The following is a 210,997-nucleotide window of genomic DNA, read 5'->3' on the forward strand; positions in this document are numbered from 1 at the left end:
GTGCCGTTCAGTAACGAACTATACGGCACCGCGGACAAACCGCTACACGCTGCTATCTTTCAGTCTGAGGAGGAGGAGGAGGAGGAGGGAGCGACGCAGATGGCCATGGAGGAAAAGCGGTCCACATCAGCCCCGAGGAGATGGTCCACTTCCCGGTTCACTCGCCGCGGACAGCTGGTCCGCGTTAAAATGTGATTGATGCAGGCGGAGGGCCGACCTGTCTTCTGTGTCGACTGTCCGATGTGGAGAGAGGCTGTCTGACGGCGCGGAGGAGCAGCGCCGCACCGTGCGTCCTGCGCGCCCACACGGACCAACAGCACTGCCTGCTGTACTTAAAGAGACACAGCAGAGCACCCAGAGGCTCAGAGCACCCAGAGGCGCAGGGCGAACCACAAGAGGTGTGACGCTGACAGGGCGATTCGAGTTGGATTTGGTGTGAGGATCAGATATATCGGTTAGTTTTGTACCGGCAAGCATTTTGCCTGATTTCATTGGCACTATGCTGTTCAGCTTTCATGTATTTTTTTTAAAGTACAAATAATCACAACATGTTTCTAAAACCTTCAATTACTGTTGATTTAAGAAGAAGGGTTGAACCCATATGAAGTATATCAGCGCAGTGTGTATGTCTCTCTGCAACCTGCTGATCGCAATATATTGCACTTGTATGAATAGCAGTCGGCTCAGGGTGAGTTTACAGTGCAGATTGACCTTGGTTATGTTGAAGAGACATGCTGTCAGTGAACCAGCAGCATGTAAAGCACCTCTGGTTCAAACAGAACAATCTACTTTAGTCTTTCGCATTTCTATGATTGTGTTTCATATACCTCTTTTGAGGGACCTTGCCAGTCCCTGTGGTGAAACATGCTGCCCCCCAACAAAGTGCCCTTCTAGGAGAGAAAATGTGACGCAATGTCACATATGCTGCTTTACATGCTAGAAAACGTTCTGCATGCTGATGCCATCCCTATGCGCCGTTACTGCTAAACGATGCTCACTGTGTGTTATTAACACCCATAGATTCCCCCACAGATCTGTGAAAGAATTTCACTTAAGTGACTATACATTGAGAAAAAAACTAACCGCCACCCGTCTCTCTGAGCCAACAATGCGTATCCCACACTACTGTCACATTTTATTAACTCTGAAAGCGTTCTCTTTTTGCTTGCTCTGCATTTTGAGTGACAGTTAATCCTGACCTCTGGTTCACCCCTCTCAAACCCACCTCCAGATGTTCAGTCGCTGTGGGTTTCCCTGCTGCACGCAGTTCAGGGTGATCATCCATTTGGTTTAAATGCAAATCTCCTTGTGTGTAAACTGTGTGCTTCAATCAGTTTTATCGTTCTGCGCCTCACATCTCGGCTGTTAAATCAATGGCCTAGAGCAACTGCATTACACATATCTTTTAAAGGGCGTGTACACAAATAGACATTCACATCAGAATCAGAAACATTTATTTGCTCCGTGTGTTAGACACACGACGAATTTGACTTGGCGGCTGGTGTGTACACATTAGACAGACTGTAACATGACTCTGCTCTGTGTCTCCTCAGTGCCTTCTCTGTCTCCTCTGTCTCCTTGATTGTTTCATTCCCCTCACCTGCCCTCAGCCACTCTCGTCTCGTTACTGTCTCATGTCGTACACCTGTGTTTCCCCCCTATATATTGTGCCAGTCTTTCCCTTGTCTCTTGCTGGATGTTTTTTTTTTTCCCGTCGTCCTGTCTTTCATGTGTTATCGTGTATACTTCCTGTTCTGACCCTACCTGCCTGCCCTGACGCCACATTCTCTCCCTTTTCCCTTTTGGACCTTTTGCCTTTTTTCTTGTGGAACTTTTGCCTCATTAAAGAACGCCTTTTGTAATCCAAACTGAGTCCTGTCAATTCCTCTGCGCATGAGCTCCTGCACCACGCTACCTGTGACACAGACAAACAAACAAACAAACCAACTACAGTCAACATATTGCAATAATTTAAACATTACATTTTCAATGGTATAAAATAAAAGTGCACAAACAGATGACAGTGCTGTAGCCAAGGTACTGTAAGTGTGTGTTAAAGTGACATGTGAAATTAAATGTTCAATATTAAGTATAAAGAGGTGTGCAGGGGAGTGACCGGTAGGACATTGTCCTGGGGGGGATAGAGTCAGTCAGTGGCAGACATGCAGCAGAATAGATAGTATACACAGTACAGGCAGCTTGAAGCCTCCAATGCACCTGACTGGGTTTTTGTTGGGGTGGGGGGGGGGGGGGGGTTAATGAGAGAGTAATGTGGGTCTGTCTCACCTGTGAAGTATAGCCTACTTAGTCCCTTCTAGCTCCGTCACCTGCAGTCTGAATAACCACTCGGTTATTACAAGCTTAACGCTTGTCTGGCCGTCAGAGATAGTGTGCTGACACAACAGAGGATGACTCTGCATCTTTCAGCAGCATCAATTCATGGGTTGGGTGCTGTCAGTCCCCCGTAGCGCTGTCACATACAATTATTCTCCTCTACGTGGTGACTCAGCAATGGACTCCAACTTAGAGGGACGCTCTTGAAATCACTGGTGTGCAGCAGTGATATTACTCACTGAATCAGGCAGAGAGGACGTGACATCGGCCAAGACACAGAATCCTGAAACTCAAACTAAACTACACACTAGTGTTGTCGATAGATGCAAATCATCACTCCTATTTTATGTTATGTGTTTATGTTGTTGTTTTCTCAAGGATATAAACACACATGCATGCATTGTTATAGGTCAGGGGTGGGGAGTACATCATATGGTCCAAGAGATAACAATTGCAGGCCAGCTTCCCCTCATCCATCTGCATCACAAGACAGCAGTTGCTCCATTGGGTGTTTTGTGCATTGGCCTATGCATGACCACCACTGGAGTATCTGGCCGTCAGATGCAGAGGACAGAAGTAAACAGCCGATAATGGAGCTCATTGTGTTAAATCTCTGCTCTCTCATATGGAGACGTAGGTGGCGGTATGAAAAAGGGAACAAATGTTCATTCATTTTTAGAATGTGACCGTTTAAATGGTGCTTCTGGTGGGCCTGTTTCATGTCACATCTGACAAAATGGTGTCGTGAGAACAGATGGCAAACAATCCCTAAATATATCTCGTAAAAAAACACTGTTAGATTTTTCCATCTTTCAGTTTTGCACATACAGTGCAGCACCCCGCGTATCTAAAGCACAAAGCACAAGCACAAAGTCGGTCAAATATAATTGAATGCATAATCCCACACATCATCTGTTTGTATTCAAAGGGAGGATTCACCCTAGAGACGGATCCAGCGTTTGTGCTCTGAACAGAGCCCAATGAGAAATATACTGGAGCTACAGTTTGGGAACCACTACATCAAAAGACTTCTTCAAATCTTAAAAGTTGCTAAAAGAATGAACGATAAGCTGTCGTCTACGGGGGATAGCTGCCAGATGTCAACATGTGCCTCATTGTCACTGATGATTATTCGGTTTTAGGTTTCAAACCGGAAAGTCTCACATTACAAAAAACTAAACGCCTCCAGCACATCGGGAACAATGAACCTTCAGCTCTGTTACACTAACTCATCATCCGGAGAGCAATGTGGACATCAGTTCTGCATGATGAGGTATTAACATTTCACAAGCATGCACATGAGTGAGGATGAGGGTTAGGGTTAGGGGAGCTGATTCCCACATCTAAACGGTGTCCTCTGACCACTACACTTGAGATAAACATAATATATTTTACTGTCATGATCTACTTTTCCTCAATTGATCAATTACCCTTTCGACTATAGTATATCTTAAAAATAAGTTGTCAAATCTAAATTGTAGTGGCCATTTGTCCAAATAAATCAAATAAAACTATAAATCAAATTGCCACATCGTTGGTTTTTGAGTTGACACAGCCAAAATAAAGTAATGTCCATATCCGTATGTCATTATTCTTATAATGTTTTTATTAAACAAACAAAAAAAACTAACAAAATGCTGACACTGCCTTCTGCGTGCTGGTAAAAAAACAAATGCCACGCTGGTGCATGCTGATCCTGAAGCTACCCACACCTACATATAACCACAGGTGCCCAGTGTTACCCAATCAGTAAACCAATCCTAAAACTAAATATATTTAAACAACAATCACAATGAACTAAACTAAACTAAAACTATCATGAGAAAAAACTCTTCTAACATATCAAAATAGAACCTAAATAAGCAATGAATAATCAGTATTACTTTACAATAAAACTAAATACAAATGTCAAAATAAATAGCTCCAACATAAATATTTACAATACAATGATGTAAAACAGAGGAAATAGTTATTTCTCAGATTTAAGAAGTTGACATTTCTATTTGAACCAGATCAGAGTGTAACTATGTTAGCAGCTCTGTAAAACTGTACTTATGGGCAAAGTGATACTTTTAGCTAAATGCTAACATTAGCTTGCTAACATGTGCACAATGCTAATGCGATATGCAGTTGTTTAGCAGGTGCAGGGCAACTCCACTGGTTACAAAAGGAAGTCTGATTGTTAATTCTTCTCACGCAGTCTAAAATAACTATTCAGCGATCACTCTGTATAAACATGGTTGGAGCCATTTTGCCTCAAACAACAAACACAATCGATTTAGTTTTCCTCTTTTCATTTTCCACTGTGATGTAACTGCTACTTTCTCACGTAAAACACCTGATAATCCCGTGTCATGCTTATCGATCTGCGTGGTGGTTTTCTGATCTGCCTGGGGTCTGTGCGCCCAAGGGACCGATCGGGGATTCTCAATGGCGTCAATAGTGAAACCTCTTACATTACATTTTAACCTGACCTGTTCCCCTCTTGGTTGCTCTGCTGCAGACTGTTCTGCTTTTTAACTGTTTTGCTTTTTAACTGTTCTGCTTTTTAATTGTGTCCATTTTTAAATATGTTGTACGGCGACCTTGAGTGCCTTGAAAGGCGCCTTATAAAATTAATGTATTATTATTATTATTATTAAAAGAAAGACAGCACTCTATACTTGTTTTCCTGGTCAGTGGTAATACTTTATAGCTGATAAGCAAACGTACAGTTCCTTCCTGAAATAGTTTTCATTGATTTGACAGGAATAACACAATCGATACGCGTAGTTGCTGTGCACTCATTTGACCTTTACACAAATAAACGCCCTCAGAGGAGTGCTGTGAACCTAGCCTGGGGCTCAGGCTCCACTAACACAAACAAAAGTCCTTGTGTTTGTTGCATAAATATCAGATCAGATCAGATCCCAAATGGTGACTGTTGAGAGTAGGTTCTGTTCCGAGGGATGTGAAATATCCTTCCTGTCAAACATGTTTGTTTTTAACGCTCACCTTCATATAACATATGCAGCGCTGACAGAAACTGATTGGGGCTCTCTGGGACAACACGTGGCTGCAGCATGACATATTGTTTTTTTAATAATAAATGGTGATAAAATGCCCCATGACACAAAAAACATTGTCGACAAAGGGCAAGAGGAAACAGGTCCTCCTCTGAGCTGATGGACCAGATGCAGCCGTATTTAGGCAGACCTCTATTAAACCTGCTGATGGCTGCTGGAATTAATAATTCAGTAATCTCTCTGGATCTACTACAACAAAATAGATCCTGCATTATTTAAAGGGAACGCTGAATTAATTAGAAGTCTGCATTAATGATGAGATTATCCTAAACATTCAACTGAAATTCCTGGCAGTAGCACTTCAGCAATCAAGGACAAATCCCTTTTTACTGTAGATTTTACACACCAGAGAAATGCTCTGCTTGTAAGACCGAGGCTGTGAAATCAGCCGAGCGCTGTAATTGCTATTCAGGGAGCGCCTCAATGTCGTTGCTGCAGCCGGGCGTAGTATTTCCGGAGACCTACATCTTTCAGTCAACATTAAAACATAATGATTCTTTGCTGAGTTTCATTTGATCCTTTTGACTCTGCCGCCCGCATGTTATGAGACACGTCTGACATCGTTTGAGATATTTTGATCTGTGGTCTCGCTTCCTGTGTGACACACACTGCTTCAGCTCCAACACAATCACATTTCTGGTACGGATCTTCATGTTTTATGAAAGGCTCTAATTTTGTTCTCTTTTAAAAGCAGGCTATGCAGATGTTAATACCATCCACGCTACTTTCCCCAACCAGTATGATAGAATGCTTTCTTCTCTTCAAAAGACCAAAAGTATTCTCAACTCAGAGAAAGCTGCAGACATGTGAAATATGCCTTCAAGTGGCTTTGTTGCCGTCCCTCATATCTGTCAAACTGTCTCAAGGCTCCTCCTCTCCTCTTTTGTCTGCACTGACTCTGGTCTTTTATTATTAATGACTGCAGTCTGTATGACGAGTGACGACACGGAAAAACAAGAGTTGTGAAGAACGTGTGTGTGTGTGTGTGAGTGTGGTTTTGTGTTTGTGTGTGGGCGCATTTTTGACGGAGAGAGGGATAGCAGGGCATATATATTATATATTATATTCTGTTTATCTCTTTTAGAAACATTACAGCTGTAAAACTGGAGAATCATCGACAGTTTTAAAAACAGTCTCAAATGTTATAAACATGTTTGGATTCTCATGCTTTCGTTCAGCTTCTTTTATCTTCACAGTCACACCTGGAAGTTGCCCAGGACAACGTGGGGCTTAATTGAGGGCTGTTAGGCCACCACCACTGGCCTATTTGTATTCAGGTAATTCATTTAAAACAGTTTAATGTGGATTAAATCCAGTGTTAAACTATTTTCCTATAAAAATAAACTGCTTCAAAAAACAGTTCATATGCTGCTGACTGACTTTCTGTGCAAATCTGAGATGACTCAAAGATATATTTTGCAATTTACAGACATTTTAAACTATTCTCTTAAGTTAATTAATAGTGTCGAAATCACCTAAGGGAGCACTAATAATCAAACACTGCAGCAACATTATCCTTGTTTGAAATGATGAGGCTAGAACATTTTAATGACTTCATGCGTTATGAAATCTACTGTAATTGCGACGATGCTTATCAATTCAAAACCAATTTATTGACTTTAACACATATGCCGATCCCTGACCAACAGTGCATTAACCTACTTTACAGAGAAGGATTATTGTAGTGTGCTCAGTGAGGTGTTTGTTTGTTTATTCAAAAGCTGTGTAGCCAAAACTTACTCTGGTAATTGGGGTTTGTGTCTCTTTAGGAAATTGCAGTGTGCCAAACTGTTGAGTCAGGCCCAGAACAACCACCCTTAATGATAATTATACATCACTACAAGTCATTCACACACCAACGTACAGACATGCTCAAACACATGGCACGAGGAGCAACCGTCAGTGTGTTTTTTCTGGGTGTGTTACAGTTTCTACGGGTGTTGTTTTCGACTGAATGGACGTGGATATCTAGGTTTCGAAGCGGTTGTCGAATGGCAGCTCAGTTGTGTCACCATCATCCATTCTGAGCATGCCCAGGAGAGTTGACCCACTTCAGGTTGTAATTCGTCTCATTTACACCGTCGCCATAAACAAGATACATGCAGATGACCTCAAAAGGGAAGGGAAGTTGACTTCTGTGTTTTTTCCGTCCATGTTGTCACCGTACCGCAGTCCAGATCAATAAATGTCGACAGGAATCGACACTGCTGTTTGTTTGACACAGTTCATGTGAAGCACATCCCTGGCGGGTGCTTTAAAGTCCAACTGAAATTAAATTGCTTTTTTTTTGCCTGCTTCAGCTAACATATATGCTCTGTGAGCCACAACATGAATATTAGATTTTTTAGGTTTCATGATGGATTCAGTTGATAGAATATTAAGACCGTATTTTGTTACAGACAACCACATCTTGCTCAAAGCAGTGACCTTCGACCAAGGGCAGAGCGACGGTCGAATGAGCCAGACAGCAGTTACACAACACAAGAGACATTGAACAGAAACCCACAGGAGCTTTCTTGCTAAGCTTTCCTTCATGTCTATCTTGGAAACATGGACGTCTTGTTCCATTTAAAAACCCTTTCACAGGGAAACAAAAGGGAAGAAACCTCCAGGAGCGGAGCTGAATGTTGTTGGACGTAGCTTGTTGAATGAGCAATCCCAAAAAAATTACATTTTATTTCACTTTGCAGGCTAATTAGCTGCAGCACTTTACACAGGATATAAATGTACCTGCAGATGTCACCGTGGTCTTTTTAGATGCTGGTGACGTTATTCTTCAATACCACTAACAACACAGTTCGCCTATGATCTGGAGGCTACACGTTTGAACAAACAAGTGTACACATGGGGACGACCATGCCCTCCGTTAGAGTTTCAGAAGTGAAACTTGAGTAAGAAGTTCATAACCGCACAGCTGTCGCATTGTCGGTTCAAGTTGTGCTCTGTGAGCTGCAGCATGGGAGTTGGCCATTTTCACACTTCAAAGACATTTCTCAGGAAGCAGGCAGATATCTTCATGGGTTATGAGAGAAGCAGTTCTGAAGACAAAAGACTAAGAAAAAACATGTGTCCATTCGATTTTAAATATTGATGTTGATGCATTTTCAGTGTCATCCATCATGCAGACTAATCATAATACTTTGTTTAAGCATATTGACCCCTTTGCTTGTCTGGTGTCATCCAGGTTGAAGAATAATGATATTATCTATAAGAAATGTGGTATAAAAATCAGTTAGACACATGGCTTCTGTAATTATATTTCTTTCTTGATGTGTCCTCCAGGGGTCAAGGCTTTTTATGTAACCTAACTTCAGTGTACAATAGAAGGCTTTATTTGTAACGGCCCATTCAGATCAGCCATCTGCATGAGGCCTGAGCAAACCCTGTGGTGTGGGATGATAAGCAATTGATTCCAAAAGTGGAGATTATCAGGAACAGACGACAGTCACGTTCACAATGAGTGGAGGTGGAGCACATTGAGTGTATTCCTGTGAGATTAGAGGTCCTTGTGCATCACAAATTAGGAGGATAATTAATCTCTTGAATTAAACCAAACATAATCTAAATTAGAAGTATAATATCCACTTTTACTGATATTAGTTGACCAGCTGAAGCATTTATATATGACTGGGAGAAAAGAAATAACTGTAATGTCATTATTTCAAAGATACAAAGTGTCTGTTAGTGTGGTAACCTCCACATGTAGAAGAACAACAAAAGGAAGTTAACTGTTATATGAAAACAAGAGGGCATATTTGGGGAAACTGTAGAGGAGAAAGAACCAGATGGATTGAATTGGGATTGTGTTTAACAAGAACCCATTTAAATTGCATAAAGGCTCACACTTCTTCAAGTTGAAAGGGGTGCAAATGCTGAAGCTTCATCAACCTCAGAGCCAAATTAAATTCCCAGCCAGCTTCATGAAAGCAGACCACACATATCGACATGTCTGTGCAAACTCATTTGGACAACCTGGTGGAAGCAGTCTAGCACAGAAAAGCTCTTTGTGACGATACACAGAAAACAGGAGATAAAATGCAACATCTATTCCAGCCTGTCCCAAATCCCAATGAAATTCTTCACGGGAAGTTTCTTTCCCTCATTCATGCCACCCTGCAAGAAGTAGAGCAACACACCCTCCAGCTGTTGGCTCTGGGCTGTGGAGCACACGTAGTCAGTGAGGTGAGCACATGACTCGGTCACCCTCAGCCTCGACCTCACGGGACCTTTTGACGACACACTCCATCTGTTATGTCGGGTATATAATAAGCCAACTAACCAACACTACAAGGATGTGGTAAAACACAAACAATCGTTCCAAATATTCCCATCAAATATTTCATATCGAAAACACGACCGTACAATTCAGTGAAATCTTGCTAATTAGTTTAAAAGCAAAAATAACACTGTTCCTATAAAAGACCTTTGACAGCAGTTCATTTTTGTGGGAAAGACTTTATTAATGCCGTGACTTGTGGCACAAAGAAACTAGATGAGTGCATTCTTCAGAGGAGTGTGACACTACAATACTACAACACTACAATACTACAACACTACAACACTACAATACTACAATCCTACAATACTACAACACTACAATACTACAACACTACAATACTACAACACTACAATACTACAACACTACAACACTACAATACTACAATACGACAATACTACGCAGGAACATGGAGCCAATCCAGAAACAGACCTCACTGTGTTTAGTGTGTCTGATGGATTTCAATGGAAGAAAAATATAGTTGATGCTCAACTTGATGATTACAGATTCACACTTCTATACAGTATTGTTTAAATTGACTTACACACACACACACACATTATATATATATATATGTATGTGTCTGTGTATGTGTATTGTGGAAGTGTTACATACTGCAGCCCTCTGTATTTAGCTTTCAGATTTCCACCTTGACCCATGACATTATAAAGAGAATCACATGAGCTAAATTCTAATTCTCCTCACGAGCATATTTATGATCTCAATAAGCTTGAAGCATAACGAAGCTGCTGTTGAATCCTCAGAGCAAGAGCGAAGGCCTGCAGTCGTATCCTCATGATGGAGTCATGTGAGAGGACACACACACATCTCACACACATATCAGACACACACACTGCCTGGCACAGGTACACATATTCACACCCCACAACAGGAGTTAGACAGTGACCCATCTCCCTCTTCGTTGCTCATTTGGGCTCACAGACCCTCCTCCTGTGCCATGGAGAATCATTCATTCACTGCCCACTCTATGGCTATTGATCAACCAGCACTCCCAGCACGAATTTAGTGCCCATGATCAAGTTTTTCATGAGGGTGCAGGACAGGGGTATTGATTAACGTAGTTCTGCAGCACCACTCCACGACAAGGGGTTTAATTAACTCCCACAGCTCTTAGCGCCCTGCAATCAGAGGCGTCTCTCACACTCACATGGGCTCTGCAGCATTTACCCCACTGAGACAGTAGATGGGATTTGGTTCCCAGTACACTTATCAATTCTTAAAGGTGTATGTACTAATGGTGTTGGTAAGCAGTTTACAGTCACTTAAAGCATCAACCCAATTGTATAGTGCATACAAATGTCTCACTATTCTATCATAGCATACAGGACTGTCTCAGAAAATTAGAATATTGTGAGTTTCTTATTTTTTGTAATGCAACAAAAAAAAAAAAAAAAAATGTCATGCATTCTCATTACAAATCAACTGAAATATTATTATTTTTTTTTTTTTTTTAATATTGCTGATTATGGTTTACTAAAAAAAGAAAAAAAAAAAAAATCCTATCTCAAAAATATTTCTATTTCCTCAGACCAAAAAAAAAAAAGACAGCTGAGTTGTTGTGTCAGGCTCAGAAACCCCTGCAGGTTTGCAGGTGTTTCTAGACAATTTAAGTATTTTGTTTTTTTGTTTAATACCCTACTTTTTCATGATATTCTAATATTTAGAGATTATTTATTTGAGTTTCTTAAGCTAAGCCATAATCAGCAATATTAAAAAGAATAGAATAAAAATAAATTTCAGTTGATTTGTAATGAATGATGAATTTTTTTTTTTTTTTTGTTTTGCATTTGCAAAAAAGAAAGAATTCAGAACAATATTCTAATTTCACAATGTATATTGACATTCAATACAGTGTTGTATATGACAGCAGTAAATCATGCAGTCGTCAGTATTTTTTTTCTTCATTATGCTGAAGGAAGACTGATGGGGAACATTGTTCTAAACACAGATATTAGAATTCCAAAAATAAAGACCGACCGACAGAGTTGGACTAAAGTAATAGAGCAGATCTGGAAAGTGTTTTTTGCTTTCAAAATACAGTGTTGGTTTAATTTCCCCATGCTGAAATATCGATCAAATCATTATGGGCTGCTTATGTTGTTGTGTGTAGGAGTTCTTGTATTAAAAACCCAGCAGTGGAAGATCTGAGGGTTCAGGAAGGCAATGAGTCTGCAATGTAGGCGGTTACCAAACCATTGAGCACTTTAAAAATCAGTAAAGGACCTTAAAATATATTCTTAAAAAAAAAAAATCTGATATCTGATCTATGTGGCACAATAGTACAACAAATAAAGCAGCGTTGGTGTTGGTGGTTCATCTGCTGCTGCACTGCTGCCATCCAGTGACTCTCTGCCGTAGTGGTGCAGATGACACTAATATTTGCAGCTATTCACTGACACCAGAGCAAGAATAAAAGATTTTTTATTTGACAACATGTTTGGACACCAGAAAATAGGTAGAATCAACAATAAGAAAAACATGAGAAAAATGAAACATGATTGCTGGCAGAAAAAAGTAAAATTCTGTAAAGAATGATTTTGTTTAATGAACATAAAACAGGATAAAGCACTTTTGAGTCTTACATTAATGTATTGCAATTAAAGTATTGCATATATATTCAAGTGGGATGAGGGCATTCACTGTTAGTTTGTGAATGTGAGAGAACTTTCACTGCCGTCACTAAAAACCCTGTAACAAATAACTTATTAGCAACAAAAGTCACACATTAAATGTGCTCGTGTCCTCATGGTTGAACGCACTTATTGGAAGTCGCTTTGGATAAAAGCCTCAGCTAAATGACATGTAATGTATATTATGAGGGGTTGTTTCATGGATCAACATTCTGGTTAACTTTGCCGATTTAGAATATCATCTGAAATTTATCGGTGACATCATCAAGTCTTAAAGTGTTTGGTACAGATGAAAACAGACGATGTCAGCGCTTCATGGCACATGGTTGCACAATACCTTCATTTTTCAAATAATTGAGAACATTTCTAAACAAGAAGTTTTGAAAGTGTAATTATGTTATTATCCCATTAAAATCTGTATTTAGTTCATATTAAAAGTCCAATTACTAAAGCGTAAACAGCCTATTATGTTGTAAAAGTGCTTCTAAATCCTCATTGCATATTTAAACAACTGATACAATTCATGACATAAAGCCACATAATCCATTTTACAATAACAACAACAAGCATCATCTTGGGAAAAAAATTGTTGGTTTTCAAATGTGAAATAGATTTAGATGATTTCATGAAAGGCACTTGAGGCAGGTAACATGTAGTTCTGTGGCGCTTCTCTTGGGACCATTCTGACCTTTTAAGCTTCAGACCACATATTTATTAATCGACAGGTTAATTTCTTGCACAACTATGAAAACAAATTGGAAGTGAAGTGACAGCATTTCCACCTTTTAATTTACAGAGCAAAACACATCCATTGTTGCGCAAAGTAATACATTGTTCCTTGCACAATTGTACATCATGTTCAGGTTTTTTTGAACATTGCATTTGATAGGAGCATGTTATCAGAACTTTGGGTACAAGGCACTCTTGAATGAAGGTTTGTTTGATAAGCTACCAATGAGATACAAAAGTCCAGTAACCCAAAATAGGCACAACATATTACAATCTTGCATCAAAGTGCGACTTTCCCATTTACAGTACACACATCTCTTCTGGTCTTCTCCAGTAAAAGGAAGTTTGTCTACATAATATATTGACCCAAAACTTACACTTCAACTTGCAGTCTAACACTGACTGGACCCTTTTCTCCCAGTGCTGGACTGCATTGGGATCGGCTACAATCTCAGTATATCTATGATGTTGAGGAGGTCAATCATTTAATGAACAAAAAAACAACAATGCCTAACACTAGTCAACAATCTCAAAGTTAAAGTTTGAGTTAAAATGAATCATCTTTCCACTAAAGTCAATCATTTGGCTAAAAAAAGTCTAAAAGTGCTAAGCAACAGATGAAACAGGTTCTGGGTCAATACAATATGGAACACTGAATGGAGGGTTTAACAGATTGCTAGATAGATGTTGCCCTCTTCAGGATTAGCTTCCCCATATTAGCTCAATTCATCTTTATAGAAGCAGACCAAAAGGCACCATTTATAATCTCCTTCCTTGCTCCAAGGGAGTTCAAAATAATGTCAAAGGATGAACCTTCAGCGATCGGACACGATCCCAGGACCAATTCACCCTCATATGTACTGTATGAAATAAACCTGCCTGGATCACACTCACAAGCGAGTCTCTCAAGCTTTGCAGCAAATTCCATGAAAAACATCAATGCATTCAAAAGTAATCCACAATTAAAATGTCTGTAATCCTGAGATTATTATACGATTATATTTGTCCGTTTCTGTTTCTGCCTTTGGTTTTTATTTGGAAACCTCTGCGTATGTGTGCTCACGTGAAGGCTGTTCAGGCACTGAGAAGTTAAAATGCTAAAATGTATCTGAACATTCAAGTGTCATTGTCTGCATGTCCCGTCTGCTGAGGCTGACACACAAGCCGAGGCCCAGGTCAGAGGCTGAAGGCCCACATGTGCAGACCAGCTGAACCGGCTCCTCCAAACTGAGACAGTCACTCAGAGGTCAAAACTATTGATGCGTTCAGGCGCTCTACGACAATCATAAAGTCGAGCATTTCTAAGTTCGTACTGGTAGCTGCCCTCGAATGGGGGATGGTGTGTAAACCATTGTTACGGAATTGTGTCATGTTGTCCTTGAGATATAACGTGCATCACTTAAACCCTGAACATCAAACCCAAATAATAAACCTTAGGTATTTAGTGTCGTTCTTATCTCACCACTTTACCCTCTTCCTCACATACCAGGGTCGGGACCTTGGTGCCTAGACAAATGGAGGAGGAGATAATGTGCTTCTATACTCGTTGACAAACTCAAAAAGATAAAGGTAGTGTGGCATCACAAGGGGCCAGGTAGTGGAGGGACGTTACCTTCCCACTCCAGTACAGCGGCCACCTGACAAAATGGCCGCTCGGGTGGAAACTACAGCTCCCAGACTGCCTCACCACGCACCCAGCTGCAGGTGCTTAGGACAACTAATTGAGGCAGGGCTGGGAAGCTTAAGAGGAGACAGAGGGGAGAGCGGAAGGAGGGAAGGAGCTGGACAAGCCAGGAGGAGAAGGGCCTCCAGTATGAACCCAAGCGCACGAGAACAACCCAGAGGAGGACTTTGTTAAATGGACTTTGCTGGAAAATAAGTTTCGTTTAAAGAACCTTTTTCTCCCCCCACCCTGGGACGCTTTTTGTTGAACTATGGACTTTTTCTTATTTTTGTTGGAATAAATAAACCTTCCCGTTCATTTTAAACATTTCACTTTTGCCAGTTTTTACTTCTCCCTTGCACTGCCCCACCCTAGACGGCACTAGGGACAGCCCGTGACATGACAGATGGTGGGGAATGCGGGCACTGGGGCCTAAGTGCGGATGATTGGGAGTGAAGATCTTGATGACTTGGCCCAGTTTTTTTCAGAACTTCAAATACCAGGCCACCCATCCCAAATGGAGTCACTCATGCAGATGCTGGTAGAGAGCCAGAGGGTCCAGCAAGAAATCAATGCAGCCCTGTTGCAACAACAAGTAAGGGCTAATGAACTCAAAGAGCAGGAGCTCCAACAGGTACGAAGGGTGAAACCCAAAGTAGCAGAATTCATCCCTAAACTTGGAGTTTCTGATGATGTGGAAGCTTACCTTCATGCCTTTGAAATTACTGCTGTTCGAGAGGAGTGGCCGAGGAGGCAGTGGGTTGGACTCCTGGCTCCTTTCCTCTCAGGTGAGGCACTTAAAGCCTTTCAGGATGTGGAGGCCCATATTGCCCAAGACTATGACCAATTAAAAGTAGAGATTCTGAGTCGGCAGGGCCTTACTAAATTTAGTATGGCCCAACATTTCCATAACTGGTCTTTCCAAAGGGGAAATACGCCCCGGTCCCAAATGCATGAATTGATAAGAGTGACAAAAGGGTGGCTGGAACCAGACCGATGCAGCCCGGCCGACATCATAGAGACCCTGGTTATGGACCGGTATTTACGGGCTCTGCCATATGAAGCAAAAAGTGTAATTGGTCACCAGAATGTAAGAACAGCTACTGAGTTAATAGAAGCTGTTGAGCAGTACCAGGCCGCTGTAGAAATGCTCCGCCCACCCTGTAAAGAGCCTGGGGTTTTTCGTGCCCGCCCAGCCAAGGGCGCGTCGCCAAAGATGTTCTACGCCGGTCAACACCCACTCCAGCCCACCCGATAGAGAGGATAGGCAACCTAGGCAGCCACGAGCCTTTCCGATCAGAGCTCCGCCAGTGTTATCGCTGTGGCGACTTAGGCCACATCTCATGGCAGTGTCAAAAGCTAGATGAGCCCATGCCTACAGCTGGTTCCGCCAGTGGCCCCCATGTTCACTTTGCTGCCCTCCTGGGCGAAAGTGGAGACCGGCGACCCACTTGCCCCATAACGGTGAATCAATGGGATGTAGAAGCCTTGCTCGACCCTGATACAGGAGGCCGTCCTGGAAGCGTCTTCCCCTGCTCAAGGCGACCCCGTCCCGGTGGTGTGTGTCCACGGAGACACCCACGAGTACCCCACCACCGTGATGAAACTAACTACAACTAAGGGCACGTTTCAAGTCGAGGTGGGAGTAATCAGGAATCTTCCTGTCCCGGTCCTGATTGGGCGTGACTGCCCGGCCTCCCCGCTGCTGTGGCGGGAAGCCCTGAAGATACTCGGTCGGGAGCCCCGGAAACGTAAGGCAAACCATGGTGAAACAAATAAAACCTGGGTTAATGTTGCCACTCCCTGTTCTTTCCCACCAGTTTCAGTACAAGCCTTGGCCGAGGCATCTAGTGGCTCAGAATCGGACGGCTTCGAACCACAACCGGGGCCAAGTGAAGAGGATGCTGAGGGGCTCCCTGAAAGGTTGCCCCTTAAAGGTCAGTATGGAACAGCGCAGTGGCAGGACCCCACACTGGGAAATGCCCTAGCAAATGTCCAGGTGCTAGAGGGAACATTAGTGGGAACCCGGGAGGCTCCTTCCTACCCTCATTTTTCGGTGAAAAATGGCCACTTGTATCAGGTTACCAAAAGTAAGGAGCAAATTGTGGAACAACTACTTGTGCCCAAACCTCACCGCCCCACCGTTCTGCAGTTAGCCCACACCCACTTGTTAGGAGCCCACTTGGGGGTAGAAAAGACCAAAGAGAGGGTGTTACAGAGGTTCTTTTGGCCAGGAGTCCACAAAGAGGTAGAGTACTACTGCCGCAGCTGCCCAGATTGTCAGATAACCGCACCAAAACCCACTTATTCCATTGCCGATCATAGAAACCCCCTTTGAAAGGGTCGGCATGGATATCGTAGGGCCACTTCCCAAGAGTGCCCGTGGACACCAGTACATCTTGGTCATAGTAGATTACACCACCCGGTATCCAGAAGCCGTCCCCCTGAGAAAGGCAAATGCTAAGCAAATAGCAAAAGAACTCTCTTCAGCAGCCGTGTAGGGATACCCAAGGAAATTCTTACGGACCAAGGAACCCCCTTTATGTCCAGAGTCACCAGGGAACTGTGTGCACTCTTGCATGTGAAGCAGGTGAGAACCTCAGTCTACCACCCCCAGATAGATGGGCTTGAGCGTTTTAACAAAACCCTCAAAGCCATGCTGAGGAAGGCAATCGACAAAGACGGAAGAAACTGGGACCAGCTGCTAACCTACCTTCTGTTCGCGGTAAGGGAAGTTCCTCAGGCTTCCACCGGTTTCTCACCCTTTGACCTGTTGTATTCTCACAAACCCAGGGGCCTGCTAGACATAGCCAAAGAAACTTGGGAGGAGCAGCCCTGTCCCCATCGTACGATGATTGAGCACGTGGGGATGATGAGAGACAGGATGGCAGCTGTTTTTCCCATTGTAAAGGAGCACATGGAGAGGGCCCAGAGGGAGCAGAGGGCAACGTACAACCGAGCAGCTCAACCAAGAGAATTCAGCCCAGGAGACAGGGTCCTAGTCCTGGTGCCCACTGTGGAATGTAAGTTCTTGGCTACTTGGCAGGGGCCGTATGAAGTAATTGAAAAGGTTGGGGAAGTCAATTATAAAGTGTGGCAACCCGGGAAGAGGAAAGTGGAGCAAATATATCATGTTAACCTCTTAAAGAAATGGCATGTTAGGGAGGCGCTGTTCAATTGTCTTCCACCCAGAGTGCCAGAAGAACCTGCCCGGGACCAAGTGCAGTTTGGCCCGGACCTGTCCCCTCACCAGCTGCAGCAGGCAAAGGAGGGTAACCAGGATGTATTTTCATCCCTCCCAGGCTGCACCCACCGGATGTGCGCCGCAGAATGGTCGCACTGATGAGAGCTCCGCCAAAACTATCTAGCGTTTTGTTTGTTTTGTTACTGTTAGTTGTTTGTTACGTTAATGTTGCAGTGTCGTTAATTCAATATGACCAGCAGACACTTATGGAGATCAGATTTGCACTCGGAGAGGACTACTACAATAACTTTAATTCAACTTTCCGGAGTGCGAGTTCGGACATCAGCGGGCTCTTTGTTGTTCCGCCGTCGGATATACCCACAAGACGGAGGAAGAAAAAACGAGGCCGACGTGCTGGAGTTCTGGTTCGGAATCGGAAAAGGTATTTCAAACCTGCTCTACCATCCATACTACTTGCCAACGTTCAGTCCATCGACAACAAGATGGATGATCTGAATGCACGTATTAAATTCCAACGGGACATCAGGAACTGCTGTGTATTGGCATTCGTCGAGACGTGGCTCGTGCCGGAGATTTCCGACGCGGCAGTTACTCCGTTGGGATTCAGCATACACCGTCAGGACAGGACAGCTGATTCAGGCAAGCGCAGGGGCGGAGGGGTCTGTGTTATGGTTAATTTTTCTTGGGCTACGGACATAGCAGTACTAGCATCTCACTGCTCTCCAGTCCTCGAGCTGTTGACTGTAAAAATCAGACCCTTCTATCTACCGCGGGAGTTTACTGCAGTCGTTCTGAGTGTAGTCTACATTCCCCCCCAAGTAGATAAGGCTACTGCTCTGGATGAACTGTATGGAATTATCAACGGTCTGGAGAATGTGCACCCAGAGGCAGCCTTTATTGTGGTTGGGGATTTCAACAGAGCCAACATGAAGAAAGTCCTGCCTAAATACTATCAGCACATTGACTTCTTCACACGTGGAGATTCAAGATTCAAGATTCAAGATGTTTTATTTGTCACATACACACACAGGGTGTGCAGTGAAATGAAAGTGGCAATGCTCAGCAGGAATGTGCAAGGGCAACAAGTACACACTATTTACAATAAAAAACAACACAATATTTACAGTAAGTGTGTGTGTGTGTGTGTGTGTGCCTAAGAGGGGCAGTTGTGGGGGTCCTGGTGAGGTCGGAGTTCACAGTCCTGATGGCCTGAGGAAAGAAACTCCGTCTCAGTCTCTCTGTTCTTGCAGCGTGACTACGGAGGCGCCTGCCTGACCGCAGCAGCTGAAACAGTCTGTTGTTGGGGTGGTGAGGATCCTTCATGATCCTGCCGGCTCTGGTTCTGCACCTCCTGGTGTACAAGTCCTGCAGGGTGGGAGGAATTCCAATAGTGCGTTCAGCCGAACGCACTACTCTCTGCAGAGCCTTCCTGTCCTGAGCGGAGCAGTTGCCAAACCAGGCTGTGATGCTTCCTGTCAGGACGCTCTCTACAGCTCCAGAGTAGAAGGACTGAAGGATCCTCTGGGAAACTTTAAATTTCCTCAGCTGCCTGAGGTGGTAGAGGCGCTGCCTTGCCTTTCTCACCAGAGTGTCTGTGTTTGTTGACCATGTCAGATCCTCGGTGATGTGGACTCCCAGGTATTTATACCCGCTCACCCTCTCCACAGTAGTCCCGTTAATCCCCAGTGGTGACCCTTGACCATTGTTATACGACATTCCGGGACAGTTACAAAGCCCTCCCACGCCCTGCTTTTGGTAAAGCTGATCACACCTCCATTCTTCTGCTCCCCGCATATAGACAAAAGCTAAAACAGGTCAGACCGGCTGAGAGGACAGTCCACCAATGGAGTGACGAGGGTGTGGCGACTCTCCAGGACTGTTTTGACAACACTGACTGGCTGATGTTTCGGGAAGCAGCAGACGGGGACATTAATGAGTACACAGACACTATTTCCAGTTACATCCAATATTGCATTGAGGACATCGTCCCGAAGAAGACTGTCCGGTCTTTCCCTAATCAGAAGCCCTGGGTTGACGCCATGTCCGGACCCACCTTAGAGCCCGGTCTGCTGCCTTTAACTCCGGGATCCTGATCAGTACAGGAAGTCCAGATACGACCTTTGAGGGCCATCAAAGCTGCAAAGAGGACATACAGGAGCAAGGTGGAGTCTAGCTACCATGGCTCTGACCCCAGGCGCATGTGGAGTGGATTAAGAGCCATTACAGACTACAAGGGGAGGGGCTGCAGTGAGACCCAGTCCTCTGTCCTTCTTCCAGACGAGCTGAATGCTTTTTTCGCTCGTTTGAAAGGGACAGTGACCCCCTGCAGCGGAGCTACCTGAGGCCCAACCAGTGGTGTGCCTACTATAACTGTAGCAGAGGTGAGGCGCTGCTTCAATAAGATCAACCTCGCAAGGCACCTGGCCCGGATGGCATATCAGGTAGGGCCCTCAGGGGTTGCGCTGACCAGCTAGCGGGGTCTTCAGCGACATCTTCAACCTCTCCCTCAGCCTGTCTGTACTCCCACATGCTTCAAACGGACCACCATCGTCCCTGTGCCCAAGATCACCAAGGTCACCTGCTTGAATGACTACCGCCCGGTAGCACTGACCTCTGTGATCATGAAGTGCTTTGAGCGGCTGGTCAAATCATTCATCTGCTCCTTGCTGCCTTCCACCCTGGACCCGATGCAGTTTGCATACCGGTCCAACCGGTCTACAGACGATGCCATAGCCCTGACCACGCACACCGCCCTCACCCACCTGGACAAAGGGAATACATATGTGAGAATGCTGTTCATTGACTACAGTTCAGCATTCAATACCATCATCCTCCAGACTCGTCTCAAGCTCGTGGACCTGGGACTAAGCACCTCCCTATGCAAATGGGTCTTCGACTTCCTGACGGGGAGGCCACAGGTGGTGAGAATCGGTGACCGCACCTCATCTACAGTCATCACCAACACAGGCACCCCCCAGGGCTGTGTGCTCAGCCCCCTCCTGTTCTCCTTGTTCACACATGACTGTGTAGCTACGCACAGCTCCAACCTAATTGTCAAGTTTGCTGATGACACAACCATTGTGGGCCTCATCACTGGCAATGATGAGTCAGCCTACAGAGAGGAGGTTGCTACCCTGACTACATGGTGTCAGGATAATAGCCTCTCTCAACATCAGCAAGACAAAGGAGATGATTGTGGACTTTAGGAGACGGCAGGTGGAGGAGCACGCACCCCTGCATATCAACGGTTCTGCAGTGGAAATGGTCAGCTGCTTCAGGTTCCTCGGGTCAACATCAGCAACGACCTCACCTGGTCTGCTCACACAGACAAGGTGGTCAAAGCGGCCCGGAAGCGCCTCTTCTTCCTGAGGAGACTGAAGAAGTTTGGCATGGATTCAGTCATCCTCACCAATTTCTACAGATGCACAATAGAAAGCATCCTGACTGGGTGCATCACAGTGTGGTATGGGAGCTGCACAGCCAAGGACCGCAAGGCCCTACGTCGTGTGGTCAGGACTGCGGAGTTCATCATCGGTAGGGAGCTCCCAGCCCTGCAGGACACATACCGCACACGATGCCTCAGGAAGACTGGCAGGATCCTAAAGGACTGCCATCATCCAGCCTTCAGCCTGTTCACCCCGCTGCCTTCTGGAAGGCGGTACCGTAGCATCCGGTCTCGCACACAGAGACTGGAGAACAGTTTCTTCCCGAGAGCCATCAGGCTGCTCAATGGACACTGACACACGATCGACACTTTTGCACTCGACACTTTTGCACTCGACACTTTACACTCGTCACTTTACATACACTGTCACTTTCAGCCTGTACTTACACTACACTTTCTATTGCACTACCTGCTTTCACTACCTGCTACTCCCATTTGTCTGTAGTTTAGTTATGTGTATTATATGTTAGTATTATGTTCAGAGTTCTTGTACAGTGTGTATGTCATTTTATATTATGTTCGGCTATGATAGTTGTTGTGTGGGGCCTTGTCCTAAGAATTTCAGTGCCCAGTCTGACCCTGTGTCATTCTGTGTATCTGACAATAAAAGACTTGACTTGACTTGACTTGAAATACACACCCCACCAGGAAAAACGGTCAACCAAAAGCCATATCGGGTGCCCGAGGCCCGTAAAAAGGTTATTGACGAGGAGGTAAGGAAGATGTTGAAGTTGAATGTCATTGAGGAATCCAAGAGTGCCTGGTCAAGCCCCATTGTTCTGGCTAACAAGCTGGACAACTCTGTGCGGTTTTGTAATGATTTCAGAAAAGTGAACGAAATGTCTGAATTTGATGCCTATCCCATGCCTCGTGTTGACGAGTTGATTGAAAGCCTGGGCTATGCACGATTCCTAACAACACTGGATCTCACAAAGGGTTATTGGCAGGTCCCCTTATCAGCGGAATCAAAAGAGAAGACAGCCTTTGCCACCCCGGGAGGCCTTTGGCAGTACCGGATGATGCCCTTTGGACTGTTTGGAGCGCCTGCCACGTTCCAGCGCTTGATGAATCAGGTACTCAAGCCCCATCAAGAGTATGCTTCGGCCTATTTGGATGACGTTGTCATTCAGAGCCCAGACTGGGCAAGTCACCTACCGAGGGTGCAGAAGGTTCTGGAGTCCCTCCGACAGGCAGGCTTGACGGCGAACCCCAAGAAATGTAAGCTGGCCTTCGGGGAGACAAACTACTTGGGATACACTATCGGGCAAGGCCTTGTCAAACCCCAGGAGGCAAAACTCGGTGGTGCCATACAAGACTGGCCAAAACCACTGACCAAGAAGCAGGTGAGATCCTTTTTAGGCCTTGCTAACTATTACCGGCGGTTCATCCCTGACTTTTCTACGATAGCGGCCCCTCTCACCGAACTGACGCCCAAGAAACACTCCCGGATGGTGACATGGTCCCCGGATGCAGAAGAAGCGTTTGACAACCTGAAGAGGGCCTTGTGTTCAAAACCGGTCCTTACGGCCCCTGACTTCAGCAAGGAGTTTGTGGTTCAGGCAGATGCCTCGGAGGTGGGTCTGGGGGCTGTACTAGCCCAGATCAAGGAAGGTGAGGAACACCCCATTCTTTATTTGAGTCGGAAGTTGCTTCCCAGAGAGAAGAACTATGCCACCGTGGAAAAAGAGTGCCTTGCCTTAAAATGGGCTCTGGAAACCCTCAAGTACTACCTGCTGGGAAGAAGATTCACTCTGGTGACAGATCATTCACCGTTACAATGGATGGCAAAAAACAAAGAGACAAACAACAGGGTAACTAGGTGGTTTTTAAGCCTCCAGCCTTTTAACTTCTCTGTTGTTCACAGGCCAGGACGGCGCCATGGAAACGCGGATGCCCTGTCCCGCCGTGATGCCTTCTGGTCTTCTTTCACCCTGCCGAGGACGTCAGGCCCAGGGAGAGGGATATGTGGCATCACAAGGGGCCAGGTAGTGGAGGGACGTTACCTTCCCACTCCAGTACAGCGGCCACCTGACAAAATGGCCGCTCTGGTGGAAACTACAGCTCCCAGACTGCCTCACCACGCACCCAGCTGCAGGTGCTTAGGACAACTAATTGAGGCAGGGCTGGGAAGCTTAAGAGGAGACAGAGGGGAGAGCGGAAGGAGGGAAGGAGCTCCAGTATGAACCCAAGCGCACGAGAACAACCCAGAGGAGGACTTTGTTAAATGGACTTTGCTGGAAGATAAGTTTTGTTTAAAGAACCTTTTTCTCCCCCCACCCCAGGACGCTTTTTGTTGAACTATGGACTTTTTCTTATTTTTGTTGGAATAAATAAACCTTCCCGTTCATTTTAAACATTTCACTTTTGCCAGTTTTTACTTCTCCCTTGCACTGCCCCACCCTAGACGGCACTAGGGACAGCCCGTGACGTGACAGTAGCAACTGTGTTAAAAGTTAACAAATATAAAAGATACGCACATATATTCTGTTATGTCTTGGGCTTAACACATCAGGCTGCCATCGAGCACCAACAGTGGAGAGGTTATGTTTACCGTCTGCTATTTTCTTTATTGGGCTGTTCCAGGTGCTGACCATTATAAACCTAGCAAATACTCACTTTACAAATAAGAGGATTGCCCGAACGCTACAACAGTGCAATTGTACGGGTTTAAAGGCCAGAAAGATAGTTATGGTTGTGGAAACAAACATCCAGGCCAACGGCTGCATTTAAAAGACGTTCAGCTCCTTTGTGACATTAATAAAGAAAAAATCCTACAAGAATCGGTCTACAGATACATTATACGCCTTTTATAACTCATACACTCTTATTCACACATCACTGCATATACCAGGCTTTTTAAATGTCTTTACTGATTAATCAACTAAAGACGGGAAAATAATAATAAAAAATTTAATCTTTGTTTACATATGAACTTTTTATTTAAAGGACAAGATTTTAGATTTTCATTTATACAAGGTATACAATAGTTTTGAATGCTACTGAAGTCAATTTTTATTTCATCATTAAATATGTCCTTTGATTTAAAGCCCTTTAACAGGATTTGGTATGCCATATAATTCTTTTGTCATGTCACTGAAGTAAACAAGTTTTCCGATGCCGGGTTTTCCAAGTTTTGTTTTTCCGGCAAAGAATCATCAGCATCCAGGTCGATTGTGGAAATCATAGCCGTTTTAAGTCGCTGAGGGTTAGAGAAGGCAACAATTTAGAAACTAACATATCCGGAAAGAAATATTCAATCACATCTGGACAGCTCAGGCAAAAAGACACTATAATAGACTGGATGGATTGCCGTTAGATGTTGGACAGACATTCATGAATCCTAGAGGATGAGACCAAGTGACGTTACTGTTTTATTCCATTTGCCACCATGGGGTTGATATTTTTTTCACTACCTGGAATTTTTTTAATTTAGTTCAATATTTTAGTATGTGACCAAATATCAGCACTAAAAATGACATTCACATCAGCCTCAGCTGTATTTACATTGTGAGCCGCTAGCATGGTTTCAAACATTCAGACTTGTTTAATGGTAGAGAATCTGAAGAGCTATCCACATGCTTAATGTGTCTTGTACTCACCTGTAGAAGTGAGCCTTTGTGCCTAGAGATCTCGTGAATAGCTCCGAGGGGGATCCACACTATGGAGACCAGTGAGACGCCCCAGCCCATCACTTCAGCCCATGCTGGGTATGTATACTTCCCATAGTGAGCAGGAGTGTACTGGACAAGACTGGATATCAGTATACACTATGAAGGAAAACGATATTCTTAAAACTTAATTAAATAACCATTGTGATTAACATTATTTGACATGTAATCCTCTTTAAAGCTCACCAGCACCAATAGTGGGCAGATCAGCCGCCAACACACACGAAAGTAGATGTTTGGAGTTTTTCCTTGCATCCTCTCGACCATTAGGCAGAGTCTTGGGACTCCTGATGGGAAAAGACAAGAGCCGACTCAACACTTGAGGTTGTGGATATGAAATGTGTTTTGAATTCAGTTTTAATAATTAACCAGCCACAGCAAAGTCTAAAACCATAAACATGACTTCTTGGTTTGAACTTATGAACATTATGTGGATCTTACCAAAGACCCAGCACACAGCGACAACTTCAAAGAAAGCCAGGAACACAAGTGACACCACAGCGGTGTGGTGGTCCATCAACTGGAACACAAATATGCCTCCCTGTGCAGGAGGGGGGAGAGAGAGAGGAAGACCAACATTACTAAACTGTCACTAGTGGTACGACTGTTTCCACATGTAGTCGTCCAAATATACTCAGATGTACTGACAAGTAACGAGTTTTGTTGTAAATACTGTACCTTGGTGACATGAGGAATCCCCAGGATAAAGCCAACGATGCACATAACCAGGGTCAGCAGCTCCTCCCTCTTTAGGAAACGCAGAATTTGGGGGCCAAACTCATCTTTTATGAATGTTATAGCCACTTCAACTGTGGCAAACTGCGGCACACAGAGAACACATGCATTGGAAAGTAATAACTCCTGTTTAACAAATGTGATTTCCACTTGATTTGTTATGCCTTTGAGCCATTCTGACATCTTGGTTTTGGGTGCAGTTATGAGGCTGTGCAAAGAGCTGGGTAACTATGACGACAGAGTTGAATGTGGAAGGAGTTAAAACAAATATTGGTTGTTCATGACAAACGTAAGCAGCCAACAGGAAAAGAAGGAAATGGGAAGTGTATTTAGCCGTATCAGGATAGGCATCGTTTTAAATATAAATGTTCAGCTTATTTTGACGATCAATACAACATTTTAATTTCTCAATTACTTATCACCAAATACCTGCAAAACTGTAATATAATTGAATTATGCTTAGCAAATGTGTGCATGCTAACATGGTAAACGATGGTGCACATTACACCTGCTACACATCACCCCTTAAGCATTGTTGTTGTGAGCATGTCACATGTTGTGTTAGTATATTAGCTCAAAGCCCAGATATGCATATGTGCAGACTCACAGAGGCCTTCGCAGCTTGACTGTAGACGCTTGTTATTTGATCTGGTTGGATGGCGTGTTCATCTTTTAGCAGCCAGACTATATATATATATTATACTTAACTATCCATGGACCAATATGTAGCCTGACCATTTTAAATACAACTTTAACTTATCAGCTACATAAATCATCAGCTTGTGGGATCTGAAAAAAGGAATAGAATAGTTTACTGTACCAATGGACATACAGTGGGGGGGAATAAAACTAACCAGTCATTCTAATGACGATTTTTACATTTAAGTTAGTTAGAGTCTCAGTCAGTCAGTGTTAGCAGCAATTTATTTATCAAACCTCCAAAATGGTCAGAAATGGTCGGTCTGAATGTACACAGTTGTGAAAAGAGAGTAGAAATCTTCTGTACTGGCTTTGACTACATTAGTTAACTGATAACAACATCCGCTTTTTCCTTTCCTGAGACAAAGTAAAGCCAAGTCACTGTTAATATGAGTGTTCGAGGTGTTTACCTGACTGTCCAGGCCTAGACACAGCAGCATAAAGAAGAACAGAGGTGCCCACAGCTGATAGAAAGGCATGGTGGAGAGGACTTCAGGGTACACAACAAACACCAAACCAGGACCTGAAACAGATACAGTTACGGTGTCATTAGGCCTGAAAGATGCAAATGTACACATATTCACAAATTCAGCTGATATCTGTCAAGAAGTACACTTTCCTTTTTTTTTATTACACAAAGTAGATATGTTTATTTGGGAGCTTTAGATGTGCTGGAAGGTGGTCTTTGTTATCTTTGGACTGAGCCAGGCGAGCTGTTACCCCCAGTGTTCATGCTAAGCTAAGCGGCGGCTGGCTACTGTAATTCCAAAGGAGCTGTAGTTTAGTTTTGAAATTCAATAAAATCTTATTTTGTATTTAATTGCAGCTGTAGTTTAGCTTAAGCCCAGTGATGTTACGAGAAACAAACTCCCAGGAGAGGTCGTGACATTACTTTGAACCAGCCAAACTGCAGTGCAGAGCAAGTAGAGTAACCACAGATATATAGAGCGTATTCACTCACGTGACCACAACAAACTCTGGCGGCCATGTTGGGGTCCCACCACGGCATTGTTTTGCTTGTTTGTATGTCGCTCTTCTCTTAGAAATGACTATTATATCCTGAAGGAGACACGATTTCAGTTCAAAGCGGTGTGCCTTGTGATTATGGTACTGTGCCTCATTGTTGGATGTGGGACTAATGATTCAGAATATGGGTTTATCAGCTCAACAAGACAGGCTATTACTTCAACTTGTCATGCATCTACTTCGGCTTCACTCGGCGTATGAGCGTTAGGACTATTCTGTTGATACATCAAGTTGTGGGCACGTTTCCATTGACACACTCTCGTCAATAATCTCTTTTTGCTTTTTTTCGCCGAGCGAAAATCAATGTTTCACTTGCGCAAAAGGAACTGTGGATGGAAACTTGGGAGGAAGCCATGAACATGGCAACTCCGTTGGGCGATGTCTGCCTTTCCGCTGTGATTCATTTCAAGGTAAAATAAAACACTGGCTACATGGGAACAGCATCAGCACGGCCAGCCAAACAGTCACTGCTGGTCCTGAATGAGCTGGAAGCGGCTTCATCAGACACTCGTCCTGGAGGCGGAACTGTGACTACGGATCATATATGAACCCAGACACGGGGCGCTTGATGTTCCGACATTTGTGGTATTTCCACAACAAGTATAACGCAGAAATAGTTGTTAATGTCCCATGGTCGATAGCGGAAATGAAAACTGTTTTACAGGAATGTGACCGGGCTATGTGCTGGTAACTAGGGGTAACTAGCGAATACCACAAAGTGTTGAGCGAGTAAAATCAGGTAAAAAAGCGTTGCGAATATTAAATTCCAACCGCTGAAATCTTTCTTTGGTAATGCAGAAGGACATGAGGTTGCTGGGCTCTCGCATAATCAAACAGCGGACACGATAGCAGGTCAACTTCTTCTGACATTTAATAAGTGGGACCCCAAGATGGCGCGATTGAGATTCTGACGTCACGTGAATACGCTCTATACAGTGTCCCCTCACAGGATCCTTATCTGAACCCGGGCGGAACACCAGTTGCGTCTCCTTTTAATAATGCATTGCTTTAGGCTACTTTCCTGCTCTGATGTTATACAAGCTTTTGTTTTTTTAAGCAAAGATCCCTCCGTTTTCTTTTCATTCCGGTAACCTAAACCTTTTCTCAACTCACTGCTGATCCAGACATATGGCATCCGAAACATTATAACAAAATTAAGTTGTGTTCATGAATGGCAATAAGTCATAACAGCTTCTTAAGGTCTACTTTAGCAATTTAATATTACTGCTAAATAAACAAGAGACAGATTAAAGTTGAGACAGAAAAGGTTGTCCGAGTTGAGTTGTCCTTACTTTTAATCTCTATTATGGATCAAGCTCCAAAAACACTGGACTCAACAATACCCATAATACAATAGCATTTTATAAACCCTTCACATCCAATTTGTTCGGCAGGCTTTACCCGAATGACATTATCAGGATATATATATATAGTTTTACTTATAAAGCTTCTTCTGAGTACTACTCCTCAACATGAATAAACTCAACTTCTTCACATCTGTAAAATAAGTGTCGCTTTGTTAATTGTATACTGCCACAAAATACCCCTGAGGGACAGAACATTTAAAAACAGAGTGTGGGAACTGTTTGTATGTCCATCTCTATTTGCGTAAGATGACATAATTTTATACATCACATAAAGTCCAAAATAAAACAAAGCTATGAGATGGTGGCGCAATGATCTTTCTGGACTTGATGCTTACCATCTGTCGCTATGTTTTCCACTGGAAGGTTATGTATATGAGCCATGTAGCCAATAGCTGAGAAGATCACAAAGCCAGCCAGGATACTCGTGAATGAGTTGGTAACTGATACAATTAAAGCGTCCCTGGGAAGGAAGGAGGAAAAAATAAATTGAACTGTGGAAAGAGAAAACCAAACATGCTGACCCTCTTTGCTACTCTGCTGCAACACAGACAACTGTAATCAAGTTTTTAATCAAGTGTATAGTGGATGGTCTTGGAGTAACTTGTGGTCACGGTATAAATAAATATTTATTGTATTTTAAGTCAAGGCAGTCGGTTGTATTTTTGGAGGTGTGTGGTAGTGCCTCCATATACACTGAGGGAAGCACAGTTGATATTCAGTTAAAGACACAGTACAACTTTTCCAGAAAGAGTTTTCAATATTTACCGGAGAATGTTGTTGTTGAACTTGTTGTAACTAGCCATCGAAATCATGGAGCCAAACGCTATTCCAATGGAGTTAAACACCTGGGCAGCGGCATTAACCCAGACCTGTGATGGGATGAAGAAGAGCAAACATGATCAACCATTGAGCGGTTTCATTTAGTTCTTTATTTTTTTAACTATTAGCTGCTTTTACTAAACATGTTTACAGTGTTTTAGCTTTACCTTCTCTAAATGTATTTGATTGGACATTTAGTAATGAATATTTAATGTTAACAAGACGTGTTCTTGTACTTCTGAGGGGTCAAGTAAGACCCAGCTGTCGCCGGTCCAGACCATTGTAGGTTATCTGAAGCCCCATCTCTGAATCTCGTTACTCTCTGTCCTGAAATTATATTCTCGCAGCTGCTCCTCAAATCTTTAAAGCCAAATTCTTCGCTTTCTAAAATGTCCAGAGTACAATGTAAGCTGTTTATTGCGTTCATTGCTGTAATGATGTCTTCCTTGCTTCCCTTCTCGCAGTTCTGGCTTTTGCAGAGTTTGGAGCTCAAGCAAACACAAGATAACAACCTATTCTCTGAAAGGAGAGGCTTCAATCCAAGATAATTAATGATTTTTGCATTAAATTGCCTGCTCTCTGACACATACAGGCAAGTTAAATATAAATGTAATACCCTATAAAATAATGAACTTGATTTAAACAACTAAAAGTTGGTTTCAACCATCTGATGCCAATATGTAACCAGCTTTCTTTCCCTTCCCCCCATTCATAAAAAGAGTCTCACCTTCACTTCAAACAATTTTCCCCAGACAGGTGTCACAAAGTAGAGGATACCATTTTTTGCTCCAGGAAGCTGCACATTGTTGATGAGCAGGGCAAACAGGATGAAGTATGGGAATATCGCAGTGAAATACACGACCTGTGTGACCCGGAAAGAGAGAAGCAGGAACTGATCAATGTGTGGGTTTGTTGTGTACATGGCGTTGTAACAGTTGAGCTACTTTTCAGTGAAACTAGTGAGGAAGATTTGTGTTTTGCATGAAAGGGAATACCTATGGGTCATGTTATCAAGTCAGGTCAAAGCTCTTCTACATTTCATTTGATTGTGAATTGTCTAAACAAACATGTTTGTTTTGCATGTGAAGTTTGTCTTGTGTGTTTTTAAAACACATATATGTATTCTCTTCATGACTATGAAACAAAAGTATTCCACTTGAAAAAGAAATAATACATAACATAGAATATGGTGCATTAAAAAAGGATATTGTACAAACACTATTCAGAGTAAAACACTTGTTTTAAATGTCATTCCTAGAAAGAAAAGAAATACAGCAATATCCCCCTGGCTTAACCCTTGTGTTGCCTTCGGGTCATTTTGACCCGATTCAATGTTTAACCCTCCTGTCGCCTTCGGGTCAATTTGACCCGATTCAATGTTTAATGTCGGTGTTCTTTCGGGAGTCAACAAACAAACATAAAGTACCTCACACTTAAACTTGGAAAACAATATTAATTCTAATAATTTTCTGTAGATTTTAATAGCTGGGGTCATATTGACCTCAAGGGTAAAATATGTTAGTAAATATAAAGGTAACAGGAGGGTTAAACATTGAATCGGGTCATATTGACCCGAAGGCGACAGGAGGGTGAAACATTGAATCGGGTCAAATTGACCCGAAGGCAACACAAGGGTTAAAAACATCTGAAATTGCTTAGTTGCTCACATTAAGTGGGACAAAATGTCCAAAGACGGAATGTTTTCAAAGAAAAAATGTGCTAATCTTCTGACCTTGCCAGTGGATTTGACTCCTTTAAATATGCATAAATACACGATGACCCAGGATAAGATTAGATAGCCAAAGAGTTCCCAGCGAATGCCACCAGCTTCTTCAATGCCACTGGTTTTCTGCAGTAGACTGTGACTAGAAAGAAGAAAAATGAGTGTCAAAATACAAATAAGTGATCCCCATTATTCCATCTTCAACAGGACTGTGTGGGTGATGTTAGGTCAGCCCACACACTTCAGAGCAATGAGAAGGGCCCAAACTAAAACAAATACATAAAGCTGCCGGAGAAAGCAGTTAAAATAGTTCTCAGCGCCTTGAAGCGTAACACTATTTCAATGAGGGCCGTTTCCTCCAGTAAATATAAGAACATAAATAGTGTGAATATGAAGATGAAAATGCAGTGCACTATTCTCACTCAAAGAACTGTTGGCTGGCCGACTGCAGGTGGGTGCTGTTGCCGGGCAAACCACTGGAACAGTTTCCGACAGCATTCCAGGTGTTGTTGCAGGATGTCCAGGGGAGGGTCGCTCCGAACGAGTTGAAGAAATAGTAAAGTGTCCAGCTCATGAGCACATTGTAGTACGTGGAGAACACAAAGGAGATAACAACTGTGGCCAAACCAACACCTGCAGAGTGACACGCAGGGAGGGACGACACGGCGTGAGACACGGCTCTGCAGAAATCATGCCACCTGTCATAAAATCTGTCAGTTTCAATTAATTAGAATTAGGATCACAGTTCTGGGTATAGACTACATCAACGCTCATACAGATAAGACAGAGAGAAGAGCCAACACTGCAGCTTCATCTCTGGTCACTGGAGGCCCAGATAAATTCAAGCAAACTCGGTCAAAGATTAAAGGCATTCCTGGAGCCATGGATTAGAAATTCCACTTTGTCATTTTGGCCTGTGAATAAAACAGGCTCTTCACCAAATGGATAAAGGTGAGATCAAAGCCCTCCAACAGATGTCAATTATTCAGGCATTTAACACCTGTGGTTCTTAGCCGTGGTCAGATTTCAGTTTGGGGTGTGCGTCTGTGTGTGCCATGGGTATGTTTCTGTTTGTTTCCCTTGACTCAGCCTCAGGCAATCAGCTAACATTTTTCCATTTGACTAAATACATTTTGATTATCAATAATTTTGGCAAATATGCTCATTTGCTGACTTGATGTGAAGTTGTCGCTAAATATGTAGCTAGCATTGGGTAGTTTGGTTTAGCACAGAGCCTTGAGGCAGTTCTGCCTCCCAGCACAATAAAAGCTCCTTAATCTACATGTAATATTAGATCCGTTACATCTTAAAACAAAAGGAGAAATGTACAAATAAAATGTGTGCCAGACTATATTTATTCCATTTCTAAACTAAATACCGGGAGTTCAACCGTTTGTCAGACAACAGGTCTGGCCAATAAATACTCCAGCACATAAACCCCTGGAATATGTGAAGATGGAATAGCAATTGGTCGTTTATACTAATGTTTACACAAATAATAACGGGCGGATAGCCCCAGCTACATATTTACCACACTGTGGTAGAAAGGCATTCATTTCCCATCAAACTCCCAACAAGAAAGCGAATGAGCAAATTTCCAAAGATATCAAACTATTTTTTTGCTATTACTATCCCCTTTCTAGATATTTTGCCTCATGTCATCCTCGTCGTCTTTATCATTTGAGAATGATAGAGACATGTTATCCCGCTGATGACAACACTGTCCCTAATTTTCTGCAGAACATAAAAACGTTGCTTCCTGAAAACCTTATTCCTCCTGCCTGTAGACTGGAATGCCACGCTATACTACACAGCTCCGTGTAATCCTAGTGACCGACCCAAAGGAAACCCCGTCTGAGCTGCAGGATCAGCTAGAACCACTTTGTATGGTCACCGTTAAACTCTACTACCGTTGTTATTGCCCGTTTGCCTCTTCGCTCTAGACCTCTATCTGCCCGCTCCACTGGTACATCAGACACACTTTAAACGCTGAAGTCAAACTGCCAAAACACATCAGTCTGCTTGAGTCGAAAACAAGCAGCGCTGACAAAGATAGAGGGAATCAGTCTGAGCCATCTATCCTCTTCTGCCTCTTCTTCATCAGTTTATGAACCTGCAGTGCCTCCCGTGTCCACTAGACGCTCTTACAGGGACAAATGAGTCTATCAACAAAATAGTGGCAGTACATTTAAACAATTAAAATCATAAATCTGTATGCTATGATTGTGCATACTGCAGTGAATTAGACACTAAAATATGTGTAGATTTATGATTGATTTTTGTTGGCATCGAAATCAAATGTACATCACAGCAAACTGTACTGAGTGTCACAGGGAAGAATAGAAAGAACATAGAGAAAAAGAACTACCTGCTTTTGGCCCTTGCTAGCACAGAGCAATTACCAGGGAGAAATGAGTGATAAATCAAGGGAAGGACCCATACGTTTTGACCGGGTAGATAATCTCTGTCTTTTAGGAGATAAGAAAACGACGGAGAAAAATGTTAAGTTAGAACAAGACAGAGAACATTTTCAATGTACACCCATAAGTACTGATTGTCGATGGCGGGGCTCTTGTGGGATCTGCCAGTGACTGCTGGTGCTTTCTGTGTCAACACATTTAACTTAATTCATCATGTTTGAGTTACAATTTTGCAATTCCAGAGGATTTATGATTAAAATGTTGAGATAAAGATTCAAGAGACAAAAAAAACTGATTACAGCAGTGATTGCAATGTTCACTCGACAAGATCCCTTCCATCAACATGTGAAAACAATACATTCATTAGATAGAAAAGGACATTCATTTAAAAAAAGAAGACAGAAAATATTAATAGTCTTTAACTCTTAAACTTAATTAAGCGTAGAGATTAGAAAATTGTGTAAATGTTCATAAAAGTCCTAAATAATACCTGATTTCGTAGTTTTTTTTAAAATCACTTGCTTCTTGACACATTGATGAAGAAACAACAAACAAATACAATGAGGACCAAAAACAAGCCCAGCATAACTAAAGAGAAATACAATTGGACTGTAAATCAGAAGTACTAGTGTAGGGCCCATTCCAAACATGCCCGATCAGTACGGTTCTCTTTGTTTACAAACTATATGGATTTCTGGGTCTGGTGGTTAATAATTAACTTTTTGGGGATTTTATTTGTTGTATGAAAGTGGATTGTAGTAAAATGTTCATGGTAAAAACTATATTTCGAAATCACTATATAAAAGTTTAATGACTGAAGTTACCACTCTCTAAATGTAGTTTAAAAGTATGCATTTCTGAAGGATTGTTCACGTTACATGCTGCTGGTCATGTGCCAGACTTTGTAAACATACGTGAATAGCAAAAAGAGACCAAAAAAACCAACATTATCTGTTTGATCGTCATCCTCGCCACAGAGGAGCCTTTGGTCTGGAGAGTCACTCACCTTTCAACAAGGGACATATTTTGATGAGAGCATGCACTGGCCCTAAGCGAGTGTACTGCCCAATAGCAAACTCCATGAAGAGCAGAGGAATGCCACACAGGAGAACCATGATGAGATACGGCACCACAAAGGCACCTGGACCAGAAACAGGAAACAGCAGTGAGTGACTGATACAGGTCTAACCTGATGTTATCTATATAACTGCTACATGGCCAACGGGATGTAGTAGCTGCTGAGTCATGCAGATAGAGCATATTTTCTAGTCCTTAAAAACAAATATACTGTCTATTATTAAAAATAACTCTTAATTACCAACTGACTCATTGTTTAACATTTTTTTAGATTGGCAACCACATCTGACATATATGAAAAGAAAAGGCTAAACGTGGGGGGGGGGGGGGGGGCGTATCACGGCAGAGCGATGCGCGTTTTTTTTAAAAATTAACATTCGGGGCTAATTAAAAAACATCCTGGGCTTTAGCCCCGGGTTTTTTAGCCGAGGGACGCCACTGCTGTATTCAACCCCAGGGGGAATTTCTTGAAAAAGCAGCAAAACGTTTTTTTACAAATATACAATACAATAAGATAGCAGGGCATATTACTTTAAATAATTTAAATAATAAAGGAAATGAAAATGTAAAAAATAAAATAAAAATGAAAGTTTATGTTATTATACCTTCCCCAATATGTGCTGGAATAAACTCTAGCCACAGTTTTTTTTTTAAAGAGCAAAGCAAGTTGTTTATTAAATGGTTTTAAGACAACAATAATTGTCAAAGTTATGAAAGATTTCCTTCCCTTTTAAATTTAAGCTGAAATTAGTTGGGGATCCACTAGTTTATGTTGTTATGACCAGGGGTGCACATAACTGGTACGCAGGTACACATGCGCGAAGATAATCAACAATATGTAATGCCACTTGTGTTACTTCGCGCCTTTGCGTACTTGACCGATCTGATATTGATCGTCTCTAACCAGCAGCACGTCATTTCTGTCTCTACGTGTCGCGTTAACTCTTCTCCGCTCTCCGTCTCGCACGCCGCAGAGCTCCGATGCCGGCGTGTGCGCGCACATCGGGACGAAAAAAAACTAGGGCTGTCAATCGATTTAAAAAAATTAACTAATTAATCGCACATTATGAAATTGCGATTAATTAATCGCAATAAAAAGTTTAAAGTTAAAAGTTCATTCTTTTTAAAGACCAAACTTCACACAGAGCTGTGTTTCAAAGAGGCTCCTACCTATAAAGTGCCAGCGAGGTATTTAATATTGTGGATGATAAATTGTTTCTTCAGTGAAACATCAGATTAGTAAAAAAAAAGAAGTATATTGAGACCCCATTGGTCCTGTCATCTTTACCACTGAACAGCAGAACCAGTGGCCTTGGTAAACTGACTGACATTCAAATATGTCCTGTTCACCCTCTGGAGGCTGGGGGCATTTTCTCCATTTTACAAAAAAAATTAAATTCACCTTTTAAAGGCGTTTGCATATGACACATACCCACGTGTTCTACATCAAACATTCCAGAACAATCTCAGCTCTATTCAATGAGGCTCAGTTGTCCTCGCGTCGTGTTCTCTGCTCTCTGACAGGCTGCTATAGAGCTGCTATAGAGCCTCACCCGTGAGGTGGGAGGTCCTTTGTGATTTACTGAGTGTTCATTGGTTGTTTTTTCCCCAAAACGTTGACAGACAAACGGATTGACCAATCACGTTGAAGGTTTCGTGTAACGAGTTCTTTCCGCGCCGCGTCACCCGACACGTCGCCCCTCCGTTCCTCTGTGTATCAGAGGGGGAGACGGGAGGAAGGAGGAGCAGGAGGAAACCCGACTGATTCATCCACGAGTTTAAACTGATTTATGCTCCTTATTTTCGCGGAAAAATAATTGTTTTAAAAACGGAAACAGTGTTAAACCGTACTGCCGCGGTTTGACACTCGGTTTGAGTGTAAAAACTTCAACGAACACCGAAAGTAAACAAAGTTGCGTTAATTGCGTTAAAATATTTTAGTGCGTTAACGCGGCCAAATTAATCGCATAGATTAACGCGTTAACGCTGACAGCCCTAAAAAAAACACTTGTAGTTGATAACTATTCCATCCTGCATGTGACTGCTCTTTATGCTCCAGACTTTAAGGGCTGTGTCAGGAACATTGTTAAAAGGGTAGTCAAAAATAGTATGACATGAACATCAACTTAATGGTTCTTTGACTTATTATTGGTACATGATTGTGCTGTGATGGTTTCCAGAGAGCTCTGGTAGTCCATGAAAGGTGACAAAGTTGAATTATGTGTGTGTGTGAGGGGATGGCAAGCTTGTAAATATTTTTTTATTGGTAAACAACACTTTTCTCTCCTATTGAAAATGAGGGAGAACACAGAACATCATGACTTCCTGTATTGAATAGTAGATGTATTTATTAGGTTCACAAGTTTAATCTATTACAATCTAATACACACAACTCAGCCATACACCTTTTGTAATGTGGGAGTCAGAAATGTGTAATATTAAATATGTTTATTATGTGTTCATAATTAAAAGTGCCGTTGTACACTATATTGTATAGCATATATAAATATCCTCTGCAACATGTGTTTATCATGTGCTTGTTATTTTACAGATCAGGATTAATAGAGCAAACATGCTCGACCTCGCTGACGGTCTTACCTCCTCCGCTGCTGTAGCACAGGTAGGGGAACCTCCACACGTTGCCCAGGCCCACCGCGTAGCCCACCGACGCCAGAATGAAGTCCAGCCGCCCGCTCCATGTGGGTCTCTGCGCCACCGCGTCCACTGGTCCCTCGTCGGCCCCCTTCAGGTCCACGGGTCTCAGAGCATAGTCGCTCTCGCCTTGGGGCATCTTTGGCTCGACCTCCATCGTGCTGCACAGCGGCAGTCTAACAGTCACAATGAGCGGTGCAGCGCTTCACTGAACCCGCCGAAAGGAAACCATCACCGCTCAGCTTAGGCCACACCAATAGCATCGAGTCGACGCGGAAACTGTCCCTGGGTAAAAGAAGAACACACAAAAAAGAAGAGTATTCTTTATTTTCTATGCTCTACTTAGAGCATAGACTAAGAGCGACACTGACCTCTCTGGATGTCTGTTCACACATAATTATCAGCATTATTTGTAATAAAAGCGTAAAGTATGCGCCAAGGATATTTAACCACACAGCGAGCGGCCACACGCAGAGCCCTCCGCTTTCCCTCCTGACTCCACCAACTCCGTCTTTTGTAACCAGAGTAGAGGGCTCATCAGTCAGAGCAGCGCAAGCCACTGTCACGTGAGCGCGCTCTGGGCACACCTTCTTTCAAAGTAAAAGCCCATCGGACTTGGAGCGCGCATTGAGGCTTTATTCCGTTGGCGATGACGCGCTCGTGGTACCTTGTGGCGACCCCTCCCTCCCACTCGGGGACCGGGTCTAGTTTGCTTTGTGTTATGTCTTTCAGGCTCTTCATCAGTTGATGAGCCACACCTGCGCCCGGAGGCGGCTGTAACGAGCTGCAGACCGACGAGGGTTTGCTGGCTGCGCTCCACAACAGCTTATGTGTGTTTGTTTGCCAGCTGTGTTCTTCTTTAACCCTTGTGTTGCCTTAGGGTCATTTTGACCCGAATCAATATTACACCCTCCCCCCGCCTTTGGGTCATTTTGACCCGATTCAATGTTTCACCCTCCTGTTACCTTTATATTTACTAACATATTTTACCCTTTGGGTTCAATTTGACGCCAGCAATTAAAACCTCCAGAAAATTATTAGAATTAATATTGTTTTCCAAGTTTAAGTGTGAGGCACTTTATGTTTGTTTGTTGACTACCGAAAGAACACCGACATTAAACATTGAATGGGGTCAAATTAATCCTAAAGCGGGGGGAGGGTGTAATATTGATTCGGGTCAAAATGACCCTAAGGCAACACAAGCAGGCACGTGCACAGATAGAGCCCTAGTGGTGCTCAAGCACCAGCCCTTTTGCCCTGGATGAGAAAAGTGCCCTTTTTGCTGGAGCCCACTTTTTTTATTCATCAGTATTTTAGAATAAAAGTTACTCTTTCTGTCATCAAGTCCCCCCAAATGTGTTTTAATATCCGCCGGGCCGGGGTGAAAAATGGGTCTTTGGGAAGGCCAACTGGAAGAGATTTAAGGAAAAAAGTGATGGGCATCTGAGTAAGATTAATGGTGATCTGCCTATAGAAAGCCTAAATGACATGAGAGTAGAAGGCATTAGGGCAGCTGCTCCAGAGGCCATCCCAAAAAGTAAAGGAAAAGCAAGTAGAAAAGCAGTACCATGGTGGACCAATACTTGTAAAGAGGCGGTTAGAAATAGAAACAGGGCATTCAAGTTAATGAAAAGAACCCATAACTATCAGTTTATGATACAGTTCAAAAAAGCTCAAGCATTAGTGAGAAAGACAATAAGGCAGGCAAAGAGGACATACTGGAGGAAGTTTTGTGAGACAGTTGGAAATACAACACCAGTAGGAGAAATATGGGGAATGATTAGAAAGATGGGAGGGGACAGAAGAGAGTGGAGTTATCCTGTACTAAAAGCTGGAGAAGAGGTAGCGGTGACTAATAAAGAGAAAGCTGTTATGTTGGCAAGTACATTTGTAAAGATACACAGCAATAACAATCTGTCTGAGGAAGGGAAGTGAACTAGAGAGGAGACAAGATGTACACATAGGGAGGCCTTGAGGAAGAAGGAGGATACTGAAGATGAATTAAGTGTACCATTTACAATAGGGGAGCTAACAAGAGCAGTTGCTAAAGCTGGAATGACTGCCCCAGGAAATAATGACATATGTTACATTATGGTAAAACAATTAAGTGGAGATGGGCTGAATAAATTGTTAACATTGTATAATAAAGTGTGGGAGGAAGGTAGCATACCAGCAAGGTGGAAGGAGGCTGTGATTGTCCCTATAAAGAAGCCAGGGAAAGATGCCAGTAACCCATCAAATTATAGGCCAATTGCCCTAACGTCGAATATATGCAAGCTTATGGAACGGATGGTAAATGAGAGATTAATGTACTATGTAGAGAAACATCGGATACTAGTAGGGTGCCAGAGTGGATTTAGGAAAGGTAGGGGAACCTTGGATTCAATCCTATGTTTAGAAGATGAGGTAAGAAAGGCACAGGTTAACAAAGAAACTGTGGCAGCAGTGTTTTTTAATGTAGAAAAGGCATATGATATGCTATGGAGGGAAGGGCTATTGATTAAAATGCATTCCATAGGAATTAGGGGGAAACTGTTTAATTGGGTTAGGGAATTTCTAGATAAAAGAACTATCCAGGTAAAAGTAGGGACTGAAAGGTCAAGAACATTTGAGGTAGAAAATGGGACACCACAAGGGAGTGTGGTAAGTCCTATTTTATTTTCCATTGCAATAAATGACATCTTTGGAAAGGTCTCACCAGATGTGGGAAGGTCACTATTTGCAGATGATGGGGCTCTATGGAAAAAAGGTAGAAACTTGGAACATATTGTTAAAAAATTGCAAGAAGGGATAAAACAAGTTGAAAGGTGGGGGAAGAAATGGGGATTCAGATTTTCAGCAGAAAAAACGAAAGTAATGCTCTTTACAAGACGGAGAACCAGGGGAAACTGTCAGCTGAAGCTGTATGGGAGCAATTTAGAAATAGTAGAGACGTTTCGTTTCTTAGGAGTACACTTTGACAGCAGATTAACATGGAAGGACCACATTAAAAACGTTAGCGATAAGTGTAAAAAAGTAATTAATGTATTGAGATGTCTGGTGGGTTTTCACCTTAAAGATAAAGCCCCGCTAGTTGAATTACCAGACCAACTCCAATGACCACAGATGACAGACTCGGGCTCATAGTTTTACTTGCTGCCAAGGAGAAATGCCTGAGCTGTGCCTCCTGCACTCACCCAAAACACTCTGGCTCAGTTCTCCCCCGACAGTCCTTTTATTGAAGCAAGTCATTTACACAACACAGATGGGGTCTCTTCCGTATGAGCTTTACGACCCGACATTCCTGTGTGAGGTGTCGGTGGGTATGTGGTGAGAATTGAAACAAACCTTTGTTCCTGTGTCTGCTCATTAACCCGATGTGACCCTGGAACCTTTTGCTCTCAGGGTGACCGGTATAGAATAAACAACACAGCAATAATATGATTGTAATTATTAATCTTCTTCTAATAATTAAAAACCTGTGGAGTAAACAATAATTCATAGGGCTTACATTCTTTCATACAAATTGAAAACACATGCTCTAAAACCTAACAGGTTGGACTGGGGAGCAGAGGTTGCATCTCTATTGCACATGTACAAAGCTCTAATTAAAGCCAGATTAGATTATGGTAGTGTAGCATATGGGTCAGCTTTAGAAACCTCACTTAAGCAGCTAGATGTTATCCAGGCCAGGGCCCTGAGAATCTGTATAAGTAAGAACATCACCTGTGTGCGCCATCCAAGTAGAGACCGGAGTAATGCCACTGGGTCTTCGCAGAAAGCAACTGCTGGTTAATTATTGGGTAAATTTGAGAGGTCATGAGGGTAGTCATCCAACTAAAAAAGTACTGCAGGCATGTTGGGAAAGGCACAAAGTGCCAAAGACGAGTTTTGGCTGGATAGGAGAAGCAGCAGCAAGAAGCCTAGGAGTCTCTGAGATAGAGCTTATCCCTACTGTCATTTGGCCAATAACTCCTGTGTGGTTGCTGAAGGAACCAGAGGTAGACATGGAGTTGCTGCAGATTAAGGTAAAACAAAAGAATCCTGATCTAGTGAGTGAATTCTATGAGTACACAGTTGGAAAATACGTAGAGCATGTGCAGGTTTTCACTGATGGATCTAAAGATCCAGCTGCAGGCAGTACAGGGTCTGCTGTTTCAGTCCCTAGCAAAAATTATGAAATATACAAACGCACTTCGGATTTTCTGGCTGTGTATTCAGTTGAATTGTACGCAATTGTCTTGGCATTAGAGTGGATTGAGAAACAAAGACCAGGCAAAGTCCTTGTGTGCAGTGACTCCATGTCGGCACTCGCCAGTCTGAAGTCGGGTCTGTCCAATACTCGGCAAGATCTACTGTTTAAAATATTGACAATGTACTCGAGAGCAGTGGAGCAAGGGATTGAAGTTGTATTTTTATGGGTGCCGGCCCATGTAGGTATCCGAGGGAATGAGAAAGTGGACAAACTAGCCAAACAAGCACTAAAGGAAAACAGAGTACAAGTAGATGTTAAGTTATCTAAAGCAGAGGGAAAGGGCATCATCAAGGAAAATATCAACAGGGTATGGCAACGACAATGGGACCAGGAGACGAGGGGGAGGCACTTGTACTCAATTCAGAGTAAAGTGAGCGGGGTAAAAGTCAGGGGAGGAAATAGGAGGGAAGAAGTCACAATGGCATGATTGAGGATAGGGCACAGCTATTTATGCAGCACATTATTTGTGATGGGGAAACACCCAACTGGACTCTGTGAGCACTGCCAGGCACCAGAAACTGTACATCATGTTGTCACCACATGCAATAAATACAGGTCAGAAAGGAAGGACATGTTGGAAGAAAGGGAGAGACTAGGGATGAAGGGAAGAGAGCTAGGAAGTATATTGGAGTGGGGGTCTAGTGGTCTGGGAAGAGGGTGCTTCATGCACTTTTTGCGAGCAACAGGACTGATGGGGAAAGTATAGTAGCTGGGAACCGGAAGATGGCAGTAGTGCAACTAAAAGGATGCAAGCTGCCGTAAAACACCACAGAAGATGAAGAAGAAGTCTGCAGTGTGCATTTTCTACCTGTGAGGCGAGACTACTGACTACTTGGATCCTGCTAAATATCTTCTTTAAACTAGTGTTATCTGCTAAGTTACTGTTGTATTTGTTGTTTAAAGCTGCTAGATTGTTAGTCTGTCCTGTTTTAAGGATTTGTTTTGGTAGATAGTTGAGTCCTGTGTTCCGACACCTGAATCTTCACTGATTGGACGAGCGCTCATCACCTGCTTTCAATTGAGTGTCATTTGAATACCAACGGCCAAGGGGTGGTGTCAACGCGGCTGGAGTTAATTGGCACCAACTTGGGCTCATAACCGGATCGGGTCTTTAGCGTCAGCGTGACGAAGACTCGGAGGACAAAGACATAGGAGTCTTCCGTTGGAGTCTTCGGGGGTGGATGAGTATTTCCCCATTTTTTGAATATGTGTGAATTTTCCATACCTGTGCGTATCTCTACTCGTAGTTACTATAGGACTCGTTCATTCATGTACCGGAACCCCTCCTCTGTTATCCTTCCTACCCGTTCTACTCACACCCAGCACCTTGTCATAGGAGGCCTCTGGAACTGTCAGTCAGCCAACCGCAAGGCCGATTTCATCTCTGGCTTTGCTATGGAGCAGTCGCTTTACTTCCTGGCTCTCACTGAGACCTGGATCACAGCCAGTGTTGGGCAAGTTACTGAAAATTAGTAATTAGTTACAGTTACTAGTTACTTCTTTTAAAAGTAATTTAATTACTTTACTAGTTACTGTATATCAAAAGTAATTAGTTACTAGGGAAAGTAACTTTTAAGTTACTTTTATGTCTGCTTTTTTAATGTAATGAACAGTACTGAACAGTCAAACACAATAAACATATGTTGTAGACCTATTTATTGCAATCAACAGGGCAACAGGCCTTCAAATCAAGCAGTAGTACAAAAGTCCCTTTTAATACTTAACACAAAATAACTGTCTCAGTCATTTAACAGTGTTTTTTTTACCACATTAGGCCCAATGAAATAAAAGTGATTGGCCTACAGTATTAACACTAATTAAAAGAGAAAACTTTTTCTTTTTCTTTGCTCCGGCGTCGGAGCTCTGCGAACGTATTGAGCACCCCTGCACCACACTTTGGGAATCCCTGTTGTAGAGGATCTGTGTCTGATCCTTGTCCTCTCACTACTGGGGTTCCTCAAGGCTCCGTCCTGGGTCCCCTCCTCTTCTCTCTGTACACAAATTCTCTCGGCTCTGTCATTCGTTCGCATGGCTTCTCCTACCATAGCTATGCTGATGACACCCAACTGATCTTCTCGTTTCCACCGTCCGAATCAAAGGTGGCGGCGCGAATCTCTGCCTGTCTGACCGACATCTCTCAGTGGATGTCTGCTCACCACCTGAAGATCAACCCTGACAAGACCGAGCTACTATTCCTTCCAGGGAAAGGCTCCCCCACCCATGACCTGACGACCACCTTCAACAGCTCTGTGTTGGCCCCTACCCCGACTGCCAGGAACCTCGGGGTGACACTCGACAGTCAACTCTCCCTGATGGCCAACATCACTGCGACAATGCGTTCCTGTAGGTACATGCTGCACAACATCAGGAGAATACGGACTCTTCTTACTCAGAAGGCGGCGCAGGTTCTGGTCCAGGCTCTGGTCATTTCACGCCTTGACTACTGTAACTCCCTCCTGGCTGGTCTACCTGCTAAGGCCATCCGACCTCTGCAGATCATCCAGAATGCAGCAGCTCGACTGGTCTTCAGCCTCCCGAAATTCACCCACACCACTCCGCTCCTCCGCTCTCTTCACTGGTTACCGGTGGCTGCTCGCATCCGCTTCAAAACACTTGTTCTGGCGTACCGTGCTCTGAACGGATCGGGCCCCGTCTACATCCGGGATATGGTCACACCGGCACATTCGCTCCGCTCGGCAACAGCCAATCGACTTGTGACTCCTGCACCTCGAGCTAATCACTCGAAATCCAGACTGTTTGCTGTCCTGGCTCCTCAGTGGTGGAACGAGCTCCCCACTGACATCAGGACAGCAGAAAGTCTCTACATCTTCCGCCGGAGACTGAAAACACAATTTTTCCGACTATCTGGATTAAAACACAGATTTGCACTTCAGTGGCACTTAAATAACTCTTACTTATGGTACTTTTGTAGTTTGACTATGTTGAGGAAATGTTACTTCCTGTATTCTTGTTGTTCTTAGTTTGTACTCTAAGTTGAAATGCACTTATTGTAAGTCGCTTTGGATAAAAGCGTCTGCTAAATGACATGTAATGTAATGTACCTCTTATCCACGGTGCCCCATCATCAGCAAATAAAGATCTCTCTATATGTTTTGACCAACATTTTTATAAACATCATCAATCATCCTCTCTTCTATAGAGCGCCCCAACAAAAAAAATGTAACCGATCTAAACATGTGACTCGATATTCCTAATCTTTTCATTTTGATTATTATTCACTTGTGCCTTCATCACCTCTGCTTCGAGACATGCTATTGGATCCATTGTTCCCCTTCCTTTTCTAAATCCACTTTGATATTTTGACCTAAGATTCCTAGAATCCAAATAATATGTTAGTCTTTCTGTTATTTTACACATGTGGGAAGTCAATGCTCTTGGTCTATAGTTTGATGGATTAGTGGGATTTTTTTCCTGATCCTGATAATTGTCCTTCCCGCCAAATTTTATTTTACAAGTGCAAAATAACCTCTTCTGCTAAATCCAGACAGATGGTTCAACATTTTTAGCAAAATGTTTTGCCTTTGCTTAATCATTAAGCCCACTCCACCATTTTGCAATAGATACCCCCACTCCTGTTTTCATCCACTCATTTCCTTTAAGTGCTTCTCCCTATTGTGTTACAAAGTATCTTTGATAGTTAAATGTTTATATAATCTGTTTTCTATCTACATATTTAAACCTTGATTCACTAATTTCTCTAAATGTATCCCACTGAGCTTTTCCTCTGAACCCACACTACTTCCACTTATACTCCTCTACAGACAATGGGGTAATGATTACTTCCAACAGTCAAATATTTCCCACACAAATATCTACCAATAACCATGCTGTTGTCGGGTCAAAACATGTCTCTTTACCTGCATAGAAATTAATTATTGTGCCTCTCCCATCCTTAGAATTCCCACACCAAATAATCCTTCTGTGTCACAGTTCAGCTCCACACCCTCCTCACTCTATTTTTCAGTCACACCCTCCTCATCAGTCTAACTCCCTTCACCTGTTTACTCACCTGTCTCTGATCACTTATCAAGTCCATATTTAGGCTCCTGCCTTCCTGACACACCTTGCCAGATTGTTCTATTCAGTTTTTCAGTTGAAATGTCAGTCGGCAGCAGCAGCAGCCCGGGAGCTGGCTATGGCGGCGTTGACGGCTCAGGTGCAACTGATCGCAGCAGCCCTGACCCAGCAGGTGGACTCAGCCCTTGACCCTTCTGAGGGGACCTGTCTGGCTCATGGTGGGCCTCGGGGTGAGGTTTGCGCCTACTCAGCCACTGACTCATTCGAGGGGGACACGCTTGGCTTATGGTCAAGAAAATATAGATATTTTTTTTAAAGTAGTTCAGACCTACAATGAAATTATGTTAACCAGTTGGCGAATCAAAAAAAACTGATGAGAAATCTGATAAGCTCCAGGTCCAATCAAATAACTGATGAACAATGAGGGGGCGTGTCTGATGTTAAAACACTTAATGTTAGACATGTATTTGGTTCTTGGCTCAACAGCATTCAGTAGCTTTATTTCTACTGAATCAAGTGTAGTTTCCGGGAACATAATCACAGTTGGTTATGTTCAGAGTCAGTTACCACTAACAGAGCAGAGTGTAAGTTACCTCTCTTTCTGAAACTGAAAACTCATTTCCCTCATTTTAGCTGAGGGTTAACTAAGAGAGTGAACTCAGCGTTTTCACGAAACAGGGCCCAGGTTTACCTTTTCACAGTAATCCAGAACACCAATTAAATTAAATTCAGTTCATTTGTATAGCCCATTTTCACAAATTAGATATTTGTCTCAGAGTGCTTTACAATCTGTACATATAGACCTCCCTGTCCCATTACCTCACAACGGATCAGGAAAAAATCCCAAACAACCCTTCATGGGGGAAAAAAGGGAAGAAACCTTCAGGAGAGCAACAGAGGAGGATCCCTCTCCAGGATGGACAGGTGTAATAGATGTAATGTGTACAGAAGAAATCATGATACACAAATTAAAACACAGTAACAACACAATCAATAAACACCAAGAAACGACACTTTGGAGTTGGCGTATATGACTCTGTTTAATGTTTTTTTGGAGAAGACATACTTTACCCCCAAAATGTGCAAGTATCACAAAACAATAACTGCAGTTGAACTTAATAGGATGAAATGCAAACATGATTTTTCCCTGTTTCAAAATGTAGCCTCGTTCAGGAATGAGTGAAAAAATAATCTGTATATTGTGATCAAATCCCGACAAAGAAACTAACACACAACATTTGTTGGGTCCAGTTACAGCAGGTGAGCACTGGCTTTAAGAAGAAGTTGAATATAACTTAAGACATGAAAATCAATCTTAGGCAAGGCCTAAACACACCCTGTGTTGTATGCAGCTTGTGCAGATGTATTTCCTCATTGCAATAAGGAACTACACATGTAGATGAACCTTCTGCACATTGTCACACGAGTTGGGAGCAGTCATAACTTGTCAAGAAACTACCCAAGTTCAAGTGTATCATCCCCCATTTGTCCTGGTTTTATTTTGCATGTCATTTTTATTCATGTGTGTTATAATATGTCAGTTTGACTTCTTTTGCAACTTAATATGTATTTATTTTTACAGTTTACATTACATTTGTGAGAGAGTGCTTTGCTCTAGGTCTAGTAAGGGTATCTAAAAAAGGTTATCACTTTTTTGTGTGTGTTTGGGGGGGGCTCCAGTTTAATGATGTATAGTAGTATTATATTTATTTATATACTTTTCATATAAGAGCGGTAGGATATAGTTGTATTCAAATAAGAGATTCATAGAAGTGATCTGAATTCAATTAAATAATAGTAATAATACAGTAATCAACATTGTTCACTGTGATCTATTTGTTATACTAAACAGAGAGACCTGAGAGACCTGAGAGGAATGGCAGGAAAGGAGACGCAATGCAAAACTAGAAACCCTGAATTTGACTATGGCTTCCACTTCCATTATTGGCAATAGAGTCAAAAGGCCTGAACACAAAAGCTGTGGTATGTGGTCAGCACAACATCCATCACAATAGAAACCAGCTCAGGCATTGAGGCAAAAGGATCACATTATTAGTTGACATTCTCATGCTGTCAAAAGAGGAAACCACATGCAACTAAAAAGAGGTGTCGACACTTGTTCAAGTGTTCAAGGTATAGACAGCTCCGGTTATGGCTTGATTTCTTTATTTAGCTACACATAACCATATATTAACCTGCACAAAATAACATAATCAAAATGGTATCATTTATTATTGAAGAAAAAAAATGTCTGGGTATATACGATCACGACTTCGGTATTTCTAAAAATCTGCTCTGCTCAATGTGCTCCACCTTATCTGGGAGGGGAAGTCATACATTCACGGTAGTTTGAGTTACATGTGTTAAAGTAAAAAGTAAAATGCATACAGAATACAGATATTAAAGGAAATTAACGGAGGTGAAGAGAACACAATATTGATTACCTCTGCCACACTACTCAAAACAAATAATATATGCCAAGACAGCACATATTTGAATGTGCTGGTAGGACCTTCAGAGGCGAGCAGTAGATGGCGCCACTGCTGCTCTTTTCCAGTTCGGGTCTGAACCTCAGTTTAATTCGTCCTGCTTCCAGGTGCTGCAGTTGAGCCCTTTCGCTTTCCGTACAGGAATGTGAAGACTGCATTACGTCAGTTATCCTGCCAGCGGCAAGGAAGCAGGCTGGTTCGGTAGGAGTGGACGTATACTACTTCTACTGCGGAGAATTAAAGGGAATTGTGTGTGTTTCTTTTCCCGAGGAGTTGAGAGTCGAGAGTCCTGGTTGGTCCAGCTCTCCTGCTTCAGCATGAGCAGCGCGTGAAAGGATTTTAATTTCGACGACACTCGGTTTGCTAGATGGAGGAACCAGAAGGTGAGCGATACCTCCTTTGATACCGATGACACATCGCCTCCGTTTATCTGAATATTGCGGTCTTTTTTCACGTTTAACGCTCATTCGTGTGCAGCGTTTCAGTGCAACGTCGAACATACCTGTTGTTTACTCCCTCTTCTCCCAATACACAGCTGGATCTTTTGTTTTTAAACAATGTAACTAGTTACATGTTCATGTGAATAATGTGTCTTTTCTCAAAGGAACAGATACGAGTTACTGTGCGGGATGTGGAGGAGAAATCCAAGACTCGTTTCACACCAAAGTCCTCCAGGACACCTGGCACAACGCCTGCTTTCAGTAAGTTTTCCAGTCCATGATCTTAAACACGCCTGCACGTCTACTCCCTGTAACAAGCTCACTCTTGTTAGGCGCAGTCTGATGAGCGTTTTGTTTTCATAGAAAGAAGAAGGGACAGTTTACATGGATATGGACAACTTTTTAAAGTTGTTTTCCCCCCTTTGTGGGTAAACATGCTGGCTTCTCTCTCTGTATGGGTGTACTTACAAATGGCCTTGTGGATAACACCAGAAGCTTCTGTCGTGCAGCCTCAACATGGGCCTCACAGATCTGTTTTTAACAATTCACCATTGTGTTGTGACCCTCTGCACACAATACGTGTAGGATGTGCATTGCTGCTACTGTCACGGCTGAGTAACCTCTGCATGGGGACAGTCCAGGTTGTTGACTACAGACCGGTCAGTGAAAAGGTCCAACTAACCTGGAGGACTTTGTCCTCTTTGATCTCTGACTCCTGCTCTGAGGCTTAATGATTTTTGAGCTCATGTGAGTTCTCTGATTTGCACAGGTCACTGGCACAGTGAGTTATCTCTGAAACGTCTTCAGTCACACACCATTAAAAACTAAAAGAGATTAGATATTGTGATGTGTGGGGTGAAAGCCAGACTGCAGTCTTGTCAGCCATCTAAATGTGCTGTAGTTTTAAAAACCCAACAGCAATTACACTGTAATCACTGCTCACAAGTGTGCTTAAAGACCGTAAAGAATTTTACAGCCAAAATGTCCTTTTTTAATGTGGTGCCCCTCTTGTCTATTGTCCACATGCTGCCACTCTACCCTCCATGTGCCTCCACCTTGTGTTACATTCTTCCACGCTGACGTCAGCCTTGTTCCAGTAAACCTGGCAGTGTTATTGAGGCCTATAGGTAACTGCATGCTCCACTCGGCTGTGCGCCGCATTCCTAGACGGCGATTCAGAGATGTGATTCCTCTGTCTCAGACTCTGACTGCAGAGTCCTTTGGGGTTTTTTCCAAAGAAAGCTGGATACTTCTATAGAGCTGCAGATATTATCATCATACTTGGCCACAACAATAGTATTGTGTTTCATATGTTTAGGATTGGGTGGTATTAAGTCCTTTTGATCTATTGTCATTTATCTTCTGCACTAGAACATGACATTATAAAAACATGACACATTTGTGTGAACAAAAACAGAATCCACATATATTTTAAGAAACTTTTTTTATGGTATTGCCTCTTTTGGTGCCACCATATGACCTGCGTTTCCTTCAATTTGATGCAGTACAGAACAAAAACATTTATTTATTTATAAGTTCGACATACATTTACAATGACGCTAGTCTGATAGTCAAAAGCAAAAAACTAAAACCGTTGGTGGATTTAGCTGTTCAAATGCACAGATATGGAACTTTTCTTTCTTTGTCTTAAACATCATCAGGATATGCTGATTGAAAGCAGAGGTTACTTTGACACGGGATGCACCTATAACACCAATGACACGCTGTCCTTGTGATATGAACGGAGAAGCAATTGTCAGTGTCCACTAAGAGGTTGTTGTTGTGGAGAACTTTTGGAGCACAACAGTCACCCACCCACAGATAAGTCTCATTATAAGTGAAACACGTCCTCGTCAGGTCTTCAATGCCGCCATTTGAAGTCCCTCTATCTCCACTTCATACTCCAACAAAGGAATACACTCCAGCAGAAATGTGGATTTAAGGAAATGAGTAGTGTTGACTTTGTAGTGTTTGTGCAGGCAGGACCATTGTGTTCATTGAAAAAACACCTGAGCTTCTAGAGGGAAGTCAGGTGTTTTTATAACCACCCATATATCACTTTATCTTGATTTATCATGGGGACACAATGGGCAATAATGATAGTTTATCAGCTGCTTTTGTCAAGGAATGCTTTTTATTTGGAGCAAGGGGGGCAGGGTGGACGTTTTAGTTTTTACTGCCACACCGGCACAGATACTGAATGTCATACACCCCACTCATAAGACTGACCCTACCACTGTTGTGTTTGCTGTAGCTTGATGGATGTTTGAGGCAGATACCAATGGCAGTATTTGAGAGTTGGAAATGGACGAACAATATTTCTGCCATCATACATTTCATAACATTCAATGTTTCTTGATCTGGAATCTTTAGATTTGCATGTTAAACAATTGTGACCAATGTACTGTCTAAACCTGCCAGTGCTGTCCAGCAGACGGACTGTCATGGCAACTCGGCTTCTAAATCACTGCAAACGCATGTTTTTAGAATTTTTATTTTTACTTTTCAACTGGTGTCGATACATATAATAATGAATCTGAGAGAAGGTAATGTCTAAAACCACACTCCCGGTCAGGTTGTGCTGTTTTGTAGAATTCCACAAAGCTTAATATATTATTTCAATGATCTTGGGTCTTATTTGAAGGTTTGACATCTTTCCAACTCAGATAAACACAAATCGTATGAGTGGCCTTTATAGCAGCTGTGGCCACAGCAGCACAGCTACCATTACTCATGCAACGTTAACCTCGGCAAACCTTCAGCTCTGCTTCCCCGCATCATGTCATCGTGTGACCAATCAGGCTGACGTCATTATTACACTGAACCTGTGTTCACTCTTAATTTGAGTTGACCTCAGAAGAACAGCCTGTTTATGTCCTCTATTTGGTATGAGGGCATTAACATGGATGCCACTTGATGTAATAAAGGCAACTCGTGCTCCCCCTCTCCACACTATGATCTCCACAATAGACACAGCCATGTTATCTTCCCTCTGTAAGATGGCTCCTTTTTAACTGATGCCAGAAGACCGGTGAGCTATCTGGAGTCTGTGCAAAAGCCAATAAGCCTGGTTCGACTTTACCTGCAACGAGATGCACGAGCTTCAGTTGAGAACTGCAACCAGCACTGCACCGAAATGATTGAAATGCATTAAAAAACACATTCCCACTCAGTTATATTCCTGACTTCATCTTCCATACTCGCATGAGACATGATGTACTTGATGCCATCATATACCAAGTATGTGAGCATTCAGAGAGCGTTTTCTGGAAAGACCAAACCACCAGCAGGGCTCTCGCTATCATTTTGGATAAAATCATAGCCCTGAATTAGATCAAAGTTGTTAATCAGGAACTCCGTGCAGTGTCGGCTGAAAGTTCGTTATTGTAGGCACTCCCGAATGCAACCTGTGTATTGCATCACACCTACTGTTTTGGTTTTGTTCCAGAGAAATTAATCCTGTGACAGTATTGTGATTCATTTGACTTCTTAACTTAAAGTCTCATAAGTATCTTCTCTTCAATTATCTACAAGCCAGGGTGAAAATCAAAAGGTCCTAATGCAGCTATAGCACAACAAAACAGGCCTGCAAACATTCCAGCAACCTAATCTCTGACCGAGCAGCTCATCCTTCATTGTGTTCTGGCAGTCGAACCGCCTGCCACCATTTTGCATCGCCTGTGTTCAAGCAGCGCTCGGAGCTTCGAGGTGCTCTCCAGTCTGCGGGCAACGTCGGCATTCTTCACGCAGAACATTTTTTCCCCGAATAGCAGCCAAAAATGTCCGCTTAATTGGCTCAGTTTCTTTTCTGGTAACAGCCTGGATCAATCAGTATTGTTGTGCTATGAAGTGGGATTTAGTGACAGTCTTAATATTTACCCTTTTTAACTGTTATCTTTGTGTGTGTGTGGAAGTGTACCTTTTTTAATTAGAGTTGACAGTAGATAGTGACTCGAGATGAGTGCAAACAGATTGATATTCATCATGTGATCGCTGTCCCTGATTGACCTCAGGATCTTCCTTATATTTATTCTTCACTCTTAACCCCCAAAGCTATCAGGATGCTTTTGTTTTTATTGACATTGACCTAGATAAGAAAATGCACACTGAGAAGTTTAAGTAACTCCAAGAAAAAACTTTGCAATAAACAACATGCTGATCTGAAGGCTTTGCCCCTGTAGACATTGTTTCAGCCTTTACTGGGCATCGGGTTGTTGTCAAAGTGGGAGTGCAATTGTCCCTCAAACAACTGGATCCTGTTAAAGTTCTGGAAATCAGCAAAGCATTTGGCTGCCTTGTCGGTCGTGTGCAGAGGCTAACAAACAAACCAACCCTACGTCCATAAATGCTCGCACGATTCTCCTTTTTTGAAAGTCTTGTTTTTTTCTCGCATGATAATACTGCAGTATTAACGGCACACATGCAAGACCCAGCACATCTCAAGAACAAGATATTCACTGTATGCTTCACCTTGTTAAACTCAGAAAGGTAGGAACATGCCCCCAGCTAATATTCTTGTGCAACCTCAGTTAAATGTAATTTGTGGTTGCCACACGAGCTCTTATTTACTATTGTACATCATTCAATGGTATGTAATATGAGCAATGGGTTTTGAGAATGATTTTAAAAAAAGATGACATTGTTTAGTGAGGGTCTAAATGCTTCATCTTCAAGCCGTATCCCCTTGAAGATGATTGCTTCACAGTTGGGAAAAGCCTTCGTCTCTTCATTCTTCTGTTCATCTCCTCTGTTCTGTGCACACGTGACCAGGGCTCGTTCTGCTTGACCTCCCAGGTGTTCTGTGTGCTGTGACCACCTGACTAACTGGTACTATGAGAAGGAAGCCCAGCTGTACTGTCGCAAGCACTACTGGGAGAAGTTTGGAGAGCTCTGCCATGGCTGCTCCCTCCTCATGACTGGACCTACCATGGTGAGTCCGCTGCACGTTTCTTTTGCCAAAGTCTGACTCATTCCAAAACATCAGACCAAATGACAATTAACGTCATTTTCAACTTCAGTTGAGATTAAAGGGAACTGATCTTACACGTCAACGTGCTACGCAGCCTGGGAAAACCGTTCTACAATTTATTGTGTTACTTTTTTTGGCTACGTATTCATAACTAAAAGTTTAAGATTCAAACTGCTGAGGGTGTGGCGTATGAAAGACATGGGTTATGACCAGCACATGAGGACAAAAAGACGCTATGAAGGGAAGTGGAGGAGCAGGGTAGTAGACACTACCCATAAGAGGGTCTAAACAATCAGTGTTTCTTAAATATATGTTAGAGTATTAGCGTTAGTTTGTCATCAGTCTTCCAACTTTATTAAAGTGTGAAGCTAAATTGATGAAATACTCTTTTAATGCTAATGTGACATGCTAATACTTCCCCTATTGGTGTTTACAAATCTAAAAATACCACAAGTGTCGATGCACTTTCCTTTTGTTTGTTTTTTCTTCTTCTGGTATGTGATGAGCATGACAAGCTTCCAGGCTGTTGGCGTTTGCTGGTTTGTGATTGCATGAGGCTTCGGTCTAATAAAGTCTGGCTCAAAGGTATTGGTCAGTTGCTCCATGTGATTGCCGGGCTTCACGGTCTGCCTTGCCGTGATTGTGTAACAACAATTGCCAACCATTTTCTCCTCTACTTAATAATGCCAACGGAGCGTGTCGATGCTCTCTGTGTATCAGTTTATTACTAACATAAAAAAGCACAGTTCACTTCCCAGAGTACGCAGAGGATCTAGTGGGAAGACGCTAGAACATGAGCGGCTTGTGGAGCGCCTCGTGTTCAGTCCTCTGTGGGGGAGGTGGCTCTGTACATGTTCCCCACAGTGCACCCCTCATGTCGTTATGTGTACTCATGAGTCTTCATACGGCAAGTGTCTCTTGTTGAAACAACACTTTGTAACTTTTAAGAAGGCTATTTTTTTGTTACATTTTTGCCTTTGTTTGACGGTGTAGCGGCGGACTGGAAATGGGGGGGGGGGGGAGAGGGAGAGAGGGAGAACGGACATTCTTCCCTCCAAATGTATAGCTTGATTGATAAGTATATATATTTCTGAAGTTTTTTAACCCTCCTGTTACCTTAGGGTCATTTTGACCCGATTAAATATTTAACCCTCTTGTCGCCTTAGGGTCATTTTGACCCGATTCAATGTTTCACCCTCCTGTTACCTTTATATTTACTAACATATTTTACCCTTTGGGTTCAATTTGACGCCAGCAATTAAAACCTCCAGAAAATTATTAGAATTAATATTGTTTTCCAAGTTTAAGTGTGAGGCACTTTATGTTTGTTTGTTGACTACCGAAAGAACACCGACATTAAACATTGAATGGGGTCAAATTAATCCTAAAGCGACACAAGGGTGTAATATTGATTCGGGTCAAATTGACCCTAAGGCAACACAAGGGTTAAAGAAACTGGGAATGGGGAAATTGGGATTCCTTTAGATGTCGAGGCCAATGCACCTTGGTGCCACGGTGTACTGACCATGCTCCGAGCCAAGGTGGATTCAAACGGTATGAATCCAATCTGGCACCAGAGACACTGGTGGGTGTTTTGAGTTAATATCACCAAGTTGATGCATGACTTCGGACTACAGATGAAAAATAGCCTCTTGGCTAACTCTGGCACATTTACTGAAATGTTTTTATGAATGTGTACCGTCTCTTATTAAATGAACCCAGTCAAAAGACATTCAGGTGATAGCAGCTCCTGCCGGTCACAAACAAGTTTACTTGTCTAACATGGAGCCAGACTGAAGTTTTTCTTTTTTCCACCGAGCAACACACACAATGGACTCCTCCATTTAGTATTGGCCTCCTGCTTCATCAGCCGGTGAAGCCAAGTGTTTTTGGCAGAGTGGATTTGGAAGAGAATCTTTGTGGGCCGTGAGCAGAGGAGGGTCCTGCAGAGCGGCTGCTGCTGGATAGGCATCCAAGTCCAGAACACCATTGTTTTTTCTCCTGGTTTTGATTATTGGTTGGTTTATTGATTGTTTGAAGAGAGTAGTTATATTGTACAAAATTGTTTTTGATAAGCATTAAATCAATTTATCTGCAGTCCAGTTTCTTCCTCTCCAACATGGCCCGTAATTGTTCTTCACTTTGATCTAGTCTGGCTCCGTTTGTCCTGCCAATGAAGCCCGAGCAGGTTGTGACTGGTCGGTGGCTCTGCTGCTGCCTTACAGGCAGGGTGGGACAGACAGACTCCTGATATGTCGCAGTTATTTGGCTGACAGCTCTATGTAGCAACAGCCTTTCCCATCACTGACTCACTGACTCCGAGCTGTGGCTAATGTGGTAAATAATATTGGTTTTAACTTTAAATGGGCTTATATATACTACATGCTAATGTTAAACAGGTTTTGAGTGTGTTGTGTATTCACACCAGAATAGTGACAAATAAAGAACACTCAAAACTTTTCAATATTCACCAGCCACCACAGTGTATTGTTTTCGACGAGTCGGCGCGTCAAAACTTCAATGGACGATCAAAATGAAGATCGCCGTGGTCCGAGTAAAGCTCCGGAAGTATGTGTGATCCCATTGCAAGTAGGGCTGCAACTAATGATTATTTTGATAATCGATTAATCGGTTGATTATTTTATCGATTAATCGATTAATCGGATAAAAAAACAAAAAAACTCAACCCTTTATTCAAAACAGGGTCCGTACGGTCATGGAAAACCTGGAAAAGTCATGGAATTTTTAAATGGCTATTAGCAGGCCTAGAAAAGTAATTGAAAAAAATAAAATCCCAAAATATTTGGAAAAGTAATGAAAATTTGTTTTATTCACATTTTAATTTACACGGTATACATACGGTATGCTTTGGAAATGTCATTGTTAGTTTAAATACTACATCTTCTCACTTTGTCACGTATAGACAGAGTTTTCACAACATGTTTAATCATGGAAATTTGGTTTAAAGTCATGGAAAGGTCCTGGAGACCCACTGGTCACCATGGTGATGAACCGTCACAAACAGACTGACAGCTCTCCTCTCCTGAGCAGTGGTCCCCATGTGGCCCCCTGAACAATATCAGAGACGCGTTACGATTTATTATTATTTTCACCTGGCCCGCTGCCGTTGAGATTGCAGTGAGACGCGGAAAAAAATGTGAAGTGGTGCTCTTCGCAATAAAACATCTTTGATGGGACGTATCGCGTCTCGGCCAATCAGCGTTCAGATGTCCACAGCGTTTGGGAAGTTAGGTTAGCTTGAATGTTAGTCCGCTACATCTGCTGCTGTCACGCTGCACGATGTAGCGATACTAACAAAGTACCTGTACGTTAAACACGATGTGATTTAGCATATTTTTAGTATCGATACTTCATTAAAAGAGTGCCCGATCAGAGCTCACGCGCTGCTCCGCTCCGTTAAATGATGTCTGCACGCGCAACGCAGCGCACAGAGCGAGTGGCGTCGTGGCTTATCCCCGTTGCCTTTCTCCGTGGAAAAATATTTTCCGCTCTCCGCCACGGAATAAATAACCACGTTTTCTACGTTATACTCTTGTGGAAATGCCACACACGTCGTGACATGTAGCGCCCTGGTGTCTGGGTTCATGACGTCACCCGGAGGCGCACTTAGCTCCGTGAATGTCTCCGACTACGTGAATGACTTCCGCATCCAGCGCCACGTGAGCAGCAGCAGCCAATTAGATTCATCAACAGAGGAGCAGCTCAGCGCTGATTGGCTCTCACAACGCAGCGTTCCGTCTCTCCTCTTCCTCCACTCCGCTCTTGTTTCTCCTGCGCGGCTCTGCGCTCAAATCAACTTTGTTTATACTCCGTGATTTATTGAGCGCCGTAATAATCGCGCGACACAACGAATCGATAATGAAATTCGTTGCCAACTATTTTAATAATCGATTTTTATCGATTTTATCGATTCGTTGTTGCAGCCCTAATTGCAAGAGGTGCCCATAGCAGGAAACATGGAACATAAGTTATGAAATGGTTCAGAAACTGCTTCATGAACTATTCTAAATGTTTGATTAAGATCCAATAGTGCACGGATGTTATCTTTTCATGAAGAAATGGTTAAATATGTGAATTTCTTGTACACTAACCGCACATACTGTATTACAGGAAGGTTTTTTTTTGTTAGTATTTCATAATGAAGAAAGTTTTGCTGGTATTCTGTCAAAGTAAATATTTTTTATCTGCCTCTCTCTCTACAGACTTTCCCCTGAGCCACATGTGTGTCGCTAAACTGAGTCTTAACACTTTGATCTCATAACTAAACCTGAAATCGACAGTCTGTGCTGAGGTATGATTAAAGTACCGGTTTGCTGAATGGCGGACACGCATCATCTCATCTTGCACGAGAGCGAGTGACGTAAAACGTGTGACTTACATTTCCGAAAAGGGAAATCGGGCGTCCTTAATGAGAGGAATCCCACGGTTGTGATGATTCAGGGGGTTGAAAGTTCAATTCAATTCAGTTTATTTGTATAGCCCAATTTCACAAATTACAAATTTGTCTCGGAGTGCTTTACAATCTGTACACATAGACATCCCTGCCCCAAAACCTCACATCGGACCAGGAAAAACTCCCAAATAACCCTTCAGGGGAAAAGGAAGAAACCTGCAGGAGAGCAACAGAGGAGGATCCCTCTCCTAGGATGGACAGATGCAATAGATGTAATGTGTACAGAAGGACAGATTTAGAGTTAAAATACATTCAATGAATATGACAGAGTGTATGAATAGTTCATAGTAGGCATATTCCACGATGGAGACCTACGATCCATCAGACAAATGGCGGTGGGGAGGAGGGGGCGGAGTCTCAACAGTGGGGAGTCTCAACAGGACAGTGGCGTAGTCAGAGCAGGAATTCCACGACCCAGGCAGTCCATCAGGCAGATGGGATCTATGCCGTCTCATAGGGTCCGATGACCCCATGAGACGTGAAGTCAAAAGGACTTCGGGAGAAAGCAGAGTTAGTAACGTGATTGAGAGATGAAAATTCATCCTTAAGGAGAGAAAAAGAGGAGATAGGTACTCAGTGCATCCTAAAACGTCCCCGGCAGCTATAAGCCTATAGCAGCATATCAAGGCTGGACCAGGGCAAACCTGATTCAGCCCTAACTATAAGCTCTGTCAAAGAGGGAGGTCTTATGTCTACTCTTAAGCGAGGTGACTGTGTCTGGCTCCCGGACTGATATCGGAAGCTGGTTCCATAAAGAGGAGCTTGATAACTAAAGGCTCTGGCTCCCATTCTACTTTTAAGACTCTAGGAACTACAAGTAGTCCCGCATTTAGTGAGCGTAGCTCTCTAGTGGGGCAATATGGTACGACAAGCTCCTTAAGATATGATGGAGCATCACCAATCAAGGCTTTGTAGGTTAAGAAGAATTTTAAAAGTGATTCTTGATTTTACTGGGAGCCAGTGCAGAGCAGCTAGTGCAGGAGTGATGTGATCTCTTTTCTTAGTTTTAGTGAGAACACGAGCTGCAGCATTCTGGATCAACTGGAGGGACCTAAGAGATTTATTAGAGCAGCCTGCTAATAAGGAGTTGCAGTAATCCAGTCTCAAGTAACGAACGCGGAACCAATTTTTCTGCATCTTTTGAGACAAGATGTGCCTGATTTTTGAAATATTACGTAGATGAAAGAATGCAGTCCTTGAGATTTGCTACGTGGGAGTTAAAGGACAAGTCGATCAAAGATAACGCCAAGATTCTTTACAGTGGTGTTGGATGCCAGGGCAATGCCGTCTACAGAATCCACATCACCAGATAATTGATCTCTGAGGTGCTCAGGGCCGATTAAAATTACTTGGTTTTGTCTGAGTTTAACATCAAGAAGTTGCAGGTCATCCATGTTTTATGTCTTTAAGACATGCTTGAATTTTACAGAGTTGGTTGCTCTCCTCTGGTTTTATCGATAAATATAGTTGAGTGTCATCTGCATAACAATGAAAGTTTATGGAGTGTTTCCTGATAATATTGCCCAAAGGAAGCATGTATAAGGTAAATAAAATTGGTCCAAGCACAGAACCTTGTGGAACTCCGTGATTAACGTTGGTGGTTATCGAGGTCATCGTTACAAATACAAACTGAGATCGATCTGATAAATAGGATTTAAACCAAATTAGTGCCGTGCCTGAAATGCCAATCGACTGCTCCAGTCTCTGTAACAGGATGTCATGGTCAATGGTGTCGAATGCAGCACTAAGGTCTAACAAGACCAGGACAGAGGAGTCCTTTATCTGCTGCCATTAAGAGGTCATTTGTAATTTTCACCAGTGCCGTCTCGGTGCTGTGGTGTTTTCTAAATCCTGATTGAAATTTCTCAAATAAACTATTATGATGTAGAAAGTCGCACAACTGATTTGCGACCACTTTCTCAAGGATCTTGGAGAGGAAGGAGGTTAGAGATCGGTCTGTAGTTAGCCAATACCTCTGGATCCAGAGTGGGCTTCTTCAGGAGAGGTTTAATAACAGCCACCTTGAAGGAGTGTAGTGTGGCCTGTTAGCAGAGACACATTGATAATATCTAATAGAGAGCCGCCAATTAAAGGCAAAACGTCTTTAAGCAGCCTCGTCGGGATGGGGTCCAAGAGACAGGTAGACGTGTTCGAAGTAGAAACCGTTGAAAATAATTGGTCACGGTTGATAGGAGAAAATCCCTCCAAATATACACCAGGGCATACAGCGGTTTCCAAGGCCATTCCACTTGAGGACAGATTGGCACTGGTTATGGGCAAGAGATTATTAATCTTGTCCCTAATAGTTAAAATCTTTTCATTAAAGAAGTTCATAAAGTCATTACCACTAAGGTTTATAGCAGGGGTGCTCACACTTTTTCAGCATGCGAGCTACTTATTATGTGACCAAGTCAAGGGGGGTGCTAGTAAGTGCTCACCGAAGAGTTGTTGGGGTGCTAGTAAGTGTGCTCACCTACCGCGCGGAGAAGATGACTTTTCTTTGCTCCCCGATGCGCGCAAACAAACAGAAATGACGTGCTGCTGCTGTGTGGCGCTATCGATCGACGAGCATTGAGCACCCCTGGTTTATAGGAATGCTCGGCTCCACAGAGCTGTGACTCTCTGTCAGCCTGGCTACAGTGCTGAAGAGAAACCTGGGGTTGTTTTTTTTTTCTATTATTGATGAGTAATAGGCTGCTCTGGCATTACGGAGGACCTTCTTATATGTTTTAAGACTATCTCGCCAAACTAAGCGAGATTCTTAGATTAGTTGAGCCATATGCGTTCAAGCTTGACGTTGCTTCAGTTTGCGGGTCTGAGGGTTATACCAGGAGCAAACCTCCTCTTCCTCACTGTCTTCTTCTTCAGAGGGCTATCGAGTCAGTGTCATTCTCAGAGAGCCTATGGCACTGTCAACAAGATGATCAATCTGGGACGGACTAAAGTTAGACCAGGAGTCCTCTGTTATATTGAGGCGTGGTATCGAATCAAATACAGAAGGAATCGCTTCTTTAAATTTAGCTACAGCACTATCAGTTAGACATCTAGTGTAGAAACTTTTGACTAACGGAGTACACCGGTAGTATAAATTCAAAAGTTATGAGGTTGTGGTCTGACAGAAGAGGATTCTGTGGGAAGGCGTTCAAATGCTCAATGTCAACGCCATAAGTAAGAACAAGATCAAGCGTGTGGCCAAAGCTGTGAGTGGGTTTCTGTACTCTCTGACAGAAGCCAATCGAGTCCAACAAGGAGATGAATGCAGCACTAAGGCAATCATTATCAACATCCACATGGATATTAAAATCTCCAACAATAATAACTTTATCGGTTTTAAGAACCAAACTTGATATAAATTCTGAGAATTCAGATATAAACTCTGAATATGGACCTGGTGGCGGTACAGAATCACAAATCGAATTGGCTGTAGTGTTTTCCAGGTTGGATGTGAAAGACTAAGAACAAGGCTTTCAAATGAGGTGTAGTGTAATTTTGGTTGAGGATTAATTAATAGGCTCGATTCAAAGATGGCTGCTACTCCACCTCCTCGACCGGTGCCTCGAGGAATGTGAGTATTAATATGACTTGGAGAGTCGATTCATTCAGGCAGACATATTCTTCATGGCTCAGCCAGGTTTCAGTTAGGCAACATAAATCAATGTGATTATCTGATATTAAATCATTCAGTAACACAGCTTTAGATGACAGAGATCGAATATTTAGGAGACCACATTTAATAGACCTATTTTGTTGCACTGCTGAAATAATTGTGTTAACTTGTATAAGGTTATTGTGTACGACTCCTCTTCTGCTTACTTTTGATTTATTTAATTGAAGTGGCCGTGGGACAGACACAGTCTCTACTCTAAAGTCAAGGGTGGGTAACTGCTCGAATGGAAGAGCAGAGAAGGGTGTTAAACTACAACTCTGCTCCCGGTTCCTGATCTGAACCCTGGGTTGTCATAGATTAAGTCCGGTGATCAACTTGGTCATATTCGCAGAAATGAGGCAGCGCTCCCACGCCTCCCGTGGGATGAATGCCGCCTCCTCATCAGATCAGGTTTTCCCCAGAAAGTCTTCCAGTTGTCTACGAGCCCACATTATTCGCTGGGCACCACCTCGACAGCCAGCGGTTGAAAGGCGACATTCGGCTATACAATTCGTCTGTCTGCAAATTTGGGAGAGGGCCAGAGAAAATTACGGTGTCCGACAACGTCTTGGCATAAGCACACACCGATTCCACATTAATTTTAGTGACTTCCGACCGGCGGGCTCGGGCGTCCACCACCACCAGCGTGTACAATCTGACTGTATCTCCGCTTATCCTTAGCCAGCAGCTTCAAACAAGACTCCCGCCGCGCCGCTCTGGCCCCGGAACACCGACTCTGGTCCGTGGCTTCGCTATTTTGACGTTCCTGACTAGAGTGCTCCCGATAACCAGGGTGTGTTCCTCAGCGGGTGTGTCGCTGAGCAGGAAAACTGGTTCGAACGTGAAGTGGTTGGTGCTGGCGGGCTTCTGTGTAGACTTACTACTCCTGCGAACAGTTACCCAGCCATCCGGCTGCACGGTTACCGCCGGAGAACAGCTAACAGCTGACTGTAGCTCCGCGCCGACTACGGGAGAGGGCGGGCTAACTAGCATAGCTGTCTGAGCTTCGATAGCGCGGAGCCGTGCATCTAAGTGAGACGAGTGGCTCAGACCCGCAGAGAGGTGACATCATATCAGATGCCAGACAGTGTGAGAGTGAAGCAGGTGTTACGCCTGCGTCACCGCTCGCAGTGGGAGGAGCAACTCTCGGCACATCTCCCTGAGCAATGCAGAACAAGACTGCAGCTCGTCGTCCGCACATTGCTTCTTTTCACGCAGGCGTCTTGAAGATCAGCCCAATTTGTTTGTGGTTGCAGGTGGCCGGAGAGCACAAGTACCACCCCGAGTGCTTTGTGTGTCTGAGCTGCAGGGTGGTGATTGAGGACAGGGATACCTACGCCTTGGTCGAGAGATCCAAACTCTACTGGTAAGACACCTGCACATTCCTCTCCAAAGCTTTTTTGCAATATAGAACAAAGCAGCTGGCATTTATTGTTGTGGGTTAACATCCTTTGAACGACACTGTAATTATATCGTAAAGAAGTTACTGAACGTAGACACAATATCCTTTTCATAGTTTGTGCTTGTCATAGTAGGCATATTCTTGAGGCATGAATGATATTTAATTTTCATGCACATTGACCGCCTCACTGTCTTCACTCTTATATGAAGGGCGTTGTAGTTAACATGTGAGTTTATTATTCACCTTAATGTTCAGCCAGTGTTAATAAGTAGAGAGAGCAACTTAACAACAAGCACATATCCACACATGCGGCGCTCCATCTCTTTGTTTTCTGTCGTGTGCAGTGGAAAGTGCTACAAGCAGGTGGTTCTTACACCCATGTTGGAAAAGTGCTCCCACGACTCCGTGATCGACTCCCTGCCGCACACCGTGACCCTCATCTCGATGCCCTCTGCAGCCAACGGCAAGAGGGGCTTCTCCGTCACGGTGCTGAGGGACGACAGCGGCTCAGCGAGTGTTCAAGTCAAAGAGTAAGTGGGACCCGGTGTGTGCGTGTGTGCGTGTGTGTGTGTGTGTGTGTTCTCTCTTTCACCATGTTTGCACCCCCTGTATTGCTGATGCTCACATAGATGTTGGTACTGTGTTGTTCCAGAGTCAGAGGGATGCTCATTAGTCCAGAGGTCCGAAATGCCATCCACGTTGGGGACAGGATCCTGGAGATCAATGGCCTTCCTGTGGGGACAATGATGCAGGAGGAGGTGGGTTTATTCCTCACTCGCATCTCTGATACTCATGAAGTTGGATGTGGTCTGAAATGAGTCAAAGGAAGCTAATTAAGTGTCGCCATTAGGGCAAGTCCATTCCTTGAGTGCAATTTCCAACAAAGGGAAATTAAATTCTTTGACATTCCTTACATTCCTCCATCATTAATACATTCTTCAGCTGACAGAGGACGTGTGTGGTATGACTGCACTTAGTTTCTCATTAGGTTGCATTACATTTGCTGTCATGAAGTTATGCATTTTAATTTGTTTTTGTCTGATGTGATTCAAGGTCAAGTCCTATAAACTGATCCAACTCCTCTGCTCAGTTGGACTTAGCTAAATGTATTGTAATCTAATACAACAGTCCTGCAGTAAATTATGCCTTAGTCATAATGTTCAGTGTTTACAGGAGTAAACCAGAATACAATTGCTTTATATCGAGCATTAAAGTTGATGTGAGGAACTTCTAACTGGTTATGAAATATGGTTTAATACCTCCTTTATAAATAATCGACATCAATGACAAGTTTATTTCTATCGAGTCATTCTTGATGCTCGTCATCGGTGCCACTCTGTCGGAATCCGCATGAAATCATACAGGTTCACCAGAAAACCCTCAACTCTAACTCTTTTTTTTTTCTTTTTCAGGTGGATGATCTTATCCACCACACCAGTCACACGCTGCAGCTCCTTATGGAGTATGACCCAGTGAGGCAGCGTTTAGACCGCCTCAGACTGGGATCGCCAAGAGCCCGTCTGGGAGTCCCAGCCACGGCCCGCCTGCATCTGTCCTCGCCCCCCAACGCGGTCCTGGAGAGAACTGATGTGGTTGATGACGGCACATTGAAGAGGAGGTCTTTGAGGTATGTTGGAGCAGCCAAAACCCACACAGCTTACACAGGTCTGTAATAAACATGAGAGGAGTACATTATTTTTGTCATTTTTAACTCACCATATTCTCTCTCTTCCAGGCGCAGTAACAGCACATGTCAGTCACCAGGGCCAAATTCTCCTAAAGAGATGCCTTTCATTACCCGAGACATCGGCCGCTCTGAATCCTTGAGATCCTCCAGTAGCTGCTCTCATCGCATCTTCCGGCCGCATGACCTCATCCACGGAGAGATCTTAGGAAAAGGCTTCTTCGGGCAGGCTATAAAAGTCAGCCTCCAACTTCTTATCTTTGTATTTATCTTACTTTGTGACTTTTTTAGGGTCCTCGTGCGATGGGCTTCAAGTCATGCAAAGGTTGCTTTCTCCCACCAACAGGTGACCCTTAAAGCCACAGGAGAAGTGATGGTGATGAAGGAGCTGATCCGTTGTGATGAAGAGACCCAGAAGACTTTCCTGAAGGAGGTTGGTAACGTGCAGCAGGAGCTCTGCGCTTCCTCAGTCATTTATCCTACAGCCAACTAAAAGCATGTCAGATGTGCCCTCAAATACTGCCTTTACCTCCTTTTTGTGAGGGTTTTGCCTCTGTCTTATGTCTTCATGTTTTTTATTCATGATTACATATCTGAAGACTGGTTGGATTATAAACTTGCTATCGTAATGTTTAACTTGTTTTTTAACTGCTTCTGCCTAATCTTCAGGTCAAAGTGATGCGATGCCTCGAGCACCCCCACGTGCTGAAGTTCATCGGCGTGCTCTACAAGGACAAGCGGCTCAATTTGATAACCGAGTATATTGAGGGAGGAACCCTGAAAGATTTCATCAGAGACACGGTGAGTTGACCTCTTCCTCTCTCCCAGTAGAGCACACGTCACCCCTCAGTGGCCACAGACAGAGCCCTGTGCAACTCTGACTGTGTGGGAGGGGGCTGGCCTGAAGGGAACTCTGCACTAATGGGGGGCTCTCCGCTCTCTAATGGCCAAGGCGTGCAATGAGAAAAGTTGGATAAAGTGTTTCCAGGTGAAATTTAAAGAGCTTTGCTCCCCTCCTCCCACAGCTGACTTAGGCAGTTATGCTAAGTGCACGGCCAGATGAGGAGAAGCAGTGATTTACTTGTACACAGCATGTGGAGGAGGGCCAATGTGTAGGGTTAATCTTGTTCACTGTTCCCGTTACATATTGTTTTCCTGTCTCTACTGTGCTGCACAATCATTGTGTTGTACCTCTGTTATGCATTATGGCCTCTGGGGCATCTTCTATTCATTGCTCATTCTTGTTTTTTCTTTGTCTTTACTCGGGACTAACAGGATCCATTTCCATGGGAGCAAAGGGTGAGCTTTGCAAAGAGCATCGCTTCTGGCATGGTGAGTCGGCCTCTTGGGAAGACATTACTATTAGTGGAATCTCTGGCCGCCATGGATTAGAGATGTGTGAGCGGGGCTGAACTACGACGTGAATTCTACCCTCTTCGCCTCCTTTTGTTTCAGGCCTACCTTCACTCAATGAGCATCATACACAGAGACCTCAACTCTCACAACTGCCTGGTTAAAATGGTAGGTGACATGGCATCTTACCAGCCGTTACACATCACAACATCCGAACAAGAAGATTAAAGGGTGGGAACGGAGTAAATGTTGGCGTGCATCCAGTTGTGAGTGAACGAAGTTCCCAGCCCTGTGATTTTCTGAGAAAACTGAACAAGAGCATTTATAATCTAAATAGAAACGAGGTATCAGCTTTTCTACTCGTGAGTGAAGTTGCTTTGACTTTGGCGAGAAGTGATGAGAAGACAAATGTGCTTCTTTCGTGCTGAATGTTCATGTACAGAGTTAATAATGTATAGTTGCATAAATAAATAGTTTAAATGTCACCATTAAGCCCCATCCGTCAACAGGACAACACCGTGGTGGTTGCTGACTTTGGACTGTCCCGACTCATCCTAGAGGACAAAGTTCAGCCTCTACCTGAAAAACCAACCAATAAGGAGAGGGTGTTCAGGAGCATCGACCGAAAGAAGCGCTACACTGTCGTGGGAAACCCTTACTGGATGGCTCCAGAGATGCTAAATGGTGAGCCGCTCACAGAAATGTATCACCGACTTGATTTGCAGAAGATCGTTTGGTCCGTGCATTTACTCCATCCTTTGCCGTTGTTTCAGGTAAACGCTATGACGAGAAGGTGGACATTTTCTCCTTTGGGATCGTACTCTGTGAGGTGAGAACTTTGCTGCTTTGATTTCCTGATGACAGCCTCGCTTTTGGTTGCAATGCTACTTAATTCTAAAACCCTGGCTCTCATCACAGCTGTATTATTAGACCATGTCAACACACCCATGCCAAAACATTGCCAAGCAACCTTCAAGTCTCCACAGATCTAATTGCATTGTTCAGATATTCTAGGACGTCATGTGAAGTTCATGGGCTGAATGAAACGTGTCGTGCCTGTACTGATGGTTTGTCTACTTGTTTGCGTATTAGCTTACCTTCTCCTCCTGTGTTGTGATCCAGATCATTGGAAAAGTCTATGCAGATCCAGAGTGCCTGCCCAGGACTCTGGACTTCGGCCTGAATGTTGGCAAGTTCGTGGAGCAGTTTCTCCCTGAAGACTGTCCTCCAGCTTTCTTTCCCCTGACTGTGGCCTGCTGTGACCTCACCCCAGACAACCGGTGAGCACCTGCTCTGATTGCGTCGGATGAAGGCTTTCACTTTCCTTCTTATAAGCCGTGGTACAGCACTGCTTCTTGATAGCTTCAGCAGGACAAAATCAAATGATATGACCCAATTTCAAGATTTTTTTAATATATTGGGAATAATAGTATTCATCACTCACTCAAATGGCTGCATGAGAAGTGTGTCCTCTTCTCCTGGACAGATATTATCGAGCCAGTTAGAAACGACCACAAGACCACTGGAATCCCTATGTAAACAAACTCTTAAAACGTTGGACAAAAAACATGTGTTGGGTTAATTGATCTCAAGGGTGTGTAGAAGCAGTGGGAGAAAACAACGGCTAAAAACAGATGCCATGTTGACCTGCCTGCACTGGGCTACGCCTCTGCTGCCAGATTGCTTCCTCATGTTTTCTCTCAGCCTTGTAAGTCCAGCGTTAGGCTCAAACCCCTCTGTGCTCTTTCCTCCTCCTCCTCCTCCTCCCCCCAGCCCAGCTTTCCAGAAGCTGGAGGACTGGATTGAAGCGCTGTCCCTCAACCAGGAGCTGGGGATCCCCTTGCCAGCCGAGCTGGATGAACTTGACCAGAGTGCGAATCGCCTCTACATGGCGAAGGACAGCTCTCCATCCCAGAGCACAACTCAGTCCCCAACCCCGACAGCAGCCCCTCCAGACTCATCCAGCACGACAGACGGCGGTACCTAGAACCGGGGGGTCATCTTTGACCCCTCTGAACTGCTGCACTAATACTGTGGACGAGAAAAAGAGGGAAATTGCGTTCAAGCCGAACCATTTTAGAACTGGATGACCTGTGGTAGTTGGACCAATCTCCTTGTGTGGCACCGTGACTCTAAAGAGTGCCGGTAAACTGCAACAGGGGTGGAAAGACGCATTTCAAAAGGACCAGTGTTTACTAATTAATTCAACACACACACACACAGGGTTTTACTAATGTTTACGGTGCTTAAAGACAATATGTAACCTTCTTTGGTCCTTTCCCCGACAAAAGACAAACTCCTTAATTAGATTCGATGAGTCTGACGTGACGGTGGTTTAGTTGTGGAGTGGACTGCTCCGTCCTTCTCAACCAGACGACTTCCCTTCAGCAGCAGAGCGAGGCGCTTCAGTCTGGCTGACTGGCGGGTCCAAGTAAACTAATATTTTAGGATTTAGTTTTCTGTCTAAACGCCGCTGATACAATTTTTGACGAGATGGTTATAAGTATGCTTCTGTACTTTCTAGACGAATGATGAATTAACTTTTTGCCATGCTGACATTTCGTTCAAAGTTTCTATCAAACACCTGATGGATATTAAATAAAAGTAAAACTGGGCAGAAGGTAGGGGCTGTTATTAATAATTGTCAGACAGTCACTCTCACACAATTTGACCATAAGAAGTTGCTTTATACAAAATAACCAGATTTTGGTTTTCTTAAGCGATGTATATAAATATGTACATATCATGCCTCTAATTAAATGCCATTTTCTAGATTTGTAGATTTTGAGACATTTTGTCATCTTTGGAGGCTTATCCCTTTTTCTCTATCATCATAAGGTACGGACGATGAGTTCTAACCACTATTATTTATATCACTGTAGTGTTTCATAAATAAACCTTCAAGTACTTTTGTTCATGTCATTCTTCAATGTTGCGGGTCAGTAAAGGTGTTGATAAGTGTCGTCAGAATCCGGATCCGATTGAGGATCAGAGTTAAATCATTTGTAGTAACGGATGAAGGAAGTGGGTTTTCTTTTCCACAAACAATTACAAACTGAAATCATTTTTTAATTTATCTTTCATGGAATTTACTGATTTACCTCTGACTTCACTTAGACAAAAGTTTTTTGTTGTCCTTGATGGAAATGCAAAATAAAAAGATCAGAACATGAACTGGTTAATCTTCTTAAGAACAGGATGTATTGCTTTTTTCAGTTTCATAACATACTGGACATTTATTACATCTTTGACTGCTGGTCAGACAAACGGACCTAAGACTTCACTTTGGTAACATGCATTTTCCTGTTTTCACATTTTGTAGAGTAAAAGCGATATAACTTTGAATTATTATTGAATGATATTAGGCTTAATGAAGAGTTTAAATACTTTTTTTAAAATCATGACTTGCAATTTTAAAACGATTATCAATGATTGTTTATCTGCTGCTTTTAGCACCTGGAATTAGAGCTGCGGGTCATCAATTAATCAGAAAGAAATCAAAAGTGGGTCACTATCAAAGTGTATGTGTCGGTCACTAAATAACATAACATCCAAACTTTAACGGTTTTGTTTTTTTGCTGTTTTGATGAGTTACAAGCATCTTCAAATCTTTGTCTTGTACTTCTTGCTTTCTTTCTCAACTGACTCCAATGACTGAAGTATGTCTAAGAATGGCCACCAGAGGGAGCTGGTGCCAAACAAGTTCCCTCTGTAAACAAACCTTGAATAACATTTATCCAGCATTGTTATTTAACCTCTATCATTTAAAATTGATTAATTACATCAGTGGTGAAGTTTGTTTTATTTCGGTCTCAGCCGTGAACATAAGCACTTTTGAACATGTTGCTTATACGAAGAAAAAAAGAAATAATCAGCATACAGACACAAATATTGGAGCAGCAGTTACCCGAGATTATCCGTGACACGGATCCAGCAATAATCACAAAACAAGATCATGTGGAATAATGGAGTGATAAACAACATATTTACACTCGGAAGTAACTGCATCGCGTGTAACTAAGTCTTCTGCGTACGATTATTTCTATTTCCAGGCATGTTTTTTTCTAAAACGTCTTTAATCAGTAGTTCTACTTTTCAAGATGCAGAAATATGGCCCTGAAGACAAACATACAGCAGGTAACCATGTGCATGCACAGATGTGTTTGAATGAACAGCAAACCTCGGACTGTTTCTATTCCACGCCCTCTCTCGCTCTCTCTCTCCTGAAGCGTCAAGTGCATAACTCAAATGTCGGTATCTAACCACCGGACTACCGCATCAACACTCGCTGTACCGCTCTGCAAAGACCGTTTCTTCTTCCGGTTCTGTGTCGTCCTGACGACCATCGGCTGTCTCTCACGCTCCCTGAGAGCTCGCCGTATATTTCCTGTCGTTCCCTAAGCTGAGGAAGAAGTCCTCTCCCGTCTGCCGATGCTCTGTAACCACGTTGGTCCGTCAGTCGAGTACAAAGAGAAAAGATAAATTCATCTAGTTTCAAGAAGAACAAATACATTCAGAAGTATCATGCTAAGGCAGAGTTGGAGGACTTCCTTTCTTCTTTAGTGGGACGGTTTTACCTCATTTCCCCCCCATCCCGTCTCAGAAGAGCATATTTTTGGACACATCTGTGTCCCCAGCGTGTCTCCAAGACAAAGCAGTCTTTTTTTTGACACAAGTTTCTTATCTGCGTCTCCCAGCCAACAGGTCAATGTGAATGAAAGCTCCTGTGGAGAGCACTGCCCCCCCCCCATGGGAACATAGGGGGAAACAAAAGGCTATGAACTATGAACACCATCTCGGAACACCATCTCTTTTGAAATAATTAGTTTCATTACACACAATATAAACACTAGGAAGTCCATTTAACGAGATATCCGTACTGTTATTTAAGGGGACAGCACATGGCCTTTTCTTGGCTATCAAAAGTATCAAAAGTGAATATTAAAGACTTCATGTCATATCTTCATTAACAACAGATCCACCACAATGATTTTGAGTTGTCCGGACTGTCTTCCACAGCTTATTTTTGTGTGCCTCCGATGTATAGAAAACACTGGGAAGGGGACGCAAAAAGACACAGCATTCAGTCTCTGGAGCGAACACTGCTCCCCTTCTCCTTTTAAAACAGAGGGTGCTCAGGGAGGCAGGAGGGAGAAACAAAGAAGTGTTTTGGTTCACAAAAATGAATTACAGTCCTGCGTCTGAGGACGACGCGCCTGCTCATGCTCCGGGGGTACCGGCTTGCAGGCCCATGAGAGGGTCCACGCCCTCCCCGCCGTCCTGGCCGGGGGTCGTCTCGTCCTCCGCTGTGATCACGATGGTGTTCTCATCCACCAGCTCACAGGTGGGGTTGGAGAAGGCCGACAGCGGCAGGGTGATCCTCTGCATCTCGCGCTCGTACACTCGCTGCTCATGCTGCTTCTTTAAGTCCCAACCCCTAAAACACAAACGGCAGACATCGTTCATGGCTCCTCACATGCAGGTAGTCATGTGATCTACTGGGAAAGAAATGAGATTGACTGTAGTGGCTTAAATCTTTCTGCTATCATTCCAGAGCGAGGACTTGTGGTAGACATGGGGCTGATACTATGTACTGCACCACATGTATGTGTGTGTGGGGGGGGGGGGCACCCAGGCTAAATATAAGGAGCTTCAGATAACATGCTGCATGCAGATTGCAGAGCCTGTTATAACCAGTACCACGTCCGCAGCAAAGGCAAGGGACAGATGGTGAAAGGGAACAGAGCCGACGGGCTGGAGGCAACACTGGGATGCTTTCCACCGGAGCCAAAACAACAACATACTAAACACCTCCGACCTGCACGCTCCACCGCAGCCTATTTTGCAACCATGTACGTCAACACCAACGATTCTTAATTCAGACTTAAACCAGAATCTGATGGGCTTATTAATAATCACTTCCTGAAATAGAAAACAAAAACCTGGGGCACCGCTATTGAGATCTGACAGCCACGCACAGACCTGTGAGGGCCTTTCATACTCAGCCAAAAGAGAATCACAACATCATCATGTTTCGCATTACATAACTGCAGTGAATGTTCAGGCTTCTCCAATCCAACCCTGTCTTTATTTCAATATAAAATAAAATGTTGCTTAAAATAGACTGAAGGCATTCCACTCAAGCAGAACACCAAAGAACAGTAAAGGGGAATGTGAACAACAGCTGATCCTCTAAACTCAAGAGGCCGATAAGCAGGCAGCTATCAAGTGTTTTAACTAATTATACCGGCACATCTTACATGTGCCGGTGGAAACAGGAAGCCACAAGATGCTCTGAAGCATCACACTTTGGCTTTTTCTCACAGGTACAGGAGACGTGCACGATGTAATAATGACATTGGGATTTTGATACTGACCTCTTATAGAAGTAGCCAAATGTGATGCCTACTCCGAGGATGATTATGATCGCCATCATGAGAATGCCGACGACGTAGCCTTGGAATACAAAAGGACAACATAAAAGGTTAAAATGACATTTAGTTTATGGAGCAATGTCACACGAAGATTAATTCAGAACAGAATGTTTGTGTTTTCGAGTTGATAACAACATACCGAGCGTGCCAAGGTCCTTTTTCTTTGTGGGTCCTGTGCGCACTCGCTGGCTGATTCCCATCACTGGCTGCACAGCAGCCACTTTCCCCTGCGCGGCCCCTGACCTGGCTGGTTGAGAGCTCTCAGTGGAGGGACTGCTTCCTGCTGGCTGGAGGGAGTCTGCCTCCGTTGGTACAATAGAGGCTTCTTCTGAAGACACAAATCACCAATGCCAGTGTAAAACAACAGTCAAACGAGTTTTAACTGGGGGTGCTCTGAGTGTGTGTAATCAGTTAATGTAATGAAAAAGTTTTTTTTTTTTTTAAATCTGTGCAGACATAAACAGGCTCTGCATGCTCGACTCCTTCTGAGGCGACAGGAAGGTTCAGCTCGCTGCTGTCAACATCTGCTCTTTAACTCCTTTTTCATTTCCTCCACACAAGTTGTTGTTTAGAAACGTTGGCGTTAAAGGGCATGACGTCATAAATTGAAGTAGCCAATTACCTGCTGTCTCCAAGCAAATACTTTTTCTCTCTGCCAATGAGCTAGAGTTTGGGGTGGGGTCAACGGCTTTTTTTCAAACTGAACTTTATGACATGACTGCGGGGCTTTGTTATTGTGTGACTTTGTTTAGCTTTGAAGACAAGAAGGAAACAAAGGGAGAAGTAGGCAAACCTTCTCTCGGTGGCTTGATCCTGCACAACTGATCGACTGCAGACTAATACACGTAAATGAGAAAACACTTGTTGCCAGTAATCTATCTTGCATATGGTTTTTTTATAGTAAAAGAGGAACTTTTTATAAAACTCTCATCGATCTATCTTTTTGTGTGTTGACTAATTAGAATATTTGCACAACTACAACAAATCCACCACATTATTTCTCCCTAGCATAACCCACTTCTTAAAATCATGAGAGCTTTTTTTCCCGGGCGCATCACTGCAGCCCACTGCTCCTTAATAACTAAGGATGGGTTAAATGCAGAGAACTAATTTCCCCTTGGGGATTAATAAAGTATATATCTTATATCTTATCTTTATAGGAAAGAGAAGGACATTGCTAGCAGCATCAAGAGAGAACAGTCTGAACAATCTTAGTCTTGCTGTTTTAATGATGTGTTGTTAATAATCTGGAACATGCATTTTTATGTCTGCCAGGTCCAGCTTTGAAAACTAGGTTTTTGTCTGTTTCTTCAAATGTCTCATTTTCTTTGTGCAAATACCAGCTAGAGTATGCAAATGAGAGTGATTACTGTTGTGTCGAGTGTTTACTTACCTTTGCATGTGTCAATTGCACAGAATTCTCTCTGGATTGCCCCATCTGGGCCAGCAATGTAGCACCAAGGCCTCTCAGAGGAGTCTGGGTTTCGGCAGTAATTGTGATCTCCCACAACTACAGGGGGAACAGTAAAAACAGGCCCGTTACCGATACCGCCTGGAAATACAAGCCCGCCTCTGTCTGTCATGCAGAGTGGGTAAACCACTGGATTAATGAATCATTAACACTGCCTCATGACACTAAAATGACATGAACAGTCCACCATGAGCACAAAGAAAGGAAATGGCAGCTGCGGTATAATAGAGGCCATTTAACACAATAAACATACACATCAGTGGATGTAAATATCACTCCTGTGTTTCCTTCTCATCATATGTGTGAGACTTGCAATCATGAGGAACCCTGTATTATTAAACTGCATCAACATCTCAACAAAGAGCTGTTTGTGATCCTGTAAGGAAACTGAATCCAACAGCAGGAAACAGGAGATGACTGACTTAAAGGGTCATTTCTGCATTAAAAGACACATCTAATAAAGTTGTTTACCGGTCTGTGAAACAGGGTGGAGTTCCACCTCGTAGGCTCTGCTGGTGTTGGTCCAGGTGAGACAGGTCAGACCCGAGGAGGAGCTGTGTTGTTCCCCTCTGTACTCCACACCGTTGGATCTTATGCAATCTGAAAAAGAAAAAACACCTGAGCACAACGCATTGATTGCGCAATCATTCAGAATTACACATTACATGTTGTATGTTATTCGAAGCGAATCAGGCTTCAATGTTCACTTTTTTTAGTGCACCACCAATTAAATGCAACACAAATAGTCCTTAATGTTGAATTCTACCTTTGTCATTTCCATCTGACGCGCTGCTCGCCACCATGGCCACGCTCAGGAACACGGCGTGCAGGCAGAACAACATGTTGAAGAGTTTGCGGGCTGAATAAAACGACATAAACAAGGTGAGCTACTTTGCTTTTCCTCTAAAAAAAACTAAACGATACAAAGATATTAAATACACAAGCGAATTGTATAAAATGGACGACGAGCCTGTGCTAGATGTGCATCAGGCGCACTGCTCCTCGCTAGAGTCCCAGCCCTTGTTTTTGTCCGAGGAACCAGCTTTCTTCGTAAACAGCCTTCTGCAGGAGGAGGAGGAGGAGTAGCCGCCCTTTGCAGCACAAACCTCAAGGTCCTAAAGCCTCACCTCGTTCTCTCTCTCTCTCTCTCTCTCTCTCGCACACAAACACACGCACGCGCGCACATACGCGCGCACAAACAGACGCATCAGCTGCAAAATAGTCTGGAAATGTTTCACGACGTGCAGCTTTGTGAGAATAAACAGGTCGTCAAAACAGTCACAGAGAAAAGTGAAAAAGTTAACAAAGTTCTTTCACATGTTTGTTCAACATGCTTTTTCATTACTTCTATAATCCAAATTCACACTTTTTCCTTCTTCCTGTCCAACAATCATTTCGACATGCTTATTACATGTTCTGTGCTTGTCTATAAAGAGCTGCTCTGCTTTTCATTTCTATTTGATAATAAACTAGGGTCATTACTTTCCCTTTATTATCCGCATCCAACTGCAAAGTGCTTGTTGCACCTGTCCAAACCCAATCGTCCTGGTTCCCAGGCTTCCTCTCCACCACAGGAGGCCTTTCCCCCCACTGGCCTAAGACGAAGAAGAAGACCCTGCAGAGGCCGATAAAGGAGAGCTGCACAGAGTGTGTGCCTGTATCTGCCGCCCTGTGCCATTGTTGGCTGACTGGTAACGAGGGCAGCCAACGCCTGAGTCAGTCACTGGTCACTCAGACACTTTTCCGTGTCCAGTTTACAGGCGATTACCAGAGCAAACACAAAGCATCTGTCCGGCACTATCTATCCCACTCTGCTCATTCAGGGTTACAGGAGACAGGAGTCTCTCCCATCATGCACTGGGTGAAACCGCAAGAACACGTGACTAGACCATTAAAGAGGGAACACATTTGATACTGAGCCAACATGTGGAAGCAATCAAAGAAATATGTTGTAGTTATGATGCAAATAAATACATGTTATGGTAAATCAAAATCATGCAATAATAGATTATGTATATATATAATATAAAATCAGCTTTCTATATATATATATATATATTATATATATATAATAATAATAATAATAAAAATATATATATATGCTGCAAATTTGGTGACACTAGGTCAAATTTTTTTTTTGTGTAACTGATTGATGTACAAGCCACATCCCAAAGACATTCATTGGTCCATATCTTATGAATGCATTGAGATATCAACAAGCTTTTAGATCATCTTTGATTATTTAGCTCCAATAATAATCCAAAGCAAATTTGGTATAAATTGGCCTAAGCTTGTAGGAGTTCTCAAAAATATGTGTTTCACCAGGATCAGAGATAGTAGGAAAGACAAACGTTTTATGACAACCTCAAAAGTTATCTTTATTATATTCATCATTGCCGGTTCTATATCTAAATGCACAGTTAAACTGACAAAACCCTTCTTTTAAAAAACATTTAATTCATTAGGATTGTTACTTTCGTCTTGCATATGACATGTGTAACAGTTTAGCTCCCCACCTTCCTTTTTGTATTAGTTGTTTTCATCCGGTCACTAACTATCCTGTCATTCCAGATCCTGCTTCCCATCTCGTCAATCCAACTCCCCTCACCTGCCTCTGATCACTCCCTCGTTAGTCCCTCATTCCCTTCACCTGGTCCTCACGCCCTTCTCACCTGCAGCCCATCCCCTCATTAGTCCCTCACTATTTAGCTCCCTCACTTCCACTTGTCCTCTGCCAGATTGTTTTGTGTTCTCAGACCAAGCCCTTGAGAGGTCCACTGTTTGTGTGTTTATTCAGTCTGTTCCATTCTTGACAAAGACTTTAAGTAAAAGATCTTTAAGAGCATTATTTGTCTCCTGAGTCGTGCATTTGGGTCCACCCTAAATCCCGCCGTGACAACGTGTGAGGCAACAGCGGAAAAACACTCCTGTACGCTCCAAATGGTGCACACCTGTCTGTGTGCATGGACACGTGCAAGCGCACATGAACACACACACACAGACACATACACACAAACAGGAATGACCTACTTGACCTTATTCGGTGTTGACATAGTCAGTAATTTAATTAGCAGGATATAAGCTTACTCACAGCCTATTCACTCTCAATAACAATAGCTGTAATTATCCAGCTCTGTCTTCAGTAAACTGCCAACCTTGTTTTTAAACTTACATCACCAACAGTTTGCACACAGTGATCAGGCAGATTCAACTTGCATTCAAAATATGGCTTTGTTTTCAGACACGTTGACAAGCTGTTAAGCCACATGACTTAATTGCCTTTGTCTTGAAGTAGAAGTAAAGTTAAAGCAAAGTTCAATCCCACTGTGCTACAAATCTGCTTTGCTTAAATGACTGATGAATTGTATGGGGTTGTTTTTGTAAACTATCATCACAGGGTCACATTGGTATTTTTCAACCTGGACCAAATTTCTCCATGTTTACTGACTAACCAAGAATAACAATTTCTAAAAGTGGTTCAGTCTTGAGTGAGAGGCTGCAGACAGGCTGCACTGGAGCCCAATCGGCAACCCGACACCGTCGATGTGAGTCTGAAAGTGTTTGTTCTGCACCACCAGGTTCTGATTGTTATTGTGTCTCACACACAGGCTATATCATCTGACAGACGCATTACGGAAAAGGGGATGAAGAGCTCCTGCAAAGTAAAGAGTGAACGAGGAGGCAGACGAGGGTGAACCAGAGGAAGAGCGCTGTACACAGTGGGACCGACCGGTTGCTGCCAGATATTCTGACCACAATACTTCTCCTTGAGCGAGACACAGACACAATAATAACAGACAAAGAAAAACGTCCTATTTCTCAGAAGAGTCTCTCCATAATGTTGTCAGACACTTCTCACAACCGGAGCCAGTCAGTGCCAAAAACACTTTGAGTGGATGTGGTGGGAGAAGCCTTGATAAGATAATTCAAGGTTTGTCCTCACATGATGACATCAGAGTTTTGCCCAACAACTTTTATCATCCAGCATTATCTTGTATTCTGCATCACAAGCTTGACAAGAAGTGACAAACTAGCTGTTCATTTGGGCCTTAGTAACAGGTAAATATACATTGCATACGCTTTATGTATGCATCATTAAGGCAAGCTTGAAGTCATAGCCGTCCAAATGCTCATCAGGACAATACTTTATGCATACCCAACAGGAACCGCCACTGAAGTACAAATACCGTATGTACACGGTAAAGTAAGTGAAGCAGTAACAAACTAACTCTGCTGGTTTACAGTCAGTTTGTCGTGTCAGATATTATTCTGAGAATTCAATCACCTCCGTGTTACTGGTTGTTTAATACAGAGAGCCGCCCAGCCTGAACAAAAGCAGTGAGCTGGTGATGTAAGACTGCTCCAGTGTGTGGTCTGTTGCGGAGCAACCGACAGCTCCATATCAGATCCAGTTAATCATCTTCAGGCCTCACGTGGTGGGAAAATGGGACACTTATCCAGGCAGAATGTCTCTAATGGAGCATCAAAACATACATTATATTCCCCTGCTGGTCACTAAGTAGCCAATTTCTCCAGAGGCCTTCGCATCACATCCCTGCATCAGTTTGAGCTTCTGTTGCCGCTGAGACTTGGCAAACAACTGACCACAGTTATTCTGGTGGCTGTACCCTCATAAGAAAAGCTTAATACCATAAAAAACTACAAGTAAATGCAACGTTATGAACTTTTATTTAAAGCATTGTAGAAAAAAACACAAGTATAGATCTTCTCAGGAACATGGCACCTAATGGCCACTGGGTCTCTTCCTGGACTGCAGCCACTGAGCTCTCACTTTAGTCAGCCTGCTCAGCGCTGGTGTTCTGCAGCATCAGCAGTTCAACTACTCATTCAAGAGTGAGGCTGCACATTAGGATGTCATTCAGCAGGTGTTTTCATCCCGGGCCTCATCGTCTTTGTTCCGTCGCAGCTCTCCAGCCACAGCAGCTGTTACAGCCGAGTGAAAGTGGACACCGCTCTGACAGAGTAGATTACAGACGTCCTGTAAACTCGCCTGCAGCGCCGAAGGATCACAAAGGCGCCGCACGTCGTCAGACGTATTCGACAGCCGGAGGAGAAAGGCAGCCCTGGTAACCAGGCCGCACAGGTTGCCGTGGAAACGGGGGTCCACGAGGAGCGCCAGCCAGGCCGGGGTCAATGTCTCAGCTGATGAGGATAAATATTTGCTTTGGTAATTTTGAATGTGATTTCCATCAACCCTCTTCTTATAGTCACCTGGCTGGAGCTCTTTGCAGACTGCGAGGCCGCCTCGAACCTGTGCAGCGCTCTCCTCGGCCCATGCGCTCAGCCGCTGCGCCACAGCCGAGGATTCAGAGGATTTTTCCGCCATGTGCAGCAGGTAAGGCAGCACATGTGCAGCCATCACGGAGGGCTCTGCAAACACGTTGGCCTCATCCTGCTCGTACAGACTGGAGCGCCTGAAGGAAGAAAGCGCAACAGTAACATGTAATGTAATGTAATGTAATGTAACGGTTCAGCCACACGGCGGCTGTTTGTTCAACTGCATTAAGTCAGCGAGGTAACAAACCCCGTCTCTGAAGCCTCTCTCAGCACAGATCTGAGGTCAGCCTGCGGCAGGTGACACAGCAGCACCTCTAGTGTGCCAGGAGTATCCCAGCATTCCTCCAGCAGCAGGTCCAGTAGGAGCGGTAAAGCCTGGTTAACCTGCATCAGGTAGACGCTCCTTTGGCTTCCTCCTGTTCTCACGTGGTGCAGCGTGGAGGTGAAACGGGCCGCTTTCATCCTCACCTGCTGGCTTTGGTCCTGCAGCAAGTAGAGGCCGGTGTTGATCGACCTAAACCAAGAAGGTTCAACAGTTCTTATTTGTACTCATCAGAGAGAATCATTTGATCGACGACACTATTTGACTTCATTCACACCTGCTCACGATGGCCGGCAGAGCGCTGTGGCTCTGTAGAGGAACTCCAGCCACACATAGAGCGTCAGCGCACGCCATCCTGAGCACTTCAGGTGCGTCTGGGCATCGGTGGCGCTCCAAGATGCTACACCAGCGGTGGAACACGGATATCTTTACACTGGTTGACACAACGATAAGAAGGAAGTCAGAGCTGCAGGTACAAATCTTCCAGTACATTATGTGACTCTATACTGCAGTACAAAAGACAGTGAAACGTGTAAAAACCTGGAGCCTGAAGCCTGGGAAAGCAGCAGACTAGCAGCATACAGAGCCTGGGATAGAAACTCTGGCCCCCCTCGCTGGTCCTCCAAGTCCTCAAGCAACAAATCCAGACACTCCAATAGAACTGGCTCCTCCAATGGGGCCGACGGGGGAACATGTCGAGGCAACGTACACTCGCCTACGGCCATCACTGTGACCAGAGCTGTGAGGAAGGTCCTGCGGTACTCCACACTGCCGCTCAGCAAAGCCTCCCTCAGGTTGGACTGGAGATGAAGAGCATTAGTAGAGTCCTGGGAAGCTACTTGTCGCATGATCAACGTGCCGTTACAGGCCAGGTACAGCCAGACTGGCTTGCACGTATGATATCACACTAATGTAAATTCAATTCCAATATTTGAACTATTTCCTCAACAAAACACTGACAACTTTCCATTCAACATTAGTAGAGTTCTTATCACAGGTATCTTAAAGAGAGTCAGATAAACACTGGATGGACACTGAAAGGCACACCTGGGTGGTCTAGATAATGTAATATGATGCCGAGTTGATCTAAATTCACTACATGAACAGCAAATAATAAAAGCTTATAGACACACCCTTTCCTAAATTTAAAGGGAAAAACAATATGTCCAGCCAGATTAAGATGGCATTGCATTTAAGCTTTCCCAATGTCCTCCCTTTGTACTGTAAGGAGGTTGTTAAACTGAAAGCTGTTAGACTGTTTTTTTAAACGGTTGTTTTCTTCAAGCAAAAATCTAGGGAGCAGCTCATGTCTCACCTGCAGCACCCTCTGGATCACCTCTTTCAAGCCGCTCTGCTGTGGCCCCCGCCGCTCATCCACCACCCACGTGACCAGCGAGAGCCTCAGATCAGGGCTCGACGCCGAGAAGTTGTCCCACATTTGACCTGCACACTTTAGATCTGCACATAGAAATTGGATGGCTTGTTGATGGAAGGATGGCAACCCGACCTGCAGAGGTGACAGAGAGAAAGCCTGAGAAGACATATCTGCTGGGGCATCCTGGTGCCCTTTGGTTAAAAGCCCCTGAAGGCGTAGTGGGATCCGACATCAATGCAGCACTTTGTGCCAAAGTTGGAACCGTTTTGTATGAAACAAAAAGGTCACAATGAGTTCTTTATTATCCGACAAGGGTGAATTAGTTTGGCCCTGTACATGAAGACTCATTAAAGTCATCTGTAAAAACAATAGCATAAAACACAAGACCACAACACACTCATAAAACACATTCTATCACATCTTTGAGGCCATTGGTCCCACCTCTCCACCACTGATGAGACAGCCGAAATGTTTCAAGTGTTGACGACATAATATAATACATGAAAAGGCAAAGACGTCGCGTTCAGCGCTTCGTCACACTGTTTGTAGCAGAGAGTAAATAAATACACGGCCCTCCCATCGCAAATAATAATAGATATAATATAATGCTGGCCTCAAGAAATAATTCGACTCAGCTAATCTGCTTCATCATCATCATCATGTCGATGTGGTTTGATCACATTGGTTTGACAACATAAAGTTCTAACATTTAATTGAAATGTTGGTAAATGTGTGTCACTGACCTGACGCTCCGGTTGAGGGGTGAGGAGGTCATGGCGGAGTGTGGACCTGAGCTGTGACAGGAAGGCCTCACAGCAGAGTCTCCTGAGTGAGGCTGCCACCCCGAGGTAGGCCGCTCTCACTAGGGGGCAGCGTTGAGCTTCAGTCACCAGCCACATCGAGGCCTCCACTCTGCTCAGCACCTCGCACAGGTCAGCTGAAGGGTCACTGGGTGGAGGAACACAGCAGGATTTCAAAGATGGCGTCGGTGAATGAACACAGCTGGCCTTTGAAAAGCCTGAAAGTGTGGGATGAAAGACTAAACTGCTCTTTCAGTCTCACCTGACTGCGCAGAGGGCTCTCTCCAGAGTCGCTCGGATCTGCAGCAGCTGTCCGTGGAGCCGGTTGTGGCCGCAGCGCTCCTGTGGACGGGGCAGCTGAGCCGTCAGCTTGATGAGGATGGCCATGTAGTCTGAGGGCGGTGTCATGGCAACCAAAGCCTTCGAGGCCATCACTCTCACACTGTAAATAGGACTGGCTGACAGCTGGAGCAAAGGAGGCAGGAAGTCCGACAACGTTCTGGGAGAGAAGACATTCACTCAGTCCAATGATATTCATAAATGAACACCAGCGTATAGGATACTGACCTATCAAAGGAATGTTTCAACAGTTTGGGAAACTCACGTAGTTGCGTTAAATGACCAAATCTGCTTACTAATTAAAACATTAATCAGTATTGTGTTGCTGTTTGTTTGTTGTTTAATCTATACAAAAGTAGTGTCGCCAAAAAAGTGTAAAAATTGACAATCCACCATTTTACTGGGGCCATGTGCTGGAGCATTTCTTGGCTGGGAGTGATTACCAATTTTGTTTTGACGAGCAAGAGAGATTGGTGCGTTGATATAATTGGATGGATTTTGTTCCTTTTGGACCGAACCAGGCTACTCGTTTCCCGTCTTCATGCGAGGCTAAGCTACAGATGTATTGAACATATATAAGAGGGAAGTGTATCTTCTCATAGCACCCATGGCAAGAAAGCAAATAACAGATTTCCCAAAATGGCAAACTAGCTGTCCCCAGTCAAAAATAATCAGTTCATTTGAATTCCACTCAAACACGAGAACAGCTTTCTTGTTTACTTCTCCACGCGAGCAACTTATTGAATACACTGGTGTAACATTTGGCTGGAATAAAAACATACATCGTCTCAGCGGGGATGAAAACCACTGCTGTAAAGAATTGAAGTCGTAAACCTGACTCAACAGTTCTCACTCGGTTGAGTCTTGGACGCCCGGCTGCAGTTGGGCTAACAGAGTGAGGACAGGAAAGAGCGAGGGTTGGAGGTGAAGCTTGGCCTCATTGGATGGACCCTGGAGGTCTCGAGCTGCCCCTCTCAGCTCGCCCAGGAGGAAGGGCTGAAGCGCAGAGTAGTGGAAGAAGAAGGCGCGGGGGGACATGCCGTGCTGGGTGGAGCCCCCGTCCTCACTGCTGGGCCGCTGGCCGAGCATCCGCGAGCACAGAGAGCCTGGAAACAGATCAGATGGACTGTTCTACGAGCTGAACAAAACAGAGGATTCATTCATTATTCTGATGATTGATTCATTTGTTTTTGAAGCCCCAAAAAAGAAAAAGAATCACCGGTTCCAGAACCTAAAATTCTAGTTTTGGCAAGCTAGTAAACTGAATAAATAAAAACGGATCATTTGGATTTGGAAATTACAACGAGCAGCTTGTATTAGGGGCGGCTGTAGCTCAGTGGGGTAAGAGGGCCGTCCTGCAACCGCAAGGTTGTGGGTTCGATCCCCGCTCTCCCCATTAGTTGCAAGTCGAAGTGTCCTTGAGCAAGGCACTGAACCCCCAGTTGCTTCCCGGGCGCTTCACCGTAGCCCACTGCTCCTTAATAACTAAGGATGGGTTAAATGCAGAGAACTAATTTCCCCTTGGGGATTAATAAAAGTGTATATTATTATGTTTTGCCATTTTATAGGATGAACGATTAACCAATTTATGCAGAATATAATGGACGGATGAACCGATAAGCCCTAGCCCGAATGCGATCCTATAGATGATGAACATGAACAGAAAGTAATTGTGTCTGACTGTAAAGTTGCAGAGCAGCGTTCCTCATGGCCCAGAAGGGAGAGCTGAGCAGGGTGAGTGACAGGATGGCTACAGCCGGAGCGAACTGAAGGACAGCTACTCCCAGACCAGAACCACGGACCAGGGCCTGCAGAGTGTGAACCGCACACACCTGTGAGGGAAAGCACAAATGCGTGACCACATCAGTCTCTGTGCTTTTAAAGACCAGAAGCCTCGTTATCGTGGCTGCGTCCACAAACCTGTGGCAGGTCCAGCGTTTGGTCCCAGTTCTCGGGCAGAGGGGTTTTGGCTGTCTCCAGTAAGGTTTGCATACTGTGGGCTAACAGTGGCCTGGCTTTACTCGCCTCCTCTGCTGACACAACACACAGGATGAGCATGGGCAGCCCTGCAGCCCGCCGGGTCACCGAGGTAGAGCGAGGAGACCGCACAACCTGCAAGCCCTGAAGAGACGGGAAAATGATCTTACAGCCAGTAATCCACCATCTCCATTTATTAAGGAGAAATACATTCAGGAGTGCACAGCCACTCACTTGTTTCAGCATGCGGGCTGGTATATCACCAAGCTCTGGATCATGGCTGCTCAACAGAGAGGCACAGAACTTGGTGAAGCCCGGACAGCATCCCTCTACCGCCCCCTGGGGACGAGAAGTGGGTCGCTCAGAAAGGAACAAGAGAGTGGAGGTGATTCGGACTCGACGCCTCGAAATGGATTTTTATAAAACGTACCCAGTGACGGCATTTGAGAAGAATATTCTTGAACACTTTTGATGCTCTCGTTAGATCCTCTTTTGTTAGGAGGCACTTGTTGGGTTTGGATTCGGTGAGAATCTTCTCCACCAGAGAACCTAGAAGGTTTCCTACTTCCTAAGAAGAAAACACGAAAAAGTCATTTTGAGAAAATTGTACACATGCAGCAAATATGCCACGCTGAAACAGTACGTGTTGGCGTATCCAGTTCTGCACATCAGATGGTGCATCTGTTTGACCTTGAGGGAGACCCAGCAGCAGGTGAGAACAAGACTGTGCTCCTCAGATTGCAGGACACACTCCTCCCCATCCTCTTGGCCTCCTCCACACTCTTGGGCGATAAGAGAGCTGATGGCGTTTCCCATATCATAAAGCGAAGGGGGGGCATCTAAGAGAGGACAGAGCGATTTACTGTGCGGCAAATCTGAAATGGAGTGTATACTTTATGCCCAAAACGACTCTTCATTCCGCAGATTGCGCCGTTACCCTCGTCAGTGGCACATGCATCCTGGTCTCCGTACAGCACACCCAGCAGCAGCAGAGACAAGTTCTCCAGCAGGACCAGCACCTCAATGGTCAGACTGTAGTCAAGTGTGTCATAGACACTATTGGGGGTCTCAAGCAAACACCTCTGGAGGGCACTGAGAACACCTGGAACGTAATGCAATTTCATTTAAAGAACTGAGCAACGTTTCAGGGGCTGAACCTCATTTGTGGCAGAGTTGCCGATCTAAGCACTCACCATGTATTGGCTTGGTTCTGGCAGCAAGCATCATGTCAGCCTTGGCTGTCAGATAATGCTCCTCCAACTCCTTCACCAGGAATGTCACCATGCAGGAGGAGTTGGGGCTCCTCCCACTGCTAACAGCAATGTTACCGTTCAACCTGCAGCCCTCAGGCTGGCCTTGGGATCTAGTAGAACAACTGATTAGCCCTCGCATCTAAAGAGGCCATAGTTGTGGATGAAGGTATGTATAGGCAAGGCTTACTTCTGAAGGAGGACCTTCGTCATCAGTGCCCCCATCTGAGCCTCCTGCACTCGAGGACTGCACAGAAGCTGTCTGGTCCGCACAAGAAGCACTGCAGCGATGTCATCCGGGAAACTGTTTGGGAAAAACCTCAACAATAACCCAGCGGAGAGCTCCCGAATCTGTAGAAGAAAAGGAAGAAAAAATGTATCCATGTTCTAAAAATATTCTTCAACTTCATTCTTCTTTATTTAAAAAAAACTATACCTCATTTGTAGAATCTTCTAGACAGCTGACGAGGATCAGCTGTTTTGTCCTGCAGACAAAATCCCACTGTCCTCTTTGTCTGGCGCAGTCAAGAAGAGACCCCATATTCACTAAAGAAATCATTTCCCAGAGCACATTTAAATTTCAAGCCCAAATAATATAAAACAATATATAGATAACATTTGACAGGAATTATGCACATTAGCACCGTATAGTAGAATAAATAAAAATGTGCTTTCTTGACCCTTTTCCCATCAGTGGTGTTCCAGCTTACCAGGAGGTTGTCCCTTCCTTTTCTCTGGGCTCCAGGTGTCCGTGCAGGTCTCCAGCACTGCGCACAGCAACAGCAACGCAGTCTTCTTACTCTGAAAGCTGTGTCCTGGTGCCAGATAGCTGTATGGAAGTTGACCCAACCAGTCAACGAAACCTACATGGCAGACGAAAAGGTTTGGATGAACAGAAAATAGACAAGAGAATGAAAAGGTTTCCTGAAACAAAGACAAACAATGCAACAAAGGCAGATCCAATTAGGCTGGATGCAAAGTGGCCTCAATGACCTGTAATTTGACTTAGCATTAGTAAGGAATATAGAGATGGATAACTTTAGCTGAAACATTCACTATCAACAATGGAAGTTTAAAAGAAACCACAAGTACAGCATGATAAATCTATACCCGTCTGTACAGTAAAGCAGTTTATTTCTGTGAATAGAAAACAGCAGCTGTCAGGTGTCTCACCTATTCCCTGCTCCAGTTCGTGCTGTGCCCTCTTTGAGTGAGTGGCATCTCCTTTCTTTTGGCCTTTCTGTCCTCTGACATGTGCCAAGCAACCGTCTCTAATACGAACCAGAAACCGCTTCACTCCAGCCTGAACATGTTGGCGAAAAGGTGAAGACTCACAGTTTAGGTTCTGAGGAATAAACACTCTCATTATGGACATCTCCTCTGTGGTTGGCGTGTCTTTGGTCTTTGGGCTGCAGCAGAGGAGGTGTAGAGCAGCGAGGCGGACTTTGTCATCTGCAGATCCGAGAGCGAGCTGGAGGGTTTCATGGGTGGAGCTGCCCTGCACAGCCCAGGGAGAGCCTCCAGTCGTGGCTCGATAGGAGCTCACGATGCAGGCCCAGGCGTGGAGGTGGCCAGGGGAGAATGGGTCCAGAGAGTCCAGCAGAGGATCCACCGCAGAGGGGAAGACTTGAAAGGTGTAGGGCAATAAGTGTGTAGAGCTGCTGTTCTGTAGAAGAGCCACATCTGACATCAGCGCCTCATGAAGGACGGACCGCCAGCGCCTCGCCCACTGATTGGCCAGATCCAGCTCGGTGTGCGAGGCGGCGCACAGCTCTCGCCGCTGCTGCTGGATCAGACATTTGTAAAGCTCTGATCCCCACGGTGACAGGTGATTGGTCGACCAGCACTTCAGGAGATGGTTGTGTATTTCAGCATATTGATCCAGCACCTGTTGGATGAAAGAAATGTTAAGACGCCATAAGCACGACATTATGACATTACTAACACGGTAATAACCCGTAATCCTCACCGTGTCAGTTCCCATATAAGGCAGCAGGGCACAAAGGCGATGGTATTTGGCTTTGGATTCCCACGGTAGTTTGATTATTCGCTGAAGTAGAGTGAAATAAAGAGTCCTCTCTGTGTCACAGCACTGCTCACAGTCCATCGTGTAGACGTCCAGCAGGAGACAAAAAGCACTGCGCACAAACTCTGACACGCCTTCCACCTGTCCACGCACAGACAGACAGACGTCAATGAAGGAGCCCGGCAGTAATATTACTTCTGTTGCATTGTTTAGAAACTTCTTAGTGCACTATACTATATACTGTACTATCTAGTAGTCTTTTGGGTTTAAAAAGTTAAGTATTGCCCATTTACTGTTTGAATGTTGTTAATTTGACTCACGGGGCTTTCGGAGTTGGTCCAGATAATGTGAACGAGCTGCTGCTGCAGGCTGCTGTCGTCGGGCAGAAGCCGCGTGCCCGTCATCTTCAAGATGTCAGCCAGACATTCTTTAACTCTCTTCAGCCACTGTGTTAGTGCTGCAACAACAACGTGTCGTATTTGAACAAGTGATCCTGCTATTTAAGCACATGAATAAATAACCTAGACGTTACTCACCTTCAAACGCAGAGGAGTGACAATCCAGCTTCTCCTCACACAGCGCATACACCAGAGGAAACAAACCTTTCAGCAGGAAACACGCCTGAAAAGAGGGAAATGATGGGTTTGCTCATGAAAGCAAGCGCACCAAAAGCTGAGCTTTTATTAGATGTACCTGTGTGGCATCCGCATGTGAACTGAGCAGGATGCTACGTCGACAGCAGGTCAGGAGGCCCCTGCTCACAGCCAGCCTGTCCAACCCGTCCTTCCCCGTCGGGCAGCACTGTACCTGCAGAGCACCAACAGTCAGCAGCCAGGGCTCTGGGAAAGAACAGAAATGAAAGCTATTCTGTCTGCCAATCAAACTCAGTTGCAGTGGATATAGCTTTTAGAAATGGGATAAAAAAGACCAGGTCTGTTTTCATTTTACCCAAATATCTGGGTCCAATTCCAAAAATGCTCTTTGCTCTCGCTATTCGTCGAGCAGCGTTGGTGCTTACCTACCTAAGTCAGAGACCTGCAGCAGACTCCAGGCCGCAGCCTCTGCAGCTCTGCTCTCTGCTCCAGTGTTGATCAGCATGGCCACAGCGGTGCCTGCCAAAAGACAAGTGTCCCGGTTGCTGCACTGCAAGACAAGGCACCCTGACAGTTAGGACAAAGCAAAGGAAAACAATTAAAAGTTATGTTATTCTTTGAATAAGTGACGCTGTGAATCGATAAGAAACCTGTCCAAGTATAATGTCCATAAGAGCCTGGAGGATGTTCTGGACTGTCGGGTCGCTGTGCTCCTCTGACCACACGAGAGGAGCAACTTCACTGGGCAACAGCTGGAATATTTGCAAACACATCTGCAGAGATGACAGTTCTCAGGTCAGTAACAAAGATCACACAACACGTCTACGAGGAATGCGATGGACTGATTCATGAAGCACACTGCTATTACCTTGACCGCAATGTAACCCAGCGGTCCATCTCTCAGGATTTCTTGTTGCAAAACAACCAGGAAGAACTCGGACATCTTCTTCAGCAAAGACAGCAAACACTCTCGCCACACTTCACGCCCAACAGTGCTGTCTTCCAGGAACATACAGGCTAAAAAGAGGTTGTTTTTTTAAAGAAGGATACAAATACATGGATGAAAACTTAACTATAACATGTCAACTTTAGCCGGCACCAACCTCTCTGCAGATCCTCAAAAGACAATACCTGAAAGAAGATGAGGTACAAGTTGTCTACAGTGTCTTTAAGCAAATATATGACAAACACACATCAGGGGAGAGCTCTGTACCTGGTCAGTCTGAACTATGGAGTGTAAACAGTGATGAGTTTCTCTAAAAACTAATTGGTGGGCCACCTTTGCCAAATGCTGCAACATCTGTGAAGCAAAGATGAAGTTACAATGAGACTCATTGTACCGAACGCTGCACTGTGGGCGGACATACTTGTCGGGCTGACCTGGTCCACTTTACGACAGGCTGTGGAGATGTTGGCCATCTGCAGCTGCATGGCGATGAGGAGTCTGACGAGGAGCAGGAGATGACTCTCTTCTAAAACATGAAGCTGAGCCTCTGAAATGAGCCTCAGCAGCTGGACAGCCTCCTCTAAACAGCGCTCCTTACATCTTTTCCCAATACTCCTGTTTACGCAAACGTAATAATTCAGTCATCACACATTATGAAAAACGTGATAACGCATGCTGAGGTTATAGGTAGCTACCAACCTGGAGGATTCAGAGAGTTTATCAAGAAAGAGGCTGAGTGTTCGGCTGACATTTCCAGGTGCTTGGTCCTCGGTGATCACACAGTTTTGCAGACTTGTCAGCAGGTCTTTAAACGACATACTTGTTTTATTTTCTCTACTGTACAGACCTTAGACAGCACGCTGGCAGTCTAGTCACGTGACAAAACTCTTGTTCTACTATTGTAAGATCAATAGTCAGCGAAGAATCACTGTAACATGCTGCCACCTAGAGGCAGACTGGTAGATTAAAAGATATATATATATATATATATATATATATATATATATATATATAATTCAATTTTTTCAGTAGTTGTATAAGATCCTAAAAACATTTTAAGATAATCACTTTCTTTCGGTGTTGATTTACAGGCACTGACTCTGGTGTTACGACTCCCCCCACCTATTATATACGAATTGTAATTATTGATATTACACTGTCATGTAAAGTTGTCAAAATGTAATCGAAAAACATGACTCCAACATGACTCCAGGACCAGTAACGTGTCTTCTTGTGTCCACAGTGAGGGTATTCTAACCTGTGCATGGCTGTAGTGATATGCACCTACCACTCCAGACCGGATGAGGTCGCTGCGGTGCACTTGCATATGCGTTTGTTTCTCCTTTTTCCCCAGAAGAAGAACTTCTCTGAGCGGTGATTGGTTTACAACCTGTGTTGCCAAGACATCGCTCAGAGTTTACAGTACAGCGATGTCGGCTTTATAATCTGACTTTAGCCAAATGGATAACGTGGCTCATATATTCCTTTCCCGTGTATTCATTTCTTTTGTTTTATTCCTCATTTCCTTGGCTCGCACTCAAAACATTCTTGGTAAGACCTCACTATATAAAGCTAGTTATATAGCTTTGTCTAGACGCTTCATTCAGATGTAACGCTACAGGAAAACAACCAACGTTAACGTAACCCTAACCAAACCTAGCCAACAATAAATAACTATAAGAAGACAATCCATAACGTTAGTTTAATTAAATGATTGTTTGAAGCTAGCACGTAAAGCAGTTAATTTAAATGTTACCGTGCATTTTGACAGTTTTCCAGCCGTCGCGTGTCACTGCGACTGGACCAACTATCACTGCCCTGCTGCTCGGAGACACGTCGGACATAGCTCTGAATCTGAGGACAGTGTCTCCATCCAACACAACAGGTGACGTTACACACTTCCTCGTGCTCTCCATTCTCTCGGGACCCGTGTTCTAGGAGATGGCCATGTGTGATATCTTTGTATCAAATCAGTGATATTTGTAAATCAGGATCAGAATTGGTTTATTGCCTAGTACATTTGCAAATAAAAGGAATTCGGTGAGTGAAAATAAACGCAGTATGTGAAAACCAGTCTGTTCTTAAAGTATCAAGGATTAAAGTGAAGAGTTGAGCAGCGATGTGTAAATGTATGTTGTTGTCCTGGGGATGTAAGAGTCCAGGTCAGTGGGGGTCTCAGGCTTTGTTGATGCACTGATGAACTGCGGAGGGGAAGAAACGTGTGGCGTGAGCTCTTGGTCCTGATGGACTGCAGCCTCACGTCAAAGGGAAGGGACTCGGAACAGATTGTGTCCAGGGTCAGAGCGGTCAGCTACAATCTCACCTGCCCACTTCAGGGTCCTTGAAGCAAAGAAGTCATGTAGGGAAGGTATATTACAGCTAATCACCCTCTCAGCAGAGCGGATGATGCACTGCAGTCTGGCCTGGTCCTCAGCAGTGGCTGCAGCGTACCAGACGGTGATGGGGGGGCAGAGGATGGACTCCATGGTGGCAGTGTAGAACAGCACAGGCATTGTCTTTGGCAGGTTGAACTTCTTCAGCTGCCTCAGGAAGAACATCCCGTGCTTATCCCTCTGCGTTATGGTCGAACCCAGGTAGCAGAAGGAATCCAAAGTGTTGACGGGGAGTCACACAGGGTGATGGGGGCAGGGGGAGCTGCGTTCTTCAGGAAATCCACAACCATCTTCACTGTCTTTAGTGTTGAGCTCTAAGTTGTTTAGTCAGGTCACCAGATGGTCACTTACCGACCAGCAGGCGGACTCATCCCCACCAGAGATGAGTCCCATGAGGGCGGTGTCATCTGCAAACGTCACAGGACTGGTGACTGGAGATGCAGCTGTTTGTTTACAAGGAAAAGGAGAGAAGGGCCAAGAACGCCACCTTTCAGGATATTAAATTAAATATTAAGTTGCCAGAGGATGAACCATTCTCCACTTTAGTGGCTCACAAAAAACAGAAGGAAGGCAACGGTGTGACACCACTGTGATTGTGTACTGTCTTTGGTGGTTGGTTAAGGTTTGTTTTCTTTTGCAGGACACATTAGTTCTCCATTATGTGAAAGTGATGTAACACAGTGGGTGCTCACAACGGAGCAGTTAGGAAAGGTAAGCAAAGGCTTACAGTAAACATTTCCATTATATTTACAGATATTTAAATAATGTTTGAGTAAGGTGTGGTTAGAAATGATTTAATCAACAATGAATTTAATAGAGCTGATATTGTGAATATCATGTTTCATGTTTGTTTTATTTGGTGCCCCAGAATGCAGTTCGGGTTCAGCTGAAACTGGAAAGAAATCTGCGCTTGTGTGGCGAGAATGAGACCGACACCGACTGCTGCTCAAAGGCCCTGTGCGTCCTGGAGACCCTTCAGGTGTCTGCCTGCGTGAGCGGCACACCTCAGGCATCACTGCTGATCCAGGCCAAGATTTACGCCCTGTTGCTTCCTGAAAATGCTGGAACTGGTGATTCAACTGAAACTGATCACATTAATAATGGACCTTCACACTAAGAATGAAAGCAGTTCCACTTTTCTAATAGATATAAATCTCTTTTCCAATCAGATAATAAAACGGTCATTCCAAACCAAGTGTACCAGCCCATGGGCTCTTGTCCCTGTGACCTCACATTCAGAGCGTGTGATGTACGATGCTGCTGTGATAAGGTATTTACATCTCGAACATACTTGTTTTTCACAGGAGAACGGTCCATTTTAGACTCATGTATTTCCTTCTGTATTAATCAGCATGACCCATTTATCCTCCACTCTAACAGGACTGTTCCATTGAGGATTTGAAGCTGTTTGTTTCCCACTGTCTCCCCGGGCCCTTTGGTGGACGGGTCTCTCCTACTCCAGACTATCACTGCTCTGTGCAGTCCTCTGAAAACTCCCCAGATTGGTTTCCCTTTTTATGTGTCAACTCTCCACGTGAAAACAACCCTTACCTTGGGCTCTTTTACCAGGGAAAGAAAATGTGAGAAAGTATTGAATATTGTTTGATTTTTGTATGGTTGATTTATTTATATATTTCTGTGACATGTTTTCATCATCGATCTTTTCCCCGTTAACTTGTATAGCACATCTAAACCTGGCCCATCCTTCCAAAGCCCTGTTTTGTCAGCTCCACTGCCAGTGAGTGCTTATATTCAAGGAAGTCCCATTTTATCATTAAGTGACCAGTACTTCACGATTCCACAGGTCAGTTTTTTAATAATGATTTTTTAAATTATATTTTGCATTGTATATGCTGGCAAAGCTGTAAGCACTGATGCCTTTTATACTTCTGTCCCACAGAAGGTGCTTGGGCATTGTGTGAACAGTGCTCCTGTAGCATTTTTGAAAAATGTCCAAGTTGAGTGTGTCACTGAGCTCCGCTCCTGTCCAACTGGATTCCCCTTATGGACGACAACATCAGATCTGAGTTCTAAAGTGAAGAATGGGCAAGGGGGTTGGTATTACCTGCTAAACACTGGAGCAGTGCTTTGATACATTTCGCAGCTCTTTGAAGACATGTGCCACCAATTCTTTTCTTTTGTTCATGTATTCCAGGTGACCTTGAAGTGGATGTAATTGATGAAGTGGCCATTGACATGAGTCTGTTTATGTCGAGCACAGATGCCACTTCAGGTACGGAGATAACAGCATTTAATTACTAAAACACCCTAAACTGATGGTTAACCTCAATATTGGAATTTGTTTATATTTCTCTGAAGATGAGGGGCTGGTATGTGAGAATGTGACCTTAGCATTGGATTACAAATTCTACTGGAAGGGAAATGGCATTACAAATATCACACTGACTCGCATCGTTGGGGCCATCACTTTGAATACAAGTGGTAAGTTCCCATCACGCTGGTCCAGGATTTGGCTTATCACCAGTCATATTTGATAGATACATTTGATGTTGTTGAGGCTAATTTCTGTGGTTTTGTCTCTCAAACAGTCACGTTAACTACAAGGTATTCTGCCGTGTTTCTAAATGGAGAGTTAATGGGTGAACCCAACTCCGGGAACCCAGGTGAGAGCAAGAGAAATTACTTAGTCCTGAGAATGGTTGTGGAAGTTAACTGTTTTGTAGAAAATGGTTCACAGTGCCTGTTACAGTGGGTAACACACACACACACACACACACACACACTTTGAATGACAGGTTATCAGGTGGGAAGGCCTGTTATTGCTGGAACTCTGGACCTTTTGGACAATAATACAGGCTCAGTCCAGAGGATGCCAATCAATGTTTGGAAACCAGGTAAAACCCATTAATTCATGTTGTTGACTATTGGCTCACTGCATTCCGTGTAATAATGAATTATGTATATTTTAATCAAAACATGTTGACTAAAATACAACATAATGTTCTCATGTGTCTAACAGTGAGTGATGGACTTTGTTCCACTGCTGAGATGAAACCTGTTTTGTTTGGGGAGAATTCAACATCGGGGTGTCTGCTCCCTGTCAGTCGACAGAATCTGACCCAGTGTGACCTTCTGAGGTCGGTAGCTCAGCATGAGTTCATATTTTATCCATTGTTGGGTATTTGTGTTGAAGTCCATTCCTATGTATTGTCCCGATAGAGAGGCTGTTACTGCTCTCCAGGCTGCTTTGGTTAAAGCCACATATGTGGCAAAGAGTGGAAATCCAAATCCTCTAACAATGACTGACTGGCTGAACATAAGCTGTAAGTAGAAGCCCAGAAACAAGTTATGCAACAGTTCATATCTATTTGTGTGATGAGACATTTGTTAATAATTATGTTTTTTGTTGTTATAATGACTTTCTAATACTTCTTCTTTATATTCTAACTATATATTACACAAATCTTTAAATTCCAGTTGTGACACTGAACTCAAGCACAACGATGGAAGACACCACCAGTTCCTGCCGTGGGGTTCCATCCCACCAGCATATCCATGTTAGGAGTCGTATCACTGGCATGGTGCAAGGCATACCTCAAAAGGATATCAGTGTTTTGCAAGTCAGGTGTGTATAGACTCATATAAATGCATAGTGTACATTATCACTGCAATCGTTAATCACTTTAGGTCAACGTGTGTCCTCATTGCCATAAATATTAGAAATAAATGTGAATCATGGATCCTTTTTCTGCCATTTATAGCTTCACCCTGTCCTCCTGGACACTGGATTGTGGAGGAGGGGATATCTCTCCATGTATGAACCCATTGGAGACTAAGTTGTTCCCCATCACCTCCTCAGTCACCTTTACTGACATTCCCATCAACACAGGACCACCAAAAACCAGGCAAGATGGACCTTTGTGAAGAGACTTGTTAACTTGAGCCCCCAACAAATGTATCTATCTGAGTGAACGTATCTATGAGCTGCCTGCTTGAGTGTGATGTTGTTGTTTTTCACTCCAGGTTTCAGGTGAACTTCACAGAGTATGACTGTAACAGGAATGATGTGTGTTGGCCTGAGCTTGCCTTTCCCATGACAACATATTACACAGGTATGCATTTATCTAGTCTTAGGTAAACAGTCCTCTGTTTATTTGTGTCTTGTAGTTGATCAGTCACTAAACTATAACTACAGCTCTAAAGCATTCTGCGAGAATCGCTGCTCACGTATGAAAATAGATCCTGACAGTATGTTCCTAACTTACTTCACCTTTGATCTTCCCCAGGTGAGCCTTATTCTCAGTCATTGGCTAAGGGCCTCATCTTAGTTTTCTTCTTTATCACTGCCTCGATTCTTGGGACTCCATGGAGACAGATCCGACAGGCATGGACCTAGTGCTGCTCTCTAAAACCTTTGGGAAATGTAAATACCCCTTTTTTACATTAGACACTTTACATATTGTTATAGTTTGTACATCTTTATGATATATTTGTAGAATGTAAATTGTTACATTGTTGCATCATTTTGTAATAAAAATATATTTTTTAATGTGAGATTCAACCCCTCATCATACTTTCGATTACAACATTATCAACATTCTTATTGATAGATTTGAATTACCTACTATGTAATCCAACTGAATTGTGCTATTAGTTCGAAGAATTGTTCCAAAAGATTAAGATGTATCTCATTTGTCTTAATTCCTTATTCTCCCTAATTTCAAATAGTCCAGACGTGTTTTACAGACCTTTTGGTTAATTTGTTTCAACAGTACACTGGACCATGACAACTTTTTATGTAATGTGATTCATCCTCTACAGACTGGTAGGCATATTTAATTATGACGGTCTACTTCTGAAAATCAATATATCAATCCAAGAACAGTATATAAAGATAATAAAATGTGCACCGCATCCGTTTACGCCTTCAGACTCCATTGAGGGCTGATAGGACAAATATCGGAATGTGTAGTGCGCAGACTCCAGAGGGCGGCGGTGATTGGTCAAAGGGACACACACTGCTGTGGAAGTTGATTGTGTTCAACAGTTAGACAAGTGACGTGGAGTACTATGACGAGCGAACATCTGCGACATACTTCACAAACTATCAGACGAGTCGTGCCTACATGGTTGAATATGTTATATGTATCTTAATACCGGTTGAGTAAATATTTCATATTCAACATAGACGAAACAAGTTTTTGGTCCAGGAGTTAAAGACATAGAGCTCACCGGCGCCGGCTAAGTTAGCCTGTTAGCTAGCAGGAGCAGCCTCCGCGGTGTCGGTTACGCATCTCCAGTCGGCGTTATGCAAGTCAAGGATCAGAATGGTTAACGCACGAACGAGGACTTGACTAATCGCCCTTGACGTGTAACAATTGACAGAAACCGCATGAGTCAGCCTGCTACCATTAGCCCGCGAGCTCCCCGTTAGCTCGGAGGTGAAACACCCGAGCTGTCAACATGAGCTCTCTGCTCCGCGGGGAGGAGATGTGCCTGGCCCAACTGTTCCTACAGTCCGGATCAGCCTACGACTGCATCAGTGAACTCGGAGAACTGGGGCTCGTGGAGTTCAGAGATGTAAGTCCCGTAAAATACCTTAATAAAGAAAATGTATTTTGTAATCTCCTTAAACAAAGTAAGGTCTCACTTTGAAACTGCTCACTGTGTAAACATTGAGAACTCGTTTCCTCGCTGTGTCACTCAATTATTCTTCATATAAAAGCAGATGTTGCCATTTATTCTTGTAACGTACAGAAGGAAGTCATAGCTATCTTATTTACAGCCGGAATGATTATTTCAGAAAAAATTATCTGATTCAAGCATCTTCTTAAATATTCTGGTTTATCTACTCCTGTGACAGTAACGGCATATCTTTGAGTTGTGGACAAAACGAGGCATGTGAACAAGATGCCATTGACCAAACCACTTGTCAATGAACCAAGAACATTTGATAGTAAACCAGTAATTGATTAATGAAGAAAATAATCAACAAAGACAATAATCCTTAGTTGCAGTCCGAATCGTATTGATCTTAGCTGTAAAATAAAATGCTGCCGTAAATAGGCCGGTGACTTACTGTATGATTATGATTAGACCTGCAGGTATGTGTGCGTTTCCCACAATTTCAATGATGAGGAAATGAGGAGGATTGGTAATCATGCATTGTTTGACTTGAATTGTTTCTTGAACCTGTTTCAGCTCAATCCCAGTGTTAACTCATTCCAGCGGAAACATGTCAATGAGATTAAAAAATGTGAAGTGATGGAGAGGATCCTTGGTAAGGATATTTTAATCTTTGATATACAGTTTGCCAGTAAGGTGTCTATTCATTGAGTTGTAGTCCAGGCAGGAAATCAAATAGTTTTTCCACAGACGGGAATAAGATAAAGTTGTGATAGGACTGAAGAAGGAAAGCCGCAGTATAAAGTACAGCCACGTGATGAGAAATGTCAGCTGGTTTTAGAATAATGACATGCCAGCCATAATTAACTAAACTAACTAAATTATTATATTAGGAGAAGAGAATAACCCAGTGTCAGACTTAGTTTTTGAGCCAGTCTTTCTTAGCCATGTATTTGTATTTATTTTGAACAGGATACCTTCTGAGGGAAGTCAAGAGAGCCGACATTTCACTGCCAGATGGAGACGTGAACCCATTGGCTCCTTTACCAAAGCATGTCATGGTTATAATGGTTAGTTACTTGCTCATATAGCATCATTTATATTTATTTGTTGTATTTTACATGTTTATTGGAGTTTTCCTGTAGAGCTTTTAAATGAGTGTTGAGTTAATGCCACTGCAACTAAAATAATGTCGTGGAGAACTGTCTCTGTGTGGAACACTGAATCTTACTTTGTTCTGCGCTTTATAAAATAGGTAGATTTCATCCACAATGTATTTCCAAACCGTATACTTTATTATAATTACTATGATTGCTCTAATGCCCATTCTCACTGTGTCTGTTCTCAGGAGCAGTTGCAGAGGCTAGAAGTAGAGCTAGGAGAGGTCACCAGGAACAAAGAGAAGCTGCAGAGGAATCTGCTGGAGCTGACCGAGTACACACACATGCTGCGCATCAGCCGCAACTTTGTACAGAAAACATCGGAGGTGAGTATGTCCTTCTGAAATGTAGCTGGATTCTTCACCCACATTTCCATCTTGTTTATCACAATATGGGAATTATTACTTGTTTTTAAATGTTCTTCTTTACCCTCCTGGTATCTTGTCTTTACTTTTAGCAAGAGCCCCTTCAAGTGCAGTATGAGGAATTGCCCTTTCTTGAAAAAGACACAACGATGGACTACAGCAGCATGCAGAGGCTTGGAGCCAGACTTGGGTGAGGGTCGATATTATACTGGTAATATCAGCGTTCCGTTTAAATCTGTGTTAGATTTATTTTACAGTTGAGAGTAAGCACTAGGTCTGTCACAAGGAAGCTGATGCTGCACATTTAAAGACAGTTTAACCTGGGGCAAGTAGCAGACAGCTTGTATTTGTTCACTTTAACACGCGGTGACATCAGTCATGTAAGATTACTCAATGTCATAGCAAAGCTGCAGCCCCTGTGACATGAGCACGTCAGTAAAGATGTTGACACTTCCAAATGCCCACCATCTTCGTCATTCCTATCTCTGAAATGTACTTACCCAGATAACCATTGGAGCCGTCTCATTATTGTGATATTGTACGTTCCATGTTAAATTTAAGGTGCATGTGTCAGAGTTGGCACATATGTGAGGCTGTTTGTGAATGCCCTTCTCATTCTTTTGCAGTTTCATTTCTGGGCTTATTAAGAGGACAAAAATTGAGGCCTTTGAGCGAATGCTTTGGAGAGTATGTAAAGGCTTCACCATCCTCAGCTTTGCTGAACTCGAGGAGTATTTGGAAGATCCTGATACGGTAGGTTTTTTTAAAGCTAACTTAGCCCACAATTTGTGGCTGGGCTGGATATTGTCTTTTAACATCCTTTGGGGTCTTTGCAGCTCTTCACTCATATCACTGATGCTCGGTAGACGGGTAACAATGATGTTGTAGAGGTTTTTATTCACCTGATGTAGAGCCCTCCTGTCCTGGGTCGTGCATGTCTCACACCTGTTTATAATGTTTCCAGTCTGGTTGCTCCTCTAATGAAGGTACGGGATGTTTGCCATCTTAAGTTTCCTTAAGAAATACAGCCACAACAGCTGCAACAGTGACACTAGTATCTTCTTCAGAATATATTAAAATATAATCAAGGAAGGCAGAAGAAAACATTGCATGAAGTACATATTATGTGGCTCACTTTTTATGTTGGGTTCTTCATCTCTAGATGCAAGGTTTTCAATTTACAACAATAACAAACCTAATTTAATTAATAATACACATTTTGTATCATCCAAGAACTGCTATTAAGGACCGATTGCACCTTAACTTCTGTACCTGCCCTAGGCATGTACCAATCCAACTTTTTCAGTCTGATACCAACACTTGAGCCGTGGGAATCGGCTGATACGCTCTGACACTGAAAAGGCGTTTTTCAGCCTGACAATTTGGGAGAAAATGTAAAAGAACATTTATATTTCAAGTACATTTGACTCCCTTGTGCTGACCATGCCTTTCTTTTGCTGCGATTGTTTTCAGAGATGCGAAAGCCTCTATGGGGTCATTTAAAAACTGCCTGCCTATAGCTTTGTATATTACAGAGAACCCCTAGTGTGAAAACGGCACAGGCGGCATGCATTTGACAGCGGTAACAATATCAGTACTATAAAATAGTATTGCAAAAATGTACACAGTTTAAGTTGCAATTGGTTTGTCCATCACTGGAAAACCTACTTTATGTCCAAATTGCCAATTCCTTTTTAATTATTGATTGGGCATCTGGATCTTATCATCAATATACAACACTCTCTGCAGGGTGAGCCGACCAAAAGTGTGGTGTTCCTGATCTCTTACTGGGGAGACCAAATTGGTCAGAAAGTCAAGAAGATCTGTGACTGGTAATTATTCCACAATACCTTGACTCGTGGTTGGGCTTGTCCCTGTTTTTCAATCATTTGTTTGTTTGTTTATAGCTGTTGGGAATAACGTACTTTCTCCCCCCATAGCTACCACTGTCACTTGTACCCCTATCCCAGTAGCAATGAGGAGAGGAACGATGTTGTGGAGGGACTAAGAACTCGCATTCAGGACCTGCACACAGTATGTCTATTGTCTAGTATCCAATTATGTAGACATTTAATTATTGGCAGGAAAAGGCTTGCTATCATCTCAGTTAACAGATAAACTAGTTAATTTTCCTGGAAATGGGGTTTTGGAGAAAGGAAAACAACATTTTCCACAACAAAATTCCAGAAACTTTAGTTTTCAGTGAATTACAGTACAACTATTTTGGAATCATTTGAACCGGTCTAGTAAGGTTAAAACAAATTATTCTAAAATAAAATGGCTGATATAATTTCCAAAAGATTAACCCAAATGTCTGGGCTGTTATAGGGTCAATTAAGAGAATAATCGAGTGGCTTTCATCCACTGTGACTGGAACATAGAATTTCTCTCACCCCCTGTAGCACATGATCAACATGAGACTTCAGCTGAAAGTTTAGCGCTCTCTTTTCTTTTTTCAACCCCTCCCTGATCCTGATTTCCTCTGTTCTTTGTCACACACAACGCATTCACAAATGCTGTACATTCTAAAATGTACATGTTTATTTATTATTATTATTATGAATGTCCCGGTTTCTAAACTTGTGGTTTTCTTTTGAAAGTTTGAGTATTTCTTTTATATGATGCAACGCAGTCCGAGTCCTGTCCATCTCTAACCTTGTGTAGGTACTTCATCGGACAGAGGATTACCTGAAGCAGGTCTTGATGAAGGCCTCAGAATCTGTCTACACCTGGGTCGTCCAGGTCAAGAAGATGAAGGCCATCTACTATATATTGAATCTGTGTAGTTTTGATGTTACCAACAAGTGTCTGATCGCGGAGGTGTGGTGTCCTGTCGATGACATCCCCAACCTGCGGAGAGCCCTAGAAGAAGGATCGGTGAGGAAACCCTTTCACTGAGCCCCTCTATTTGTTTTTACTTTGGCTTCACTACAGACTTCTTCTGTGTATAAAACCAGGGTAGTTGCTTTTATGATAACAATATTTCACCTCATGAATCAAGTGCTCAATGAGGCATTGCTTTTATTTTCCCCTCTTGAGTTTAACTAAAGGGCAGCGTCCTGAAGGGCCACTGCTCATTCTGTATTGGGGATATACAAAAAAGAATTCTAACGATTACTTCATGCCAAAACTGTTGGACCACAAAGAGTCATTGTAACCTTTTGTTTTGTTATTTTATTAATCTCCATGTGTGTCTACTTCTTGAAGTGCTAATAAAATGGTTTCAATACATTATGATGTAGTTATGGCAACATGCTGACATTTTGATTTGATATTTCAGAGAAAAAGCGGCGCGACCGTTCCCTCCTTTGTCAACCGGATCCCCACCAATGACACTCCACCCACCCTGATAAGAACGAACAAATTCACCTCTGGCTTCCAGAACATTGTGGATGCTTATGGAGTTTGCAATTACAGGGAGGTTAACCCTGGTGAGTGGGATCCTTTGGTTTCTGTGAATTAATTTAGTTGAAAGATAAAACGGCTACAACAGGAATGTGTTTCAGCTTTTGAAGAAAAACTGAAAACTTAAGATCCCTTTTTATGGTGATTTTATAATACTCCCTCATGTCAATTAACCGCTCTTTTGTTGGTTTTGGGTTGAGTTAATGCTAAATTCTGATATCTTGTTTTCTTTACCATTCAATATTTTATTTTGTTACACTTTATAAAATATGTTCACAAGTTCACGAATCTCAATATTTCTTTCCCCTATTTGCAGCTCCTTTCACAGTCATCACTTTCCCCTTTCTGTTTGCTGTGATGTTTGGGGATCTGGGTCATGGCGTGATAATGGCTCTGTTTGCTCTCTGGATGGTGCTGTATGAAAACAACCGCAAACTTAAAAACACCAGGAATGAAGTGAGCGACTCCTCCAAAGCAAGTTTTTACCTAATTCTCATTTGTGTCATAAAATGTGTTAAGTGAGTGATTTGATGTATATTTGCAGATCTGGAACACGTTCTTTGAGGGGCGTTACATCATCCTGATGATGGGCCTGTTCTCCATCTACACTGGCCTCATATACAATGACTGTTTTTCAAAGTCCCTCAACATCTTTGGCTCCGGATGGAATGTGACGGCCATGTTCAGAGCCGGGGCGTGGACGTGAGTACTTCATGAAGAAGGGTTCTTCTGAACAGCCTAATATGTTTGAAGATATAAAGATACGTTGGTGATTGTGCATTGGTTTCAAGATGACCTACATTTAAAACTGTTTTTGTGTGTCCTGTAAGGAATGCTGATATCAGTGGGAACCGTTTTCTCACTCTGGATCCAAATGTTACGGGAGTTTTCAAAGGACCGTATCCTCTGGGGATTGACCCGGTGAGTAGAGAATGTTGGCGACTATTCATATTAAAAGACATGGTTTGTTATATAATAATTATCATTGTGGTGGTTTCAAAGAGCACTCATCATATTCAGGCTCCCAGTAAAAATGTCACCAGGACTTTCACAGGTAGAGTTGGGTAGATTTCTGTTTTTGCTGGTGTTCAATTTTAAACTGGTTTCATGTTATGTAAACCTTCTGATCTGGCATTTGGCTTATGACAATAATGCAAGAATAATCTAACGATCTAATTTTTGTTTCTATAAAGACTAATGGAGCCATTCGTGTCTGACAGGCCGTGCACAATTTACTACAAAGTAGAGGCCAGAAAGTTGGAGATTAAATTTGGACGTAGGAGTGGTGCATGTTTGTTTACTAGAAGCTTGTATGTGTTGATTTAAGTGATGAAACGAGACATACCAGAGTAAGTCCCAAAGAAAACTAAGGCCGTGTCCACACTACTAAATTTCTGTTTGAAAACGCACATCTTTTGCTACGTCTGCACTGAGTGTCCACCCTACGCCAGAGCTTAGAGTACCAAAAACATAGGAACTTGGAAAAGCTATTTGAGGAGGATAAGTTTGAAAACTCCAAGGTTACATCTACCGTGGACGAGAGTAAGCGCAGAAGTTTAGAAACGATGACGTAGGCACCTGCGCTCGCTACTTGATTGCAGTCACAATATGTCCTATCGATGGTCATGGAGAACGACCTCAATCTGGAGGAATACATCAACAAAAATATAATTTATCAGAAAATGCGTTGATTATGTGGTGATCACAAAGACAATATCATCGTTCCCAAACTAGAAAGCCTGGATGAAATGAGAGGTGAGAGCCCTCTCCAGAGCCCACACAAGCTGCCTTAAGATCAACACCAAAGACTGGCTACAAAAGCAGGAGTGCAACCATCAGCAGCGAGGTCACGTTACCGGATGAGCTGACCACCTTTCATGCTTGTTTGTTCTCCTCAATAAAGAGTCAGCTGTCAGGTCTGCCGCTGCCAGTATCCACAGCGGATCTGAAAAATCCCTGTTGAGAGTGAATGTTAGTGAAGTTGCTGAGTCTGATAACATCCCAGGTCATGTAGTAACCAGCGACCTGATCCTCACTGACACATTCAGCACGTCACTCTCACAGGAGAGTGTTCTCACGTGTGAGTGACGTGCCATCCTCATACGTGCTTTGAGGAACAGCCCACAGATGCACTGCCCTCCACTCGGCTCTCACTCATCTTAAAAGCAACAACACCGACATCTGAATGTTGTTTGTTGATTTCAGCTCAAGATTCAATACAATCTAATCTCGCCCATGAAACTGTTTTGTAACCTTAACATCTGGGCTCGAGTGTCTGCAGCTGGTTATTAGACCTTATCACAAACCAACACACAGGCAGTTCAACCCTGGTGTTGAACAGCATGAGCCCCCCAGGGCTGTGTGCTCCGCCGCCTCCTGTCCACGTCAAACACACGACCGCAACCCGACATGAAGAGAACTTTGCTGTGATGTTTGCAGATGACACGACTCATTAGCTAGATTACAAACGACAATGAGACGTCCTATAGTTAAGAATTCAACAAACATACAAAGTGGGACTCAGAAGAAAACTCCTGCTCAACTGTGTCAAAACCAAAGAGCTGATTGTACTAATTGTATAATTTCTCATCTTTCCTTTGCACAGATTTGGAATTTGGCATCCAACCGCCTCACATTTCTGAACTCCTATAAGATGAAGATGTCCGTGATATTGGGCGTCATACACATGAGCTTCGGGGTCATCCTCAGCACGTATAATCACTTGTAAGTACTCATTTGTAGATGAGCTTGTAATTGCCTGAGGCTTTGATCGTACAGTTTTGAATCGTCTGCTTTATTTGTATATCCCAAAAAAAACAGGCACTTTAGGAAGAAGCACAACCTGTACTTGGTATTTCTCCCCGAGCTTCTGTTCCTGCTGTGCCTGTTTGGCTACCTGGTGTTCATGATCGTCTACAAGTGGCTGGTCTTCACTGCTAAGGACTCCAGACACGCGCCAAGCATCCTCATCCACTTCATAAACATGTTCTTGATGCAGGGGGATGCAGTGCAGCCCCTATATCCAGGACAGGTGAGAAGCTCATGCAAAGGACTCAGTAGGTAGAGTGGGTCATCCTTTTGTCAAAGGTTGGTGGTTTGACCTCAATTGACGATTGAAATCAACTTGTGTCCTTATTGGTACTACACAGATTACGTTTAACACATAAATGCACTTCAGATGTCACTGAGATGGACCCTAACAATGCATGCAATGGTGTCTTGATTCTTCCAGACGGGCCTGCAGGTATTTCTGGTGGTCATTGCGCTGCTCTCCGTGCCTGTCTTACTCCTGGGGAAACCCCTCTACCTGTATTGGCTAAGCAATGGAAGCCACCGCCTAGGAATGTACAGGGTGAGGATTTGAACCGTTTGTCTGTGAATGTTTGCATACGGAGTGAAAGATGTTTCCAAGTATTGGTTGCCTGATATCGGACCGAATTGTCGACTTGTTGCACTGTTTTGGTGGAGTGGGGTTCAGAGTTCTGGACATGTTTTACTCCGTCTGTAACACAAATGTGGGTTGTTTGTCTCTGTTCTCAGGGATATGAGCGTGTACGGCGTAACAGTGAAGAGGAGCTCTGCCTGATGAGGGCTAACGACATTGAGGACGGCAGCAGTCACAGTGACCTCTCCTCTAGTGGGGAGGGCCAGGCGGAGCAGGTCAGCGCAGCAAAACAACTATCCATTAATATTAAACTTCCAGCAACCATTGTTATACTTCACTGGTTTCCGACTGAGATTGTGAGTTTTATTGTGTTGTGGTAGTTTGACTTTGCAGATGAGTTCCTGCATCAGGCCATTCACACGATAGAGTATTGCCTGGGTTGCGTCTCCAACACGGCCTCTTACCTCAGGCTGTGGGCTCTGAGCCTGGCACATGCCCGTGAGTATGAACAAGTATTTTGTCCCTCCTACAAACCTACACAAGCCCACAGTGAACACATAGTGTCCCAAATTAGTGATAATTGAAGTAGTTATCGATAGTTTTTTTCCCCCAGCAGAGGGGGAGATGTTGTACGCATGGGGACACAGTTCACACTGCAATCTGCCCGTGTTTCTTTTGTGAATATGAATTCCTATTCCAAGTTCCCGAAATAATATGTGCACATGTTCTTTTCTGTGCTCTCTCAGAGCTGTCGGAGGTGCTGTGGGCCATGGTGATGCGATTAGGACTACGAATGGACACCAGACTCGGGGTTTTATTCCTGGTGCCTGTGTTTGGCCTGTTTGCCGTTCTTACTGTTGCCATCCTCCTGGTGATGGAGGGTCTGTCTGCATTCCTTCATGCTCTCCGGCTGCACTGGTAAGATAACAACCTCAAAAGTACCTTTTGTCGTTGATGAGGCCAAAGTGCTCCGAATTCTCTCTGCTTTATATTCATAGCAGCTGCTTGTTTCTTCCTCAGGGTGGAGTTTCAGAATAAATTCTACAGTGGGACTGGAGTGAAGTTATGCCCCTTTTCCTTCTCTCTCTTGCCCTCCAGCTTTGATCAAGATGGCTTACTGTGAAGGCACTATCTGATCAGTGTTGGGTGTTAAACCGAGCCAAAAAGCCTGTGCTCATAAAGACACGTCCTAGAGAAGTCATAAGGAGATTATGATTTCTCTTGTCATCTTTTTATATATTGTTATGTTAAGAGATTCCACAGTTGGCTTCACAAACTTGACTGGACTAAAACACACTTCCTTCTCAACAGTTTAAGCAATGCAGACAAGAGTGTACTGTTGCCAAATGTGGTCTTATAGCAGATGTATGTAACGCAGGGTATTTTGTACCTGGATCAATTTGTACTTGTGCAGGTTGAAATGTGAGGTTCCAAGTTAAAATGTCCCCCAGCTCCCGAAAACCTTACATGTTCTACTGAGGCATTATCGATGATCGTTGTTGATGTCGATTGTATTGAAAACCACATCCGCCAAACTCAAAATAATGAAGTCAAAGAAACATGATTTTAATATGAGATACGTTAATGGGCGTCCCTAAGATTTGACGACTTGGCCATTATTTACACAAGGATAAATATATTGCTGGGTTTAGTCTTCTCACAGGATTTGCGTATTAAACATCCACCTTTTCCTTTTTAAGAAAAAACTAATCGTATTTCCTGGCAGATGTGGTTTTCATATGGGTGGTGGGTCACCTTTCAGTTATATAGCTCTTTCTCAACTTTGTGCCTTACAGAAGTTCAACCAAATGACAATGTAGCGTGTGGTTTTTCAGTTTCCCTCTGTAACCAAAACAGTGCAGAGGTTCTAGTATTGAATAGTGCTCGGGCAGGTTTGTGATGAGATGTATATACTTTTACAGAATTATTTTTTAATTTATTATATTTTTAAATGTATAAAAATTAAAAATTAAAGTTAACGGGGATATGATTTTTACTTGTATGCATTCACACTGTTGCCGCCATCTGTCCCTTACTGGCCAATTTAACATTCCACTCTTTGGTTGTCTCACCTCTGCTGGAAAGAGCCCTTATTTTGAAATATTATTTATTTAATACAGTGGACAGGCTGTACTAAATCTTATTAGGAGAACATTGAATGATGTACTCATATCAGGAATTAGTAGTATTTGCTAATTTAATTACGATATTAGTATTGTATGGAATTGGTATTGGGACTTTTGCCAAGGGAAGGATACTTAATTGTCGTCATTGCAAAATTTAGAATATTCACTGTCAACACAATTTACTTGTGTTAAATCAATTGTGGCTAATGTTTGATGAGCAATTATTTGCCTGTGTAATAACTTGCCTGTGTAATAACATTAAAATGTTGAAGGGGTATTATCATTTCTACTCATGCAGCCCTAATTGGTCATTCATTTTAATATGAAGAATCATCTTTTTCATTGACACACTCCGTTTAAATTTTTTTGCGAATCATCCTCATGTCAGTAATAAATTATATTTCTTTGAGTAGTTTCTTTTCTCCATTAAAGCCCAAAACAGCATTCCTTATGGTACCTGTTTTCGAGAAGATCCATGGCACAGAACCGCGTCGTGTGTTCCCTGGAGGCTGTTTGATGTTCTCAGCCTCTGCCCGCAGTGTGAAGAGGCCGCACCCGATATGTAGATGAGAGCAAATAAAGTTACTTTGAAATACCTCATTGCTAAAATTAAAAACGATAAATTAAAGGTTGAGGTTACGTGGTTCAGATGTCGACGTAAAACTCACTGGCGTGACGTCATTCAGATCGTAGTCGCGTTTTGCTTACGTTAGTAATTGAAAATAGACACAAAGCTGTAGGAACACATGCAATTATTTATTTCTTTAGTTTTGACTTCGGTAAAGTCGAAGCGTGTTCATGTGGTTTGGTCCTCCTTGGCTGAATGCATGCGCGCTCCCGTGGCCACATGGTGTCTGTGCTTGCCTTCCAGTCTGCACACTGGGAACCAAGTTACCCTGCGAGCATTGAGCGCGGAACGTTTGCTGGTTACCATGGTAACGTCAAACAGCTAAACTAAACTGCAGCAAAGTAACTTCGTATTAGTTGTGAAAGCTGCTGGAAACCGCGTTGTGATGTTGACACCGTTTGAAATTACAGGATAATTAGAAAGTAATTTAATAATTTGAATTCTCATGATGTTAACTAATTGAAAAACATGGTCCACGACGACGTCCGGGTGGAGTGGATCCAACAGTGCGTGTCTGCCGGCTTCAACCTGCCGGAAGAGTCCCACTGTGTGGAGGAACTGTTGGGTCGGGGAGACGGAGAGGAGGAAGATAAAATCACCCGCTATTTGAACGTGGTCTCTGAGGAAGACTCGCCATTATGTCTTCTGTTTTTCAAAACTATCAGAGAGGAGGAAATTGAAGTAGAAATTCCGGTTGGTAAGTAGTTCGTGTTGCCATTAAGTAACCTAGATAAAGTTGGCAACGATGTGACGTAAAGGTAAACCTTGTTTTGTGCCAGGTACGCTTCTTATATATATATATATATATATATATTAGGGCTGTCAATCGATTTTTAAAAAATTAACTAATTCATCGCACATTTTGAAATTCATTAATCGCGATTAAAAGTTGTTTCTTCTTCTTTTTAAAGACACAACTTCCCACAGAGCTGTGTTTTCAAAGAGGCTCCTACCTATAAAGTGCCAGCGAGGTATTTAATATTGTGGATGATAAATTGTTTCTTCAGTGAAACATCCAGATTAGTAAAAAAATATATATATATTTGAGACCCCATTGGTCCTGTCATCTTTATCATTGAACAGCAGCAGAACCAGTGGCCTTGGTAACTGACTGACATTCAAAAATGTCACGTTCACCCTCTGGAGGCTGGGCTCATGTTCTCCATTTTACAAAAAATGTAAATTCACCTTTTAAAGGCGTTTTCATATGACACATACCCACGTGTTATACATCAAACATTCCAGAACAATCTCAGCTCTATTCAATGAGGCTCAGTTGTCCTCGCGCGGTGTTCTCTGACTGACAGGCTGCTAATAAGCCTCACCTGTGGTGGGAAGTCCTTTATGATTTACTGAGTGTTCATTGGTTTTTTTTTTCGCAAAATGTTGACAAACAAAACGGATTGACAAATCACGTTGAAGGTTTCGTGTGACGAGTTCTTTCCGCGCCGCGTCACCCGACACGTCGCCCCTCCGTTCCTCTGTGTATCAGAGGGGAGACGGGAGGAAGGAGGAGCAGGAGGAAACCCGACTGATTAATCCATGAGTTAAACTGATTTCTGCTCCTTATTTTCGAGGAGAAATAATTGTTTTAAAAACGGAAACAGTGTCAAACAGCTTGAAACTCAGAGGAGTGTAAAAACTTCTACGAACAGCGGAAGTAAATAAAGTTGCGTTAATTGCGTTAAAATATTTTAGTGCGTTAACGCGGCCAAATTAATCGCATAGATTAACGCGTTAACGCTGACAGCCCTAATATATATATATGTATATATATATGTGTATATAATATATATAGTATAATATATATGTTATATATATTATACTATATATATATAATCTTTTTTTTTTACTGACTGCTCAAGTAAAAACAAAATTTAAAAACTCCATAGACCCTTTAACTATATTGAGGATACCTGAGAGGCACATACAGAGGCTAGCTCATGTGTGGACAATAGGACAGCGTTGATATAACACTACATCTATAATCACAGAAAGAGAGAGAGATGGAGACTCTCTGGATCCTGACAAGGAGCCCGGGACACAAAGTGAAGCAGAGATGACCTCAGCCTCTGAGGAGGCAAATGAACAAAGTCCCAGCCACGTGAGATCACATTTTAATTCCAAACCCCTTTTGTAGATTGCTTTCACATTGTGGATGTGTTTTAAATCATTTATTTGTGTATTGTTGAAGGAGAGGGGAACATGTCAGTCATTTGTGGTTGTGTGGTTTCAGAGTTTGGAGCTTCAAGTGGTCTATCGCATTGAGCTTCATGTGGCAGTCAACAAATACCCAGAGAGATTTTTGAATTCCACTGTGTTCTACTTTCTCAGGAACACAAAGGGTGAGAAGACGGATCAGTATTATGACAAAGTATGCCAAAGCCTCTATTGTACATAAAAGGATATGAACCAAGATATTGTCACTTTTGTTTCAAATAGAGACCGTTGTTGAACCAATGGACATGAATGAAGCCAGCAAGCTGATGCCCAGGCTGTTTGACATCGGTATGCATAATGGACCGCCCCCTTTTGTGCTGCAGAACCAACTTGTCAATGTAAGTCAAATGAAAAATGACAAACAAACCAGCAGCAACCACTAACAGTCAGACACAAACTTAATATAACGACCAGAGGAAAATTGTCGCCAGCAGCCATGTATATTCCAAACATTAGATTTTCTGAATAAAGGAATATGTGATGAGTATCTTCACTGTGTCTCTTGTCAGGTGTATATTCCCTTGATTACTGCACACCAGATGAAGGTAACTGGTGCAGGTTATGAAAGCAGGGCAGTCTGTCCTCCGAGGGAAACCAGTGCAGAGGGAGAAGAGGAGAGTCCAGGGAAGTCAAGTGGGCAACTCACGATTCGTGACGAGTTGCTCAACAGATTGTACAAGTATTTGGGCATGATCAAGAAAACTATCCAGCATCTTCAGATACAAGGTTTGATTTATTTGATAGACCAATGATTTTTATTCAGGAATTTATTATTATTTGACATTGAAAAAACAAGTAAAGATTTAATTGAACAATTATAATAATTATGAATCTGTTGGAATTCCCCTCATGAACATCAGTTCACTTTAATATACTGCTCATGCTTCTTTTTAAATGCTCATTTAATAATAACTTAAACTATTTGTTGCAGATGAGACTATGCTGAACATCCCGGAGCTAGACCTGGAGCCGGAGGTGGATGACCTGCTATCTAATCCGGAGATGGTAGAGAAGTTGGAGCAGTGTGTGATGAACTGGCGGACTCAGATTACCATTGTTATTGAGTTGCAGCTGAACAAAAAGCCACAGGTTTGTGACTCTTCCTATATTGAGTGTTAACCCACGCAGGCTTGCTGGTGTCAGCTCAAGGATTTAGGGTCGAGACCAGCATTTAAGGTTACTCGGTTCATGTCATTGCCATTGTACAACACAACGAAAGGCAGTTTGTCATCTAGTTTTGTTACACATGAAAACACACACACACATTATATGTAGACAATGGAGGATGAATTCAGTAGTTTCATGTCGCCTGAGTAAAAAAAGATGCAATGAAGCATGGTGGTTCGGCATACTGTCTCCTGCCAGATGGCGGCAGGAACAATAACTAGTTTGAGTGGTGGGTATTGTCTTTTTAAATCCTTTTGGCTCTTCACAGTTCACAGCCACCTTTTGTCACGAATACCACTGATGCTCGACAGATGGTACCAGTGATGTTTTGGGGCGGTTTTAATCACTTGATGTAGAGCACTCCTGTACTTTGTAATGTTTCCAGTTAGGATGTTTTCTATTGTTCCTCTTTAAAAGTTAACAAGAACTTTGCATGGGTATTTGCCCTCGTAAAGTCTCCTTATGAAGTGGCCATTTATGAGCTTTTTTTCACCAGGATCATGTTGTTTGTTTCCAAGGAACTTAAAACTGTTCACTTGCTCCACATCAGATCTTTTCCTCCTTCTCAACCAGCTCTACTGTATATTGACGTTTAGCAGTTTATTCTCTGCACCCCTCTGCTGGATCATTGTTTGCCTCTCTAAGGTGGCTGATGAATTGTCTGACATTTTACCAAGAAGCTAAAAATCTTTTTGTTCTTTGTTGAAGAAATCAGTCAGAATATCTAATGTCTGTTTTCATTTCCCTCCAGGGCCCTGACCCTTTGGCAGAGATAGCTTTTTGGCAGGAGCGTGCATCCATCCTGAGTGGTCTGAGTGAGCAACTCAAACAGCCCAGAGTCTGCAAAATCTTGGAGGTGATGACCAAAGCGGATACTGACACTGCTCAGACCATGCAAGGAACAGTTGCTGAACTCACTAAATACCGTGTGGAGTCAGACGATAATGTACGCTTCCTCAGCACACTGGAAAGACACTTCATGGTGAGCTGCATTTTTTACAATTCATAATAGCTAAATATTCATTACAAGACACATGTTCTCCTCTGTTAAGATTGAACAGTGAAACGTGCCAAGAATCTGAATTGTGATTCCATTGTCTGGTGTAGAATCTGGGAACTGGAGCAAATTTTAATGTGCTCCTGGAGACCATCCCTCCTTTGATGAACAGCCTGCAAATTGTGTGGATAGTCTCTTGCCACTACAACACAAATGAGTGTATGGTCCCTCTGATGGAGCGTATCGCCTGGCAGCTGTGTCAACGTGTGACTCAAGTAATTGATGTCCACACGCTATTCAGGTATGTGTATGCGGCTGTAGCTCAGTGGGGTCAGGGGGTCGTCCTGCAACCCCAAGGTTGTTGGTTCGATCCCCGCTCTCCCCATTAGTTGCAAGTTGAAGTGTCCATGAGCAAGGCACTGGACCCCCAGTTGCTTCCCGGGCGCATCACTGCAGCCCACTGCTCTTTAATAACTAGGGATGGGTTAAATGCAGAGAATACATGTACCTGTACCTGTGCAATGACAATAGATTGAATCCAATATAATTACATTGTACATTGGAGGCCTAGGTCTTCATGATAGTTTAAGTTTAAATATGTTTTATAATGTCAATATTGGTCAGTAGTCAGTCAGATTCCTTTATTTTAATTGGTTGTTTTGGGGTTATAGTATAGTTTAACAATGTGCTGTGCCTTGGACAGAGATAAGAGAGAAGTGGCCAAATCCAAGGTGCATGATGCCAAGCAGGTCCTGGACAAGTGGAAGTCTTCCTACTTCCAGGTGCGTGCTGACATTGAAGAATCAGGCAGGAATCAACGCTGGGAATTTGACCGTAAGAGACTGTTTGAGAGGGCAGACTACATGGCTTCCGTCTGCCAGGACTATCACAGTGTTTTGCAGGTCTGTATACATCAAATGTATATTTGTATATATACAGTATATATATTTACACTGTGAATACTGGTCTCTCACTCTACTAAACACGAGAATCTTAAAAGCAACTCATGTTTTTGAAAAAGTTCTTCCTGATTTGTGTTGTACAGATCTTGGAGGAGTTCTATAATAACTTTGGTCCGGAGCTAAAAAGTGTAACCGGTGACCCAAAACGCATCGATGAAGTTTTGTGCAGAGTGGATAATCTGGTGTTGCCTATTGAAGACATCAGTTTTAATCCTTTCAACATCTGTAAGATGAGTAGCTGGAGAATAATCATGCAAGACTTCAACACTACGGTTCAGGTGAGTTTAGGGCATTTGAAATATAGAAGTTGTAAAAATATAAGGTATTGTCTATCAGAACAATTTCATTACAGGGAACATGTGCCACCTATATGTGAATGTCCATTCAGGGCTGATGGTTACATGTAGTCCACCAAAGAAATGGTTTTGTCAATGCACTTTTCATTTTGCACACATACAATTGCATCTTTTTCTTTGCGCTGTTAACCTCAGTTATCCAGCTGATTCACTCCTCACATGTGTCTGTTCAGGCTATCGAGGGAGAGGCCATCGACTTCATCGACCAGTCTTTTAAGAGCCTGCGCTCTTCAGCTGCGGCCTTTGACATGCTCCTGAAATTCAAAAACATCCGCTCCAGAGAGGCCATCAACAACCATCTGATGAGAAAGTTTAATGACATCCTGGCTCAATATTGCAAAGAGGTACTGTACTGAGAAATCAAGGAAAGGTGCCGGGTGTCATTTGACTTTGCAGTTCAATTTAAATTAGAATAAAATGATGTGACGATGTTAGCTCAAGAGATCCTACATCATATCTCTTGAGGAACAGGGGGTGTCTATGTGGAGTTTCAATGTACTACCAATGCACTCAGCCTCATGATTCATATATAATATAAAAATATGTGCAACTAAACAATATTGAATGTGTAGCTGCTGTGCAGGTTTATCAGTAGACGTGTGGATAGAGTGATGCTCTCCTACAAGCACTTTACCAGAATTTCCAAATGGTTTTTTTGTAGGTGGGCATCATAAGTGAAATATTTGAGGCAAAGAAAGACAATCCACCGTTAAATAGGAATGAGCCTCCTGTGGCAGGAGCCATCAGATGGGCTCAATCTCTTTTCCAACGCATCAAACACACCATCCTTCAGTTTCTGGAGGTGCCGGAGATGCTGAAGAGTGAACAATACAAAGCGGTGAGTTATTTCTCTCTTGTACAGCTGTCTGGGTTTTTGTAAATATGAAACTGTTGAGACACCAAAATGTTAATGAAAGCTTTTTTGTGACTTGCGCTGCATTCTACTCAGGCCAAGGACAAGTACGTGAACACGTCAATACAGATTAGGGACTATGAGACGAAGAAGTACCAGGACTGGCTGGGTGAGACAGAACGCAACTTGCCATTGCTAATGAAAAAAGCCCTGTTGGTCATGGTTACCAGTAAATACCAAATCCAGGCAGAACTGGTATGTGTCTCTCTATTTATGTAATTATAACTGTTACTCCATATCGTGCAAAATGCAGGGTTAGGATTATTCATTTGTTTTGTTTTGTTCTCATTTTAAGGATGTCCCTTCAACTGAAAAGAGGCTACATATTAGTGAGCGATACATGGTGAACTTTGCTCCAGAGATCAAGGAAATCATTTCAGAGACAAAGCACCTTGTGACACTTGGCTACTGTGTGCCTTACCTGGCTCAAAATGTCTCTTTACAAGAGCACAACTTCATTAGGTAATTATAATTACCAGACACTGAGTACCAAACCACAGAATCACAGATTGATGACCTTTTTCAACCTTGGTTTTAGGTATGTGAATAATCTGAACAACGTTGTCAACTGCTACCACTCTGTAATGGACCGGCTCAGTGAGGCACACTTCCTTATGCTGGCTGAACACATCGAAGTGATCCAAAAAAACATATATTTTGGATGCAAAAGACTCAACTGGAATTCTTTAGGTACAGAGGCTGCGATACCTTTTTCGTCTGATTTCTGCACACTTGTGTTCTGATGGAATACGTATTGTCTGTCAAATTTAAATCAAATAATATGTGTTTGGTTTTAGGCATCCCCGACTTCATCAATCGAGGACTTCAGGCTGTCTCTAAGTTTGAGTTAGTTGTCAATCAGATTCAGAAGAATGAGAAGGACATTGAGTCCAAGTTGCAATCCATAGTGATGGCCAACTTACTGAAATATCAACTCCCAGACAAATCAAATGACTTACCAAGTATGCTATTATTTCTTGGATATCTTCATTTGAATATAAGACTGATATTATCTCCATTGACTTAATTGCATGGTTTTTCAAGGTGTCAAAGAGTTCTGTGAGCGTATTGAGCGAGAGGGGACCAAGAGTGTGAATTTGCTGAGTCGGAAGTATGCAGACATTGGACCCCTCATCACGAAGACAGAACATTTGATCATGGGAACCAGCACTGGCAAAGCCCAATGTATGGCAGATTATTACAAATACTGGGAACGCAAGGTGCTAGACTCCCTTATAAAGATGGTGCTTAGGTAATTCCATGATCTATCTACTTTATGAGCAGTAGGCCTAATACAAACTACGACTTTAAAATTGCAGTGCAGTACCTGTTTCAACCACTGTAACATCCCTATGGTTGACTTTCACATTTAGGAACACCCAGCACTTCAACGTGGTGCTGAAGGCAGACATCGCTCTTTTCCAGATTGATGTCATCCTGTCTGCCCCTAAGATTGTGTTGCAGCTCCAAAACAGTGAGATCTACTGGCTCATCATGCAGTGCATCAAAGACTGTGTAGAGAGCACCAAAGTAGGATCGTCATGATCTTCCCATGTACCACTGTATTTTAAAAACAATATCATGTGTACTGTAACACTGAAGATGTGACCTGGTTCTGTCCATACTGTTGTGTTTCAGCTATTTGTGCGTTGGATGCATGGGACCTGCATTGAGTGCCCTCCCCAACGTGTGGGTGGTGAAGATGAGGTGGTGATCTTTAGTTTCTTCACTGACGTGTGGCAGTATCCTCAGATAAACGAGAGCGCCATGGCAGTGTCACAGAACATATACCGGCTGTTCCACTCGGTGGACCAGTACCTTCTCCACTGGAAACACTATCGCTCCCTTTGGGAAAAGAACAAAACCGTCGTCAATGAAAGATTTGCTGCGAGAAAACCATCCTGTGTCATGTTTGATGATAAGCTGCAGTCCATTTCCCGTATCAAGCAAGAGGTGATGCTGGAGCCTCTGTTTAGGAACGAGAACATCATCCGTCTGAACTTGGAGCCTCTGGCTCACTCGCTGCAGGAGGCGGCCGAGTCCCGGATCACTTCACTCGCCGGTCTGCTCAACAAGCCTGCCAAAGAGGATGTCTTCAACTTGAGAGATGAATTCAAGGTATTCAATCATGCTCCACTGTGTCCTATGTGTTATAGTACATGTTCTATGTGTGACCTATATGTACATTTGTTTTTGTGCACCAGCAACTCTCTGAAAAGCTGAAACAAAAGCCGGACACTTTTGATGACCTGAAGTCTGTCCTCGGCTCCATATCAGACATCAGGAGCATGTCATTAGATGTAGAGTTGAGATTCATTGATATTCAGGAAAGATACAGAACAGTGGCCATGTACAAAGTGGAGGTACTGTTTGATTATTGTTACATTATTGGCCATTGAAAGCACAAGTTGATACTGTTTCCCTTGTTGAATGTCTTGTGTTCTGTTTCCCTTGTGTAGGTCGGAGAGGATGAACTGGAGCTGGTGGCCAACATTGAACAGATGTGGAATGAACTGTTTGCAGAATCCAAACAAGTGGATCGAAGTCTGTCAGGTGTCAAGAAAACATTTACTCAGGTGAGACAAAAACTCACAAGCTGCTTCAACATCAAATTAAAAGTATGTTTTTTTTGGAAATGTACATTTACATTATATTTCTATCCTGACCCGTTACACTCAAAGACTACAACGGAGGATATTGAGGAGTATACGCTGGAATTGTCTATCTTTGCTGAGAACTTCAACATGCATGGTCCTGGAGCTGTGGGAGATAATCTAGAGAAAGGTAATTGTGCACCTAAACCCTACTTCCAGCTGTTATGTCCAGGGCAATACTATGGTGTTGCATTTTGAAATGTAGTGGAGGAACCAGTCTCTCTCTTGTCTTTCTTTGCAGGACTGACTATAATGGAAACATATGAGGCAGACCTTGCCAAGATGGTGGCAGGACGGCAGGAGCTCGCTAACGCTGAGAAGCTACTGGACCTACCGGTCACTGTGTACCCAGAGGTTGTCAGCATAGAGAAGGACATGGATGGCTTGAGACAGATTTATGCTGTTTTTAAAGCTCAGCAGGTCTGATGTGGTTGCATATTGGGACACTTTACACATCATTCTGGTCAACATGGTTTTCAAGTATTTCAAGTGTGTGTGTCCTTCCATCTTTTAGGACGCAAAGACAGAGTGGTCTCAGACATTGTGGGCGGATTTAAACATCCAGCTGCTACAGGAGGGGGTCGAGGGTTTCATCAAACGCTTGAGGAAGCTGCCAAAAGATGTGCGGGCGTTGCCTGTGGCCTTCTTCCTAGAAGGACGCATGAAGGAGTTCAGAGAGTCTCTGCCTCTTCTGCTGGACCTGAAAAATGAGGCCCTCAGAGAAAGGTCAGTCTCCAGATTAACAACAGAACCTATTTGGAATAAATCTGACACCCAAAACATGAGAGTAGGGGATGAAATATCTAATTAGTATGTTGTCCAGCATATAAATATGATGAACAAGAAAATGAACATGTGATTTTATATTTCCTGGCCCCAGACACTGGAAGGAACTGATGGAAAGGACCGGCACTAGCTTTGAGATGAACCCCGAGAGCTTCACTCTGGAGAACATGTTTGCAATGGACTTGCACAAATATGCAAATGTCATCGGTGACATCGTCACCGCTGCTGTAAAAGAGCTCAATATTGAAAAGGCAAGCAGCAATTATTTTAATTGTGTGTCAGAGATCAGATGCATCAGTTTATCAGTGACATTACAAATACATATATATATATATATATATATATTTATATATTGTTTATATATGTTGTTGTTTGTGTTTCCAGGGAGTGAAGGAGGTGGTTGATGCCTGGGAAAACATAAAGTTCAGTGTGCTGCCATATTTTAAAGGAACCCAGGAACGTGGTTTTGTTCTGGGTGCAGTGGACGAGATCTTGCAGAACGTGGACAACGACGCCATGAACTTACAGAGCATGGCGGGCAGTCGTTTTGTTGGACCTTTCCTTGGCACCATACAACAATGGGAAAAAGACCTGTCCCTAATCAGTGAGACTATAGAGGTCAGTGAGGGCATCTCTCATCACACCTGAGCCGATCCATGACATCTCTGCTGAACAAATATTCCTTGCACAGGTAATGTTGCTCGTACAACGAAAATGGATGTACCTGGAGAGCATATTCATCGATGGAGACATTTCCTCGCAGTTACCAGAGGAAGCCAAGAAATTTGATAACATTGACAAAAAGTTTAAAGAAGTGAGTTTGGCAAACGTATTAGCCTGATTAAAGCAACACACTCTGTTACTGGACATCCCACACTGATATCTTGTTCTTCATTATTTTTGAAGATAATGAGTGACACAGCGAAGGGTCCAAACATTAAGCGCTGTTGCCTGATTCCCAACCGGCTGACAGAGCTGCAGGCCCTGAGTGACGGTCTGGAGAGGTGCCAGAAGAGTCTAAATGACTACCTGGACTCCAAGCGGAATGCCTTTCCCCGCTTCTTCTTCATCTCTGATGATGAACTGCTCAGCATTCTGGGGAGTAATGACCCTTCCTGTGTCCAGGAGCACATAATCAAGGTATCACACCACCACAGATAAAACACAAGGCATTTTCTTCAAAGTAAACATGAGGAGGATCACTGCTTGCCATGTGTGTGAAACATTTTCCTCGATATTTTTCTTTTCTTTGTTCCATAAGATGTATGACAACATAGCATCTCTGAGGTTTGATGTGGAAAGCAATGGGGGGACAGTAGCTGGAGCCATGGTGTCTGCTGAGGGTGAAGTGATGGAGCTGAAGAAGCCCGTCCCGGTGGAGGGCAGGGTGGAGGAGTGGATGATCGGAATACTACTGGAGATGAGAAGGACTAATAGACTCATCACCAAGGAAGCGATCTTCCACTACTGTAAAGACAGGAACAGGTGTGTGTGAATAGTACATGTGTGAGAGCAATTGTTCCAGTGTCTGTGTGCACAAATGAGCCGCAGTAAATGTGTCTTTCCCTTTCCTCATAGGGTGGATTGGATGCTGCTGTACCAGGGCATGGTGGTGCTAGCAACCAATCAAGTGTGGTGGACCTGGGAGGTAGAGGATGTCTTTAAAAATGTGGAGAAAGGAGAGAAGCACGCTCTGAAGAACTATGCCAGTGAAATGCACAAGCAGATTGATGAGCTGGTAAAACGCATCACACAACCAATGAAGATCAATGACAGACGGAAGATAAACACTGTGCTGATCATCGATGTCCATGCCAGAGACATCGTAGACAGCTTTGTGCTTAACAGGTAAACGTAACCTCAGTTTTAACATTTTTGTCAAACACATGATCTTTGAACTTAAATATAATTATAAAAATATGTAATTCCCTTTTCAGTATCATGGACGCACAAGAGTTTGAGTGGGAAAGCCAACTCAGATTCTACTGGGTCCGGGAAGACGACAACCTATTTGTGCGTCAGTGCAGCGCTGCGTTCTCTTACGGCTACGAGTACATGGGGTTGAACGGTCGATTGGTCATAACCCCACTGACAGACCGTATCTACCTCACTATCACACAGGTTTGAGAAGCTTTGCACATTGTGTTATCAACCACACCCAAGCAGAAAGAAACATGTTGTTCTGTCAGATTGTGTTGGCAGCATGATACCTGTATGTTGGTGTGATGGGTTGCAGGCTCTCTCCATGTACCTGGGCGGAGCTCCAGCTGGACCAGCTGGTACAGGCAAGACGGAGTCCACCAAGGACCTGGCCAAGGCTTTAGGCCTGCTCTGTGTGGTTACTAACTGCGGCGAGGGCATGGACTACATGGTAACAAGCCGACACTTAAAGAGCCAAAAGCTACGGGAGAATATCTTAGCATCGTCAACCTGTTCTGTAACCTTTAAGTACCCAAGGCCTATTTAAATAGGCTTTCATTGAGAACAGTCACAGCTGAACGAGCTGTCATAAAGACTTGTACGTCTTTAATCATCAGGCATGTCTGTTAATGCACTTCTATGTACATGCTGGTAAAATACAGTGTAAAGTATACACAACTGTATATAAATTGTTTCTTGCTGTCAATGTGCTCACTTCCATCAGTCTAAATAATGATGGCCAGAGGAAACACTCATCATTTGTGTGGCGTGTTCGTGCAGACCGCCCTCACTGCTGCACTCTGCTGGACAGAGTAGCTAGTGTCTATTCTTCATTTGTCACAAGCGTTTCCCCTTGAATTCCTTTCCTCTCTGTCTGCAGGCTGTGGGGAAGATCCTCTCTGGCCTCGCCCAGTGTGGAGCGTGGGGCTGCTTTGATGAGTTCAATCGAATTGATGCCTCCGTGTTGTCAGTGATCTCCTCCCAAATCCAGACCATCCGCAACGCTCTCATTCTGAAGCTTAAAAGGTTTCATGTAAGTCTGGTGTAGTTATGCAGAACCAGGAATGAACACATGGAAAACAATTCCAGTTTGTATATTAATTCACTGATATATCACAAATAAGCCTATTTCTCTCATGATAATTAAGGTTTATCGCTTGCTTCTTTCACCTAAACACAGAACAGTTCATGACCATTATGCTCCTTTTCACTCTGAACATCAGTTTGAGGGGCAAGACATCAGCCTGGACAGCCGCATGGGGATTTTCATCACCATGAACCCAGGGTACGCAGGGCGCACAGAGCTGCCGGAATCAGTCAAAGCCCTCTTCAGGCCTGTGGTGGTCATTGTGCCGGACCTACAGCAGATTTGTGAGATCATGCTCTTCTCCGAGGGCTTCCTCATGGCCAAAGTGAGGACACACACACAGCACACATTGCATTGCTACTCTTTAACATATGCTCTCATCAATGGATATTATTAATGTATAATGAATACCATGCATATGACATATTAATATAATGTAAGATAAGATGTATTAGTTATTTCAGGTCATTTAGAAATTCAAGGATAATTTATGATGAATTACTTGAAAATTAGATTTCTAGAAAGCATAGAAAGACAATTTTTTGTATAAAAATTGAACAATCCCAAACTGCACTACTTGCAGCTACACATGTCAATTTCTTATTCAGGATTTCATATTGACTTTTGTACTCAATTCAGGTGCTGGCAAAGAAGATGACCGTCCTGTACAAGCTGGCACGTGAGCAGCTGTCAAAGCAGTCTCATTATGACTTTGGCCTGCGAGCTCTGAAGTCTGTCCTGGTGATGGCAGGAGAGCTGAAGAGAGGCTCACCGGACCTCAGTGAGGTAGAGACACAACAACATTGTTCCTGTTTCATTTTCATATCGTAAATATGTTATGTCATGTTTGCTTACATTCAATATGGAACTAGGAAGTTATTTATTTGTGATCCCTTAAGTACAGAAAGAAGCGTGATTGCTGTTGAGAGCTGGTTATAGATGAGGTCTTTTTAGTGTCTGCCTATATTTTGTATCAAGTAATATTGCAGATCCCACAGAGAATATTAAAAATCAAAACTTCTGGTATTATAATAATTATTACTTACAGGTTTTATTTGAAATATGGACTGCAGTCTGGCTTAAAAACTGACTCTAGGATTACTTTAACCCAAATAAATAAATACAACACTTTCAACATACCTGTTATTTCTGTGTTTCCTCTCCACAGGATGTGGTGTTGATGCGTGCACTGAGGGACATGAACCTACCAAAATTTGTATTTGAGGACGTGCCCTTGTTCCTCGGGCTGATCTCAGATCTGTTCCCTGGGCTAGACTGCCCTCGTGTTCGCTATCCCAACTTAAACGATGCTGTGGAAGAGATCCTGCAAGAGAATAATTATGTCATGCTGTCTAACCAGGTATCTCATCTGGGTCGTACGTGTTTGTTTTTCGATACAGGCTTTGCTACACAACTTAAGAATTGTTTAATTACTGTAGCAAAGATGTAGTTACACCATGAGTGTTTAGTTGTTGACGTATCACATGCTTTTTGCTGTCTGGTTTTTCAGGTGGATAAAGTGGTTCAGATGTATGAGACGATGATGACGAGACACACTATTATGGTTGTGGGCCCGACAGGAGGAGGGAAATCAGTTGTGATCAACACATTATGTCAAGCTCAGACCAGGTCAGTTTACATCACTTCAATGTACACCACCTTCCTGACCTTTTGTGTGCACAATAATCTTCTTTATTTTATCTCATCATCAGATTGGGCTTTCAAACCAAGATGTATCCCCTGAACCCTAAAGCCATGAGTGTCATTGAACTTTACGGTATTCTTGACCCTGACACTCGAGACTGGACTGATGGGATCTTATCCAACATCTTCCGTGACATCAACAAGCCTACTGACAAAAAAGAGCGGAGGTAAAAGAAAATACAGAAACATCTGAAAGAGATATTTAATCATTCAGTTGAAGATCATGACGTTGATGAAGATGTGCAATAGGCCATTACTGTCTTTCATTCATTCATACAACATGAACTTTGGCTCACAGGTACATCCTGTTCGATGGGGATGTGGATGCTCTCTGGGTGGAGAATATGAACTCAGTGATGGATGACAACAAGATCCTCACTCTAGCCAATGGAGAACGGATCCGTTTACAGAATCATTGTGCCCTGCTGTTTGAGGTTTGTCTGAATTTCAAGATGGCTGTCAGAAGAATACTTTCCCCCTCAGCTGCGAAGCAACTTTCAGAGCAATAACGTCAGGAACCTTTGCCATCACAGGTTGGAGATCTGCAGTATGCTTCCCCTGCTACTGTTTCCCGCTGTGGGATGGTTTTTGTTGACCCCAAAAACCTGAGATACACCCCATACTGGCAGAGATGGATCAAAAACAGACCGGACAGGGTATGAGAAAAAACATAAACACTATCAGATAACTGTACTTGCTTTGAATTTGATAATATCTCAACACTGTTTTTTTCTTTCTAGGAACAAGAAGTGCTCAACAAACTGTTTGAGAAATATGTGCACAGCTCTATTGACATGATTGTGGATGGTATTGTTAATGGAAAACAAGGCCAGAAACCGAAGACTGTTGTCCCTCAGACAGATCTAAACATGGTAGGTTAATCCCCTACATCTCAAATGTACTCCAGTACCAGTTGTGTTGTATTCATGAATGAAGATTAGTATAGTCCCAAGTCAGACTACTTGGTCAAATTCTGCATGTGTTGGTTGTGCGTTCAGGTAACTCAGCTGTGCTTGACACTGGATGCTCTGCTTGAGAATGAGAGCAGCAGTGCAGAAGTCCTAGAGTCTTACTTCCTGGAAGCACTGTACTGCTCATTGGGGGCCACATTGCTGGAGAGGGGTAGGATCAAGTTTGATGAGTTCATCAAAAAACTTTCCAACTTAACTACAGTGCAGGATGAGACCTCCCTGGCTGGACCTGGTGAGATCCCAGGTAAAAACAAATAATGTGTCCTTAGATTTGTAGGAAACATTGTCAAGATTATGCATTGTTTGCTTTATGGTCTTATATTTACTTAATTAATTAAATTCTCCATATAAATAAGTTCAAGTGCCTTTTATTTGTCTCTGCGTCCAAACAGGATACCTCCCGACTCTGTATGATTTCCATTTTGATGGAACACAAAATAAGTGGGTTACCTGGAGTTCTCTGGTCACCAAATATATCCACAACCCTGAGATGAAGTTTGCTGATATTTTAGGTAAAGGTCAATTCTGTGAGCTGTGAGGCAATGACGAATCAAGTGTCCCGCAATAATATTGATTTTAACTTTTTGGCTCTCCTGAGTTCCATTTTCAACATGGATTTTGTTTATCATCCAATCATCATTTGCTTTAGTGCCAACGATTGAAACTACAAGAGCCAACTGGATCCTGGAACAGATGGTGAAGATAAAGAGGCCAGTGCTTCTGGTCGGAGAGTCTGGCACTTCCAAGACTGCCACCATTCATAACTTCCTGAAGAACCTCAACTCAGATACACGGGTACGTTTACCACACACATTTGTGATGTCACTTGAGATGATAATCTTTACATTTGTTAAACTTCTGTTTCTAGATTACTCTGATCATCAACTTCTCATCCAGAACAACTTCAATGGACCTGCAGAGGAACCTGGAGGCCAATGTGGAGAAAAGGACCAAAGAGACTTATGGGCCTCCGATGGGGAAAAGACTGCTTGTCTTTATGGATGACATGAATATGCCAAAGGTACCGACTCTCAAAAGTCTTGTTTCTCCTTTACTGTAACAGAGCTTGTTTGATATTATTGCACTATACCGTATGCTCGTCCAGGTGGATCATTACGGCACACAGCAGCCCATCGCACTTCTTAAGCTGTTATTGGACCGAGGCGGCATCTATGACAGGGGAAAGGATCTTAACTACAAAACCCTCAAGGACCTTGGTTTTATTGCTGCCATGGGAAAGGCAGGAGGTGGAAGGAACGAAGTAGATCCCCGCTTCATCTCCATCTTCAGTGTCTTTAGCATCCCCTTCCCTGCAATGGACTCCCTCAAGCGTATCTATGCTTCCATTATCAAAGGCCACACCACAGTGAGTATCTCTTTCCCACATAAATCAATACACATCATAAACTCAATCACTCATATTTTGTAAACTTGGTCAAATATTGTAGGCATTTGAAGACGCCATACAGAAGGTTTGTGATAAAGTCACCTTCTGCACACTGGAACTGTACAACAACATCATCAAAGATTTGCCACCCACCCCCTCCAAGTTCCACTACATCTTCAACCTGAGGGACCTGTCAAGGGTCTACAACGGACTGACCCTCACCAAGCCTGACAGGTCTGATCTGGCACCTTCACTCCGATAACACATTAACAAAGACTTTGTTTATGTTTTTTAATGTATTTGCTTTACCTGATTACACTCTTACAGGTTTTTGACTGTCACCCAGTTTGTGCGAGTCTGGAGGAATGAGTGCCTGAGAGTCTTTCATGACAGACTCATTGATGAAACTGACAAAGCCTTGGTAATACTTATTACTATTAGTAGTTGATATTTACTGTATATTATCCTTTGTATTCACCACAGGGATAAATACTATATGTGTATTGTTCCTTCGACTGTAACTACAAATGAATGCTCATCTGCTTTGTGTGGTGAGGCCTTAAGGGAGGGGGGGAGGGGGGAATGAAAGACACCAACAACGCCACCTGGGGCCTTGCACCCCAAGAAATACAAGTTTGCAACTCAAATATCTAAATTAATTGTAAGGACACAGATTTGTTTTTACCGTTATTAGGCCAGAGACGTGTTTTAGTAGAATTAAAACAGAAGTTTATTACAGAAAATTAAGATGATTCAAATCAAAACAATTAAAAGCCAAAAAAATGCAAAAACAATTAACCGTAAACACACCATGCAAAAAGAAGTTAAATAGTGGCAGAAAAAAATAATAACATAGTAGCAGCACAACAAATACAATAGTAGCAGGTAAACAAGTGGGGCAAAAACAGCAGCAGGTGAACCAAGAGCGAGGACAGGCCAAAAGGGAGTGAGGCAATCTTCTTCGTCTTCTTCTTGGTGTTGAACGGGGGTTGGCATCCATATATTTGGTGCATTACCGCCACTCATGAGGCAATGGCAACAGGTGGCTTTTATATACTGCCGCTGATTAGCGGCGGAGCCAGCCTAAGGGCTGCGTTCAAAATCCTAACCGTCCTTCTCTGGGAAGGAAGGGTTCCCCACTACAATGGGAATAGTTTAGTAGTGTTGTACTTCACCTTAAAAATGTACCCAATGTGTTTTGCCACCAGCTCCAAGGCCACATAAAAAACCTGATTGAGGAGCATTTCAAGTCAGACATGGAGGCAGTCATGAGGGACCCAATTCTTTTTGGAGACTACAGGACAGCCCTCAGTGAGACTGAACCAAGGGTCTATGAGGACATACAGGACTATGATGCATCAAAAGCCCTGTTTCAGGTATTGTCGAGTCATTAACAGTGTTGTTCATAGCATTGGGTAGTCTCAGTCTAATATACATTTTGGAACGTTATTGTATAATAATACGACACATTGTAACAATTATTTTCTCTCACATGCTAAGATACCACTGTTTTTCATTCTGCAGGAAATTCATGAGGAATACAATGAGAATAAGTCGGGGATGAACCTCGTACTGTTTGATGATGCTCTGGAACATCTGACCCGTGTGCACCGCATCATCCGCATTGAACGTGGCCACGCACTGCTCGTGGGCGTCGGGGGCTCGGGCAAGCAGTCCCTCACCAAGCTCGCTGCCTTCACTGCCGGCTGCGAGGTTGTAAAACACAAGAGCCCCAATGGGTGTGGGGAAGAGGGAAATTATTCTCAATGATGAATATATGTCAAAATGTCTTAAAGATGAAAGTCACATATGCTCCAATTACACTTAACCCTTGTGTTGCCTTAGGGTCATTTTGACCCGATTCAATGTTTCACCCTCCTGTTACCTTTATATTTACTAACATATTTTACCCTTTGGGTTCAATTTGACGCCAGCAATTAAAACCTCCAGAAAATAATTAGAATTAATATTGTTTTCCAAGTTTAAGTGTGAGGCACTTTATGTTTGTTTGTTGACTACCGAAAGAACACCGACATTAAACATTGAATGGGGTCAAATTAATCCTAAGGCGGGGGGAGGGTGTAATATTGATTCGGGTCAAAATGACCCTAAGGCAACACAAGGGTTAAGGCAGAGGAAATATACTTTTTATTGAAATGTATAAGACACCACACGTGTCATGCCAAGGAATGGGAAAATGTAAATACGACATAACACCGAGAACATTTCCATTTACTGCCGTGAGAATGTGGCATCGAATTGAAAAATTGGAACAAGATGATGTGGAATCTATTTATAGGTGACACAATGTGGGAAGAGGATTCTTCTAACTAGCTACTAAAGGATGAATTGTAACTGGAAAATGAGTGTGAGAGAGGCTAAGCAGCATTGAACTCTACCTCTCTAGTCATCTTTTGTAAAGGGGTTCTTAACTATACTAAATATTTGCAAATAATTCTCCAATCTGCTTTTTCCAGGTGTTCGAGATAACACTGAGCAGAGGATACAGCGAGTCCAACTTTCGTGATGACCTGAAAGCATTGTACTTGAAGCTTGGAATTGAAAATAAAAAGACGGTGTTCCTCTTTACTGATGCGCATGTTGCAGAGGAAGGCTTCTTAGAACTCATTAACAACATGCTCACCTCAGGTTGGATGTCACACTAACCTCCTGGAACACACTACATTTATTTGTCTTGAAAAGCCACAGCTGTAGTATTACATCCTGCTCTCTCTAGGTATTGTTCCTGCATTGTTCCCTGATGATGAGAAGGAATCAGTTCTCAACCAGCTTCGTGATGAAGCTCTCACGATGGGAGCCGGTCCCTCGAAAGAGAGTGTGTGGCAGTACTTTGTCAACAAGAGCGCCAACAATCTACACATTGTGTTAGCCATGTCTCCAGTCGGGGACACCCTCAGGACACGCTGCAGGAACTTCCCAGGTGAAATGCGATGTTCGGCATCACGTGATTTTGTTATTATTTCTGTTTTTCTTTCACTAACTGGACTTTTCTCTCAGGACTGATGAACAACACTGTGATCGACTGGTTTTTGCCATGGCCTCCACAGGCATTACTCGCAGTCGCTCAGTCTTTCCTTGGTGTGTAATCACACACATTGATATCTTTTTTTAAATGCATATATTATGAAATGTTTATTTTAAGACCACCATTTAAAAGGTTTTCTTGACTCTATTTAACTAAAATGATAACTCCAGTAATATATTATCCCTAAATCTAGATTTCTTTTTGTGTCCTTTTTTTTCTTCCGACAGGTGAAAGTCCAATGATTCCCGAGGCACACTCTGCAGAAGTGATTACTCATGTGTGCATGGTGCATAGCTCTGTGGGTGACCATAGCAAGCTATTCCAGCAGAAACTCAGACGTTGCAACTACGTTACTCCAAAGAACTACTTGGACTTCATCAGCACCTATTCTAAACTCTTGGAGGAAAAGGACCAATATATTCTGGGTGAGAAGATGAAACACACTATCAAGCCTGTACCTCTATGTGAAGGGTTAGACTGGTGCCGCAGGGCTACTGTGCATTGATTATTGGAAATACTTTGTTTTACTAACTCGTTCTTTGTGGTTCCAGCTCAGTGCAAGCATCTGGAGGTAGGTTTGGATAAACTGAAGGATGCTAGTGAGCAGCTGCTTGAACTGAATGTCAAGCTAGCAGAGCAGAAGGTGGTCCTCGCTGAAAAGTCCATAGCCTGTGAGACCATGCTGAACGAGATTGGCACAAACACGACTGTAGGTCAGTGAGTATATAACCCCTTAACTCAGGGTTATGATAAACACAGTGTTCTCTAAGCTTCCAAAACAAAACAATACATTTACAACCTTCTTAACGTTTATTTTCCTAGCTGAGGAGAAAAAGACTCTGGCAGAAGACAAAGCCAAAGAGATTGAAGAGCAGAACAAAGTTATAGCAGTGGAGAAGAAAGAGGCTGAAAGTTCTCTGACTGAGGCCCTGCCGGCATTAGAGGCCGCCCGCAACGCCCTGAAAGACCTGGAAAAATCTGATGTCACAGAGATCCGGTAAACTCTCCTCCTTACTCAGAGCATTGTTCATTCTGTTGTTGAAAAAGCTGACGATGATTCATCGCGATGAATGAGTAAATAGGGACTGAAACTCTGTCAATTAAATGTTATCCCAAAATGTCCTGTATGTGGGGTTGCTTAATATGTTACAATGTTTAATTGAGCACCAATGAATCATCATGGAAACTTGACACTAGCATAACTGACCAGAAAGCAAACTTTAGTAATCTATGAATCAAAACTCTCGCTCTATCTGCATTTTTTGTTTGTTGCCGGTTGGTTCATTGAGCAGATCCTTTGCCAAGCCACCCAAACAGGTGCAGGTGGTTTGCGAGTGCATCCTGGTGATGCGTGGCTACAAGGACATCAGTTGGCAGTCAGCCAAGGGAATGATGTCAGAGGCTAACTTCCTGCGCTCGCTGATGGAAATGGACTGTGATTCCATAAATCATACCCAAGTTAGGATTGTCAAAGGTAAGTGGGCTTCATGATCAATGAATAATACGAATAATGATAATATCCATTTACTGTGTATGATAGTGGCATTTGCATTTGTCAAGTATACGTATAAGTTGTTTTCTTGTCTAGGCTACCTAAAGGACCTCCAGACAAGCTTTGAGGAAATGCAAGCCATAAGTAAGGCCGGTTCAGGAATGCTCAAGTTTGTCGAGGCTATCATGGGTTACTGTGAGATTGCAAGAGAGATAAAACCCAAGAGAGAAAAGGTGATGTAAAGTTTGTACATGCTAACATGCTCTATATGTAGGAACACAGATTAAACAGGCTTATTTCCAATTTGATTTTAGGTTGCACGCCTAGAGAAGAACTTCTTTCAGAGTAAGAAGGAGCTGGAACGCATTCAGAGTGAGCTTAACAAGATCCAGAAGGAGTTGCATGCTCTTGGAGAGAAGTACCAAGCTGCTATTGAGGAGAAAGGACAGCTACAGAATGAGGCTGAGCTCATGGAGAAGAGGCTGATAGCCGCTGACAAACTCATCTCGGGCTTGAGCTCTGAGAATATACGGTGAGGCTGTAAAACATGTAACATGAAGTCACAACACTCAACCTAACCATCCTTGCTTAGCGTTGCTTATTTGATTCTCTTGAATGGCCTTTTCTTCATTCACCTTTTCTCCTTACTACTCCCTCTTTCATCTCTCCCCACGCAGATGGACACACGATTTGGAGGAGTTGAAGCAGCGTCGAGTGCGTCTGCTGGGTGACTGCCTGATAGCTGCTGCTTTCCTGAGCTATGTAGGGGCCTTCAGTTGGGACTTCAGGAATGAAATGGTTTACAATGTATGGGTTAAGGATGTGCAGGAGAGAGGCATCCCCTTGAGCCAGCCTTTCAAAGTGGAAAGCCTTCTGACTGATGAGGTCGAAATCAGCAGGTGAGAAGGAGTCTGTTCTCATTACAGATTAAACAAGTGTCACCTTGACAGGACAATATACGATAGGATTTTGACTAGGTGCTTGCGTCACTCATGTGGATTTGTGTTTATTTTGGTTGCACACTGACAATAGGGCAAACAATGTGTTTAATCAACCCTCTGTGATAGATGGGGCTCAGAGGGTTTGCCTCCAGATGAACTCTCGGTGCAAAATGGAATCCTCACAAGCAGGGGGAGCCGTTTTGCCATGTGCATTGACCCGCAACAGCAAGCACTCAACTGGATTAAAAAGAAGGAACAAAACAACAACCTCAAGGTAGAACATATTTCATTCCTTTCCAGGATTTGTTTCCTTACTGCTCACAAGTCCCAAAAAGACTGCTGAGTTAGCAGAATCAGCACTTTGAAACAGGTGCACATTTCTGCCGGTGGGTGCTCACAAATACCCAAGATAAACATTTTACAATAACAATAGCCTACATGACGTTTTGCTCTACAGATTTTTATACATTTCATAACCAGAACAAGTTTTAATAAGCTATCTAATGTTACAGGTGTTACTAAGAAAGCATACAAGTGCACACTGTCAAATACAGTCAACCATAACACAACAGCCCACACAGCTCTAAAATATAAAAAAGGGGATAATTTTGTGGCTCATCATTGATGTAACCTCCTTAAAAGGAAAATGTTACCTTTGTCATGCAGCATAGGGGTGGAGTTTGTTATCAAATCAATGCACATGTGGGCCTGATTGTAGTCCTGGAGGAGCCCACTGAATCGGCAGCTCTGCTTTCTAAAGAGCTAGAACATGCTGACATTGTCATCATCCTTTGGTTCCCCAGATCTCATCTTTCAACGATCCAGACTTCCTGAAGCAGCTAGAGATAGCCATTAAATATGGCTTCCCATTCCTTTTTCAAGATGTGGATGAGTATATTGATCCCGTGATTGACAATGTCCTGGAGAAGAACGTAAAAGGAGCAGAGGGCAGACAGGTCCTCAGGCTGGGTGACAAGGAGGTGGACTATGATCCCAACTTCAAACTGTACCTCAACACCAAACTTGCTAACCCCAAATACTCCCCATCGGTGTTCGGAAAAGCCATTGTCATTAATTATACCGGTAAGATTGTTTGGCATGGCAACCATGGCTTTGTCTGTAACATTTGAACAGCGATTTGATTTTCTGAATGCTTTGTTTGTCTTTGTCCATTTTATGTATCTATATTACATGTAGTGACTCTTAAGGGTCTGGAGGACCAGCTGCTGAGTGTTATCATGGCCTTTGAGAAGAAGGAGCTGGAGGAGCAGCGTGAGCATTTGATCCAAGAGACGAGCAACAATAAGAAGCTGCTGAAGAACCTCGGGGACTCCCTGCTCAGAGAGCTGGCCACATCTACAGGCAACATGTTGGATAACACAGAGCTGGTCAACACTTTGGAGGAGACAAAGTCAAAAGCCAGCGAGGTCAGTTTGGCTACAGCAAGCATCAGAACTCATGGAATAAAAGCATCTTCCCTGAAGTCATTGATCCTAGTTTTTCATTTATTTGATGTTGTGATCATCAGGTATTTGAGAAACTACAGTTGGCCGAGAAGACGTCCGTGGCCATTGATGAACTCAGAGACAGCTATCGACCTGCTGCCAAGCGCGGTGCGATCCTGTTCTTCGTCCTGACAGAGATGGCTCTGGTGAACAGCATGTACCAGTACTCTCTAGCCTCCTACCTGGAAGTGTTTGGCTTCTCACTGCGCAGATCTCTGCCTGATTCTGTCCTGCTCAAAAGACTGAAGAACATCATGAAAACGCTGACATACAGTGTTTATAACTACGGCTGCACAGGTAAAATATTCAATTGAATAATGACATGAGTGGGAAAGGATCGATATCTTCAGATAAAACGCAGTATTTATGATTACTTTGAGGTTGATATAACCTGAACTGACTGTGTATCCTTAGGTCTGTTTGAGAGACACAAGCTGCTCTTTTCCTTTAACATGACCATCAAGATTGAGCAGGCAGAAGGGAGGTCACCTCAGGAGGAGTTGGAGTTCTTCATCAAGGGTGAGATGAGTTTAACTCATCTGAAATGTTTGAGTAGATGATGGTAATCACAAACTCAGACCAAATTGTGTCTGCACAGAATGCTCAAAGCACATCTTGTTTTTTAAGGTAATCTATCACTGGAAAAGAGCAGATGTAAAAAGCCATGTGACTGGCTTGCAGACCAGGGCTGGGAGGACATAGTGAAACTAGGAGAGCTCTTCCCTGAGCACTTTGGCTCTCTGCCGGATGATGTGGAGAAACATTCCACTGACTGGAAGTCTGTACGTCACCAAAGTGGCAGGAATCACGATCGGCATGTTACCTAATCGGTTGAGAGTTCATCCCTAATTCTTTTTCTGCTTAGTGGTATGACTTAGATGGACCAGAACAGGCTCAATTCCCCATGAAGTACGAGGAGAACCTGTCGGCCTTCCAGAAGCTGCTGCTGCTGCGCTGCTTCCGCGTTGATAGAATCTACAGAGCTGTGACCGACTACATCACTGTCATCATGGGCGAGAAGTGAGACCGTTTCTATTGTGATATTGCAGTTGAATATATGTATCGTATATTTGTAGATGCAGTACACCACCGTGGTGCTGTTTAAGTCAACTAAACACAATGATTTGACTTTTATAGCAGATGTATTTACACCGAGAGAAACCACGCCCTGAGTTTCTATGTGTTTTCTTGTGTTTCTGCTCAGATATGTGCAGCCCCCTGTCATCAGCTTTGATGCCATTTATGACCAGAGCACACCTTCCTCCCCCATTGTCTTCATCTTGAGTCCCGGCTCTGATCCGGCCACTGACCTCATGAAACTAGCCGAGAGGTCAGGCTTTGGAGACAACAAGTTCAAGTTCCTTGCTATGGGCCAAGGCCAAGAGAAGGTACTGAGGACTTCTCTTCCACATCACAGCTGCACAGCTTTAAGGGTGGTCACGTGGAATGAGTATGGGGAACAGGAAGTAGTCACACTGAGTCACAATCAAAAGACGTTGAGGGTAACTGTCCTCTGAACCTGTGATCAAGGTGGCACTGCAGTTGCTGGAGAAGGCGGCGTCCCGTGGTCAGTGGTTGATGCTACAGAACTGCCACCTGCTTGTAAAGTGGCTGAAGGATTTGGAAAAGTGCTTAGAGAAGATCACCAAGCCCAACCCCAACTTCCGCTTGTGGGTCACCACCAACCCCATTCCGGATTTCCCCATTGGCATACTGCAAAAGTCTCTGAAGGTGAAACACATTTTCTCTTTTTCTTCAGAAATGTTTTATGGTTTTAATTTGTTTGTTTCTAAGATTCAGTATTGGGTAGAAGGATTTCCGTAAATAGGTGTTGAATTAGAATATGTTTTATCTATATGTTGGTAATATGACATTGTTGCATTTCGAATACAGCTAGGTGATACTACTTTTAAGTTGTACACGCCAGTGGGGGGTAGCCACATTCAATGCGCATGGAATAGACCGTTTTTCTTTTGTTTCGAAAAGCAAGTCTTAATATGAGACCAACTCGCTCGGTGAGACTGTTTTTTAAGGTTAACAATTTACAATACTAACTACAATAATACAGACATCATTTTGAAATGGGCAGGGTATTTACATGCACCTTAATATTGTGTGCAGGTCGTGACGGAGCCTCCCAACGGACTCAAGCTGAACATTAGAGGCACATACTCTAAAATCTCCACGGAGACCTTGATCTCGTGCCCTCACCCTGCCTTCAGCAGCCTGGTGTATGTGCTGGCCTTCTTCCACGCTGTGGTGCAAGAGAGACGCAAGTACGGCAAGATTGGCTGGAACATCTCCTACGACTTCAACGAGTCGGACTTCTTTGTAAGTGGCACAGGAGTCATTTAAACTATGAATAAGGAATTTTGTTTGATTTTTGGTCTCCATTTAAGTTGTATTTCACTTCACTTCTCAATGGTTTAAACTATGACACTGTATTCAACAGGTGTGTATGGAGATCCTGAAGACTTACCTGACAAAAGCTCACAAGCAAGGAGAAAGCAATATTCCCTGGGGAAGTCTTAAATACCTTATTGGGGAGGTGCGACTACATTCATTGTGTTTTAGTAGATTGTAGATATATTATGTTGCTGATGCTGTAGATTGAGCATGTCTGTATAATGTTCTGTAGGTGATGTATGGTGGCCGAGCCATAGATAGCTTTGACCGCCGGATCCTGAATGTCTACATGGATGAGTACCTTGGAGACTTCCTCTTCTACACTTTTCGACAATTCCACTTCTTCAGCAACAAGGACGTAGATTACAAGATCCCCTCAACCGGGTCCGGGTCCAAGAAAGAATATGTCGGTCAGTCAATATCTTAATTGCTTTACATTCTCGTACTTAAAAAAACACACACACACAAACACACAACCTCATAAACACGTGGCCTCCATGCCACACTGCAGCCTCCCGGAGTGAAAGCTGCTGCCAAGGGGCGGACATTTTGTTTACCGACCGACAGAGCGAGCTTTAGAGCTGCTGGTCGGTGCTAAGAAGTAAAGTGTTATCCTGCTTTCTGTTCCAGATGAGATTGAGACGCTGCCACTGGCCAACACACCCGAGGTGATGGGTCTTCATTCCAATGCAGAGATAGGATACTACACCCAGGCAGCTAAAGACATGTGGACTCACCTGATAGACCTGCAGCCTCAGACAGGTATGATTTGGCATCTTTCATCCTGCCTTTGAATTGATTTCAACAGAAGAAATTAAAACGTTGCTTGAGGAGCATTCCTGAAAGTAATTTAACCTTTTTTTCTGAAGGAAAAGCTGTTCCATACTGTTGAAGGGTGTTTACTCTCTTTGCCATGTGTCTCCTCTCTTATGGTCTTTTAACGCTCTCAGGTGAATCTAGTGGAAGCATCGGTCGAGATGAGTTCATCAGCCAGGTGGCCCAGGACATTCAGAACAAGCTGCCCACGTTATTTGACATGGATGTGATCTGTAAAAGGTTTGGGACTGGCATTTCCCCGACCTCAGTGGTGCTGCTTCAAGAACTGGAGCGCTTCAACAAGCTCGTGGTCCGCATGCAGCGCTCTCTGGCTGAGCTGCAGAGGGTGAGAAGGAGGGGCTGAGAACAGCAAGATCGATGTTGCGTCTTTATGCGTCACGCAGTTTGACACGTGTTCTGATTCTCTTGTCTCCCCCTAGGCCTTGGCTGGTGAGGTGGGAATGAGCAGTGAGTTGGATGAGGTTGCTCGGGCACTTTTTAATGGCCACATTCCGGCCATCTGGAAGAAGTTGGCACCTGACACACTTAAGGCCCTCGGCAACTGGATGAGCCATTTCAAGAGGCGTTACAAACAGTACAGCTACTGGGTGAGGACGGACACACACAGATCCCCTCTTTTAGATGTCACCTTGTGTATTCTGTCATTAAAAAGTAGAGAAAGCGGCTTTATGGCTGATGTATCTGTCTATCTTGTGTCGACCAGGTGGATAAAGGAGAGCCAAATGTTATGTGGCTATCAGGACTCCATATCCCAGAGTCCTACCTGACTGCCCTGGTCCAAGCTGCATGCAGGACAAATGGTTGGCCTCTCGATCTTTCCACACTGTACACGGAGGTGACACAGTACCGCAGTGAGGATGAAGTCAGCATGAGACCTGAACAAGGTAATGAAATGTAATTCCCCTTTTGCAGCATAATCCGTGATTAGTTATACGTACTAATAGTGTTATCCCCTGCAGGCTGCTTTGTGTCCGGCCTGTATCTGGAGGGAGCGGACTGGGATATGGAGAAGGGCTGCCTGGTGAAGAGTAAACCAAAGGTTCTGGTTGTGGAGCTGCCCATTCTCAAAGTCATCCCCATAGAGGCTCACCACCTGAGGTTACAGGTGTGGACCACAGGCACGACAGGCCTCCATACAGATGAGAACTTACTTTTTCAATGTTTTGTCCTAACTGTCATGTGTATTTTGTACCGCAGAATACGATTCGGACACCAGTGTACACCACCTCTCTGCGGAGGAATGCAATGGGGGTGGGGTTGGTGTTTGAGGCGGACCTGTTCACCACGAAGCACATCTCCCACTGGGTGCTGCAGGGAGTCTGTTTGTGCCTCAACGCTGACTGAAGACAAGCCTCAGCCCCCGAGCTGCTTCGCTTTCCCACAGTCTGCTCCAACATGTTGATACATTGAGTTCTGCGTTTTTTAAAGAGATTGAAACAAACTTGTACCTCGACTAATGGGACGATTACAGGAAACCAAATAAGTTATGATGAAAGATTGCACATATGTTTAAAAAATAAATTGATAGAGACATGAAAGAAAAGTAGATGCTTGGCTCATTATCTACTGCATAGCTTTATTATGTTCTCACTAGATGGCAGCACACAACAGTACTGAACTCTTTACTCTGTAGCTCCAGGGATTTATCTTTGGTGCTACAGTGGGCAAAAGTATCATCGCGCTATAGTGGGTCAGGGTCTGTCAAGCCTAATTTGAATGAATAAACATTTGCAATTCAGTTCAATCACTTTTAATTTAATATTTTGGAACTCTGTTCATTCCTCTGAAGGACAGTAGATACTGAATATTTCTGGTGAGGTTGTAAAAAGAACATAATCTTCTGCATCCAGTGGAAAATGTACCATTGACCAAAGGCTGCTCAAGTTTTCCACTTTACCCAAGTAGATTTTCAGCTGTTCTCTACAGGATAGGTAGCAGGCTTTACTATTTAACGAACAAATATAGTGCAGCGCTAAGTAATCGAGGCTGCTGAAGTCAGCATGCCAAAGCAGCTGAAGTTACGGTGAAGATCTGGCAGCTTGTGTGCAGTGAGGTCACAGAAACACAGGAAAAAAACAGTTTGAAGCCACATGGTGTGCAACGTTCATCGCCTAGCCTGAGCTGCGCAAGTGCGGCTGTGATCAGTGATGTGCTGTTTAGACTAAACTTGGACTTAGCCTATAAACAAATAACCAGTGACATGAAAATATTTAACATTCAAGTCTCTTCCCTTAATAGTCCATATTTCCATATGAGTCACGCTTCTCTTAACTGCACCGTGCCGTCTGTAAGGCTCTCCTCTGAGTGGCAGAGGGCTAGACAGGTGTCTTCTCAGCCTTAACAGGAGCGACTCATAAAGAGTGGCGACGCGGACATGTTTATGACCAAACACGGGAGGGGAGGAATTGCATTTCCCTGTTGAAAAGAGGGAAACCGTTTTTAAATACCCTACAATTCCCTTATACTCATACATGTGAGTGAGCAGCAGTAAATGCACCTCCAATGCTGCGCTGCTGTTGGCACAGTACAGGGGAGAAATAAGAAAACCCAAACCGACCGCCGTCTGCCGCCTCAGACTTTACATTAACTCTTATTGCTCCAGTTCCTGATGGCACTATTGCCCGTAAAATCCATGGGGGCCCTATAACAAAAAACTCTGACTCATCATTTTCCAACAATCCCCAAATGAAAGTGCAAAAGTGATTTGGGGATTGTTGGAGAGCAGGTGGGCTTACTCAGTCCCATCCAAGTGCTGACCTGTTTGTCTTTCTACCCGTACTGGAGCTGATTGGTTCCCGTCTCAATGTCTGTGAGTGTGTGAACAACATCTCTCATTAGCTGAGAACTTCATCAGTATTCATATTCAAGTTTTCACAAGTGCTTTATGCTGCATTTGTTTTAGCTGGCGGGACCCCATGATGGGGCCTGAGAGGTGGAGTCACCCCCAACCACAAATAGCCATCTTGGGCCTCGGGTTTTGGTTGCAGTGCAGGTGTTTAGTTTGGAGCAGGGCCGCAGCCCTGTGGTTACTGGCTGTGTGCACTAAACCTACATGACCCAACTGTATGCGCTGATGGAGGTTACTGTAACTTCACTACACCCCTGCCACTGTGCCTGGGCACCGATAGCGTTGACACAAAGAAAGAGCCAACTGGGGAAGGCAACCAGAGGGGAAACACGCCATGGGTGGATAGTTGTTAAAACATGGTAACAATATCGGGATGAACCTTGCTTTGTGGGCTTTTTAAATAGAACGTGTCTCATCTGTTGTTCACCAAATAACACTTACTCATCACTGACAAAGTTCCAAAGAATTCAGAGGAGTCTCGAAAAAGCAGCAGCCGATAATTCAATTAGAAGTGAACCAAATAGCCTTCAATGCGTAATGTGCCTCGAGCGTGCGCCGTCCTCCTCCGTGAGAGGTTGGAACGGGGCAGGGAGGAAAGGAGCCAGCAGGCTGCGCTTTGAAAGACCCGAGGAGTCTATAAAAGTGGTGTCATGCCGGCTGCAGTCGGAGCTCTGCTCGATCAGCGCACAGACTGACGGAGCGGGAACGGGAGGAACGAGCACAGCGCGCGCACGCTCACATCCACACGCGCGGCGTTCAAGGGTTGTCTTCTAATGCCGGCTCTCTGTCATAGGTAGAGACTCACCAGCAGCGGGAGTTTGCGGGGTGGCAGTTTCCTTCAGTTGCTTTAGTTCATTTCAGATTGTTGAGTCACAAGAGCGCGAGGCACCGTGTCTGCATCAGTGTGCTGCTTTAGTGCAAGGGATGCGCGTCTTGTCCAGCCGACCCGGAGCTGTCTGACACATTTCTCCCACCGGGCTGGATCCACTAACCGGTCTCTCTTCTCACCGGGGGGAAGTTGGGCTCGGTTCTACTTTTCTGGCCGTACTTTTGATGCCACGGAAATGGGACCGCGCCAACGGGAGAGCGTGTCCGCGCTTTGCAGCAGAAGTTTGCTCTGGACGGTGCTGATACTCTGGCTCAGCACGTTGGTTGATGGGACCTGGAAGACCGGACTGTACAAGACCTACTCCTCTGGGGCACAGACTGCAGCCTCTCTGACCTCAGTCTATCAGAAAAGGTAAGGGAACCTTTATATTAGTATAAGACATTACCTCTGGACTTCATGTGAATCCTAAATGGTGCATTGTGTTGCAGCCACACACACTTTTACAGTAGCCATGTCCTCTTGTTAACACTGCAGAGCGACTCCCATCTCCATCCATCTCCCAGGTCCTATTGTCTTCCTGACAGTTCGTTTCCTTTTTCCTGTGCTGGCAGCACACATCGCTCTGCTGACCCTGTTCCATTGTTGCAGGAGCAGCACGTCAGGGTGCTCTTCAAAACACCACCTCCTCACATCTGTCCAGTCAGAACCACTCCTTTGCGGATCGCGGGGAGTGAAGACAGGATGCATCGTGAAGAAGTGTTAAAGACAGTGAATTATATTTATGGCTGTAATAAAGTGCACGGAGAACAATAGCATCAGAATAGGTCACTGAATGACACGGGGGATGAGACGGTCTCGTGAAATGACTGATCCTGGTTTCCGACACAGTGTCACCATACTTTACTCCCAAAGGAGCGATACCCAGCTCTGCTCCCCTCCTGGCAGAGCCAATGTTTAGCTCGGACACTAGCCGGTGCTTAGAGATGACTGGCCGTTTCCCATCTTGCACATATTCATGCAGTCGGGTTGAGAGCGTGTGCAGATTACGCTGTGTGGGCCGAACGTGAAACCTCTTCTCTCTGATGAGGCCTGACCCTCTGGGTGTGTCCAGGTGGCTTTCAGCACTCCCAGCCTCCTTGCTTCGCTGGCTCCCCTCTCTGCTCTGCTCCACTGTCCCTCATGGCCAAAGGTCTGTTGACATGTTTACTAAACAAAAGCAGCTGGGACTCCACCGCATCTGGGCCTGTTCCGGGCAGGAGAGATGAGTTTACAGTGAGCTCGCCGCTGTTAGTAAGTGGCGAGAGGAGGAATGTCAAGATAGACAAAAGCGAAAGGGGTCGTCGGCGTGAGTCAGAGAGGTCAACGGGTTTGAGGTGACATGAGAAGAGCTCAGTCCACCTGCTGCCGGGCCTGCTACAGGAAAGCAGCGGTTTATGGTGCGTCAACAAAGCCAAACGGGAGCATTGGGATTTCAGAGAGCAGAAGGCTGGAGACACTCGACACTGAGTGACAGAAACTTAACGTGTCGTTGGTGTGCAGGCACTTCAAAGGAAATGGATATTCATTTTAGCAGACTGGGAATCTGTCACAGGAAAACCTTCTCTCAGAACGTCCCCCCTCGCCGGCCCTGTCTTCACACAGCAATTACCCAAATACAGGGGATTAACAACTCGAGTAATTTTGCATTCGCTCTGCTGAGGAGCTGATAAAGTGTTCATTCACCCTTGACCTTCTCAACGACGATATGAGCTCCGTACACTGAGGGCTTATGAGGTAGCCGCTTCTTTATTTCCGGTCGGGCCCACTTCTTTATCCTCCCTCGGAGGACTTGTCATGGTCTGACAGGCCTGAACCCCGTGGCCATGCGCCCTCATTCCTCACACATCTAAACCATATCCATGTTTTCTTTCAATGAAGATGACACATCACAGTAGGCTGAGTCCTGTGTGGCACAAAGCAAAATGGCTTTAGATTTAAAATAACTAAAAAATGCATGTGCTCAAGGACATTTGTCCGTGAGTATAAGGAAGCACATTAAATCACTGGTGGGGGATACATTCATCCGCAGGGAGTGGACCATATCCCACTATAGAGCTGCAGCAATTAGGAGATTCAGAAATTAATGATGCTAAAATAAAAAAACATTGATTGTTCCATCTTTTCCAATTTGTAACATTGTAAACCAAATATATATATTTGTTAGTTTCTCTGGTTGTCTACAATTGAAAATGTAATCCTGTTTTGGACTCTTAGTTGGAAAAATGGAGGCTAGAAGACGTCACCTTTTCCACCATTTTATCAAGAATCGATCCAATAATCTGGAAAATCATACAGATAAACGATAATGACAATAAGCCCTGAATCAGTCAATTGCGTCGTGTAACCTGCAGGTGAGCAGTCCGCACTGTCGGCGGCTCAGCTGCACACGGTTATACATTCATGACTGTATGGAGCCATTGGTGTGATATAAGCGCTTTCTTCAGTTGAGAGCAATTCCCTTTGTGCTTTCCAGCCGGGAACACTTACCGATGCACACACCCGTTACACCCAGAGACACTCCGCGAGCTCACAGGTGTCCAGGTCTCAAAACAGACAAAGACAAATGAGAGTTTCCCTCTGAGTTGCTGTGAAGAGTCACTTAGCTCTGACCTTCAAGGCCTCACTGAGGCGCTTTGATTCCCGTGGAAAACACATGGCATCGTTGAACCTGCAACATGACAGCCCAGCAGCCTTTATATTCTGTTTAATTTATAATTGAATACCTCTTCAAATTCTTTCACTAATCTCATTCAGGTTGCTCTGGTTCTTTCTGTTTTTCCGAGAAGCTGCAGATTATGACTCCAGGAATGCTGCATCTCTCTCTCTTCATTCATTTCACTGTGAATACAGTCTCTCTATTTCTCTCTTTGCCATTTTTTGTTTGCGCCACATTTTTCATGTGCCTCCTCTACATCCCGTGGGGCCAAGAGTGCCTCATAATTGTCTTTCCTTCCATTTCCCTGTTCCCATCGGAAGCCACCTTGTGTGACCCTCATGATAAAATAACCTTTGTCTCCGCTCTGCTCCTCCGTCTGGCCGTTTGCCACATCTGTCTTTTGTCCTTTGTTCTCCTCGACTATTTTTCCCACAGACAGAAATCTGGAGAAATTCCTTTACATTTCTGTCTACGCTGCGTTTCTAGCATATCTTTGAGTGCTCGTCCTCCCACGGTACATGAATGGATGGGTATGAGTAAAGTGAGCTACTAGTCTGGGACACGTTTCACTCCCATCTCTCCAGTGGTTTTTCCCTCATCAGCGATCTTGTCAGTTCACACGTCTCCCAGCTTCATCCTCCCCACGCAGTCTGCTGCAGAACTCGCGCACTAACTCGGTGTAATCCTGAAAGATGCAGCCTGCGTAGCCTACAAGGTCAACACGAGGGCTACGAGAACACAGCATACCTGTTCAAGCTTCTTTTTTTTTTGCAGAGTTCAATGATTTGCATGAATGTAGGACTCAGTCGGTACTCAGCACGTTTTTGTTTCCCTCCAATGTTTTACTGTCTTGGCCTCCGTGGCGTTGAGGAACAGATGGGCCGGAGCTCTGATTTTTTTTTACCGTCCCCTTAAAGATTGAAGATTTATTTCGTAACTGTTGGCTGTGACTGTGAGCGACGGTTGATGATTTATTTTGCTTGGGCCTGGCGTCCAGTCTGCCATGTGTGCTCAGAGACCTGATACTCGCTCAGGGCCTGCTCGGTGCTTTTGCCAGTGAAACAGCATGGTGCTGGTGGCTTTCACGCTTCTTAACCCAAGGGCGCCTCCCGTAAGATCAGGGTGTGCCGACTATGAAACATTTGACATGTAAAGACACCGAGCACACCAAGTGTCCCGTGTGAATACAGCCAGGCAATATACAGGCTTATTGTACGGTAGTAACCAAATGAGGAAGGTGATCTGCCGTATGGCTTATAAATGAAACTGATCCACATCCCAAAGGAGACAGAGATGTTACCTTTAATATCTGAATGCATCTCCATCCTCTCTGCAGTGGAGAACGTATCGTTCTTTCAGCTCCGTGCTTGTACTCATGTATTGTGTCGATCGGATACGTAGGCACTGCAGGTATTGGTTGTCAAGCCCTTTGGGGAATTGTAAACTCTGTTATGCCAAATGCTTTTATTATTTCAGTCACTGAAGCAGCAGCGGTTGGCATTTCCTCTTTGGTAATTGCATAAGTGCAAAGCAAAGAGAGAGGGAGAACATAAAACCCACCCCCACGTCCCCCTCATACCCCCTGGTGACATCTTAGCGGTTCCCAGGTGAAGCCTCGTCTCAGCCTGGGAAACTCCGATGTTTATCTGTTGGGTCTGGGGGATAAGTGGTGGGGAGGAGTTGGGCTCAGTACCCCCTCCTGTTACTCCATCGCTACCTGACCACAGCTGCTCCTTCAATGTCGGACATTTTCCACTGATGATTACAGACAATTTTTTTTCAGGACAAGGGAAAGCAATCATAGAGTAATCATATATATCTGTGTTCATTTATGTACCCTTAAGGCTGATGGATACATTAAGATACGTGGTGGGCTTGTATTTAAATAACATATGTGGCGGATGAACTTCCTCATTACTTTACTTGAGAAGTTTCGGATTAATTCAAACTGTGTCTTTTGCACACCGTTTACTTGTCAAAGTCTCACTTCCTCTGGCGAACCTCTTTCAAAATGTTATTATTATATAGGCTACATTATTATTAGATAAATGGAAAACATCAAGATCAATCAATAATCCAGACTAAACCAGAGCAGAGAAATAGTCACATCAAAACAGAAATACCTGCAGTCGTCCCGAGACTCAGGTCTGTGTGTGCGGCCCACCGCCACACGTGGGGATCGTTAATCGGAGCTCGTTCAGGGCTGCTTCGCATCCTCCGCCATCGGCAGTTTCCTTTAGTGTAAACCGTCTCTCTCACACACACACACACACATATGGTCTCACATATTGACAAACAGACTTTAGGGGGGGGGCACACTCCCGCTCTTGGAAACACACTGGCAGCAGAACACACGGTGTGTAGTTGTGAGAGCCACACGGTCTCTTTGTGGTTCCACATAGAGCTTCTTTCTGTACGTCGCCTGATTGTATAAACACAGCCGATATAAGTGTTGTCCTCCAGCTGTAGCCATGTGATCTGATGTTGTTAATACATTAATAGTAACATATGGCAGCTCAAATTGCTGCAGTTTGTTTACATATATTAAAGCAAAAAGGACGAGTAACCAGCCTTCAGTGTTTAGCTGATATGATAAGTAGGAAACTTTTCTCATAAACACATGTCATTGCCTCCTCGCTATCACAAACAAGCATCTGCTCCTGTTAGAGGGGTGACTCTCCTCTCGGTGAGGATTAAACCAAACCGATTAGCTCTCAAATGAATCTCCATTCATTATAGTAACTTCATTTGGTGCCTTTAGCCTTATGGATGGCTTTGAGTGCTTTACTGTGTGCTCATTTATAATTATGCTTCTGGAGGCCTAAGAAATAACTAAAGCACTGCACCTTCCTTAGCCTGATTTTATAATCTAAGAGTCTCTGACCTTTTCAGGATTATCTTTTCTCTAGACGGTCTGTTGCTTAACAGCCTCTCTGACTCCTGATGCAATGTCTCCTAAAGCCTCTCTCACTCCTGATGCTATGTCTCCTGAATCCTCTCTGACTCCTGAAGCCTCTCCTGAATCCTCCCCTTCTGACTCCTGAAGCCTCTCTGACTCCTGATGCCATGTCTCCTGAAGCCTCTCTGACTCCTGATGCCATGTCTCCTGAAGCCTCTCTGACTCCTGATGCCATGTCTCCTGAAGCCTCTCTGACTCCTGATGCCATGTCTCCTGAAGCCTCTCTCACTCCTGATGCCATGTCTCCTAAAGCCTCTCTGACTCCTGATGCCATGTCTCCTGAAGCCTCTCTGACTCCTGATGCCATGTCTCCTGAAGCCTCTCTGACTCATGATGCAATGTCTCCTGAAGCCTCTCTGACTCATGATGCAATGTCTCCTGAAGCCTCTCTGACTCATGATGCAATGTCTCCTGAAGCCTCTCTGACTCCTGATGCTATGTCTCCTGAAGCCTCTCTGACTCCTGATGCCATGTCTCCTAAAGCCTCTCTGACTCCTGATGCCATGTCTCCTGAATCCTCTCTGACTCCTGAAGCCTCTCTGACTCATGATGCCATGTCTCCTGAAGCCTCTCTGACTCCTGATGTTATGTCTCCTGAAGCCTCTCTGGAAAGGAAGTGGACTCATGACCCAGAATTAACCGTGTTGAAAAACGTAATCTCCGTGTGAGACCTGGTCCTCCTCTTGATTCCGTCCGGAGGGACTTAACCTCTTCTGAGAGCCAAATGCAAATGGATGTGTTTTGATAGAAGAGAGAGGCCGCAGTGTAAATACAGCCCACAATGCACTCCTGCCAATCGTGTGACTGATTAAAACCTTGTAAACACCGTAAAGAATTTTCCATACAAAAGGAAGGGGGAAGGGTCGGAACAATGCGGCCCTGCGTGTGAAACACCGCATGTGGAACGTGACTGCATGGCTCATTTCCTTATTGTGTGAGTGCACTTGTTTGAAGGTGTTTTGACAATATCAATATTGAATTATTTACTTTGAAAATATGATTTTATTCTGTATCTAAAAATAACAACTGCTGTTTTATTCTGTATTTCCCCCCCTCAGGAACTGGTGTCCTCATACGGCCAGTAAGACGGTGACATGCCAGGTGCACAACGGGACGGTCCTGCAGCGGGTCTACCAGACGTGCCGCTGGCCGCAGGGATGTACGGGAGGCAGGTGAGAGGCGACTTTACCACGGCCGTTACTGCTGTACCATTAACGTGAGCTTTTTTGATCAGGAATAACCCACTTTAAAATACTTAAACCAACCTCTGTGGGAGTGTTAATTGATATAATGTTCATTTTCTCTATCGTGGAATAGCAGAAACATGGTTATCTTTTTAATAATGAATGTCATTCATCTTCTTTGACTTTCATCTTCCACCTAGCAAAAAAAACTACAGATCTGTCAAAGAAAAATGACTTCAAAGCCACATTTGTACCTTAATAATATTAATGATCTGTAATACAATCATTTCAGGTCATTTAGAAAGAACACGTACAGTGTGTTAGTGTTAGTTACTCTTGGTAAAGGATCCTGATTGGAGGATTTAGTGGCATCTAGCTGTGAGGTTCCAGATTGCAGCCGACTGAAACTTCTCCTGTGTTTCAAGCGTCAAGGAAAACTACGGTGGGAAACGCTCTATCCAGGAAATCAATAGATACCAAGTTCTCAACAATAGATCAAAAGGCAACGCAGCGGCCCCCATGTTGTGTTGTGAGTAACGCACTGATGATAAAGCTCATACAACACGTTCACGCCTGTTCCAGTGGGCAGACAAAAAGCATTGTGGGATATGAAGGAAATAATAAACATAAACGAGGGGGGCTGACTGTTAACTTCACCGTAAACAAAGGGGTGAATTCACAAAAGGATTGCACAGAATTTGCGGCCGCTAAACCTAAACAAATACAACAAAGAGAAGCCGTGTCATTTTCAAAGAACCTGAATGGGCTGAAATAAACCCGTCACTGTGCTGCTAAGCAAACAGCATCTCGTATGAGGTATAAATCATACATTTGGGGCAAAATCGTGGAATCGAGCCTCATTGCAAAAACAGTGAAATTCACAAAGTGATAATAGCATTTACAGTGAAATTATTAGCATCGTCAGAGAGTTGATGGCAACATTAGTGCATTCATACCGACCCACTGGGATATTAAATCCCAAATCAGTTTTTTCTCTGTCTTGTCTGTGATTCCTTGCCTGAGGTTTTGAGGAATGCCTCTGCACCTCGCTTCTCTAACTGTAGCTTGCGGTCTGAAAATTTCATTTTTCTTTTTCTCTCTGCCATTGTTCTGCCTACAATGCTGCATGGATAATTGCAATCAGATGCGAAAATAGGCACATTGCTTCACAACTTGTGATGCACAAGTCATCGTGCTATCTGCAGCCTCAATCCAGTCTGTGTGGAAGAAATCACATTACACCAGTTAAAAAAAAATACAAAGTCATCAAAAATAACTAAAGCAACTCGCTGAATCCCAAATGTTACTGTCACACATGCGTGAGTGAGATGAAATGAATGTGGCAGATGTGTGTCCATTCCTCTAGCTTCAGCTCAGAGTCTCAGTGCAGACACATGCAGCTATCATGACCTTTTAGAGAGGCTTTAGATTCTCCTGTGTGCTTGTTTCTAGCTACAGGACCGTGGTGAGACCTTCCTACAAAGTGGTGTATCGCACGGTGACCTCCCTGGAGTGGAAATGCTGTCCAGGATTCAGCGGCGCTGCCTGTGAAGAAGGTAAGTGGAGGCAGAAGGACTCGCAGACACATGCACACATTAGTTGTACAGCAGCTTAATGAACAACCGGCGGGGCTCTAGAAAAAAAGGCCATCTTCAGAGTCTCGGACGGAGGAATGGTTTAGTGCGTCTCTGTTTCCTCTTTTCATCGTTCTTCATCTCCTCAGGCGTACACACGTATTACCATCCGCATCCCTCTGTTTTGCATTGCGGTCTTATTGCCTGCATGTGTGCCTTCCAATACATGTGTACGAGTAATACTTTAAAACGGGAGTGATTTCATGAGGCTTCAGTCTTCTAAAGGAAGCTAAGAAATAAGATCCTTCAGGGTGAGTCAGATATGTTTTAATGTGTTCATTGTAGGAGTCATGGTACGATGTGAGGGTTGATTCTTCAGTGCGGTTTTGGGTTTTATTGTCCAGCTGGAACCGAGTCTTCATGCTCTTAATTGCTCTGCTAGAACTTTTGTTTTCATTTTTTCAACTACAGTAGCTGCCCACCACACACACACACACACACACACGCACACACGCGCACCCACACACTCTCTCTCTCTCACACACACACACACACACACAGTGTTTCATGACTACCGCAGGCACCGGCCCCTGTGTCTCTGCAGTCTGAGGAGAAGGGTGGAGTGTCTCTTCATGTGGGGACCCGGGACTTGACGGGGTGTAACCTCAAGCGTCAGGCTCTGCGACACAAAGGCCAATAAATGTTTACAGTGGTCAATTTATTTGTGGGCTTTTTTTCTCTTTTATGCTCCCCCCTCTGGAAAAGAAGTGGACTCATGACCAAATTAACCGTGGTTGAAAAACGTAATCTCCGTGTGAGACCTGGCTATCACTCCCTCTTTGATTCCGTCCGCTGAGGGACTTAACCTCTTCTGAGAGCCAAATGCAATGGATGTGTTTTGATAAGAGAGAGGCATGATGTAAATACAGCCCACAACGCACTCCTGCCAATCGTTCTTGACTGATTAAAACCTTGTAAACACCGTCAAAATTTTCCATACAAAAGGAAGGGGAAGGGTCGGAACAAGCGCGGCCCTGCGTGTGAAACACCGCATGTGGAACGTGACTGCATGGCTCATTTCCTTGTGTGAGTGCACTTGTTTGAAGGTGTTTTGACAATATCAATATTGAATTATTTACTTTGAAAATATGATTTTATTCTGTATCTAAAAATAACAACTGCTGTTTTATTCTGTATTTCCCTCAGGAACTGGTGTCCTCATACGGCCAGTAAGACGGTGACATGCCAGGTGCACAACGGGACGGTCCTGCATGGTCTACCAGACGTAAGCCATGGCCGCAGGGATGTACGGGAGGCAGGTGAGAGGCGACTTTACCACGGCCGTTACTGCTGTACCATTAACGTGAGCTTTTTGATCAGAATAACCCACTTTAAAATACTTAAACCAACCTCTGTGGGAGTGTTAATTGATATAATGTTCATTTTCTATCGTGGAATAGCAGAAACATGGTTATCTTTAATAATGAATGTCATTCATCTTCTTTGACTTTCATCTTCCACCTAGCAAAAACTACAGATCTGTCAAAGAAAAATGACTTCAAAGCCACATTTGTACCTTAATAATATTAATGATCTGTAATACAATCATTTCAGGTCATTTAGAAAGAACACGACAGTGTGTTAGTGTTAGTTACTCTTGGTAAAGGATCCTGATTGGAGGATTTAGTGGCATCTAGCTGTGAGGTTCCAGATTGCAGCCGACTGAAACTTCTCCTGTGTTTCAAGCGACAAGGAAAACTACGGTGGAAACGCTCTATCCAGGAAATCAATAGATACCAAGTTCTCAACAATAGATCAAAAGGCAACGCAGCGGCCCCCATGTTGTGTTGTGAGTAACGCACTGATGATAAAGCTCATACAACACGCTCACGCCTGTTCCAGTGGGCAGACAAAAAGCATTGTGGGATATGAAGGAAATAATAAACATAAACGAGGGGGGCTGACTGTTAACTTCACCGTAAACAAAGGGGTGAATTCACAAAAGGATTGCACAGAATTTGCGGCCGCTAAACCTAAACAAATACAACAAAGAGAAGCCGTGTCATTTTCAAAGAACCTGAATGGGCTGAAATAAACCCGTCACTGTGCTGCTAAGCAAACAGCATCTCGTATGAGGTATAAATCATACATTTGGGGCAAAATCGTGGAATCGAGCCTCATTGCAAAAACAGTGAAATTCACAAAGTGATAATAGCATTTACAGTGAAATTATTAGCATCACAGAGTTGATGGCAACATTAGTGCATTCATATCACCCACTGGATATTAAATCCCAAATCAGTTTTTTCTCTGTCTTGTCTGTGATTCCTTGCCTGAGGTTTTGAGGAATGCCTCTGCACCTCGCTTCTAACTGTAGCTTGGTCTGAAAATTTCATTTTTCTTTTTCTCTCTGCCATTGTTCTGCCTACAATGCTGCATGGATAATTGCAATCAGATGCGAAAATAGGCACATTGCTTCACAACTTGTGATGCACAAGTCATCGTGCTATCTGCAGCCTCAATCCAGTCTGTGTGGAAGAAATCACATTACACGAGTAAAAAAAAAATACAAAGTCATCAAAAATAACTAAAGCAACTCGCTGAATCCCAAATGTTACTGTCACACATGCGTGAGTGAGATGAAATGAATGTGGCAGATGTGTGTCCATTCCTCTAGCTTCAGCTCAGAGTCTCAGTGCAGACACATGCAGCTATCATGACCTTTTAGAGAGGCTTTAGATTCTCCTGTGTGCTTGTTTCTAGCTACAGGACCGTGGTGAGACCTTCACAAAGTGGTGTATCGCACGGTGACCTCCCTGGAGTGGAAATGCTGTCCAGGATTCAGCGGCGCTGCCTGTGAAGAAGGTAAGTGGAGGCAGAAGGACTCGCAGACACATGCACACATTAGTTGTACAGCAGCTTAATGAACAACCGGCGGGGCTCTAGAAAAAGGCCATCTTCAGAGTCTCGGACGGAGGAATGGTTTAGTGCGCCTCTGTTTCCTCTTTTCATCGTTCTTCATCTCCTCAGGCGACACACGTATTACCATCCGTGATCCCTCTGTTTTGGATTGCGGTCTTATTGCCTGCATGTGTGCCTTCCAATACATGTGTACGAGTAATACTTTAAAACGGGAGTGATTTCATGAGGCTTCAGTCTTCTAAAGGAAGCTAAGAAATAAGATCCTTCAGGGTGAGTCAGATATGTTTTAATGTGTTCATTGTAGGAGTCATGGTACGATGTGAGGGTTGATTCTTCAGTGCGGTTTTGGGTTTTATTGTCCAGCTGGAACCGAGTCTTCATGCTCTTAATTGCTCTGCTAGAACTTTTGTTTTCATTTTTTCAACTACAGTAGCTGCCCACCACACACACACACACACACACGCACACACGCGCACCCACACACTCTCTCTCTCTCACACACACACACACACACAGTGTTTCATGACTACCGCAGGCACCGGCCCCTGTGTCTCTGCAGTCTGAGGAGAAGGGTGGAGTGTCTCTTCATGTGGGGACCCGGGACTTGACGGGGTGTAACCTCAAGCGTCAGGCTCTGCGACACAAAGGCCAATAAATGTTTACAGTGGTCAATTTATTTGTGGGCTTTTTTTCTCTTTTATGCTCCCCCTCCCAAGTGGAGTTGAGCAACTCTCTGCCCTCCCAGTGGTCTGGAGGCTTCAGCTGGAGAAATATCTCCACTTCAGAACGGCCTGAATGGCGTGCTTGTTTTAGAGCTTCCCCACTTTCAAAGTAAAAGAACACATTGAAAACCCAGAATTTACTTAACGAGAGCACAGGAACACACAGTCAAACAAGGAGGAAATTAACCAATTAAGTTGTTGCTGGAGTAGATTCCCCTGCGGTTGTCATGGCAGTCGGGTGGGGGGGGGGGGGGGGGGCGAGCCAGCAGGGATGTTGGGATTAGCCACTAATCTGAGCGTCGTTCCGGGCGGCTTAGATCACAGGCGGCGCTGAGTCGAAGTGACAGGTCCCTTTCATAGGGGCCTTTACTCTCTGGCACCATGGATGCTGTCCGGGCCCACCGGCGCTTTGTTCTGCTCCTGCCACGTGAGCAGAACCTCTTGCCAGCGCAGAACCTGACACCCCGCTGCTGTCGGCACGGAGAAATAAAAGCTTGCCACATGGGCAAAGCTGGAGACCGGATTGTGCTTAAACTCTGTTTCCATCATTTTGCCAAGGGGAGTGAAAGCTACACCCGTCGCTCAGTGGGTGCACATTTCATATCCGGGCTCTTAATACCCGTCTGTTGCTCCATCTGCAAATCTCTACGCTTTTCTTTGTGAATTTCCAGACGGCTATGAGCACTTGTTCGACCTTGAGTTTGGCTTCGTTAGAAGGCTCCGTACAAAAAGCCCCTCAGTTCAGAACAAACAACTATTTTACTTTACGAAATCTTCTGTCTGGGTCAGACATCAGAATCAGAATCAGAATCAGAAACAGGTTTATTGCCAAAGAATGTTTTCACAAACAAACGAGGAACTTTTTTTGGCGGAAGGTGCAAGATTCGCGCACCAAGACACCGAGGCGCCGTCCGAGACACATATTGCTTTTGAGCTCATAAATCTGATAAATATCTAACACCGGATACATATATCTGTAAAAAACTCTTTTGGAGTTCAAGTGTTGGTTATATACCTCTGCTCCCATCATCCCTTTTCCTCGACTTGTCTGCTTGTCACAGACTGGAAGGATGTGTATGGTCCGCTCATTGACTCGCGCTGCCCTGCGTTCCCGTCCACCGTCTCTCACCAGGACAGCCCAAAAGCCCCGGAACACGCCGGACCCCCAGGGCCAGTCGGCATTACGGCAGATCTCAACAATGTCCGCACATTATGGGGCTGCTTCAATGTGCAGGAGAGGACAGGAAGCGCGTTATTATCTTATCTGAGAGCACGGTCTCTATGTGCTTCTGTTTTAAATGGGGATGAGAGAGTTGTTTCCTCTTGTGTGCCTCCGTTCTCACCCGTCCGCCTGCCAATCGATTGGTCAACACATGTAAATCAACAGGTCCAGTTGGAAGGAAGGATAATGTGTTTCTGTTTTAGGTTTCAGATTATGCGTTTCCAAAGCAGCAGATATAAATGGTGGAACATGATGGGAAGAGTTCACGCCATGCTGTCATCCACACACCGGCTCGTGGGGCTTTTTGGCTTGTCACACTCAAACTGAGCAAAACATGACATCACACCCTGGCTGATACACAAACTAACGCCATCAGAGTCCAAGCGCCGTGAGATAACACTGCATCAGACAGGAACCTTTCACATTCACTCTCTTTTTGTTATTTCCTCACCCTAACCGCAGGACTTGGCTGGCGTTCCAGGCCCGTGGTGTAATTACTGGGGCCTAATTGTTTTCTATGAGGTTTGGGAGATATTGTCTTACTTGTGGACCTGGAACACAATGCTCTTTATCTCTGATTGAGCTTGTGGAGAAAAAAAAAGCAAAGTATTTGCAGATGGAAGCACTTTCATAGCTCGCCAGAAGCAGGGATTTAACCTATGCCTGGTTGGCTTTGGCATGACAAGTAAGTAAATGCTTGTTTTCAGATAGGATATCATAAACTGTGCTACATCAAGCACAGATATATAAATTATACCTCATTCAGAAGTGCAAAAAAATGTAAATGCTACATTATTACTTTATTGCTGGCTCTCGAAGACCCGAAGAGGTTTCATCAATACACAGTGCAGCAATGAAGGATGGCAGCGTGCTCGGCAGTTGTGGATATCAGTCAAATTCATTGTCTTGGACTCTCTTTATGTTCATTGTGATGGAAGTCTTAAAAGTGTGAAGATGGCACTGAGAAACGACACTAGATTTAACATTGTCTGGATTTATGACAGGACCCCACTTGGGCCCAGTTTATCGCGGGGGCGGGGGGGGTGTAGGTTTGAATTTGCACGGCTGTCAAAGCCCTGCCGCGGGGGTACCCGTCAAGCCGTATCTCCCAGCCAAGCGGAGGCTGCGGTTTTTGGGTTGCAATTACGGTATACGGCTGGGAGGCATCGGCGCGCTGTCTGTAATAAACCGCAGAAATGTAATCTGTGTTTTCACAGCTCAGCGCAGCTTATCACCGACCTGCACGCTAAACCCCTCCATTTAAACATCAGTCGGCTGCAGCTTGCCATGAGCAACCGAAGAGTGGGAGTGCGTGGACGCCGATATGATTGTCGGGGTGAATGTGTGCGTGGAGCAGCGAGGTGTCGAGGATTCGTACAGTGAGCGATGCAGCTGTTGGGCGTGATTAGCTGCTTTAATGGCAGCCGGCTATCGTAGCTGTGAGGGAAGCGGCCGCGGCCTGAGGTGAGAGGGGAGGGAGCTGAACAAGAGCAGGTGACCTCTCCTCCCCGAGACCACACAGCCTGCTTTTCATTTAGCCCTCCTCTCCTCTTTCACTCACATTCCTGGATCCCCTTGTGTTTGCATAAGCAGGTGTTCAATATTTTATTCTCCCTCGCTCCAATGCATTCACCAGGTCATGTCAGATTGAGCCTAATCCAGGGTATTAATGCCCTCATGAGACGAGATCCACTCCGATCATAAGGAAACCAAAAAGTTGAGGGCATCAGGTAATTTAATTTCAAAATATACTAATAATTATGATAATATTATTCTGATTTTTTTAAATAATAGGTTCCATGCGAACCACATACAGAGCAGTCTGTGGAGAAGTATAGTCATCAGATTATAATGATGCCTCCCTGTGCCTTCATGGTTTATGTGTGGCTGTAATAGTGTACAGTCAAAGGGAAAAGATTATTTATGGTAGAATAGAATTCAGCCAAATTCATTTCTTTATTCATATTTATTTTAATAGTGATGATTTTATGATTTGATAACATAGGTCCATTTGTTGAGCTGCATTTATTCTGTTCATAACTCTGTTCTTGACAAGAAATGCAGAGGCAGAATTCTTTAGCTGAAACTTGTTAAAATTTCATACGTACTTAGCCTAGATTCTCAGCTCACATTTATGTATCTGCCTCTTGGACTGGAAATGTCTGCTTTCTGATTTATTTATTAGTTCCCAAGACTTCCCCTGGGAATGCATTGAAAACTGTTTTTCCTGACATAAAGTGGGCCAACTCAGCAGAGCAAAACACTTTTAGGGATGAAAATAGACACACACACACACACACACTCACACACACACACGCCATGGCAGCTGGAGTATTCTCTGTCCCAGTAAAGCAGAGGCATTTCCCCTCACCCAGTAGTTTAAGCCGACTGGTGAGTGACCCACACACAAACGGGCTCTTTCCTGAAGGATCAATCACACGCAGAGAAGAAAGACACTCTCTTCTCGGGAGAGATAAGCCAACTGAACCCGTAACAGAGCTGGTATCAAGTAGACAGATAAAGAAAAGGCTTTAAATCCTCCTCCTCGCCACTGGAGGTGGGGGCTCTATCTGCTTTCTCTCATTTCCGCTCAGCCACTGATGCCATTAAAGCGCCGTCAACCCGTCTGCTCGCTGCTCGCTACAGATCACGTCTCATTTTGAAGGTTTTTATTTGTTTGAGCCTTTAGCTCTACACTCAAAGAAATGACTCATTAGATGAACTCAATTAAATTTTTGGCAGGTTTTCCATCCAATAAGTATATGCAACTCCAACTCAAATTTAGCACATCAGTGCAATAAAATGTAATTAAGTTAGTCCAACTCATTTGTATCAAATACATCTAAAATAAAATAACGATATTCATTAAATTAAATAAATTTGTGTTTGTCCAACTCAAAATATAAACTAACTAACTAACAAAATATGCAAACTCCACACAGAAGGAAAGCCCCGACTGGGAATTGAACCCACGGACCTCTGGCTGTGAGGCGACAGTGCTAGCCACTACACCACCGTACAGCCCTGAAAGTGTCTTCACCTCATGTAAACAACTGATTTTCAGAAGGCGCATGCGCAAAGGATAGTCCTCAATGAAACACATTTATTTTGAGTTGATATGCACACCATCTAACCTAAATAAATCTAAGAAATGAAAGTATTCATACATTTTGTGTTACACCCATTAAATATAAATATCTATTTTTGTAAATGATTTATTTATATGTATCAAACAATATTTAAATGTGTCTCCTCGAAGAAGGGCGTGAATCGTTTTTTTGAGTGTAGAGGGGCTCGACGGCGGCGCTGTTTAACGCAGCGCTGCCGACCTCAGGCTGTGACAAGGTCATGAAGCGTATTTGGGGTTTTGAGGTCAGTGTGTGTGTCCGCCGCGTCCGGTTGGTTTCAAAGTTCAACAAACCCAATCCTGCTTGAATCACTATCCTCCATTTATTTGTCATAATTATCCACTTTGATTCCACTTGTTTCTGTTTTATTCTTCCTTCTCCCTCTTTATAGCTTCGACAAGCTGCACATCGTTAATGACCTGATTTAGCTTTGACTTCCCTTTTATTTAAGATAGTGAACCAATAGACTGATTTAGTTTAATTGACGACTCCTAGCCATGTCTCCTTCCTGCTAGTCATGTCTCCTTCCTGCTAGTCATGTCTCCTTCCTGCTAGTTATGTCTCCTTCCTGTTAGTCATGTCTCCTTCCTGCTAGTTATGTCTCCTTCCTGCTAGTCATGTCTCCTTCCTGCTAGTTATGTCTCCTTCCTGCTAGTCATGTCTCCTTCCTGCTAGTCATGTCTCCTTCCTGCTGGTCATGTCTCCTTCCTGCTAGTCATGTCTCCTTCCTGCTGGTCATGTCTCCTTCCTGCTGGTCATGTCTCCTTCCTGCTAGTCATGTCTCCTTCCTGCTGGTCATGTCTCCTTCCTGCTAGTCATGTCTCCTTCCTGCTGGTCATGTCTCCTTCCTGCTGGTCATGTCTCCTTCCTGCTGGTCATGTCTCCTTCCTGCTGGTCATGTCTCCTTCCTGCTAGTCATGTCTCCTTCCTGCTGGTCATGTCTCCTTCCTGCTAGTCATGTCTCCTTACTGCTAGTCATGTATCCTTACTGCTAGTCATGTCTCCTTCCTGCTAGTCATGTCTCCTTCCTGCTGGTCATGTCTCCTTCCTGCTCGTCATGTCTCCTTCCTGCTGGTCATGTCTCCTTCCTGCTAGTCATGTCTCCTTCCTGCTAGTCATGTCTCCTTCCTGCTAGTTATGTCTCCTTCCTGTTAGTCATGTCTCCTTCCTGCTAGTCATGTCTCCTTCCTGCTAGTTATGTCTCCTTCCTGTTAGTCATGTCTCCTTCCTGCTAGTCATGTCTCCTTCCTGCTGCTCATGTCTCCTTCCTGCTAGTCATGTCTCCTTCCTGCTAGTCATGTCTCCTTCCTGCTCGTCATGTCTCCTTCCTGCTAGTCATGTCTCCTTCCTGCTAGTTATGTCTCCTTCCTGCTAGTCATGTCTCCTTCCTGCTAGTCATGTCTCCTTCCTGCTAGTTATGTCTCCTTCCTGCTCGTCATGTCTCCTTCCTGCTAGTCATGTCTCCTTCCTGCTAGTCATGTCTCCTTCCTGCTAGTCATGTCTCCTTCCTGCTAGTCATGTCTCCTTCCTGCTAGTTATGTCTCCTTCCTGCTAGTCATGTCTCCTTCCTGCTAGTCATGTCTCCTTCCTGCTCGTCATGTCTCCTTACTGCTCGTCATGTCTCCTTACTGCTGTCTCACCTTTACCCCCCCCCCCCCCCCCGCTGTGGCCCACACAAATACAATAAAAACTGTTATTTTTAGATTAGCTATTATCCCCTTACGTTGTATGAGTCTGTGGGTCCTGTATACTCCCGGTAGCCTTGATGATCGAGCTGCTCATTTGTTACGAGTTCATAAACATGTTCAAAGCCACGTAGGAGACGCTGCTGTGGCTCAGTGGAGGGGTTTCATGACCTTCAAACCTGCTCCGCTCACATGTATAGGGAACCACAAACAGACCACCGCCTCAGAGATGTTTCTGTGGCGCGTGGAGTGGTGACATCATTTATGGCCTCTCATATCACAGACCTCCCAAACACCCCCAACCCCCTCCCTCCCTCCGGTCTCAGTTTCCCAGCCACTAAACGCTGCACTCTTGGTTAACGTGTAGAATTTAAAAGTCTTTGCCCCCGTCTGGATCCTAAACTCTATTTGTGTTCTGGTCTTTGCAGACATTTCCATTTGCTCATGTGCTCGTGATACGCTGCTCAGAGATGAGTAGAGTGGTGCTGATGGTTGTGATTAGTTCTGGATTGAAGACGGGTTCGGGGATGAGGTTTGGACGAGCTGCATTAGCAGTCGGCCTAATTAGAGACATTCAAACTCTTGACCAAAGAGAAATGACCTCACTGGATTGGCTAGAAAAAGGACAGAGCAGAGGAAGATAGAATGTGTCTCTAGAGCTCACCGGATGGACAGAAGCAATCGATGTCATGTGTACAGAATGAACAGCGATACAGAGATACAACACATCCGATGAATATGACAGAGCTGTTATCGGCTGCTTCAGGCCAGGGTTTATTATGGTCTTGTTGTGGTTATATTTAGTATATTATGCAGACACACTATTAATTCTAGCAATTAAGCAAATAGCTTGCAGGTAAACCTTCACAATCTTAAATTAAAATGTGAAATACAGTCACCAAGAGTGTGTAGAAGGTTGTGTAAATACAATGGATATCTAAAATCTCCAGAGATGTAATTAGATACCGTGATTTATTGCAGATCCGGGGTCAGATTTTCATGACAGATTATTGACATAGTAAATTGTCCGTGGATAAACGCCAGCACAGCATATCACTTCACTGTTGTGGAACACAATAAATTAATGACGACCATCTGCATGTCTAAATTATCGTAATTAATGACGACCATCTGCATGTCTAAATTATCGTGCATACTCATACAAAAAGCAGCATGTGGCCAGATCTCACACGTTGCACCTTTATTTTGTCTCATATGGTGTTTATTATTTCATGTCTTTATTAATGTATTTTGTCAATGATTTTGCAATTGTGTGTGAAAAATGCTGTTTAAAACAAACAAAATCTGCTGCATGTGGAAGACTTAAAGCCGTCTTCAGCGCCACAGTGTTGCACAGAAAGTGGTGTTTACCCTGCGCTAATAGAGCATGTACGACATGCCTCATTGAGGAAAGGGCTCGTATCTCCTCTGCTGCGTCGTCTGAGGTCGCGTCTCGGGGGCTTCTCTTCATATCCACGCACACTCGGGCATGTTCCTCCTGACCCCTTTGACCGTCTTCTCTTCACTTGGAGACGCACGTCTCGTTGAGATCATCTCAGGGCCACAGAGTGATGTTCACGCTGTTCAGGAAGTGTGGTATGCTTCAGTGGTCCAGCACCAGTCCAGGAAGAGGTTGCGGCAGCGTGCTGGCGTGGCTGGTGAGGCAGTGTCAGGGGCTCAGAGCCAGAGAGGCCCAGCGGAGTGAGCTCATGAACAACAGGACGTACCCCTGAACCTCTAAACCCAGGCCTGCATTCCGTCCGCTCCGCTGCCCCCCGGGACTCATCCAGGGGGGCTTTAACAACCCCGTTGTTTTGGTTGGCCCCTCGCCACAACCAGAGCCGAGCTGTGCATGACGGCTCCCCCCCTCGCTCCTCCGCCTCAATCGGGATCATAAATTCAGTCCAGAGAGGGTGTCTGTGTGTTCCTGCTTCCTCAGGTGTTTATGGCTCTCTCACTTTATTCGTACTGCGCTCACAGCCAGAGCCTGGCAGCAAACAAACACTCACACACAAGCACAGACACACATAAATCAAGTGTGTGTGGAGAGACAGACATGTGACTCAGTCTATATTAAACATGAATGACTCGGGTGGCACACACATGAAGAAAAGTGAGCTGAACTTGCTGACTATGCATCAATCAGCTCAGTACAGAGACACACTGTATATGCGTTGCATGTGTTGCCTTATGACTGACAGCGCAGTGAACCACAGCGTTAGTCTGCTGCTGTCATTGACTGTGCGGGTGAGGATCAGAAGATGATGTCAATCATGTCTGTTGCTTGTCCTCCATGTTGTCTTCCTAAAGGACTCCATCGCCTGATGGGGATCGCATGTGGCCCCATGAGAGCATGTCCAGTCAGCTGTGCTGAGCAGAGGGCTCACAACCGATGTCAACGGTTCTGTTGCTAAACGGTTCTGTGTTGGCAGTATCACGGTCCGTGTTAACGGGGATTCATGTGCATTTGTGTGACAGTGTTGCTGTCGGTTCTTTGAGCAAGAGAGTTGATTTATGATTTGGCAACACCAGACAGATCGTACATTATCTGATCATATTGTGCTTCAATTATATTCTCTGGTTTTGTTTTTGCTTCCTTTTACAAGAAGAGGGAGCGACTATCAATGTATGAACAGGTTTCGCAGTTTACATTTTGTGTGTTACTAAAAAGATGAAGATAACTGAGCCTTCGTTATCTTGCTTCATGTTGTTTTCACTTTTGGCAATCTCAATGAACAATTTGAACACATTTTCAAGCAACAATACCAAACATTCCCCAGTTCCAGGTTGTTAATTATGAGGATTTTCAGTTTTTCCTTGTCTTATGTGGAAGGTTACTTTAGCTTTTAGCCTGTTGATTGGAAACAAGCTAATTGAAGACATCACCTTGGGCGTTAAAACATTGTAAGGAAAGTGTCTGACATGCTGTTGACTAAACAATGAATCAAGAAAATAATTGGCACATTAATGGAAATGATATGCGAGTTGCAACCCTTCAAGGAGGAAGCATGTTCCCTACGGCGCAGCTACATCAGCTACGACCACAGACTCTGTTGTTACTCTGCAACCCCCTAAAAGTAAAACATACATGTGGCTTTCGAGGTTCAAGTCTCTTTGGGGCTGAACTGTCCACAAAATGACATATGCTTCTCATTTCACCCATAACAGAACAAAAGAAACTGAGGAGGAAAAATAAAAGCTTATTTTTCACTGAAGACATTCTTTGGATGTTCACAGTGGTTACATAATTGGAGCTTTTTGGTCCTTAAGTGTATAATACCTGAATATTTGACTCAGTATCTATGTGAATTGAGGTAAACATCGACACTGATATGTCAGAAACTTCTGCCTGCACAAAGCGGTTTCCCTTTTTGGATATCTCCCATCATTACATCCTATTTACTAAAGAACAAAAGGATTATTCTCAGTTAATGTGTTTTATATGAACCCTTCACTTTGCCTGTGTAAACCTAGCTACTCGAGTAAACAGAGCCCCATTGAAGCAGAGTTACTAAATCTGCGGCCAGATGGGTTCTCGACCCCGAGACGAAGTGGAGAATTACAGTTTGTCCCGAGATTGGCGCTCAGCTCTCTCTTCCCTCTGGCCTCGCTCACGGGGGGGGTGGCAGTAAGAGTAAGTAAGAGACGAGCATGTAAAACGAGAAAGGCTGTACTCATGAATGGGCGGCTCCAGCGGGACACGTTTCGCCGAGCGCTGCCAGGTAGCAGAGGGAAAGAAAGCCAGTGCAGAGGAGAGGTGGTGTTTTTCCTCCTCTCCTGTTTTTTACAAGCGGACACTTGCAAAGAAATGGGATGGCACTGTTCAGTTAAGCCAGACGAAGGGAACATATCTGAAGGGACGTGGAGAGAAGGGGAAATGGAGGGGTGTCCTTAACTGGAAAGGCCTGTTGATGTTACTGTGAAAAGGACAAAGAACAGGCTGAAGTAATAACCGTGATGAGCATCATTCGTACTTCCTCTACGAGCCAGAGCCACAGTGTTCCTTTGAGGTAGCACTACTTTACATAATGTAACTGAACTTCAGACGTAAGATGAGATTTGAGGCTCCCTCGTCTTTGTGTGCTCTGTCTCACAGTCCATGCACCGCTCCCCCTGCGTGTGGTCGGGCAGCCATAGGGACGCCAACGGGGTTAAAGGGCAGAGAAATGAGGGGTGCAGGGGTTTGTGCTTTCCTGCAGGATAATGGCATGTATTGTTCCTGAAGCGGCAGCACTGGATCAAGACCAGCACGGGATATTTCTTGACACACTCATTCGGTGTCAGTGTTACATGCTAAGGGAGGACAATGTGTTCCTTTTAGCGCCGGAGTATCAGTGGACCCAAAGAGAAAGCACCAAACAAGTGACTCAACATCGAGGAAGATGTTGAACTGAGATATCCGGGGAGAATTGAGTGCACTTTGTAATACGAGGTGTTGGTGCAACTGTCCTTTGTTCCCCTGTGTTCTCTTCCTCGACACCAGGGGTCAGGAACCGTTTTGACTGGGAGAGCCATGAAAGCCAAATATTTCTAAATATATTTCATTGAGAGCCATATAGTATTTTTAACGTATAATAAATTAAATATGTCTTGCTTTTAACCCTTGTGTTGCCTTAGGGTCATTTTGACCGGAATCAATATTACACCCTCCCCCCGCTTTAGGATTAATTTGACCCCATTCAATGTTTAATGTCGGTGTTCTTTCGGTAGTCAACAAACAAACATAAAGTGCCTCACACTTAAACTTGGAAAACAATATTAATTCTAATAATTTTCTGGAGGTTTTAATTGCTGGCATCAAATTGAACCCAAAGGGTAAAATATGTTGGTAAATATAAAGGTAACAGGAGGGTGAAACATTGAATCGGGTCAAAATGACCCAAAGGCGGGGGGAGGGTGTAATATTGATTCGGGTCAAAATGACCCTAAGGCAACACAAGGGTTAATGCGACTTCTGGTGCTGCATGATGCTACGGGGGGGGGGGGGGGGGTGCAGGTGATTTTTTTCTTTGCTCCGCCCCGATGTGCGCGCACACGCCGGCATCGGAGCTCTGCGGCGCGAGAGACGGCGAGCCGAGAAGTGTTAACGCGACACGTAGAGACAGAGTGACATGCTGCTGGTTAGAGACGATCAATAGCAAACGGCTGTTTAGTTTAATAAAAGAACAAAGACGTCTTTAAGAAAAGGGACCTTAAATTTCTTCTGCTGTAATCTGGCGCGATAGAGACAATTACAGGGGGGCGGGTGGAGATTTGTTTTTTTTTTACTCTCAATTGTCTGGGAGCCATATGCCGTCACCGGAAGAGCCATACTGTATATGGCTCGCGAGCCATAGGTTCCCGACCCCTGCTCTACACTGAAGACTGAACACACTAGTCTGAATAAGAGTGGCAGTTAAGTCTCGGTAGTGGATTAAAACTTTCTTTGTGGAGGATTTATTGTGATGGAGGCCTAACAACCCTCCCTGATCAGCGCAGAGACAGGAGAGGGCACGCTGGGAGGTGAATTACAAACGCTGCTCAGTACCACGCATCCATCAGAGCAGCTCTTTACTGCTTTTAATTTCAAAAGTGCAGCTGAGTTTTTCAGGAGGCTCTCCGTCACGAGCGAGGCAGCTTCTGCCAGCAGCCGCCCGCCTCTCAGAGAGGATGTGTGCAGCAGGCAGGTGGAGCCGGCTTGGCGATCGTCAGCAGTTTGACACGGATGCTAATGTGTCAATGAAAGATTTGGGCGAGAATTGTTGATGAAAAGTGTAGAAGACATCACGCGGTGCAGCTGAAGGGGAAAGAAAGCTGCTTCATGGCCACGTTCATGCCATTCGAGAGACGTTGTGAAACCATATCTTCTGATGAACACGAGCTAACCCATCCTGAAACCTGCAGTCACACAGCCACTGGGCCTGGTTGGCAAATGGAGTTCAGTTTGTGGTGCTCAGTGTTGCAAATATAAGTTTGCCATTTGGATGGGCTGACCCTTCTTGACTTTCCTCACAAGACAACATGACAGCATTGGATTGATTGCTAGAAAAGGATAACACATATTTTGTTTTGAGGGCTTGTTGGACCCTTTAAATGACTAAATATTATCGAAGTATCTCGCCATCGTGTGGCCCTGTGTGAATCAGCTCGGTGGATGCACAGACCCCTGTAGCGTAGTCTGCATGACTCAGCCGGGGCACAGAGACTCAATACTTTGTCGCGATGAAATCAGCCCTGAGGCTCGGCGGCTTTAGCTCATGATCTCATGTATGAATTATGATTTATTTAGTTTTGAACCTCACAGAAACAGGGAGGAGGACTTTGTGTTGAGTCTGTTAATCTCACCGCAGAGTGACGTCATGTGTTATTCTGGAGCTTTAAACCAAATTTATATATACGGGGGTCTGGTGAATCGTTTGTGTGGATGGGTTTCTAATGAGTTTTAAAGGTTGTCACTTGTGTGTTGAACAGCTTTCATGAGTAGTCTAACACTCTGCATATGAAAGAGAAAGCGTCCACTAAGTCACCCATTAGCTTTCATGTTTATTGTGTGTATGTTGAAACCGTATCTCTTAATAGGGACTTTTCTGAATCAATTAAAACGTGTTGAATAGCAGAGGATGGAGGGTGAGTAAGAAGATCAAGGGCTCATAAGAGGTGCCGCTGATGGTTTCTGGCTGACCGCTGCATCTTGAAGTCCTTAATAAGCAGCCGCTCTGTACTTCAACCTGTGCGTCCTGCTACTGTGAAGCAGCACAAACACTCTCTCCGTATCTTCCAGTGTGACTTATCCTGATAAACTGCACTTTCGTTGGGCTGGGAGTCAGACAGTGGGACACATCCATCCATTACTGCAGCTCCAAGTGCCTGGAGAGATCAGGTCGCTGTCAGCCAAGACCTCCAGGTCTGCTCCAGAGCACAGCTCACAGCGCCAGATATCGGCGATGAAGAGGGGAGGACAGACCGGATACACACATGTTTGGAAAACAGACACACACATAGATACATGTACACGCTAGACAGACGCACACTGCAACCATACACACACACACACACACACACACGGGAGACGTATTTAGTCAAGACGGGCCAGATGTTTTCTCTTAGTTATATGTGTCAGAGCGCTCTGCTCCCTCTGACGTAAATCTCTGGAGCTGAGAGCTCGGCACGTCGGCTGCTGTGACCGGGACCATTCTGATAATCTACACCACACGGACCATGTGGGGGTAGGGGGGGGGGGGGGGTCTCGCCTTCACATGATTTAGACCTGGAAAAAAAACACAAGACCCTGCAGGTCTCTGAGAAAGTCACACTAGGTCTCTCAAACTGGACAATGAATCTTTATCTTGACCTCACTGACTAAATATGACCACTCATCTCTCAATGACCTTTAAACTGCTTTAATGATGATAAAGCTGCTGATGTAACACATTACGGTCACGTGATGATTACTACTGGGCTGATGATTGTAATTAAAAAGAGAAACGGTATAAAGTCTTTTGATTCAGTCTACATGTGGTTCAGCGACACTTTCAACAATGAAGTTTCCTTTGAGTCGTATTCAAGACTTTTTAAATGTGTCAAAACATGTGAGCTGGTACAGGTTATTAATTAAATACCTCGAATCAATCTGTACATCATTTATCAAGCAACAAATCTCATCATGCTCTGGCTCCAGCTTCTCAAATATGTTATAGAATCACACATTGAATGTCTTTGGAACAACAATTTAACAATGTATCAACACTTTGTTGTAATATCAGAATAAAATCATTCATCGATTAGTTGAACGATCCAAATCAACACTTTTTATTGATTGAATGATTTTTTAAAAACTATTTTTATTTCAGAAAACAAACAACAAATTGATTTATCAATCATGAAACATAACCGTCATTTGCGGCCCTACCACCATATGGATATAATCTACTAAAGAGTACCAGTTGGTCTTCTCCTCCATCAGCAGTTTCTCCCGTGCGTTGCGAGGCTGTTGTTGAGACGCTGTGAGGGCAGCAGGGAGCAGTCTGAGGGCAGCGTGTGTTCCTCATGCGGCGCTGAGATAAGAGCAGCATCCACCACGCCGCCCCTGCTGGAGCCCCGCGGGGTCAACCAACCCCGTTGACCTGAAGCTGTGATCACACAGTCTGTTTCGTGAGCTGACGGGAGCGAGGTGACGGATGCCTCGGCGCTGTTGGCTTCTCGTCCGGCCTGTTGTTTCTCGACAGGCAGCGATGGTTCTGCTCCGTTCTGCTCTGTGTTCCCTCTGATCTCGTAATCTGCTCGCACTCCCCTGCATGGGAGCCTCTGCATGTGTGTGCTTTCATCCTCGTGTGCCGGCCTTCACACAGTTGGCTCTGTCTGTGAGCGCGTTGTGTCCGAGTGCTTTTCAGAGATAAGACCCTCATTCTGATGAGTGTGTGAAGTCACTGTGAATAGAAGCATCCCTCCACCTCCTTTTTTCTTCTCCTCTCTTATCTTCACTCCTTCATTCTTCCCAGCAGTTTTCACATTTCTCTCCCTCTGAGTGATCTGTAGCGAAGGCAGCACACTGCAATGCGCTGGTGAACTGTGGGAGAGTTCCTGTGTCACAGGATTTAGCCCGAGAGAGACGGTCAGATTAACAGCCGCGCTCCGCTTTAGCGAATGAGAGACAGAGTTGGACATAAAGTTACTTTACTTTATGTCTGGTATGAAAAACTCGTTGATGGTTTACAAAAAAATTATGACATTTATTAATATACAATGCATGATGATTTAATTATAAATATGAAACCAAAGTAATAGCAGCAGTGCTCTGTTTTATTTTAAAACAAAGTTTGTGAATGCTAATTTAATTATTTACACGTCTTAGATGGATTCCATCCATCCATCCATCCATCCATTCTCATCCGCTTATTCCGGGGTCGGGTCGCGGGGGCAGCAGACCCAGCAGGTTGACCCAGACTTCCCTCTCGCCCGCGACACTTTCCAGCTCAATCTGGGGATCGAGGCGTTCCCAGGCCAGCCGGAGATATAATCTCTCCAGCGTGTCCTGGGTCTTCCCGGGCCTCCTCCCAGTTGGACGTGCCTGGAAAACCTCTAACGGAGGAGTCCAGGAGTCATCCGGATCAGATGCCCGAACCACCTCAGCTGACTCCTTTCGATGCGAAAGAGTAGCAGCTCGACTCAAGCTCCTCCTGATGTCCGAGCTCCTTACCCTATCTCTAAGGCTGAGCCCGGCCACCCTGAGGAAACTCATTTCGCCGCTTGTATTCGCGACCTCGTTCTTTCGGTCACTACCCAAAGTTCATGACCATAGGTGAGGATTGGAACGTAGACCGACCAGTAAATTGAAAGCTTCGCCTTCGGCTCAGCTCTCTCTTCACCAAGACAGACCGGTACAGCGTCTGTTTTACTGCTGCAGCTGCACCGATCCGCCTGTCGATCTCCCGCTCCATCTTACCCTCACTCGTGAACAAGACCCGAGATACTTGAACTCCTTCGCTTGGGGCAGGCACTCTGTCCCCACCTGAGGGAGCAATCCACGGTTTCCGGCAGAGCACCATGGCCTCAGATTTGGCGGTGCTGACTCTCATCCCTGCCGCTTCACACTCGGCAGCAAACGCCCCAGTGAGTGCCGGAGGTCATGGTCTGAGGATGCTAACAGGACCACATCATCTGCAAACAGAAGAGAGGCGATCCCAAGACCCCAAACCTGACCTGCTCCACCCCAGGCTGCGCCTAGATATCCTGTCCATGAAAATCACAAACAGGACCGGTGATAAAGGGCAGCCCTGGCGGAGACCAACACCCACCGAACGTGTCTGACTTACTGCCGAGGATGCGAACACAGCTCCTACTGCAGGCGTACAGAGACCGGATAGCCTGAGCAACGTAACGGTCCGGAACCCCATACCCCGCAGCACCCCACAACAATTCCCGAGGGACCCGGTCGAAAGCCTTCTCCAAGTCCACAAAACACATGAAGACTGGTTGGGCAAACTCCCAGGACCCTCGAGGACCCTTGCGAGGGTGAAGAGCTGGTCCACAGTTCCACGACCGGGACGGAATCCGCACTGCTGGTCTTGAATCTGAGGTTCGACCAGCGGTGAGCCTCCTTTCCAGTACCCTGGCATAAACTTTCCCAGGAGGCTGAGTAGTGAGATACCACGATAGTTGGAGCACACTCTCCGGTGCCTTTTTGAAAATGGGAACCACCACCCGGTCTACCAGTCCATGGGCACTGTTCATGACCCCATGCGACATTGAAGAGGCGTGTCAGCCAAGACAGCCCAACAATGTCCAGCGCCTTCAGCATCTCAGGCGGATCTCATCCACCCCGGCGCCTTGCCACCAAGGAGCTTTTAACAACCTTAGCAGCCTCTGCCAGGGATATTGGTGCCACCCCCAAGTCTACAGGCACTGCCCCTCTAGAGGGACATGTTGGCCGGATTTGAGTTCCTCAAAGTATTCTTTCCACCGTCCGACGATGTCCCTGTCCGGGTCAGCAGCTCCCCACGCTGAGAACAGCCTGGGTAGACCCTGCTTTCCTTCCTGAGCCGTCGGACGGTTTGCCAGAATCTCTTTGAGGCCGACCGAAAGTCCTTCTCCATGGCCTCCCGAACTCCTCCCATGCCCGAGTTTTTGCTTCGCGACCACCGCAGCTGCAGCCCTTCTGGCCTGCGGTACCGTCAGCTGCTTCAGGAGACCCCTGGGCCAGCCAGGCCCGGTAGGCCTCCTTCTTCAGCTTGACGGCTTCCTGACCCCGTGTCCACCACGGGTTCTTGGGTTGCCGCGCGACAGGCACCGATGACCTTCCGACCACAGCTCCTGTCGGCCGCTTCCACAATAGAGGCTTTGAACATGGTCCACTCGGATTGCATGTCCCCAACCTCCCTCGGGATGTGTGAGAAGTTCATCCGGAGGTGGGAGTTGAAGACCTCCCGGACAGGGTCCTCGACCAGACGTTCCCAGTTCACCCGCACTACACGTTTGGGCTTGCCAGGTCTCTCTGGCCGACTCCCCTGCCATCTGATCCAACTCACCACCAGGTGGTGATCAGTTGACAGCTCTGCTCCTCTCTTCACCCGAGTGTCCAAGACATACGGCCGCAGATCAGATGGATTCATGAAAAGATAATTCAACCAAAATTAAAGCAACTCTTAATTTGTAAATGTTTAGAGTGTTTTTTATAGTAACAGTTTAGAGAAACAGAGAAACAGTTTATAGGAGAACATCTCCTCTACATATTCACGTTTGTATTGTTTCCTACTGATGACCGTATTGAAAGAAACAAAGGGTTTTGGACTTCGCCGGACCATTTACATTTACATGCAACTTGGAAGTAGTTGAAGTTGCGCCAGAGATTCCTCCTCACCGTGGTTCAAACACACAGGTGTGACCACAAACGGCTCCTCCTTTTCTTCTGCTCCCAAACCTTCCAGGACCCTGATCTGGAGGCTGTGTTGTAAAAAGGAAAAAGCAGCTGTGTCTGTACTTTTGCTCTGCCCCTCTTTAGCTTATCATCCCTTTGTAGAACACAGAGAGCATGCACACTTATCTCCAATGGTGCGAAACACAAACATACCCCCGCATGCTCGAGGGTTTCCATCTGTCAGAGGAGACGTGAGGCAGAATGTTGGAGTAACGCTGGCCAGGCCTGAGGTGTCGTCGGAGGTTTGGCAGTCGGGGGTTTGGTGTCCAGACAGAGCATGTCAACTATGTGTCTGCTCTATGCGTCTGCTCTATGTGTCTGCTCTATGTGTCTGCTCTATGTGTCTGCTCTATGTGTCTGCTCTATGTGTCTGATCTTGGGGTGGGCGTTCTCCAGAAATACTGAACATAACTTCCAGTAAATATCTGAGTATATTTGAGGGTATTCTCCGTTTATTTTCAGTGTGTCCAGAGGGTCTCGCCATGTCTCTGTCAATCCGGCTGCTCTATCTCTGGCTGTAGCTCTTATCCATCTCTGTGTATTTGTCTTGCTGTGGGCTGTTTTGATAATTCAAATACTTTACACATTGTAGTGCCACGATAAAGACTTTGTCCACTTCCTCCAACGTTGTCTTAAATGGATCAAATTAGAAAAATAATGTTCCTGCCGGGGTGAAGGTCAGACGCTTTATGGATCTGTCGAAGTGTTCACAGGTCACTAAATATCGTGTTTGTTATTTCTGTCTTCTGTTTTGCTGGGTGTAAGTTTAGCCGCTGTGAATGAGGTCCAGATTGTTGCATATTCTTTCAAATACATATTCCTTCATTTCTCCACCATGAACGGCTCCTTATTCTGTGTAAACTGTCCGAGAGCCATGGCTTGTGTTTGTGTAACCTCAGCGAGTATAGGTCCGGCATACTTGGATTATAGTCAGAGTTTAAGCCTCACTCACCTCTTGCAGGCCGGCCGTCACTCAGCACAGTGTCGGCTAGAGTTGTGCTGGATTAACGCAGTTTGACCCCTCCAGGTGTGTGCGACTTGTCTCACGTCTCGGCCGTGGTGTCCTGTTCACTGCTGCCTCCCCATGCGAGTCTCCCTGAGCAGTGGCTCACTGTTCCACACACCATAACCCTGAACCCAAAAGGCCCAATCAGCTTTGATCCCACCCTGCGGCCCCTGGAAGTAAGTGGGGTCTAATCCCCCAAAAGCCTTAGAAAGACACAGAGGAATGCCTGGCACACAGCACACCATTCACTCAGGGATTAGACTGAGAGGAGCTCAGCTTCACACAGTCATTTACTCCACTCACTCACTCACTGTGTGTGTGTGTGTGTGTGTGTGTGTGTTTACATGTATGCTAATTCTGTATGCATGCATACAGGGGTTAGACAAAATACTCTAAAACCTCAAGAAGACTTTGCTACCGCTGCCAGAAAGCCACGTCTTGAATGCTAATTAGCAGAATAATAAAAGGAGGTTTCGCAATCAGGTCTTTGATACTTCAGGCTCATGTGAGTTTTCAAAGCAGCGCGTGCTACAAAGAGGCCAACATATCCGGGCCAAGGCCGAGGGCGCACTGGTCCAAAAAAAAGAAGAGTTTGTAAACTGAAAGCTGCTTCCAAATGTATGCTTGGCAGTAGAACAAATATTTAATGATTTAGTCAAAGACTATTTTTCCAATATCTATATACAGACTGTAACGCTTCACGGTGACCCTTCTTTCCTATAATTGTTCACAATATAAAGAGTATCTCATGAAAAGGCATCTATGCATCATCACACATCAATCCAATTGAGGATGACTCACATGTCATCAGAGAAAACAAAACCATCAATTGAAGGTCAACTGAAAGCAATACGTTATAATGTTATTGAATTATAACCCAGCCTTATTGCTAAATGCTTTTGGTCGACGCTAATGCATTACAGAAATGTTGGTTCATTCTCATTATGTCTGAAGTTAATCTCTGTTTCCTCAGTAATTAAATAACGGTCTTTTTTTATTTGTCAGTCTGGAAGCTGAAGCAGTTTTATAAACATCTGTAACCCAGAAATCAACAGCAGCCGTTCACCATCCGGTTTGATCATAGCAACACTACTCTGAACAGATTTTTTTGATCCTCGAAGGAGAAAGCTGAGCTCTGGAACCTGCTGCCTTTAATTATAGTTTCATTTTCTGCAGCAGCAGGATTAAATGTGTCCACGAGAAGTGTGGAGGCCCCGTCCGTCAGCGCACCGAGAGGAGGGATGCAGCGGTATCTGGTGGATGGCTGCGTTATTCATCTCACAGATGCACAATGTAACGGCCGGTGCCGTGTGTGTGTGTGTGTGTGTTTTAACAGGTGCACGGTTCCACAGAAATGCATAATGATGTAAAGAGTGATGCTCAGATTTGCCGTTAAGTTGATGGCGAAGACAATGAGGGAGCAGTGTGCAGCAGACTCATCGATCTTAAACTGGACCTGGAGGGAGTGGTGTTGATCCTGGCTCTGGGCCAACGTGCTGAGAGCTTACCCATATGTGACTGTTGGTATGTAATAGAGCGATGGAGCATAAGTAGGTTGATTTCAAATCACGTCAGAGATGTGTGTCCGACTTCTGCTCGCTCAGACTATTCTCGGTAGCTGCCTCGTGAAGTTTGTATTTGAAGAGCGAATACGAGGCGTCTAAATGAGGAGCTTAGAGACCCTGCTGTTGAGTCAGGCCTGTACTCCAGTCATAGCTGGATGTGAATCAACCGACGACAAAGGAGCTCTTCAAACATACGGGCACACGCGGCCGTGCTTTTATCAGACAGACTTCCATGTCTGCTTCACTTTCATGCATGAACGTATCTGCTGTCAGGGAACCTGTAATGGACCCTCAGTACTCAGAGCGCTGATATGCTACAGTGTTGTTGTTGTTATTGTGTAGTTTTTATTCAGTCAATCATTGCAATACAATACAATATTGTTCTATATAATATACAAAACAGAAAGACTGAAAAGGTATAGATAGAAGCAAAAAGGCTTATATATTCCTATCATAACATTATTATTATCAAATAAATCAGATAATTAATATGAAATGAAGAAAAAGAATTTAAAAAATAAAAATTGTTTTATAAATAATCCTTTTGTAAACCAAAAATGAGTTGACCATTCTTATATCCATTTTAACTTTGTTCCATAATTGGACTCCTACAATAGAAATATATCTTCTTTTAATCCCTTTTTTAGCTTTTTGTACAGAAAACTTACAAACATCTCTTAAATCATATTTACACTCATGTATTGAAAACAACCTTTGTACACAGTCGGGCACAGTCACTGTCCTGATGTAATATAAGAACCTCTGAAGCATAAAGCCTCTGAACCATAAAGCGTTAAAGGTGCAGGGTGGAGTTCTCTTGTAAACAAAGAGATGCTCTCTCTCTCTCTTTCTCCCTCACTCTCTCCTCTCTCTCTCTCTCTCGACCAGACACTCATTGCTCTAGCTCTCCGCATAAGCCATTTATCAAATGAGATACACCATTCTCAAGACGTCATGCTTTCATCTAAACCTTTTTGATAAATTATTAATGAGAAAAGCCGGCTGACAACAAACTGAAATCTGAATGTTGACGATTTTTCAAAAAGATCAGAGTCATCAGTCGCTGACGTAATAGTTGAGCCAGCCCTCATGGTAGTGCGGACTAAAAGGGACGCACAGCACAGTATACTCTGGCTTTGGGGGTTCCAGATCCAACAAGCACTGGATTCCCTGTTTGAAGCTTACTGAGGCGGTTCTGGTGGGTTTCATGGTCTCTCTAGCATTAAAGGTTCATCTGGTTCATCTTGAGAGAATTTAATTTCTCCATTAAGTTCATGAAACTATTTTAAATCCAGACACAATTCCTTAATTTTAACCCCATTTAACAACAACAAATGGGTCATTCTTGGACCTCAGAACAGTTTATGTTTCTACAGACTGTTTATATTGGCAGTCATGCATATTTACAATGACAAGGGAAATGTCTGATGAGAAGATGTTGCAAATAACTTCCCACCGACTCCTCACCTCTGTCCCATTTAAAAGTGTGTGTTGAAACAGTGATCTTCAGCTCTTTCAGCATGTTAGATTTGAACATATTTCACCGTGAGAAACCTCCGGGCGGGGCCGGAGATCTCCACATGTACAACTAGAATGGGCACTCGGTAGAGCACATACCTTTGCATATCACAAGATTGGGCATTGCATTATGAACATTTTGGCATTAGTTGCATGCCAATAGGATACAAATTGACCGTGCTATGGTAAAAAGAAGATTTTGACCTTTCCATGACCTTGACCTTTGACCCGATTGATCCCAAAATCTAATCAAATGGTCCCCGGATAATAACCAAACATCCCACCAAATTTCATGCGATTCAAGAAGATTTTGACCTTTTCATGACCTTGACCTTTGACCCGATTGATCCCAAAATCTAATCAAATGGTCCCCGGATAATAACCAATCATCCCACCAAATTTCATGCGATTCGGTTTAATACTTTTTGAGTTAGACGAATAACACGCATACAAATAAATACGCGGCGATCAAAACATAACCTTCCGCATTTTCAATGCGAAGGTAATGATCGAAACTTATGACGGCAAAATGGAGATTAGGGTGTTATATGAGATGTCCCAAAGGCAACTGACAAATCAAATGATTTGTTATAGTGGAGGAAATAGACATTGCACTCTAAAGAGAAGCTGAATCATGAGGAACATTAATACTTCAGTGAGGACAGATTTGGCGTACTTCTTACCACACGTGTCCGCTGCTCTCACTTCGGTTCTACTCCTGCAGAGTGAAGCACGTTTAGGATTTGCTCTTCAAGCAGAATATCGTCTGAAAGCAAGTTGGAATGAGTACAATCAGGCAATCATGTGTTGGCTCCGGATGGACGAGTGCCGTCACTATCATACAGTCATTGTGTTCAACTGGAGCTTTTGGTGTTTGGTTGTCATGGATCCTGCTGCACGGTTGTCAGAAGGCACACGATTGTTTTTATTGTGTACGTGGGTGGTTAAGGAAAAATATAGGTTATTGAAACCTTTTTCTGAAGACTCACTCTCATGTGTACTCACACAAATCATACCACAGCAGGGAAATTACACTTGGCTGGTGGGCCTCTGAGCCGTGATAAGTGAGCGCTCTGACCAACCTTGGACAAATAAACTGTGTTTGACTGGACGTGTCCTTCAAACACTCAGGGCGAGGGAGTTACTCCCCTCGCGCTGAGTGAGCACAGCAGAGGACACGGGGCAGGATGTTTCGCTGGAGGACTGAGGACTGGGCTGTGCGCCGCTTCACTGCAGATGTGGGCAGAGAGCTGGAGTGCTTGTCAACCTCTGTATGGTAATGAGCCGGGTCAGAGCGACGGGCCAGGAATTCAGCGGCGTGTGTTTGCAGAGAGCAGCCGTGTGTAAACTCCTCCACCGCTCTTCCTCTCGGTCGAGTCATCCTGCTCGTATTGCTTAGTCAAGCTATGGTTGGGATAGCGTTGCTCTTCCAGTCATGCTTTACTTCACAACAAGTTGCGGTAAAACATTTGAGATTCAGCGATTGTGTTCCACTTCCTAATCCCAGTCCTGCTGCATTGATTCAGGAGTTCAATTCAATTCAGTTTATTTTGTATAGCCCATTATCACACATTACTAATTTGCCTCAGAGGGCTTTACAGTCTGTACACATACGACATCCCTGCCCCAGGACCTCACATCGGATCAGGAACAACTCCCCAGAGATAGAAAAAAAACCTTCACGGGGAAAAAAGGGAAGAAACCTTCAGGAGAGCAACAGAGGAGGATCCCTCGCCCCAGATGGATAGATGCAATCGATGTCATGTGTACAGAAGGACACATTACAGAGTAACAACACATTCAATGAGTATGACAGAGTGTATGAATAGTTGGTAGTGGGCATGGACCACGATCCAGACCTCCGTGAGGTGGATTGATTTAATCCCGGTCGTGTTGGAGCTGTAGCGTCCTCAACACTGGTCTTCTTTACGCAGGGTTGGACCTCCTTCCTATCTCTTTTAACGTTGGGCTGACTTCAAGCTAATAGCTGAACAAGTGAAGAAAGACGAGCAGTCGTATGATTATATATGACATATTTTAAACAAACGAAAAGGTTAGATTCATTTGAAAGACGAAGGGGGGAATGACTACTCGCCTGTAACCTGCTGCACTACTCTGGTTCTGTTCAGGGATTTATACTGAAACTTTTGATGCTTATTTTTATTTCAAATAAAGTTTCTCCATGTGTTTCTTGCGCCACAAGACTTTATTGTAGGAGGACGAGTTGTAATAAACCGGAATTAACTTTAAAAGGGAAACCAGCTGCACATGTTGTGTTTACTTATTTGAGTCACAAACAATATAATATAATATAATAAAACTATGTTACTTTGTTTGTGTGTGTGTGTGTGTGTAATTCTGGTCCTGGTTGTGTTTAGGGCTTTTGTTTGTGGGCCACTTGCGGCCGTGTTTTGGCTGAGGGGAGTGGGTTTTAATTGGGTTTTAATTACTGCGGCGTGGAGGGAGTGTTTTATATGCAGAGGTCACAGACACGATGGACCCCCCCTCCCTGTCGCACTAAAGCAACAGCAGAGAAGTGTGTGGTTTCATTCAGTCAGTCCTGGAGTCCTGTTGTCACTGGTTTCCATGGCGACGACAGAAGAGACAGAGATGAGGTTGCACATCCCTGGATAAGATGCCAACCGAGGTCACTGAAAGGGAGAGTGTCACCCAGCAAAAGTTTACAAAGCAGCTTTAATTTGGGTCAACCAGGGTCACGAGGGAGGAGCCCGGTTCCATCGGCGCTTCTGTGTTATTTTGTCCCTCTTAATAAAAGTGCAGGGTGTGAGCTGGACTGTCAGCCTCTACTGTTCACTTTTATTAGACATCTGCTGCTTTCAAGTGGAGTTTACAGAGTGGCGTGTGGATTTGAGCAGCTTGTCTCAACCACATCGTCTCAAATCATACTGCAGTTTGACAGATGTGCCCATGACTGATGTTCGTCACTCCACACAGACCAAAGCGTTTGCTTTTAATGGCACCGCAGAAATGTTTTCCATGTTGCCACATGTCTATTTGTTGCGTTGTTTTTTAATACCACTGGGACACCACTTAAAATTCTTGTTTTTTTTTTATTCTCTCCATTTTGTGTAAACACCAGATTCTTTTGATGTTTTGTGGCTCTCTGTGTTTGAACACAAGCTGCCTCTCCTGCTGTTGCGGACACTCAGAACACGACCACACGTCTACACCCCAAAACTAGTGGTTAGCAAACAGTGGAGGCCGGCCGGCTCTGCTCAGTAATTAGAGGCAAAGGGTGGTGAGCGATTGTGAAACAAAGCCCAATGTTTCTGTAATTAGTATGTTCGAATGCCTTGCAGGTATTCAGTCTGGACCAAACCTCTGTGGGTGAGATAGTTGTGGTGGGTCTCTCATGGTGAAACCTTCTGGAAAACACAATAATCAGGAAGCCTGATGGCCGGGAGGTGATGGAAGGTGAGTGCCGCATCCTGAACGGAGAGGTCTACCTCCCAGCTGCCCAGTGAGGCCAGTCCCCTGTCCCAGAGTGCCAATGAGAGCACACGTCCTGAGGCCGGACTAACACCTCCGTCAGCAGACCACAGTCACCCCATCAGTCGGACCACTCAGCCCGGCGCTGCACTGTAATTACACACCACTGTCTGCTGTGGAGGGGGGGGGGGCGGATGCACAGCCTGTCACTGCCATCAGCATCAACACAGGCATGCGCTGGGAAAAACAGAGAGAGTGAGAGAGACGGCGAGAGTGAGTGAGAGGGAAGCGGAGGTAAAAACAGTCCTGTCTGGGAGGGAGAGGCGGGGGGAGAGGCAGCTGACCCGCCCCTTCCTGTAAAAGATTAGAGGTTGTGTGTGCGAGCACATCTGGATGGGCTGGACGAGCTGAAAGGCCTGATGTGAGCATCGGCAGAGCCCAACACACTGAACTGGCTCTGCAGTATTTACCTCTGTGTGTGTGTGTGCCATGCCTGAATATTAATACACACATGCTTTAACAAAACCTCAAGTTCACAGCTAAGAGGCTGATCTTTCTAAACAATGAGTTTACTCAAAGTAGTTTCACTAACTGTAACGGTCTCAAAGTAAAATCATAAAGTAGACTATATTCATACTCAATAAAAGAGATGTAATTCCTTTCGAATTAAAACACTTCAATCCAATTAAAACTAGAACGGGCACTCGGTAGAGCGCATACCTTCGCATATCACAAGATTGGGCATTGAATTATGAACATTTTGGCATTAGTTGCATGCCAATTGGACAAAAATGTATCGTGCTATGGTAAAAAAAAGATGTTGACCTTTCCATGACCTTGACCTTTGACCCGATTGATCCCAAAATCTAATCAAATGGTCCCCGGATAATAAACAATCATCCCACCAAATTTCATGCGATTCGGTTCAACACTTTTTGAGTTCTGCGAAAGATTTTGACCTGTTCATGAGCTTTGACCTTGACCTTTGACCCGATCGATCCCAAAATCTAATCAACTGGTCCCCGGATAATAAACAATCATCCCACCAAATTTCATGCGATTCGGTTTAATACTTTTTGAATTAGGCGAATAACACGCATACAAATAAATAAATAAATACACGGCGATCAAAACATAACCTTCCGGCATTTTCAATGCGAAGGTAATGACTGACTTTAACACAATTCCAAAGAGTTCAAGTCCATACATCACCTCCTCGGGTGCAGTAACCAGACTTCATGTGATTAAGTATGTTCCCGTTGGTAGTGACTGAGGGAGGTCTAGCTCTGTGGAGGTTGTGGCGAGTGTGTGCTGCGCTGCATTGGGTTACGTGTCTGAGCTGATTGACGAGGTGAGATGTGTGTGTGCCCGAGGTGAGGACCTCTCTGACCTTGCACACTCTCACCTCAGGGTCCTGGAGGCTAAAGCGTAGTTTCATTTGCAGAAGGTCTTTGCAACACCCCACCTAGACTCGTAAACCAGAGCAGATGTAGACCAGCACTTGTTTTGTTTAACTTAACACAGTGTGAAGGTGAGGATTCAGTCTCGCTCGGCTTCCCTTTTTCCCTGGGATCTATCTTTTTGGGATCACAAGGTACATGGTTCGATCCCCGCTCTCCCCATAATTGCATGTTGAAGTGTCCTTGAGGAAGACACTGAACTCCCAGTTGCTCCCGGGCGCTTCACTGCAGCCCACTGCTCCTTAGTAGCTAAAGATGGGTCAAATGCAGAGGAGAATCAATAAAGTGTACATTATTATTATTATATATATATTTTTTTTTACCGATTGTTGTGGCAGCGCTTCCTTCTCTGTAACTATGGCTGAGCAGTGTGTGTGATCGGCTCCGTTCTCAGAGGTTTGGGAGGCGGAGGGGCAATTCCAAAGGAGGGAAATGATGAAGTGTGTCCCACTCTTTGAGTTAATCACCTAATAAAAGAAAGCAGCAAACCTGGGAAAGCACAGTAAACACGCTGGTTCGGATGCAGATTAGCACGGAGCCCTGGAGGCCAGACGGAGGCCCGTTGTGTGGGAGGTGGAAGCTGCTGATGGGTCTGCTTGCCCTTTAATACCAGCTGTGATTGATTTGAGTCAACCGTCAAAGGAAAGGTTGCAGGATCCATCTTTTTCTCTCATAATACCGTCGACCCAAAACTGCTTAATTATCTATAAGTTAACCAAATCTAAAATCTGTATAAACCCCTGAGGAACTCATTGGAACAATGTCCAGCGGTACAGTGATTCCTGTACTGTTCAATGGCCTGCACGACCTCAAATAATCAGACAGATAAAGAGTAATTCATGTGAATTGATCACATCATGGTCTCATCTCCATACCGGATCTGCTTAATTGGGGCAGTATTGTCTTGCGTCCTCAGTAGAAGATCTCAGGATCAAAGTCAAACTTGCGTGTGTCATGCACTTTGCATGCTGTGGAATAAACTCTGAAATTAAATGTATTGAATTGACTCCACTAAGGACTGAGGTTTGAATTTGCCTCAGCCATCGTGTCTTAAAGTGTTTCAGTTCACAAATTATACTCCTTAATGTCAATAATTTACATAATGCCTTATACATAACAACTTACAAAAGTACATTTGTAAGTTGTTGTTTGGGTTCATTGGGTTTCATCTGGGTCTATTTGTCTATTTTGAATTAAACAGAATAGACTAAATAAATCACTGGGTCAGCAAACATATGTTCTGAGAAGCCTCCTTTTCAGCTTTATTTCCATGTGTGTGTGTGTGTGTGTGTGTGTGTGTGTGTGTGTGTGTGCATTTAATCACAGCAGTCTTCAGTCTCTACTGCAGAGACAGAGACAAACGCCTTCCCTGGTTGGCTCTCAGCATCTGGTCACTAATGGTGCTGCAGTGCTGAGCTCAGCTAACTGACCAGACAGAGATGGATATCAGGACCTCGCACTCTGCTCTCTGTGTGTGTGTGTGTGTGTGTGTGTGTGTGTGTGTGTGTGTGTGTGTGCGTGCACCCTGCCAAATCTTTCTGCAGACAAAAAATAAACCTCAGCCGGTGACAAGCTTTGAGGATCGCCAGTCAGTCCAGTTGAGTGTGAGATGTGTGTTTACGGCTCTGGTTGGCAGAACTGGATAACTGGGCTCTTAGCATTAGAGCGCTGGTTTATTTTCACTGGGAGACATTGGCACATTAATATTACAGCCACACGCACAATGACACAGCCCTACACCTGAGCACATGCACACACACCTCAGTTTGTAGAGCGGGAGGTGCAGCTGCAGTCCTGGTGACCGTTCCCTGGGCTCTCACCCTGGTGGCACCCACAAAACTCCAAGTGGGTCTTCAAAGGCCAATTCTAACAAGTTTGCAATAAAGCTCCCATAATGATAATATAATGCTTTCATAGGAAAAGCAGGTTCTTAATGCTGTTCACTCTTGGCATCAATATGTTTTGTTGAATCACAATTTCTTACCAAGGAGAGCTCATTCACCCCCTTTCTGTCTGCATTGTCATGCCTGAATATATATATATATTTCTACAGTATATATATTTATATACCCAAACCTATATATACTGTATTTGTGCAAGGAAATGAAATACAACCACAAGGGATCACAAGTAAATACAAGTGAACAGCTGTTTGTCTCAGCTCTATCGGAATGATGTTTGGATACAAGATACACATCTGAACAGACAGCAGTATTGATGAGTTATACAATGAATATTTAATTGGAACAAATGTAATCTATTGGCCCATTTATTTATTCCGGGAGAGAGTGACGTAAAGCTGAGGAAACCCAGCAGAGAAACTCCCATCAGGGTTTGATCTGAGGCCCACGGGGCGAGATGTGTGTCAGACATATTGCTCAGATTTCAACGAACAATGTCATCGTCCTTTCTAACCTTCGCCCCCTGCTCCATTCATAGAACGACTGTGTTCTGTAAGAGATCACTTTGGCTTTTGGATGGCTTCAGAGCTCCATATTAAACTTTAATTTAGATCAATTCACTCTAGATAAGTGTTCTGCCAAATCTCAGTGGCTTTTTAGAGACTTCTCGTCACTTCAGCCAAGTGCTGCAGCTTCAAAATACCTCGTATACACAATATGAAGTGCATAGCAACCTGTACCTGAGCATGAGCATTCATCACATAAAAGCCTGAATACACATTATTAAGTCAAGATGCAATAGGAAAAGATAACCTTCTCCGTGTGACCCCTTTGTATCTTCATCTTCCTCCTTTCCATAGGAAATACTGTATTCAAAGAGTGTTAGTAAACATAGGATTAAACTGTGTGTATGTGTGTGTGTGTGTGTGTGTGTGTGCGTGATGTGTGTGTGTGCGTGTGTGAGTGAGAGAGACACACACAGAGAAGCAGATGGAGAGACAGAGCTGATGTCAGGACGGCCTCTGGCCTACTGAACTCTCTGTGGGGGTATTTCTCTAGTGAAGAGTGACTCAGTCACCGATTAGGAACCAGTGTAACATAGGGGGGGGGCAAATGGTCAAATACATTCACACATTTCTTTGACCACCCCCCCACGGGGGCAATTAGCCCACTGAGAACACAGAGTGGATACAATGAACTATGTTGCTTGTGTGTGTGTGTGTGTGTGTGTGGGGGGGGGGCTGCATTAACTGTGGCGCCGGTATTGTTGTCCAGTTTGATCCTCTTTCCCCAGGCCTTGAACGCAGCCTTCACAGGGTAGTTAACGGACTCTCACGAGAGAGGCAGAAGAGAAGAGGGATCTTGCAGGATTTTAAATGTTGTTGTTGCAACACAGACAGAGAGAGAGAGTATAAGAGGTGTGTGTGTGTGTGTGTGTGTGTGTGTGGGAGACGGCCGTGCCTGTGCCAAAGCTGGCTTAATGCTTCATGCAATAGCAGGAGTGTGGGTGAGGGGGAGAAGTGATGCCTTTAGGGGTGAGAGCTAGATTTCCTATCCAGAGCCCCCTTTGAAATGGAAGCAGACATCTTTATGAGCCGACCTCCAGAGGAAATGTCCCCGGCATGTACGCTCACACACACACACACACACACACACACCTCTCTTTGTCCCTGCAGACGTCCCCATGTGGACTGCAGTGCGTTGCAGATTTGTGTGTGTTCTCCAAGTACATTGTTATCAATATGAAGGAGCGTTTTCTACAATCTCGAGCACATGCCATAACATTTCACTCTCAGCTCTGACATGGTTTAAATCCATCTACACGTGTAATCCTGTGAGAATTACCTAGAACCCAAAACAGTGAAATCATGAGACCAGAGGTTGAGAAAGGGGGGATTATTGAGGTGGTCTCACTTTACCTTAAACCATGTGTTCTGTGTACTTTTCATACTCTCCTCCCTCTTTGAGTAATCGCTGAACCCGTAATGTTTTATTGTCTTAAATTCCCGAACGTTTATTCTTCTTCATGACAATAGGCTCTCCACTTTCCTTTCCACCGTCTGCAGTGGATAGAGACGGATCGTAACATCTGATGGTGCAATAAGGGAGGCTGTTAAAAAAGAAGAAGAATATTGCTCTCCTGCTCCATCTCGGCGCTGCAGGTGCTGCTTGATGGCTTCTTTTAGTCGAGCACTTGGCGTTGACCGTGGCCGCTGGCCACTGAATGGCAAAGACGTGCTCGCTGGCGGCTAATGAGGTGCTGAACCAGCCGCTTGTTTGCATCAGGAGCACCTGGGCCGACCAGAGCCGGACCAGGCCAGACAAAGGAGGCAGTCTAGCATTTCCAAAAGTCTGCCCATTCAAAACATCCAGAACCCTGGGACACAAACTCCCACACTTCATAAAATGAAGGCAAGACAGAATGCGAGCCGAGACGGCTTTTCTCCGTGCACAAGGAAACTATTGTTTGTCTTTACACTCCCTCTCTGAAAGGCTTCGAGATTGTGTCCTCCAAAGTAACCGGGCAGAAGGAAAGCAGCTTGGCAAAATGTTTGTGTCTTGGATATGAAACGACGACAGAAGCAGCAACTGTCTGGGGATTTCCATTTCTGTCTTGTCTACAACATTCAACTTGTCATTTCCGGCTCTTTCTGGCTTTCTAATATTGAGAGGTTCCCCTGGAGGATAGACACCCACAGACAGAGAAGAGTTATTTCTGGTGTCATCGTCAGTGAGACATCCTCACACGACCCACAGCTCCATGTCACATATCATCCACAGCATCTGTCGTTGGCACCTGTGGCCCCCAAAAAATGTCAACCAATCTATTTATTTATTTTTCCTACAATTTTAGCACAATGCATCTACAGTTGAGATTAGGCAACTAAAACGCTTGGTAAAGAAAGAGAGAGATTGTGGTGAAAGGACAAGTACAAAATAAGCATTAATTGCATGACTGTGGAGTGCCTTGGCAGCCGAGTGGTTGCTGCACATGTCATATCGCTGGGTTAGATGCTGGCCTCGGGACCAGTGTTGCACATTATACCCTCTCTCCCTCCCCCTTTCTCAGACACACCCGATGCCTACGATGACCTCCACACTCTTGTTTCCAGATATCTGCATAAGGGAAATACGACGTCCTGCATATGACAAAAGAATTGTAAAATCTTCCAATATAACCTAAATGTCTAGGATATTGTATTTGCGTCACGTTGTCTGTCTGTCAGACCCAAAAATAGTGAATGATGAACCCCAGCTGACGTCTTGAGATGTCTTGGTTTTACTGGCAAACGGTCCAAAAAGCAAAGACGTTCCATTTTTAATGACATAAAAATCGAGAAAAAGCAACAAAACCCACATTTGAGAAGCTGAAACCAGAGCAACCCAGGTGTTTTTCTTCAAGAAGGATTTGCTGAATCAACTAATCCTCTCGGCTCTCCTGTCAGCAGTACATAGCAAAAAGCATTTGAACTGATTTCCACTGACAGACTCAGCATGATGGTTAATGGACTCCACTTATATAGCGCTTTACGACTCGCAACAACCATCGTGAATAGAAACCTCCTATCTTGTGTTTTTAAGGTCAATAAATCCCTTTTTAAAAGTCAAGCCAAGGAGGTCACATGTTCCTGTGTTGGTTTCTTGTGTTATAGACGCGAGGAACCAGCTCGTAGCCCAGGAGGCCGTCAGGAAACCCTCCACTCTACGCCGCCCGCCTGCACGCACAGGAGAGGCGGTCTCTAGTAAGGACACGTTACGACTTTGACTCTACTACACAAGAGCAAAGGTACAGTGTATGTTTCAGTTTCTGATTCCTGATGGTAAAGACATTTGTGTTTTGTCTTCTAGATTGTCTCAACTGCAGTCGAATCACAGCTTTGACCGACAGGCTGAGCTCACTGGAGGAGAAGGTTTGGACACACTCATCCAAATCACTACAATATGATACAGTAATCAAGCATATTGCCCACACTTGTTTGATGTCTTCTCGAACCAGGTCCAATTATACACCGCCCCGGCATCCATATCACAGCGTCAGGGTAAAGGACCAGAGGCCTCGTCACTGACGGGGGCTGTGCCCGCTCAGGGAGCTCCTGGTGAGCAGGGGCCTGCAGGTAGGTAGAGCATGCTGTGATGCACGGTTATGTTTTAAGTTCGAGAAAATACACAATATTTCTGTCTAGTCGAGTCCAGGATTTTGTGTTTTGATACCTGCTCACCTCTGCTCAGTTCCTATTTCCTCTTCCTCATCTCATTTATCTTCAGAGCATAGCAACCACCACTGAGAGCTCGACCCTCATTCACGACTGTCTGGAGAATAGACACTCGGTAGTTTTAGACTTTGTCAAAACCTAGCACCCCCATTACCCACAATGCAACTTGACCACCGACAGTACAGTCGGAGAGTTGGTTGTGAAATGCTAGTGGAGGCTAATGTAGCTCGAGCTGCTAGCCTTCAGCAGAGTTGAGGCTCAGGCGTCACTCAAGTGACATTTCATGAGGGACTGTGTACGGCTTGTTCTTTCACTTTTTCAACCATCGATCACTTTCAGAAATCCCCATAGTCCAAATCAATTACTTCTTTAAAAACTCCCCAAATGTAGCTTTTTTTGTGTTTGTTGATGAAAACTATTTAGTATTTGGGAACTCTAATGTAACTAATTAAAATATACATCTTATTGTTCCATGACTTAGAAATACATTAGATCATTTCCCCGAGTGGGTTTTACACAATCTCTTCTCCAGGTGGTTTCAGCCCAGATCTTTAACCTGCACCGCTCATCTCTGTTTTCGTGACAGGTCCTCAGGGGGGAAACGGCAGAGATGGGCTTCCTGGCCGAGAAGGTACCTTGTCGTCACCGTTGCGTTCAGCCCATGTAAAACCACTGGAGAGGAAAACAAATTACGGCTTATTGATCACTCTGACTGTTTCCGCCTCTTAGGGAAGACAGGGTCTCGAGGGCTGCCGGGTCCCAGTGGGCCCCGGGGGGAAGGTGGGACAAGGGGCCCATATGGAGCCCCTGGATCCAAGGGATCTTCAGGACCTGCAGGTAAGAGAGGACTGCAAGTAGAGATAGAGTTCACCGTTAGCAGAACGTTGAGAGAGAAACAAATGAACCTCGTCTTCGTCGATGTTGACACAGTTTGTCAAGAAGCATGTTGTAATGATTCGTGTGCGTCACTGAGAGAGACGGAGGGTGTTGCAGGGCGGTTGTGTACTTGCCTGTCCACTTAGTCTGTTGTCGATACAACAAGACATGTTAAGGACTCACTGTCGACCAAAGCCGTGTGGAAACGACAGAGGAACAATTAGAGAGAGCTCCGACAAAACCAATCCGTGTTGTTCTGCTTCAGAGTGTGGGTCTTTCTCTTAAACCACTCAATCAACCCACGGACTCTCCGCAGGTACGTGTTTCTAAAAAAGTGCTGTTTCAGTGGGCAGCAAAATAATTCGTTTTCAGACTACATATAAACTGCTCCAAACATGTGCTGCTGCTCACAGAGCAGTCATCAATCTGCTCGATGTATTCAAAGGTCACTGGTTATGTACAAATAATAGATGACCTGTTGGGGAACAAGTAAATCCACAGGCAGCTGTGACATGAATGATGACTTCGTAAATGGCAGTATAAGTTAGTCACAACATCTGCTCTCGCTGTAGGCTTTTGTTTCTCTGGATCATGAAGGGAGTGTTTCTCTCCTCTCGGGCTCAGATGTGACCCCTGCTCTGTGCCTGCTGCTTGGTGTAGATGAAGATTTAGAGCAAAAATTAAACTCCAAACCCACTTTCCAAGAAGCGCCATGTGACCTCGATCTGAAATGAACATGAGCTATATATACACAAATCCCAGGCCCTTATGATTTCCATATGCCTGTGGTGTTATTGTTTTTTCTATCTCCATTACTTCATGAGTGCCCAAAGCCAGAGCTACGTCTTAAGTTGCATCCGAAGCTCTGTTTTCCTTATTGTGCTGATTTTGTTTCATTTTAAAGAGAAAGATAAACACACGACTGGAATGTGTCCAAATGTCATGGAAAATGTAGACAAATATGATTTTGAGCCAGAGGTCATGAGAAAGATGGGAGAAAAGTGAACTTGTGTTGTCAGGAGAAGTGATATTGTACATTGTGATGTTACGGGAAAGTTGTTTTATAAACTTTGACTCATATTTTGATGGACCCTCCCCCGGCTGCTCCAGGGAACCACTATTCTGCAGGAGCAGTTTAAGTTGTATCCCTTAATATGTCACATAAACTCCAAATGGCCACTTTGATTGGCCATTTGAGTCTCTATCCTGCAGATTGTAGCTCACAGTCTCCCCCGGTGCAGCCACAGCACAGCCGGTCCTGCTGCAGTGTTTACCAAGACTAAGTGAAAACAGCCCACTGGAGTGTCAAATCAGAGCTAATAGCATTACCTCGCAAAGCAGCAATTAGTGAGCTGTCATTGTCAGTTGCATCAGCACATAAACAGAGAGGTGATGAGTGTGGGTCTGTCAGAGGGCAGGAGGTGGTGTTTAGGGTGCAGCATTACTTCAGCCGAGTCCAAACAATGAGGTCAGATATATTTGTGGTGGCGCTTTTTTTTCCACCTTAAAAAAATGTCTGGGTGAGGAGGAGAGACACTTCTGGACCAGCCCATATGGACCAGCAACAGGCTTTTACTCAAGTTCACACACACACACACACACACACACACACACACACACACACACTCTAGCAGCTAGTAAGTAGTGTGTATGCGGGGAGCATTTAATTTTTTATGAACCAGTGCCAGGAACACTTTGCAGAGTTTAGTGGTGTTTATTTGAGTTTCCCCAAGTTTCTAAATCAGTTCCCAGCACCGTGACCTTTAAAGACACTCCTTCTCTTTTTAATTACAGAGAAACAAAGTCGCCCAGTTAATTCACTTCTCCTCCATCCAGCTGCTCAGTTTACTTCACATGTGCACATACGTAATGCAAACACACACACGCATCATTTTAAGAAATGTCCCCCTGGGGATGAATAAAGTACTCATCTAATCTAATCCTGCCAGACACTATGATGATGTGTCATTCAGCACTTTATCTGATCCATTTCCTGTCCGGTCTTTGTCATAGTTTGTCCTCTTATCATCACATCGTCATTTATTATTCCCAGTCTGTACTTGTGCTGTGAGATTTCATGATGATATTTTGCAATGACATACCTCTCAAGTACATTATTTCTGTCGCCTCAGTGATATTTCTGTCATTTCCCCTCTCAGGCCCCCGTGGTCCACAAGGAGTCCCAGGAGAGAGGGGTCTATCAGGCCCGCCTGGCCCTCCAGGGCCTCCAGCTCCGGCCAGTGCCCACATCCCAGAACCAGATAACAGTAAGACCCTGGACAACTAACAGACTTCATACAGTCACCATGATATAAGTTACACATCAAAAAGTGTGTATGTTACTAATTTAAGTCTCAAAAGAGTCCTTTACTGATTTAGTATTGCCTTAAAAAAAAAAAAAAGTCTCAAAATTGAAGCAGCAGAACTAAAGATATTTTTCCATACATCCGTCTTCTGGTCAAAACATAGTGCCTACATTACCCACAAGGCAACTCCAACCACCAACCATTTGAGTGGCGATTTGGGTGTGTTTAGCTAGGAGCGGCTAATGGTGCACTAAGTGCTCTCTACCTCCAGCCACACGTCTTTTATTTTCAAACTACTGACACTGACTCATTATGCAACTTTAGACCTGTAAACATGCTTTAATATTTAAAACCAGCTCACTTTCTCTTGTATTGCTGTTTCCTTTCAAAGCAACAGCATCAGTTTGCCATGAACCAGCATGTACACAAATAAAATCTTTGCCTAAGAGCTTTCAGAGGTTTTGGGCCTGCTGATAAACACAGGAAACAAAGGGAATGAGAAACAGACAGGATGGTGGTAATTCTCTAACCGCTTCTCGCTAGTAGAGAATCAAAGAGTATTAAATGAAGGCAGAGACAGTCTGAGATGCACTCAGACTTCACATGCTGTGATGAGAACCTGTCCATCACTGATGTCACTCAACAACTTCCAGATGTAGGCGGCTCACACAGCTCACCAGCTCAAGCTGCTGTGGACTGCAGCTCTTTCAAGGTCAACGCATCTGCGTTTTTTTTAATGTGGATTCAGCGGTAAAGCAAAAAATGCAGCGTGTATATTTGTAAGCTCCGGGTTCCTGTGTGGAGATCGCCTGTGGGTAGCTTGGAGTTGGCATGATGATTGCAGAGGCTGCAAGCCATTTCTTTCACATCAAAGAAACAGTAGGGGACGTGTTGAGCTTCCTTTGGAAAACACTGGCGTATTTGGTTTGTACGTCTGCATCAGGAGGTTGGAATTCCCTTCTGCTGATCAGGAGCGGCTCCTCTTCAGGAGCCAGACCGTAGTAGTGAGGAGGAGCATTGTGGTTCACACATTCTCATGTTGTGTTAAGTCACGGATGCCAGTGCGTTCTTTCAAGGAAATGGAGAGCGAGGAGAAATAGACAGGGCGAGCGGCCCTGTTTTAAACGTCTTCTTCCACCCGCTCCTCCTCCTCCTCCTCCTCCTCCTGCTCCTCCTCCTCCTCCCTGACTCATGCTGGGATTGGATATGTGTTTCCCATCCATATAGAATGACCTAATGGCCGCACGCTTCCTCTATCACTCACAGGCTCAGCATCTTCCGCTTGTAGACTCGGTTAGATGAAGACGTTCAGTCAGTGTTGTTGCACAGTGGATATGGAAAAGTTTTTTGAATGAATGGGAAACACAGATCTACTACTGACATGGCTTTTGAAGACATTTTAGTGGAGTTTACCAACCTGTTGAAGTCATTAGGGGAAGTGTTCTTATTTGTTGGAAAACACTGCCCTCTGGAGGTTACTCTGATGTAATAAAGACCACCTTTTCATGTTCCTGAGTCAGGCTTCTCAACACAGTTGGATTTCTTTGCGCACCACGTTTACTGCAGGAATGCAGCGACTTATGAGGTGCTTGTGACGGCAGGAGTCAAGGCCCGTTCAGACCCGACGCAACAACGGCACTCCTGCGCTTTGAAACCCTTTGAAAACCATTATTTCCAAAATGTGTGCTCAACGGATTTTCGCAGCGTGGATCAAAGCGTGGGCTCAGCGAGCTGTGAGCTCCAAACATGTTCAGACATCACACACTGGAAAGGCTTGGATCAATATTGTTCCCAAGTTCATATCTGTTCAATCACAAATGCAACTGTGGGAACAAGACATCTCACCCCAGATTCACTTCTCGGAGAGCACGTTCTCTCAGGCCACGTCCAAGTCATGGACTTAAACCTAAAGACCACCATCTACCAATGTAACCAAATACAACCATTTGATTGGTGGAGCTTGTTGGAGGTAAAGCAAGCGTCACATGAGTTGCTGCATACCCACAATGCAAAGAGAGTAGGATTACATGTCCGTGTCATGGCAGTGTATTGCGGATTTATTGACAATCATTGAATACAATTATCAAAATTCCTTAACGAGAGCCAGGTTTGAGTCCCGATGATTCTCGTAAAAGCTAAATAAAAAGAATATAATGGATAAAATAACACATGTATACATACAGTGATGAAAAAACTGAAGTAGCTCCCATTAAATACACACAATTTATTTCAACTGCAGGTCGTGGAAAAGACCTCTTCTATAGCAACACGTTCCTTGACTCACGAGGGTTGCCTGTTCCCGGACCTCAGGGTCCCGCCGGGCCTGTCGGTGAGTGTTTATCACTTTCCATATTCTGTTTATCCGTACACATAGTTTGTTTGTGAAATATCTCAAAAATACAACCTCTTAATTAAGTCTTAAACAGCGACACGTATACATAACGCAACAACACAATGTGCAAAACCCAATTAAACCCCAGCAGCACCACCTCCATGAGGGGACTAACATGAGTCGTTATATCTACTACGCAGGTCCACCGGGTCCCAGAGGCCCAGCAGGACCTTCTGGCCCGCCAGGGCAGAACGTAAGCTCACTCACAGCATTGTGGAGCACTTACGGAGTTCAGCACTGCCAGATTTGTTGCAGTGCAAATTCATCATTGTCATTCTGAATTTCCTGCCCGACTCAATACAGGGGAAATCTGGAACCCCTGGAACGCATGGCCCGGTGGGTCCAAAAGGAGAACGTGGAGAGAGAGTGAGTCCCCCCACAACTTGAGGACATTCAGGAGGTTTCCCTCATGTACTCCTTAAACAACCGGCCTTTGGTTTTTCAGGGTCCTTTAGGTTACCAAGGAGAGAGGGGCTTCAGAGGCGAGTCGGTAAGCGTCCTCCATCTTAACCGCATTGATGATGACGAGTAAACAAGCTTATGGGGGGGCGACACATGTCATAGCTGTCAATACGCTAACCAGCTACAAATCACTCTGACCTGCGCCAACCCAGTATGAGGAGCTCATTCAGTAAACTGCTGCTCTGCTTTCATTCATGTTTAAAGTGGTATCTGATTCTGTTGTGGATCTTTCTCTGCAGGGAACACCGGGTACCAAAGGAGAGCCAGGAGTGAAGGGCTTGCCGGTAAGAAAGTGGTTGGTGGTCGTTCACATGGAGACTCACGGCCTGGACATGAGAGTTTTACTTTGAGTTAAAAGATTGAACAAAAGGTTTAAAGATTCCTTTGTTGAGCATTACATATTTCCTCTGTGTCTCTCTAACCCTTTTTTTGTTGTTGACTTCTTTCTCATCTTACAAGAGCAATCTAAATGTAAGATATCTTTGATTTTTTGTCCACTTTCCAATGAAATTAATCTATTCTGCACAGTGAAGTTCAAGTCTAACCATGGCATACTTCTCAAGTTATGGTTATGATCTTGTTTACAATCACCATGTTTCTGGCTGTGATTGGCCACCAACTGGCGTTCATCTCTTTTTCTCTCAAGTCCATACTTTAGTGTCTGTTTTACATCACTGTTTCTGTTTGAGTATAAGAGTTATAGCTGTTGATCTGTCTGATTTTGTGTGTGGAATCCTCTGGTGTTAATGTGTTTTTGTTTTTGTTGGTCCTTGGGGTGTGCTCTGGACTGCTGTCCCTCTTGACCCTAGAGCTGTCTGACTCCCTCTGCAAGCTACTGTCCCCATGGCTACCTTTCACAGTCACCTTTTCAGCATCTGACTTTGGCATATACATAGAAATATACAAAATACAAGAAACAATTTCAATCTTGTGGCAACTCCATACACCAGCTCTGACTGAGTGAATCCATGTAGAATATAGTGAACATCCCTCTAGAAGCACATTTTTATCTGTATTTATTTGATTGAATGGACTTCCAAATGTTTCAATGGCCCACAAAGTAAATCTGTGAAATGTATATGCCAAATCACTCCATATGTGGCGGGTCCTGTTGGGTTTGGACGTGTTGTGCTCTGATGTGAGTGGAGTGGATACAGCTATCCGATTTCACCCCACAATGCAACCCTGCATGATTTCCCCTCCAAGTACCACAACAACTTTCTTTCCTGGATATGAAAATCAACTACAAAATGCATCTAATGAGTGAAATAACACGAGGTGGTTAACAAAGAAATAAGGCAAAGTATCTCTAAATTGTACATTTTATTTGAGGATTCATGCTCGGGGGACAGAGGGTCTCCAGCCATGCTGGTCTCTTTGACAGGCTTCAATGGAAGCCATCCTTAATGTTCAAAATGACACGGTCAAATTACCGTTAAGCAAATATGTTTACCGTGTCTGAAAACATAGTTTAACATCTGCTACGCTACACATGAAGTACAGCTTTGGTTGATGGGAATACTCTTTGTTTTGAGCTGATGATCAGAAAACAGAGTATCTCTATTCATCCCAACATTTCATGGCAAACAATCCCAATATTTCAGCCTGAAGCAAAGCGATGGATCGAACCGGCAAACTAAGCCACGCTGCCGGCATTAAAATAACATTTAATCCATTATTGTAAGACTCAGTCTTTGCCTTTTTTTCTCCTCACATAAAGTATGTTGTTTGTTTGTTTTCCTGCTGAAGGCGTTTCCCTCACCTGCGCACCAGAAGCTTCCGCTATTCTCTGCATGCCTCGATGCCTCCTGCTGTCTCTGCCTGCTTTACTCCTTTTGTCAAACTCCTTTAGTTATTTCTCAAGGCACAGCTCATGAAGCCATGGCCTCGTCCTTTCTCAAAAGACAAATAGATTAGATTTCAGTGCAGATCTACACTGGCTTCATTCTGTCAGGCACCATCGGATAACTCTACGCACCACAGCGTTAAGGATGAAAGCTGTGGTGCTGACAATAATCGCCTGGCTTAAGTGCTACTCAACAAACAGAATGCAGATGGCATGATCAGATCGAAATCTGGGGATAGTGTAATCCAGCTGTGTTATGTCACCAACGTGAGGCTGGTCTGGAACATGCATGCCGACGTTGCCCTGCAGGCCCAGCATGGCAGAGGCTGACCTCATAGCAGCATGGCCAGAGAATGAGAGACAATCCAGGGAACAGATATGTCTGAGAGTGCTGGTCAGATATGTGGTCTGTTTAACCTTCTAACTGCTCAAATGTATGGTGAGACGAAATGACTTGCATCTTGGCGAGCAGTTCTTTTGCTTGTGCTCTTTACCTTGACGGCTGTATCTATCTTCACAGGGGGACGGCATACATCAGATCAGAGAGGCGCTGAAGATCTTAGCCGAGAGGGTTTTAATCCTTGAGACTATGATCGGTATTCATGGTGAGTAGGAGGCCTGAGGCAGGGTCAGCTTTAGGCAGGGGTCAAAGGTAGTGGGGGCAAAAACTGCCACCGTACCTCACTGCTGGGACAGGGAGTGGGAACAGTTGCGAGCAGCCCCAGGACTCAGGCTGGTGTTTCCACCCCCTCACACAGTCCCCCCTGTCACTGCTCTCTGATAGGACATTAGCTTGCAGATGTTCCGCGACTTGCAGGCAGACCTTGAGCTTCTGGCTCGCAGGGTGACGCTGCTGGAGGCTATCATCTGGCCAGGTAACGCTGAGACATCCTCACCCACAGCTCTGCCAGCCCTCACTGACCTTTTTGACAAGATCTAAAATGTGTTGATCGAGTGCTAGAGACATTCCATTGACTACTTGTACCTGAACTGCTGAATGTTGATCTAGTACCTGAAAAACCGCTGTATTCTTGTGTATGAATGTTTTGGTTTTAGCGTAGATATTTTTAGAACCCCGGAAATATATTTACATAGTCACATGACTCATTTCACTCTTTCTTTGTTCTTTGCTCTTCTTGCTGGTTGATGTCAGAAACTTCCAAGCACCAATAAGGATTTAGAAACAATTTAATCAAAATCTAGTGGAGTTTTACTTATTTTCTTATTTGTTTGCTGATCAGCACCGTCATTCACATGTGATCAAACACGCCCTCACAGTCCTGCTGAGGCTGATTAGCTAAGTGTTAAACTCCTAATAAATTTAACTCATGAAACAAATAATACCTAAGATTGTTTTAATGTTGATAGTTGATTTCAAATTATATTTTAAATCAAGTTTTCAGGGGCTTTAGTCGTTTGTATAATAACCATGCGTTGTAGGTTAATGTGTATCGCTGGATGTAAAGTATGTTAGTCCAGCCAGTAGTGCTGCAAAGATAAGTCAATAAACCAATTAACTAAACTGCTGCAATTTTGATAATCACTGAATTCCTAAGTAATTTATCCAGAAAAAAATACCCAAACAATTGCTCATAGCTTGATAACAGATGTTGCAGCCCTAATACCAGATGCACCTATTTTACAGAATAATCCAGCAAAGAAGGATTTGATAAATCCCTTGAACACTAGGTAGTTCGTTATTAATTTTGATATAAAAACTGGGCTCCTGGTGTCCAGTCAAAATAAGAACCCACTCATGACACCTCCAGAGTAGACTTGGATGAGGACTGCAGAGTGCACATGTCCTCACACACTGATGGACAGGGAGGCCCCGTTCCAACTGCTGTCTTTCTTCAACAGAGCCTGATCTAGGGTCTGGGGACGGACCGTTTGGCACAGCCTCCCCTAGTTTCTACAGAGATAAGCGAGCAGGTGCGCTTCCATATCGACTTGCTTCTCCTCTGTCCACCAACACCAAGGTTCGAGGGAAGTAGCCCCTTCCCGCTCACCCTGAGGATCACAGGCTGGGTTGACTCCCCCTCCTCTAGGTCTCATCGGCCGTCATCAGATTTAGACCTTATCTGATGACCCCTCTGGGCTTTACTGTCAGGTTTAGGATGGGGGACACCTCAGGGAAACTCCACTGATACTCCACCATGCCCTCCTCCATCGGGAACCTGAGAACTAGTTTGACTCCCACCATCACCGTAACCAAACACTTATGTGCATCACACACCCAACAGCTGTCTGAGTCTCAATGCTTTGGCTCCAGAAGCCAGGCCTCAGAGGGAAGATGTTTAATGTTTGAAAAAAGGAAAATCTGAATCTCCTGTGGTGCTCCTCGAGCTACAAAAAGTTCCAGAAAGGGTAATTTAGAGTAATCAATGAAAGGGGAAATCGGATGTGAGAATAAATAGACTGGAGTTGCGTTTTTATTGCTTTCACGGTGTACCTGCGATCTGAAGAGATTCCACTATTTAAGTATATTGAGCATGTAGTTTGCAGGACACATGTACACAAACACACCTCTTCTAGTATTCATTTTGTTATAATCATATTGTTTAACTCAATTGTATGTGGTGCATTAAAAGATGAAGGCATCTCTACTCTAGCTAAGATATGTGTTGCTAACAGTGATTTGTAGTTTTCTGGTGTGAGTGTTGTCCCCCCCCCCCCCTTAAAGTACACACTGATAAAGTGATTTAATATAGTATATTTACATTTCGTGTGTGCACAAAAGGCACACACATTGGAGTTTGGTGACATATCAACAGTCATATGTTGTATTCTGAAAATAAAACTAATTTTAAACATCTCTGGAATTAGCTTTCCATTGTACGATCTTTAAAAGAGGAAATAACGAAACTGTTAATTGAACTTGAACATATTTTTACCACTGTCGATGGCTTAAACTGTCCTGATGAAAAGACATGATTGTTTTTTTTCATTTTATATCAAACTTATTGTGAAACTATTTAAAATGATCATTGTATCTTGTTTTGTATGCTGTTGTGTAACCATTTTATATTTCATTCAACTCTTTTTTCTTTTCTTGCAAATGTGTTATTGTGTAAAGATAATCCTGTCTAGATTGGTTAAAATAAAATAATGCCCATTGTTTTTTTAACATGTTACTACCTCTCTTTAATTGTGTTAACACAGCAGTGCTCATGCTCAAGTGTGCATCTTATATGCTGAGACAGAGCGTCGCCAAGCAGTTTGCATCTGCACTTCATTTGGGTCACAGTTGTGGCAAAAGAACAACTCCCTCTTTCTTCCTCCCATACATTTTGATCATGTAATTCGCTTTACAAGTAAGTAAGTAAGGTTTATTTATATTGCACTTATCACAGACAAAGTTTCATAAAGTGCAGTACAATAGTCAATTAAGCAAATTGACAATAACAGGGTCTAAAACATGTCAACAGTTAAAAGAGCAAAGTAAAATACACAGTAAAAGACACAATAAAACAAAAATAAACAAAACTTAAAAAAGCAGGGCATAGAATATGTAATTAACCAAAATGCCAGTGTAAACAGGTATGTCTTAAGATGGAGTTTATACTATTAAATCAGCTGACCTCAGGGGAGTAGCTTTGGTGCTACTGCCTCTAAAGATCAGTCACCACGAGTTTTAAGGCGAGTATGAGGGACCGACAGAAGATTCTGGAGGTTGGATCTGAGATGGCGGGCTGTTGAATATCGAAGTAGTTCAGCCCCGTATGAAGGAGTCTGGCCGTGCAGAGTTCTGTATGTGAGAGTGAGGATTTTAAAGTGGATCTTATGCCCTACAGGGAGCCAGAGAAGAGACCTGAGTATCGGTTGATGTGAGACCGTCTATTTGTCCTTGTCAGTATTCTGGCAGCAGCATTCTTGATGACCTGCAACCGGTTTATGGCATATTTACTGAGAGAGGAGAAAAGTGCATTACAGTAATCAATACAAGAAGAGTGTAGCCCACAGGGAAAATCTAAAAATAAAGCTCAGCAAAACCCAAGCATAATGAGAGTCCAGTGTACTGCACCAGAGCAAACCCGGTTGCAGTCCAGGGGAGTGGGCCTGGTCTAGGTGATCTGGCGCAGAGGGCTCTTCTTCCCTGTTGACACCACCACCGCCTGTTCTCCGACGCTGTCTTCAATCAGCAGGGAAATGGCGCCATCTAGCTGTTTGGAGGCGGCTAACGCCACCACGGCTTTCTCTGTGGGGAATCCCATCTTCTCCAGCTGCTGGAGTCTGAGAGGAAACGAAAGCTCTTTTACGGAATCAATTACACAGAAATAAAACTGTACTTGGAAATAATGTGAGGAGTTTTACAAAAAAAATGCAACATGCTATATATGTGAAGATATTACATTTTACTAACCGCAAGGAGGAAACTGATGATTTGGGCACCTCCACTTTTGCATCAGGGTTGTCAGGCGCATCCTGTAATGAGGCCAGTATTCCTGCTTTTAGCATCTGTTCCTCCAGTACCTCGGCCTCAGACAGTGCAGCAGACTCTTTCATTATCCAGGCAGGCACTGGATCCACCCATGGGTGGTGGTTCGATTGATCCCTCATGACGGGAGCAGCTGGCTGATCTGCAGGCATCATCTGAGAAACGGATCTAGACAACAGACATGTGACAACAGATTGTTAAAAATATGAAATGTGCCTCTGCATGCAGGTGGTGAGTGTGAATATTCAGTGAGACTTTTGACATAAACAAGATGAATCCAACCTCTGTGAGGTAATGCAGGTGGGTAATCTCAACCTGGCGGAAGAGCGAACAAACACCCAATCAGGGAGGAAGTCCAATAACCTAGCCTCCTCCAGCTCCTGTAACATCCCAATGAAGGACTGGTGATCTGAGAGGTACATTAAGTGCAATACAAAAAGAGTCATGATGCTTCATCAATAGATTTGGCGGGGGAGGGGATGGCACATTTCCACTCAAACGCTCAGCAAGAATTCCCACACCTATACATTATGTAAACGTCTATGTAATAAGAATGAAAAAAAACTGAAGTTCAACTAAACTAAAAGCACAGGGCGACATACGTCAACTAGAACGGGCACTCGGTAGAGCGCATACCTTCGCATATCACAAGATTGGGCATTGAATTATGAACATTTTGTCATTAGTTGCATGCCAATTGGATACAAATTGACCGTGCTCTGGTAAAAAGAAGATTTTGATCTTTTCATGACCTTGACCTTTGACCTGATCGATCCCAAAATCTAATCAAATGGTCCCCGGATAAAAACCAATCATCCCACCAAATGTAATGCGATTCAAAGAAGATTTTGACCTTATCATGACCTTGACCTTTGACCCGATCAATCCCCAAATCTAATCAAGTGGTCCCCGGATAATAACCAATCATCCCAGCAAATTTCATGCGATTCGGTTTAATACTTTTTGACTTATGCTAATAACACGCACGCACGCATACAAATACACGGCGATCAAAACATAACCTTCTGCATTTTCAATGCGAAGGTAATAAAGCTCATCTGTGCACACAGAAGAGGTCTAAGCAAGCCTCTAAACACTATTACTTGTTTGTTGGGAGAATATATTTCAGTCGAAGGATACAGTTGTGTCCGATGAATATTGTGCAGAAGTGAAGCAGGGCCGGTGTCCCGGGCAGCAGCAGCAGCCCGGCCAGCAGGAGAAGCCAGGGGAGAAACCAGACTGGCAAACACCTCAGCAGCCTCCTCTGTGCCACCTGGCGACACTGCGCTGCAAACAGAGCCAGCTGGATGGCAGAGTAACCACAGAACCGACTCGCCTCCCCCCCACCGACAAAGATCACCAGGGTGTAGAGAACAGGCAATATGGCCATCGTCAGGATGGAGAGGGCGAGAAAGGCGACTGTCCCCCAGCGACGCTCCTGACACGGTCCAACCGACAGCAGGAGGGCCACGCTGACCAGCAGGGAGGGCAGGTCGTCGTGACTGAAGGCGTACAGGAGCACATCTGGAGGAGGAGCGGGGGGGGGGGGTCATGAGACATGTCTGCGTTACATGCGTTGGTTGGATCACTGAAGCATGAGAGTCATGAGACACACAGGTACCTCTGAGCCTTGGGAAGTCTCCACCTGGACCGACGGTCAGACTTGCCTGCACGCCCCCGGCATACATCAGGAGCGACAGTGTTGTCAGTAAAGATGTCCCCAGACAGGATCCAGGGCGATCGGATCCAAACCAGAACCCGGCGGACAATAGAGGATGAAGCATAGTTTACGACGAGCTCTAGTTTCTCTACTCACTTCTACTACTGCGGTCTTTTCCTCGACCTCTGTGGGAAAACGTCCCGGTGTCAAGGAAAGAGGGGAAGGAGGATTCATGAGGAGATATGAGAAGACCACCGCGGTGTTTAGATCACCTGACTCCACTTTCACAAAGCCACGTAGTTATGATGCGACGGCTGGTGCATGTTGGTGACGTCAGTCTCCAGCTGTGAAACTACTACGTTCAGGAGATGGACTACAAAAAAGCGCATCTTCGTTCATTCGTCCGTGTTCTTATATTGCTAAAGGTTCAAAGTATTACTTTATTAACAAAGTTGGAAGATAAATTAACCTCTTCCTCCACTGGAAACCCATACAATCATAAAATAGCCACTTTAATTCAAACCTTCTTCTTCTTCGCTTTTACTGGCTGTTACTCAACCAAACCTCAGTTGGGCGCATTGTTGCCACCTGCTGGACACGCAGTGACACGTAGGAAACATTCACACTGCAAATGCATGTCTTGTGAATCATTCAACAGAGTGGTGAAACGATAATGTATAGCCAACAAGTGTGATAATCAATTCAGCTTATATCTCCTTCATCACAAAATATTTAATAATCATCTGCATCCAGCTTCTTTAATGAAAGTGAGTATTTGTTGGTTTTCTCTGAAGTTTGTGATAGTACAATAAACATCTTCGGTCAGACGAAATAAGCAAGTTGAAGACGTCACATAGGCTTCTGGTACTTTTTCACTTTAGTATTCAGACAGAATCAAAGTATAAATACAACATTGTCAAGATACCCCATTTGATATCAGTGTATCCTTAGGTAGTTCAGTCCAGTGGTTCCTCACGTTAAGGGTCTGCTGATTTCTACACTTTTTTGTTTGTTTATTTGTTTATTTAAATAAATAAATTTATTAAAAAAGAAGAAGGACGTCATTTTTACTTTAGACCTTAACCAGTTATTCAAATTAAACCAAATAATAACTTTATTGGGGAAATAACTGACTTCTCGACTAGGTCTAATTAATGCTCGAATGAGACGTGCAACATAATGACCACTATACATATCCTGCTTCCTTTTCTTAATTTACCCTCTTTAACTGTTGTAAGACATACTGTACGATAATATATCGTCTAGCATAGTATAGTTGGTTGTTGAAATGAGAACGTGACTGATTTTTTTTTTTAAACATGTCTGTTCTCGCGATGGTTCGTATTTATCGCGAGGTCTGTTTCCGGCAAAGAGAATTATATTTCTCCAGCAGCCAGACTCCTTCCAGTCGTCTTTCTACAGGCACACTAAAATGGCGTCGGCTCCGGGTAAGTAGATAATTGTGAAATTGTATGCATATTGCGAAGAATATATGTGGGGTTACTTAAGCAACTAAGTAGTTTCTTTTATAAAAACAGATCGTGCCGGCATTCTCCATTTTGTCTGATTATACGTTCAAATAGCGTTTCGTGTTACTCGCGCTAATGTTGGGCACAAGGCCTCGTGATGTTGGCTTCGCGATGGGTTTCCCTTTGTTAGACAATTGACGCCAGGTTAACGAAGTTAATAAAATACGTGTAATTCACCTTCTTACTCGCCGCGTGCCGTATTGCTTGTTGAAGCGCCGCTTGCTCGGTGAAAGGTTTAACCTCCACGGGCGACGCTGAATGGCGACCTAACAACCGTTCAGTGTAGCGTGCTGCTAGCATTAGCATCGCGGCTCGCGCCAAGACCGTTTGGTTCGAATCGTCAGTCGTTGGCTAACACACGTTACTTTCCTTTAGCAGATTACAGCACCTACAGTCAGACCACTGCGCAGCAGCAAGGGTAAGCACACACTTAATGATTGAATCCAATGCTTTTACATGTCTTGAGTGTCCATGTGCATGAATGGGTTAATGACTCCTCCTCCGTGCTACTGGCGGTAGGTTTAAGGAGCCGTAACGTTGTAAAACTTGAATTTGTGCTTTCCAGGTATGCTGCTTATGCTGCCCAGCCCACTCAAAGCTATGGGCAGTCTGCACAGGTGAGATTTACGTTAACGGGGAAGGGAAAGCAACTGTTGCAACTTACCCTGTTGTTACTGGCCTAGTCGTGGGTGCCGGTTTAACTTGATGCAATATTTTATGGACTGAATTTGTTAATTTAAATTGTTGAATACAAACTACAGCACATCTTGTTTACACCAGTCGAAGAGGGTAAAATGGGGGACAGGAAGCAGTATGGGTATAATGCTCTATATGTTTCATGTGTAGGAGTTAAAGTTGATGTTGATTCTACATAGCCGTTAAATCATGATTTTTGCTTTTCAGCAGACCTATGGTCAACAGAGCTATGGATCATATGCGCAACCTGCTGCTGCTGATGGAAGTTACACCCAGACAACACCTGCTGCTGCAGGCTACACTCAGCAGCAGCAACAGTATGGATCCTCCTATGCCCAGCCAGCAGCAGGTCGGTTATTAAACAGGAGCGTTGACCAATTCTGCTTGAAACTCCATGCATTGACTGAAATGAGACTACATTTAACCAAAAGCAAATTTGGTGCCATTGGTTTTAAATATGCATTCGTGCGTCAATGCCATTTGCACAATGTCCTTTTGCAATCTAATACAGTTGTATTTTGCTCTGGCTACCTCAATCAGACTTCAAACTGTCATGAACTTCCAACTGATCGATGAAATTAAATTCTGCCTATTGGAATTGGCCACCATGTTTGTCTGCAGCCTAGAGTGTTTGTTTGAAAGACAACCCTTCACGTATGATTAATTATATATAGTTTATGAATATCGCACCCAATACATACATTTGTTTTCCCACAGCTGGCTATCCTGCCACCCAGTCAACCACCAATACCTACTCCCAGTCAACCCAGAGTTATGGAGCCAGTGGTTATGACAGCACTCCTGCTGCTGCTGCTCCTGCTGCCTCCCAGTCTTACGGCTCTCAGCCAGGATATACTGCTCAGTCTGCCTACCCTGGGTATGGCCAGCAGGCTGCTCCCACTGCACCACAGAGGTACGTACCCCTCAGCTAGAAGTCACATAAGTGAATTTCACAAGGATATGCTCATCATTTCTTTCAATGCTCTCTCTTTGTTGACCATCAGTTACAATGCTAGCAGCCAGCCAGCCAGTTACAGCCAAAGTACCTACTCCCAGCCAGCAGCTTACGGCCAGCAACAATCTGGCTTCCAAGCCCAGCAGGCTAGCTATGGTCAGCAGCCGGGGTACCAGCAGCAGACCCAGCAGCAGCAACAGGCTCCTCCTGCTTACCCTCCTCAGGCTTCTGGTTCCTATGGTCAGCCACCAGCAAGCCAGTACAGCCAGCAAGGTGGACCTCCTAGTTACAACCAGTCCAACCACTACAGTAAGCGTGCTCAACCTTGCATAATGAATGCTTCTAATCTATATTGATACAGTTCATCTTACTGTAAACTATACGCTGATGCATTTGTGCTCCTGTTATGTAGGTAATTACAGGCAGGATGGCCAGAGTGGAAGTTCTGGTTACTCTGGCTCTGAGTCTTCAAGGTATGCCGGGTCAGGGGAAAGCAGGGGCCCTGGCAGAGATGGCTTTGATCGTGGTGGAATGATGCACCGTGGCCGTGGAGGCCGTGGAATGGGGTAAGTGTCTCTCCTTACCACTCAACCTATTTTGTATTTAAACTCTACAGGTCCTGTGGGCTCTTGGGGCAGGGCTGAGACACTGGTCATCAGAAACAGTTGGAGTAATCCATAGTTGAATTCCAATAATTGATGCAACCTTTTTTCTCTATGAGATGGTTGTGATTTTTACGCCATCAAGGCTGATAAGTTATGAGTTTCCCCGATAAAACCTGAGGCCCGTGATGGATGATGTAGTCCATGCCAACATTGCCATCAATTGTAGAAATTCTCAGCCAGTTTCTCTCAGCCCTGCCTCTAATTTTGCCAAAGGTAAGATACGGGTTTGTCCCCATTTTTATTTTTTATGAATCAAAGACCTGTGCATAAACATTTAGGTTTAACAGCTTAACTACTAGAACATAATTTGAATCTTACCAATGTTTTTTAACACTGATGTTACTTTATTATTGGTCAGATAATGTGTTAGAATCTTATTGCTATAATATCTTGCATACACACACTTATCATGGGTTTCCTTGAAAGAAGGTTTAAACACACGGTCATCAGCACTCTTTAAACCACTTTTCCACTTTGGTTCATCATTCGTGACACATACAAATACTAGAAATAAATTAGTGGTTGAATAAATCGTGCAGATTTTTTTTCCCTCAATAATTGTGATGCTGGAAATACTGAATTAAAATAGTGTCCTGGAAGATGAGAGCAACATAACTTTTTTTAATAGACGAAGGTCTCATGCAGTAAATTCTGCTGTATTTCAAAAACTTATTTTCAAATGCTATATTTGGGTCAATATCTTTCCTCTTGTTGCGTTTTTCATCCCCTTTTTACTTGCGGATACATTCAATGGTGTTATCAGTTCATGGTTGGGTTTTTACAAGGCTGTCGCTGGCAATACGTATTTGTCTTCATTCGACTGGCCAGATGAAATGAAAGAAGTTGCACTCGACCAATGGGAGTCAGATATGCTAATAGTACTGCAAGACTAGTAAAATTTGCATCTACAACTAGGAGAGACTAAGAACAATAAATGCCTTGCACTTAAAGTTTCTGAGTACTTTGTCTGCTCGTAGCACACAAGTCATAACCGATGACCAGAAGTATTACTTGATGCCACGTTCTTGACTCATTAAAAAAACTATCGATGTGTCGCTATCCATCAAAGCCAAAAAGAAGAGAAAAGAACGGGTCAAAACTGTCAATGTGCAGCATGGTCAAAATATTGAGAGCAAATAATATAATATCAAGCAAAATGGTCCAACACACCCACTGTTATTTGTCACACATGGACTGGCAGCGTTTATTGTGGTGTCACACCGTGATGTAGTTGGTGGGGGGAAAAACAAGTTACTGATGCAATATAATTGGTCATTATAGTCATATTCATATTTTAGGAGTGCTCTGGTGATGGTCTTGGTGCATTCAGTCAATAGGTTTTGGTCTCGTGGGCTTCAGTCTAATCTCAGCCGTACGACAATAACGGGCGTTCAGGTGTGTCATACTTTTTTTTTTTGTGTTGTATGTAGGTGTGGATCCCTCCGATAGTGGAATTCTAACTCATAGAGCAGATCCGTGACACATTACTCTGGTACCCTCGTTGAAATGGCAATCAACTTTATTTACTCTTGGTGCAGCTCTGACACTTGAGCCGTTTGTCCCGTGTTGATGCTCATAGCATTTTTTACTCTGTAGCCAAACGTGGTTTGGCGCAAATCAGTTGAACTGACGGTCAGCTGCCCTGAAAATGAATTTAAAGGGTTGCCTAGAGACGGGCCAGTTCTGTGACGGTAAACGGAGGTTGTACGGTACATTGTTTTGGATTGGTTCACAGCTTTTAGACTAAAATCTGGGCAAAAATAATGACATTTTTGAATTGTGAAAATAGATATCAGTCACGACAGGTACTCATTCTTAGGATCTGGTTTTGGGAAAGACCCTCCCCCCACACACTCTTGAACATTCAGTTTTGGGTCTTGAAGGGTACGGTCCTTCTCTAAAGAACTTTACGGGTACACCAGTCGAAACGAGAGTTCTGCATGACTTCTTTCTTCTGGTTTTGTTGCAGTTAATAAACATACATACAAACAGTTTTAGGCATATATATTTTGATACAGCACTCTAATCAACCGTGTGTAGGGTTTCTGAAGTAGAGGTAAATAAGAAAGCATTTACAAATTGCATAAATAGGAATACAACCCTAAATACATTATTCAATTCAGACTTTGCATAGATCTTTTAGTTACATTTTTATTTTAGCTTTGCACAGGTATATTCATGTCATTTTGAAATGTCTGAAATTGTTTTTGTGGTTTGGAATACAAATGTTTGATCACATTCCTTTGATCACTTTTTAACATGCTTTGTCACATTTATACCGTGCAGGTAACAGTGAGCCATTTAAACCCATCTATTCTCTAAAAAGTATCTGTACTCGGTGCAGAGCCGCCAGCTTAAGCAGCAGGAGGGAGCTAAAACAAAGATTCTGGGTCTGCCTTTTTTCAACAACTGAGGATGGTGGTTTTTATAAGCATGATGGGTGTATTCATTAACATGGACGTCTTTGTATTTGATTTAACATAATCCTGGTAAACACTGTAAAAAAACATATTTTTGGTGTTGTGTCTTAAGAAATTGTGTAATTGTTTTGTTTACATATATGCTCACTACTTCATGTCAAATTTCAGATGCATTGTTTATGTTATACAAGTGTACAAATCTGGGGCCGATGTAACCTTTTGTTAGAACAAATTTAATTTGGGTGCTGGCTTGTTTCCAGGTACCACTATGCCATCAATGCATCTGAAATATTTATACCGTTGTACAACTGTTTGAAAATGTGACGACCCAAAGGCTGTGAAGATATGTTGTTCATTAATATAATTTTGCACAGATGTGTCCGCTACTCCAAACTGTCACTGAAGGCGAGCTAAGGAATGGCACATAGCTAATACTTTTAACCCGTCGATTGTGTTTTTATAATTTTGGGGATTTTCTTAGTTCCTGTTGGGCTAGTTAGAATGTTTTGATTACTCCCTCAATCAAGCCACTTTGCTCGAGCCATGGAAGTGGCTGTAAAAGGGAAGTCGCCTTCATATCTCCATTTATTCCCCATAGCAGCGCTGGAGAACGAGGTGGCTTCAGTAAGCCTGGTGGTAAGTTAACGAGTATTACACTGGTTCGTCCTTTCAAAGCCTTAAACTTTTTGAGCAAATATGCTTCGAGTATTGATGTGTCTTTACATTGTGGTATGCAAAATTTATTTAGATGGACATATCTGAAAATATTGGCTTTTTTTCCCCCAATGCCTGAGACCATTTTCTCTGGTGTACTTGGTATAATTCAGTCACTGCTTATGGTTCGACGAGTTTGACAGGTTAAAACAAATTTCCACTCAAATGTGTGTTACTGCTTTTTAACAAATCTCATGAGCCGAATTCCAGGGTTTTTGTGAGGATTTCTTACTGGTCATTGAGGCTTTTCAAATGACAGTTATTTTCAAATGACACACTATTTGCCAAAGGGTCTGAGGTGTTCCATTTTCAATTCAATATATCACTTGTGGGGAATGTGATGTGCCATAAGGTGCCATTTTCAACTTCCCAATATGGCCGGCAGCATCTTTAAGGGAGTGTCTGGGTTATCCGTTGTAGTACTCTTCAGGTGTTGTACACGGAACTTGAGTTTCTCACACTGACTTTTCACAATCTGTTTCTCTCCCCCTCAAATGATGGACTACAGGACCAATGAACAGCGATGAGCGTGAAATGGGTGCGTAGGCATGAGACGCCCTATTACTCACTGATATACAGAATACTTAAGTGGTATTAAGGAAGATTGTTTTACTTTGCATTAACACGTGTGTATTTGTTGCAGGACGACCTGAAGAGCAGGATGACTCTGAAAACAGCACAATCTACATCACAGGGTTGACTGAGAAGGCTACCTTGGAGGAAATGGCTGAATTCTTTAAACATGTTGGCCCCATCAGGGTAAGAATAGCTCTTCACTTAAAAGATTCTCGTAAGCATAACTCGGGTCTGAACTAGAGGTACTTACTTTTCTTTGTGTGAAGATTAACCGCAGACTTGGCCTGCCCGCCATCAACATATACACGGACAAGGACTCAGGAAAGCCCAAAGGAGATGCCACCCTCTCCTACGAGGAGCCAGTCTGTGCCAAAGCAGCTGTGGAGCATTTTGATGGTACATTTTATTAACTGTGCACATGAGACTTGAACACAATACCTAATGCATGAATCTAAACTGAAAATACTCCATGTAATATAACGTGTGACTTTTTTTAAATGTTGAACTGTAGGAAAGGAGTACCAAGGTCGAAGGCTGAAGGTGTCGATGGCACGCCGCAAGCCCATGATGGGTGGAATGAGGGGCGGCATGCCCATGAGAGATGGTATGATGGGTCGTGGAGGTAAATGTCAGCGGTATTTGCTTGTGTTGGACAAACTTGTAGAAACAGTTGGACCATATAGCACATCAAAGCTGTCTGGCATCAACGGGGGCAAAAATATGTAAAAACAATGGGAATATGCTCGTGATTAAACGACATGTTGTCATTTTCTCATCAGGTATGATGGGCCGTGGAGGAGACCGTGGAGGAGGAGGAGGAGGAGACCGTGGAGGAGGAGGAGACCGTGGAGGCTTCCCCCCACGTGGCGGTCCTCGTGGTGTGGGTAGAGGTGGACCCACAGGAGGCAACATGCAGCAGAGAGCTGGGGACTGGGAGTGTCCAAACCCGTATGTGCCGTGTCCAATTTTTGGAGGCTTTTTAAAAAAAATTATCATAGATTTGCTTCTAATTTATTTAATGGTCTGTGTCCACAGGGGCTGTGGCAACCAGAACTTTGCCTGGAGGATGGAGTGTAACCAGTGCAAAGCACCCAAACCAGAAGGGTTGGGCGGCGGCCCTGCTGGCCCTGCTGGCCCTGGCGGCCCTACTGGCCCTGCTGGCCCTACTGGCCCTGCTGGCCCTGGTGGCCCTGGCGGCCCTCCTTTCCCCCCAGGAGGTGACAGAGGCCGAGGTGGAATGGGAATGCGTGGAGGCCGAGGTATGGACCGTGGCGGGCCGGCGGGAGCTGGAGGCCCAGGTGGTCCTGGAGGTTTCCGTGGAGGCTGGGGAGGCGACCGTGGTGGCGACCGTGGTGGCTTCAGAGGACGCGGTGGCATGGATAGAGGGGGTTTCCGTGGATCCGGGCGCGGAGGACCACCCATGGACCGAATGGGTGGCAGAGGTGGAAGAGGGATGGGCCCCCCAGGTGGAAAGATGGATATGAGGTAGGATCCAGACTCCCTGTAGGTGTTCTTGGTGAATACGTTCCAGGACCATCATGTCAAAGTAGTTAAATGACCAGAAAGTGACACGGCAAACATGTCACTGACTACTTTTCTGTTCTTTTGTTCAATAGGGACCATCGCCCGGAGCGCAGAGAGCGACCCTATTGAGGAAGTCGTTGATCTTTCCTCTTGTGGAATTCGATTTTTAAGAAGATCATTTTTAATTTATGATTCCATATTTCAATGGTTATAGAGCTGCTTTCAAACATCCTGTGCAGTTTCATTCAACTCCTGTTTTTATTTAGTTTACCCATGTTTATTGTGCATGGTTTTTTTTGTTGCTTTTTTAAATGTGCTGGTTAGATTTGACATTGTGTTGTAAAATGCATCAATTTTTTTCATTTGTTACCATAATTGCTTCCCTTTTCCCATAACTAGCAATTGTATGACGACAAATTTGGGAAATAAAATTTTACTGATTTGATGTTTTTTGAGTTGTGAGCTTTAATCTTTTCAAAATAGTCATGCACATGAATGGCCTTTTTGAAATTCTTGAGACTGAGTTGCAGTTTCATAAGTCTCACATTGATTTTACGATCTGTGGACATTGTGAAAGCATCCCTGTATGCCACATGCTGCAGCGCATGACTTGTTCCAGATGTGCTTATCATATAAACTGTTACACAGATCTGTGATCACTTTCAGAATAAAACCATCTCTTACAGATGGTCTGTACAGTGCATCCGGAAAGTATTCACAGCGCTTCATTTTGTTATGTTACAGCCTTATTCCAAAATGGGTTAAATTCATTATTTTCCTCAACATTCTACACACAACAACCCATAATGACAAAGTGAAAAATGCTTTTTGCAAATCTGTTAAAAATAAAGAACGAAAACATAACATGTACATAAGTATTCACAGCCTTTGCCATGCCACTCAAAATGTAGCTCAGGTGCATCCTGTTTCCACTGATCATCCTTGAGATGTTTGATTGGAGTCCACCTGTGCTAAATTCAGTTGATTGGACATGATTGAGAAAGGCACACACCTGTCTATATAAGGTATCACAGTTGACAGTGCATATCAGAGCATAAACCAAGCCATGAAGTTCAAGGAATTATCTATAGACCTCCGAGACAGAATTGTATCGAGGCACAGATCTGGCGAAGGGTACAGAAAGATTTCTGCAGCATTGAAAGTCCCAATGAGCACAGTGGCCTCCATCATCCGGACATGGAAGAAGTTTGGAACCACCAGGACTCTTCCTAGAGTTGGCCGCCCAGCCAGACTGAGCGATGGGGGAGAAGGGCCTTAGTCAGGGAGGTGACCAGGAACCCGATGGTCACTGACAGAGCTCCAGCGTTGTTCTATGAAGAGAGGACAACCATCTCTGCAGCACTCCACAAATCAGGCATTGTTTGGTAGAGTGGCCAGACGGAAGCCACTCGTCAGTAAAAAGCACATGACAGCCCGCCTAGAGTTTGCAAAAAAGCACCTGAAGGACTCAGACCATGAGAAACAAAATTCTCTCGTCTGATGAAACAAAGATTGAACTCTTTGGCCTGAATGCCAAGCGTCATGTCTGGAGGAAGCCAGGCACTGCTCATCACCTGGCCAATACCATCCCTACAGTGAAGCATGGTGGTGGCAGCATCATGCTGTGGGGATGTTTCTCAGCGGGAGGAACTGAGAGACTAGTCAGGATTGAGGGAAAGATTAATGCAGCAATGTGCAGAGACATCCTCGATGAAAACATGCTCCAAAGCGCTCTGGACCTCAGACTGGGGCGCCGGTTCATCTTCCAACAGGACAAGGACCCGAAGCACACAGCCAAGATCACAAAGGAGTGGCTTCGGGACAACTCTGTGAATGTCCTTGAGTGGCCCAGCCAGAGCCCTGACTTGAACCCGATTGAACATCTCTGGAGAGATCTGAAAATGGCTGTGCACCGACGCTCCCCATCCAACCTGATGGAACTTGAGAGGTTCTGCAAAGAAGAATGGGAGAAACTGCCCAGAAATAGGTGTGCCACGCTTGTGGAATCAGACCCAAGAAGACTTGAGGCTGTAATTGCTGCCAAAGGTGCTTCAACAAAGTATTGAGCAAAGGCTGTGAATACTTATGTACATGTTATGTTTTCGTTCTTTATTTTTAATAAATGTGCAAAAATTTGCAAAAAACAGTTTTCACTTTGTCATGATGGGCTTTTGTTTGTAGAATGTTGAATGAATGAATTTAATCCATTTAGGAATAAGGCTGTAACATAACAAAATGTAGAAAAAATGAAGCGCTGTGAATACTTTCCGGATGCACTGTAGGTGCTTTAAAAAAAAACTGCAGCATAACTTTTTCCCCAGCAGTTTCTGATACTGGGTGGTTTGGGTTGTCAGTGGTCTCGGTGAATCAATCCTGATAACGGATTTGAGATACTTTTTTATATCTCGGCAAGAAAAAGAAGGTGAGGTTAGAGGTAAGCCCCAATCAAAAGCATTCATAGTGAAGACAGCTTAGCTCACTGGGGCTGCCACTTCTAATATTATTTCCTTCCAATATCTAGAATAAAAAACTGTTGCAGTGATAAAAAAAGATAATACTAAAAAGCTGCAGCAGGCAGGGCAGTTATTCAATATGAATATGTATTGTTTTACCCGAGTGTGCTTTGTCACAGGTAGTATGCGACAGTTGGAACACAGCACTACAAATTTAATATACAATTCAGGCTACCTTTGTGTAATGGCATATGTTTTGACAACAGAGAAATATTCACATTAATGTCATAAACTGGTGACATGCTGACCATTACAAGAGTGGAGATGCCAATCATTTAATTCTTTCACTTTTCAAATTTCAGTGCATTGTGTTACTGAGGTTTTTGTCTGCATGAAGTAGAGTAGAAAACACACACCATCAGGACACTGTCAAATGTAGGCTTAAATTTGAGGCGACCTCTCTATGTGCACTGTCAACTGTGATACCTTATATAGACAGGTGTGTGCCTTTCTCAATCATGTCCAATCAACTGAATTTAGCACAGGTGGACTCCAATCAAACATCTCAAGGATGATCAGTGGAAACAGGATGCACCTGAGCTACATTTTGAGTGGCATGGCAGAGGCTGTGAATACGAATGTACATGTTATGTTTTCGTTCTTTATTTTTAACAGATTTGCAAAAATTAGCAAAAAACAGTTTTCACTTTGTCATTATGGGTTTTTGTGTGTAGAATGTTGAGGAAAATAATGAATTTAATCCATTTTTGTATAAGGCTGTAACATAACAAATTATGGAAAAAATTAAGCGCTGTGAATACTTTCTGGATGCACTGTATATCTCAAAATAATATCAGTTATAGACTTGCCTTTATTAAGTAACCTGAGAAATAATTTCTGTATTCTTGCCATATTCTAAAGAGCACTTTTTTAAGTGCATTGTCTTTCTGACATTTTAAGACTCAAAATAATGCTTTAAATGTTTTACTCCATAATTTCTTGTCTGTAGATGGACCTCTTCTGTTACTGTGGTAGCCGGAGCAGTTTGAACTAGAACTTGTAGTTGTGACATAACCGGTCCGGCCTGGTTTCTGGTGCATTAACACCAACTTGTTTACTACTTTTCTTATGACTAATTAAATACCTGAAAGATTTAAGTCTTAACAAATAGCACCTTGTTTTCTGCTTTCCGTGACTTGATCCGCCAATACCCAGCAATACTATTGTAAACTAACCACCAAAAACATGAGAACTGAGCTGTTAATGCTGGTATCAAGTCTAAAACTGAAAAATGATGTAATCCCTTTTAAAAAATATATATTTTTACTCCCATTCTACCTGCAGTTTGGCTTCATTGCTGTATTTTTTTTATTGTGTTCTCCAAAAGTGCGGTTATTGATCACAGATGTGTATTTAATTTTTTTTTACATCTGGTGGACTTATGGACATCCAAACCGTCTTCCATGTTTTCTTTTCATACACCTACCGGCTTACCACCACACAACCCTTCCTGCACGATTCAAGTATTGACAGTGAACGTGTCATCCTTTGCAGTATCTTCTATTTCACACTTAGTTACCCAACAACTTTTTCTTCATTCCCAATAGAAACATCAGTGGCTCACAGCTTATTAAAGTAGAAGTTGTCTCACTTCATAATCTTACTGAGAGGTATATGTCTGTTATATTTCGATTTACA

At 43.9% G+C, this 210,997-nt stretch overlaps 11 protein-coding genes across 23 annotated transcripts in view; 6 read left to right on the forward strand and 5 right to left on the reverse strand.

The window, feature by feature from the left end:
* wscd2 (WSC domain containing 2) overlaps nucleotides 1-279 on the reverse strand; it is a 32,360-nt gene extending 32,081 nt beyond the window's left edge. Inside the window, exon 1 of the mRNA XM_056419842.1 lies at nucleotides 1-279. This exon is cut by the window's left edge and continues 210 nt beyond it. The gene's annotated coding sequence lies outside the window, so the exon portion shown is untranslated.
* A 23,875-nt stretch (nucleotides 280-24,154) lies between these two features.
* On the reverse strand, nucleotides 24,155-38,016 carry si:ch211-225b11.1 (uncharacterized protein LOC561694 homolog). Its single transcript, XM_056419810.1, has 14 exons — nucleotides 37,926-38,016; nucleotides 37,501-37,839; nucleotides 34,832-34,966; nucleotides 31,828-32,038; nucleotides 31,415-31,547; nucleotides 30,410-30,544; nucleotides 29,629-29,732; nucleotides 29,199-29,323; nucleotides 26,881-26,993; nucleotides 25,715-25,855; nucleotides 25,478-25,577; nucleotides 25,223-25,323; nucleotides 24,968-25,135; nucleotides 24,155-24,567 (listed from the first exon to the last, which is right to left on the reverse strand). The coding sequence occupies exons 2-14, from the start codon at nucleotides 37,709-37,711 to the stop codon at nucleotides 24,454-24,456; spliced, it is 1,791 nt and encodes a 596-aa protein (XP_056275785.1). The 5' UTR covers nucleotides 37,712-37,839; nucleotides 37,926-38,016; the 3' UTR covers nucleotides 24,155-24,453.
* A 10,493-nt stretch (nucleotides 38,017-48,509) lies between these two features.
* On the forward strand, nucleotides 48,510-69,457 carry limk2 (LIM domain kinase 2). 3 transcript variants are annotated; one of them, XM_056418614.1, is made up of 16 exons: nucleotides 48,510-48,698; nucleotides 48,920-49,016; nucleotides 53,550-53,685; nucleotides 63,101-63,210; nucleotides 63,591-63,776; nucleotides 63,899-64,004; nucleotides 64,659-64,873; nucleotides 64,982-65,168; nucleotides 65,277-65,363; nucleotides 65,600-65,731; nucleotides 66,206-66,262; nucleotides 66,386-66,451; nucleotides 66,793-66,967; nucleotides 67,057-67,112; nucleotides 67,406-67,563; nucleotides 68,057-69,457. In XM_056418614.1, the coding sequence occupies exons 1-16, from the start codon at nucleotides 48,683-48,685 to the stop codon at nucleotides 68,268-68,270; spliced, it is 1,998 nt and encodes a 665-aa protein (XP_056274589.1). In that variant the 5' UTR covers nucleotides 48,510-48,682; the 3' UTR covers nucleotides 68,271-69,457. The 3 variants fall into 3 exon arrangements, with proteins under 3 accessions (XP_056274589.1, XP_056274587.1, XP_056274588.1); XM_056418612.1 differs by having other exon boundaries at nucleotides 64,982-65,363; XM_056418613.1 differs by having other exon boundaries at nucleotides 48,926-49,016; nucleotides 64,982-65,363.
* Nucleotides 69,458-70,068: 611 nt separating this feature from the next.
* Nucleotides 70,069-75,248, reverse strand: pik3ip1 (phosphoinositide-3-kinase interacting protein 1). The gene is made up of 6 exons (XM_056418615.1): nucleotides 74,955-75,248; nucleotides 74,660-74,788; nucleotides 74,111-74,227; nucleotides 72,857-73,045; nucleotides 72,661-72,739; nucleotides 70,069-71,720 (listed from the first exon to the last, which is right to left on the reverse strand). Exons 1-6 carry the CDS (start codon nucleotides 75,061-75,063, stop codon nucleotides 71,504-71,506), a joined length of 840 nt encoding a protein of 279 aa, XP_056274590.1. The 5' UTR covers nucleotides 75,064-75,248; the 3' UTR covers nucleotides 70,069-71,503.
* A 3,612-nt stretch (nucleotides 75,249-78,860) lies between these two features.
* Nucleotides 78,861-92,140, reverse strand: si:ch211-225b11.4 (thyroid adenoma-associated protein homolog). Of its 6 annotated transcripts, none has more exons than XM_056420085.1 (32): nucleotides 91,438-92,138; nucleotides 89,814-89,919; nucleotides 89,549-89,729; nucleotides 89,382-89,468; nucleotides 89,272-89,299; nucleotides 89,037-89,185; nucleotides 88,819-88,941; nucleotides 88,598-88,718; nucleotides 88,269-88,414; nucleotides 88,112-88,196; nucleotides 87,896-88,032; nucleotides 87,519-87,716; nucleotides 86,723-87,437; nucleotides 86,260-86,412; nucleotides 85,986-86,095; nucleotides 85,740-85,900; nucleotides 85,493-85,662; nucleotides 85,237-85,401; nucleotides 84,990-85,138; nucleotides 84,730-84,867; nucleotides 84,534-84,638; nucleotides 84,243-84,443; nucleotides 84,004-84,154; nucleotides 83,176-83,428; nucleotides 82,246-82,482; nucleotides 81,927-82,131; nucleotides 81,124-81,315; nucleotides 80,349-80,608; nucleotides 80,086-80,241; nucleotides 79,734-80,000; nucleotides 79,421-79,623; nucleotides 78,861-79,351 (listed from the first exon to the last, which is right to left on the reverse strand). In XM_056420085.1, the coding sequence occupies exons 1-32, from the start codon at nucleotides 91,670-91,672 to the stop codon at nucleotides 79,068-79,070; spliced, it is 5,871 nt and encodes a 1,956-aa protein (XP_056276060.1). In that variant the 5' UTR covers nucleotides 91,673-92,138; the 3' UTR covers nucleotides 78,861-79,067. The 6 variants fall into 6 exon arrangements, with proteins under 6 accessions (XP_056276060.1, XP_056276059.1, XP_056276062.1 ...); XM_056420086.1 differs by having other exon boundaries at nucleotides 79,254-79,371; nucleotides 91,438-92,140; XM_056420084.1 differs by having other exon boundaries at nucleotides 78,861-79,623; nucleotides 91,438-92,139.
* tctn2 (tectonic family member 2) lies at nucleotides 90,514-96,022 on the forward strand. 2 transcript variants are annotated; one of them, XM_056420091.1, is made up of 18 exons: nucleotides 90,515-90,665; nucleotides 90,886-90,999; nucleotides 92,148-92,218; nucleotides 92,376-92,577; nucleotides 92,677-92,777; nucleotides 92,888-93,087; nucleotides 93,191-93,311; nucleotides 93,408-93,561; nucleotides 93,663-93,740; nucleotides 93,827-93,949; nucleotides 94,057-94,131; nucleotides 94,264-94,362; nucleotides 94,488-94,605; nucleotides 94,688-94,791; nucleotides 94,946-95,093; nucleotides 95,230-95,373; nucleotides 95,492-95,580; nucleotides 95,755-96,022. In XM_056420091.1, the coding sequence occupies exons 1-18, from the start codon at nucleotides 90,575-90,577 to the stop codon at nucleotides 95,862-95,864; spliced, it is 2,142 nt and encodes a 713-aa protein (XP_056276066.1). In that variant the 5' UTR covers nucleotides 90,515-90,574; the 3' UTR covers nucleotides 95,865-96,022. The 2 variants fall into 2 exon arrangements, with proteins under 2 accessions (XP_056276068.1, XP_056276066.1); XM_056420093.1 differs by lacking the exon at nucleotides 94,264-94,362 and having other exon boundaries at nucleotides 90,514-90,665.
* An 81-nt stretch (nucleotides 96,023-96,103) lies between these two features.
* On the forward strand, nucleotides 96,104-107,823 carry atp6v0a2b (ATPase H+ transporting V0 subunit a2b). The gene is made up of 20 exons (XM_056420090.1): nucleotides 96,104-97,048; nucleotides 97,670-97,748; nucleotides 98,066-98,163; nucleotides 98,442-98,579; nucleotides 98,711-98,808; nucleotides 99,245-99,371; nucleotides 100,368-100,450; nucleotides 100,559-100,652; nucleotides 101,283-101,495; nucleotides 101,899-102,049; nucleotides 102,340-102,479; nucleotides 102,568-102,725; nucleotides 102,854-102,944; nucleotides 104,629-104,747; nucleotides 104,844-105,054; nucleotides 105,256-105,375; nucleotides 105,564-105,683; nucleotides 105,789-105,906; nucleotides 106,155-106,326; nucleotides 106,429-107,823. Exons 1-20 carry the CDS (start codon nucleotides 96,932-96,934, stop codon nucleotides 106,529-106,531), a joined length of 2,550 nt encoding a protein of 849 aa, XP_056276065.1. The 5' UTR covers nucleotides 96,104-96,931; the 3' UTR covers nucleotides 106,532-107,823.
* A 3,226-nt stretch (nucleotides 107,824-111,049) lies between these two features.
* dnah10 (dynein axonemal heavy chain 10) lies at nucleotides 111,050-137,251 on the forward strand. The gene is made up of 73 exons (XM_056420083.1): nucleotides 111,050-111,108; nucleotides 111,314-111,471; nucleotides 112,301-112,531; nucleotides 112,657-112,847; nucleotides 113,250-113,448; nucleotides 113,592-113,786; nucleotides 114,526-114,702; nucleotides 114,814-114,939; nucleotides 115,073-115,239; nucleotides 115,316-115,467; nucleotides 115,575-115,739; nucleotides 115,822-116,029; nucleotides 116,151-116,307; nucleotides 116,416-116,895; nucleotides 116,982-117,140; nucleotides 117,237-117,353; nucleotides 117,459-117,561; nucleotides 117,673-117,851; nucleotides 117,946-118,157; nucleotides 118,312-118,472; nucleotides 118,606-118,835; nucleotides 118,909-119,031; nucleotides 119,124-119,357; nucleotides 119,479-119,702; nucleotides 119,796-120,065; nucleotides 120,155-120,338; nucleotides 120,454-120,588; nucleotides 121,018-121,170; nucleotides 121,361-121,549; nucleotides 121,864-122,010; nucleotides 122,393-122,584; nucleotides 122,735-122,853; nucleotides 122,937-123,095; nucleotides 123,227-123,362; nucleotides 123,462-123,584; nucleotides 123,669-123,800; nucleotides 123,927-124,143; nucleotides 124,292-124,411; nucleotides 124,549-124,694; nucleotides 124,768-124,920; nucleotides 125,005-125,265; nucleotides 125,348-125,520; nucleotides 125,614-125,707; nucleotides 126,495-126,662; nucleotides 126,811-126,999; nucleotides 127,764-127,935; nucleotides 128,024-128,227; nucleotides 128,305-128,385; nucleotides 128,560-128,757; nucleotides 128,884-129,045; nucleotides 129,155-129,329; nucleotides 129,625-129,806; nucleotides 129,921-130,057; nucleotides 130,139-130,356; nucleotides 130,502-130,723; nucleotides 130,892-131,039; nucleotides 131,569-131,848; nucleotides 131,963-132,192; nucleotides 132,294-132,567; nucleotides 132,685-132,789; nucleotides 132,898-133,052; nucleotides 133,136-133,290; nucleotides 133,475-133,658; nucleotides 133,801-134,001; nucleotides 134,392-134,601; nucleotides 134,723-134,818; nucleotides 134,909-135,086; nucleotides 135,307-135,438; nucleotides 135,627-135,838; nucleotides 135,933-136,100; nucleotides 136,217-136,397; nucleotides 136,473-136,618; nucleotides 136,711-137,251. The coding sequence occupies exons 1-73, from the start codon at nucleotides 111,072-111,074 to the stop codon at nucleotides 136,855-136,857; spliced, it is 12,798 nt and encodes a 4,265-aa protein (XP_056276058.1). The 5' UTR covers nucleotides 111,050-111,071; the 3' UTR covers nucleotides 136,858-137,251.
* A 1,785-nt stretch (nucleotides 137,252-139,036) lies between these two features.
* Nucleotides 139,037-194,803, forward strand: emid1 (EMI domain containing 1). The gene is made up of 17 exons (XM_056417958.1): nucleotides 139,037-139,601; nucleotides 145,903-146,016; nucleotides 147,481-147,584; nucleotides 150,384-150,467; nucleotides 183,227-183,316; nucleotides 183,423-183,484; nucleotides 183,571-183,688; nucleotides 184,374-184,418; nucleotides 184,517-184,624; nucleotides 186,823-186,930; nucleotides 189,209-189,298; nucleotides 189,502-189,554; nucleotides 189,665-189,727; nucleotides 189,807-189,851; nucleotides 190,063-190,107; nucleotides 192,454-192,544; nucleotides 193,530-194,803. The coding sequence occupies exons 1-17, from the start codon at nucleotides 139,426-139,428 to the stop codon at nucleotides 193,661-193,663; spliced, it is 1,530 nt and encodes a 509-aa protein (XP_056273933.1). The 5' UTR covers nucleotides 139,037-139,425; the 3' UTR covers nucleotides 193,664-194,803.
* Nucleotides 194,804-194,984: 181 nt separating this feature from the next.
* On the reverse strand, nucleotides 194,985-199,086 carry rhbdd3 (rhomboid domain containing 3). Its single transcript, XM_056418145.1, has 5 exons — nucleotides 197,729-199,086; nucleotides 197,248-197,631; nucleotides 196,390-196,516; nucleotides 196,033-196,275; nucleotides 194,985-195,902 (listed from the first exon to the last, which is right to left on the reverse strand). Exons 1-5 carry the CDS (start codon nucleotides 197,889-197,891, stop codon nucleotides 195,734-195,736), a joined length of 1,086 nt encoding a protein of 361 aa, XP_056274120.1. The 5' UTR covers nucleotides 197,892-199,086; the 3' UTR covers nucleotides 194,985-195,733.
* A 74-nt stretch (nucleotides 199,087-199,160) lies between these two features.
* On the forward strand, nucleotides 199,161-207,291 carry LOC130196215 (RNA-binding protein EWS-like). 5 transcript variants are annotated; one of them, XM_056418138.1, is made up of 15 exons: nucleotides 199,161-199,215; nucleotides 199,672-199,714; nucleotides 199,862-199,913; nucleotides 200,200-200,341; nucleotides 200,710-200,905; nucleotides 200,997-201,256; nucleotides 201,360-201,513; nucleotides 204,631-204,668; nucleotides 205,255-205,284; nucleotides 205,390-205,505; nucleotides 205,589-205,718; nucleotides 205,834-205,944; nucleotides 206,102-206,270; nucleotides 206,358-206,807; nucleotides 206,939-207,291. In XM_056418138.1, the coding sequence occupies exons 1-15, from the start codon at nucleotides 199,200-199,202 to the stop codon at nucleotides 206,973-206,975; spliced, it is 1,944 nt and encodes a 647-aa protein (XP_056274113.1). In that variant the 5' UTR covers nucleotides 199,161-199,199; the 3' UTR covers nucleotides 206,976-207,291. The 5 variants fall into 5 exon arrangements, with proteins under 5 accessions (XP_056274113.1, XP_056274114.1, XP_056274116.1 ...); XM_056418139.1 differs by having other exon boundaries at nucleotides 204,634-204,668; XM_056418141.1 differs by having other exon boundaries at nucleotides 200,203-200,341.
* The last annotated feature ends 3,706 nt before the right edge of the window (nucleotides 207,292-210,997 follow it).

This window comes from Pseudoliparis swirei, chromosome 7 (genome assembly GCF_029220125.1).
Source record: "Pseudoliparis swirei isolate HS2019 ecotype Mariana Trench chromosome 7, NWPU_hadal_v1, whole genome shotgun sequence".
NCBI lineage: Eukaryota > Metazoa > Chordata > Actinopteri > Perciformes > Liparidae > Pseudoliparis > Pseudoliparis swirei.

Coding starts and splice junctions, on each gene's coding strand:
- tctn2 (XM_056420091.1), top strand. CDS start 90,575: ATGGATAACGTGGCTCATATATTCCTTTCCCGTGTATTCATTTCTTTT. Junction 94,132..94,263: donor ACCCAACTCCGGGAACCCAG/GTGAGAGCAAGA, acceptor TTTGAATGACAG/GTTATCAGGTGGGAAGGCCT. Junction 95,374..95,491: donor ACAGGACCACCAAAAACCAG/GCAAGATGGACC, acceptor TTTTCACTCCAG/GTTTCAGGTGAACTTCACAG.
- atp6v0a2b (XM_056420090.1), top strand. CDS start 96,932: ATGAGCTCTCTGCTCCGCGGGGAGGAGATGTGCCTGGCCCAACTGTTC. Junction 101,496..101,898: donor GAGCCCTAGAAGAAGGATCG/GTGAGGAAACCC, acceptor TTGATATTTCAG/AGAAAAAGCGGCGCGACCGT. Junction 105,376..105,563: donor ACCGCCTAGGAATGTACAGG/GTGAGGATTTGA, acceptor CTCTGTTCTCAG/GGATATGAGCGTGTACGGCG.
- limk2 (XM_056418612.1), top strand. Junction 63,777..63,898: donor GCGAGTGTTCAAGTCAAAGA/GTAAGTGGGACC, acceptor GTGTTGTTCCAG/AGTCAGAGGGATGCTCATTA. Junction 66,968..67,056: donor GGCTCCAGAGATGCTAAATG/GTGAGCCGCTCA, acceptor CCGTTGTTTCAG/GTAAACGCTATGACGAGAAG.
- LOC130196215 (XM_056418138.1), top strand. Junction 200,906..200,996: donor GCTCCCACTGCACCACAGAG/GTACGTACCCCT, acceptor GTTGACCATCAG/TTACAATGCTAGCAGCCAGC. Junction 205,506..205,588: donor AACATGTTGGCCCCATCAGG/GTAAGAATAGCT, acceptor CTTTGTGTGAAG/ATTAACCGCAGACTTGGCCT.
- dnah10 (XM_056420083.1), top strand. CDS start 111,072: ATGATCAAGAAAACTATCCAGCATCTTCAGATACAAG. Junction 124,921..125,004: donor ATGACATGAATATGCCAAAG/GTACCGACTCTC, acceptor ATGCTCGTCCAG/GTGGATCATTACGGCACACA. Junction 125,521..125,613: donor ACCCTCACCAAGCCTGACAG/GTCTGATCTGGC, acceptor ACACTCTTACAG/GTTTTTGACTGTCACCCAGT.
- rhbdd3 (XM_056418145.1), bottom strand. CDS start 197,891: ATGCTTCATCCTCTATTGTCCGCCGGGTTCTGGTTTGGATCCGATCGC. Junction 197,632..197,728: donor AGACTTCCCAAGGCTCAGAG/GTACCTGTGTGT, acceptor CTCCTCCTCCAG/ATGTGCTCCTGTACGCCTTC. Junction 195,903..196,032: donor TCATCAGTTTCCTCCTTGCG/GTTAGTAAAATG, acceptor GTTTCCTCTCAG/ACTCCAGCAGCTGGAGAAGA.
- pik3ip1 (XM_056418615.1), bottom strand. CDS start 75,063: ATGTCGTTTTATTCAGCCCGCAAACTCTTCAACATGTTGTTCTGCCTG. Junction 74,789..74,954: donor GTCAGATGGAAATGACAAAG/GTAGAATTCAAC, acceptor TTTCTTTTTCAG/ATTGCATAAGATCCAACGGT. Junction 74,228..74,659: donor CCACCCTGTTTCACAGACCG/GTAAACAACTTT, acceptor TTCCCCCTGTAG/TTGTGGGAGATCACAATTAC.
- si:ch211-225b11.4 (XM_056420084.1), bottom strand. CDS start 91,672: ATGTTCTTCCTGAGGCAGCTGAAGAAGTTCAACCTGCCAAAGACAATG. Junction 89,186..89,271: donor TTTTGAGGATCTGCAGAGAG/GTTGGTGCCGGC, acceptor ACCTCTTTTTAG/CCTGTATGTTCCTGGAAGAC. Junction 84,868..84,989: donor GCTGCTGGGTCTCCCTCAAG/GTCAAACAGATG, acceptor TTTTCTTCTTAG/GAAGTAGGAAACCTTCTAGG.
- emid1 (XM_056417958.1), top strand. CDS start 139,426: ATGGGACCGCGCCAACGGGAGAGCGTGTCCGCGCTTTGCAGCAGAAGT. Junction 146,017..147,480: donor CAGGGATGTACGGGAGGCAG/GTGAGAGGCGAC, acceptor GCTTGTTTCTAG/CTACAGGACCGTGGTGAGAC. Junction 186,931..189,208: donor CATCCCAGAACCAGATAACA/GTAAGACCCTGG, acceptor TTTCAACTGCAG/GTCGTGGAAAAGACCTCTTC.
- si:ch211-225b11.1 (XM_056419810.1), bottom strand. CDS start 37,711: ATGGAGGTCGAGCCAAAGATGCCCCAAGGCGAGAGCGACTATGCTCTG. Junction 30,545..31,414: donor GAGTCAAATCCACTGGCAAG/GTCAGAAGATTA, acceptor CGGGTCACACAG/GTCGTGTATTTCACTGCGAT. Junction 25,578..25,714: donor GGATTCCTCATGTCACCAAG/GTACAGTATTTA, acceptor CCTCCTGCACAG/GGAGGCATATTTGTGTTCCA.